General features: G+C 46.9%; 11 protein-coding genes across 26 annotated transcripts; 5 read left to right on the forward strand and 6 right to left on the reverse strand.

Moving 5' to 3' along the window:
- Positions 1-8,572: 8,572 nt before the first annotated feature.
- CRX (cone-rod homeobox) lies at positions 8,573-12,025 on the forward strand. Its single transcript, XM_012190585.5, has 3 exons — positions 8,573-8,711; positions 9,442-9,593; positions 11,378-12,025. Exons 1-3 carry the CDS (start codon positions 8,612-8,614, stop codon positions 12,023-12,025), a joined length of 900 nt encoding a protein of 299 aa, XP_012045975.3. The 5' UTR covers positions 8,573-8,611.
- Positions 12,026-32,001: 19,976 nt separating this feature from the next.
- LOC101119842 (sulfotransferase 2A1-like) lies at positions 32,002-45,866 on the reverse strand. Its single transcript, XM_004015341.6, has 6 exons — positions 45,686-45,866; positions 41,605-41,813; positions 40,351-40,477; positions 36,273-36,367; positions 33,965-34,142; positions 32,002-32,435 (listed from the first exon to the last, which is right to left on the reverse strand). The coding sequence occupies exons 1-6, from the start codon at positions 45,819-45,821 to the stop codon at positions 32,323-32,325; spliced, it is 858 nt and encodes a 285-aa protein (XP_004015390.1). The 5' UTR covers positions 45,822-45,866; the 3' UTR covers positions 32,002-32,322.
- A 566-nt stretch (positions 45,867-46,432) lies between these two features.
- LOC101120103 (sulfotransferase 2A1-like) lies at positions 46,433-68,309 on the reverse strand. 3 transcript variants are annotated; one of them, XM_004015342.6, is made up of 6 exons: positions 68,130-68,309; positions 64,912-65,120; positions 63,624-63,750; positions 60,671-60,765; positions 50,766-50,943; positions 46,433-49,558 (listed from the first exon to the last, which is right to left on the reverse strand). In XM_004015342.6, exons 1-6 carry the CDS (start codon positions 68,263-68,265, stop codon positions 49,446-49,448), a joined length of 858 nt encoding a protein of 285 aa, XP_004015391.2. In that variant the 5' UTR covers positions 68,266-68,309; the 3' UTR covers positions 46,433-49,445. The 3 variants fall into 3 exon arrangements, with proteins under 3 accessions (XP_004015391.2, XP_060254699.1, XP_042088178.1); XM_060398716.1 differs by lacking the exon at positions 68,130-68,309 and adding an exon at positions 65,959-66,506; XM_042232244.2 differs by lacking the exon at positions 68,130-68,309 and adding an exon at positions 65,630-66,506.
- A 9,361-nt stretch (positions 68,310-77,670) lies between these two features.
- ELSPBP1 (epididymal sperm binding protein 1) lies at positions 77,671-150,757 on the forward strand. Of its 4 annotated transcripts, XM_060398724.1 has the most exons (8): positions 77,671-77,763; positions 82,450-82,499; positions 137,994-138,082; positions 143,954-144,091; positions 145,981-146,127; positions 147,171-147,329; positions 148,428-148,592; positions 150,323-150,757. In XM_060398724.1, exons 3-7 carry the CDS (start codon positions 138,013-138,015, stop codon positions 148,583-148,585), a joined length of 672 nt encoding a protein of 223 aa, XP_060254707.1. In that variant the 5' UTR covers positions 77,671-77,763; positions 82,450-82,499; positions 137,994-138,012; the 3' UTR covers positions 148,586-148,592; positions 150,323-150,757. The 4 variants fall into 4 exon arrangements, with proteins under 4 accessions (XP_060254707.1, XP_027834349.1, XP_060254706.1 ...); XM_027978548.3 differs by lacking the exons at positions 77,671-77,763; positions 82,450-82,499 and adding an exon at positions 126,298-126,538; XM_060398723.1 differs by lacking the exons at positions 77,671-77,763; positions 82,450-82,499 and adding an exon at positions 126,995-127,156.
- On the reverse strand, positions 90,947-101,866 carry LOC121816539 (binder of sperm protein homolog 2-like). 2 transcript variants are annotated; one of them, XM_042232245.2, is made up of 5 exons: positions 101,737-101,864; positions 95,513-95,545; positions 93,775-93,915; positions 93,165-93,312; positions 90,947-91,055 (listed from the first exon to the last, which is right to left on the reverse strand). In XM_042232245.2, exons 1-5 carry the CDS (start codon positions 101,792-101,794, stop codon positions 91,049-91,051), a joined length of 387 nt encoding a protein of 128 aa, XP_042088179.1. In that variant the 5' UTR covers positions 101,795-101,864; the 3' UTR covers positions 90,947-91,048. The 2 variants fall into 2 exon arrangements, with proteins under 2 accessions (XP_042088179.1, XP_060254136.1); XM_060398153.1 differs by lacking the exon at positions 90,947-91,055 and having other exon boundaries at positions 93,256-93,572; positions 101,737-101,866.
- Positions 117,192-125,668, reverse strand: BSPH1 (binder of sperm protein homolog 1). 3 transcript variants are annotated; one of them, XM_060398726.1, is made up of 5 exons: positions 125,340-125,668; positions 120,225-120,245; positions 119,191-119,220; positions 118,156-118,287; positions 117,192-117,773 (listed from the first exon to the last, which is right to left on the reverse strand). In XM_060398726.1, the coding sequence occupies exons 1-5, from the start codon at positions 125,425-125,427 to the stop codon at positions 117,631-117,633; spliced, it is 414 nt and encodes a 137-aa protein (XP_060254709.1). In that variant the 5' UTR covers positions 125,428-125,668; the 3' UTR covers positions 117,192-117,630. The 3 variants fall into 3 exon arrangements, with proteins under 3 accessions (XP_060254709.1, XP_042088182.1, XP_042088181.2); XM_042232248.2 differs by lacking the exon at positions 125,340-125,668 and adding an exon at positions 125,105-125,199; XM_042232247.2 differs by lacking the exon at positions 125,340-125,668 and adding an exon at positions 125,020-125,199.
- Positions 150,758-154,185: 3,428 nt separating the features above from the next.
- CABP5 (calcium binding protein 5) lies at positions 154,186-163,536 on the reverse strand. Its single transcript, XM_027978549.3, has 6 exons — positions 163,346-163,536; positions 161,630-161,660; positions 160,983-161,126; positions 159,960-160,069; positions 157,341-157,488; positions 154,186-155,193 (listed from the first exon to the last, which is right to left on the reverse strand). The coding sequence occupies exons 1-6, from the start codon at positions 163,430-163,432 to the stop codon at positions 155,168-155,170; spliced, it is 546 nt and encodes a 181-aa protein (XP_027834350.2). The 5' UTR covers positions 163,433-163,536; the 3' UTR covers positions 154,186-155,167.
- Positions 163,537-167,296: 3,760 nt separating this feature from the next.
- Positions 167,297-195,344, reverse strand: LIG1 (DNA ligase 1). Of its 6 annotated transcripts, XM_060398720.1 has the most exons (30): positions 195,154-195,344; positions 195,022-195,077; positions 193,566-193,763; positions 190,655-190,722; positions 189,283-189,372; positions 187,933-188,071; positions 186,720-186,846; positions 185,642-185,737; positions 184,094-184,198; positions 183,565-183,681; positions 183,272-183,347; positions 180,590-180,670; positions 180,234-180,290; positions 179,284-179,456; positions 178,492-178,658; positions 178,030-178,106; positions 177,262-177,353; positions 176,963-177,062; positions 176,356-176,441; positions 175,676-175,791; positions 174,675-174,770; positions 172,411-172,521; positions 171,757-171,828; positions 171,231-171,375; positions 170,988-171,070; positions 170,135-170,287; positions 169,973-170,026; positions 169,259-169,402; positions 167,714-167,806; positions 167,297-167,553 (listed from the first exon to the last, which is right to left on the reverse strand). In XM_060398720.1, exons 1-30 carry the CDS (start codon positions 195,281-195,283, stop codon positions 167,470-167,472), a joined length of 3,186 nt encoding a protein of 1,061 aa, XP_060254703.1. In that variant the 5' UTR covers positions 195,284-195,344; the 3' UTR covers positions 167,297-167,469. The 6 variants fall into 6 exon arrangements, with proteins under 6 accessions (XP_060254703.1, XP_060254701.1, XP_060254700.1 ...); XM_060398718.1 differs by having other exon boundaries at positions 193,566-194,503; positions 195,022-195,344; XM_060398717.1 differs by having other exon boundaries at positions 193,566-194,769; positions 195,022-195,344.
- A 29-nt stretch (positions 195,345-195,373) lies between these two features.
- ZSWIM9 (zinc finger SWIM-type containing 9) lies at positions 195,374-216,407 on the forward strand. The gene is made up of 2 exons (XM_060398721.1): positions 195,374-202,445; positions 213,426-216,407. Exons 1-2 carry the CDS (start codon positions 202,005-202,007, stop codon positions 215,637-215,639), a joined length of 2,655 nt encoding a protein of 884 aa, XP_060254704.1. The 5' UTR covers positions 195,374-202,004; the 3' UTR covers positions 215,640-216,407.
- Positions 216,408-219,649: 3,242 nt separating this feature from the next.
- Positions 219,650-221,905, forward strand: LOC114117829 (uncharacterized protein C9orf85 homolog). The gene has a single exon (XM_042231394.2). The coding sequence runs from the start codon at positions 219,740-219,742 to the stop codon at positions 220,202-220,204; it is 465 nt and encodes a 154-aa protein (XP_042087328.1). The 5' UTR covers positions 219,650-219,739; the 3' UTR covers positions 220,205-221,905.
- Positions 221,906-226,831: 4,926 nt separating this feature from the next.
- On the forward strand, positions 226,832-232,798 carry LOC101104423 (zinc finger protein 501-like). Of its 3 annotated transcripts, none has more exons than XM_042232255.2 (4): positions 226,832-226,899; positions 228,053-228,267; positions 229,372-229,770; positions 230,745-232,798. In XM_042232255.2, exons 2-4 carry the CDS (start codon positions 228,157-228,159, stop codon positions 231,444-231,446), a joined length of 1,212 nt encoding a protein of 403 aa, XP_042088189.1. In that variant the 5' UTR covers positions 226,832-226,899; positions 228,053-228,156; the 3' UTR covers positions 231,447-232,798. The 3 variants fall into 3 exon arrangements, with proteins under 3 accessions (XP_042088189.1, XP_042088190.1, XP_042088191.1); XM_042232256.2 differs by having other exon boundaries at positions 228,077-228,267; XM_042232257.2 differs by lacking the exon at positions 226,832-226,899 and adding an exon at positions 227,317-227,440 and having other exon boundaries at positions 228,077-228,267.
- The last annotated feature ends 20,954 nt before the right edge of the window (positions 232,799-253,752 follow it).

Below are 253,752 nucleotides of genomic sequence, written 5' to 3' on the forward strand. Positions count from 1 at the left end.
AGAAAAAGGGAAATTGAGGCAGAGCAGGAAACAATGGGGCCATGCAGAGATGACTTAGTGGACGGATAGACTGCTGGGGAGAGAAAGGACGACCCAGGAGAGGAAGCTGGAAAGCCCCGTGCCCCTTGTTTCTCAAATGATCTCTCAGAACACCCCACCTTGCTCTCCTTCCTCTTTGATGGAACAACAGCCAAAGCTCGAGGGACTCCAGTTAGACCTAAGGAAGGACTTCCCTGAGGAGTACCGGCTCCTGGTCCCAGAGTGCTGGGGCCTCCCATCCGCATCAGCCCTAATTGCCAAGATGTCATGGTTGAGGGGGGCGGGGAGGGGGAGGAGAGGAGGGGATTAGGCAGACGGGCGCCCCTCCCCCTCCCCGCCAATGTCACCTCCTGGCGCCCAGTCGGGTCCCCCCCACCGGGGGCCAGGATTACCCTCCGAGATCCAGGCCACGGCAGATGACATCACTCCCAGCCAGGGCTTAAAATCTCCCCATGTGAGGGGACCCGTTTCCTTCAGCCCCTGCTGTCTGATGACTCTATCCCCGGGCCCCCCAGGAGAGCCCCGTCCCCACTCTCTGAAGGTGAGTGTCCGCAGGAGCAGCTGAGGAAAGGGGATGGAGGAATTGGGGGCGAGAGAGGGGAGAGGAGGGCTCAGGGCATGGGTTCATTGTATTCATGGCTGTGTTTTCTGGGTCTGGCACGGGGTTGAGGAGCTGGGGTGTATGATGTTGGCTGGATGATCATACAGGGATCAGAGTGTCTGTCCTGACATTTGGGGAAATATGGCAGCCGGGGGCAGCAAGGATGGCCAGGAGAAGCTGGCCCACGGCACACAGGCTCCTTCAGGGGCGGCTTGTTGGGGAGGTGACATGACCAAGCCCGCCAGCTCCCAGGGTTGGGTGCTTTTCACAGCCTGAAGGCAACTCCTTGGCACATCCCCTTGTACTTTACAACTTAGCACAGCCTGAAACTCCCTCTTCATGTGTGCGTTCATCTACTCATTGCCCGTCTCCCCCAGTGAACCCTGATTTCCTCCCAGTGCCTGCCGTGTGGTTGGGATGCCTAAGAATTTGTTGAATAGATGGATGGATGGATGAGTGAAACAGAATCGGAGAGACACGTACACTGAGCGGCGAGGTTTTGTGGCTGCAGCAGGAAGGAGGAAGGGGAGTCTAGGAGACTACCCCAGGGGGCTGGGGATGCGATAGTTTGGGGATGAAATGGGGGCGAATTGATTATTTGGGGACCTCGCTGTCCCCTGAGGCTCTGGCTTTCCCCACGTCCAATCCTGGGTGGTGAGCACAACCCCCCAGATTCTCCTCTCTTTTTTAATGTTTAAACTTTTAATTTTGTATTGGAGTATAGCTGATCAACAATGTTGTGATAGTTTCAGGCGGACAGCAAAGGGACTCAGCCCTGCACACACATGTATCCGTCCTCCGACAAACTCCCCTCCCATCCAGGCTGCCACAAAACAAGGTCAGCTCCTTGTCTCTTGGGTGACCGAGCCAGTGCGGGCTGCAGAGGTCCAACAAAGCTGGGGGGTAGGTCTTGCTCAGACTGCGGTGGAGCCATGTGGGTCTGTGGTGAGGTCACTCGGAGCCTCAGTTTCCTCATCTGCAAAGTGGGGACAATGACAAGTTATTGTCATGATCCAGTCAGATGAGCCATGGGAAGCTCATGTCTCAGACCTGGGCTTGTTGTGAGTGAAGGGGAGAGGGCTGGCCTCATCCCACTTTGGGGGGTCCTGAGCATTTTTGGGGGGACAAGGCAATGCTCTGAGATCAAAGATACCTGGGTTTTATTCCTGACTGTTCCACTCACCCCTGTGTGTCCTCAGAAATGGACAGAACCCCCTTCAGCCTCAGTTTCCTCATCTGAGAAACGGGCATGTGAGCTGTGGGGAGCATCCTGAGGTCGTGTAGCTTGGTGGTCGGGAGGGCGCAGGCTAGGGGGGAGGGTGCTGGCTCTACTGCTGGCGTGTGTGATAGGACCCGGGACTCTGCTTCTCGGAGCCTCGGTGTCCTCCTCTGTGGAATGGAGGTGACAATAAGACCTACCCCTTGGGACAATTTCACTGGGTTATTGTTCCTGGAGATCTTGTTCCAGAGCAGCTGGGGATTCTAACTGGAGGTCCTAATGGATGGAGGACTTTCTGCCTGTCCAGGGGCAGGCACATTCCTTCCCCAAGGCTTGGTTGGTTTCTCCACCCATAGATTATCTTCAGGACAACCCACAAAGTGGGTGTGAGCCTTCAGACCTCACCTGTCCGAGCACCTGCTCAGGTGGGAGTCTGGGCTCAGAGCTGCTGAACCCCAGGAGCCCTGAGCAACAGTCTCAGGCCCCACTGGTTGGTCCCCAGGGCAAGGACAGTGATCTTCCCAGCTCTACCGTTTGGGACTATGAAACATCACTGCCTTGAAATTCGCCTGGCAGGATGATAAAGGGTCACTATCAGGCTCACTGCAAATTCTCAGTGAAAGATGGACACTGTGGTTGTTGTCTGTGCTCTTGGAGGTTCGACACACAAAGCCTGTTTGGAGGAGAGAAGTCCCGGAAGGTCTGATATCATCGACCACCTCATCTAGCTGCCAAACGCAGAGAAGGGCTTCAGTGGGTGTCTGATGTCACTTATGTTCTTACCGTTCTTTGCTGCCGTCTTGTCCACCACACGCTTGCTTATGGGATGATCTGTGGAGTGGGCAAACCCTTGACCTTGGAGGTCATTATCATTATCAGCTGCTTGACTCAGGTTTCCTGCCTGTAGAATGGGATCCTCCCAGGGAGAGAGATCTAGGCTTTCCTGGAAGACCAACCGCTCACCCGGGCAACTCAATGCAGATTCCCCGGTGAAGACAGTAGAAATGGATTTTTTTAAAAAAATTACTGATTTCTTTTTGGTTGCTCTTGGTCTTCTTTGCTGCGCAGGCTCTCTTTAGCTTCGGTGAGCAGGGGCTACTCTTTGTTGAGATGCATGAGCTTCTCACTGCAGTGATTTCTCTTGATTTGAAGCACAAACTCTGGGGCAGGCAGTCTCAGTAGCTGTGACTCACGGGCTTGATTGCTCCAAGGCATGTAGAATCTTCCCAGATCAGGGATCGAACCTGTGTCTCTTGCACTGGCAGGCAGATTGCTATCCAACTGTGCTGCCAGGGAAGCCCTAGAAATGGATGCTTTTGTTCCAAGCTCTGCAAATTGTCCCTACAGGGCGAGTTCAGCAGGCTCCCTGTTTCCCTTTTCTCATGAGGGTCTGATGAAATATCATCAGTCCTTGGAGGAAAGGAAGGTGACCGAGGGGACCCAGGCTGGGAACTGGGAGAACAGGGCCTCCAGGAGGGTGGTCCCCACTCACAGCCTGAGCGAACCAGGCAAGTCCCAGCACCTGAGTCTGCAAATGTTCTCAGTGACAAAATATGAACGTAATAGTAATACTGTCTCTACGACCCAGGCTTGGGCTGAGGACTCTGCCATGTTGCATTGGGAAGTCTTGTGTATTAGTTATCTGTGGCTGTGTAATGAGTTAATACATATTTATGATGTTGTGTAGTTTCCTAAAGGAAATAAACCTTGATTATTCATTGGAAGGACTGATGTTGAAGCTGAAGCTCCAGTCCTTTGGCCACCTGATGTGAAGAGCCGACTCATTGGAAAAGACCCTGATGCTGGGAAAGATTGAAGGGAGGCGGAAAAAGGGGGCGACAGAGGACGAGATGGTTGGATGGTGTCACCGACTCAATGGACATGAGTTTGAGCAAGCTTTGGGAGATGGTGAAGGACAGGGAAGCCTGGTGTGCTACAGTCCATGGGGCCACAAAGAGTCAAACACGACTGAGTGACTGAACAACAGACAAAAGTTTCTGAGGTCACAGGAATCCAGGGACAGCATCGCTGGATGATTCCGGCTCAGGGTCTCTCGTTCTGTTGTAGTCGGATGTCAATCAGGGCTGCCGTCACTTGAAGGCTTGACTGAGGCTGGACAGTCAGATTCCTGGGGGTTCATTCCCATGGCCGTCGGCAGGAGGCCTCAGTTCTTGCCGTACAGACCTCGCCACAGGACTGTGCAAGCATGTTCGGCACAACAGCTGCTTTGCTAGAGAGAGAGAGGGCCGGCCTCAGAGGTCACACTGTCATCTCCACAATATCTCATTGGTTGCACACGCAGCCCTGCTCCATGGGAGGGACACCTCTAGGGTGTAAATACCAGTCATTACCTAGGACTCTTCTTGATTCTTAGGATTTATGTGTTACTTCTACTTTTATGATTAGTATCAACACCGAGCATCCCCGAGACCTTTCTATCAGGTCCCACCCGCTCTTAGTCCACTTTCCATCCCGATCACTCTGCCCCAGTAGCGCTGGACACCTTGGTTCTCCTCCCACGAGATGAAACGATTCCAGCCTCCAGCCCTTTGCACCTGCTGCTCCCTCCGCCTAGAGACCTCTGGCCCAAGATCCTCTCACAGCGGGTGCAGAGTCCTTCATTTTGCAGCCCCAAAGTCGCCTCCTTAGAGAGAGGTCTTCCCTGATCATGCTTCCCCAGAGCATGCTTGAGCAGTCCTGTGGTGAGGTCTGTGTGGCAAGAACTGAAGCCTCCTGCTAACACCCATAGGAATGAACCTCAAGGAATCTGACTGAGCAGCCTCAGTCAAGCCTTCAAGTGACGGCAGCCTTGATTGACATCTGACTTCCCTGATCATTCTCCTAAATCAGGAGATCTCCTAAATCAGGAGATCTCCTAAATCTCACCCTCGCCTCAAACCCCATCACTCTCTTATTTTGTTGTTCGTTGTTCAATCACTAAGTCGTGTCTGATTCTTTGTGGCCCCATGGACTGCAGCACGCCAGGCTTCCCTGTCCTTCACCATCTCACGGAGCTTGCTCAAACTCATGACGGTTGGTGATGCCATCCAACCATCTCATCCTCTGTCTTCCCTTTCTCCTCCTGCCTTCAATCTTTCCCAGCATTGGGGTTTTTTCCAATGAGTTGATTCTTCTCACCAGGTGGCCAAAGTATGGGAGCTTCAGCTTCAGCATTAGCTCTTTCAATGAATATTCAGGGTTGATTCCCTTTAGAACTGACTCATTTGATCTCCTTGCTGTCCAAGGGACTCTCAAGAATCTTCTCTAGCAACACAGTTTGAAAGCAAATCAGCCTTCTTTATGGCCCAAACTCTCACATCTGTACATGACTGCCAGAAAAACCATAGCTTTGACTACGTGGACCTTTGTTGGCAAAGTGATGTCTCTGCTTTTGAATACGCCATCTGGATTTGTCATAGCTTTCCTTCCAAGGAGCAAGCATCTTTTAATTTCTTACTACCCCATTTAATTTTCCTTGGAGTTCTTGAAACTCTCTGGAAGCATTTTGAGTTTCTTAAGAAAAGCCTATTTCCTTGTTCAATGTTTGTTTCCCTGATCAGAACCTCAAATTTCAATTCCGTGAGAGCAGAGATGCTGTGTGTCTTATTTCTTATTGTCTCCCTAGACCTTACAGCATGATTTATTTTCAGAAAATATTTGCTGAGTGGATAGCAGAGCTTCAATTTATGATAAATGAAACTCTCGCAAATGAGGGTTGAGAAGGACAGGGCAGTGAGAGAAGGATGAGGTGGGCGCTCACATAAACACTATCCAACTGTAAGCGTTTATTTATTTTGCAAATATTTATTGGGGATGCTGGGGACACCCCAGGGACTAAAATGTTCCTAGTCTCCATCCTCAGGTAGCTGGATCAGGGGAGACAGACAGGCAAACATATTTATAAATATGTCGTATTTAGTACGTGTGATTCCTGAAGATCAGGAGAAAGCGTGTGTGTGTGTGTGTGTGTGTGTGTGACATCCTGTTTAGGGTGTGGGCTGGCTCTCCTGGGAAATTATGTTTGAGCTGTGTCCTGGAGGAGGAGAAGGGGTTAGTTCGCTGGTGAGAGGGGGTTTGGGGCTGAGAGAGAGGCATTCCTAGCCCAGAACAGTTATTGGAAGTTTCTGGAGAGGCTGAGAGGTCTCCTGAGGTCATCTTAACTAGGGCGATAGGGAGCCCTGGAGAATGTCTCTCTCTGTTTTAAATAGCTGGTATTGTTGGTTTTGTTGTTGAAAGGGCAATTTACACACACGTGGTTAAAAAGTAACCCAAGCTGTGAAACAAGATATGGATACAACACAGCTCCTCGGAGGCAGCCACTGTTTCCGTATATTGTGTCCTTGGGAATGTTCTATGCAACAGGAATGCGTAAATGTATGTACATATGCTGCGCTCAGTTGCTTCAGTCGTGTCCTACTCTCTGCAACCCCATGGACCGTAGCCCGCCAGGCTCCTCTGTCCATGGGATTCTCTAGGCAAGATTACTGGAGTGGGCTGCCATTTCCTCCTCCAGGGGATCTTCCCCACCCAGGGGTTGAACCTGTGTCTCCTGCATTAGCCGGCTGATTCTTTCACCGCTGAGTCACCAGGGAAGCCCATAACTTGGTAAAATATGATATCTAACACACAGACAACCCCCCCCCCCCCCCCCGTATTTCCAAAATGTAATAAAAAAATTAAAAACCTGACTCTTAGGCACATGTAATAAGCCAAAAACAAAGATTTAAGTCTTGAACTGGCTGTTTCCAAGGAGAATTCAAGGAAGAGAGGTTAATACTGTTACTCAGAAAAGGTGTGCTGAAAAGAGCTGGTTAGGTTAGGTACAAAACCAGTCCAAGTTCTACAGGCAGCAAAACTGTAACCCTGCGGTTATCTTTTCTAACCAGAGACAAATCATGGCCAACCAAACATCTGAAAGTTGCCATTGAACTTGTCAGTGTCCGGATCCTAGTCAATAGTGAAGAATCAGTTGAACAAGGGTCCAGTCCCCTAGAAAAGGAACTAATGCTTGGCTTGGTTGTCTAGATAACCAGGAAGTGACTTGCTGTCGACCATTTGTCTCATTGCTAAGTTTAGGGTAATCTTTTTTAAAAATTTATTTATTCGGCTGTGCTGGGTTTTAGTTGCAGCCCACTGGCTCCAGAGCACGTGGGCTCAGTAGCTGACGGGCTCAGGCTGCCTTGCCCCACAGCATGTGGGATCTTAGTTCCCCGACCAGGGATCGAACCCACATCCCCTGCATCGGAAGGTGGATTCTTAACCACTGGACCACCAGGGAAGTCCCAGGATAAGCTTTCCTTAACTATATGCTAGAGGTCGCTTCAAGTCCATTCACAGAGAATTATAGTTTTTAATGACTTTATAGTACTCTCTTGCCCGGATGTGCCATAATCGTAACATAACTTACTTAAATTCCATAACTTACTTACTATGTCTCCTTTGGTGGATGTATAGGGTGCTTCCACATTGCGGCAATTATAAATATGCTGCATTAAAAATCCTAGCTTGGGTGGGGAGGGGTAAATTAGGAGTTTGGGATTGACAGAAACGCACTATGATATATAAAGGAGAGAAACAGCAAAGACCTACTGTATGGCGCAGGGAACTCTATTCACGCTCTGGTAATAACCTGTAGTGAAAACTAACGTTAAAGAAATACAGAACTGAATCACTTTGCTGCGTACCAGAAACTAACACGACATTGTAAGTGAACTATACTCCAATAAGAAGTATCCGAGCATAAAGTCTGTGCAAACGTCTGCTTGCAGATAATAATAACCACCACAGGTTTGTAGCATTTGCTGCGAGTCAGGTGCTATTTTAAGTATCAGATGCACAATAATTCATTTGACCCTCACATCGACCTAAAGATGTAAGCTGTATTGTTGGTTCCCATCTTCTGATGAGGTGGCTGAGGCACCTTGAAGGTGAATTGCTGGGACCAAGGAAAGACGGCATTTTTCTTTGATAAATGTTTGCAGTTTGTTCCATCCACACTGTCGCCCGTCTGACACAAGTAGCCTGTTCTGAGGCCATCCCTGGAGTTACCAAGCCTCTTTGATCTTTGCCAACTTGATGGGGTCAAAAATAGTCATGGGAGATCATTACTTGCTGTCATTTGACTGTGACTCCCTTGGGGTCACTAACCATCCTGATTTGTCTGGGAGTTTTCAGATTTGTCACTGAAATCCCATACCCCTAGAAAGCTCTCTATCCCCGGCAGACTGAGACAACCAGTTTCCCTACTTTGCCATGATTCTGTGTGAGGCTGAACATCTTTTTTGAGGTCCTAGGGGTTGGGAAGATCTCCTGGAGAAGGCCACGGCAACCCGCTCTAGTGTTCTTGCCTGGACAATCCCATGGACAGAGGAGCCTGGAGGGCTACAGTCCACGTGTTGCAAAGAGCCGGACACGACTGAGTGACTGACGCTAACACACGGGGTGGGGGAAAGGTCTTGGACAAGGGAGTTGGTCAGAAGATCTTTTAAAGGATAGAGTAGGAATAGGAGCTTACATTTAGAATGCTCCTTACAGCTTTTGATCTTGGCTTTATAGAGTCCCAGTGATGCTTTGACGACCTTAAGCAGAGGGCTGTTTTATAGGTGAGGAAACCCAGGCACAGACTGGGGGGATAAGTTGCCCAAGGTCACATATCTAGGAAGAGACTGAGGCGGTGATGAACTGGGGAGTTTGTGAGCACCCATCCTTTTCTCGCAGGCCCCCTGACCTGGGCCCCAGCATCCCCGAAGATCATGATGGCGTATATGAACCCGGGGCCCCACTATTCCGTCAACGCCTTGGCCCTGAGTGGCCCCAGTGTGGATCTGATGCACCCAGCTGTGTCCTACCCAAGTGAGTACAGTCATCCTCCCTGCCCCCCCACCCCCTGCTGGCCCCCACCTTCTGGAGTCCCTTGCCCTCAGGAAGCGGATGGGTACTTACAAGGATGACATCAGGGCCATACACCAGCCAAACGGGCTCATCTGTAAATGCAAAGCACACCCCACATCTCTTAGGGATGCAGGAGAGCGTGTGGATCTTCATAGAAATTTAGGACAGTGGTTCCCTTTCGGGTGAGGGAGGGAAACCATCTGGAAGGGGGACCCAGAGGAATTCCCATCTGTCAGCGATGCTTTATTTCTTAGCGAAGGAAGCGTTCTATTTTTGATGGTATTATCCTTTTGTTAAGTTGACCATTACGGTCCTGCCTCTTTTATAGGCTGGATATCCCCAAACGGCTGGATATCCCAAATGTCATGTTTCAAGTGAATGTCTTAGTGCAGAAGGAATTTTAGAAAGGGGATGAAAACCAAACTCAGATACCTCCTTACACAGGTAAAGCCAGTTCTCCTCGGGGCGAGGCAAGAGTCCCCCCTAAGGATACGCAAAGGGAGAACCCGTTTCCCAGGGGGACAGAGTGAGGTCTAGAAGTTGAGGGAATCAGCACCCCCTTAGTTTGGGCAGATGAACGCCCAGAAGAGGCTTGTTAGCATCCCATGCCTTCTCAGGACCTTGCGTCAGCAGATGCAGAGAATGGGGTCTCAGGTCACCCAGCAGTCCTGTTTTTCTGTCCTCACCCCAGGCGCCCCGAGAAAGCAACGGCGGGAACGGACCACCTTCACGCGAAGCCAGCTGGAAGAGCTGGAAGCCCTGTTTGCCAAGACTCAGTACCCGGATGTGTATGCCCGTGAGGAGGTGGCTCTGAAGATCAACCTGCCTGAGTCCAGGGTTCAGGTGGGGTGTTCTGGTCCCTGGGATCCAGAGCGGAGGAAAGAGGGAGAGGTCACAGAGGAAGGGCTGAAGTGTCCTGTTAATCTCTCATCCCCGTAATTTCGCTGGCTTCCTATCTGGCATGCCTATCCCCTCTCATTCTACTCCATGAGCACTGCCCCAGTCCTTCCTTCAGCATTCCCACCAAGAACACTCTTTGTTCCCTCTACCCGGAAGATATATTCCCTACACCCTGTTCAAGTCTTTGTTTATCAACCAATCTAGTCACCTTGCCAGTCAATGAGACCTCCACCGCCCTTGGCATTAGAAGCTGCAGCTTTTTCCCGCCATCCCAACTCTGCTACTCCCCCTCACTCTGCTCAATTGGTCCTCCCATAGCATTTATCACTTTCTAAAATTCTATGTGATTTCCTTCCTTACTATTTATTTATATGCTGTCTCTCTCAAGACTTCCCTGGTGGCTCAGATAGTAAAGCGTCTGCCTACAATGCGGGAGACCCAGGTTCAATCCCTGGGTCGGGAAGATCCCTTGGAGAAGGAAATGACCACCCACTCCAGTATTCTTGCCTGGAAAATCCCATGGACGAAAGAGCCTGGTAGGCTACAGTCCATGGGGTTGCAAAGAGTCAGACACGACTGAGCAACTTTCTTTCTTTCATTCTCTCAAGTAGAATGTCAGCTTCATTGGTGTGTCCCCAAAGGAGTAGAAGAATACATGTTTATTAAATAACTGAACGGATGGATGGATGGATGGATGCATGGATGGGTAAATGTATATGTGTGTTTGATTGTATATATGTATGATGCATATATGATTGTATATATGGATGTGTATGTGTTTGTATGATAATGTGTGTACATATGTACATAAGATCGGAAAGATGAAAGTATGTATCATTGTATGTGAGGTGAAAGTGTCAGCCTCTCAATCATGTCGGACTCTGCGATCCCACTGACTGTAGCCCACCAGGCTCCTCTGTCCATGGAATTCTCCAGGCAAGAACACTGGAGTGGGTAGCCATTCCCTTGACCAAAGCCGGGTCTTCTGCATTGCGGGCAGATTCCTTATCATCCGAGCCCCCAGGGAAGCCCATTATTGTGTGTATATACTTACAACTGTGCTTAGGCATGACTGTTATGTGTGTGCTTATGATTGGCTGGTGAATGTGCGTAGGTATGACTGTATGTCTGCATGCATATATGAATGATTCGGTGGACAGATGAATGTATAGGAGTATATTTGTATGTTACATGATAGTAGGTATGTACATATGATTGGCTGGAAGAATGTGGATATATGTGTGTGACCATGTGTGTGCCCGCAAATGTATGCATGTACAATCGTGTGCATTGTATATGATGGTGTATGTGTGGCTGTACAATCGTGTAGATAAATAGTTGGGTGGGTGGTGGATGAATAGAGTGCCCCATGTTGCTGTGTAGCTGCTCAGTCGTGTCTGACTCTCTGTGACCCCATGGACTGTAGCCCACCAGGCTCCTCTGTCCAAGGGATTTCCCAGGCAAGAATGCTGGAGTGGGTTGCCATTTCCTTCTCTAGGGAATCTTCCCGACCCAGGAATTAAACTCACGTTTCCTGCCTTGGCAGGCGGATTCTTCACCCCTGAGCCCCCTGGGAAGCCCCCTGAGTGCCCCACAGCCGATTGCAAAGTAGAGAGTTATGACTCTGGCATGCTTCACCGATAGGCATCACCACTCCTGGGCATCACGAAGGCTCCCCTGGGCCTCCTGCCCACTCTCCCTCCCTCATCTCCCCTCTCGCCCCCCAGGTTTGGTTCAAGAACCGCCGGGCTAAATGTCGGCAGCAGCGGCAGCAGCAGAAACAGCAGCAGCAGCCCCCAGGGGCACAAGCCAAGGCTCGTCCTGCCAAGAGGAAGGCAGGCACATCTCCAAGGTCCTCCACGGATGTCTGTCCAGACCCCCTGGGCATCTCAGATTCCTACAGCCCCCCTCTGCCTGGGCCCTCGAGCTCCCCCACCACGGCAGTGGCCACGGTGTCCATTTGGAGTCCGGCCTCCGAGTCCCCTTTGCCCGAGGCGCAGCGGGCAGGGCTAGTGGCCTCGGGCCCCTCTCTGACCTCAGCGCCCTACGCCATGACCTACGCCCCCGCCTCTGCTTTCTGCTCTTCTCCCTCAGCCTATGGGTCGCCGAGCTCCTATTTCAGTGGCCTGGACCCCTACCTGTCTCCCATGGTGCCCCCATTGGGGGGCCCGGCCCTCAGCCCCCTTTCAGGCCCCTCCGTGGGGCCCTCCCTGACCCAGTCCCCCACCTCCCTGTCAGGCCAGAGCTATGGCACCTACAGCCCTGTGGACAGCTTAGAATTCAAGGACCCCACAGGCACCTGGAAATTCACCTACAACCCCATGGACCCCCTGGACTACAAGGATCAGAGTGCCTGGAAGTTTCAGATCTTGTAGAAGACCCTCCTCTCTCCATCTCTTGTCCCTTCTGCACATTGTCCCGACCTGCCCTGGGACAGCATCCCGGGGGAGGTGGCAGGAGTCCCTCCGAAGGTCGTGGCCTCTTTGGCTCCCGTGACCAACACAGTCCACCCCTTTCCTCCTGGGGAGCTCGATAGGTGTTAGTCATCCTCTCAACCCCAAGGTGGTCTCATACGGAGTCCAACCGGCATTTCAAACCATGAGCCCCAGACTCCAGAAACTGGTGCTGAGAATCCGCCCTGAGATGAAATTAAACCAACCTTGCAGTTGACCTGGGGTCGTGTTTAGGTCAGAAAATCACAGTGCTGTTGAACAAACAGGTCGGGAGGCTTGATTCCTTAACTTTCCATTTGGGGACACTTCTTTAGCTCATGGGTAGAGATCCTTCTAGAAATCCCAAAGACAGACTTTACGGAGCCCCAGGATGGAACCTTTAGGCCAGCTATACTGTTAAGTTCAGAAATTCATTTGGCAGTTTTCCAGATTTCGCAGATGTCAGGTCTGCATGATAGGTTTAGGGGGCTACACACACACACACACACACACACACACACACACACACACACACACACACACTTTCTACTTGTTGTTAGTTTCTTCTTAAAGCCACTTCATCGTTCGCTTATTCATGACACTGGAAATGGGCATATCTGGTGGGAGAATGGAAGGCAAGTTGCCTGTTTCACGTCTCCTTCGTTTTCTTTCGTTTTAGCGTTTTTTAAAAGGTGAACTTCACCCAAACACTGGAAGAATCTCGGTTGCTGCTTGGGGTACACCAGCTATGATTGTGGCTATTTCCAAGAGAAGAAGAGGTTGGACAGGCTTCCCACCTGTAAATATATAAGAGGCAGGGGTGGGGCAAAAGAAATAGATTTGGGGGCAGCCCCACATCCCACACTCACACTCCCGCTTTTAGAGGTTTTGTTTTCAGTTTCGATTGTGGGGTTGGACTGTACATAGAGACTGGCCTGGGAAATTTTCCGGGGGCAACGCTGTATTTCTTTGAATACAGTCTGACCCATGGCCGCAGAGACAAGCAGTGTAAGAATCTGAAGAAGGATGCAGGCATTCCAACACTCTTGGAAGTTTGGTACTTTGACACCTACTTTCTCAATCTGAGTTCTTTTATTTTGGGGTGGGGGAGGCAGGAGCCACGAGCCACTCACTGGTGGGTTTCACAAGGCCAGGGGTGAAAGAAAGTAGTGTGGGAGAGAAGTGGTATGCTGGGAGGTGTTTAACAACAGGCTCTGGAAGGAAGAGGAAATCCTGGTTTGTCATTGTTACCCATTTCTGTGGTGTAAATACTCCCACTGTGGCTGATGTCAAGGCATCAGGCTGAGGTCCCTGAACTTAGGAAGAGACACTCACAGTCTGTGCTCACTAGCCAGGACAAGCTGGCTCCAGGCCCCCAGGGCGGAAAGCAAGGTCAGGAGGAGGGGCATGATGCAAAGTGAGACTGGGTGGCATCAGATGATGCCAGGTCAGGAGGAACCATGAGCGGCACCCTGAGATCACTAGAGCCCCCAAAGGTGTCTCTCCTGGGTCTGAGTCATGCTGGGACATTAGACCCAGCATCCACGGTGGGAAGCAATATCTAAACAGAGAAAGACAACATATATTGACATACGGGATGGATGTCAATCCACCGATCCAGGCAAAAATTTGCCAGGGAGGGGCAGGTAGGAGATGGCATTGTGCTCTGGATCTGTGTAAACGCTGGGACCAGGATGCAAGTGCCCATTAGGCATTTTGCAGAGGCTCCCACACTCTTTGCTGGAGGCTGGGGTCTCAGGTGTGAGTAGAGTCTCTCACTGAACTGAACTGAACTGAACTGCCTCACCAAGTTTTCCATTCACAGAGGACGGAGTGTCTTATGCAAATGATTCAGAGGCAGTAATAGACTCTGGGAGGGGGGCCAGAGACACAGGCCAAGTAAGACTTTAAGAGTAAGACTTTAAGAGTGTCCCCCCGCCCCGCAACTTCCTGGGGTCTTCTGAGAGTTCTCTAGGAGTTGGACAGAGGAAGGAGTCAGATCTTTCAGGAGATTCCAGGTTCCTTCTCCTGGGTCAGTCTCCTGAAGCCTGGTTCTTCAGCTGTCCCTTAGGGATTCCTAAAGCCAGGAAGAGTGTCAGAGGAAGTGGGGACAGAACAAGAGGTCCCCCTCCTTCTATGTCAAGTCCCCTGTCCTCCCCTTGCCCACTCACTGGAGCTCCAGGTCTCCCTTCGCTGGCCATCTGTGGAGTGAAAATGATTAAAACGTTGGATCCTGCTTAAAGTCTGGGTGATTGTTTGTTTCCGTGGAGGGGCCTGGAGGTAAAAACGTCTGTCTCTGGGGGCATGGGTGTGTCCATGTGGTTTCTCTGCTCACTGTCTTTTCTGTGACATCTCTGTAAAGCCAATTAGGCAGGAATATGGGCTTCATTCGGCCAGCTTCCACCTGCTATGACCCCTCGCTGCAAGGGGCTGGTGACCTTGCTTCCTGCCTCAGTGGTCCACATGAGGATTAAAGTAGCTTGGGAAGGGAGTGGTGTGCTGGGAGGTGCTTAGCAGTTGGCTCTCGAAGGAAGAAGGATTCTTGGAGCCCTCCCCATCAGGCTCCAGCCTCTGCAGCTTCATCTCACGCCTCCCCTTCCGCCTTCCATCCTCGCCACCTTCCCTTCCATCCCTTCTCCGGTTCTGGTCACTTTCACTTTCCCACCATATCTCTTCTGTCTCTTGTCTTTTCTCCCTCTTTTTTCCGCACCCCCCTTTTCCTTCTTGACTGTCAAATCTCAGACTCCAAGGTCCGCATTTCTTTCTGCTGGCTTTTATCTTGTTCTTTCTTTCCTCTTCTTCTCTTATCCTTAGCCTTTGCCTTTGTGTTGCTCCAACTCCAGGTCATCAATCTCTCTAATGCCCCTCTCGTTCGCTGGATCCTGGGTTAAAATGTGTCTGTGTATTTAACACAGAACTAATGAGGTCAGACAGACTTGCTGTTTGAGCCTGGCTCAGCCAAGTCTGGTCCTATCACCTTGGGCAATCCGTTCCTCCCAACTTCAGTTTCTGCCCCCAGTAATGTGAGACGTTGAGAAGACCCACCTCGAGAGAATTAAATGATGTCATTTTGTTATGTATTTGGCCCTGAAGTCTGGTCCATGGTAAGAGCCCAATAAGTGTTTATTTGTATAGTAAAATGCACGTCACGTAAGAGTGACCATTATTATTTTATAGTGTGCAACTCAACGGTATTAAATACATTCACAGAGGAAACAAGACACAAAAGGCTCCATATCGAAGGAATCCCTTTATGTGAAATGTCCAGAAGAGGTAAATCCATGGAGATGGAAAACAGATTCGTGTTTGCTGGGGGGAAGGGACATTGGGAAGGAACTGCTTAATGGATAAGAGAGTTTCTCTTTGGGTTGATGGAAAAAGTTCTGGAATTGGATAGGATCCAGCAACTCCACTCCTTAGTCTATTGTGAAAGTCGCTCAGTCGTGTCCGACTTTTTGTGACCCCATGGACTGTAGCCCGCCAGGCTCCTCTGTCCATGGGATTCTCCAGGCCAGAATCCTGGAGTGGGTAGCAGTTCCCTTCTCCAGGGCATATTCCCAACCCAGGAATCGAACCGGGGTCTCCTGCATGGCAGGTGGATTCTTTATGAGCTGAGCCAAGAATTGAAAACAGGTGTTTAAAAACGTGTGCTCTTGTGTTCACAGCAGCGCTATTCACAATAACAAAACAGGTGGGAACAGTCTGGATGTCTGCCTTGAAGACATTACAGTAAATGTTATCTTAACCTAGCATTTCCCCTGAAGTTGTACTTGTGCCCTTCATAGCAGCTTTATTTGTAATGGCCTCCACCTGGAAACGGTCCAAATGTCCGTCAATAGGTGAAAGGCTAAAAAAAGCTGGTGAATCTAGAGAATGTCTTTAGCAGTGGAAGGCCATGAACTCCTGGTGTACAGATCAAACTGGATGAATAACTCAATAATGAGTGGAAGAAACCAAGTTCTGAGCAGTGTATATAGTAGGATTCCACTTTCATGAAATTCTAGAAAAGATAAAACCAGTGGCAGAGGGTGATTAGTGATTAGCAGGAGCTGGGGAATCAATAGATCAGATTCACCACAAAGGGCCAGAAGGGCTTCCCCTTTACAAAAATTAAAAAAATCTTTGGCCACACCACTCAGCATGTGGGATCTTAGTTCCCCGACCAGGGATTGAACTGGTATCACCTGCCCCGGAAGCATGGAGTCTTAACCACTGGATCACCAGGGAAGTCCCCCAAAGGGGCTCTTTTTTGAGATGCTGGAAATATCCTCTATCTTGACCACAGGGGTATTTCCATGACTGTATATGATTGCCCGAACTCATCAAACTGCATGGTTAAAATGGGTGGCATTTATAATATATGAATTATACCTCAATAAATTGGAAGGGAAAGAAAAGAAAAACATACCCAGCAGGTACTATTTGCCAGTACTGGAGAAAGTTAATTCTAACTCTTCACATTCTCAAAGCAATCTACCAGAGAGATGCTATTATTATCAGATAGATGCTATGATCATCTTCACAAAGAGCAAACCGAGGCGGAGGCAGGTCAGGTGACCTGCCCACGGTCCCACAGCCAGGAAGAGATAAGAACTGAGATGTACAGGGCTCGTGCTGGAAGGCAGACCCTCCGGGCCCTCCTGGCATTTGCCCCTCCTCCCCAGTTTTGACCCTGCCTCTCCTCACTTCTCTCCTGCCTGTCTCTCTCATCTTTGGTCTCAAGCTCAAGTGCTATTCCTCTCTTCGTCTCTCTCCTCACCCCCATATGTCTCCGACCGACCTCCTGCTTCTCCTGATCTCTGAGCCCCTCCCTGGCTGTTTCCTCTGTCCCTGAACAGGACTAATTTAGCAAATGCTCCAATCCTCTTATGAAGGCCCAGCCTCAGCAGAATGGCAGGGGAATTAGCGGGGATTAGGTTCAGACCCATGACCCATTGGGGGAAGGGGACTTCGTGGAGACGAGTGAGTTTTAACTAAGGCATGGCATCATCCACCCTTGTGCCTTCCATGTGAAACCATGCCTGGGACACACAGTAGTAATAAAATCACAGCTGAATTCTTTTTCGGTTATGCCAGGTGTTCATTGCCGCCAGAGGGGGCTACCCTCTCTTTGCGGTGCCCAGGCTTCTCATTGCAGTGACTTTTGTTGCAGAGCATGGGCTGTAGGTGTGCCATCTCAGTAGCTGTGGCCCACGGGCTTAGGTGCCCCACGGCACGTGGAATCTTCCTGGACCAGGGATGGAAGCCGTGTCCCCTGCACTGGCAGGAGGATTCTTATCCACTGTACCACCAAGACAGTCCACAGCTAAATTCATTACGAAGGGCTTACAGTGTGGCAGGCACTCCTGTATTTCTCACTTATTAAATCTTCATTACAACCTCATGAGGTAGGGGCCACCCGCATCTCCCCTATTTGATGGATCAGGAGGGGTTAAGTAACTTTCCCAAAGTGATCGGGGTCCTGTCCCAGCCATTCTGGTGGTTTCAAGCGATAGGTGAAAAAACAGAGTCTGGGAGATAACGGAACGGCCCTGGGGTTGCAGAGTGTGCAAATGCATTCTCTGTTTGGTGACTTCAAAGGTGACCCTTTCAGCCCCCCCCACACTTTGGAGGAGGTGAAGGAGAGGGAAACAGGTCAAGAGAGGGTGGAAATGGAGTAGAAAACGCAGAACAGAAAGCAGAGCGGAGGAGGAGATTAGGCAGGGAAAGAAAAGACAGATGTCAGGAGGGGAGTTCATGCAAGGTCTTATTTCTTCTTCAAGTATGTGATCAAGTTCAACAGTGACGCATATGGGCCTGGAGGGGGCTTTTTTTTTTTTTTTTTCATTTTAAGGAAGGTTAATTTTGTATTGAACATGGAGTAGCTCCTCTCGGCCCTCCTTGCCCACACAGCCACCACTCCTTATTGCCAAATTCAGACTTAAATTGAAGAAAGTAGGGAAAACCACTAGACCATTCAGGTATGACCTAAATCAAATCCCTTATGATTATACAGTGGAAGTGAGAAATAGATTTAAGGGACTAGATCTGATAGAGTGCCTGATGAACTATGGACTAAGGTTTGTGACATTGTACAGGAGACAGGGATCAAGACCATCCCCATGGAAAAGAAATGCAAAACAGCAAAATGGCTGTCTGGGGAGGCCTTACAAATAGCTGTGAAAAGAAGAGAAGTGAAACGCAAAGGAGAAAAGGAAAGATATAAGCATCTGAATGCAGAGTTCCAAAGAATAGCAAGGAGAGATAAGAAAGCCTTTTTCAGCGATCAGTGCAAAGAAATAGAGGCAAACAACAGAATGGGAAAGACTAGAGATCTCTTCAAGAAAATTAGAGATACCAAGGGAATATTTCACGCTCAATAAAGGACAGAAATGGTCTGGACCTAATAGAAGCAGAAGATATTAAGAAGAGGTGGCAAGAATACACAGAAGAACTGTACAAAAAAATCTTCAGGACCCAGATAATCACGATGGTGTGATCACTCACCTAGAGCCAGACATCCTGGAATGTGAAGTCAAGTGGGCCTTAGAAAGCATCACTATGAACAAAGCTAGTGGAGGTGATGGCATTCCAGTTGAGCTATTTCAAATCCTGAAAGATGATGCCGTGAAAGTGCTTCACTCAATATGCCAGCCAATTTGGAAAACTCAGCAGTGGCCACAGGACTGGACAAGGTCAGTTTTCATTCCAATCCCAAAGAAAGGCAATGCCAAAGAATGCTCAAACTACCACACAATTGCACTCATCTCACACGCTAGTAAAGTAATGCTCAAAATTCTCCAAGCCAGGCCTCAGCAATACATGAACTGTGAACTCCCTGATGTTCAAGCTGGTTTTAGAAAAGGCAGAGGAACCAGAGATCAAAGGCCAACATCCTCTGGATCATGGAAAAAGCAAGAGAGTTCCAGAAAAACATCTATTTCTACTTTATTGACTATGCCAAAGCTTTTGACTGGGTGGATTACAATAAACTGTGGGAAATTCTGAAAGAGATGGGAATACCAGACCACCTGACCTGCCTCTTAAGAAACCTATAGAAACTGTTGCCTCTTGAGCAACAGTTAGAACTGGACATGGAACAACAGAATGGTTCCAAATAGGAAAAGGAGTACGTCAAGGCTGTGTATTGTCACCCTGCTTATTTAACTTATATGCAGAGCATATCATGAGGAACGCTGGGCTGGAAGAAGCACAAGCTGGAATCAAGATTGCTGGGAGAAATATCAATAACTTCAGATATGCAGATGACACCACCCTTATGGCAGAAAGTAAAGAGGAACTAAAAAGCCTCTTGATGAAAATGAAAATGGAGAGTGAAAAAGTTGGCTTAAAGCTCAACTTTCAGAAAACTAAGATCATGGCATGTGGTCCCATCACTTCATGGGAAATAGATGGGGAAACAGTGTAAACAGTGTCAGACTTTATTTTTGGGGGGCTCCAAAATCACTGCAGATGGTGATTGCAGCTATGAAATTAAAAGACGCTTACTCCTTGGAAGGAAAGTTATTACCAACCTAGATAGCATGTTGAAAAGCAGAGACATTACTTTGCCGACTAAGTTCTGTCTAGTCAAGACTATAGCTTTTCTAGTAGTCATGTATGGATGTGAGAGTTGAACTGTGAAGAAAGCTGAGCGCCGAAGAATTGCTGCTTTTGAACTGTGGTGTTGCAGAAGGCTCTTGAGAGTCCCTTGGACTGCAAGAAGATCCACCCAGTCCATTCTGAAGGAGATCAGCTCTGGGATTTCTTTGGAAGGAATGATGCTAAAGCTGAAACTCCAGTACTTTGGCCACCTCATGCGAAGAGTTGACTCATTGGAAAAGACTCTGATGCTGGGAGGGATTGGGGACAGGAGGAAAAGGGGACAACAGAGGATGAGTTGGCTGGATGGCATCACCGACTCAATGGACGTGAGTCTGAGTGAACTCTGGGAGCTGGTGATGGACAGGGAGGCCTGGCGTGCTACAATTCATGGGGTTGCAAAGAGTTGGACACGACTGAGTGCCTGAATTGAACTGGACTGAATTTTGTATTTCATTTAGTCAACATATATGTAATTGTATCCTGTGGACCCAACTGGGAGGAGAGAAGGTACAAGATAGAGTTTGTCATGGCAAAGGAAGGGATAAGGAGAGCTGAGACCCCGGTTAATAATTACAAGCCATTGAGACTTCCCCAGCAGTCTAGCGGTCATGACTCTTCTCTCCCAATGCAGATCCCTCATGCCACACAGCGCAGCCAAATATAAAACATTTAGAATAGTGCGTAAGTGCCACAAATAAGGAAAATGTGATTGGATTTCTCTGTTTCTCTCTTTTCCTTTCACTCTTTTTTTAAAAGCAAAATTATTTATATTATTTTTTGGCTGGGCTGGATCTTCATTGCTGCAAGCAGGCTTTCTCTACTTGGGGTGGGCGAGCGGCAGCTGCTCTCTAATTACGGTGTGCTGGCCTCTCATCGCGGGGGCTTCTCTTGTTGCAGGGCCCGGGCCATAGGGCGTGCAGGCTCAGTAGTTGTGACGCACAGGCTTTAGCTGCATGTGGAATCTTCCCAGACCAGGGATCAAACCCGTGTCCCTTGCAGGTGGATTCTTAACCATCAGAGAAGTCCCTCCCTCTCTCTTATAGATATTAATATTTTTGTGTTTGTCTCTGCTTCTCATATCAGTTTGTCTTTCTATCTCTATAACTCTCACTTTCCCTTTCTCTGTTTTCTGGGAACAATTTTAGGGCTTCTCCAAGGCTGGCACAATCTGGTGCTGGCTTACCCCTCCACTCTCCTCTTTCTGCCTTGCTGGCCCCTTCTAGCCACTAAAACAAACCAAGCTCTGGGACTGAGGCCAGGGGTAGGGGCCAGGGTGGGCTGTCTCTTACAGTGTGTGTGTGCTAAGCGGCTTCAGTTGTGTCCGACTCTGTGGGACACTATGGACCGTAGCCCGCCAGGTTCCTCTGTCTGTGGGATTCTCCAGGCAAGAATACAGGAGTGGGCTGCCATTCCCTTCTCCAGGGGATCTTTCGGACCCAGGGATTGAACCTGGGCTTCCCTGATGGCTCAGAAGTTAGAGCGTCTGCCTCCAATGCAGGAGACCTAGGTTCGATCCCTGGGTCAGAAAGATCCTCTGGAGAAGGAAATGGTAACCTACTCCAATACTCTTGCCTGGAGAATCCTATGGCTGGAGAAGCCTGGTAGGCTACAGTCCACGGGGTTGCAAAGAGTTGGACACGACTGAGCAACTTTAACTTCACCTCCCACATGCAGGCAGATTCTTTACCATCTGCACCACCAGGGACGTCCCTGCTAGGTCCTTTCAAACAGCCTCTTACTGAGATGCCCCTAAGGTTCCCATGATGTGTTCTCCCTCGTTGCAATGAGACAACTGTTTGGTTGTTGGTTGGTAGTCACTAAGTCCTGCCTGACTTTTTTATGACCCTGCGGACTGTATCCACCAGGCTCCTCTGTCCGTGGGATTCTCCAGGCAGGAATACTGGAGTGGGTTTCCACGCCCTCCTCCAGGGAATCTTCCCGACTCAGGGATTGAATCTGCATCTCCTGCTTGGCAGGCAGATTCTTTACCACTGAGCCACCCGAGCAGCCCAATGAGACAATCAATTTGCACAAACAGTGGGGCTTTCTGACGGTCTTTGGCTGAGGGTATTGACAGCAATCATCAAGTCTGTCTCAATAATCAACCTACTCTCCCCAAACATGGGAAAGCCAGATTCCCCATCCCCTCAGCTACCTGTCCCCGGCATGAAGCTTCTTCTCAGTCTTTGCTCATTTAAACCTCACAATGTTCCATTTAATTTCCTTTCACAGGGAGGGAGCCCATGATGGGGGGAGGGTGAGTGAGGGAAGGATTGGGAGTTTGAGATTAGGGAATGCAAACTATTATAGATAGAACGCAAAAACAGCAAAGTCTTACTGTATAGCACAGGGAACTATATTCAGAATCCTGTGATAAGCCAGGATGGAAAATGATATGAAAAATAATGTCTATATGTGTATAACTGTTTTGAGTAAACTCCGGAATTTGGTGACGGACAGGGAGGCCTGGCGTGCTGCAGTCCATGGGGTCGCAAAGAGTCGGACATGACTAAGCAACTGAACTGAACTGCGCTGATGTATAACAATCACTGTGCTGTATAGCAGAAATTAACATGGCATTTTGAATCAACTACACTTCAGTAAAATTTTTTTAAAAACTAGGGAGAAGGCAGCGTAGAGTCACATAGACCAAGGATGTTACTAGTTTCTCTCTTGTCGACAGCAGTGCCGTCAACTGTCTTGGTGACCAAGGGTTCCCAGCTGCTCCAGAAGCAGAAAAGATGTCCGGTTATGGCAGAAGACTGCCAAACAGGGAGCATAGTACATGTCCACTATGGCAGGTTGCCCCATGAGCATCAGAGAGTGATGGAAACCGAATAACAAGATCTCTTTGTTTCATGTCGTACTCGATCACTTAATTAGTTGTCATCTTGCACTGTGATGATAATAAAAGTCCCAAGGGATGAGCACTGCGAGCTGTATTCTCCTCTGCCCCCAGTCCCAGGAGACCCCTGCCCCAAGTTCAGTGTGACGCTTAGACCCCAGGTCTATGCAGCCTAGAGAAACACAAAGCTAGGCTCCTAAGACCCAAGCTCCAACAGACAAACCAGATCCAGTTCATTCATCCACAGAGGGCAGGAGCCAAGCTGTATTTTTAAAATATATTTATTTATTTATTTGGCTTCCCTGGTCTTAGTTGTAGCATAGGGGATCATCTATCTTCGTTGTGGCATGTGGGACTAGTTCCCTGACCAGGGATTGAACCCGGGCCCCCTGCACTGGAAGCACAGAGTCTTAGCAACAGACCACCGGGGAAGCTCCCCCAAGGTGTCTTAATACGGAGGGTTCTTGGCGGCTTCCAGGACAGGACCCACTAATTGTTTGGTCCCTAAGCCATGTCTGACTCTTTGTGACTCCATCGGCTGCAGCACACCTGACTTCCCTGTCCTTCACCATCTCCTGGAGTTTAGTCAAACTCATCTCCATTGATTCAATGATGCCACCTAACCATCTCATCCTCTGTTGCCCTCTTTTCTTCCTGTCTTCAATCTTTCCTAGCATCAGGGTCTTTTCCAACGAGTCAGCTCTTTGCATCCACCAAAGTAGTGGAGCTTCAGCTTCAGCATCAGTCCTTTCAATGAACATTCAAGGCTGATTTCCTTTACGATTGACTGGTTTGATCTCTTTGCCGTTCCAAGGGACTCTCAAGAGTCTTCTCCAGAACAATCTGAAAGCATCAGTTCTTCGTGCTCAGCCTTCTTTATGGTCCAACTCTCACATCCGTACATGACCACTGGAAAAACCATAGCTTTGACTAGATAGACCTTTGTTGGCAAAGTGATGTCTCTGCTTTTTAATATGCTATCTAGGTTTGTCATAGCTTTCTTTCCAAGGAGCAAGGGTCCTTTAATTTCGTGGCTGCAGTTACCGACCACAGTGATTTTGAAGCCCAAGAAGAGAAAGTCTGTCACTGTTTCCACTTTTTCCCCATCTGTTTGCCAAGAAGTGATGAGACTCGATGCCATGATCCTAGTTTTTTGAATGTTGAGTTTTAAGCTGACTTTCCTTGTTGCCAAATTCAGACTTAAATTGAAGAAAGGGAAAACCGCTAGACCATTCAGGTATGACCTAAATCAAATCCCTTATGATTATACCCTGGAAGTGAGAAATAGATTTAAGGGACTAGATCTGATGGATAGAGTGCCTGATAAATTATGGACGGAGGTTTGTGACATTGTAGATGAGACAGGGATCAAGACTGTCCCCATGGAAAAGAAATGCAAAACAGCAAAATGGCTGTCTGGGGAGGCCTTACAAATAGCTGCGAAAAGAAGAGAAGCGAAAAGCAAAGGAGAAAAGGAAAGATATAAGCATCTGAATGCAGAATTCCAAAGAATAGCAAGAATAGATAAGAAAGCCTTCCTCAGCAATCAATGCAAGAAATAGAGGAAAACAACAGAATGGGAAAGACTAGAGATCTCTTCAAGAAAATTAGAGATACCAAGGGAATATTTCATGCAAAGATGGGCTCGATAAAGGACAGAAATGGTATGGACCTAACAGAAGCAGAAGATATTAAGAAGAGGTGGCAAGAATACACAGAAGAACTGTACAAAAAAGATCTTCAGGACCAAGATAATCACGATGATATGATCACTCACCTAGAGCTAGACATCCTGGAATGTGAAGTCAAGTGGGCCTTAGAAAGCATCACTATGAACAAAGCTAGTGGAGGTGATGGCATTCCAGTTGAGCTATTTCAAATCCTGAAAGATGATGCTGTGAAAGTGCTGCACTCAATATGCCAGCAAATTTGGAAAACTCAGCAGTGGCCACAGGACTGGACAAGGTCAGTTTTCATTCCAATCCCAAAGAAAGGCAATGCCAAAGAATGCTCAAACTACCGCACAATTGACTCATCTCACACGCTAGTAAAGTAATGCTCAAAATTCTCCAAGCCAGACTTCAGCAATATATGAACCTAGAACTTCCAGATGTTCAAGCTGGTTTTAGAAAAGGCAGAGGAACCAGATATCAAATTGCCAACATCCGCTGGATCATCGAAAAAGCAAGAGAGTTCCGGAAAAACATCTATTTCTGCTTTATTGACTATGCCAAAGCCTTTGACTATGTGGATCACCATAAACTGTGGGAAATTCTTCAAGAGATGGGAATAACAGACCACCTGACTTGCGTCTTGAGAAATCTGTATGCAGGTCAGGAGGCAACAGTTAGAACCAGACATGGAACAACAGACTGGTTCCAAATAGGAAAAGGAGTGTGTCAAGACTGTCACCCTGCTTATTTAACTTATATGCAGAGTACATCATGAGAAACGCTGGGCTGGAAGAAACACAAGCTGGAATCAAGATTGCCGGGAGAAATATCAATAACCTCAGATGTGCAGATGACACCACCCTTATGGCAGAAAGTGAAGAGGAACTCAAAAGCCTCTTGATGAAAGTGAAAGAGGAGAGTGAAAAAGTTGGCTTAAAGCTCAACATTCAGAAAACTAAGATCTTGGCATCTGGTCCCATCATTTCATGGGAAATAGATGGGGAAACAGTGGAAACAGTGTCAGAGTTTATTTTTTCTGGGCTCCAAAATCACTGCAGATGGTGATTGCAGCCATGAAATTAAAAGACACTTACTCCTTGGAAGGAAAGTTATGAGCAACCTAGACAGCATGTTGAAAAGCAGGGACATTACTTTGCCAGCAAAGGTCCATTTAGTCAAGGCTATGGTTTTTCCTGTGGTCATGAATGGATGTGAGAGTTGGACTGTGAAGAAAGCTGAGCGCCGAAGGATTGATGCTTTTGAACTGTGGTGTTGGAGAAGACTCTTGAGAGTCCCTTGGACTGCAAGGAGATCCAACCAGTCCATTCTGAAGGATCCATCAGCCCTGGGATTTCTTTGGAGGGAATGATGCTACAGCTGAAACTCCAGTACTTTGGGCACATCATGTGAAGAGTTGACTCATTGGAAAAGACTCTGATGCTGGGATGGACTGGGGGCAGGAGGAGAAGGGGATGACAGAGGATGAGATGGCTGGATGGCATCACTGACTCGATGGACACGAGTCTGAGTGAACTCCGGGAGCTGGTGACGGACAGGGAGGCCTGGTGTGCTGCGACTCATGGGGTCGCAAAGAGTCAGACACGACTGAGCGACTGAACTGAACTGAACTGAGTAGTTGCTCAACAATAAAAGGATTAACCAATTCTTAATTGCAAGGCAGGGAGGCTGAGGGTGGGGCAAGAGAGGGTGGGTTTCAGGACCCTTAGGGTGTGCCTAAGGTGGGCACGGCATAAAACCGGGATGTCTGTCCCAGGCCTGTGAGCAGAGCCTCAGACTCCAACCGCAGAACAGCAGGAGGATGCAAGCACCCAAGTCCGTCATGAGTGAATCTGGCCTCCTGGGACTTAGTGGAGTTTGGGGGTGGAACCACATCACTGGGGGAGAGGAGCAGGGAGCCTTGTCCTCGGGGGTCCCCTGTCAGGGTGGCTCCCCCTTGGTTGGGAGTCGGTAGGGGGTTGGGGAGAGCACCAAGGGTCGCCAAGGAGCCTGTCCTGCCTGCCTTCCCAGGGCAGGGCCCTGGAATAAATACTCCATGGGCTGAGATCAAGCCCATTTCCAAGCTGTGCTCACTGAGCCCCAGAGAGGTGCAGGGGTTAGGGCTGGAGGGCAGACAGCCAGGGTCTGACCAACAACCTCACTCCGGATGCCCCAGGCTTCTCCTCCCGCCCTCGGGCCTGAGTCCCACCCGCTCACCTGGGTCTGGTCCAGGGAGGCGGAGGGCACCAGGCAGGCTGGGGGCTGTTCCTGGGCTGATGGGACCCTGTTTCCCCTTGGTCAGGCCCCCCGCGGAGGTCCGCGCCCCCAAACAGGCAGCGGCAGGAGCGCACGGTGTACAGCAAAGAGCAGTTGGAGGAGCTCAAAGAAGCCTTCCTGAAGAACCAGTACCCCAGCTACCAGGACCGCCTGCGCCTGGCGGCCAGGCTCCACCTGGACGAGCACAGAGTGCAGGTCTGAGCCCGCCCGCCCCGGGGCCACCCCTCCGCCCTCCCGGAGCCACCGCTGGGGACCGCGAGGCCAGAGGGGCCCGGGCTGCCCCGGGTCCCGCAGCAAGCAAGGGGTCTCCCCGCTGCGGACCCAGGGCTGCACCCCGCGTCAACCGTGTGCTGCATCACCGCGCCAGCCGCATCCGGCCTGCCTGACGCCCCCCACCGCCCCAGGTGTCCCGGTGCCCAGCCCTCAGGGCCTCTGAGCCCGCGGAGCCTCCCGGGCAGACCCCTTCCTGCCCCGTGGGTGCCCAAGCCCTGGCCCTGCCCTCTGCGCCCCTTCCCGCTGCCTCCTGAACCCCAGGAGCCTCTAATTGGGTCTGGGGGGCGGAGGGAGAGGGGAGGCAGGATTCTCAGCTGGACAGCCTCACCCCTCCACCTCCCGAGCAGAGGCGATACCGGGGGTCCCTCGCCTCTCACACCCCCTCCTCCTGGTCCCGTCTGCCCCTCCAGGTGTGGTTCAAGAACCGCCGGGCCCAGCGCTCCCGTCTGGAAGGACAACAGGCCCAGGGCGGATTCCAGAGGGCGGGCCATGCGCCCACGGACCCTGGAGCCCCCCGGACCCCCGCCCCCGCCCCGGAATCTGCTGCCGCAGCTGCGAGCCCCAGTTTCCCAGACAGCCCGGGACTCTACAGCTGCCTTGCTCCCCCCAGCCCCGCGGGGGTGCTCCCAGCGCCTGAGCCCCGCGTCTCCAGCCACCAGCCGGCCATGTGGGTCCCGGCACAGGGCGTCCACGTGTACGGCCCGGCTGCTCCAAGCCCGGCCCCGGGCTGGCCTCAGGACCCCTACGTCCCGAACTACCGCCCAGATCCTCTTCTGGTTCCTGACTGTGCCCTGATGTTCTCATCCCAGGAGCTCTCGTCCCCGACGTCTGGGCACCAAACGGGAAATAGCTTTGCGGATGAGAATGACACAGGCCCCCGGCAGTTCACGAATTTATAGGGTCGTGGTCATCTGTCCCCACACAGTCCTGCAGACTCCGAGGGGCCAGAGGGGCTGAGGGCCTTGCGAGTCTGCTCGTGGTGAGCGTGGGGACGCGGGAAGGTGTGCTGGGTTGGTCCTCGCAGCTGGTTTACTGTCCGCAAGGGGACCGCACCTCCCTTGGTCCAGCCTGGGGAGGGGGCGTCTTTTTGTGTGTCATTATGAGGCCATCTCAGGTCTCAAAGCTCTGAATGTCCCCGCCCTCGTTAGTATTTGAGGTGCACGTGGGTATTTCTGTGAATTTCCAAGTCAGAGGTGGAATTATTGTTCACAGCGTCTGTTTCACTGTTGTGGGAACTTGCTATAGGACTTTCATCAGCCTCATAAGGAATTTAATTAAAATTGCCTTAAATCTTTACCTTCCCTTGATGTCTAGAGATTTCTGTTTTTGCTTGTCTCTATCCTTACCTGTAGTTTCAAATGGTTGCAAATAAAAAAAGGGGGCATTAAATCCATAAGTAGTTTTGCAGCTAATTGATATCTTTACAATACTGAGCCTTCCAATCTAGGTATATTACTTATTAATCATTCATTTGGTAGTTTACAAAAAGCCTCCGCTAAGTGTTATTATTTCTGTAGGTTTATTTCTAGTGCTTTGTCTTGTGATTACCTGATATTTTAGATTAATTTAAAATTTTATTTCAAAATCTGTGTTCTGCCTAGATGTCCATTGGCTGACAAATGGATAAGAAAGCTGTGGTACATATACACAATGGAATATTACTCAGCTATTAAAAAGAATGCATTTCAATCGGTTCTAATGAGGTGGGATGAAACTGGAGTCTATTATACAGAGCAAAGTAAGTCAGAAAGAAAAACACCAATAGAGCACATTAATGCATATATATGGAATTTAGAAAGGTGGTAATGATGACCCTCTATGCGAGACAGCAAAAAAGACACAGATGTAAAGAACAGACGGTTGGACTCTGTGGGAGAAGGTGAGGGTGGGATGATTTAAGAGAATAGCATTGAAACATGTATATTATCATATGTGAAATAGATTGCCAGTCCAGGTTTGATGCATGAGGCAGGGCGCTCAGGGCTGGTGCACTGGGATGACCCTGAAGGATGGGATGGGGAGGGAGGCGGGAGGGAGGGTCAGGATGGGGAACACATGTACAACCATGGCTGGTTCATGTGAATGTACGGCAAAACCACCACAATATTGTAAAGTAATTAGCCTCCAATTAAAATTGAAAAAATTAAAAATTAAAAAAATCTTTGTTCTGTATATAGGATTCTGTGGATAGATTTATTTTGTATTTAGGGACCTGGCTCAATTTAAAAAAAATTCCTAACAACTTATCTGGATGTTGTTTGGGGCTTGATAATTTGAAAATTCATAAAGTTCAAGGTCATCTTGTAAGCACTGTTTCCTACAGAGCTAAGGAGTGTTTGTTAGCCCCTTCTTTGATTTTACCAAATGCTGTAGGAATATCTCATCTCCTCTCTAGTCGTCTTGTCTCTCCATCAACCTCTTCCTTTATCGCCTCCCTGTGGCAGCCCTGCCTCCTGAGTTGCCCCCACAGTCAGTTCTCTGACCCTGGCCTGGTCCCATTTAGCAAATGTTCCAATCCTCTTAAGGCCAGGCCGGCCTCAGCAGAGCAGAGAGAGAATTAGATCAGATTTGGGAGGGGAACGCTCATGTGACAGGCTCTGGGGGGAAGTGCTGGGGGACCGGGGAGGGGGAGAGAGAATGCCAGGGTGTAATGAGAACCCTCTTGATTATCCAACAGACCCTGGTGGGGATGTACACTCTCCACTCCCTGGAACCCCACCCCACTCAAACCCTGACATTGTAGGGGAGGGCAGGGAGGAGTCTAATCTACTCTTTATTCCAGGAGAAGGAGCCCAGGTGGGGGAAGTCTCTGTGAGCATTCGGGGACAGAAGAGGGGGTAGATAAGATTCACTCACTCTGGGCATGAGGGAGGGAGGGTGGTTCTCCTAGGGATTCCCCCCACCCCCTTCTGAATTCAGGAATCTTTGCCACCCCCTAGCAAGTGCTCCCGGGCTCTATTCCACCTCCCTCCACAATCTCAGGCTGTGTCCTCAGCATCCACGACGATGGAAGCATCTGGAATTCCCATTCAGCTCAGGAAGAAGGGAGGTGGTAACTTCCGGTTGGCAGGTCTTGAAAATTTCCCACACGACTGAGCAACTGAACAACAAGAGCCTCTAGCACAGCTCCACCCACCAGGAGGCCAGACAGGAGCAAGGAGATGTCAGGCCCGAAGTCTGCAGACCAGGCCCACCCACTAGCAGGCCACATCTTTCCCCAGGGACTGGTTGGGCCCAGGTCCTATCTGCTAGCAGGTCAACGGAACATCGGACACCCCAGGCCCTGCAGCTAACTATGACAGAACTGACCCCACCCGCCAGTGGCCCTGCACCTGCTCTGCAACCCCTGGGCCCTGCCACCAGACCCCAGGACACAGCGCTGCCTGCCAGTAGGCTAACCCAAGTCCCAGGACCTGGCTTCACCCACAGTGACATAGTGGAAGTGCCAGTCAGTCAATCGTGTCCGACTCTTTCCCACTCCATGGACTGTAGCCCACCAGGCTCCTCTGTCTATGGAATTCTCTAGGCAAGCATACTGAAGTGGGTTGCCATTTCCTTCTACAGGGGATCCCCCCTACCCAGGGACTGAACTCAGGTCTCCTACATTGCAGGCAGACTCTTTAGCATCTGAGCCACTTGGGAAGTGAAATGAAAGAAATCTAAATGGGAAGGAAGAAGTAAAACTGTCAGTGTTTGCAGAGGACATGATTCTGTACAAAGAAAACCTTAAAGGTGCCAACAAACACCTACTAGAACTCATGAATGTATCTGGTGAAGGTGAAGGATACAAAATTAATATACAGAAATCTGTTGTGTTTTTATACACTAACAACAAACTATCAGAAAGAGAAATTAAGCCATCAATTCCATTTACAATTGTAGCAAAAGAATAAAATACTTGGGAATACACCTACTCAAGGAGGTAAAAAGATCTGTACTGGAGGACTTCCCTGGCCGTCTAGTGGTTGGGACTTGGTTTTCTCACTGCAGGTTTGATCCCAGTGGGGGGATATAAGATCCTGCATGCTGCACAGTAAGGCCAAAAATTTAATAAAATAAAGTAAAAAACTGCTGGTTCTCAAACATTAGAAGAAAAGGATATATATTGAATTTTATTAAATGATTTTTCTGCATCAGTTGATACACTTATGTGATTTTCTTACTTGAGTCTGTGGGTATGGTGAAGTATACTGATTGTTTAAAACAATTTTTTTTTAACGAATTTTATCTATTTTTATCTTTTTTTTTTTTTTGGCCGTGCGGGGTCTTCGCTGCTGCGTGGGCTCTTCTCTAGCTGCCGTGTGCGGGCTTCTCATTGTGGTGGCTTCTCTTGCTGTGGAGCATGGCCTCTAGGGCCTGAGGGCTTTAGTAGTTGTGGCTTCCGGGCTCTGGAGCACAGGCTCAGTAGTTGTGGAGCACAGGCTCAGTTGCCCTGCGGCATGTGGGATCTTAGTTCCCAGACCAGGAATTGAACCTGTGTCCCGTGTGTGGGCAGGCGGATTTTTAACCACTGGACCACCAGGGAAGTCCTCTAACAAAGTGTTAAGTGCACAACCCAGTATTGTTAACTGTAGGCACAACATTGTAGAGTAAGTCCCTAGAACCTAGTCTTGTATCTTGTATGACTGAGACAGTACCTGATGAGTGACACTCCCCTGTCCCCTTTCCCCAGCCCCTGGCAACCACCATCCTGCCTTCTTTTTCTATGAGTCTGACTCTTTTGTGTTCCTTCTGTAAGTGGACTCACGCCCCATTTGTTCTTCTGCCTGACTTGTTTCACTAATACGAGTGCCCTTCGAGCTCATCCGTATTTCACAGAACGTCTTTCTTCTTTAAGACTCAGTAGTAATATCCCATTGTTTGTATATATCACATTTAAAAAATCCATTTATTTAACATTCTCCAAGGTTAGGCCATATGTGAGGCTAAAGCCGTGTTTTAAATCAGGAGAAATTGGCAGGGAAGATATCCTAATTAATCCGAGGGAAGATAGGTGACTAAATTATAAATCTCAATACCTAATACTGAAGAAGGTTTACGATCAACAAGCAGTGACGCCCAAACAGGAAATACTGAGTTGAAAGGCAAGTTGATGACTGCATTATGCATGACACCATTTTTCTAGGTTTAAAAAGCCTCCATAAATTCAATATATTGTTTATGGTCAAACACCACCTACTAAGATAATAATGCCTGGTTGGAAATGATATGATGACTTTAAGGTCATCATAATAGTAAATTGTAGAGTTACAGGCAATGGAAACAGAAGGTGCCTCATCTGCTTTGTAATTTTATTTCTCAGTTTTATTTAAAAATGGACATAATTGGGGGGTAATAGTTATATTATTTCTTTACCACTCTATAGGAATGAAATGAAATATGATCAACATTTTTAAAAAGTCAGATGCCACAAAGTGAATTAGGGGTACCCTGATAAATTTTAACAGTCAAGTTGTCAAATGCGGAGATTTGATCATTCAAAACACCACGATGAAATAACAGGTTTTATGCAGTTACCGCCAGTCACTCACATGTATAAGGACGGAAGAACAAATATCAATATCCGTATACAATCCGGAAGATTTAGAGCATTATTCCCACGGGAACAGCTCTTGCGGAAGGTCTGCCATCTTCTCCCGGAATAGTTTATCAAAGGTTTCAGCTTGGGCCACCGTGAAGTAATTTTTCCAGTCCCCAGTCATCCCTGATAAACATAAAATAGAGACTCTGATCAGATCTAGGGTCCGGTCTCAAGACTCCACTACATGTCTTCCCGGATCTATTGCTTTTCTTTTTAAAAGTGTGTTGCTATTAAGTAGTACATGATACATTCTTACACCTTTTATTTTATTTATTTAAAAAAAATATTCATCTGTTTATTTATGGCTGTACTGGGTCACAGTTGCTGTTACTGGCTTTCTCTAGCTGCAGCAGCTGGGGGCTCCTCTCCAGCTGTGCTAGGACTTCTCATTGCCGTGGCTTCTCTTGTGGGTCAGGAGCTCAGTAGTTACAGTGTCCCAAGGCATGTGGGACTGTACCCACGTCCCCTGCGCTAGAGGCTGATTCTTAATGCCTGGACCACCAATGAAGCCCTGATCTATTTCTTGTCTGCTTGACATGGAAATTATAGCTAATAAAGCAGAATGACCAATGGTTTGTTGCTTTTTACTGCCTGGCAGCCATACCCATTTAGTCGTCTGCCTGCCTGAAACAATTTCCCTTGTTCTCTTCTCTCCCAGTATATAATTTGTCGGCAATAATGTAAATCTATTTTCTGATATAACCAATATTTAGCCACTTTTTGCAACCTCTATTTCTACCGCCTACATCCAAGTTAACATCATTTCTCACCTGGATTATTGTATTAGAAATCTAACTGGTCTTTCTGGTTTTTTAAAAATTGTTTATTTGTATTTATTTATTTGGCTGTGCCGTGTCTTAGTTGTGGCACTGGAGATCTTTGATTTTTGTTGTCGCGTGCGGGGTCTTTAGCTGTGGCGTTTGAAGCCTTGGTTGCAGCATGTGGGATCTAGTTGCCTGACCAGGGAAGGAACCCCATACTCTGTATTGGGAGATGGAGTATGAGTCGCTGGACCACCAGGAAGTCCATTTTATTTCTTCCTTGCATGAGTCACATCCACGATCTATTTGAACTCTAGGATTCTGGGAAAACAGGCTCCTCCCTCTCTATGCTGTATATTCTGTTCATTCATCTTGAGTTCAAGGATATGGACATGATTAATTTCTCATCATAGGGGGGCTTTATAATGTCTGATAACAAGACAGGCTCTCAGCTAAGTGAAAAGTCTTTCCTCTTTCCTTTTTCCAATTGAGCTGTTCTTCAGACATTTGTGTTGTTGTTGAGGATATTTCTCTATGTTCAATCACCAGGAGTAACACAAACATGAACTTTCCCAATCCTGTCCTTATTTCCTGGGTCAGTCACAGCTAGCGAGTTAGCAAGAACAGTGGAGTAACCTGGTTACTGTTTGCAGAAGAGATATCTTCCATGTTAAATTCTGAGAGAGAGAGAGTTTGAACCATGCAGCCCACCTTAGTACTATAAAAAGAGATGCCCTCATAAGGGCTCACAAGAGACGTTTTCAAGTGATGAACAATATAAGTTGATAAATTCAAACAGTCCCTACTCCCAACAGTTAGTGCCCTGTTGTAAGCATAAGAATAACTTGTACATTTTCTGATCCATTTTGAAGAAAGAACATTTTCTTTTACCTTTCCTCAAAAGATGTCCATTCTCCTCTAAATACTGACCCTTCAGGAGGGAAAAATTGGACATATTGTTTTCTTTCATGACTTGGAAAGAACTGTTTTTGAGGACTGAGTTCAGTTCTTCTGGTTCTAGTTTCTTGCCCAGGAATTGGCAGATCTTCTCCACAGTGCTCCTCGTGTCCTAGAAGAAGAGAAAATCTGAGAGATTATGTGAAAGAGCAAGGACATAGGAAAGGAGATGAGGGGGAGGAGACAGCAGAAAGAGGAGGGAGAGAGAGGAGAGGGAAAAAGGAAAGAAGTGTAAAGATGTGAGTAGGGCTAGAGTTGGGGGAGTCCAGAGTGGGTGACCTGGGAGACTGACATTGACACATAGACACTGTCGCTACTAAGTAAAGAATAGGTGACCTATGAGGACCTGCTGTATGCACAGAGACTCTAGCCAATGCTCTGCGGTGACCTACATGGGAAGGAAGTCCAAAAAAGGGGATATGTGTAAACGCTTAGCTGATTCACTTTGCTGTGCAGCAAACGCTGCAAAGCAAGTATGCCTGTGTGTGCTCAGCTGTGTCCGACTCTCTGTGACCCCATGGACTGTAGCCCGCCAGACTCTTCTGTCCACGGGGTTTTCCAGGCAAGAGCCTTGGAGTGAGTTACCATTTCCTCCTCCAGGGCATCTTCCCAACTCAGGGATGGAACCCGTGTCTCCTGGGGCTTCTGCATTGGCAGGCAAATTCTTTACCACTGAGCTAAAAGTTTTAAGAAATAAAGTAAACAAACAAACAAACAAAAAATGACTGGGAGAACAGTTGGGGAGAAAATGATGGAAGGACCATGATGGATTTCTCAGTATAGTTGAATTCAGGACACCTTAACCCTAACATACTGAGTTTTCCAAAGAGACTTTAGAAGGGCTTCTAGACAATTCTGAGCAGGATTAGACAGGAGAGTTTCAGGGAGAATTTGACAAAAATTTAAGGAATTGATTTCAAGCCTTTGCTATGTGCCCAAATAATGCTGTTTTTCACAACTAACATTTGAATAACACAAGAGAGCTTTACGATGTCTTCTTATTTATTATCTCAATAATTAGTTCTCGGCCCATGATGCTGGGAGATTAAAAGAAAATAGGTTTCATAACCAGAAAGGCCTTGCTTTGAATCAGAGACTTTCCTCTTAGAGCTAAAATGCTTTAATTTTCTCTCTTTATTCCATGAGCCTTCACTATGATCTAACAAGAAAACACACAGCAGTAAAACATAAAAGAACAAAAAACATCGAAAAAAGAAAAAAGAAGGAAAAAGGAAGAAAGCAATACCAAACAAGCAAACAAAAATCACCCCCTCCCTCAGAAAAAAAAAAAAAGAGAGAGAGAGAGAGAGAGAAAAGAAAACAATTTATTGGAGTAAATTGTTATTTAGTAAATTGTTATTTACAAAAGACTCCTTGGTAAAAAGGAAATTCATGTGGACGCCATAGAGGATTAAATAGAAGTAGCTGGAAGAAGATGATGGAAAGTAATGTTTCTCAGATAGAAGCAAAAGCCAGTGTTTGTGTTATTTTTCTTTTCTCCAAGATAGCACTAAAGGTTAAAGTTCTTCTCTCTGTGGTTTCATCACCTTTATTGGTTTTGAGTTTCATATGTCAACTTTTCCTGCCTATCACTGCTCAGTTCAGTACTTGGCCTCAGAGTAATCATACTGATTGATTTTATGACTTAATTTTTCTCCTACCATCTCTGGAACCCAGCTTGCTTCTACGCATTCCCATCTTCTTTCTCAGACCCCTCTCACTACTAGGTTATCAGCAGCACCAAGGGATATACCTCTAGAAATGATAGAACCAGTGATCAGTGTGAGCACAATCCACTGTACTCTGCCTCAGTATATGGAAAAAGCCCTTTGGATATTGTTCAGTTCAGTTCAGTCACTCAGTCGTGTCCAACTCTTTGCAACCCCATGGACAGCAGCATGCCAGGCTTCCCTGTCCATCACCAACTCCCGGAGCTTGCTCAAACTCACGTCCATCGAGTCGGTGATGCCATCCAACCATCTCCATCCTCTGTCATCCCCTTCTCCTCCTGCCTCTAATCTTTCCCAGCATCAGGGTCTTTTCCAGTGAGTCAGCTCTTGGATGTTGTAAGGTGAGATGAAGACATGACGAAGGAGAGCATGGCGTTTGACCGTAAGCGGGGCAATGAGGACTAGGTGGCTAAGTTCTCACTTCTAATGACCATGCACAGGCTAAAGAAGGGAGGGAAGTTAGATCGAGTGAAGATGAGAAAGGGTGTGCTGATTATAAGAGCAATCGTTACCCATTTCATCTCTTCATAGCTCAGTACCAGGAAGTTCTCCTTGTCTCTCATGGACATCCAGCCCCGAGTGTGGTCGAACCATGATCCAAATGGCACTGCGTACAGGGGAGGTAGGAAGAGTGAGCAGATGACACATGGAATGAAAGCAGGGACTCATATATACATTCACTCTGTGGACATAAATGCTAGCACAGCGCAGGGCACCTTTATGCTTGTTGTAACTAGTATCCAGCATCAGGCATTAGCCCTTTAAATAGCCTAGGACTTCCTTGGTGGCGCAGTGGATAAGAATCGGCCTGCCAGTGCAGGGGACGAGGGTTCGATCCCTGGACCAGGAAGATTCCCCGTGACTCGGAGCAACTGAAGCCGTGGGCCACAACTCCCAAAGCCCACACGCCTAGAGCCCATGCTCCACAACAAAGACAAGGCACCGCGATGAGGGGCTCTCACACTGCAGCTAGAGAGCAGCCCCTCTCGCCACAACCAAAGCCCGAGCAAAGCAATGAAGACCCAGCGTAGTCAAAAATAAACAAACAAAAAATCTAGAAACCCGGTAAAATACGACAAGGCTAGTTCACTTGGAGCAGGTTTTGTATACAGCTTTATATGCTGTAAGGGGATCTTGTCCAGAGAGCCACGTGACCTGAGAAGCAGCGTTCTGGTTGCCCCTAATATGTTCTGCCTTTCGAATGTTTAGTAGTTAGGTGTTCCACCCTCACCATCATCTCGCTTCAATGTTGCTTTTGGAATCATTATTCTTTGAGAAAGTGTCTTTCCTCTGGTTTAAGGTTTTCTTTCCTTTTTTCTACTATAGCTTTCTTAGAGGCTAGGTGATTTATTTGTAATAATTCTTTGCAAGGCTTTGTGGTTCTTCAAACAGATTTCATCAATGAGGAAATTCTCAGGCATGTCTTCTTGAAGATTTCCTTTCCCTGTATTTTTTTCTTTCTTAGTATATATATATAGAACTACAGTTGACTTACAATGTTTCGGGTGCATAGCAAGATGATTCAGTTATACATATTGGACAGCAAGGAGATCAAACCAGTCAATCCTAAGGAAATTAACCCTGAATATTCTCTGGAAGGACTGATGCTGAAGCTGAAGCTACAATCCTTTGGCCGCTTGAGGCAAAGAGCCGACTCACTGGAAAAGACCTTGATGCTGGGAAAGATTGAAGGCAAAAGGAGAAGGGGGCGGCAGAGGATGAGATGGTCAGATAGCATTACCGACTCAATGGACACGAATCTGAGCAAACTCTGTGAGATAGTGGAGGACAGAAGATCCTGGCATGCTGCAGTCCATGGGATCGAAAAGAGTCAGAGACGACTTAGTGACTGAACAACAGCAAAATGCACATATTATTTTCCATTATAGGTTATTACAAGATATTGACTACAGTTCCCTGTGCTCTACGGTCAACCTTTGTTGCTTTTTGCATTCGGAGAAGGCGATGGCACCCCGCTCCAGTACTCTTGCCTGGAGAATCCCATGGGCGGAGGAGCCTGGTGGGCTGCAGTCCATGGGGTCACTAAGAGTCGGACGCGACTGAGCGGCTTCACTTTGACTTTTCACTTTCACCCATTGGGGAAGGAAATGGCAACCCACTCCAGTGTTCTTGCCTGGAGAATCCCAGGGACGGGGGAGCCTGGTGGGCTGCCGTCTATGGGGTTGCACAGAGTCGGACACGACTGAAGCAACTTAGCAGCAGTCTTTTTTTTTTAATTAGAAATTGAGCATTCTATTCATACTAGTGGGATCAAAATGTTATAAGATTTATAGGTAGGCAAAAATTCATAAGTTTCTAAAATATACATTATACATATTTCATATACACACATATATGTATATGAAAGCTTTTCTACTATACTTGATAAAGGCTTGAGAAAGAACATCGAAAAAAAGGAAGAGATGGAGAAATTGGAAAACATAAACTAAACGAAATGGGATCACCAAGTATGAAATAGCAAAAGTGAAACAAGTTAGATAAAAGATCAGCATAAAATCCAGTTGTTTTTAAAGATGGTTGCTTATTAGAAACATATCTGGAGCTTTGGAGAAAAAAGGCAAAACTTGGGCATTTGTATTTTTCAAAAAATTTCAAGATGATTCTAATATGTATCTTTCTTTTAAAAAGTGATGACAGGTTTTTCTATTAAATGGTAGTTTTGGAGATATAGAATTCTATTGTTTTCTGTTAATCAGTCATGATGCAATGGTCTTAAGTGAGTAATAGCTACATAATCACAATAATAAAAGATAGGTATTAGTTTTTCACAATCAATAGCCAGACAAAAATTAAAAGATAATTAAAATCACAATCCGTAATGGAAATGTGATTAACTCAATCATATAAAAAATAATCATGTACAATTTGGGTGGTTAAGTAGAGCGATGTGGTAAGTGGAAGTGCATATATACACGTTTTCCTCCGATCACTCAGTCTGTATCTTTTGGTTGGTGCATTTAATCCATTTACATGTAAGTTAATTATTGATATGTATGATCCTATTACCATTTTCTTAATTGTTTCGGGTGTGTTTTATTTAGGTCTTTCCCTTCTCTTGTGTTTCCTGCCTAGAAAAGTTCCTTTAGCATTTGTTGTAAAGTTGGTTTGGTGGCGCTGAATTCTCTTAACTTCTGCTTGTCTGGAAAGCTTTTGATTTCTCCATCAAGTCTGAATGAGAGTCTTGTTGGGTAGAGTGTTCTCGGTGGTCAGTTCTTCCCTTTCGTCACTTTAAATATATTGCGCCATTCCCTTCTGGCTTGTAGAGTTTCTGTTGAGAGATCAGCTGATAAACCTGGTGGGATCTCCCTTATATGTCATTTGTCATTTTCCCTTGTTGCTTTTAATATTTGATCTTTGTCCTTAATTTTCGTCAGTTTGATGACTATGTGTCTCGGTGGGTTCCTCTTTGGGTGTATCCTGCTAGAACTCTCTGAGCTTCCTGCACTTGGTTGACTATTTACGAAGTTTTCAGCTATTATCTCTAAATATTTTCTTGGGTCCTTTCTCTCTTTTTCTTCTGAGACTCCTATAATGCAAATGTTGGTGCCTTTAATGTTGTCCCAGAGGCTTCTTGGGCTGTCTTCATTTTCTATTTTTTCATTCTTTTTTCTATATTCTGTTCTGTGGCAGTGATTTCCACCATTCTGTCCTCCAGGTCACTTATTCATTCATTCTGCCTCAGTTATTCTGCTACTGATTCCTTCCAGTGTATCATTCATTCATCTCTGTGTCTTGCTCTGGTGGACAGAGCCTCTCTCAGTAAAGCTTTAATCCAATCATCAGCTAACGGGTGGAGTCTCGCTCCTGTTAGTTGTTTGGGAACCCACTCCAGTTTTCTCGCTGGGAGAATTCTATGGCCAGAGGAGCCTGGCAGGCCACAGTCCGTGGGGTCGCAAAGAGTTGGACACAGCTGAGCGACTAACACTACTGTGTCTGAGCTTTTCTTTTTTTTTAAAAAAAAAAAATTTGTTTGTCTGGGCTAGGTCTGGGATCTTTGATCTTCATCTCGGGAGTTGCAATTACTCAGCCCACGTGCCACACCTACTGAGGTTGGAGCACCCTAGAGCCCCAGCTCCACACCAGGAGAAGCCGCTGCAACGAGAAGCCCGTGCATGCAGTGAAGAGTTGCCCTTACTCTCAGCAACTGGAGAAAAACCCGCCCAGCAGTGAAGACCCAGTGTGGCCAAAAACAAACAAATAAAGGAATAAAGAAGATGAATCTGAAAAATGGTGAAAAGTCAGGATGGTCTTGTCCAGAAAGCCAATGAAAGCTGAGTTTCAGAAAGTCATAGATTAGGAGAGTAGAGGAAAGAATATGAGTGCTCGGTGCTAATATTAGACAGATCCTGAGACTCAGAAAATAGCGAGGATAGTTGGGGCAAAAAGGCTGGTTGCGGTTCTGCTGCTCTACAAGACAGTATGTGGATTTAGAAAATCTGGCTTCCGGTGGTGATGGAGATACTCATGGCTTGGGAAGATGTAGAGACATCAGGTTGCCTTTAAAAGAAAAAAAGAGGTCTGATGAAGGACTCTGGCAACCCCTCGCTTTCATACTTCACATTCACTCACTGTTTCCTTGGATGAACCATTCAAAGTATTGTTCCAGTGACTGTGGTCTCTTAACAAATTTTGCACTCCTCCAGAAAAAATAACCAGACACAAAAACATCTCTGGGATTTCGGACAAGGTAGACCATCTGAAAGAGAAAGATAGGATAAGGAAAAATCAAGTCACTTTCTAACCTTTTTTTCCCCAACCTTCTTGATTTTCATAAAAATGGAGAAAAAGCCAAAGAATTCCCTGGGGGTGTCGAGTGGTTAAGGTTCTGTGCTTCCACAGCAGGGGATGTGGGTTTGATCCCGAGTCAGTGAAATAGGATCCCACCTGCTGTGTGGTACAGCCAAACAAGCCAACCAACCAAAGTATCAGCCGGATACAGGAACACAGAGTGGTTAGAAAAACCAGTCATGAAGTAATCACCCTGAATTTAGGCGTTGATGTAAGTATGCTGCTTCTCATATGAGCGACTCTCTGGTGCTTCTACATAAATGGCAGGAGGTATTTATTTAATTAAGACTGGCTAATTATTATCACTATTATTTAGAGCAACAAAGGAGGATTATACAGTTAAAAATTCTAGTTCGACTTTAAACGTGGTTTTCTAAGATTTTGGCATTATCGTTTCCCTTGGTCTCTGGCTTACACCTGGCTAGCATAACCTACAGAATGATCTACACATTTGTATTTCAGTACAGGGACGGGGGAGCCTGGCAGGCTGCTGTCTCTGGGGTCGCACAGAGTCGGACACGACTGAAGCGACTTAGCAGCAGCAGCAGCGTGGTTGTGTCACCATCAAACACAGACTCCCAGGTCCTACCCCATACCACCTGAATACAATTGCATTTCAATCAGATCTCCAAGAGATTCCTAGGCAAATTAAAGTTTAACAAGCATTGCTCAAGCCTATCTTTATTTTATATTTTTGTTTTTTGGCTGCACCCCACGGCATGCAGAGCTTCCCTGACCAGGGACTGAACTTGTGTCCCCGCATTGGGGCTTCCCTGCTGGCTCAACAGTAAATAATCCATTTGCAATGCAGGAGACACAGGAGCTGCAGCTTCGATCCCTGGCTTGGGAAGATCCCCTGGAGGAGGGCATGGCAACCCACTCCAGTATTCTTGCCTGGAGAATCCCAGGGACAGAGTAGCCTGGTGGCTTACCGTCCATGGCGCTGCAAAGAGTTGGACATAGCTTAAACAACAGAGCACCACTGGCCCACCAGGGAAGCCCTGATGAAGACTGTCTTGACTGCTGTACACTGACCTTGGCCTTGGATTTGAAGAAAGACTTGGGGAAGAGTTGGATGGGCAGGTGAGAACTGATGAGACGTGGGCCTTCCTTCTCCTTTAGTAATTCATACCCTGTCTTAGTCTCTACCCAGGGGGAGCGGTCCCAAATGGGCTCAGATTGGACCCACTTGGGATCCCCCTTGGAGTAAATCAAGCAGACAGTTTCAATCAACCAGTTTGTTCCTAGACAAAGAAAGGAAAAATATGATCAATCATTTTAATCTGACTTAAAAAAATTCTTATAATGTATACAGATCATAAAAGGTACCAACTTAACCATCTTTAAATTATAGTTCAGTTGTTGTTTAGCCTGTCAGTTATATCCAATTCTTTTTGCAACCCCATGGACTATAGCCCACCAGGCTCCTCTGTCCTTGGGATTTCCCAGGCAAGAATACCGGCGTGGCAGCTATTAAAAAGAATGCATTTGAATCAGTTCTTATGAGGTGGATGAAACTGGAGTCTATTATACAGAGTGAAGTAAGTTAGAAAGAAAAACACCAATACAATATATTAATGCATATATATGGAATTTAGAAAGATGGTAACAATGACCCTATATACCAGAGAGCAAAAGAGACACAGATGTAAAGAACAGACTTTTGGACTCTGTGGGAGAAGGCGAGGATGGGATGATTTGAGAGAATAGCATTGAAACATGTATGTTAACATATATGAAATAGATCGCCAGTCCAGGTTCGCTGCATAAGACAGGGTGCTCAGGGCTGGTGCACTGGGATGACCCAGAGGAAAGGAATGGGGAGGGAGGTGGAAAGGGGGTTCAGGATGGGGAACACATGTACACCTGTGGCAGATTCATGTCAATGTATGGCAAAACCACTACAATATTATAAAGTAATCAGCCTCCAATTAAACTAAATAAATTAATTTAAAAAATAAAGAAAAACAGAATACTGGAGTGGGTTGCCATTTCCTTCTCCAGAGGATCTTCCCGACCCAGGGATTGTACCCACATCTCCTGCATAGGCAGGAGGACTCTTTACCATTGAGCCACCAGGCAGTCCTGTATAGCTCTCTAGGGTGAAGTATATTTACATGGTTGTGCAAAGGATCTCCAGAATTTTTCCATCTTGCATAGCTGAACCTCTGTGCCTATTAAGTAACAACTTCCCATTTTCTTCTCCTTCCAGTCCCTGGTAACCATGTTACTTTCTGTTTCTGATACCTCATTTAAGTGGAGTCATACAAACCAGGCAGAGCTTGGTGGCTCAGATGATAAAAAATCTGCCTGCAATGCAGGAGACCCAGGTTCAATCCCTGGGTTGGGAAGATCTGCTGGAGAAGGGAATGGCTACAACTACAGCGTTCTTGCCTGGAGAATCCTATGGACAGAGGAGCCTGAAGGGATAGAATCTATGGGATCACGAAGACTCAGACACAACTGGGTGACTAAGGCTTTCACTTCAGTCCATACATACTATGTCTTCATAGTTTATCCGTGTTGTAGCAAGTCACAGAACTCCATTCCTTTCTAAGGCTGAATAATATTCTCAATATGTGGATAATAAATTTTCTTTACCCATTCATCTGTTAATGGACCTTTGGGTTGCTTCTATGCATCGGCTATTGCTTAAAACCTTTGAACCTGTTCCCATTGCTCTTGGACTTTGAACAGATTCCCACTGCCCTTGGTTTATCATTACCACAGCACTTCCAATGACTTCAGCCTTGCTTCTTGCCCAATCACAGTCCCTCTATGACCCCACCCCTCGTAGATATATGATCCACATCCTTTCAGTTCAGTAAATTTATCAAGTTCTTTTTCCAGTTCCTGATCACTATCCATGCTGATACCTTTCCTGGAAAGTCTCTCCTTTTTGAAAAGTTATGTTTATTTATGCAGTTATTTTTGGCTGGGTCTTGCTGCACTTGGGCTTTCTCCAGTTGGGGTGAGCAGGGGGCTACTCTCTAGCTGTGATGCTCGGGCTTCTCACTGCAGTGACTTCTCTTGTTGCAGAGCATGGGCTCGAGAGCCTGCAGGCTATGGTAGTTGTGGCACACGGGCATAATTGCTCCACAGCGTGGAGGATCTTCCTGGACCAGGGACTGAACCCATGTGCCCTGCATCGGCAGGCAGATTGTTAACCGTTGGACCATCAGGGAAGTCCTGGAAAATATCTCTTTTCCTGAAATAATTTCACATTCACTATGTCTTGAAAAAAGAAAAACATTCTATTTTCCTGCTGCTAATTCTTTCTTTTTTTTAAAAAAAAAGTTATTTATTTATTGTATTATTTAGGGCTGTGCTGAGTCTTCATTGCTGCACGTGGGCCCTCTAGTTGCAGTGAGCAGGGGCTACCGAGAAGCCTTCTCATCGTGGTGGCTTCATTTGTTGCGGAGCACAGGCTCCAGGCACATGGGCCTCAGCAGCTGTGGCCTGTGTGCCCTGGAGCACTGGCTCAGTGGTTGCGGCGTACAGGCTTAGTTGCGCCACAGGATGTGGAATCTTCCCTGACCAGGGATCGAACCTTTCCTCCTTCCATTGGCGGGCGGATTCATAACATTTAGACACCCAGGGAAGTCCCACGTTCACTCTTTTTGATCTCAGTTTAGTGCCATTTCTTCTATTTTGCTTTTTGGCTGTGGTAGTTATGTTTTATTCCCCCACCCCAGCCCTCCACCTTGTTTTATTGACTTAATGCTAACAAATTAAGGACGTATATATTTAACACCCTCAGTTCAAAAACAGTAGGGGCAACTTGGCAAGACTAAACTCTCCATTGCTCCATTATATTATACAAATAACAGGATAATGCTTGTTTCTGCTAGCAGGGAGCTTATTGTCTCTTTCATACAAAGCAGAAATAGGGCATCCCCGGGGTCTCAGTGGTAAAGAATCTGTCTGCTAATGAAGGTGAAATGGGTTCGATCCCTGACCCGGGAAGATCCCACAGGCAGTGGGGCAACTAAGCCCATGTGCTGTAACTACTAAGCCATAAGTCACAACTACTGAAACCCTGGAACCCAGCTCCACAACAAGAGAAGTTACCTCTAGAGAAGCCCTCACACTGCAACTAGAGAAGGCCCACGGAACAGCGAAGACCTAACACAGTCTGAAATGAATCAATAGCAATAATAAAAGCAAGAAGCTACATTCTATTTAAAAAGGAATGTGAATATCTAAGGTGTTCGTGTTTGTTTGTTACATGTCACATTGTGAAAAGACTATCACTATCAAGCTAACTAACTATTACATCATCTCACAGAATTACCTCCCTCCCCTACTTCTGGAGAAGGCAATGGCAACCCACTCCAGTACTCTTGCCTGGAAAATACCATGGACAGAGGAGCCTGGTGGGCTGCAGTCCATGGGGTTGTGAAGAGCCGGTTGGACACGACTGAGCGACTTTACTTTCGCTTTTTACTTTCATGCACTGGAGAAGGAAATGGCAAGCCACTCCAGTGTTCTTGCCTGGAGAATCCCAGGGACGGTGGAGCCTGGTGGGCTGCCATCTATGGGGTCGTACAGAGTCGGACACGACTGAAGCGACTTAGCAGCAACAGCAGCCTACTTCTTCTAGGACTTCTCTGGGGGCTCAGTGGTAAAGAATCCGCATGCCAGTGCAGGAGACAGAGAGATTAGGACTCAAGCCCTGGGTCAGGAGGATCCCCTGGAGAAGGAGATGGCAGCCCTCTCCAGTATTCTCACCTGGAGAATCCCATGGACAGAGGAGCCTGGTGGGCTATAGTTTATGGGGTTTCACAATGAGGCAGACAGGACCGAGCAACTAAACAACAGCACCCATTTCCTCTACAGACTTCACTCTCCGTCTTCCTCCACTCCTCTCTACAAACAGCCAAATCTGCCTTAGGCTTCATTCCCATGGTTTCCTCCGATGCCTTTGACTACATCCTCTGAGCACTCAGCTGACTGTGTAACTGCCTGGCTCGACCCTTTTCTCTGGATACCAGTGGTATCAGTGCACGTTTCTATCCCCCTAATGCATTTCCAGCATACAGAAAGCCTTCCATCTGTCTGCTGAAGGATGAGGGCCACAGCCACAGCCTGTCAGTACCTGATCCTGCTTCCTTACCTGATTTGGGGAAAGTCAGCAGTAAGACATCTTCATCTTTAACAAGGAAACTCTCCTGCACCTCTCTCAGGAGTTCAGGTGAGTAATCCGCACTTGGGAAGGGTATCCCTTCAAACCACACAAACTTTCCCGTCATGATGATGAGCTCTGTCTACCTCTCGTGAGCCTTTTAGCCGTAGTCACTACCGGACTGGGAGATCTGTTTTATAGTCAACATGGAACAATCATTAATCTCTCCCAGGTTGTTAATGAGTGTGCCTGCCCATAAAAAGATAGGGTCACAAGATTGATAATATTGGGCAACCGTGAAGTCATTCGGAGAACATTCTGGGGTGACCTGAGTTTGACTTCATGGGAGGGAACCAGGAGTTTAGTAACAAGATGGAGGGTGTAGACATGTGGTGGATTAAAGATGTATATCTTTAAGAATTATTTATATATTGGCTGGGTTAGGTCTTCATTGCTGTGTGTGAGCTTTTTCTAGCTGCAGCAAGCAGGGGTTACTCTCTTTTTGCCAAGCAGGGGTTCTAGGCAGCTGGGCTGAGTATGTGGCACAGGGGCTAAGTTCTGCCATGGCATGTAAAAACTTCCCAGACCAGGTATTGAACCTGTGTCCCTTGTACTGGCAGGCAGAATCCTAACCGCTGGACCACCAGGGAAGCCTTAAAAATATATATATATTAAATAAGCTTTGTTATTTTTTCAACACTTTTAAATATATAGGAAAATTGTAAAGAATTCTCATAGTCTCATAGTCCGTACTTTATTCAGACTTCCTTAGTTTTTACCTAATATCCTTTCTTTGGCCCAAGGTCCCATCTCAGACATGATGTTACATTGGGTCTTCATGTCTCCTTAGGTCTCGGCTATGACAGTTTCTCAGACTTTCCTTGTCTTTGATGACTTTGACAGTTTTGAGGATTGGTTACTGGTCAGGTATTTTGGAAAAGCTCCCTCTCTTGGGGTGTGCCCAATGTTTTTCTCATAATTAGACTGGGTTTCTGGGTTTTGGAGAGGAAGATCACAGAGGAAAAATACTAGCACAGTCACAACACTCAGAGGGTATTTACTATCAACCTGACATCTCATTGTTGATGTTGACTTTGATCACCTGGCAGAAGTAATGTTTGTTGGATTTTCCCATGGTAAATTTACTCTCCCCGTCTTTTTTTTTTCTAAATGTTTTGGCCATGCCTCATGTCATGTGGGATCTTAGTTCTCTGATCAGAGATTGAACCCATACCCCTTGCTTTGGAAGCTCAGAGTCTTAACCACTGGAGTGCCAGGGAACTCCTTACCTTCCCTCCTTTTTATATGGATATATTTAAAACATGAAGTCTAGATGTGAAGGTATTCATGAGAACACATTGTGTAAACTCTTATTGAGGATCTTCTCTGAAACTATTGTCTGGCACCATTTAAATGATCAAATGTTATTTAAAAAAGAAAAGAAAAGCTGAGGATATGTTCCAGATAGAGGAGAATGTAAACTAAACCCTGGATTGACTTCTAGACCACAGAAAAGGCTATTATTTCATTATTGGGAGAGTTGACCACATTTGAATGCACGCTGTGGATTAGATAATAACATTGCATCAATACAAACTTCCCTGATTTCTGTCATTTTTGTGGATTATAAGTGAAATATTTTTGATCTTAGAAAATATAAAGCTTTTTAAAAGTAATTGTATTTATTTATTTTTAACTCTGCTGGGTCTTAGTTGCTGCCCAGGCTTTTTCTCTAGTTGTGGCGAGCAGGGCTACTCTCTAATTGAGGTGAGCAGGCATCTCATTGCTGCGGTTTCTCCTGTGGAGCAGGGCTCTCGGGCCCGAGGGCTTCAGAGTTGTGGCTCCCGAGCTCTGGAGCACAGGCTCAATAGTTGTGACACACGGGCTAAGTTGCTCTGTGACATGTGGGATTTCACAGACCAGGGAGGAACCCGTGTCTCCTGCATTGACAAGTGGATTCTTAACTACTGAGCCACCAGAGAAGCCCCGTACGCTGAAGTTTTGAAGGATGAAAGGAAAGGATTTCTGTAACTTACTCTCAAATGGCTGAAAACGTTTATATTGTATATTAGAGTGAAAGAAATGAGAGCGTAATCTAGTAAATGTTAACAACAGGTTAGTGTTGGTAAATCTGTGTGAATTATACACAAGAATTTTGTGTGTATTGCTTGCAAGATTCCCCTAAGTTTGAAGATAATTAAAAATAAAAAAAGTTGCTCAGTCATGTCCAACTCTTTGCAACCCCATGGGCTATAAAGTCCTTGGAATTCTCTAGGCCAGAATAGGAATGGGTGGCCTATTCCTTTTCCAGGGGATCTTCCTGACCCAGGAATTGAACAGGGTTCTCCTGCATTGCAGGGTGGTTCTTTACCAACTGAGATTTCAGGGAAGCCCTTAAAACATCAAAATTAAAACTAAATAAATAGATGTAGTGACAATGAGCTACAGTGAAATTGGGATACCATGGATTTAAATCTTTCACACTTTTTTTTTATAGCAACCTATTTTTTTAAGAAATCTATTTGTTCTTTTTTTTTTTTTGGCCACTCTGTGTAGCCTGTGGGATCTTAGTTCCCAATGCAGGGATCTCTGCATTGGAAGCACAGAGTTTTAACCACTGGACCACTAGGGAAGTCCCTGAAATCTCTCTTTTTAAGCATAAGAGACAAGAACTTGCTTTAGACTCACAGGTATGAGGGTGAAATTACATGGCAGGATCCAGTTCTTATTTGCCATTTCATCATTAACATACTTAGAATTAATGAAACGCTTCCAGGTTTTAGTGGTTGGGCTGCGAGAATTCTCTTTTTGGCCACATTGAAAATCTATAATAGCAATTGTTATTTCACGGGTCCCAACTTCTGTTACCCAGTGGAGGACTCTAGGATTCAAGGCTTCCCACATTCACATAACAAGCAAAAAGAAGAATGCCTGCTTCTGAAATATTGACTCCAGAAGTAATTAAAGAACATTTAGGTTGATATCATTTCCTGGTGGGCTTCATTCAGCTAAAATTAGGACCATCCAGGGCTTCTCTTCCATATCCATATAGGACTACTAGAAACACCATAGTTTTGATTCTACGGATGTGAGAGTTGGACCATAAAGAAGGCTGAGCCCCAAAGAATTGATGTTTTCAAATTGTGGTGCTTCTGCGCTGCAGAAGACTCTTGAGAGTCCCTTGGACAGAAGGAGATCAATCCAGTCAATCCTAAGGAAATCAACCCTGAATACTCATTGGAAGGACTGATGCTGAAGTTGAAGCTCCAATACTTTGATCACCTGATGTGAAGAGCCGATCATTGGAAAAGACTCTGCTGCTGAGAAAGATTAGGGCAAAAGGAGGAAGGGGCATCAGAGGATGAGATGGTTAGATTGCATCACAGACTCAATGGACATGCATTTGAGCCAACTTGCAGATAGTTGGTGACAGAGGACCCTGGCGTGCTGCAGTTCATGGGGTCACAAAGTGTCGGACACAGCTTAGTGACTGAACAACAACAACGCTTCTTGCGTTATTTCTTGACCTCTCTGTATGAATGAAATGAAACACTATAAACAATTTTTGAAAGCTGGGATACCAAGAAGCAAAATAGGGGTACTCTGATAATCCTCAAAGATGCAGACATTGGATCAATTGAAGCACCAGGATGAAATAACAGGTTTCATGCAATTCCTCCCAGTCCTTCACATATACGAGGACAGGAGAGCAATTATCATTGTCCATATAAGATCCAGAAGTTTTTGATCATTATTTCCACAGGAACAGATCTTGAGGAAGGTCTGCCATCTTCTCCTGGAATAGTTGATCAAAGGTTTCAGCTTGGGCCACCGTGAAGTAATTTTTCCAGTCCCCAGCCACGCCTGACAAACACAAAATAGAGACTCACGTCAGATCTAGGGGTAGGTCTCAAGACTCCAATACATATCTTCTAGATCTATTTATTTTAATGCATTGCTATTAAGTAGTACACAACACATTCTTACATGGTTTATTTTATATATGTTTTAAAATTTATTTATTTGTGGCTGTGCTGAGTCTTTGTGGCTGTGCATCAGCTTTCCCCAGTTGCAGCGAGCACAGGCCACTCTCTAGTTTGAGTGCACAGGCTTCTCTTGTTGCCAAGCATGTGCTCTAGAGCTCAGCCTCAGCAGGTGTGGTGCATGGGCTTAGTAGCCCACAGCCAATGGGCAACTAATCGAACCTGTGTCCCCTGCGTTGTCAGGCAGATTCTTAACCACTAAACCATCAGGGAAGCCCTCGATCTATTTCCTTCTGTCTGTTTGACATGGAAGTTCCAGTTAATACAGCAGAATGACTCATGGTTTGTTGTTTTCATATGCCTAATGGTCATACTCATTTACACATTGGCCTGCTTGGAACAATTTCCTGCCTTCTCTTCTCTCATCTTGAATGAAATTCATCATCAATAACACTGCTTTATTTTCTATAACAGATCTTCCCTGGTGGCTCAAATGGTAAAGAATCTGCCAGCAATGCAGGAAACCCAGGTTCAGTCCCTGGGTTGGGAAGATCCCCTGGAGGAGGGCATGGCAACCCACTTGATTATTCTTGCCTGGAGAATCTCATGGACAGATGTCCATGGGGTCTGTAATAAGCAGTGTCTAGTCACTTTTCACAACTTCTATTTCTACCACCTCCATCCAAGCCAACATCATTTCTCACCTGCATTATTGTATTAGATATCTAACTACTCTTCTCTTTTTTTAAATTGTTTATTATTTATTTGGTCATGCCATTATTTATTTTGCAGCCAAATAACCAAGACATAAAACAGAAACAATATTGCAACAAGTTCAATAAACACTTCAAAATGGTCCACACCAAAACAAATTAATCTTAAATAACTTTCTCAAGCACCTGCAGCCCACATCAGTACTCTAAAAAGAGATGCCCTAATAAGGGCTCACAAGAGATAATCTCAACTGATGAGCAATTTAAATTGATAAATTCAAACATTCCCTACTCCCAGTGGTTAGTGCCCTATTATAAGCCAAGAATAATCTCTACATATTCTGATCCATTTTGAAGGCAGAATGTTTTCTTTACCTTTTCTCAAAAGTTGTCCATTCTCCTCAAAATACTGACCCTTCAGGAGGGAATAATTGGACATATTGTTTTCTTTCATGGCCTGGAAAGAACTGTTTTTGAGGACTGAGTTCAGTTCTTCTGGTTCTAGTTTCTTGCCCAGGAATCGGCAGATCTTCTCCACAGTGCTCCTTGTGTCCTAGAAGAAGAGAAAATCTGAGAGATTATGTGAAAGAGCAAGGACATAGAAAAGGAGATGAGGGGGAGGAGACAGCAGAAAGAGGAGGGGGAGAGAGGAGAGGAAAAGAGGAAAGAAATGCAGAGACATGAGTAGGGCTAGAGTTGGAGGAGTCCAGAGTGGGTGAACGGGGTGACTGACATTGACACATAGACACTATCAACACTAAGAAAAGAATAGGTAACCTATGAGAACCTACTGTATACACAGAGAACTCTAGTCAAGCTCTGTGGTGACTTAAATGGGAAGGAAATAATAATAATAATAAAGAGGGGATATATGCATAGGTATAGCTGATTCACTTTACACCAGAAGCTATATACACTGTAAAGCAACTATATGTCAATAAAACTTTTGAAAAATTTAAAAATGACTTAGAGAGAGGTTGAAAAAAGTAGATCGAAAGACCATGATGGATTTCCCAGTATAGTTGAATTCAGGACACATTGAAACACTAAAGTGCTGGGTTTGTTAAGGAGACTTAAGAAGGGCTTCTGGAGTTATAATCAGGGTTAGGGAAGAGAGCTTCAGGGAGAAATTGACAAAAATTTAAGGAGTTGATTTCAAGCCTTGGTTATGCGCCCAAATAATGCTGTTTTTCACAACTAACATTTGAACAAAACAAGAGAGCTTTACCATATCTTCTTATTTATTATCTCAATACTTCACATATGATCTTGGGAGATTATGATAAGAAAAAGGATTTTATAACCAGAATGGCTTTGCTTTAAATCAGACTTTCCTCTTAGAGGTATAATGCTTTAAAGGTTTTCTTTATTCCATGAGCCTTCAGTATGGTCTAACAAGTAATCACACACTTGGGGTAGTCCTAAGATGGTGGAGGAATAGGACGAGGAGACCACTTTCTCCCCCACAAATCCATCAAAAAATCATTTGAATGCTGAGCAGCTTCTACAAAACAACTTCTGAGCTCTGGCAGAATACTCCAGTCACCCAGAAAGGCAGCCCATTCTCTTCAAAAGGAGGTAGGACAAAATATAAAAGACAAAAAGAAAGACAAAATTGTTAGGGACAGAGATCTGTCCCAGGGAGGGAATCGTGAAGGAGAAGCTTCCAAACACCAGGAAACCCTCTCACCAGCGGGTCTGTGGGGAGTTTTGGAATTTCAGAGGGCAACATAACTGGGAGGGGGGAAAAAAAAAAGCCCGCAGAATATGTGCCTTAAGCACAACTCCCAGCAGAGAAATAGCCTAGATGCTCGCGTCTGGCACCAGCAAGTGGGGGAGGTGCAGGATGCATGCTTAGGGTAAGGACCGGGCCTGAATGCTCAGAGGATAATCTGAAGGAGCTAACATGAGATAGCAACCCAAACTGTGGGATAGCCAGAGAGAGAGGAAAAAAAGAGAGAGAGAGAACTTTCCCTCAAAAAGCTCTAACCTAAGTCACAGCCTGGTCTGCTCCCAGAACAAAGGATTGAGTGAATACAATAGGAGAGCTAGCTGGCTGCAGACTGGCCCATCTCCATGCCAGAGGCAGAGACAGGTGGGCGACAGCCAGAGCTGGAAGGCAGGGGGCAATCTTGGCCCCAGAGACAGCATCCTATACCAAAGTGTGAGCAGGCTCCCAGTTGCTAACTAAGTCTTCCTGGGATCTTGGATGGTTGACATCTGCCAGGAGGGTCGCAGCCTGAGATCAGCCCCCCAGAGGAGACACAGGGCACACCTGAGATGGCTCTTTTGCGACACACCCAGGAAACTGAGCGGCTGGGACCGGGGAGGTGATAAAATGTGCTGCACACCTGGGAGAGTGCGCTCAAAAAGCACCTGGTCATCTGAGCTCCTCGGACCTGGGAAGGTCACAAAATGCAGGCCCAACCAAGTCTCTGCCTTTGTGGAGTACTCAAGAACCTGAACCTGAGCAGTTTAGACTTGGGAAGTGCACGCAACCCAGGGCCTGCTTTGGACAGTTCCCCTTCAGAGCAGCCTGGAGCCTGAGCAGTGTAGAGTGGGAAAGCATAGGGGCCATGAAAGTGAAAGTGAAAGTAGCTCAGTTGTGTCTAACTCCTTGTGACCCGATGGATTATGCAGTCCATGGAATTCTCCAGGCCAGAATACTGGAGTGGGTAGCCTTTCCCTTTTCCAGGGGATCTTCCCAAACCACGGATTGAACCCACGTCTCCCACGTTGCAGGCAGATTCTTTACCAGCTGAGCCACAAGGGACACAAGAGCCACAGGGGGCTGAGCTGAGGCAAACCCAGTGTGGTCCATACACTGCGAGCACTCCCCACACATGCCAGTGAAAATTGTTTGCAGTATTCCTTCCACCCTACAGCACAACTGAGCAAGTGAGCCTAAATAAGTGACCATCTTCGCCTCCTTGTGTCAGGGTGGAAATTAGACAGTGAAGAAACTTGCAAGCAGAGGCAGCAAAAATAAGCAAAGAGGGAGCGGCTCTGGAAGTGACAGGTGCAACAAATTAAAACTCTGTAGTTTGCATTGACTAAGCATTGGAATGGAGAAGGCAATGGCACCCCACTCCAGTACTCTTGCCTGGAAAATCCCATGGACTGAGGAGCCTGGTAGGCTGCAGTCCATGGGGTCGCTAAGAGTCGGACACGACTGAGCGACTTCACTTTGACTTTTCACTTTCATGCATTGGAGAAGGAAATGGCAACCCACTCCAGTATTCTTGCCTGGAGAATCCCAGGGATGGGGGAGCCTTGTGGGCTGCTGTCTATGGGGTCGCACAGAGTCAGACACAACTGAAGCGACTTAGCACCAGCAGCAGCAGCAGCAAGCATTGGAAGAGGCCTATAGACCTTGAGAGGAGAAGGCAATGGCATCCCACTCCAGTACTCCTGCCTGGAAAATCCCATGGGTGGAGGAGCCTGGTAAGCTGTAGTCCATGTGGTTGCTGGGGGTCGGACACGACTGAGCAACTTCACTTTTGACTTTTCACTTTCATGCATTGGAGAAGGAAATGGCAACCCACTCCAGTGTTCTTGCCTGGAGAATCCCAGGGATGGTGGAGCCTGGTGGGCTGCCGTCTATGGGGTCACACAGAGTCGGACACTACTGAAGTGACTCAACAGCAGCATAGACCTTGAGAAGAAGTATAAGATGGAACAAGGAACTATCTGCAACTGAACTGACCCCACGCTGTCCTCAACAGCTCCAGAGAAATTCCTAGATATATTTTTACTATTATCATTATTTAGTTTTTAAAAAATTTTTAATTTCTTTATTACTCCTTTAATTTTCATTTTTATAACCTACTATTACCTTGCAAAAAAGACCCTATTTTTAAAGCAAATTTCACATATATATTTTTTATAATTTTTGTGATTGATATTATTTTGTATTTTGAGAGTTTAACCTTTACTCGAGATTTTTTTCATCTTTGCTTATTGGTATTTGTTATCAATTTTGTACCATTAAGAATCTAATCTTCAGTACTTATTTTTACTTAGGGATGTGATTACTGGCTTGATTGCTCTCTCCCCTTTAGACTCTCCCTTTTCTCCCCCAGGTCACCTATATCTCCTCCCTCCCCCTTCTCTTCTCTACTTAACTCTGTGAATCTCTCTGGGTGTTTCAGGCTGTAGAGAACACTTAGGGAACTGATTACTGGCTAGATTGGTCTCCCCCTTTTTGACTGTCCCTCTTCTCCTCTTGGTTACCTCTATCTCCCTCCTCCCTCTTCTCTTCTTTATGTAACTCTGACTTTCTCTGGCTGTCCCTCACTGTAGAGAATCTTTTCACCATTAACCTACATGTTTTATCACCAGTGCTGTATGGATGGAGAAATCTTGAGGCTACTCAAAGAATGAGACTGAAAGCCAGAGTCAGGAGGCTGAAATCCAAAACTTGAGAACAGCAGAGAACTCCTAACTCCAGGGAATATTAATTGACAACAGCTCATCCAAAACCCTCCATACTTACACTGAAACCAAGTTCCACCCAACAGCCAACAAGTTCCAGAGCGAGACATACCATGCTAATTCTCCAGCAATGCAGGAACATAGCCCTGAGCATTAAAGTAGAGACTGCCCAAAGTCACATCAAACCTATCATGCTGCTGCTGCTAAGTCACTTCAGGTGTGTCCGACTCTGTGCGACCCCATAGACGGCCGCCCACCAGGCTCCCCTGTCCCTGGGATTCTCCAGGCAAGAACACTGGAGTGGGTTGCCATTTCCTTCTCCAATGCGTGAAAGTGAAAAGTGAAAGTGAAGTTACTCAGTTGTGTCCGACTCTTAGCGACCCCATGGACTGCAGCCTACCAGGCTCCTCCATCCATGGGATTTTCCAGGCAAGAGTACTGGAGTGGGGTGCCATTGCCTTCTCCAAAACCTATCATAGACACCTCCAAACTCGCTACTGGATGCTTCATTGCACTCCAGAGAGAAGAGATCCAGCTCTACCCACCAGAACACTGATGCAAGCTTCCCTAACCAGGAAACCTTGACAAGCCACTAGTCTAACCCCACCCACAGGGAGAAACCTCCACAAGAAAGAGGAACCACAAACTTCCAGAATAGAGAAAGTCCATCCCAAACAAAGCAATCTAAACAAAATGAAAAGGCAGAGCAATATTCAGCAGGTAAACAACATGATAAATGCCCACTAAACCAAACAAGAGGAGGAGATAGGGAGTCTACCTGAAAAAGAACTCAGAATAATGATAGTAAAGATGATCCAAAATCTTGAAAACAAAATGCAGTTACAGATAAATAGAATAGAGACAAGGATTGAGAAGATGCAAGAAATGTTTAACAAGGACCCAGAAGAAATAAAACAGTCAGTCAATAATGAATAACGCAATAACTGAGATCAAAAGCACTCTGGAGGGAGCCAACAGTAGAGTAACTAAGACAGAAGATAGGATAAGTGAAATGGAAGATGGCATGGTGGAAATAAATGAAGCAGAGAGGAAAAAAGAACAAAGAATTAAAGGAAATGAGGACAACCTCAGAGACCTCTGGGACAATGTTAAACACCCCAACATTTAAATCATAGGAGTCCCAGAAGAAGAAGACCAAAAGAAAGGCCATGAGAAAATACTTAAGGAGAAAATAGTTGAAAACTTCCCTAAAATGGGGAAGGAAATAGCCACCCAAGTCCAAGAAACCCAGAGGGTCCCAAACAGGATAAAATCAAGGTGAAACACCCCAAGACACATATTAATCAAGTTAACAAAGATCAAACACAAAGAGCAAATATTAAAAGCAGCAAGGGTAAAACAACAAATAACACACAAGGGGATTCCCATAAGGATAACAGCTGATCTTTCAATAGAAACTCTTCAGGCCAGGAGGGACTGGCAGGACATGCTTAAAGGGATGAAAGAGAAAAACCTACAACCCAGATTACTATACCCAGCAAGGATCTCATTCAAATATGAAGGAGAAATCAAAAGCTTTACAGATAAGCAAAGCTGAGAGAATTCAGCACCACCAAACCAGCTCTTCAATAAATGTTAAAGGATCTTCTCTAGACAGAAAACACAGAAAAGGTTTATAAACACAAACTTTACATGATACAATAGACCAGTTAGACCTAACTGAAATCTGGGACATTTCACCCCAAAATAATGAATTTCACCTTTACCTCAAGTGCACATGGAACATTCTCGAGGATAGATCACATCCTGGCCATAAATCTAGCCTTGGTAAAGTCGAAAACATTGAAATCATTTCAAGCATATTTTCTGTTCACGATGCAGTAAGATTAGACATCAACTACAGGAAAAGAAACTACTAAAAATACACACATATGGAGGCTAAACAACACACTTCTGAATAACCAACAAAACACAGAAGAAAGCAAACAAGAAATCAAAATATGCATAGAAACGAATGAAAATGAAAACACAACAACCCAAAACCTATGGGATTCAGTAAAAGCAGTGCTAAGGGGACAGTTCATAGCAATACAAGCTTACTGCAAGAAACAAGAGAAAAATCAAATAAATAACCTAACTTTACACCTAAAGCAACTAGAAAAAGAAGAAATGAAGAACCCCAGGGTTAGTAGAAGGAAAGAAATCATAAAAATTAGAGCGGAAATAAATGAAAAAGAAACCTAGGAGACTACAGCAAAAATCAACAAAACTAAAAGCTGATTCTTTGAGAAGATAAATATAATAGACAAACCATTAGCCAGACTCATCAAGAAAAAAAGGGAGAAGAATCAAATCAACAAAATTAGAAATGAAAATGGAGAAATCACAACAGATAACACAGAAATACAAAGGATCATAAGAGAGTATTATCAGCAACTAAATGCCAAAAAAATGGACAATTTGGAAGAAATGGATGAATTCTTAGAAAAATATAACCTTCTGAAACTGAACCAGGAAGAAGTAGAAAATCTTAACAGACCCAACACAAGCACAGAAATCAAAACTGTAATAAAAAATCTTCCAACAAACAAAGCCCAGGACCAGATGGCTTCACAGGTGAATTCTACCGAAGATTTAGAGAAGAGCTAACACCTATCGTACTCAATTTCTTCCAGAAAATTGCAGAGGAAGGTAAACTGCCAATCTCATTCTATGAGGGGACCATCACCTTAATACCAAAACCAGACAAAGCTGCCACGAAAAAAGAACTACAGGCCAATATCACTGATGAACATAGATGAAAAAATCCTTAACAAAATTCTAGCAAACAGAATCCAACAATATATTAAAAAGATCATATATCATGACCAAGTGGGCTTTATCCCAGGGATGCAAGGATTCCTCAATATTGGCAAATCAATGTGATACATGACATTAACAAATTGAAAGATAAAAGCCATATGATTATCTCAATAGATGAAGAGAAAACCTTTGACAAAATTCAACATCCATTTATGATAAAACCCTCCAGGAAGCAGGCATAGAAGGAACATACCTCAACATAATAAAAGTCATATATGGTAAACCCACAGCAAACATTATCCTCAGTGGTGAAAAATTGAAAGCATTTCCCATAAGGCAGGAATAAGACAAGGATGCCCACTCTCACCACTACTATTCAACATAGTTTTGGAAGTTTTAGCCACAGCAATCAGAAAAGAAAGAGAAATAAAAGGACTCCAGATTGGAAAAGAAAAAGTAAAACTCTCACTGTTTGCAGATGACATGATCCTCTACATAAAAAACCCTAAAGACTCCACCAGAAAATTACTAGAGCTAATCAATGAATACAGTAAAGTTGCAGGATAAAAAATTCACACACAGAAATCCCTTGCATTCCTATACACTAACAATGAGAATAAAGAAAGAGAAATTAAGGAAATAATTCCATTCACCATTGTGATGAAAAGGATAAAATACTTAGAAATAAAGCTACCTAAAGAAACAAAAGACCTATATATAGAAAACTAGAAGACACTGATGAAAGAAATCCGAGATGACACAAATAGATGGAGAAATATACCATGTTCATGGATCGGAAGAATCAATACAGTGAAAATGAGTAAACTACCCAAAGCAATCTATAGATTCAATGCAATCCCTATGAAGCTACCAATGGTATGTTTCAGAGAACTAGAACAAATAATTTCACAAATTGTATGGAAATACAAAAAACCTTGAATAGCCAAAGCAATCTTGAGAAAGAAGAATGGAACTGGAGGAATCAACCTGCCTGACTTCAGACTATACTTAAAAAGCTACCATCATCAAGACAGTATGGTACTGGCACAAAGACAGAAATATAGATCAATGGAACAAAATAGAAAGCCCAAAGATAAATCCACATACCTATGGACACCTTATCTTTGACAAAGGAAGCAAGAATATACAATGGAGAAAAGATAATCTCTTTAACAACTGATGCTGGGATAACTGGTCAACCACTTGTAAAAGAATGAAACTAGAACTCTTTCTAACACCATACACAAAAATAAACTAAAAATGGATCAAAGATTTAAATGGAAGACCAGAAACTATAAAACTGCTAGAGGAAAACATAGGCAAAGCACTTTCTGATATAAATCACAGCAGGATCCTCTATGACCCACTGCCCAGAGTAATGGAAATAAAAGCAAAAATAAACAAATGGGACCTAATTAAACTTAAAAGCTTTTGCACAACAAAGAAAACTATAAGCAAGGTGAAAAGACAGCCTTCAGAATGAGAGAAAATGATACCAAATGAAGCAACTGCCAAAGAATTAATCTCAAAAATAGACAAGCAGCTCATGCAGCTCAATTCCAGAAAAATAAATGACCCAATCAAAAAATGGGCTAAAGAACTAAACAGACATTTTTCCAAAGACATACAGATGGCTAACAAACACCTAAAAAGATGCTCAATATCACTCATTATCAGAGAAATGCAAATTAAAACTACATTGAGGTACCATCTCACGCTGGTCAGAAGGCTGGTATCAAAAAGCCTACAAACAATAAATGCTGGAGAGGGTGTGGAGAAAAGGGAACACTCTTACACTGTTGGTGGGAATGCAAACTAGTACAGCCACTATGGAGACTCCTTAAAACACTGGAAACAGAACTTGCATATGACCCAGCAATCCCACTGCTGGGCATACACACCAAGGAAACCAGAACTGAAAGAGACACATGTACCCTAATGTTCATCGCAGCACTGTTTACAATAGCTAGGACATGGAAGCAACCTAGACGTTGACTGGCAGGTGAATGGATATGAAAGCTGTGGTACATATACACAATGGAATATTACTCAGCTATTAAAAAGAATGCATTTGAATCAGTTCTAATGAGGTGGATGAAACTGCAGCCTATTATACAGAGTGAAATAAGTCAGAAAGGAAAACACCAATACAGTATATTCATGCATATATATGGAATTTAGAAAGATGGTATATGTGAGAGAGCAAAAGAGACACAGATGTAAAGAACAGACTTTTGGACTCTGTGGGAGAAGACCAGGGTGGGATGATTTGAGAGAATAGCATTGAAACATATATATTACCATTTGTGAAATAGGTCACCAGTCCAGGTTCAATGCTTGAAACAGGGTGCTCAGGGCTGGTGCACTGGGATGACTCTGAGGGATGGGATGGGGAAGGAGGTGGGAGGGGGGTTCAGGATGGGGAACACGTGTACACCCATGGCTGATTCATGTGAATGTATGGCAAAAACCACTACAATATTATAAGATAATTAGCTTCCAATTAAAATAAATAAATTAAATAAAATAAATCACACACCTATAAAAATAACAAGAACAATATGGACAGAACAGAACAAAAATCCTAACAAAAAGAAAACAAAGGAGCTCCCCTGGGCTCAGTGTTAAAGATTCTGCCTGTCAGTTCAGGAAACCTGGGTTTGATCCCTGGTCTGGGAAGATCCCACCTGCCTCGGAGCAGCTCAGCTCATGCGGCATAACTTTTAAGCCTGTGCTCTAGAATCCGGGCACTGCAACAAGAGTACTCCTGTCTCATCAGACCTAGAGAAAGCCTGAGGACAGCCAAGAAGACCCAGCACAGCCAATACATAAATAAAATTCTTTTGTAAAAAAGCCCTTCACCTTATGGTGAAACAAAGAAAAACATGTGAAGAAAGAGAGCATGGAGCTTTGAAGTGTCAACCAGAAATGAGGCAATGAAGACCAGGTTGCTATTCTCACTCCTATTGACTATAGGCCAAACTTTGAGAAAGTGAAAGGGAGACCCAGGGGAATGGAGGGAAGGTGGGGGGAGTGCAGATGGTGGTGAGAGAGAGGGTGCTGACTGTAAGAGCAATAGTTACCCATTTCATCTCTTCATAACTCAGTATCAGGAAGTTCTCCTTGTCTCTCATGGACATCCAGCCCCGAATGTGGTCAAACCACGATCCAAATAGCACTGCATGGAGGGGAGGCAGAAAGAGTGAGTAGATAACACATGGAATGAAAGCAGGGATTCATACACTAGGTTCACTCTGTGGGCACAATTGCTAGCACAATGCCGGGCACATTTACGCTTGTTATAACCGGTATCCAACACCATGCATCTGCCCTTTAACAAGCCTAATGCCTTTGCAGCAGGGTCTTTTTTTTTTTTAACTTTATTTTGCTTTACAATACTGTATTTGGTTTTGCCATACATTGACATGAATCAGCCATGGGTGTACATGAGTTCCCAATCCTGAACCCCCCCCCCCACCTCCCACCCCATATCATCTCTCTGGATCATCCCCATGCACCAGCCCCAAGCATCCTGTATCCTGTATCGAACATAGACTGGCGATTCGTTTCTTACCTGATAGTATACATGTTTCAATGCCATTCTCCCAAATCATCCCACCCTCTCCCTCTCCCACAGAGTCTAAAAGTCCGTTCTATACATCTGTGTCTCTTTTGCAGCAGGTTTTGTATACAGTTTTCAAGGGTCTGTGAGGAGATTGTGTCCAGTGAACCATGTGGTCTGAGAAGTGGCTCTTTTTTGGCCTCTTATCTGTTCAGCATTTAGATATTTTTGCTTGGTAGGTACATTCTCACAACACTTGTGTTTTCCCCCCCTCCCTGTCATCTTCCCTTCATTGTTGCTGTTGGAATTATGATTCCTCAAGAGACCAAATCAGGAAGGGAATACTAGCTTCAGTAGTTGCAGTGCACCCACCTAGTTGCCCCATGGCTTGTGGGATTTTCCGAGACCAGGGATTGAACCCATGTCACCCGCTTTGGCAGGCAGATTCTGAACCACTGGACCACCGGGGAAGTCTTATTGCTCTTTTCCTGAAAGAGTAGCCTGAAGCAAATCAGGAGATACGGCTGAAGAATTCACTCAGGATCAGCTCAACAAAAACTATGACTTCCAGTGTTTGAAGATTGGACTTTAGTGTTGAGGGCGAAAAAAAAAAAGGGAGGGAACCTGAACTGTTCAATATAGAAGTGATGATCGCGTCATAGCCTGGAAGGGCTGCCGAGCATGCAGATGAGGACAATAGAGAGTCTGTAGCGTGACTCCCATAGACCAAGGACATCACTAGATTCTCCCGTGTTGACAGCAGCACCATTAACTGTCTTGGTGACCAGTGTGTCCCTAGCTGCCCAAGAAGCAGAAAAGATGTCGACTTCCGGCAGAATGTTGGCAGACAGGGGGCAGAGTGAATGTCCACTGATGGCAGGATGCCCTCTGTGAGCATCAAAGAGCGACATTAATAGATCTCTTAATGACATTACTAAGGTCTCTTTGCTTTATTTCATGTTGCATTTGATTATTTATTTGTCCTCTCACACTGATGATAATGGGGCTTCCCAGGGGGCAGCAGTGGTAAAGAATCTGCCTGCCAATGCAAGAGGGCTAGAGATGTGGGTTCGATCCCTGGGTCAGGAAAATCCCCTGGAGGAGGGAACAGTAACCCACTCCGATATTCTTGGACAATTCCATGGACAGAGGAGCCTGGCGGGCTACAGTCCAGGGAGTTGCAACGAGTCAGAGACAACTGATGGACTGAGCACGCACACACAAGTGGCAAGCCCCGCTCTAGGGCCTGGAGTCAACAATGAAAAACTCAAAGACGTTGCATCTTGGTGGAGAGACATGTGGCAGAAACAAATAAATAGAATACATACTCACTGGTGATGAGTACTAAGGGGGGGGAAAGATGAAACTATAGAGATGGGAGAGATGCTGTTTTGTATAGTTTATGAAAAGGATCAGACATGACTGAACGACTAAACAATGGCCCTCTCCAGTGAAGATGTCCATGAGCTGTTAAAGAAACAGTTCTGAAACCAGGAGATGTATCACAGGTGAGGTACTAGACTCATCACATAGTTTTGGGAAAAACTGCAACATTTCAAGTATCTGAGAATGCCTAGAAGCTCTGCATAATTAAAAGTACAGAGAGGTTTCCCTGGTGGTACAGTGGCTAAGACTGTGCTCCAATGCAGGGGGTCAGGGTTCTACCCCTGGTCAGGGAACTAGATCCCCCATGCTGCAATGAAAGAACCCCCAAGCCACAACTAAGATAGAAGAATTCACCTTCCACATCTAAGACCTGATGCAGCCAGATAAATGAATAATTAATTCAAAAAAATAGAGGTCCTGAGTGAATGCGTGCCAAGTCACTACAGTTGTGCCTGACTCTCTGCAATCCCAGTGACTGGAGCGTTCCAGGCTCCTCTCTATGGGATTTTCCTGGCAAGAATACTGGAGTGGGTTGTCACGCCCTCCTCCAGGAGATCTTCCCGACCCAGGGACAGAACCTGTATCTCCTGCATCTCCTGTATTACAGCCAGATTCTTTACCCACTGAGCAAGCTGGGAAGCCCATAAAGGTCCTGGGGTAATGCATACAGTTTTTAGACACAGAGGACAAGAGAATTAAGGGAGTTTTTGAAAGATGCACCCATAAATGGTGGAAAGTCAGGATTGTATTGTCCAGGAAGCCAATGAAAGTTGACTTTCAGAAAGTCTCCTGACTTTCACAAATTCAGGAGGGTACAGGAGAAGAATGTGAATGCTTTGTGTTAGTATTAGGTCATGCAGATTCAGAAGACAGCTAGGATAGTTTCTGATGGGGCAAACAAAGGGCTGGTTGAAATCCTGCTTTACAAGATAATATGTGGATTTAGAAAATTTCGGTTCCAGTGGTGATGGAACCCTATACCCATGCATTGGTAAGATGTAGAGACATCAAGTTGGGTAAAAAAAATAAAAAGAGGTCTGATGAAGGACTCTGACAACTCCGAGCTTTCACATTTTATATTCACTCACCATTTCCTTCGACAAACCAGTCAAAGTATTGTTCCAGTGACTGTGGTCTCTTAACAAATTTTGCACTCCTCCAGAAAAAATAACCAGACACAAACACATCTCTGGGATTTCTGATGAGGTAGATCATCTTAAAGAGAAAAATTGGATCATGAAAAATCAATAGTCATTTTCTAACCTTCTTAATCATCATAAAAATGGAAAAAAAAAAACCCAGTTCTTAGAAAGTGCCCTTTAAATATCATGGATTATTTTAATAAACTAGTTATTATATTCATTAATCAAATGTGTATTTTAAAATTCCAGTGAACTAGTCACTGGACCAATTCAGTCCAGTTCAGTTCAGTCGCTCAGTCCTGTCTGACTCTTTGCGACCCCATGAATCGCAGCACGCCAGGCCTCCCTGTTCATCACCATCTCCCGGAGTTCACTCAGACTCACACCCATTGAGTCCGTGATGCCATCCAGCCATCTCATCCTCGGTCGTCCCCTTCTGCTCCTGCCCCCAATCCCTCCCAGCATCAGAGTCTTCTCCAGTGAGTCAACCCTTCTCATGAGGTGGCCAAAGTACTAGAGTTTCAGCTTTAGCATCATTCCTTCCAAAGAAATCCCAGGGTTGATCTCCTTCAGAATGGACTGGTTGGATCTCCTTGCAGTCCAAGGGACTCTCAAGAGTCTTCTCCAAAACCACAGTTCAAAAGCATCAATACTTCGGCGCTCAGCCTTCTTCACAGTCCAACTCTCACATCCATACATGACCACAGGAAAAACCATAGCCTTGACTAGCCAGACCTTAGTCAGCAAAGTAATGTCTCTGCTTTTGAATATGCTATCTAGGTTGGTCATAACTTTTCTTCCAAGGAGTAAGTGTCTTTTAATTTCATGGCTGCAATCACCATCTGCAGTGATTTTGGAGCCCAGAAAAATAAAGTCTGACACTGTTTCCACTGTTTCCCCATCTATTTCCCATGAAGTGATGGGACAGGATGCCATGATCTTCGTAAGACGAAAGCATTGTTCTTTCCCTCTGGGATACTATAGACTAAAGAATCTTCTTGTCAGTGCAAGAGATGCCAGGGATGTGGGTTTAATCCCTGGCTTGGGAAGATACCCTGGAGGAGGGCATGGCAACCCACTCCAGTATTCTTGCCTAGAGAATCTCATGGACAGCAGAGCCTGGTGGGTTACGGTCCATGGGGTTACAAAGAGTCGGACATGACTTAAGCAACAGAGCACCACTGGCCCACCAGGGAAGCCCTGATGAAGACTGTCTTGACTGCTGTACACTGACCTTGGCCTTGGATTTGAAGAAAGACTTGGGGAAGAGTTGGATGGGCAGGTGAGAACTGATGAGACGTGGGCCTTCCTTCTCCTTTAGTAATTCATACCCAACCTTAGTCTCTACCCAGGGGGAGCGGTCCCAAATGGGCTCAGATTGGACCCACTTGGGATCCCCCTTGGAGTAAATCAAGCAGACAGTTTCAATCAACCAGTTTGTTCCTAGATAAAGAAAGGAAAAATATGATCAATCATTGTAATCTGACTTAAAAAAATTCTTATAATGTATACAGATCATAAAAGGTACCAACTTAACCATCTTTAAATGTACAGTTGAATTGTTTAGTCATTCAGTCATGTCCAGCTCTTTTTGCAACCCCATGGACTATAGCCCTCCAGGCTCCTCTGTCCTTGGGATTTCCCAGGCAAGAATACCGGAGTGGGTTGCCATTTCCTTCTCCAGGGGATCTTTCCAACCCAGGGATTGTACCCACTTCTCCTGCCTAGGCAGGCGGACTCTTTACTGCTGAGCCACCAGGCAGCCCTGTACAGCTCTTTAGGGTTAAGTATATGTACATGGTTGTGCAAACAGTCTGCAGAACTTTTCCATCTTGCACAGCTCAACCTCTGTGCCCATTAAGTAACAAGTTCCCATTTTCTTCTCCTTCCAGTCCCTGGCAACCATTCTATTTTCTGTTTCTGATACCTCATTTGAGTGGAGTCATACATACCATGCAGAGCTTGGTGGCTCAGATGATAAAACATCTGCCTGCAATGCAGAAGACCCAGGTTCGATCCCTGGGTCAGAAGATCCCCTGGAGAAGGAAATGGCTACAGAGTCCAGTGTTCGTGCTTGAAGAAACCCATGGACAGGGAAGCCTGGAGGGCTACAGTCTCTGGGATCATGAACAGTCAGACACAACTGAACAACTAACACTTTCACTTCACTCCATACATACTGTGTCTTCATAGTTTATCCGTGTTGCAGCAAGTGTCAGAACTCCATTCCTTTCTAAGGCTGAATAATATTCTCAATATGTGGATAATAAATTTTCTTTACCCATTCATCTGTCAGTGGACCTTTGGGTTGCTTCTATGCTTCGGCTATTTGCTTAAATCCCTTGAACATGTTCCCGTTGCTCTTGGCCTTTTAACAGATTCCCATTGCCCTTGGCTCATCATTACCACTGCACTTCCGATGACTTCAGCCTTGCTTCTTGCCCAGTCACAGTCCCTCTATGACCTTGCCACTCTTAGATGTATGATCCACATCCTTTCAGTCCAGTGGATTTGCCAAGTTCTTTTCCAATTCCTGATCACTATCCATGCTGATATGCTGATACCTTTCCTGGAAAATCTCTCCTTTTTGAAAAGTTATATTTATTTATGCATTTATTTTTGGCTGGGTCTTGCTGCACTTGGGCTTTCTCCAGTTGGGGTGAGCAGGGGGCTACTCTCTAGCTGTGATGCACAGGCTTCTCATTGCAGTGACTTCTCTTGTTGCAGAGCATGGGCTCTAGAGCCTGCAGGCTGCGGTAGTTGTGGCACACGGGCATAATTGCTCCACAGCATGGAGGATCTTCCTGGACCAGGGATTGAACCCATGTCCCCTGCAAGGCAGGCAGATTGTTAACCGCTGGACCATCAGGGAAGTCCTGGAAAATATCTCTTTCCACAAAATAATTTCACATTCACTCTTTAAAAAAATTTTTATTTTCCTGCTGCTAATTCTTTCCTTTATCTAAAAAAATATTTATTTATTTTATCATTAATACCTGTGCTATGTTTTCATTGTTGCACTCAGACTTTCTCTGGTTGCAGTGAGCAGGGGCTACTGAGAAGCCTTCTCATTGCAGTGGCTTCTTTTCTTGTGAAGCACAGGCTCTAGGCACATGGGCCTCAGCAGCTGTGGCCTGTGTGCCCTGGAGCACTGGCTCCGTGGTTGCGGTGTACAGGCTTAGTTGCTCCACAGGATGTGGAATCTTCCCTGACCAGGGATCAAACAGGGACGCCCCACGTTCACTCTTTTTGATCTCAGTTAGTGCCATTTCTTCTATCTTGCTTCTTGGCTGCGGTAGTTATGTTTTATTCCTCACCCCAGCCCTCCCACCTTGTTTTATTGACTTATTACTAACAAGTTAAGGATGTGTATGTTTACACCCTCAGTTCAAAAACAGTGGGGGCAACATGGCAAGACTAAACTCTCCATTGCTCCATTATATTATACAAGTAACTGGATAAGACTTGTTTCTGCTAGCAGGGAGTTTATCATCTCTTTCATATAAAGCAGAAATAGGGCATCCCTAGGGGCTCAGTGGTAAATAATCCACCTGCCAGTGCAGGAAACATGGGTTCAATCTCTGACCCGGGAAGATCCCACAGGCAGTGGGGCAACTAAGCCCATGCGCTGTAACTACTGAGCCGTGAGTCACTGAACTAATGAAGCCCTAGAACCCGGGCTCCACAAGAGAAGTTGCCTCTAGAGAAGCCCTCACACTGCAGCTAGAGAAGGCCCACGCAGCAGAGAAGACCTGACACAGTCCGAAATAAATCAATAGTAATTATAAAAGCAGGAAGCAAAATTCTATTTAAAAAAGAATGTGTATTTTTAAGGTGTACATGGTCATTTGTCACGTGTCGCATTGTGAAAAGACTACCACTGTCAAGCTAATTAACATAGACATCTCACAGAGTTACCTCCCTCCCCTACTTCTTCTAGGGCTTCTCTGGGGGCTCAGTGGTAAGAATCCGCATGCCAGTGCAGGAGACAGAGAGATTAGGACTCAAGCCCTGGGTCAGGAGGATCCCCTGGAGAAGGAGATGGCAGCCCTCTCCAGTATTCTCACCTGGAGAATCCCATGGACAGAGGAGCCTGGCGGGCTATAGTTTATGGGGTTTCACAAAGAGTCGGACGGTACTGAGTGACCAAACAACAGCACCCATTTCCTCTACAGACTTCACTCTCCGTCTTCCTCCACTCCTCTCTACAAACAGCCGAATCTGCCTTAGGCTTCATTCCCATGGTTTCCTCTGATGCCTTTGATTACCCACTCTGAGCACTCAGCTGACTGTGTAACTGCCTGGCTCGACCCTTTTCTCTGGACACCAGTGGTATCAGTGCACGTTTCTATCCCCCTAATGCATTTCCAGCATACAGAAAGCCTTCCATCTCTCTACTGAAGAATGAGGGCCACAGCCACAGCCTGTCAGTACCTGATCCTGCTTCCTTACCTGATTTGGGGAAAGTCAGCAGTAAGACATCCTCATCTTTAACAAGGAAACTCTCCTGCACCTCTCTCAGGAGTTCAGGTGAGTAATCCAGGCTTGGGAAGGGTATCCCTTCAAACCACAAAGACTTTCCTGTCATGATGATGGGCTCTTTCTACCTCTTGTGAGCCTTTTAGCCATAGTCACTACTGGACTGGGAGATCCGTTTTATAGTCAACATCGAACAATCATTAATCTCTCCCAGGTTATTGATGAGTGTGCCTGCCCATAAAAAGAGAGGGTTGCAAGATAGATAATATTAGGCAACCGTGAAGTCATTCAGAGAACATTCTGGTGTGACCTGAGTTTGACCCCACGGGAGGGAACCAGAAGTTTAGTAACAAGATGAAGGGTGTAGACATGTCGTAGATTAAAAATGTATATCTTTAAGTTTATTATTTATTGGCTGTGCCAGGGCTTCATTGCTGTATGTGGGCTTTTTCTAGCTGCAGCAAGCAGGGGTTACTCTCTTGTTGCCAAGCGGGGGGGGGGGGGCGTCTAGGCAGCTGGGCTGAGTATGTGGCACAGGGGCTAAGTTGTGCATTGGCACGTGGAAACTTTCCGGACCAGGTATCGAACCCGAGTCCCTTGCATTGGCAGGCAGAATCCTAACCAGTGGACCACCAGGGAAATCCTAAAAAAATATTTTAAATTAGCTTTGTTAATTTTTCCAACACTTTTAGATGTATAGGAAAATTGTAAAGATAGTGTAAAGACTTCTCATAGTCCATATATTATTCAGACTTCCTTAGTTTTTACCCAGTATCCTTTCTCTGGTCCAAGATCCCATCCCAGACATGACATTACATTGGGTCTTCATGTCTCCGTAGGTCTCTCTTGGCTGTGACAGTTTCTCAGACTTTCCTTATCTTTGATGACTTTGACAGTTTTGAGGATTGATTACTGGTCAGGTATTTGGGGGAAGGTCCCTCTCTTGGGGTGTGCCCGATGTTTTTCTCATAATTAGACTGGGTTTCTGGGTTTCGGAGAGAAGATCACGGAGGTAAAATACTAGTACAGTCACAACATTTGAAGGGTATTTACTATCAACCTGACATCTCAGTCGTATTGGACTATTTGTGACCCCATGGAATTCTCTAGACCAGAATACTAGAGTGGGTAGCTTTCCCCTTCTCCAGGGGATCTTCCCAACCCAGGGACCAAACCCAGGTCTCCTGCATTGCAGGTGGATTCTTTACCAGCTGAGCCACATAGGGCTTTCCCTCATAGCTCAGTTGGTAAAGAATCCACCTGCAATGCAGGAGACCCTGGTTCGATCCCTGGGTCGGGAAGATCCGCTGAAGAAGTGAATGGCTACCCACTCCAATATTCTGGCCTGGACAATTCCTAGTCCATGGGGTCGAAAGAGTCAGCCAGGACTGAGTGACTTTCACTTTCACTGACATCTCATTTTTGATGTTGATTCTGATCACCTGGCAGAAGTAATGTTTGTTAACTTTATGATTATACAGTGGAAGTGAGAAATAGATTTAAGGGACTAGATCTGATAGATAGAGTGCCTGATGAACTTTGGACAGAGGTTCATGACATTGTACAGGAGACAGGGATCAAGACCATCCCCATGGAAAAGAAATGCAAAAAAGCAAAATGGCTGTCTGGGGAGGCCTTACAGATAGCTATTTGTCAGTATCTGATTCTGTTTCCTTGAAAAGAAGAGAAAGGAAAAAGCAAAGGAGAAAAGGAAAGATATAAGCATCTGAATGCAGAGTTCCAAAGAATAGCAAGGAGAGATAAGAAAGCCTACCTCAGCGATCAATGCAAAGAAATAGAGGAAAACAATAAAATGGGAAAGACTAGAGATCTCTTCAAGAAAATCAGAGATACCAAGGGAACATTTCATGCAAAGATGGGCTCGATAAAGGACAGAAATGGTATGGACCTAACAGAAGCAGAAAATATTAAGCAGAGGTGGCAAGAATACACAGGAGAACTGTACAAAAAAGATCTTCAGGACCAAGATAATCATGATGGTGTGATCACTCACCTAGAGCCAGACATCCTGGAATATGAAGTCAAGTGGGCCTTAGAAAGCATCACTACGAACAAAGCTAGTGGAGGTGATGGCATTCCAGTTGAGCTATTTCAAATCGTGAAAGATGATGCTGTGAAAGTGCTGCACTCAATATGCCAGCAAATTTGGAAAACTCAGCAGTGGCCACAGGACTGGAAAAGGTCAGTTTTCATTCCAATCCCAAAGAAAGGCAATGCCAAAGAATGCTCAAACTACCGCACAATTGCACTCATCTCACATACTAGTAAAGTAATGCTCAAAATTCTCCAAGCCAGACTTCAGCAGTATGTGAACCGTGAACTTCCAGATGTTCAGGCTGGTTTTAGAAAAGGCAGAGGGGCCAGAGATCAAATTACCAACATCCACTGGATCATGGAAAAAGCAAGAGAGTTCCAGAAAAACATGTATTTCTGCTTTATTGACCCTGCCAAATCCTTTGACTGTGTGGATCACAATAAACTGGAGAATTCTGAAAGAGATGGAAATATCTGACCTGCCTCTTGAGAAACCTATATGCAGGTCAGGAAGCAACAGTTAGAACTGGACATAGAACAACAGACTGGTTCCAAATAGGAAAAGGAGGACGTCAAGGCTGTATATTGTCACCCTGCTTATTTAACTTATATGCAGAGTACATCATGAGAAACGCTGGGCTGGAAGAAGCAGAAGCTGGAATCAAGATTGCCAGGAGAAATATCAATAACCTCAGATATGCAGATGACACCACCCTTATCGCAGAAAATGAAGAGAACTCAAAAGCTTCTTGATGAAAGTGAAAGAGGAGAGTGAAAAAAGTTGGCTTAAAGCTCAACATTCAGAAAACTAAGATCATGGCATGTGGTCCCATCACTTCATGGGAAATAGATGGGGAAACAGTGGAAACAGTGTCAGGCTTTGTTTTTTTGGGCTCCAAAATCACTGCAGATGGTAATTGAAGCCATGAAATTAAAAGACGCTTTCTCCTTGGAAGAAAGTTATGACCAACCCAGATAGCATATTCAAAAGCAGAGACATTACTTTGCCAACAAAGGTCCGTCTAGTCAAGGCTATGGTTTTTCCAGTAGTCATGTATGGATGTGAGAGTTGGACTGTGAAGAAAGCTGAGTGCCAAAGAACTGATGCTTTTGAACTGTGGTGTTGGGGAAGACTCTTGAGAGTCCTTTGGACTTCAAGGAGATCCAACCAGTTCATTCTAAAGGAGATCAGTCCTGGCTATTCTTTGGAAGGAATGATGCTGAAACTCCAGTACTTTGGCCACCTCATGTGAAGAGTTGACTCATTGGAAAAGACTCTGATGCTAGGAGGGATTGAGGGCAGGAGGAAAAGGGGATGACAGAGGATGAGATGGCTGGATGGCATCACCGACTCGATGGACGTGAGTTTGAGTTAACTCTGGGAGTTGGTGATGGACAGGGAGGCCTGGCATGCTGCAATTCACAGGGTCACAAAGAGTCAGACATGACTGAGTGACTGAACTGAACTGAGATTTCCCCATGGTAAATTTACTCTCACCTTCTTCCTTTTTTTTTTTCCAATTTTTTTTTGACCAGGCCTAATGGTATGTGGGAGCTTAGTTCTCTGATCAGAGATTGAACCCCTTTCTTTGGAAGCTCGGAGTCTTAACCACTGGACTGCCAGGGAAGTCCTTACCTTCCTTCCTTTTATGTGGGCATATTTAAAAGATGAAGTCTAGACCTGAAGGTATTAATGAGAACATCTCCTGTGAACTCTAATTGAGGAATCTTTAAAAAATAATTGTCTGCTGCTGCTGCTGAGTAGTTGCTTCAGTCGTGTCCGCCTCTGTGCGACCCCATAGACGGCAGCCCACCAGGCTCCCCCGTCCCTGGGATTCTCCAGGCAAGAATACTGGAGTGGGTTGCCATTTCCTTCTCTAATGCGTGAAAGTGAAAAATGAAAGTGAAGTCGCTCAGTCGTTTCTGACTCTTAGCGACCTCATGGACTGCAGCCTACCAGGCTCCTCCATCCATGGGATTTTCCAGGCAAGAGTACTGGAGTGGGGTGCCATTGCCTTCTCCGAATAATTGTCTGGTACCATTCAAATTATCAAATTGTTATTTTAAAACAAGATAAGAAAAGAAAAACTACAATATGGTCCAGAGAAATTAGAAGGGAGAATGTAAACTAAATCCTGGATTGACTCCTAAACCACAGAAAATGCTATTATTTTATTACTGGGACAGTTGACCACATTTGAATGCACACTGTGGATTAGATAATAACTGCATCAATACTAACTTCCCTGATTTCTGTCATTTTTGTGTTTATAAAGGAAATATTCTTGATCTTAGAAAATATAAAGTTTTTTTAAAAATAATTGTATTTGTTTGTTTTGAACTCTGCTGGGTCTTAGTCGCTGCCCAGGCTTTTTCTCTAGTTGTGGTGAGCAGGGCTACTGTCTGACTGGGGTGAGCAGGTTTCTCATTGCTGTGGTTTCTCCTGTGGAGCAGGGCTCTTGGGCAAATGGGCTTCAGTAGTTGTGGCTCCTGGGCTCTGGAGCACAGGCTCAATAGTTGTGGCGCACGGGCTTAGTTGCTCTGGGACATGTGGGATCTTCCCAGACCAGGGAGGAACCCCTGTCTCCTGCATTGACAGGTGGACTCAACCACTGAACCACCAGAGATGCCTCATACACTGAAGTTTTGAGGGATAAAAGCAAAGGATTTCTGTAACTTACTTTCAAATGGCTGAAAAAGTTTATATTGTATATGAGAGTGAAAGAAATGAGAGCGTAATCCAGCAAATGTTGTAAAAGCTTCAGTTCAGTTCAGTTGCTCAGTTGTGTCCGACTCTTTGTGACCCCATGAATCACAGCATGCCAGGCCTCCCTGTCCATCACCAACTCCTGGAGTTTACCAAAACTCATGTCCATCGAGTTGGTGATACCATCCAGCATCTCATCCTCCCCTGACCTCCCCAGACCACCTGACCTGCCTCCTGAGAAATCTGTATGCAGGTCAAGAAGCAACAGTTAGAACTGGACATGGAACAACAGACTGGTTCCAAATTGGGAAAGGAGTATGTCAAGGCTGTATATTGTCACCTGGCTTACTTAACTTCTATGCAGAGTGCATGATGAGAAACGCTGGACTGGAAGAAACACAAGCTGGAATCAAGATTGCCGGGAGAAAGATCAACAACCTCAGATATGCAGATGACACCACCCTTATGGCAGAAAGTGAAGAAGAACTAAGAGCCTCTTGATGAAAGTGAAAGAGGAGAGTGAAAAGTTGGCTTAAAGCTCAACATTCAGAAAACAGAGATCATGGCATCACTTAATGGGAAATAGATGGGGAAACAGTGGAAACAGTGGCTGACTTTATTTTGGGGGCCTCCAAAATCACTGCAGATGGTGACTGCAGCCATGAAGTTAAAAAATACTTACTCTTTGGATGAAAAGTTATGACCAACCTAGACAGCATATTAAAACCCAGAGACATTACTTAGCCAACAAAGTCCTGCCTAGTCAAGGCTATTATTTTTCCAGTAGTCATGTATGGATGTGAGAGTTGGACTCTAAACAAAGCTGAGTGCCAAAGAATTGATGCTTTTGACTGTGGTGTTGGGGAAGACACTTGAGAGTCCCTTGGGCAACAAGGAGATTCAACCAATCCATCCTAAAGGAAATCAGTCTTGAATATTCATTGGAAGGGACTGATGCTGAAGCTGAACTCCAATACTTTGGCCACCTGATGTGAAGAACTGACTCATTGGAAAAGACCCTGATGCTGGGAAAGATTGAGGGCAGGAGGAGAAGGGGATGACAGAGGATGAGATAGTTGGATGGCATCACCAACTCAATGGACATGAATTTGAGTAAACTCTGGGAGTTGGTGATGGACAGGGAGGCTTGGCACGCTGCAGTCCATGGGGTCAAAAACAGTCAGACACGACTGAGCGACTGAGCCAAACTGAACTGACGGGACCGGATGCCATGATCTTACTTTTTTGAACATTGAGTTTTAAGCCAGCATTTTCATTCTCCTCTTTCACTTTCAGCAAGAGGCTCTTTGAGTCCTCTTTGATTTCTGCCGTAAGAATGCTGTCATGTGCATATCTGAGTTTATTATTATTTCTCCTGGCAATCTTGATTCCAGCTGTTCTTCATCCAGCCTGGCACTTCCCATGATGTACTCTGCATATAAGTTAAATAAGCCGGGTGACAATATTCAGCCTTGACATACTCCTTTCCCGATCTGGAACCAGTCTGTGGCTCCATGTCCAGTTCTAACTGTTGCTTCTTGACCTGCATACAGATTTCTCAGGAGGCAGGTCAGGTGGTCTGGTATTCCCATCTCTTGAAGAATTTTTCACAGTTTGTTGCAATCCACACAATCAAAGGCTTTAGTGTAGTCCATGAAGCAGAAGTAGATGTGTTCCTGGAATTCTCTTGCTTTTTCTATGATCCAACAGATGTTGGTACTTTGATCTCTGGTTTCTCTGCCTTTTCTAAATCCAGCTTGAACATTGGGAAGTTCTTGGTTCACGTACTATTGACCCCTGCCTTGGAGAACTTTGAGCATTACTTTACTATCATGTGAAATGAGGGCAATTGTGCGGTCGGTTGAACATTCTTTCTCAAAGGAGTGTTATGTAGGGTATAATGCAGTTATGAATTCTTGTTAGGCTTTAACATGGGTTTCTAAGGTTTGGACATTATGGTTTCTCTTTGTCTCTGGTTTACATTTGGCTTATAGAACCTCTGGAATGATCTATACCTTTGTACTTAGCATGGCTGTGCTGTGTACAAGCAGAATCTCAGGACCAGCACATACCTACTGAATACAATTGCATTTCAATCAGATCTTCAACTGGTTGCTAGGGAAGTTAAAGTTTAACGAGTATTGATCAAGCCTATCTTGACTACGTGCACTGACCTTGGCCTTGGACTTGAAGAAAGACCTGGGGAAGAGTTGGACGGGGAGGTGAGAAGTGGTGAAACGTGGGCCTTCCTTATCTTTCAGTAGATTATACCCTCTGAAAGCCTCTACCCAAGGGGAGCGCTCCCCAGTGGACACAGATTGGATCCACGTGGGATCCCCCTTAGAATGAATCAGGCGGACAGTTTCCATCAACCAGTTTGTTCCGAGATAAAGAAAGGAGAATCATGGTCAGTCATTCTGTGCTTGGTCGCTCAATCATGTCCAGCTCTTTGCGACCCCATGGACTCTACCCCCCAGACACCTCTGTCCATGAGATTCTCCAGGCAAGAATACGGGAGGGGGTCACCATTTCCTTCTCTGGCCAGCCATTCCAATCTGACTTAAAAAAATCCTCATAAAGCGTACAGATCATCCAAGGCACCATCTTAACCATTTTCAGGAGTCCATTTCAGCTGGGCTAAGTATATTTACACTGTTGTGCAACCAACCTCCAGAACTTTCTCATCCTGCAAAACTGAAGCTTTGGACCCATTATGTAACACCTTCCCATTTCCCCCTCTTTCCAGTGCCTGCCAGTCTCCAGCAACCATTCTACTTTTGGATTCTGATGACCTCACTTATGTGAATCATACACTGTCTCACTTATTTCGCCTAGGGTAATGTCTTCATCGTTTATCCATGCTGTCGCGTGAGTCAGAACCTCATTCCTTTTTAAGGTTGAATAGTGTTCTAGTCTATGTAGCTACCACATTTTGTTTCTTCTGTCAGTGGGCATTTGGGTTGCTTCCACCGTTTGGTTATTTATTAAATCCTGTGATACGTCATGTTCCCATTGCCCTTGACTTTTCACTACCACACCACGTCTAAGGTCATCAGCCTTCCTTCTTGCCTAATCACAGTCCCTCAACGACCCCACCCCTCACGGATATATGATTCACATCCTTGTTGTCCTTGGATTTGTCAGGCTTTTTTTCCAATTCCTGACCACAATCCACACTGATACCTTTATCAGAAACTATCCCTTTTCACAAAACAGTTTCACATTCATTCCTCTTAATCTCAATATAGATGTCAGTTCTTCCACTTTTTTGTTTTTCGCTGAGATAATTATGTTTACCCCCCCCTGCCCTCCTCCCTCGATTATAACTAACAAATGAAAATGTATGTATTTAACATTGTCAGTTCAAAAGCAGTAGGGTCAACCTGGCAATACTAAACCCTCCATTGCCCTATTATATTATACAAGTAACTCGCTAAGCCTTGTTCTTGCTAGCAGGGAGCTTATGGTCTCTTTAATACAAAGCAGAAATGTTAAGAGAAACTGAATGAAGATATACTTTACATAGAAACGTGTACACCTGTGGCAGATTCATGTTGATGTATGGCAAAACCGATACAATATTGTAAAGTAATTAGCCTCCAATTAAAATAAATTTATTTATACTAAAAAAAGAAATGCATATGATATATTTAAATATATATATATATATATATACACATATCAAGGAAAATAAATATAGTTTAAAGTTAATTTAAAAAACAATGTAGGCCTCCCCTGGTGGTTAAGAATCTGCCTGCCAGTGCAGGGGACACCGGTTCCATCCTTGGCCCAGGAAGGTTCCACCTGCTAAGGGCAGCTAAGCACGTTACCACAGTGACTGAACCCCACGCTACACCTGCTGTGCTCCACCACAGGAGAAGCTGCCCACCGCGGCTAGAGAGTAGCCCGCCCAGCCGTGAAGATCCAGCGCAGCCAAAAATGAGTAATAGTAATAATCAAAAGGTAAAAATCAAAATTCTTGAAAAAAAAAAGGATGTATATCTTTAAGGTATACATGTTCATTTGATATATGTACACATTGTGAGGGATTCTCGGTGGCTCAGTGGTAAAGAATCCACCTGCCAATGTAGGAGGTTCGATCCCTGGGTGGGGAAGATCCTCTGGAGAAGGAAATGACAACCCATTCCAGTATTTTTGTCTGGAGAATCCCAAAGACAGAGGAGCCTGGCGGGCTGCAGTCCATGGGGTCCCAAAAGAATTGGATATGACTTATCGACAAAACAACAGTAACACCAGATTGTGAAATGACCACCACAATCACACTAATTAACATATACATCATCTCGCATAATTACCTCCCTCCCCCATTTCTTCTATAGACTTCCCTGGCCAGACTCCTTTCACTCCTCTCTGCAAACACCTGAATCTGCCTTGTGGTTCACTCTGGTGGGTTCCCCTGATGCCTTAGATTATCCCTCTGGGCACTCAGCTTATTGTGTAACTGCCTGTCTAGATCCTTTTCTCTGAAAGCCAGTGGCTGTTGCTGTTGTTAGGTCGTTCCATCATGTCCGACTCTTTGTGACCCCGTGTACTGCAGCACGCCAGGCTTCCCTGTCCTCAGCTATGCCCCAGAGTTTGCTCAAACTCATGTCCATTGAGTCAGTGATGCCATCCAGCCATCTCATCCTCTGTTGCCCCCTTCTCCTCCTGCCCTCAATCTTTCCCAGCGTCAGGGTCATTTCCAATGAGTCAGCTCTTCAGCGATATCAGTGCACATTCCTATTCCCCCAATGTATTGTCGCATACAGGAAAAGTTCCACCTGTCTGCTGAATGAATGAGGAAGTCTTTCTCAGCCTCTGGTCCTGCTTCCTTACCTGATTGGGGTAAGTCAGCAGTAAGACATCCTTATCTTTAATAATACAATTCTCCTGCACCTGTCTCAGGTGTTCAGATGGGAATTCCATGCTCGGGAAGGGTATCCTGTCAAACCACACACACTCTCCTGTCACGACAATGAGATCTTTCTACTTCTCGTGGGTGTTTCAGCCTTAGTACAGTCACTGTTGAACTGGGAGATCCGTTTTATAGTCAACATCAAACAATCATTAATCTTTCCCAGTTCACTGAGGACTGTGCCTACAGGTGAAAAGAGAGGGTCACAAGACTGACAATATTGGGCAATCGTGAAGTCATTCAGGGAACATTCTAGATTAACCTGAATTTGATGTCATGAGAGGAAACCAGGAGTTTAATAATAAGATGGAGGGTGCAGACATGTGGTGAATTAAGAACATATATTTTATTTTATTACTTTTTTAATGAATCACTTTGATAAGTGTTGTTTTTTAAAATAGATGTATTTATTTTTTTGGCTGCTCTGAGTCTTCATTGCCGTGTGTAGGCTTTCTCTCATTGCGGCCAGCAGGGGTTACTCTCTAGTTGCAGCACCGGCTCTGGGCAGCTGGGCTGAATATGCGGCCAAGGGGCTCAGCTGCCCCATGGCACGTGGAAACTTCCTGTGTCCCTGCATTGGCAGGCAGAATCCTAACCACTGGACCACAAGCATAGCCTGAAAAAATATTTCAAATAAGCCTTATTATTATTTTATACAACATTTTTAGATGGAAGGAAAATGATAAAGCTAGTATAAAGAATTCTGATAGTCCATATTTTATTCAGACTCCCTTAGTTTTTACCCAGTATCCTTTCTCTGGCCCAAGGTCCCACCCCAGACACGACATCACATTGGGTCCTCGTGTCTCCTTAGGTTTCTCTCGGCTGTAACAGTTTCTCAGACTTCCCTTGTCTTTGATGACCTTGACAGTTCTGAGGATGACTGCTCAGATATTTTGGAGGAGGTCCCTCTCTTGGGGTGTGCTCCGTGTTTTTCTGATAATTAGACTGGGTTTCTGGGTTTTGGAGACGATGATCATGGAGGTGAAATACTATTATAGGGCCAGCATTTCAAGGGCTTTCACTATCAACCTGACAACTCACCATTGACCTTGATCACTTGGCTGAGCTAATATTTGTTAGATTTCCCCACAGTAAATTTACTCTCTCCCCTTCTTCCTTTTTTGTTTGTTTTTGGCCATGCCAGGAGGTATGTGGCATCCTAGTTCCCTGATTAGGGATTGGATTCCGTGCTCCTTGATTTGGACGCTTGGCGTCTCACCCACTGGGCTGCCAGAGACGTCTCTTGCTTGCTCCTTCCTTTGCTGGGGGCATTATTTACAGCGTGAAGACTAGCCCTGAAGGCATTAGTGAGAACATACTATGTAAACTCTAATTGAGGAAGCTGTACAAAATAATTGTCTGGTACCATTCAAATTATCAAATTGTTATTTAGAAAATAAAACCCTAAGAAAAGAAAAGCTGAGGATATGGTCCAGAGAAAGGAGAAGGGAGAATGTAAACTAAATCCTAGACTGAGTCCTGGGCCACATTTTATTATTGAGATAGCTGGCCACATTTGAACGCACAATGTCTATTAGATAGTAACATTGCATCAGTACGAAATTCCTTGATTTCTATCATTTTTCTGAGATTATAAAGGAAATATCTGTGGTCTTAGAAAATATTCTCTGAAGTGCGGAGGGATAAAAGGAAATGGTATCGGTACCTTTTTCTCAAGCTGTTAAAAATGTTAATATTATCCATGAGAGTGAAAGAAATGAGAATATAATCTATCAAATGTTGGAAAACGTTACCCCTGGTGAATCTGTGTGAATTATATACAAGAATTTTTTGTGTATTTCTGGTAAGATTTCTCTTTTTTTTTCCCCTAAATTTTTAATTTTGTACTGGGGTAGGGCACCCCCTGGAGAAGGGAATGGCAACCCACTCCGGTATTCTTGCCTGGAGACATGGACAGAGGCGCCTGGGGGGTTACAGCCCATGGGGTTGCAAAGAGTCAGACAGACTCAACTGAGCGACTAACACCGCACTATAGCTGCCTAAGAAGCTATGTTGTGCTAGCTTCAGATGGACAACGATCTCTCTCTCTTTTTTATAGCAATCTGATTAAAAATTTTTGGAAAATCTCTGGCTGTGCTGCGTAGCCCATGGGATATTAATTCCCTGAGCAGGGATCGAATCTATATCTTCTGCTTCAGAAGCTCAGAGTTTTAACCGCTGGACCACCAGGGCAGTCCCTGAAATCTCTCTCTTTGAACATAGGAGTCAAGAACTTGCTTTAGACTCACAGGCTGTGGGGCTGAATTTATATTATACCTACGTGGACTACAGGAGGCAGTTCTTGTTTGCCATTTAACCATAAACATTTTCTGTTGTTGCTTAGTCAGTAAGTCGTGTCTGGCTCTTTCTGTGACCCCGTGGACTGTAGCCTGCCAGGCTCCTCTGTCTGTGGGGTTCTCCAGGCAAGAATACTGGAGCGGGTTGCCATTTCCTTCTCTAGGACATCTTCCCGACACAGGTATAGAACCTGTCTCCTGCTTTGGAAAGGGGGGATTCTCTACCACTGAGCCCCCAGGAGGTCCAATCATTAACATAATGAGCATGTATTAAGTGATTTCACATTTCAGGGACTGGGCTAAGAGAATTTTCATGTCTGCCACATTGAAAATTCATAATAGCAATTGTTACCTCATTGTACCTGCCTTCTATCTCTCTGAGGACCAAAGCCTTCACATGTTCACACAATCAACAATAGGGAGAGTGAAAGTTATATTTTCATTCCTTGTAGTTGCTAAATAATTGTTAAAGAATTCTAGTTAGTGACAAGAAACATAATGATACTGTGAGCGACCAATAATTATTGACAGTGAACATGAGTCAGCAATACTCAGATCATTTCACACGCTACTCCCCTTTGGTTTTAACACTGAATATACAGATTATATGAAGAAATTGTGTTCTTCTCCCACTTCATAGGTCATGGAACACTAATAAAACTGTTAATCTTATTGGAATGTTTAATCTTATTGGAATGATAATAGCTAATTCATGATTGGGGACTTCCCTGATAGCTCAGTTGGTAAAGAATCTGCCTGCAATGCAGGAGACCCTGGTTCAATTCCTGGGTCAGGAAGATAGGCTGGAGAAGGGATAGACTACCCACTCCAGTATTCTTGGGCTTCCCTGTGGCTCAGCTGGTAAAGAATCCGCCTGCAGTGTGGGAGACCTAGATTTGATCCCTGGGTTGGGAAGATTCCCCTGGAAAAGGGAACGGCTACCCTCTCCAGTATTCTGGCCTGGAGAATTCCGTGGACTGTATAGTCCATGGGGCCACAAAGAGTGGCCGACTTTCACTTTCAATCAATTATTGGGTGAGACATATGCAGCCGCTTAGTCTCCAGACTCTATGATCTGTACTGGGTTACAGTCATTCCTAGGTGACACTTGAGTCCACACACTGCACCGATAGTTGTCACTGAAGGACGCCCAAAGATACAGAGAGCCGGAATTTACTTATAAAAAATTCAATCAAAAAGATACATGCATCCAAATGTTCGTTGCAGCACTATTCATAATAGTCAGGACACAGAAGCAACATGATGTTCGTCAACAGAGGAATGGGTAAAGATTGGTGTGCGTATGCATACTGGAGTATTACTGAGCCATAAAAAGAAATGAAACGGCTGAACTATTTGCTTTTCCTCTGTTTCTGCATTCCCTTACTTCCCTAACTGGTAGCTCTTTCAATCAACTCTTTGGAATTTGGGAAGAGCTAGGAGACTTAAAGTCCTTTCTACAAACTAGAAACTGTGATCAAGGAGAGGTATTGTACTCAGGAGGGTCCCACAGGGAGCAGTGTTAATAGCCCCCTTTTCTGGATACTTCAGTCCTGAGGAGGACAGGGGTGGGATAAGAAAGGGAATACAATTTTGGATAGAGAGATTAATCATAAACTCAATAGGGGGACTTGGTTTCAAAAAGGACCCTCTATTGGTACCCCAACATTGAAGTGAAGTGAAGTGAAGTTGCTCAGGCGTGTCCGACTCTTTGTGACCCCATGGAGTGTAGCCTACCAGGCTCTTCTGTTCATTGGATTTTCCAGGCAATAGTCCTGGAGTGAATTGCCATTTCCTTCTCCAGGGGATCTTCCCAACCCAGGGATCAAACCCGGGTCTCCCGCATTGTAGACAGATGCTTTACCATCTGAGCCACCAGGCCCCAAACAAGTCTGTTCTATTTATAACCAGTTAAAAAAAATTTTTTTTTAAGCTGAAAGAAAATTACACTGGGATACCAGCCCAGCAATTGTTTTGGGGCAATTGTTCAATCAGTTAATCAAGTTCAAGATTGACAAAAGGTTCTGATTCCGTTTGCTTGACTCCCTCACCGGGGACCTCAAAGCCTTACACCCCAAAATGAATAAAATGGCTGAGGGACTAAAAACGAAAGTTTCTTGGGACTTCCGTGGTGATCCAGTGGTTAAAACTTCACCTTCCAATGCTGGGGGTGCAGGTTCAAGTCCTGGTTCGGGTGCTGAGACCCCACATGCCTCGAGGCCAAAAAAATAAAACAGAAACAGTATTGTAACAAATTCAATAAAGACTTTTAAAATGGTCCACATTAAAAAAAAAAAATCTTTTTTCTTTTTAAAGGAAGCTTTCTGGGACTCCTTGTAAGACCAAGACTTGTTGATCGGCTAAAGGTAAGGGTATAAGTGTTAATAGGACTGAGAAAAATATTTATAACGATTGGTGTATTTGAAAGAGCATTATGTGAGATTGTTACATTGCTAATGTAAAATGGATACTTTTTACCTGGATCTCTAATTATATTGTGGGATAGACATTATGTGGGGGAATGCTCCCCTGCCTGATGTTATAAAACAGGGCTTATAAGTCTGCCCCTCAGGCAATATTAACTAAAAATACTAAAGGGATGTTCAGTGCGGGCTTCCAAGGTGGCTCAGTGGTAAAGAATTTGCCTGCCAATGCAGGAGATGCAAGAGACACTGGTTCGATCTCTGGGTCTAGAAGATCCCCTGGAGGAGGAAATGGCAACCCACTCCAGTATTCTTGCCCGGGAAATCCCATGGAGAGAGAAGCCTGGTTGGCTACAGTCCATGGGGTCGCAAAGAGTCGGACAGAACTGAGCACGTATAAAGAAACCAACAGGGTTAGCTGAGCCTACACAATAAAAAGTTAAAACTGGAGACTATATTCAGGTACTAATAACAGCAAATTGAAGAAAATATGGTTGGGTAATTCCATTTTTTAGTATCGTTTAGGCAGCGGATCAATGTTTTCAGTCATTTATAGTTATTGTTTTACTCTGAGGTTTTTACCAAATGAAGATCTTCAAGGAGATTCATAAAAAGACTTTCGGACACACGTTTCTGATGACTTTCAGATCATACTGTTGAATGAGATAAACAGTTATGAAACTCTAATGGAAAACTTGCTGGCTTCATCTAAATCAACAGGAATTAATTATATGCATGGGACTGAATGGGCCTCCCTGGTGGCTCAGACAGGAAAGAATCTGTTTGCAATGTGGGAGACCTGGGTTCGATCCCTAGGTTGGGAAGATCCCTGGAGGTGCACATTGCAACCCACTCCAGTATTCTTGTCTGGAGAATCCTCATGGGCAGAGGAGCCTGGTGGTCTGCAGCCCATGGGGTCGCAAACAGTCGGACACGACTGAGTGACTAAGCACATGGGACTGAATGAAATGGGAAATATGTCTCATAACTGTATCCCTGATTGTCTGAAATATTGCTGGCTTTTCATCTTTGTTTTCCAGAAAGCCTTTCCTTTTATGCTAATTACATACTACAGAAAGATGGCAAACTATACCTTTGCAAACAAAGATGAAATATTTATCTTTTTCTCTCTACCTGATCCCTTTAGATTTTGGCTTCTCCAGCTGAGTCTTCTCTGGACTTGATGGCTTACTGCAATTCAGATTTGTGCTCAGTTTTGTCCAACTCTTTGTGACCCCATGGAGTGTAGCCTCCCAAACTCTTCTGTCAATGGGATTCTCGAGACAAGAATAGTGGAGTGGGTTGCCATTTCCGTCTCCAGGGGATCTTCCCGACCCAGGGTTGAACCTGTGTCTCTTGTATCTCCTGCATTGGCAGGCGGATTCTTTACCGCTGCACCACCCAGAACTGGTTATAACAATCAGTGTTTTAATTTTTTCTCTTTGTGGTTTTCAAATTATTTATGCTTGGTGCCTTTCTCTAGTATGCTGCTGCTACTGCTGCTAAGTCGCTTCAGTCGTGTCCGACTCTGTGCGACCCCATAGACGGCAGCCCACCAGGCTCCCCCGTCCCTGGGATTCTCCAGGCAAGAACACTGGAGTGGGTTGCCATTTCCTTCTCCAATGCATGAAAGTGAAAAGTGAAAGTGAAGTTTCCCAGTCGTGTCCAACTCTTAGCGACCCCATGCACTGCAGCCCACCAGGCTCCTCCATCCATGGGATTTTCCAGGCAAGAGTACTGGAGTGGGATGCTATTGCCTTCTCCATTTCTCTAGTATCCTGTGACCTTATTAACATCTCTAACTTTATGACTTATATCCTGTCTACTTTATAAGATTGTTGTCTCTTGTAGGCCTCCGACAAAATGAATGATGGCTAAATGCCTTAAGGCAATTAATCACATATATAATTACATAGAATAATTGTAATGGTGCAACTCCAGTATGGGTAGAAACAAGGGCAAACATTACTGGACTCATAACAGACTATTAAGACAGACAATCCAGAGAACTTTAGGTTATCAACAGGGCTTAATTCAAAAATAGCATATAGAGTGTCCTATGACCAAAATCTCGTCTGACCTAAGAAAGATATTTCTTAGAGTTGTAGGACTAACTGGTCACTAGATTGAAGTCCAAAAGTGAAGTCACTCAATCGTGTCTGACTCTTTCGACCCCATGGACTGTAGCCTACCAGGCTCCTCCGTCCATGGGATTTTCCAGGCAAGAATACTGGAGTGGGTTGCCATTTCCTTCTTCAGGGGAACTTCCCAACCCAGGGATCAAAGCCGGGTCTCCCACATGGTAGGCAGACGCTTTACCGTCTGAGCCACGAGGGCAGCCCCATCCCAAACGTTAGTCCATTTACGACGAACAGGGGGCGCTGTAAACAAAGAATGCTGCCCACCATCCCAGTTCTACAAGGATCAAGTCTTCAGCCATGAGGACTGTGCACCGACAGGGCACCTCCAGGGGAATTCAGGGTGGAGAAAAGCAGGAAGAATTCTCTGCTTTGGACACTGACCCTCAGTAGTTAAGACTGCACATCTGAGGAATAATTTCAATGAATCCAGATTCTTGCATCTTCTCATACATGAAAAAGCCCTAAACTTAATGACTTGTGAAATCTGCTCTTTGTAATTCACAGCACTCTCTTGATGTTCAACTACATTTTTTTCCCTTCCAACAAAAACAAGGAAACAAACAAAATAAAAACACCCTGCTGTATATCCTGGTTCCTCCCTTACCTCTTTAGAGCAGTTCCTCAAAGCTATCTGAAATGCTGTCTCCCAGGCTGTAGTCCTCAGTAAGCTCCCCAAACAAAACAACACACAACCTTGCAGGCATTTTTCTTTGGTTGAGAGTTTCCGTGGATAGTGCCGAGAGTATGTGATATGCAAGCAAAAGCCAATTTTTTCTTTTATTCTATAAAGGAAATGGGGCAAGTCAATGTCACTCATGTGCTTCAGGGATATGAAATCGATATGAAATATGTTCCTGTTCTCCCTCAACTTCTAGGGGCGAAAGTGAGGATGTAGGCAGTTTCAAAGTAGCAGATCAGAACATCGAAGGGCCTGAGGAAGTCCCCAGGGGGCTCCGTTACCCAAGCCTGGTGAGAGAGATGCTAGAGCTAGACTGTCTTAGACCTCAGTCTGGGCATGGTGGACATCCCCTTGGACTGCAAGGAGATCAAACCAGTCCATCCTAAAGGAAATCAGCCCTGAACATTCATTGGAAGGACTGAAGCTGAAGCTGAAGCTCCAATACTTTGGCCACCTGATGCGAAGAACTGACTCATTGGGAAAGACCCTGATGCTGGGAAAGATTGAGGGCAGGAGGAGAAGGGGACGACAGAGGATGAGATGGTTGGATGGCATCACCGACTCAATGGACGTGAGTTTGAGCAAGCTCTGGGAGCTGGTGACGGACAGGGAAGCCTGATGTGCTGTGGTCCATGGGGGTCCTAAAGAGTCGGACACGACTGAGCGACTGAGCTGAACTGGGCCCGGATCATTGTGTGCTGTCCCGTGGCAGCATCCCTGGCCTCTACCCACTAGATGGCGGTAGCGCCCCTTGCTTCAGTTGTGACAACCAAAATGTTCCTGGTTGAAAATCAAGTTTCTTTGCTGTTCACTAAGTCGTGACTCTTTTACCACCCCATGGACTACAGCCTGCCAGGGTCCTCTGTTCACGGGATTTCCCAAGAAAGAATACTGGAGCAGGTTGCCATTTCCTTCTCCGGAGGAATATTCCAGACCCAGGGATCGAACCCGCATCTCCTGCATTGGCAGGGCATTCTTTACCGGTGAGCCACCAAGGAAGCCTTCAGTTTCTTAGAGGAAAGGGTGTGACAGCTGATATTCTCAAGAAAGAGGACAAGTTATGCAGGCTAAGAGGGTAAGCGCCAGTGTGCTGGAGGCAGAAAGGACTAGACTATCATTTGGAAGTATATTTATAATAGATGCCACCTTCCAAAAGGACACTATTTCCACCTTTCACATTCATTCTAGTGTGAAAGGTGCTGGGGGCTGCCTATGTCTTGAATTATGATTTTGTCCAGATCTAAGCCAAGGAGTGGAATTGCTGGATCATAACTGAGCAACTTCACTTTCACTTTTCACTTTCATGCATTGGAGAAAGAAATGGCAACCCACTCTAGTGTTCTCGCCTGGAGAATCCCGGGGACGGGGGAGCCTGGTGGGCTGCCGTCTCTGGGGTCGCACAGAGTCGCACACGACTGAAGCGACTTAGCAGCAGCAGCATGGTAGCTCCATTCTCATTTTTTGAAGCAACTTAGAGAGTTCCAGAAAAATATCTATTTCTGTTTTATTGACTATGCCAAAGCCTTTGACTGGGTGGATCACAATAAACTGTGGGAAATTCTGAAAGAGATGGGAATACCAGACCACATGACCTGCCTCTTGAGAAACCTGTATGCAGGTCAGGAAGCAACAGTTAGAACCAGACATGGAACAACAGACTGGTTCCAAATAGAAAATGGAGTACATCAAGGCTGTATATTGTCACCCTGCTTATTTAACTTACATGCAGAGTACATCATGAGAAACGCTGGGCTGGAAGAAGCACAAGCTGGAATCAAGGTTGCTGGGAGAAATCTCAATCACCTCAGATGTGCAAATGACACCACCCTTATGGCAGAAAGTGAAGAGGAACTAAAAAGCCTCTTGATGAAAGTGAAAGAGCAGAGTGAAAAAGTTGGCTTAAAGTTCAACATTCAGAAAATGATCATGGCATCTGGTCCCATCTCTTCATGGGAAATAGATGGGGAAACAGTGGAAACAGTGTCAGACTATTTTTCTGGGCTCCAAAATCACTGCAGATGGTGATTGCAGCCATGAAATTAAAAGACGCTTTCTCCTTGGGAGGAAAGTTATGATCAACCTAGGGAGCATATTGAAAAGCAGAGACATTACTTTGCCAACAAAGGTCCGTCTAGTCAAGGCTCTGGTTTTTCCAGTGGTCATGTATGGATGTGAGAGTTGGACTGTGAAGAAGGCTGAGCGCCAAAGAATTGATGCTTTTGAACTGTGGTGTTGGAGAAGACTCTTGAGAGTCACTTGGACTGCAAGGAGATCCAACCAGTCCATCCTAAAGGAGATCAGTCCTGGGTGTTCTTTGGAAGGAATGATTCTAAAGCTGAAGCTCCAGTACTTTGGTCACCTCATGAGAAGAGCTGACTCATTGGAAAAGACTCTGATGCTGGGATGGATTGGGGGCAGGAGGAGAAGGGGACGACAGAGGATGAGATGTCTGGATGGCATCACGGACTCGATGGACATGAGTTTGAGTGAACTCTGGGAGTTGGTGATGGACAGGGAAGCCTGGCATGCTGCAATTCATGGGGTCGCAAAGAGTCGGACACGACTGAGCGACTGAACTGAACTGAACTGATACTCTTCACCATAGTGGCAGTACCAGTTTGCATTCCCACCAACAGTGTAGGAGGATTCCCTTTTCTCCACACCCTCTCCAGCATTTGGAAATGGCAACCCACTCCAGTATTCTTGCACGGAGAATCCCATGGAGAGAGGAGCTTGGTGGGCTGCAATCCGCAGAGAGTTGGATATGACTGAAGTGCTTAGCATGCATTCCAGCATTTATTGTTTGTAGATTTTTTTGATAATGGGCATTCTGACCAGTGTGAGATGATACCTCATTGTAGTTTTGGTTTGCGTTTCTGTAATAGTGATATTGAGCATCTTTTCACGTGGCTTTTCACCATCTGTGTGTCTTCTTTGGAGAAACATTTAGATCTTTCACCCAGTTTTTTGATTGGGTTTTTTGATATTGAGCTGTTTGTATATTTTTGAGATTAATCCCTTGATGGTTGCTTCCTTTGAAAATATCATCTCCCATTCTGAAGGCTGTCTTTTCGTTTTGTTTATGGTTCCCTTTGCTGTGCAGAAGATTTAAGTTTTATTAGGTTCCATTTGTTTATTTGTGTTTTTATTTTCATTACTTGAGGATGTGGATCAGAAAAGGTCTTGCTGCAATTTATGCCAGAGAGTGTTCTGCCTGTTTTTCTAAGTTTTATAGTATCTGGCCTTATGTTTAGATCTAATACAGAGCTCTTTGATTCCATGCTACACCGCTCTTCCAGGGCTACGTGACTCTTCCCTATAAGGTGGTGCCCATCAGTTTCATTGTGCAAAGCTGAGACTGTCTCAGAATCTTACCCATCTCGGATGTTCTCAAAACAGGATTTAGAACTTCTCTCCTGTACAGGCTTCTCAGGTGAATCAGCAATAACAAAGCCACTTGCAATGCAGAAAATGCAGGAGCTATGGGTTCAATCCCTGGGTCTGGAAGATCCCCTGGAGGAGGAAATGGCAACCCACTCCCGTATTCATGCCTGGGAAATTCCACGGACAGAGGAGCCTGGCGGGCTACAGTCAGTGGGGTCGCAAAAGAGCCATACATGACTGAGCAACTGAACACTGCCTATTTTATTCTGTACAATCATTTAGCCACACAAAAGGGGACACACGATACACTGCATGTGAAAGAAATCCGGAGATTTTGGTATAGCTTTGTGCGGCAGTCGCTTTGCCTGGAAGTTTGCAGAATATGCAGCTAGCCCTACCAGAGAATTCTAGGCGAGAGCAAACTTTTGAGCAGAAAGTGGGTGGAATGGAGAGATGGCCCTAGGCCATCCTTTGCCCCCAGAGCACCTGTGATGGCCATGTAATGGTACTTTCAGAAGGAGTCCCATCTCTGCTTTGAACAGAATGTTCTAGGGGGCATCTGAGAGAACAAAGTATTAAGCTCCCCTCCTCTCCACTTCATTAACCTTAACGACATTCATACAGCCCTCATCAGACACAGAGTGGTATTGATTTCTGAGAACCAAAAGGCCATCGTGTTACTATTTTACTAGGTTTGCAGAGATGGTCAGCAGCGCTGGGCAACAGCCACGTGGTGAATCGTCTAGTGATCAGGGACACCTGCTTTCTCACAAGGCTTTCCCGCAGTCCTCTCTGCTGCCTGCACAGCCATATCCTGTGTCCCCATCCCATCCCTGCCCCTTTGCGAAGTGCTTCCTGGAAGCACCATATAATGCTTTGTTCTTTTCAAATAATTCTCTTTTTTAAAAAAAATTTGGGGTATGTAACTTATTTTCCTGGACTGTTATCACTAATACATTTGATCTTGCAGCCTTTCAACAGTTTTTTGTTCCTTAGTCCTGTTTTGTTTCTTTGCGTCTTTGTTTATTGAGGTTATTTTCCATTGTTTCTTCCCCATTTAAAAAATTTTTATTTGGTTGTGCTGGGTCTTAGCTGCCACATGTGGGATCTAGTTCCTTGACCAGGGATGGAAACCTGGTCCCCAGCAGTGGAAGTGCAGAGTCTTCACCACTGAATCAAGAGGGAAGTCCCCTCTTTTTTTTTTTTTAACAAATTGAAGATTTATGGCAACCCTGCTTCAACTGGCAAGTCTGTTGGTGCCATTTGGGTGGGTAGTGCCTGGAAAAGGGAATGAAGCAGGGCTAGAAATTATGTTTTTTTTTTTTTTTAAATACAGTTGTCAGTTACATGGAGTGTTTAGTGGAAATTCACCTAGCTCTATACGTATGACGCATGTGCTTTATAAAATCTACATGAGATGGTTAGAAGCATCACCGACTCAATGGACATGAGTTTGGGCAAACTCTGGGACAGTGAAGGACAGGGAAGCCCAGTGTGCTGCAGTCCGTGGGGGTCACAGAGAGTCAGACACGACTTGATGGATGGAACAACAGCAACCATGGATAAATAAAACACGGTATATCCAGACAGTGGAATAGTTCTCAACCATGGAAAGAAGTGAAATATATTGACACACGTGACAATGTGGGGTGAGCCTCAACAACATCATGCTAAGTGAAAGAAGCCGCTGATAGTCGCATCACACTGATGGTCGCATGTTACCTGAAATATCCAGGAGAGGGTTAGGGGTAATGGTTCCCAGGGGCTGGAGGGATGAGAGATTGGAGAATGACTGCTCGTGGGTACACGGTTTCCTCTCGGGATAGTGAAAGCGTTTTGGAACTAGACAGAGATGATGATTGCACAGCGCTGTCACTGTACGAAATGCCGCCGAATTGTTCACTTTAACATGGTTAATTGTATATCATAAATTTTATCTCAAAAAGCTAAAAGTGTGTACCATACTTTTCAAATTGTGTTAAGGGAAAGTGGGTTTCTCTAAGAATTTAGTTAACTTGCCAAAGATTATGCTGGGAGAAATTCATCAGGATTTTTATTGGAACGCAAGTTCTCCATAAATACACCGCTGGTCTCCCACCCCAGCCCCAGCCCCAGCCAGCAGTGCACAGACCACCACTGAGCTTTGGTTGTATCTTTTTTGGAGAAAAAGAGCCATTCACACGGAAGACAGAGGAAATCTTTATTGGTTAGAATGACCAGAGAAAGGATGCATTTTGAGAGGCAGCTGAAGAATCCTGTAACTTCTGCCTCTTTGAGAACACCAAGACTTATTGACTGTGGGTGAAAAGAGAGATTACCATCAGTATCTCAGCCTGTCACCTTCAAGATAGGATAATCCTTGCTTCTCCCTGATGGGAGGTCTGGTCTATCTCTAAGCTCTACGGAGCATGAATAAGTAGAACAGCATGGCTCAGGGGTAAGGAATCCGCCTAGCAATACAGGCGATGTGGGTTCAATCCCTGGGTCAGGAAGGTCCCCTGTCTGGAAAATCCCATGACAGAGGAGCCTGGTGGGCTACAGTCCTCAGGGTCGAAAAAGAGGACCGACTTAGCAACTAAACAACAGCAAAGGGAAGGTGTATTTCTCTCTCACTCTCAAATCCAATATGCCACTATTGATCATTCTAAGTTGCTGACTTGCATAGATTGTGTTTACTGGTGGTTTAGCAGTAAAGAATCCGCCTGCAATGCAGGAGACCCAGGTTCAATCTCTAGGTCAGGAAGATCCCCTAGAGAAGGGAATGACTACCCACTCCAGTGTTCTTGCCTTGGAAATCCCATGGACAGAGAAGCCTGGCGGGTTACGGTCCATAGGGTGGCGAAGCGTTGGCCACAACAGAAGTGACTGAGCATATATACATGTAATCCATTATCTGAACACATTTCCTAAATTGATCATTTTCAATGTTAAGGAAGTTGTTGAAATGATGAAATTGGAGAGCTATAGCCAAGCACCACTGATACCCTTTTATAAGGTAATGAAGAGCTCTCAGATGAGGTAACATCCAATTGAAGGCCAAGTTTAGAAACCACGGAAGCTTCCTGGCATCTGACCAAGCAGCAAGTCTGCAGATCAACCCAGGAATTAACGACTATTGACTGAGCTCCAGGGAAGGTTCAAGGATCAATCCAAATCAGCTGGGGGAGGAAGTGGAGCCCCCTTGCACATGCAAAACAGTATCGTTTCTATGCCTGGGTGCCAGCGGGGCTTCGCCTTTTCCGGAAGCCCGACAAGAAAGTTCAGCCCCATCCTTTACTAGAATTTCAATGTGGATAGGGAATGCCCGGGCTCTTTGTCTTCCTGTTACTGGTATTGTTGACAATGACCCCAAAGGCATTTCCAAATCAGTGGCTCTTTGGTGTGGTATGTGTGTGCTCAGTCGTGTCCGACTCTTTGTGACCCCATGGATTGTAGCCCACCAGGCTCCTCTGTCCATGAGGTTGTCCAGGCAAGAATACTGGAGTGTGTTGACATTCCTCCTTCCAGTGGATCTTCCCGACCTAGGGATCAAACCCGTGTCTCCTGCGTCTCCAGCACTGCAAGCAGATTCTTTACCGTGGAGCCACCTGGAAAGCCCAGGAATGGGTAAGCTCTCCTGTCTGTTGACCACACTTCTTCTCCTTTGAATCTTCTTTTCAACGGAAACTTGAAAAGTTTCAGTTCTTCGTTTGAATGAGATCACAGACAAATCATCCAAGCCAGGGGCAGCAAACTAGAGCCAGCAGGCCAAATCCAACCCACCATCTGTTTCTGGATGGCTTGTGAACTAGCAGTTTTCTCATTTTTGAATGGTTGACAACAATGGTTGTACTTCCAATGAAGGAAAAGGCAATATAATAGAGAACCAGAAATAATATATATATTTTTTAAAGGTTGAAAGAAAAACAAAAATCACAAGGTAACTCCTATTTTGTGACTCCTGAAAATTATATGAGATTCATTTATGTATTTATTTTTTGGCCATGCCTTGGGGCATGTGGGATCTTATTTCCCTGACCAGGGATCGAACCCACACATCCTGGAGTGGAATCTCAGAGTCTTAACCGCTGGACTGTCAGCAAAGTCCCTTCTTGTTTATAGTTTATTTTTAATTTTGTTGAGACTCAAATTTAAAGCCTATAAATAAAGTCTTATGGAAACACACCCATATTTGTTGTTATTTTTATTACCTGTGGCTGTTTTTGTGCTCCATGGCAGAACTGAGTATGGCTTGTACAGCCTAAATTACTGACTAGTAGGTTCTTGACAGGGAATGTTTGCTGACCCCTGATCTAAGCCATCACAAGAAAATCTCGACCTCAAGCTTCCCTTTCCATTAACCCAGAGGATCTCCTTTAAGATATCTATAAGACCCCCCACTGCATCCTTCCGCAACCAACTTACTGGTGAGGGGAGCACTGTTTCCATTTTCCGTCTTTGTTATAATCTCTTGTCAGTGAACACCAACTCCGACTCAAAACATAGCCTTCCTTGGTGCACTTATAAAAATATTTATTTCTGAACAAGAAAGGGAAGGTACAGCTTGGGGGATCTGCAAAGAAAGAGTGGAGCAGAAGGAGAAATATGAGCATAAAAAGTCTTAGCCTTAACCCTCGCTGCGCTCACAACACACTCTTTCTCTACCACACAGAACTGTTTTCAAGGCGGTTAAACCTCATCAAGGGCTTCTGGGCTGGCTCAGTGATAAAGAGCCCGCCTGTCGATGCGGAGGATACAGGAGACACAGGTTCAATCCCTAGGCTGGGAAGATCCCCTGGAGACAGAAGCGGCAACCCACTCTAGTCTTCTTGCCTGGGGAAATCCCACGGACAGAGGAACCTGGTGGGCTACAGTCCACGGGGTCACAAAGAATCAGATACGACTTAGCAACTAAACAACAACCACCACCCTATAAAGAGTCAGGATTTGGACGCAGGTTTATCTGACAGCAAAAAGCATGTAGCCAGCTGCTTCCTGGATCCTAGTCATCTAAACGCACCCTAGGGATGCTCACCTTCCGCGGTGCAGTACCGCCATCTACCTTGGAATATCTTGTCGATGGAGCACCAGGCATAGTCACTGCGGACAGAGATGCAGTTGTAGTAGATGATGTCATCGTACATGAATGGAAAGATACAGGAATAGTTATGAAACACTGGGAAAGAGAAAACAAACACGCTGACAAAAGGGAACTGACTTTCTGACTCAGTCTGTCACACTTGATGGCACCCACCTCCCTCACATTCACACGTGGCTCGTCTCTCTCCCTGCCTCCTCGGCGTCTGGCACAAAAATAGCCAAGTGAGTATCAGAGCAAGCCTGTTTCATCCCGGACCTGGAAGCAGACTGGAGTCCCTGGCTTCCTTTTCATGGAAGTCCTCTACCCACCGTGCACCAGACCCAAGACGCAATTCTAGAGTCTTTCTTAGCATCGTTTTTTTTTTTTTTTTCTCTCTCTCTCGTAGGAAAAGAAACCTCTTAGCCTGTCACAGTTTGTCCCTAGATATCTCTCAAAGCTGACCACTTGTCTTGACTACTCAGTGACTTATTTCTGGATGCTTCTAACTGATTTGACCCAGCTCTTCTTCACACTGCAGCAAATATCTTCATTCTTGAATACCAACCTGACTCTGCCACAGCTCTGTTCATATGCCATTACTCTTTTTTTTTTTTTTAATTATTTATTTATTTGGCTGCACTGGGTCTCCATTGCAGCATGTGAGCTCTTAGGCACAGTATGTGGGATGTAGTTCCCCGACTAGGGATCGAACCTGGGCCCCCTGCATTGGGAGCATGGAGTCTTAGCCGTGAAGTTGCTCCATTACTCTTAGGATAAGAAACAGCATTGAAGTGGCTTATGACATCCTACTTGACCTGGTTCCCAACTGCACCTCCAGCCTCACCTTGGACCACCCTTCCTTGGGCTCTCTCTGCTCAAGCTTTGTAAGGTCTCCCAAGTGTACCGCCGTCTTTCTTGTCTTGGGGATTTATAGATGTGATCTCTGATTGGCAAGAACATCACACACCCTCTGCCTGTTTACCCTCCCTTGACGTTCATCCTAAATGTAAATCTCCAAGGAACTCCCTTGAACATCCAGTCTGTGCCGGATCCACTTGCACAGAACTTCCTTACAAGCTCCCTTATACTTCTTATAAGGTCTTGTATTTATTTAACATGGAGTGACTCGTTCAGTGTCTCTCTCATTTGTCAGATGTGACCACATATATATTGTTCAACGATAGACCCATGGTATCAACTGACAGGTCAGGACTGGTCCAGAGAAGAAACTTAACCTACAAATGATAAAATCCACAAATGCTGATGTTAATTTCAGTGGAGAAGAGAGTACTTTTCCAGAGGAGCATGGGAGAGGATCTTGGAGGGCTGACTTAACTAGGTCTTGAAATATATGCTTTGGCTACCATGATCAGGGAGGGCCTTTTATGCCAGAAAAACAGTGAATGAGGAATTTCCCTTGGTTTCCAGTGGTTAAGACTCAGTGTTTCCACGGCAGGGGGCATGGGTTCAATCCCCCTACGGGGAACTAAGGTCCTTCTGCGGTGGGCAGTGTAGCCCAAAATAATTAACTAAAGAAAGAAAGAATGAAAAAAAGAATAGTGAATGAGAGTACAACAGCAGGGAAGTAAGGGCCAGGAACTTTCGAAAGGTAACATTGTTTCATGGGTGGGGTGAGATGGGGCCTCGCATTTGAGATGCTAACAGAAAAAAAAAAAAAAAGATGTCTCCTTACCTGGGAATGGAGGAGAGATACGGACAATCAAGTCTGAAAGAGGAAAAAAAAAAAAAGGCAAAATTTAGACCACCTCCTAAAATACTCTATTCGCAGACAAATGGCAATTACAGGTACCTTGAAGTTGATGGAGCCAACTGCTCTCCTGTTACAGAAAATCTGTCACATTTTGGATGACTTATGGTTACTTCTAATTTGGACGAGGGGTTTATGTTCACCCAAGTTCAGTTCAGTTCAGTTCAGTCGCTCAGTTGTGTCCGACTCTTTGCAACCCCATGAATCGCAGCACGCCAGGCCTCCCTGTCCATCACCAACTCCCGGAGTTCACTCAGACTCATGTCCATTGAGTTAGTGATGCCATCCAGCCATCTCATCCTCGGTCGTCCCCTTCTCCTCCTGCCCCCAATCCCTCCCAGCATCAGAGTCTTTTCCAATGAGTCAACTCTTCGCATGAGGTGGCCAAAGTACTGGAGTTTCAGCTTTAGCATCATTTCCTCCAAAGAAATCCCAGGGCTGATCTCCTTCAGAATGGACTGGTTGGATCTCCTTGCAGTCCAAGGGACTCTCAAGAGTCTTCTCCAGCACCACAGTTCAAAAGCATCAATTCTTTGGCGCTCAGCTTTCTTCACAGTCCAACTCTGACATCCATACGTGACCACTGGAAAAACCATAACCTTGACTAGATGGACCTTTGTTGACAAAGTAATGTCTCTGCTTTTGAATATACTATCTAGGTTGGTCATAACTTTTCTTCCAAGGAGTAAGTGCCTTTTAATTTCATGGCTGCAATCACCATCTGCAGTGATTTTGGAGCCCAGAAAAATAAAGTCTGACACTGTTTCCACTGTTTCCCCATCTATTTCCCATGAAGTGATGGGACCGGATGCCATGATCTTCGTTTTCTGAATGTTGAACTTTAAGCCAACTTTTTCACTCTCCTCTTTCACTTTCATCAAGAGGCTTTTTAGTTCCTCTTCACTTTCTGCCATAAGGGTGGTGTCATCTGCATATCTGAGGTTATTGATATTTTTCCTGGCAATCTTGATTCCAGCTTGTGCTTCTTCCAGCCCAGCATTCTCATGATGTACTCTGCATATAAGTTAAATAAGCAGGGTGACAATATACAGCCTTGACATACTCCTTTTCCTATTTGGAATCAGTCTGTTGTTCCATGTCTGGCTCTAACTGTTGCTTCCTGACCCGCATACAGTTTTCTCAAGAGGCAGGTCAGGTGGTCTGGTATTCCCATCTCTTTCAGCATTTTCCACAGTTTATTGTGATCCTCACAGTCAAAGGCTTTGGCATAGTCAATAAAGCAGAAATAGATGTTTTTCCGGAACTCTCTTGCTTTTTGGATGATCCAGCGGATGTTGGCAATTTGATCTGTGGTTCCTCTGCCTTTTCTAAAACCAGCTTGAACATCAGGGAGTTCACGGTTCACGTGTTGCTGAAGCCTGGCTTGGAGAATTTTGAGCATTACTTTACTAGCGTGTGAGATGAGTGCAATTGTGCGGTAGTTTGAGCATTCTTTGGCATTGCCTTTCTTTGGGATTGGAATGAAAACTGACCTTTTCCAGTCCTGTGGCCACTGCTGAGTTTTCCAAATTTGCATAGTGAGTGCAGCACTTTCACAGCATCATCTTTCAGGATTTGAAATAGCTCAACTGGAATTCCATCACCTCCACTAGCTTTGTTCATAGTGATGCTTTCTAAGGCCCACTTGACTTCACATTCCAGGATGGACAGTCCATTAATTCAGGGATGAGCACTCACTGTTCATCAGGTCTTTCTTTGTGTAAGTCAGGATAAATCCACCCCATCCAAGGTCACTCAACTTTGACCCATTGGTTGAAATTCCACAGGTCTGAAAGCTGGATGGAACATCTAGCTTTTGCCCACATGCCAACATTGCAGGAAAACAACCTGTTTGTCTGTTCAGTGCTAGAGGCTGAATATTTATAGCAGCCTTGGTGATTTTGTTTGATTTCATTTTTCACGTCATTTTGCTCTTTTATCATCCCTGAGCCTGTTTCAGGAAGTGTCTCAGCGGCATTTCCACTGTCATAAAAGTCAGGTTGAAAGTGAAAGTCACTCAGTCATGCTCGACTCTTTGCAACCCCATGGACTATACAGTCCATGGAATTCTCCAGGCCAGAATACTGGAGTGGGTAGCTGTTCCCTTCTCCAGGGGATCTTCCCAACCCAGGGATTGAACCCAGGCCTCCTGCATTGCAGGCGGATTCTTTACCAGCTGAGCCACCAGGGAAGCCCAAGAATACTGGAGTGGGTAGCCTATCCCTTCTCCAGGGGATCTTCCCAACCCAGGAGTCGGACCAGGGTCTCCCACATTGCAGATGGATTCTTTACCAGCTGAGCTAGCAGGGAAGCCCTAAAGTCAGATTGGACCCAATTAAAGACTAGAAAGGAGATACACAGACCTGTTAACCAACAACATTAGCTTATATTTGATTGGCCGTTCCTATGTTCCAGCCATTGTCCTCAGTTGCTCTTCACAACAACTCTATGAAGGAGAGATTATAATTGAGAACACTCTTCTCCTCCCTGCCTCACCAAAGTTTTATGGAGGCGAAAACATAGGCAACGGGAAACTACTGGAAGTTATATGACCACTGACTGGTGGGAACAAGGTTCCAACCCAGGAAGTCCTGCTATGGAGACTGCGTTCTGGACACAATATTGATATTATCTTGGAATTGTCACCTACCTGTGCAAGTGACTTAACTAATATACTTCACTCTCCTGATCTTTGATATGGTGATGCTAACTCATAAGTCTGTGCAAGACTCTATACCTCAGGAGCTATGGCATGGTAATACGTCATCTGTGTTAGCCAGTAGCAGCCCTGCTTTTCAGAAAGTAGCTGAGAAGTTGTCTACGTTTTCAAAGTCGTGATTAGATAAATGATTGTTCTGGGTGGTTTCCTGTGCTTAATGCCTTCTGCTAATTATCTCACCGACATCATGCTTACAACACTACTGTAAGATTGGTATTATTATGTGTTATTGTGGAGCCCTGTACTAGGGTCACAGGTGTGGAGCCTTACACCAAGGTCACAGGACAAAACTTTCCAGAATTAACCAAGCCCCCTAGCAACTGTTGCCATGAGCCTACTCACCTAAACTGACCAGCTCCTTGACCCCATATTAGGTAAAGTACCTACCTTATAGCATCCTAACCACTCACTCAATGCCACACCCCTCCTGTTGGAATTTTCTGTCTTGGGGCTATAAACATTGGCCACTAGCCCACCAGCATCTCCCACTATAATAAGCTCTATTCTCCTCTCATTGTGGCTCGGGTCTAGAAATTCTTTTCCAACCCTCGCACATGCCAGGACAATAATATTTATAGATTGCAGAGTATTAATGATGATCTCTGCAGTGGAGGCTTAGAGAGGGGGGGGGGAATCACTGTTCAAAAGCCAGAGAGCTTGTGAGATAGATCGCTAGTCCAGGTTCGATGCATGAGGCAGGGCGCTCAGGGCTGGTGCCCTGGGACGACCCTGAGGGATGGGATGGGGAGGGAGGTGGAGGAAGGGTCAGGATGGGGAACACATGTACACCCATGGCTGACTCATGTGAATGTATGGCAAAAACCACCACAATATTGTAATGCAATTAGCCTCCAATTAAAAAAAAAAAAAAGCCAGAGAAAAGAAGCAGTTCAGGTACTCTGGCTGCAGAAAATGAGCCTCTGAAATAGTCCTGCCTCTAGGGGGTTGCTGTTTCCAATTCTGAACCTTTTCCAGGTGGTGCCACCCCAAAGCTGAAACTCCACTCTGGGCAGATAAGGGTCATTTTAGGATAAAACCATGGGTACTTAGCAGCTTTCCTTGTGGCTCAGATGGTAAAGAATTTGCCTGCAATGTGGGAGACCGAGTTTCCATCCCTGGGTTCCCCGGAGGAGGGCAGGGCAACCCACTCCAGTGTTCTTGCCTGGAGAATTCCATGGACAGAGGAGCCTGGCTACAGTCCATGGGGTTGCAAATAGTCGGACATGGCTGAGTGACTACATTTTCTTTTCTTTCTATGGGTACTTAAATTTCGTTATAAATGCTAACGGTAGCTGGGTGAGTTTTCTGCTTTGTTCAGCCACGGCAGTTAACCTTTACACCCTCTTATCTCTACAGTTTTTAATCTTCATGGCCTTCTCCTCATTTTACAGATGAAAGAGCAGAAAGAGACTTTCACTGAAACCTTTCCCACACAGTCAAAAAAAAAAAAAAAGCAATGCAGCCTGAACTCTTGCCCAGCTCTGTCTGATTTCAGGAAATAAGTTATTTGTTTTACAAACCTGGAAACGATCCTTTGACGTTTCATCTGCTAATACTGATGAACAAAACTAAATCTTTACGGATCTTCTGTGGTTGTGCTTTATGCCCTCACCACATTGTATGCCTGGGCAGATATTACCATCTTTATCATCAGATCCCCTTCTCCTCCCCTTCCCTTCCTCTCTCCCCTTCCCTCCCCACTCTTCCTCCTTCTCTTGCTCCAGCTGATGATGAGAATAAATGCCACCACCAATCGACTGAGGAATTCCAGTATGCCCAGTGTGTTCTGAGAAAGAGGAAGCTAAAGGCAGCCCTCTCCCCTCGACTCCAGCCCCCTGACATCTGAAGGCTGACTGAGCACTCGGGGCTTGCTAGCCCTGTCCTTCTCCAACCAGGCATCAATCACTCAGGTGTACTCTGAGATCATGAGAAACTGAGATAAGGCAAGAGCTCTTGGGCACTGTGTGGAAGTACAGACTAACGCGTGCTCACCAGGTCGCAGACTACCAGACCCTTCCTCCCTTTGTCCAAAAACAGTGACCGCTGCCTCTTTGTCAATTACACCTTTCCCATGCGGTTCTGTCTTCACTCCAGAGAAGATTAACCGAGATACCCAAGCATAACATTGCCTCCAATTTCTGATCACATCCGATCTTGGGTGAGATCCGGCTTCCTTAACCTAAGACTCTCCCGCTACAGTTTCCCACCAGGAGCCCAAACCCTAGAATAGATCCTAACACCCTCTTCCTGAGACACCCCATGGTATATCCTAGGCCGTGCGGTCTTCCTGGTTCCAATGAGTGAGAAACCAGTTTGTTCAGCACCCTTGTGTTCCCGGTGGGCTTGGGTTCGATGCAGGTCATTGACAGTTCCAACGATTTTACCTACCTTTTCTATGTAATCCTTACAACAATGATAAGAGATAAAGATCATTTGCCCTCTAATGAATTTGTGTTCTGGAGAGGGAATACACTGAGTTCAAACTTCCAATGGATTATGAAAAGGAAATCATGTCAGTCTTTTCAGCCACCTCCATCTCTAGCCTCCCCACAGATAACCATGTTGTAATTCCTGTGAAACCTACAGAGATAGGTCATGAATATTCAATGTATGTATCAATAACATTTTACTCCCTTTTTAGACAAAGGAGAACTTGGCTTACATCCTGTTTATTTGAAGCTTACTCTCTTAACAAAAGATCTTGGTAAACTTTCTAAAGCAATACATAATAAGCTTCATTCTTTCTTTCCTCCTTCCCTCCTCTTTCTCTCCCCTTTCTTCCTTCTTTCTCTCCTTCCTTCTCTCCCTTTCATGGTAGTAAGAACCCTTCACATGAGATCTACCTTCTTTACAAACTTTTGAGGGCACACACCAATAACTGCTAGCTATAGACATCATGTTTTCCAGCAGACCTCTGGAACTTATTCATCTTGCGTTATGGAAATCTTTCACCCATTAAGCAAACTCCCCATTGCCCCTTCTCCCCAGCCCTTGGCTCTCACCAATTCTATTAGTGTGACTATTTTAGCTACTTCATCTAAGTAGAAACACGCTGTATTTGTCCTTTTGTGACTAGCTTATTCCACTTGGCATTACGTCCCCCGGGTTCATCTGTGCCGTTCCATTCGACAGGACGTCCAGGCTTCCTCCTTCCTGAAGTATGATAACCATTATACAGATGAGAAGCTTGAGGCTTAAAGAGAAGCAAAGTGATCTACTGATGATCACGCAGCCAGCAAGAGGAAGAGCCAGGATTTGAACCCAGGATACTTGAAATCTTCGATTTGGCACTAACCATTAGGCTCTATTTAAAAGATACCATGAACATTGGCTAGAATCTGTTTCCTGCCCATCTCACTCCAGACCCCCACCTCCTAGGTCTCACCTTCCTCATCTATCCTCCCCTCCCTGATGCCTCTGGTGCCCTCACCTGATTTCAGCCCATGCAGGCAGAGGGCCAGGGACAGCCACCTCACCGGGTTTCCCATCACTCCCAGTGAACCGCAGGTGGCCTGCCCAGTAGCGCGCGTCGCTTCTGGCTTTATGCCCTCCAGTTTCTGCTCCTCCTACCCCTGCTCTTCCGACTATTCACAGACTCACTCCCCAGCCTTTTCTCCCATGCCCCGAATCCCAGGCTGCCTACAAAAACCAGGAACAACCATCTCAGAAAGCTCTCTAGCAGCAGTCTGGAAGTGTGGTCCCTGGACCAGCTCCACCATCTTCACCTGCAAACTTGTTAGAAATGCAGGTCCTTTGGCCCCCGCAGCAGACCTGCCAAAACACCGAGGCTGAGACCAGTTGCCTGTGTTGCAACAACTCACCTCCTGATGAGTCCAGTGTTCGAAAAGGTTTGAGAACCACTGCTTTAAAGCTTGCTTCACACTTCCTTACCCATTTCATATCATCTACTCCCTTGATTATAAAAAACAAAAAAGTCTAATACAACAGTGTCAAGCAACGATACCCCAATAAGAAATATCATTAAGAATTTCCAAAAGAAAAATGTATTTGTTTTCTATCCCTGATTTAATAGAAAATCTTGCAATAATTTAACCAAAGTTTATCAGCCTGGACTTTGGGGAAAAATAGAGACACAGAGAGAGAAAGTCCAGTAAGAAAGGGAAAGTCATCTTCAGCTTCCTGAATGAGTAAGGCTCAGAAAGGCTAGGCATCGTGCCTTGTGCTCAGCCAGTATGTGGAAAGGATGGATCTTGGTCCACTTTAGAATTCCTCTCCCACCTGCCATGTCTGGAGGGATCTGGGAAGAGTGCTTTATAAGAGAGAAGAGACTAGAAGAGTGACTTCCCCGAAGGAGGCGGGTGTCTTGCTGGACTCCCTGAGGCAATCCAAGATGAGGAAGAAACTGTCCTGGAGGCCGAGTATCATGACAGCGTCAGGAAGGGAGGCACTTAATGCTCATCCTGCAGGTCTTGTCTGTGCCGAGACCTTTTCAGACATTATTTCCCTTCTGCCCCATTTGCAAAACATACGGAGATGGGGGACTGCTTAGACATAGGTGTGCCCTTTCCAAAAAGAGATGAGAAAACAGAATACAAGAGAATACAACTGATAAAGGCATGGAGAAGCCTGAGTCTCTCTTGTCTGATGCATTGATGCTGTTGTGTAAGTTGGGTCCGACTCTTTTGCAGCCCCATGGACTATAGCCTGCCAGGCTCCTCTGTCCATGGGATTTCCCAGGCAAGAATACTGGAGTGGGTTGCCATTTCCTTCTCCAGGGGATCTTCCCTACTAGGGATCAAAACCGAGTCTCCTGCATTGGCAGGCAGATTATTTATCACTGAGCCACCAGGGAACTCCTGTTTGATGCATAGGTTTTTCCTTTTTCTATTTCTCTGTTTTGCTGAACTGACAGATGCCTGGCCTCTCTGCAGTTAATGAGGTCACCTGTCAATCAAGAGTAAGCAAGATGGCTGGTACCAGCGCTTCACCCGAACGAGCTGAGAGAAGTCTCATGCAACTGTGTGGCAAGGGAATTGGATCCGTGGTTTGACATCTAGGGAAATGGAGGCCCCAAGAGGCAACATCATTTGTCAGAGTTACATGGCTGGTGCAGGTGTGGAAGGGCACAGATTCAACTCAGGCTCCTGGAGGAGGGCATGGCAACCCACTCCAGTATTCTTGCTTGGAGAATCCCAAGGACAGAGGAGCCTGGCAGACTACAGTCCATGGGGTTGTGAAGGGTCGACTGTGACCGGACCGACTGAGCACACACGCACTCACCTTGATGTCAAGCCATCTTGCTCTTTCACACCCCATTGTTCACACTGACCTTTCAGGTCCCTTCATAGGAAGCCTGGTCTCTCCAGAGTCACAGGTTCAACTCTTACTCTCTACCCATGAACTTACTTCATCTCAGACGCTTGCTAGTTGAGAGACTCTGCAAAATTCCTTTTGCTTTCTGAGCTTGCACACCAGATCTCTAAAACATCTGGGGTACCTGCATCTGATTTGAGAGCCCAGTGAATGCTTTTTCTTCCTTTGAGTAATTCCATCACACTATATAGTCTATTACCCTTACTGTTCGGATACCTACCAAGAAAATCAGTGGAATGTGAGGTCAGTTTTCTATATCGATTATAATTATTATTTTCGATTGTTATTGTTTATCAGTCACTAAGTTGAATCCAACTTTTTGCCTCCCCATGGACTGCAGCACGCCAGGCCTTGCTGTCCATCACCAACTCCCAGAGTTTACTCAAACTCAAGGCCATCGAGACAGTGATGCCATCCAATCATCTCATCCTCTGTCATCCCCTTCTCCTCCTGCCCCTAATCCCTCCCAGCATCAGAGTCTTTTCAAATGAGCCAGCTCTTCGCATCAGGTGGCCAAAGTATTGGAGCTTCAACTTCAGCATCAGTTCTTCCAATGAATATTCAGGACTGATTTCCTTTAGGATAGACTGATTTGATCTCCTTGGTGTCCAGGGGACTCTCAAGAGTCTTCTCCAACACCACAGTTTGCAAGCATCAGTTCTTCAGCAATTATTTTCTATACCTATTATAATTGTTATTTTCTCTGGAAAATCCCATGGATGGAGGAGCCTGGTAGGCTGCAGTCCATGGGGTCGCTAAGAGTTGGACATGACTGAGCGACTTCACTTTCCCTTTTCACTTGCATGCATTGGAGAAGGAAATGGCAACCCACTCCAGTGTTCTTGCCTGGAGAGTCCCAGGGACAGGGGAGCCTGGTGGGCTGCCATCTCTGGGGTCGCACAAAGTCGGACACAACTGAAGCGACTCAGCAGCATACCTATTATTTAATAGGTTCATATTTCTGGCAGATAATATCTGTCATTGACTGGGGAAGATAGCTTGTGGATCTTTGACACTGTCTCTCTCTTTTCTGGGTGAATTTTTAAAAACACTCTTAATTCTAACTTCTCCCCAAGATAATGGGAGGTTATACTCCTGAATATTTATGAGGCTTCGGAGGCAGCAATGAAGGTGTGCTCAGTTGGTGAGGCACGTTCTAGGGATCCATCCCACCCCACACCCTAAAGTCATGGACGGGACGCTATGAGCAGGGCCGAGAACATCCTACGCTCTGGACGGGCCCAAGTGGACATTAAAGAGAACCCATTATTCCTCTCCTGCTCAACCGAAGAGTCATTATGCCCCGAGGCACTCAACCAACTGTGATAAACTATTTTTCAAAACCAAAGTGGGTGTCGAGCCAGCAGTACTGGGAGGGATGGGGTGAGGATGGAAGGCAAACTTGACCAAAGTCATGAGCGTACCGAGAGGCCGCACGGGTGGAGCTTCCCTGGTGGGCCAGTGGTTGAGGATCCGCCTGCCAGTTCTGGGGGGACAGGTTTGATCCCCGGCCTGGGAAGATTCCGCATGCCGCAGAGCAACTAGGCCCGTGAGCCACAGCTACTGAAGCCCTTATGCCTAAACCCGTGCTCTGCAACAAGTGAAGCCGCCCCAGTGAGAAGCCCGCCCACTGCAACTCGAGAGAAGTGGGGCCAGCAGCGAAGACTCAGCACCGCCAGAAAGAAACAAATAACTCTAAAAAAATAAAGGAGGCCGCGCTGGACTTGAAATCCTAGAGATTCTGCATGGATACCTCTAACCACAGGGAAACAGAGAGAAATTGCCGATGATTCTAGCAGCAAGGCGGTGATGTGAGGCTCAGCTTTATCTTCTGCCAAAATGGAAAGATACGTGGCACTGGATTTAGATTCTTGCAATACCAACTCTAGAATTAGCAGAAAATATATGAGCACTCATGTCAGAGGGACACTAACTTTTGAATCCTGAATTTCCCACTGACTTGTTGGGGACGCTGATTTGTTAGCTAGGTAACGACTATCTTTTATAAGGGTTGTTTAAGATCTGTATTTCATAGAAGCACAGCACACGAGGAAGAACAGGTGTTCAGCCTTCACTGGTGTCTGTTGTTTTTTAAGAGTTGAGTCATTGTAAATAAGATATGTGAATCCTGAAACCTGGTGTATACTTCTGCTGGGGCAGCCATAACAAAACACCATGGACAGGGTGGCTTAAACATCATGCCTTTATTTGCTCGTGGTTCTGAGGACTAGAAGTCCATGACCAAGGTGCTGGTGAATTATAGTTCTGGAGAAGGCAGTTTTCCTGGCTTGTGGAGGCTACCTTCTTGCTGAATTTAAGGTCTTTGCCCTGTGCTCATATGACGGGGCAGGGTGGGCAGGTAGAGAGAGAGAAGGCAAAGAAGAGAGATCTCTGGTGTCTCTTTGGGGACACATGTGCATTTAGGGGGAGACACCATCCAGTCCTTAATACCCTGATTTATCTCTGCAAAGTGAGATTGTTGGTCTCAGCCTCACTTATACCGTGGGAGAATCTGAGGTTATGGGCATGAATTGTCAGTCAACGTAAGAGAGCAAAGATGTCTTGATTCTTGGAAAAGTTGACCCATACCCTCATGCAGACAACTGGAACGTAATGTTAACCTGCAGCTCTCATGCAGTTGATAATTTTAAGAGAGAACTAGGGGAAATTCCCTGGTGGTCCAATGGTTCAGTCCCTGGCCAGGGAACTGAGATCCCATGAGCCATGAGCTCAGAACCAGGCAAAACAAAAAGAGAGAGAGAACTAGAGATGCGAGAATTCACTGACTGAAGAGATACTGGGTGAGCATTTGGTTCAGGGCCAGAAATGTCTGGACTTGAAGGTAATATCTACCTCTTTCTCACAGGGACACTCTGAGCAAATTGGATTCACCTGTTCTAATCTGGTTTTTCTCATCTATAAAATTGGGGTTATCAGGGGCTTCCCTAGTGGTGCAGTGGTGAAGACTCTGGGCTTCCAATGCAGGGGAGGGGGGCGGCCCGGAGTTCTATCCCTGGTCAGGGAACTAGATCCCACATGCCTCAAATTAAAGATCTCACATAGCCAAACAAATAAATAAATCCTTTTTAAAAATTGGGGTCATGAAAGTATTTTTCATTTTTCCCACCAAATATCTCTGTACATTATACAACCGTTCCCCGGGACGCATGGGTCCCACTGGAGTCACCCTAGCGTCCTCTCTTCCACTCTCTATAGCCAATCTTCCAGCCAGTCCTGCAGATGCTACCCCTGGAATCTATCCCAAGTCCAGCCACCTCCCACTTCTGCCAATGCTGTGTCTCTAATCCAGCCACAATCGTTATCCCTCTGAATCACGACAGCCACCTAACCAGTTTCCCTGATTTTTACCTCTGTCTCCTGTAATTTTTTTTTAGTATTTATTTCACTGTGCCAGCTCTTAGTTACTGCATTCAAACTCTTAGTTGTAGCATTTGGGATCTAGTTCCCCACCCAAGGATCGAACCCTGGCCCCTGCATTGGGAATGTGGCATCTTACCCACTGGATCACCAGGGAAGTCCTGAGAACCTGTTCCTTCTAGGATGATTACCTTCCACGACTTCAGAAAGAACACCAAAGCCCCTGCTTGATCTGACCTCCCAAGCCCTCTCTCAAAGCAAGCTCCCCTCTGCTACTCCTCAAATGTCCTAAACACACCATCTTTTATATCTGCCGGTCGGTCTTCCAGAGACTCTGTTTCTCCAATGCTTCGGGCAAGACTTCAGTCCCTTTCTTCAGATCTCCACGATTTAAGGCCAGCTGCTCAGAAAAGCCTTCTTATTTCTGAAACAGAAATAGACCCACAGACCCAGAAAACAAACTTATGGTTACCAAACAGGAAAGGGGAGGGAGAGATATGTTCAGAGTTTGGGCCTAGCAGAAACACACTGCTATATATAATATATAAGTTCATAAACAACATGGTCCGACTGTATAGCACAGGGAATTATACTCAGTGTCTTGTAATAACCTGTGATGGAAAAGAATCTGAAGAAAAAATATCTTATATATTACATGTATATAAAAGAATACATATACACGGATATATAAAGTCGTATCACTATGCTTTACACCTGAAATGACCACAACAGGGTAAATCAACTATACTCCAATTAAAAAAAATTTTTTAAACAAAGGAAAGAAATGGATAAACAAGATCCCTACTGTAGAGCACAGGGAACTATATCCAACCTCTTGGGATAAACCATAATGGAAAAAAATGTTTTGCAAAATAATGTAAAGAAAAAAGAAAAATAATGTATATCTGTGTCAAACTGAGTCACTTTGCGGCACAGCTGAGACAGGTTGCTGCTACTGCTGCTGCTAAGTCGCTTCAGTCATGTCCGACTCTGTGCGACCCCATAGACGGCAGCCCACCAGGCTCCCCTGTCCCTGGGATTCTCCAGGCAAGAACACTGGAGTGGGTTGCCATTTCCTTCTCCAATGCATGAAAGTGAAAAGTGAAAGGAAGTCGTTCAGTCGTGTCCAACTTTTCGAGACCCCATGGACTGCAGCCTACCAGGCTCCTCCGTCCATGGGATTTTCCAGGCAAGAGTACAGGAGTGGGGTGCCGTTGCCTTCTCCGGCAGAGACTGGTACAACACTGTAAATCAACTGTACTTCCTTATTTTTTTTTTTTTTTTAAGCCTCCTTAGTCTTTCTGTCTAAAGTTCTGGATCCCAGAGCTCGATCTCTCCTTCTCTCTTAGCCTGAGTTAGTGATTTACACAGGGCTTATCTCCACCTGGCCTGATTCTCTACATTCATGCCCAGATATCCTTATACAGGACCCCGTGTTCTTGATGCTTGCTATCTCTCTCCTCCATCAGAGTGTGGACTCAGGAGACAGTCTTTCTCCTGATCAATACTTTATCTCCAGTAGAATGAAACAGCCTGAGATAAATAATAATACGTGCTCAGCAGCCATTGTTTCAGACTTTGGGTTTTTCTGCTTGTCTGTTTTTTGGCTTGTGGGATCTTAATTCCCTGATCAGGAATCAAACCTGTCCCCCTGTGCAGTGGCCGTACAATGTCCTAACCACTGGATCATCAGGGGATTCGCCAAATGAATGGGTGGGCCCCCCTCAAAGGCTTGGTGGGAGGGATTTATAAGCTAACATGCAACAAGCAGACCAACGCGCGCCCCTGAGCAAAATCGTCATTGTTAAGTCCTCAATGTTCATTAAAAGGACTGATGCTGATGCTGAAGCTCTGATACTTTGGCGCCCTGATGCGAAGAACTGACTCTTTGGAAAAGACCCTGATGCTGGGAAAGATTGAAGGCAGCAGGAAAAGGAGACGACAGAGGAGGAGATGGTTGGATGGAATCACTGACTCGATGGACATGAGTCTGAGTAAACTCCGGGAGTTGGTGATGGACGGGAGTCCTGGCGTGCTGCAGTCCATGGGGTCGCAAAGAGTGAAACACGACCGAGCAACTGAACTGAAGCAATGATTGAGATTGAGAACTCTGTTCTGTTGTTAGACTGCCTGGATTCAGCTCCTGGCTCCTCCGTTTGAACCTAGACTGCTTCATGCCTCCCTTTGCTGACATATACGATGGAATAACAACAGCACCTAAGGACTTCCCTAGGGGCCCCGTGGCTAAGACTCTGCGCTCTCAGTGCAGCGGCCTGGGTGCAGCCCCTGGTCAGGGAGTTACACCCACATGCTGCATCGAAGGTTCTATGTTCTGCAACTAAGACCAGGCACAGCCGAAAAAATAAATGAAATAAAATAAATATTAAAAAAACAATATAGCACATAATTTATAAGATTGCTGTAGTATAAGGGTTCTTCTGTGTAATGCAATTAAAACAATTCCCTGGTACAGAGTAAGTGCTGAATAATTGTTTTCTTTAATCTTTGCTACTGCTAGGAAAATCTACAGGAGATGCGGGTTCGATCCCTGGGCCAGGAAGATCCTCTGGAGAAGGGAATGGCAACCCACTCCAGTATTCTTGCCTGGAGAATCCCATGGAAAGAGGAGCCTGATGGGTTACAGTCCATGGGGTTGCAAAGAGTTGGACACGACTTAGTAACTAACACATGTACACTATTAGAAAAACCGTTATGACAGCTAATAATAAAATCAGTATGTAAAAATCATCACCATATCATATAATCCAATCAAAGTCTCTGTAAGGTAAGCAACAGTATGAACCCAATTTGTGGATGGAGAAATCAAGGCTGAAAACACACAATTTGTCTGAAGCGTAACCACTGGGAAAATGTGGGTTGGGAATTCCAGTCTGATTCCATACTACATGACCTTCTTGGAAAGGGCCTCCCAAGTTCACAAAATCACGCTTTACTCCAACAGTGAAGTAGAATTTTTCTCTTTTACATGGAGCTGGAACGGTGATGGGCTCAAGCCTGACCCCTAGTGGATTTCTTGAGGAGAACATGGGAGGGTTCCCTTTCCTCCCCACTCTGGCCAATACTTAACCTTTGACATTGTGATGATAACCTTCCCACCCGTGAGAGATGATACCTAACTGTGGTATTGATTTGAATTTCCCTGATGATGAGTGATGTTGAATACCTTCTCACATATTTGTTGGCCATTTGTAAGTCTTTGAAAAAATGTCTAGTTCAGACATTGTGGAGAAGAGTTTGGAGGTTTCTTTAAAAACTAAAAATAGAACTTCTGTATGCTCCACCAATCTTACTTCTGGGTATATCAGTTCAGTTCAGTTCAATTCAGTTCAGTCGCTCAGTTGTGTCCGACTCTTTGTGGCCCCATGAATCGCAGCACGCCAGGCCTCCCTGTCCGTCACCAACTCCCGGAGTTCTATATAGCCAAAGGTAATAAAGTCACTACCCTGGAGAGATGTCTGTGCCTCACCCCAAGTTCATTGCAGCACTATTCACAACAGCCAAGACTCAGAAACAATGTCTCCAATGATGAATCAATGGATAAAGAAAATGGTAAATATCATTATATGCGTATAACTGTACCTGTGTGCTGTGCTCAGCTGTATATAATGCAGTAATATTCAGCCTTAAAAAAGAAGGAACTCATGCCATTTGTGACAACATGGATGAACCCAGAGGCTTCATGCTGAGTGAAGTAAGTCACATGACACCAGTGTGTTAGTGGCTCGGTCAAGTTCAGCTGTTTGCGGTTCCATGAGCTGCAGCCCTCCAGGCTCCTCTGGCCATGGAACTCTGCAGGCAAGTATGCCACTCCCTTCTGCAGGGGATCTTCCCAACTCAGGGACTGAACCTGGGTCTCCTGTATTGCAGGCGACTCTTTACCAGCTGAGCCACCAGGAAAGTCCTTATTACTCCCGGTACCTGGAAAAATCATTACAGGGGATACTTGGCATCACACTGAGCCAAGAGCATGGGGAACTTGGGTCAGGATTCAATCTCGTGTTCCTAGAATCATCCATTCTAATTACTGGATCTTCCATTTTTAATGGAAGATTCTTTTTAGAGGATCGCCTGTTCCTCATGAAAAACTACAACGAGCCATCTGGGTCCACAAAGATGCTGTTTCCAGACTTTTTTTTTTTAAAAAAAAACCATGATCTACAGTATTTAATTAACTAGTTTGTTGTTTTTAATTGAAAATGAACCCTCGCTCAAAGCCAATATTCAGTAGCTCCTGAAAAGCTTAGGTATTTCCCATTATCTAACACTTTGGCCACCTGATGGCGAAGAGCCGACTCACTGGAAAAGACCCTGATGCTGGGAAAGACTGAGGGCAAAAGAAGGGGGTGGCAGAGGATATGATGGCTGGATGGCATCACCCCGACTCAGTGGACGTGAGTTTGAGCCAACTTCGGGAGATAATGAATTAGGACAGAGGAGCCTGGCATGCTGTAGTCCATGGGGTCACAAAGAGTCAGACGCAACTTAGTGGCTGAACAACAGCAACTTTCTCCTGCGCACCAAACACTGTTGCCCCTCTGGGGAAGTCTTCCAAGGAGGATTACAGTGTACGCCTAAGGAGTTGCATCAGTGTGTGTCTTCATGGAGATCGAGCCTCCCCTTCATTCAAGAGGCTTTGAGTCTATGAACTGACTCATGCTGAGAAATTAGGTAAAAGGCTTTGATCCTAGCATGGGGGCTCAAGTTTGGCCCTTTGGATCTTCCATGTCATAGGTCTTTTAGCGAGCTGTTGTTTTTATTTCTGAAAAACCTTTGTTTAGATTATCACCACCAGAGGTCTCTAAGGGTCCGCCATTCCCTAAGCTCTAGTTAGTTAAGTGATCCCCGTTGCCTGGCGTAATCACCGCGTTCTCTTTGCACCTTAAGAAAAATTGCTAGCACCTGGGTTGACTCACTGCAGGTTCTGCCCATCTCCATTGAGAGTGTTAAACCCATTTCGAAGACTATTCTTTCTACCAACGATTCCACACTAGAAAGACAAATCAGAAGAATTCTTTTTAGAGGATCACCTATCCCTCATGAAAAACTACGAGCCTTCTGGGTCCACAAAGAAGAAAGTCTGTTTCCAGACTTTCTTTTTTAAAAAACCATGCTCCACAGTATTTAATTAATTAACTAGTTTGTTGTTTTTGTATTTAATTAAAGTATAGTTGATTTACAACGTCGGGTCAGTTTCAGGTGAGTAGCACAGTGGTTCATATAAATACATATATATTCCATTTCAGATATATATATATCTGGACTGGATTCTTATTCCTTATAGGTTGTAACAGAATATTGAGCATAGTTCCCTGTGTTATACAGTAGGTCCTTGCTTTGTCTATTTTGTATGGATTACTATGTTTCTGTTAATCCCAACCTCTATGTCTGTGGGTCTATTTCTGTTCTGTAAATAAGCTCGTTTTTTATATATGTATATATTCCACCTGTAAGTGACATCATATGATATTTGTCAGTAAGAATACATTTTAAAATATGATTTGGTACATATGGTGATTGTAGCCATGAAATTAAAAGATGCTTGCTTCTTGGAAGAAAAGCTATGACCAACCTAGACAGCATATTGAAAAGCAGAGACATTACTTTCCCAACAAAGGTCCATCTAGTCAAGACTATGGTTTTTCCAGTAGTCATGTATGGATGTGAGAGTTGGACTATAAAGAAAGCTGAGCACTGAAGAATTGATGCTTTTGAACTGTGGTGTTGGAGAAGACTCTTGAGAGTCCCTTGACCTGCGAGGAGATCCAACAAGTCCATCATAAAGGAGATCAGTCCTGAATATTCAGTGGAAGGACTGATGCTGAAGCTGAAACTCCAATACTTTGGCCACCTGATGTGAAGAACTGACTCTTTGGAAAAGACCCTGATGCTGGGAAAGATTGAAGGCAGGAGGAGAAGGGGAAGACAGAGGATGAGATGGCTGGATGGCATCAACAACTCGATGGACATGAGTTTAAGTAAGCTCTGGGATTAGGTGATGGACAGGGAAGCCTGGCATCCTGCGGTCCATGGCGTCACAAAGAGTCGGACACGACTGAGCGACTGAACTGACTGGCTGACATATATGTGTATATGTGGAAGGCTGCAGGCATCAATACTATGAGGAGGGAAGTGCCTATCTATCTAGGTCCTAATTCTTTCAATAGTAACAAAAATAGCTAATATTTATTGATTACTTTCTAGTGGTAGGAAGCATGCGTGATACAGTTGCATCCTCTGTGGGTCTCATTATTCATGGATCCCACATTTGTAGATGTACTTGCTTGCTGGAATGTATTAAGAACTACCAAGTCAACAGGCACGCATTGCCTTTTCAGAGTCCTTCACAGAAAGGCAGAGCAATGATACCTTTGGGGATTTCAGTGTTGAGAGAGAAGACAACCGAACTCCGCCTTCCTGCTTCAGCCTTCCTACTATAAATGGTTCCTTTCACAGTGTGTATGTTGTGTTTTCTCCTTGGTGTTTTTTTGTTTAAAACGCTTCTGAGTACAGCGCTGACACACTCTGGTGTCTTAAGCTCACGAAGGCTGTGATGCATTACCTGGAGAAAATACATGTGTGAGATGAGATTCCTTCGGGCTTCAGTTACGCTGCTGTTGGCTGTGAGTGCAGCGTGAGTGAACCAACAATATTCATGGAATAAGCTGTCTTTAAACTGAAACACATAAATCCAAGCTGTGTACTGATCAGTTGGTGCCCATGTTGTGAACGTGTCGCCCCGTATTTCGCTCTGGGGCCATGAGTCAGGAGTCACTAACTCAGCATTCCTGGCAACTTTTTTGAGCATAACTATGGCAAATAATGGGAACGGAGTATATCGTTTCACATGCCATGAGACGTGAGACGTGAGCCATGAGATGTCTACCGTGCTTATTTTATTTTTAGCAATATTCTCATTTTATTTGATTAAATATTGATTTATCTGGCTTTGCCAGGGCTTAGTTGTGGCATGTGAACTCTTAGTTGCGATGTGTGGGAATTAGTTCCCAGACCAGGGATTGAACCTGGGCCCCCTGCGTTTGGGAGGGCAGAATCTGAGCCACGGAACCACCAGGGAAGTCCTTGTCCTTATAGATGAGGAAACCGAGGCTTAGAGAGATCAAGGAAATTGCCTGTCATAAGTGGCACAGTCTGGATTAGTAAATATATCCCTTTGATGACATGCTTGCTGCAAATATATTCTTTGACCATCAATGAATTCTTAAGGAAGATCACAGGTGTTTAGGAAATAGATGTCCTCTGCCAACGGGGTTTTTTTTTTTTTTTCCCATTGCGTGAACTGGGCTGCAAAAGATTGAGGGCAGGAGGAGAAGGGGGTGACCAAGGATGAGAGGTTGAATGACATCACCAACTCAATGGACATGAGTTTCAGCAAACTCTGGGAGGTAGTGCAGGACAGGGAAGCCTGGTGTGCTGCAGCCCATGGGGTCGCAAAGAGTTGGACATGACTGAGCAACTGAGCTGAACTGAAAGAGAAAAAAAAAGAAAATGTGAACAGGGCGGGAAGACTCAGTGCAGGGAAATCACACGAATGTACCTTTGTGATGACATATGAACAGGGTGGGTCAGAGAGGCTCAAAGCTGAATATACAGAGATTACCCGATGTAAGTCAATTGGCACTGGATACTGTTCCTTACAACCTTTCAACAAATGATTGTTTATGTTGCTGTTCTTGTAAATAGAATCTTGAACGTCTGCAAAACCACAGGGGACGATATTCTCCCTTCCTCCAGAAACTCTACCTCCTAGTCAGTATCTAAAAAACTTTTCTTGGTCCCGAGGCATAGGGGATCTTAGCTCCTCACCCAGGATTTGAACTCACACCCTCTGTTTTGTAAGGTGAAGTCTTAACCACTGGACCGCAGGGAAGTCCCTGCGGTCTGAATTTTGATTACCTTATTTGTTGGTTAATTTTATGGGTCAACTTGGCTGGGCCATGGTGCTCAGATACTTGGTCAAACCTTATCTTGGAAGTTAAAGGGAATTTTTTTTTTTTGAGGGGATGAGATTTATTTTATGTATGTGATTAATCTATTTGCTGTTTTTACATATGTTTCATTTTTTTCCAGCTTTCCTGAGATATAAATGATCTGTAACTATGTAAGATTAGGTATATAATGTGATGATTCAATACATACATATATTATGTGAAATGATTACCGTAATAAGGTTACATAACACCTTGATCACCTTGCAAAGTTACCGTTTGTGTCTGTGTGTGTTGAGAGCATTTAAGACTGACTTTCTTATCAATTTTTAACTACACAATATTAGATCTCCAGAATTTGTTTATCCAGAACTGAAAATGTGTACCCTTTGATCAACACTGCTCATTTCCCCCACTCTCTCAGCCCCTGGTAACCACCAATCTACTCTCTGTTTCTAAGAGTTTAGCTTTTTTAGATTCCACATATAAATGAAGTAATATGGTGCTTGTCTCTCTCTGGCTTCAAAGAAGAAAAAAAATGTTCTCTCATGCATCTTTGTTCATCTCTTTCTCTATAATATTGCTCATGGCAATGCTATAGGGTAAAACTCTAACCCAGAGAGTTAGAGACAGTCAGTAAAGAGCGAGTTTTCCATACTAATCGGTGGACACTGGATTTTAGCAATCCAGTTTTAGCTCTCTGCAGGGTAAGTGCCGTCAACCCCTTCCTATGCTTTACTGCATCTCTAAATGATTCAGCCTGAATATAGAATTAAAACTCAACCCGATGGCAGCTCTATTAGTCAGGGATCATGTGTGCAAACCACAAAAGTTGGCGTTGGTTAATTTAGACAGTGCTATGCTTAGTCGCTCAGTCGTGTCTGACTCATCACAACCCCCATGGACTGCAACCTGCCAGGCTCCTCTGTCCATGGGGATTCTCCAGGCAAGAATACTGGAGTGGGTTTCCATGCCCTCCTCCAGGGGGATCTTCCCAACCCAGGGATCGAACCCAGGTCTCTCGAATTGCAGGAGGATTCTTTACCATCTGAGCCACCAGGGATGCAATTTAGACAGAGAAGCAACTTCTTGCAAATTATATTAGGAGAGGCTCATGAGCACTGCAAAGCAGGTGAAAACTTCAGAGCTGAAAGAAAAGAAAGTTTGGTTCTTGACAAGTGCAGGTGAAGGTGACGTGAAGGAAACCCACCAGGCCCTTCTATGTGGTGCGCTTTCTCTCTCTCAACTTTAGGGTCCTCTATTCTTTCTTCTCAGAGAAGGCAATGGCACCCCCACTCCAGTACTCTTGCCTGGAAAATCCCATGGATGGAGGAGCCTGGTAGACTGCAGTCCATGGGGTCACTAGGAGTCGGACACGACGGAGCGACTTCACTTTCAATTTTCACTTTCCACTTTCATGCATTGGAGAAGGAAATGGCAACCCACTCCAGTGTTCTTGCCTGGAGAATCCCAGGGACGGGAGAGCCTGGTGGGCTGCCGTCTACGGTGTCACACAGAGTCGGACACGACTGACATGACTTGGTGGCAGCAGCATTCTTTCCTCCACATCCGGTTTCTCCTGAGTTTGAAAATTCAAGTTCTCTGTGATGGAGGAACGTATCTGAAACGACATCCATCCACAGTGGCCACCTGGCTCTATTTGAATGCTTGAGCCACAGTCACTCCATTTTTATTTTTTTAAATAATTTTATTTATTTATTTTTGGATGTGCTGGGTCTTTGTTGCTGCACGCAGGCTTTCTCTGGTTGTGGCTCCACAGGTTCCGGAGCACAGGCTCAGTAGTTGGGGCGCAGGGGCTTAGCTGCTCTGCGGCATGCGGAATCCTCCAAGACCAGGGGTCGAACCAGTGTCCCCTGCATTGGCAGGCAGATTCTTACCCACTGCTCCACCAGGGAAGTCCAAGCCTCATTCTTTTTTTTTTAATTTTAATATTTATTTATTTGGTCATGTTGGGTCTTAGTTGCAGCGTGCAGAATCTTTAGTTGCAACGTGTGGGACCTAGTTCTCTGACCAGGGATGGAACCCAGGCCCCCTGCCACTGGGAGTGTGGAGTGTTAGCCACTGGACTGCCAGGGAAGTCTGAGCCTCATTCCTACACTTCATCTAATCAGCACCCATGTTTCTACCTTTGGTCTTGTCTCAATTATCACTTATTTTTTCTGTTTTAAAAAAATTATTAAAGCAATGAATTTTAATACATTTTATTTTTTAGAGAAGTTTTAGGTGCACAGAAAAATTGAGCAGAAGATACAGAGATTTCTCATATAACCCACACCCCCTTACATGAACAGCCTCCCCATAATCAAAATTCCCCACCATTGGTTCTGATCTATGGACCCACATTGACACATCATTACCACCCAGAGTCCATACACTTTTTTAAAAGGACCCAATTTTACACAATCAGCAAGTTAAAGTGCTGAGGCTAGAATACATGTACCGAAACCTTATGGTCCATAATCAAAATCCCAAATTTATTTACAGCCAATCACCTTCCATTCGTATCTCAGAATAAAATTCTTTTAATGAGAGTTTTACATGCTCCTTTCCCAATCAAAATTGTAACGTCTTTCCCATGAGAACTATTAAACGTCTTCATGCCCTCCCCTAAATAAATCTCACTATCAGTCACAGTATTTCCAAATCCTGTCCTTGTTATAATTCCGGGTCAGTGAACACCATGCTTTCCCAAACGAATCCCCGTCCTCGGTACATTCCCAGTAAATGAGGCGTCTGTACCAGAAGGGAAACACACATTTTGCAAAGTCTACAGAGAAGAGAGAAGCAATCAAAATAAGAACTCTTTTTATTTTGTACCTTGTCTCTGCCATCACACACACACACACACACACACACACGTTCCCACTCTCATCTGCTCTGCTCTGTTCCACCATAAGCATATGCAAAACAGTATTGGTGAGGGATTGAGGTTCTGCTGAAAGGTTTCTTTCCAAGGTAACATGGTTGAAGCACTCAGATGCTTGGTGCAATGTGATTTTTCTGACCATCAGAGAACAATGCATCCCTTATTTCACAATTTAATTGACTGTGAATTCCCTTTGCAGAACCCTCTTGTGATCTCACCCACCCCCAGACCACTCCCCCAAGACCAATTATCACCACCTTGAATTCCAAGTCAAGACTCTCACCTTCTTCAGAACAGTACTTCCAATATCCTTCATAAGTTTCATTCAAGGAACACCACTTGTGTTTTACCTTGAACTGGACACAGTCATAGAAGATTCCATCTCTATAGCGGAATGGAAAGAAACACTTGCCCTCTAGAGAAAACAAAGATTCAGGTCATCCCTTTCTGGGACTGTTCATTGAGAGGTTACATTACTTTCCTGCTGGGGGCTGGAAGGGGGTTTGTACTCAGAATTCAGAATCAGGACCCAATTTTATTGAACATTTATTGAGTCACACAATATAGCAGAGCTGTGGGAACTCTACTAATAAAGGTTTTTTGTTTGCTTGTTTGTTTTATACTCCTACATCTGTCCCACTATTTTCTATGGCATCAACAGTCTTGAAATTTTGCTAAGCATTTAACCCTAGTTCCAGAAATATACCTTAAGCTTAGAAACATAACTGTGGGCATCTATCTATTAAATGATTACCACCACCTCCTGCCATATCTCTTTTCTTCATCCTCTTTCACCATCATACACCCTCATCCTCACACGCACACACAGGCACAAACACACACAGCTATTTATACTATTATATTTGTGGTTTATTTCCATACTTGATCATGTTAATACGAGGTATTTCTCACCCCCAGCACTATTTTTGCTTATAATATTCCTAATTACTATTGGACTTTTTTTTTCTATATGAACTTTAAAATCAGGTATTTTTGTATTAGACTGGAAGAAATTAAAGAGTAGAAACAGGTAGTGCCAGTGAAATTTCAGAGTGCTTTCTCCATCTTGTTTTTGTTTTGTTTCTTGGCTGCACCATGTGGGATCTAAGCTCCCCGACCAGGGATCGAACCCCAGTCACCTGCACTGCAAGGCAGATTCTTAATCAATGGACCACCAGGGAAGTCCCTATATTACACTTTAAGAAAGGAGGAAAAAGATTATTTTTTTAACCAGGAAAATATCCCACTGATTTCCCCATTTTTACAATTTTTTTTTTTTAAAACATGCTTTTTAGCAGAAGTTTTCTGATCAACTTACCTTTGACTTCTGGGAGATGAGTTACAGTTTCTGCAAAATAAATTTGAAGTCGACATTTATTTCATTATTCTCACATCTTCCATCCAAGAACACGGCATGATCGTCTACTTTTTCAGGAATGTGATTTCTGTTCTTCAATATGATTATATAATTTGCTTTATATAAGTCCTACATATTTCTTGCTGATGTAACCCCAAAACATTTTGTGACATTGATATAAAATAGAATGACTTCATTTTCTATCAGTGTCTAGTTGGTTCTTACCAGTATAGAGAAAAACTACTGATTAATGGGTTAATATGTCTATCTGCAATTCAGTCATATAGCCTGATTCTTTTTCTAAAGCTAGTCATCTACTAGTCTTCCTAAGGACTTTAAGTATACAAGCATGAACTAATTTTGCCTGTTATGTTCTGTAGGCTTACAGATAAGTTCCTTTTGAAAATCGCACATATATGAGAACCACCTCCTTCCAGTGATTTTCATCGGTTCTATTTACAATAGACCCCTCAGTGGTTTCCTGGTTTTAGCTGGAATGACATTAGGATTAAGGATGTCCATTTCAGCATGGCTCATAACAGTAAAAGAAAAGAGAAAAGAATCCAAAAATATCAATCACTAAGGGAATTTTAAAACAAAATACAGCTTTATAATATCATACAGGCATCAGAAAAGATGAGCATATACATAGATATGGAAACATGTATACTTTGTTTTCAGATGACAAAAGGCATTTTCTGTTTAATTTCATTCTGTAAGATGCTATTTTTGCAAAAATGAAATCATGTTATAAAATTATATGTAATGAAGATACTTGATGATCTAAAAATATTATCAGCAAAGCATCCAGTAAAATTATGATTTCTCTCTTCTTTTTTTTCTTAGCTATTTTTAACATGGAATGTCCTTTATCTTATACACAAGCACATAATAAAGCAATTTCACGAAAAATATGATTTCTTACCAGGAAAAGAAGTACAGTATTCAATTGCTTCACATTTTATTGCAAAATTTTAAAAGACTTTTCAACTCACCCATGGTTGGTAAATATGTATCTGAAAGACACAATTTTAAACAAATTTTCATTTCACTAGATTTAGCCTTTAAAATAACATAAAATAAATACTTTACCAAATTATTCTAGTAAAAATAATATTTTAAAGGTAAAAATTCAATGTTTATTTCCAGTGGTGTTATTGTGGGTGACTTCTAATTTTTCCTTTTGCTTTAACTGTACTTTCCAAATTTTGTGAGTGAATAAGGCACAAATTAAAGTTATTTTTGAAACAAAGACATTCAGCAGGCAAAAGTAAAGGATTTCCTTTTTCCACCTTCCCTACAAAATAAATCACACAATAATAGGAAAATATTTTATCATTTCACCATTATTTCTTGTTTTATTCTATTTCTTTTCAGCACTGTCAGCAAAGTACAATTTGAAGCAACCATTTACTTAACCGTCTTAAAATGAGGTCCAATTAGTTTTAGCGTCTATTAAAAAAGGATCTTTTCAACAATTTCTCGGGTTTGTTGTGAGGATTAAATCAAAAACATGTGTTTTGGGCTCTGCCCAGTAGAGAGCAGTTAGCAAGCACTTCGAATATGATAGCAATTGTACTGCAATGATAAGGCTTTCTCTTATTACAACAATCCTGATTATTATCTACCATCAAGTGGAAACTTATTCAAGCTTGTGATGGGATGTGCTTAGTCACTTCATTCGTGTCTAACTCTTTGCAACCCCATGGACTGCAGCAGGCCAGGCTTTCATGTCCATACATTCAGTATGCCACCCAACCATCTCATCCTCTGTCGTCCCCTTCTCCTCCTGCCTTCAGTCTTTCCCAGCATCAGGGTCTTTTCCAAAGAGTCAGTTCTTCGCATCAGGTGGCCAAAGTATTGGAGCTTCAGCCTCAGCATCAGTCCTTCCAATGAGTATTTGGGGTTGATTTCCTTTAGGACTGACTGGTTGGATCTCCTTGCAGTCCAAGCGACTCTCAAGAGTCTTCTCCAACACCACAGTTCAAAAGCATCAATTCTTTGGCACTCAGCTTTCTTTATAGTCCAACTCTCACATCCATACATGACTACTGGAAAAACCATAGTTTGACTAGACAGACTTTGTCGGCAAAGTGATGTCTCTGCTTTTTCATACGCTGTCTAGGTTGGTCATAGCTTTTCTTCCAAAGAGCAAGTGTCTTTTAATTTCACGGCTGCAGTCACCATCTGCAATGATTTTGGAGCCCAAGAAAATAAAGTCAGTCACTGTTTCCAACCACAGTGCCTCAGATTTTCTTCTATAAAATGAAGACCAAAACTTTACCTCCCCCAGGGGACTGTTAAGAGGGTGGCAGAGGGTGAGATGGTTGGATGGCATCGTTGACTCCCTGGACATGAGTCTGAGGAAACTCCCGGAGATAGTGAAGGACAGGGGCGCCTGGTGGGCTTCAGTCCATGGGGTTGCAAAGAATGGGACATGACTGAGCCATTGAACAACAAGGAACTGTTAGGAGGAACAGATTATTACGCATATAAAGTACTTAGAATAGTGCCTGAAACAAAGAACTTAATAGCTTGTAACTGCTATTGTTACCCAGAATGTTATAACTACTGAAATATTATCACCATCATCATCATCACCATCATTTCATCACAACTGTCATCATTAATAAGATTCAAGCCAGTATACAAGACATTGGGTTGGCCAAAAGATTTCATGTCAGGTTTTTGCATAATATCTTACGGGAAAACCCGAGCAGACTTTTGTGGCCAACCCAATACTGGTTTCACAGTATCACCTGTGCTATATAAAAGTATAATGTGAGCCTCACTGCTTAGCGCTAGAAATGTTTTCTTCCACTCACGCAGAAGGGAGAGCACTAGACAATTCAGAAATGCTTGCACGATACAAAGATTTTAAATATTTTTAAAAGGAAACCTGACCTAATCACAACAGCAAAGAATTACGCAGCATTCGTGGTAGGAATGTAAAATAGTACAGCCCCTAAGAAGTTTCTCGAAAGATTCAAAATAGAATTGCCATAGGATCCAGTAACCCCACATCTGGGTTTTTATCTGAGAGAACCGAAGCCAGGATCTTGAAGAGATCTTCACTAGCATATCATATCATTGCAGCACTATTTACAGTAGTCAAGAAGGCAATGGCACCCCACTCCAGTACTCTTGCCTGGAAAATTCCATGGACAAAGGAAGGCTGCAGTCCATGGGGTCGCTGAGGTCGGACACGACTGAGCGACTTCACTTTCACTTTTCACTTTCCTGTGTTGGAGAAGGAAATGGCAACCCACTCCGGAGTTCTTGCCTGGAGCATCCCAGGGATGGGGGAGCCTGGTGGGCTTCCATCTATGGGGTCGCACAGAGTCGGACACGACTGAAGTGACTTAGTAGCAGCAGCAAGACGCAAAAGCAACCTAAATGTCCATCGATGATGAATGGGTAAAGACATGGTTTATATACACAACAGAATATTTTTCAGCCTTAATAGGAAGGAAATCCGGCCATGGGCAAAGATGTGGATGAACCTGGAGGGCATATTATGCCAAAAGAAATAAACTAGACCTAGGAGGAAAAACACTGCCTGATTCTACTTTATATGAAGCATCTAAACCAGTCAAACTCATTCCGTGAATGTTGTCACTAACGTTTACTTGCTAAGTTATGTTCGACCCTTTTGCGACCCCGACGACTGTAGCCACCCACCCTGGAGAAGGAAATGGCACCCCACTCCAGTATTCTTGCCTGGAAAATTCCATGGACAGAGGAGCTTTGTGGGCTACTGTCCGTGGGATTGCAAAGAGTCAGACACGACTGAGCGACTAACGCTTTGCTGAAGTTTAACTATTAGTGTTAGCCCGTGGGCGGTCCAACCCCACAGGAGACAGAAATGGTAACAGGCAACAGACGACAATCCCAGAACCCTGTGTTCACACTGCATGTCAGGGTCTGGCCACCTAGACTGTCCTTCCTGCAAGTGACCCCACTGTCATGGGATCCCTGAGTACTCCTCAAAGCTTGTTCTAGCGGAGAAATTATGCTTTGTACATGGCAAATTTCTCCCCCTGGAACAAGATCAATCGGATGAGCCTTCTGTGAAGTCTGGCCAGGTCAGTCACATGTCCAACTTCAGGACAGACAGACAGGGGATTTAGGTTGTTGTTGGTGGTCAGTTCATGTCCAACTCTTTGCGACCCCAGGGACTGTAGCCTGCCAGGCTCCTCTGTCTATGGGGTCCTTCAGGCAAGAATACTGGAGTGGGCAGCCATTGTCTTCTCCAGGGGATCTTCCCAACCCAGGGATTGAACCTGGGTCTCCTGCTTTACAGGCAGATTCTTTACCACAGGATCGAAAACCTACTATCTCATCGCTCGGAAGATGCTAAAATACTTGGCTTTTCATGTTCGAACATTTCCAATAGCAGAATGCCCCCTTACACCTGCTGGCATCTTATTATCTGCAGATCAGGTTGCTATGGAGATGTGGTTATGCCTGCACTAAAGATGACGGTCTTCAAGAAGTCAGCGTCAAAACGAGTAGTACGGATGTCTGTGGCTCAAAAGAGAAATCCTCGGAGGCAAGAATAGGCTTTCTTAACTTCTGGGTTACAAGAGGAGAGAGAGGCAGTGAATAAGCAACAGTTTCAAAGATTCAAAGCAGATCACCACTACCTACTTGTTGAGACCGGCTCACTGCCCAGGACCAATGAGTTTTAATTGTTTTATGCATTGTTTCAAGAAATGCTGCCATCACTGAGATTCTGCGCAGCCAAAAGATAATGTTATATGGAAAAATATGACTTTAATAATTCAGAAGGCCAGTCACAACAAGTAGAGAAATTTTAGGAACAGCTTAACTAGCTTCTCTCGTGTATAATTTCCTTCTTATGAACGTACAAAAGTGACATCTTGTAAAAAACCTATGTACAAGCAAAGGTGTTGTTTTTCTACAAGTGTGAAAAATCTAACTGAGAAGGCAGTAGTAGTCATGGTTATACCAAGAGCATCTTTTCCTTTTTTAAAAAACTTTTAATCAATCCTATGTTTGACTTGTCTTTCCATGCAAAGATGACCTGAAGAATACTTGAAAATAGTTTGTGCAAGATCATAGTTTTTTTGCCACTCCATAAAAAAGTTATTTTGACAACTCTATGTACGTCTCTTCAGACATGTAAGAAATGCACCCATAATGAAATCCCTTCTTTTATTGTCACTTTATAACAGTTGAAAGCAACATGATTTTGGTAAAAAGAATTAAATAGTCTTTCCAAAAATTAGTTCCATTTTCGAAAACCTCTCCATAAGGCATTTAAAATATATTAGCATGGGAATTCCCTGGTGGACCAGTAATTAGAACTCCATGTTTTCACTGCCAAGGGCCCAGGGAACTAAGATTTCACAAGCCTCACTGTGTAGCCAAACCCCTCAACCACCCCCCCTCCAAAAAAAAAAAAAAAGACAAAAGTACACAAACAAAATATATTAGCATGAAAGAAGACACATGGTCATCAAGGAACATGACTTCTGTCAACAAAATTTTCTAATTCACGTTCCGGCTCTTTGTCGAATCATCTTATTAGAAAAAAAAACAACAACACCCTAGGGCTTCCCTGGTGGTCCAGTGGTTAAGACTGCATGCTGCTAATGCAGAGGTCATGGGTTCAATCCCTGGTCAGGAAGCTAAGATTCCACATGCCAAAAGGATTTTTTTTAACATTAAAAAAAAATACGTTCATCAGTGGATTTTATTTTCAAAAAAAAAAATACAGAGTATCTTTTTCTTTCTGAGGGAACATGAGATAAAGATGGCCCTTACCCTTCCTGGTGCCTCTGATTTGATTACACATGGCAGGAGAGGTTTTCAAACATCCGACCCCAGGCACTGTCACATCGCTGCTCACCTCCATGTTGGAGACCGGCCGCACTGTGGAACCAGTAGATTGAAACCGACAGAAGCCCCACGGGCAGCGCCATGCCCCTCCTCCAAGGAGCAGCCGGCCAGGAGCGGACCCTCGAGAGTTTATAGCCACACCGCCGGTCTCCTTCCTGTCCCCTCCCCTTCGTCCCGCCTCCTCTTTCTCCTTCTTCTGTTTTCCCATCAACCCCAGTCCCCTCCTTCCCCCTTCCTCTTCTCACCTGCCTTCTCTGCCTTCACCTCCTCCTCTTTCTTCACCTTCCTCTTCTCTCTCTCTTGGCCCCAAAGCCAGACCCCCTCCTTTTTCATAGGAAGATACACACACAGACACACAAATAATAATAAGCTGGCACTCAATAAGACAAGGATTAGAAGTCATCACAAGGAATTTCCAGTTGTTTCCATGACAACAAGGATCACGGGAGCAGTCAGAGATTCATCCGAGTCTTGGACCTTACCAGTCTTTGCAAGCCAGGGCTGAAGAATCCCCTGCAGGACGCCAGAGAGGCTGCCTGGGGAAGCAGATTTGCTTCAGGAATACAAACATCTCAGTGTACGCTCCGTGAACCTTCGGTGTGAACCACCGTTCTCTCGTGGCCCTTGATAATCTAGCTAATGAGTCACAGGTGACCTTGCAGTTCTGGGAACGAGCAATACACCGTTTATGGTCACTTACATCCCACAACTCTGAGAAGTACGGTTAATGGTCAGGTATGCAGCGAGTAGTACAAACTTGGACTCGGTTATAGTAATTGTTGCTTTCTCTTCTTGTTCTTTAAAAAAACCAAACTACCGGCAGCGCTAGTGGTAAAGAATCTGCCTGCCGGCGCAGGAGATGCAAACCACTCGGGTTTGATCTCTAGGTCGGAAAGATCCCCGTGACTAGGAAGTGGCAACCCACTCCAGCATTCTTGCCTGGAAAATTCCATGGAGAGACGAGCCTGGCGGCTACAGTCCATGGGGTTGCAAAGCGTCGGACACAACTGAATGTGTGTGTGTGTGTGCACACTTCCCTTCATTCTAGAAAATTCTCAGGCTCTAGGAGCTTCATTGTCCAGCTGAAACCTGTCCACTTCCTTGTAGCTCCAGCAACTCTTTCTCCTCTGTTCATTAATATTCTTGTCTATGATCCCAGCCCCCGCAAGACCCCATTAATATATCCATGATTGAATTTTATGAGCCTCATAGATATGCATGAGATCCCCTTGGGACATCATTAACCATGGGGTTATCCCACCCAAACTGCCCCTGATTGTAACCACTTACAGAGAACCCTCCTTGGGGGAACTGCAGTCTCATCCTACAGACGGGTTGGAGCCAAAACAATCGGGCCAGTGCCCAGATAATCCAGTGATTTTGGAAGCAAAACCTTAAAGAAGGCTCGTGAAGACAGCTAGGGCGGAAAACGACTCTCTTAAAGGTACACTTCAACCTAGAAACCCAGGAGGGTGTGAGAATCAGGACCTGGGGGCCCCCACAGCAAGGAAGGGAGGGGTCTAGAGCCACGCTGTCCACTGCGAGAAATATGATGTGAGCTATTTGTATCATGGCGGTCACACTGATAATAAGCAAAAGAAGAAACAGCGCCATTTAAAAAATAATATATTTTGTTGAACCATGATATCTAAAATACCACCTTAACATGTCTTCAACATAATATTGATGGGATACTTCACATTTTTTTTCACCCTGCATCTTCAGAGTCCAGTATTTTATGCTCACAACCTGTGATGATTTGAACTAGCTGCGTTCCAAATGCTAACGGGCCACAAGTGGCCACCATATTGGACAACGCGGCTCTAGAGCTCTGGAAATGAAAAGCCTGAGAAAGTGGGGGCGGGAGCCTTGAGGGCGGGTCGGGAGTGGGTGAAATCCCAGTGTGTGAACAATGTCGGGCTAAGGAAGGCTGCCTTCCTCCTGACTTTGGGGGAAAGAGACGGAAGAAAAGGAAACTAGCCTGGACAGATTGCCTGCTGAGTTCCTGCTAGTGATCGAATAGCTTCACGGTTCTGTGAAGCTTGGCATTCACGCCTCTAAGGTAAGGTTCACTCTTTCTGTTTGATGAGGGAGGAAGCTGAGATTCAGAGAGGTCTTCCTGAGGTCCTGTTCCCCTCTCTCCAAAGGCAGCCTGGATCCGTAATAGAAGAGGGGGGTGTGTGTCTGGGAGGGAGTCTTAAGTGGAGGTTTTATTTGCTGCTGAGGAGCGGAAGGACTCGGCATTTTGAAGGTAGTCCGTACTCCAGTGGCTTTATGCCCATGAGCTCCCTTAATCCTCACAATAGCTGTCTTAGTTGGGTTATTATCTCCACTTGACGGACAGGAACATTGAAAACTGGAAGTCAGAGAGGTGAAATGACCTTTCCAAGGCTACCCAGCAGACAAATGGAAGAGGTGGGCTCTGAGCCCTGATTGGTTGGGTGCCATTCTTTTCTCATTGCTCCACTGTGATATTTTTGGCTTAAGAAAACCAGAGAGTGGAGGCTATAGGCTAGACTGTTCCCTGGCCTCCCACTCAGCTCCTTAATACTACCTGGTGTGACTATTCTTGTTTTCTACCTTGGGTGATAGATACAGATGTCTCAGATCTGACTGTTGAAGTCAAAAATTGTGTACAGTTCCTTTTGGTAGTTGCCAAATAAACAATATAAATAGTAGGGTTGTGGAATACTTATTAAATGAATAGATAAAAGGATGGATGAAGAAAAGATGGGGAGATGGAAGGATGGATAGATGGACAGAAGGGCTGAAGGACAGATGTATGGATGGATGGGAGGAAGGATGGGGAGATGGGTGGAAGGATGGATGATGGATAGATGGACAGAAGGGCTGAAGGACAGACGTATGGATGAATAGATGAATGGAAATAGCTGAACAGAGATTAAGAACACAGACTATCATTAAGTAGGGGAAGCATTTGCTAGACAGTAACATTCTCTGATGGTGACTGCAGCCATGAAATTAAAAGACTCTTACTCCTTGGAAGGACAGTTATGACCAACCTAGACAGCATATTAAAAAGCAGGGATATTACTTTGCCAACAAAGGTCCATCTAGTCAAGGCTATGGTTTTTCCAGTGGTCATGTATGGATGTGAGAGTTGGACTGTGAAGAAAGCTGAGCACCAAAGAATTGATGCTTTTGGACTGTGATGTTGGAGAAGACTCTTGAGAGTCCCTTGGACTGCAAGGAGATCCAACCAGTCCATTCCTAAAGGAGGTCAGTCCTGGGTGTTCATTGGAAGGACTGATGTTGAAACTGAACTCCAATACTTTGGCCACCTCATGTGAAGAGTTGACTCATTGGAAAAGACCCTGATGCTGGGAAAGATTGAGGGCAGGAGGAGAAGGGGATGACAGAGGATGAGGTGGCTGGATGGCATCACCGACTCAATGCACATGAGTTTGGGTGAACTCCGGGAGTTGATGATGGACAGGGAGGCCTGGCGTGCTGCAATTCATGGGGTCGCAAAGAGTCGGACACGAGTGAGCGACTGAACTGAACTGAACATTCTCTGAAAACTTTGACAGACAATAACAAAAAGGAAAAGAGAGAGGAAAATCATAAAATATTCCCAAAGTAAGTTTGCTTATTAACTAATTGTAGGAGGTCTTGCTTGGAGTCACTCTGCCAGAGGTCAGTGAAGCGTCCACACGGTCTCGTAATCGCTATGAAATGCTGGCTCTGAGGAAGGCGCAGGCGTTGTGCTTTGCCCTATAGATGTTCCGTAAATTTGGTCCCTAGAGCTACTTTATAAAGCTAATCCACCCTTAAGCCAGCTATCCATGCAGATTTGAAATTTTGCCATTTTAAATTTGTAATTTTGTAGTTTTGCTTTTCTGCAAAGGCTCTTCTATGTTTTATCTCCCAGTCTTAATTATTTGTGTGTCTGTGTATATATGCACATCCAACATGTATGCATTTGTGTAAATGCATTTAAATATCTATCATGTGTCTGCCTGCAATGCAGGAGACACAGGAGATGCGAGTTTGATCCCTGGGTCAGGAAGGTCCCCTGGAGGAGGGCACAGCAACCGACTCCAGTATTCTTGCCTGGGAAGTCCTATGGACACAGGAGCCTGGTGGGCTGCAGCTCATGGGGCCGCAGAGTCAGACATGACTGAGCGCACGCAGTGAATGACACGGACTGTGCGTGCAAGCACGCATACAACTATATTGTCTGTGCATACAGATACAACATGCACAATTCTCGTTTTTAATTAAGAAAACCATGTACGTGGTAGATGTACCATACACATCTAAGGTAACAATGTATGTGGGAAAAGTCTCATGTGTCCCCTGGGTTGTTCATTTCCACTTCTCAGAGGTGACCAGTATTAACTGCTTTCTCACGTGTCCACTCAGGAGAATTTTCTGTGCGAGCCCGTGCAAAACACTATTGCAGTGTCTCGTGGAGAACCACAAGGCCCTCCGTGGCCAATGCGCTTTCCCTCCCTCGGCACTCAGCGTGGCCTGGCCGCGTGGACCTCCTTCTGTGCCCTAGGAGGGCCCTCTCTGCTGTCTTTGCTCGTACTGTCTTCTCGCCTGGAATGCTCGTCCCCACGACTGTGTAGCTGACTCCAACCTCACCTTGGCTGTGCTCCGAGGGGACCTCCCTGATCACCTAAAGCAGACACCTGTCAGGCACCATCTACCACAGCTCCCTGTTTATTGTCTCCATTGCACTTATTCTGAAATGATTTTGATGATTTTTGTTAATTGTGGTAAACTGCGGAGAAGGCAATGGCACCCCACTCCAGTACTTTTGCCTGGAAAATCCCATGGACGGAGGAGCCTGGAAGGCTGCAGTCCATGAGGTCGCTAAGAGTCGGAAATGACTGAGCGACTTCACTTTGACTTTTCACTTTCATGCATTGGAGAAGGAAATGGCAACCCACTCCAGTGTTCTTGCCTGGAGAATCTCAGGGACGGGGGAGCCTGGTGGGCTACTGTCTATGGGGTCACACAGAGTCGGACACAACTGAAGCAACTTAGCAGCAGCAGCAGCAGCACATAACCTATAACGAACCTTTTTTTTGGATGCACCATATGGCTTGAGAGAATCTCAGTTCCCCTACCAGGGATCAAACCTAGCCCTGTGAGTAAAAGGGTGGAGTCCTAACCACTCCGTGTGGACATCCAGAGAACTCCCTACAATGGACCATTTTAAAATGGACCAGTCAGTGACATTAAGTACATTCCCAATAATGTGCAACCATGACTCCCATCTTGTTCTAGGACTGGTTTATCATCCCAGATGGAACCTCTATTCCTTTTTCCTCTCTCCCCATCCCAGTAAAATACTGCTGCTGCTGGTGCTAAGTTGCTTCAGTCGTGTCTGACTCTGTGCCACCCCATAGACGGCAGCCCACCAGGCTCTGCCGCCTCTGGGATTCTCCAGGCAAGAACACTGGAGTGGGTTGCCATCTCCTTCTCCAATGCATCGAAGTGAAAAGTGAAAGTGAAGTCGCTCAGTCTTCTCCGACCCTCAGCGACCCCATGGACTGCAGCCTTCCAGGCTCCTCCGCCCATGGGATTTTCCAGGCAAGAGTATTGGAGTGGGGTGCCATTGCCTTCTCCGAGTAAAATACTAGCCTTAAGAAAAAAAAGAATCTATGTATTTACAGTATGGGCTTTGCTGGGTCTGTACTGCTTTGCATGGACTTTCTCTAGTCCCAGTGAGAGGGGACTACTCTTTTGAGTGGTTCCTCTTGTTGTGGAGCACAGGCTCTAGGGCACATGGTCTTCAGAACCCGCACTTCGAGAGCACAGGCTCAGTAGTAGCTGCACTTGGGCTTAGTTGCTCTGCAGTGTGTGGGATCTTCCTGGACCAGGGATCGAACCCGCGTCCCCTGCATTGGCAGGTGGATTCTCATCCACTGTGCCACCAGGGAAGTCTAAAATATCAGCCTTATATGAGCCAGAACTTCACTTGTCCACGTCACTGACAACCCCGTATAGAGGATGCACAGCAAATGTGTAACAAATGAGTAAATGAACATCTGAATGGATCAAAAAGTGGATACAGAAGTTTTTACATACACTTAGAATCACACTGTCCATTCTTGTCTAGAACTTGTGCTTTTCACTTAAGTGTTCTCATAGCAGAACATACATATCCAACTCATTCTATTGAAAAGTATCACGGGGTTAGTCCATGTGGGCAAATCAGAATCCACTGTACCAGTTCTCCCGCGTTCACTATTCACCTTGTTTCCAGTCGTTGCTATTAGACAAAGTCCAGACGGTTTTGACCATTATGGTCTCCTGTAATTGACGCTTCTCCAGCAAGCTTAGTGAAATGTGACCCTTATTTGAGGAACGAGAGCCAGATTCACAAGAGAATTTGGAGGGATGGTAGGGCTGGGGAAGCTGACAATATTTGAAAGGTCTGAGGTGTGTTGGTTTGGAAGCTGATTAGGTCAAAAATAAGAGGGTGTTAGAGGAAGCAAGGTGTAGATTAAGAACAAACAGTTCAATGTGTGATTGAAATAGTAGCTTTGAAGTCAGACTTTGAGCTGCACAGAGAGAGTCATGATGGTTAGGGCGAGCACCTCTTTGCATCCTCATTTCTTACCCAACCTAAGGTGGTACTCCATTCTCAGACTTGTTTCCCTTCTGCTCAAAGCTGGGCAGTCAGTCTTTCCGGGCTCCAGGCAGAGTGGTTAGTAACAGTCACAAGTATGGTACCTTAAAGTTAAGAGAGTCTTAAAGTCTGAAGTTGCATTGAATCCTCTCAAGAAACTTGGCTCTGAGATAAGTAATAAAACTGGTAATAAGCTTATCTCACAGTTGATAAGAAAGTTATCACTCACTGGCATTATATATGATTTGAGCTCTGGGCAATTTGGAAGAGTTAGGTTTGTGTCTTTGTGGCAGTACTTTTATTAGAAAAGAGTCCATTGGCCTTTTACAGGGTATTAATCCCTTTGTCATCTGCCATCGATGCCTTATGGGTTTTGGGAAAAACCTTTTCCTGATGCATGACAAGTGTCATTGGTACCCACTCATTTTTTTGTTTGTATTTAGTTTTGCTGCACTATTTAATTATTTTCCCAGCATTTTTTCCCTCCTTACGATTATAATATTCTTTAGTATTAAGCCAAGGCATTGATCATGTATCTGTCTCTATAATGAATTAATAAACTATTTTCCAAAGAGGAAAAAAAAAAAAAAAAAGGAGAAACTTGCTTCTGTAGAAATTCATCCCGTTTGGTTTAACAATGAAGAGCATAGCCTCTTTGCATTGCCTGGTTTGAGTTTTGTGTCTACCGTTATAGGCCGTCACCGTATATTTCCATGTCTATTTTTCTATCACACAAACTAATAATAGTTCCGGCCTCCTGGGGTTTTTAATCGAGTTTTTTACAATTAATTTTTTATTTATTTTTGGCTGCACTGGGTCTTTGCTGCTGCGCTCGGGCTTTCTCTAGTTGCATCGAGCTGGGGGCTATTCTTCGTTGTGGTTCATGGGCTTCTCATTGCAGTGGCTTCTCTTGCTGTGGAGCACGGGCCCTAGAGCTCGGGGCTCAGTAGCTGTGGTGCACCAGCTTACCCAAGGGGTATGGAATCTTCCTGGCCCAGGGATCGAACCCGTATCCCCTACATTGGCAGGCAGATTCTTAACCACTGGACCACCAGGGAAGTCCCACCTCATAGAGTTTTGTAATAATTAAATGCTAATTAAACAAAGCACCCAAAGTTACGCTTTGCACACAAGTGCCCAGCACATGTTGACGTCTGTTATTTATTGAGCTCCCATCATGTAACAAGAATTCTGCTTAGGTGGTTTCATCTCATTCTGAAAACAATCCAGTGGGGTAGATTTCAGTAGTCCCATATATAGACCAAGACCCTGAATGTCAGTCACTACCCATATCACGCCCAAGATCCCCTGGATAAGCTGGAATTCACGTCTGGACCATCCTTTGTCAAAGCCACAATGATAAATAAATTTAGCGGTTGTTAAAACAGATATTATGAGAGGTGAAATGCTCAGAGTCACAAAGCCAGCTTACGAGAAGGACTAGGGTTGGGAATGATCTTTCCTGGACATCTTCCAGTATGACTGACTCAGATGGGAACACTGATGATGAAAATGATAACGACTCATATTTACTAAGCACATTTTATGGGCCAGGTGGTGTTCAAAGCCTTTTGGGTCTGCATTAGTCCCCTGGGGCTGCTGCAAAAAAAAATTTATCCGGCTGAAAACCACGCAGATCTAGTCTCTTACGCTCTGTAGGTCAGAAGACTTGCTGGGCTGTAATCAGGGTGTTGGCAGGGCTGTGTGCCTTCTGGAAGTTCTAGGGGAGAAGCCATTTCCCAGCTTTTCCAGCTTCTAAAGACTTGCCCCTCTGTGGGACTTCCCTGGCGGTCTAGTGGTTAAGATCTTGCCTTCCAATGCAGGGGGTGCAGGTTTGATCTCTGCCTGGGAAAACAAGATTGCACATGCCTGGGGGCCAAAAACCCAAGACCCAAAACAGAATCAATGTTGTAGCAAACTCCATAAAGACGATCTGCTCTCCTTGGTTCATGGCCCCTTCCTGATGTCACTCGAACCTCTGCCTCCACTGTTCCATCTGATTTCCTGCCTCTCCTACCTCCCTTAGAAAAACCTCCTTTATTTATTTTTGGCTGCACCGGGTCTTCATTGCTCTACGAGGGCTTTCTCTGGCTGCAGTGAGCAGGGGCTACTCTCTAGCTGCAGTACGCCGGCTTCTCACTGCAGTGGCTTCTCTGGTTCCGGAGGGCGGGGTCTAGACACGTGGGCTTCAGCAGTTGCAGCTCTCCATGCCAGGACCCTTGACTCTAGTGGCTGGGCTCAGCAGTGCAGTGCACAGCCTTAGTTGCTCCATGTGCCGCGGAATCTTCCCGGACCAGGGACCGAGCCCATGTCGCCTGCCTTGACAGGCAGATTCTTACCTCCTTGCGCCACCAGAGAGGTCCCTGCTTGTCTCTTATAAGGACTCTTACACTTACTCTGAGCCCACCCAGATCATCCAGGGTCATCTCCCCATCTGATGATCCTTAACATAATCAAAATCCCCACTGCAACATATTCACGGGTTCCAGGGATTAGGGTGTGGACATCTCTGGCGATGATGAGTACCTGGGTATTAGCATCTACTAACTACCTCACGCTGACTTTCGGAGGCAGCAGCAATTACCGTCATTGTCTGCATTTTACAGATGAAGAACTGAGACCCAGGGCCCTGCACAGCTTCCTTTTTTAATTGATTGGGGTTTAGTTGCTTCACAGTGCTGTGTTAGCTCTGCTGCACAGTGAAATGAACCAGCCATGTGTATTTACAATAACCAGGAAATAGAAGCAACCTAAATGTCCACTGAAATGGCAACCCACTCCAGTATTCTTGCCTGGAGAATCCCATGGACGGAAAAGCCTGGGAGGCTACAGTCCGCGGGGTCGCAAAGAGTCGGACACGACTGAGTGACTTCACTTCACTTCAAATGTCCACTGACAGATGAATGGATGAAGAAGATCTGATGTGTAAACGCAATGAATAACTTTCTTAACATCGTAAAGGTTCTGAGAGGCAAAGCTTTCAAACCAAGTTCAGGCCTTTCACAGCATTCTACATTCTGCCTTTAGGGATATCTCAGTGTATAGGCCAAAAAATGATTAATTAAATTTGAATATTGGGAAGGGGGTTTGAAAGGAAAACCTGAGGGGAATGAATTAATGAAGGTATAGATATCGGAGGGTATGGTGAAGCAGAGCTATAAGCATGAAATTGTAGGCGGTAAAGAGTTTAGAAGAAGTGGTTCAATCTGTCTCTCCCCCATATTCACAAAGGGGATTATCTAGTTATCATCTAGCTTGTACACCCTCCATCATTTGCAAAGTACTTTCCAACATCTATGGCTCTTATCATAAGGTCCTGTGGTGGCTTTTATTCTCCCTCACTTGATGACTGGGAAAACTGCACCCAAGCCAGACTGTGGGTTGACTCCAAGACGCCAGCAGCTCGCGTCCCTACCAGCCAACAGTGTGCTGACAGCGGCAGGATGCCAGCCCCAACCACCCCACGGCCCGGGACAAAGTGACCTCCAACGTGTTTGAACGTGCGGGTGCTTGAGGAATCATTTGGTCCTAACCTGAATGTTCCAGACGTTCAGCTATTAAGACTCACTTTATAGCCCATTCCTTGCCTTGAACCACCCCCAACCTATTTCCTATTAATATCCACGACTTGATCCAAGTAGACTCGTTAACCTTCCAGAATGGCAGTCCATATCAACTCCTCGAGTCCACACAAAAATCCTTTATGACACACATATCTGGTGTCCCATGCAAATGTCTGGTCTGAGTGGGGGCTGGGGGCGGAGCACCCAGGGGAAGAGAAGAGCAAGACCCTGAAGCATGAGCAAGCTCAGCTAGTTTATGCAAGAAACAGCAAAAAGACTAGTGTAGTCTGAAAAGATCAAAGGAGGGGAGGCGAGATAAGGAATGAGCTTTGAGGGGAGGGCTTGGACTCTGAATGTTATGATAAAAGTGGTGAAGAATTCTGAATTAATGAATGCTGCTTCTCCCCATTTTAATCCCTCCAGTGGCTTTCAGTTGCATTTTTAAGATAATTTATTTTATTTTGGCTGGGTCTTTGTTGCTGTGTGGGCTTTCTCTGGTTGCAGCGAGCAGGGTCTACTCTAGTTGCGGTGAGCAGGCTTCTCGTTGCAGTGGCTTCTCTTCTTGCGAAGCACGAGCTCCAGGGCACGTGGCCGCAGCAGCTGCAGCTCTCGAGCACAGGCTCAATAGTTGTGGGGCAGGAGCTTAGTGGCTCCGAGGCCTGTGAGATCTTCCCGGACCAGGAATCGAACTCGTTTCTCTTTCGTCGGCCGGCAGATTCTTTGTACCACTGAGTCAACAGGGAAGCCCTCCAGTTGCATTTTTTAAAAAATATGTATTTATTTGTTTACTTGGCTGTATTAGGTCTTAGTTGCTCCACGGCATCTTTAGTTGCTGCAAGCGAACACTTAATTGAGGCATATGGGATCTACTTCCCTGACCAGGGATCAAACCTGGATCCTCCTCCGCATTGGGAGCTTAGGTCTTAGCCACTGCACCACCAGAGAAGTCCCAAACTTGCATTTAGAAAACAAGGAAGGCTTTGCAGGGTCCTCTCTATTCACCTCACCAAGCATTCATGGCCAAAGATATGAGTAGTATCTAGTGACACCACTGTATCCCGCTGGCATGATACAGTTCCAGCTCGTCTTGTTCCTTGAACGCATCTAGCTAGCTCTTTTCCACCTTATGCCTTTTGTCACGTCCTGCTGTCTCTGCCTAGACGAGCCGCAGACACGCAGCCCGGCTCCGCTCATGTCTATTCATTGTTCCCTTCCTCCGGGTCTCAGTTTTCATGTCATTTTATCTGAAGAGACTTCCCGACCTCACAGTCAAAACAAACCTTGCCCTGGTTAGTCTTTATCACAGCCTCTGTTCTCCCACTCGACTGCTGCTCTCTGTCACTGCGTGTTCTCATTCCTCTGATCCTGAACCATCAAGCCAGACTTTCTGAAACTCAAGAGATGCTCAGGAGACTGAGAAGTTCTTCGGGAATGTGAAGGGGGTCTGCTACAGAGAAGAGCCTGTCTGGGGATTGCTCGCTTTCAGCAATCCTTTTTCTTTGTCACTCCTCAAATCTGAGGGGGGTACAGAGGTGGAAATGGGGTGGGGGGTGGGGAATGGAATAAAGTTTGAATAGAGGAGTTAATGTTAAAGTCAGCAGGGGAATTCGATTCACCAGCCTTGAATACCAGACCGGGAGAGACTGGAGGCCAGTGTATCATCAAGGGGAACACAAGAAGTGTTTTGGGGAGAGGAGGTAAAACCCGGGCTGTGATCAGTAATGGTAGGGACAGAGAGAGAGGGGTGGACACAGGAGCTATTCAAAAAAGTAGAATCACCTGGGTTTGATGACTGATAGGATGTAGGGAGGAGATGGGAAGAGCAAAACTTTACTCTTGGGGGAATAACTCAAGAGACTGGGAAGAATACTGACAGCTGTTGAACCTGCTCTCTGTCACTTACCATCTGTAGTCTTTGGATAAGTTATGCAACCTCCCAAATTCCAGTTTCCTTCTGCAAAATGGAGATGATTACCATGCTGGCTCCTCCGCTTGCTAGAAGGAGTAAAGTGGGTACAAAGCCTAGAACACCTAGCATACGAGAGGCACCCAGTAACTGGGAGCCAGTAGCAGACAAGGCAATAGTAGCCTCAAAGGAAACCCAGCCTGCCAAGGCTAAGACCGGCAGTGTCGTTTCTGCTGAGAATGGCATATTTATATGTCATTGAGGAAATGGCATAGAGGCAACCAGAGCCAGTAGAAATTACGATTGACGAGGATAGAAACGCTTGCTTATTGTTAAGGAACTTTTAATAGCCAGCCGAGGAGATGGGTGTGGGGCATGAGAACCTCTGGCAGCGAGAATGTTGGGCATCTAGCCTGGAATACAGTAAGCACTCAACAAATGCTTCCTCTTTCCTTTCCATCACACGCTCCCCTCTATAACGACAGAATCTGTATATGTATATATCTGTCTGCAATGCGGGAGACCTGGGTTCGATCCCTGGGTCGGGAAGATCCCCTGGAGAAGGGAATGGCTACCCACTCCAGTATTCTTGCCTGAAGAATCCCATGGACGGAGGAGCCTGGTGGGCTACAGTTTATGGGATCACAAAGAGTTGGACACGACTGAATGACTAACACTTTCACTTTTCACTTTGTAAGAGTAAGCCATTTTTTATTACCCCCTGGGGATAGAGAGAAAATAGCCTGAGTGCCATCAAACCTGGGAGTTAGTGGAAGAGGAAGGAAACCCGTGGGAGCCAAATTTTTGTCTTCCTTCAATCCAGAAAGAAGAAGCCAGCCGAGATGAATGGATGGCCCAGTTACCTGCTGGGGTGGATGGTCTTCCTCCTCTACTCCCATGAAACAACCGGAAGTGAGTATACTGGGAGGCAGTGGGGAGGGTTTGGGACCTGGGAAGGATGAATGAAGTAAAGAGGACTGGATCCACGCAGGGAGAAGATAGCCTAGTAGAAATCTCAGATCGACAGGGGGTGTGGCCCCTGGCTCTGCCGCTTTCTCTCTGCGTGACCTTGGTCATGCCCTGCAACCTCTCTGAAGTCAGTCCTCAGCCTTGAAAGGGGAATAATGGCATTTACGTCATGGGACGATGTTGAAGCATAAAGAAAATAACAGACACAAGCATCTTTCACAGATTTAGCACAGGGTAGTGAGGTCGCTCAGTCGTGTCCGACTCTCTGTGACCCCATGGACTGTAGCCCACCAGGCTCCTCCATCCATGGGATTTCCCAGGCAAGAATGCTGGAGTGGGTTGCCATTTCCTTCCTCAGGGGATCTTCCCGATCCAGGGATCAAACCGGGGCCTCCCGCATTGCAGGCAGACTCTTTACCATCTGAGCCACCAGGGGAATCAGCGCATGGTAAGGGGGATATAAATATTTTAATATAAAGGGGGGGGGCTCTATGATTCCAGTACACTGAAAGCTCAGAATCCCTTACTTGAACATTCCCTTTATACTCATTAAAAAAAAAAAATTGTAGGGCTTCCTTTTTGGCTCAGTGGTAAAGAATCTGCCTGCCAATGCAGGAGACACAGGTTCAACTCCTGGTCCAGGAAGACCCCACATGCACATGTCTATAGATTAATTTATTCAATACACATTTTGATATTTATTTGGCTGTGACAGATCTTAGTCACAGCACTCGGGACCTTTCAGTTATAGCGAGTGAACACTTAATTGCAGCCTGTGGGCTCTAGTTTCCCAGCAGGGATCGAACCCTGGATCCCTTGCACTGGGAGCGTGGAATCTTAGCCACTGGACCACGAGGGAAGTCCTTTCATTACATATATGTTGAGTGACTCCAAAGTGCCTGGATTTGTGCTTTGGTCCGGAAACATAACAGTAAACAAAACTCACACCCTACACTCAGAGTGTTTACGATGGATGGAAGTGAGAGAGACATGAACTGATAATAGTATCTTAACTGGTGAGTATGGCACTGCTCTATTTAAGATGCTTCACCCACAGGGACCTACTGCAAAGCACAGGGAACTCGGCCCAATGTCATGTGGGTGGCCTGGAGGGGAGGGGAGTTTGGGGGAGAATGGATACATGTATACGTATGTCTGAGTTCCTTTGCTGTCCACCTGAATCTCCCACAACATTGTTAGTTGGATATAACAATATAAAATGAAAAGTTTTTTAAAAATGGTAAGTACACTTACAAAGATTGGCCCAGAGTATTATAAGAGCAAGCAAGTGTATTAATCCAGGCTGAACCAGGTCTTGATGAATGAGTAGCAGAGAGCAAAGTCGTTCTGGGCAGGATGAAGGACATGAGCAAAACTCCAAAGACAAAGAACATGGAGGAAGGTCAAGGGAATGTTAATCACAGAGTGAGAACAGAGAGGTCAGCAAGTCTCGAATTATGGAGGGTTTTAACCCAGCTAAGAAGATTAGACCATCTGCTGGACTACTTTACAGATGGCTAATAGTATCTATCAGTGTTGATTTTTGCTAACAGCTCCCAAGGATAAACTTAATTCTATGTACACGGGGTACCAGCCTGCCCTCCCCACCACCACCAGCATCCTGTATACTCAGGGGTGTTCCTGGGTGAGGACAATCATTGAAGATGATGACAATTAACTTTTGTTGAGTAGTTTCTGCCTGCCATGCAGGAGATGCGGGTTCAATCCCTGGGTGGGGAATATCCCCTGGAGAAGGGAATGACAACCCACTCCAGTATTCTTGCCTGGAGAATCCCATGGACAGAGGAGCCTGCCGGGCTTCAGTGCATGGGGTCGCAAAGAGTCGGACAAGACTTAGCAACTAAACAACAATATCCTTACTGTGGTCCGGTGGTTAAGAATCAGCCTACCGGTGCAGGGGACACCGGTTCGATTCCTAGTCCGGGAAGATTCCACATGCCAGGGAACAACTAAGCCCGTTTACACCACAACAATTGAAGCCCTCTCACCCTAGAGCCCCTGCTCTGCAACAAGAGGAGCCACCATGATGAGAAGCCCGTCACCACAACTAGAGAGTGGCCCCCACTCGCCACAGCTAGAGAAAGTCCACGCATAGCAATATACACACAGCATAGACAATGATGCATTTTAAGAAGATGTTTAGCAGTATCCTGGGCTTCTACCCAGTAGATACCAGTAGCACAGCTACCAGTTCCTCCCTCTCCCTCTTGTAACAACCAGAAACATCTCCAAACATTGTTTGATGTCCCCTGGAGTGGGGGAGGTCATAATTGCCCCTTCTCCATTGAGATCCACCATTCTATGCCCAGCTGGCAGACAGAGAAACAAAGAAGTGTGGAGGGTTGATTGGAAATTTTTTTTTGTTGAGCCAGGAAATGATAACATCACTTGAATCCACATGTTATGAGTCATAACTTAGTCCATGGCCCCAGCTAACTGTAAGAGAAGCTGCAGACCCTTCTCCAGCAGTTCGGTGGTTAAGACTTCGCCTTCCAGTGCCGGGGGTATGCATTTGATCCCTGATCGGGGTGCTAAGATCCCACATGCTTTTCAGCCACAAAACCAAAACATGAAACAGAAGCAATACAATAACAAATTCAATAAAGACTTTAAACGACATGGGCCACATCAAAAAATCTTTAAAGAGAGAGAGACAGCAAAATGGATTCCAGCTATGCGCTCAGAAAGAGAAGGAAGCTGGGTTTGGTGAATATATGGGAGCTTTGCCTCACCATCTTTGTAACATGAGCTAACACACAAGCACACACATGCAGGAAAACAGGCATGTACATACATGCACACACGTGCATGTACATGTGTGTGTGCACACACATAACCCATCAGAGCATCCCACTCATAGTGACCCATCAGAGCATCTCACTCACAGTAACCTATCAGAGCATCTCACTCACAGTGACCCATCAGAGCATCTCACTCATAGTGACCTATCAGAATATCCCACTCATAGTGACCCATCAGAGCATCTCACTCACAGTGACCCATCAGAGCATCTCACTCACAGTGACCCATCAGAGCATCTCACTCATAGTAACCCATCAGAATATCCCACTCATAGTGACCCATCAGAGCATCCCACTCACAGTAACCCATCAGAATATCCCACTCATAGTGACCCATCAGAGCATCCCACTCACAGTAACCTATCAGAGCATCTCACTCACAGTGACCCATCAGAGCATCTCACTCATAGTAACCTATCAGAATATCCCACTCATAGTGACCCATCAGAATATCCCACTCATAGTGACCCATCAGAGCATCCCACTCACAGTGACCCATCAGAGCATCCCACTCACAGTGACCCATCAGAGCATCTCACTCATAGTGACCCATCAGAGCATCCCACTCACAGTGACCCATCAGAGCATCCCACTCACAGTGACCCATCAGAGCATCCCACTCACAGTGACCCATCAGAGCATCTCACTCATAGTAACCTATCAGAATATCCCACTCATAGTGACCCATCAGAGCATCTCACTCACAGTGACCCATCAGAGCATCCCACTCATAGTAACCCATCAGAGCATCTCACTCATAGTAACCCATCATTATATCTTTGAGGAAGGGAAAGAGGAATGTGGAGGAGACAGCATAATGAGAGCAAGGGCCGTTCTGATCCTGCTGAAAAAAATCCAAGTTCTCATTTTAATCATTGTTGTTCAGTCGCTAAGTTGTGTCTGACTCCTTGTGACCTCATGGACTGTAGCCTGCCAGGGTCCTCTGTCCATGGTATTTCCCAAACAAGAATACTAGAGTGGGTTGCCATTTCCTTCTCTAGGGAATCTTACCAGAGCAGGGATTGAACCCACGTCCCCTGCATTAGCAGGTGGATTCCTTACCACTGGGCCACCAGGGAAGCCCACTGTCACTCTACTGCTACTAAGTCGCTTCAGTCGTGTCTGACTCTGTGTGACCCCATAGACGGCAGCCCACCAGGCTCCCCCGTCCCGGGGATTCTCCAGGCAAGAACACTGGAGTGGGTTGCCATTTCCTTCTCCAATGCATGAGAGTGAAAAGTGAAAGTGAAGTCACTCAGTCGTATCCAACTGTTCGCGACCCCATGGACTGCAGCCTACCAGGCTCCCCTGTCCATGGGATTTTCCAGGCAAGAGTACTGGAGTGGGGTGCCACTGCCTTCTCCAGTCACTCTACTAGTCCTGCTCAAAAAAAAAAAAAAAGGTATTAACTTTAAATCACCCCTTGTATGGGTCCTCATTTCCTTCTCTATGAAACAAAGAATTGGGTTAGCCTAGCATTTCATTTTTCTAAGGTTTTTTTTTTTGGTGGGGGGGATGTGGATCATTTTAAAGTCTTTATTGAGTTTGTTACAATATTATTTCTGCTTCATGTTTCTTTTTTCTTTTTTTTTGGCCTCGAGGCATGTGGGCTCTTAACTTCCCGACCAGGGATCGAACCTGCACCCCCCATGTTAGAAGGCAAAGTCTTAACCATTGGCCCACCAGGGAAGTCCCAGAACAGCATTTCTTAAAATGTGTTTCAGGGACTACTCATCGCTAGCACTATTGAGTAATGGGGAAAAAAATTAAAAGGACAACTCGATATACTCTGTTTCACTCTTGTTAATTCAATCCTTATTTGCATATGGACTTTTGTGATGAACCCCATCACTGAAGAAACCTGTTTAACACTATTTCACGTGGTGTTTCCCAAATTTATTTTATTCTGTCAGTTATTTTTTGAGCATCTGCTATGATCAAGTCCCTCGTCTAGGTTCTGAGGATACCTGGTGTAAAGGATAAAGTCCCCGTCTTGGTACCGAAGGATAGAAAGGTCAAGAGTTGTGCTTCCTAAACTATACTCATTCAAGTTCACCCCCTCCATACCCGCCACCACCTGCATGCCTCATGCCTGCATGAGTATTCTGTACTCAACATTTTTCTTTCAACGTGCTTACTCTTCCTGAATACATTTATTTTAAACGAATTGTTAGCATCAGCCCTGTAATCTATAAAAGCACTGCTACTTGACATAAATAGGAAGTACCAATAAAAATAAATACTATGAGAGCAAAAGCCTATTATTAAATTCTACCAGATACTATTGTCCTAATAGGGTTTTGAGCCCGAGTCCCGCTCTCTCTCTTTTTTTTTTTTTTTGTTAAAAAGGGAGATTATTAAGTATTAGAGATATGGTAGCGAAATACTAGCATTAAATTGAAGCTTTTTCTTTTATGTCATCAGGATGGAAAAAGCATTGGAAAACAAAATGGTTTTTTAGTCTGAGATTCAAAATTATTTCATGTGTGTCTTTTCATGACCTGATGGAATCTTGTAATTTACCAAATTGTTTTTCAAAGATTTTTTGACTCGGACCATTTTTTTAAAAGTCTTTATTAAATATGTTACAATATTGACTCAGCCTATATATATATAGGCTGCCAGGCATGTGAGATCTTAGCTCCTCAACCAAGGATCGAACCCCCACGCCAGTGAACCCACATCCCCTGCACTGGAACATGAAGTCTTACCTACAGGACCCCCAGGGAACCCCCTCACCAAAAGTGTCTTGTGTGACATGTGTGGTAGCCATGCTGGTTTGGAGACATATCTTGGTTGCCTTCATTGTTGGTGAAACTCATCCCTACTACTCTGGGTCCAAACATAAGCTGGAAATGTTCTTGTATGTCATTAGGAAATTAGATGCAAAGGCTGTACCTGCAGACTTCAGGCCATCATATGAAGCAGAGAGAGTATCATCCTTGGCTCCTTCTTTGGGACTAATCCCCTACTTTGTCCATCTGTCCTTCAGATAAGAAAGATTCATGCATCTTTCCCTTCACCTACAAGGGTTCTACTTATTTCTCCTGCACCAGAGCCAACAGCTTATCCCCTTGGTGTGCGACCAGAGCCGTTTACGACGGACGGTGGAAACACTGCGTGACGGAAGGTGAGTGGCGCCATGCCGTCCTGTCGGCAGGTGCCTTCAGCAGATGGACTACAAAAGAGCATGCGCGGGCGTGGACCATGTGATCCTGTTTCTGGCAGACCAAACACCGAGTGTTAATAATGGGTAATAATGCTAAGGATCATAGAGTGAGGAGCTTCCCGGCGGTCTAGTGGTTAGGACTCGGCACTTTCACTGCCGAGGGCCCAGGTTCAATCCTTGGTCAGGAAACTAAGATTCCACAAGCCACATGACATGGCCAAAAAAAAAAAAAAAGAAAAGATAATGGTGTTAAAAATAGTGCTTTCCAAGACATGGAAGCAAACTAAATGTCCACCGAGCGATGAATCGATAAAGATGATGTGAGATATACACACGCGTGCATGCACACACACACACACACACACGCCCATGCACACACAATGGAATATTACTCCATCATTAAAAGGAATGAATAATGCCATTTGCAGCAATGTGGATGGACCTAGAGATTATCACACTAAGTAAATCAGAGAAAGACAAGTATCTCATGGTGTCATTTATAAGTGGCATCTAGAAAATGATACAAGTGGACTTATTTATAAAATAGAAAGGACCCACAGACACAGAAAACAAACATACAGTTAACAGCAGGGAAACACTGCAAATATTGCAATAACGTGAGTCATATGAATTTTTTTTTGCTTTCCCAGGACATTTAAATGATATGTCACACCGTACTGCAGTCTAAATGTGCAATGGCATTATATGTCTTTAAAAAAATTACATACCCTTAATTTAAAAAACTATCTCATCGCTCAAAAATGCTAACCATCCTCTGAATCTTCAGTGAGTTGCAATCTTTTTGCTGGTGGAGCAAAAGATGTTACCTTGATGTTGATGGTTGCTGGCTGATCAGGGTAGTGGGTGCTGAAGGTTGGAGTGGCTGGCAATTTCTTAAGACAACAAAGAGGTTTGCGGTATCTATGAATGCATCCTTTCATGAACAATTTCTCTGTAGCCTGCAGTGCTGTTTGATAGCATTTTACCTACAGTAGAACGTCTTTCAAAAGTGGAGTCAGTCCTCTCAAACCCTGCTGATGCTTTATCAACTAACTTCATATAGTATTCTGTATCTTTTGTTGTGTCAACACTCTTCACAGCATCTTCACCAGGAGTAGTTTTCATCTCAGGAAAACACTTTCTTTTCTTGTCCGTTAGAAGCAACTTCTTATCCATAGGTTATGTGTTTCATGGTGCCTCAAAATAATTACATTCACCACATCAAAGATCATTAATTGGGTTTCCCTGGTGGCTCAGTGGTAAAGAATCTGCCTGCTAATGCAGGAGACATGGGTTTGATCCCTGGTCCTGGAAGATCCCACATGCCTCAGAGCAACTAAGCCTATGTAATAAAAAGAAAAAAAAGAAATCACTGATCCACCGTAACAAATACAATAATAATTTCAAAGTGTGGCATATTGGGAGAATTACCAAAAAGTAACACAGAGACACACAGTGAGCCAACGCTATTGGGAAAATGGCACCGACAGACTTGTTCAAGGCAGGGTTGCCACACACCTTCAACCTGTGAAAAATGCAATCTCTGCGGAGCACAATAAAGCAAAGTGACTAAAAACAAGCTGAGCCTGCACTGCCTCTGGTGCAAAGTCCTCTGCAGTGCAAACAAATCAGGATCAACCGGCTGAAACTGAATTAGAAATTTACAAGTTAATTCTGGAAAAGAGGTCCCCAGGGTCTTCCCTGGTGGTCCAACGATTAGGACTCCGCTCTTCCAATGCAGGGGGCACAGGTTCGATCCCTGGTTGGGGAACTAAGATCTTGTGAGTCTCGCAGCCAAAAGTGAATGGCCAGCGCCAGGTCGCAGCACTCATGGACTTCCTTCTGCGCAGATTACCCACGCTGTGTCTTTCCCTTCATCTACCGGGGAAAGCCCCATAATGGGTGCATCACGGATGGCAGTTTATTCGGAAGGCAGTGGTGCTCAGTGACTTCCAGCTTTGATGAGAAGCAGCAGTGGAAATACTGCGAAACCAACGGTGAGGCGCTGCCGCAAGGAGGGTGCGTTTGGTGGGGGAGGGGACGGCGGCCAGCAATGATTCTGGCGAGGCCATGGGCACCGGGCAGTGGGCACGCGCGCTCCGTCGCTCAGGCGTGTCCGACTCCTTGTCACCTCGTGAGCTATGACCCGCCTGGCTCCTCTGTCCATGGGATCCTCCAGGCAAGAATACTGGAGCGGGTTGCCATTTCCTCCTCCAGGGGATCTTCCCGACCCAGGGATCCTTGCAGGGTCTCCTGCCTTACAAGTCCCCAAGGCCAGCGTGAAAAACCACTTGTGCTGAGGACCAAGTCCTTGGGCTGTAGTTCTGACACTGGTTTTCAAGGAGTTCTATTTCTAGAATCGACAATGATGAGATTCACCCAATGCCACACCCAAACTGCATTTCAAAGTGCCTTAACATTTACTCTTACTTCTAGGCCTACTCTTAACTGAATAACAACCTCCATTCATTCTAGTGCCTTCTCTGTGTTAGACCCTGATCCAGAAGCTCTCGATATAATAACCCACTGAATCTTCCCATGGAAGCTGTACCAGATGCTACTTTTTCCCACTATTCAGTAAATGGTCCCAATAAAACGATGGCCCAAGGTGATGTCAGAGTTAAAATTTGAATTCCAGTCCCTTTGACTCCAAAGCCTGTGCCTTATTACCTTCTCACGAAGCACTGTTGCCTCTAGAGATGAAAATGCATACAAGGAAGGTACCTATCTACGAGTACACTTATTCCTACATAAGATTCTGGATGTGTGTGCTAAGTCGCTTCAGTCCTGTCTGACTCTTTGCAACCCTATGGACTGTGGCCCTCCAGGCTCCTCTGCCCATGGGATTCTCCAGGCAAGAACACTGGAGTGGGTTGCCATGCCCTCCTCCAAGGGATCTTCCCGACCCAGGGATTGAATTCGAATCCCTTATGTCTCCTGCATTGGGAGGCGGGTTTTTTTTCTTCTTCTTTTTTTTCAACCACTAGCACCACCTGGGAACATAGGTTCTAATTATGTTCATTTCCATCATTATTTTCAGAGTACGGGGGAAACTCTTTCAGCAAGCCCTGCATCTTCCCTGCCACCTACAGAAATAATGTGATCTCTGAATGCCTTGAGGATGAAAACAACAAGCTCTGGTGTCCAACCACGGAGAACATGGATAAGGACGGGAAGTGGAGTCTTTGCGCAGACACCAGTACTATGGGGAAGGGGGCTGGGCGGGCACGGCGGGGGGGGGGTGAGGCCTTCATTCATTCACTCACCAAACACCTATCCCAGCCCTACTGTGTGCCGGACCCTCAGAGATCTGATGAACAAATGGCATAAAGAATGCCATAATGTGACAGGCAAAAATGTGGTCTCCTTAAGATCCAAGTGAAAGGGGCCAGTATAAAATTTGGGAAATATTAAATACCCAACACTCAAATGACGAGTATGCTATATGATAAGGTTTTGAAAAATCTGTTACTAATGGAGCTGGAAAGATGGTGAAGCCAATTCAAAGGACTTACAAGAAGCATCCATGGATGCTCAAGTCCTTTATATCAAATGGTGTAGAAGAGTTGAAAGTGAAAGCCGCTCAGTCGTGTCCGACTCTTTGCGACCCCATGGACTGTAGCCTGCCAGGCTCCTCTGTCCGTAGAATTCTCCAGGCAAGATACTGGAGTGGGCAGCTTATCCTTTCTCCAGGTCATCTTCCCAACCTCAGTATTTGTGGGTTCTGGAGCCACAGATTCACCAACTAGATATTGCATTCCTCAAGTGGAATATTTGAATCCTCAGAGAACCTGTGACTACTGAGGGTTGACTGTACATAGTCAGTGAAGAAAAGAATGCCAAGCTGAAGCGAGATTGCTAAATTAGATACAAAATCCATTAACATCTAAAAACAATCAAACCTTTGGGTTTATCTTGTCTACCAGGTAGAGATGACTGGGCTCTCTCTTGAACAAGTTGGGCTTCCCAGGTGGTACAGTGGTAAAAAAAAATCTGCAGGGGCCCAGGAGACTCAGATTCCATCCCTGGGACAGGAAGGTCCCCTGGAAGAGGAAATGGCAACCCACTCCAGTATTCTTGCCTGGAGAATCCCATGGACAGAAGAGCCTGGCGGGCTACAGTCCACGGGGTTACAAAAGAGTCCGACATGGCTTAGCAACTGAACAACAACACATCACCCCTTCGGCAGGAGCCTCTGAGCAGAGCTCAAACAACGCAAGCTTAAGTAAGGATGAAGCCTTCACTGTAGCGTAAAGACACAGGAGTAATCACCGTCTTATCTCCATTTCCTCCCTAGGAATTTCCTCATTGGTTCCTGGCTTCCCTTGCCACTTCCCGTTCAACTACAAAAACAAGAATTATTTTAACTGCACCAATAAAGGATCAAAGGAGAACCTTTTATGGTGTGCAACCTCTTACAATTATGACCGGGACCATACTTGGGTGTACTGCTGATGCAAAGGTGAGCTCTTTTCCTTCCAGCGTGATTTGCTGAGTTTTCCAGCAAGACGAGTTCTATTTCTCAGAGAAAAGGTGAACTTAGCGGGGGTGGGGGAGGCTGGGACAACTTCCCAAAGTAGAAGACAAGAAGAAATCGGGATGTCTCTGAAAAGCAGAGGAGCAGGGTGAGGAGGCGAGCGAATGATTTCAGAACCGGAAAGGTGTCATTCCAAATTTTAGGTCTGGGAGGATTTGGGTGTGAAAAATTCAGAAAGTGGAATTTCGTGAGTTGAGACTTTAAATGAAAGGACAAACTTGAAAGGAGATAACCAAGACCTCTCTGGTCCCCCTGATGACTCAGCAGTAAAGAATCCCCCAGCCAATGCAGGAGACACAGGTTCAATCCCTGGGTTGGGAAGATCCTGTGGAGAAGGAAATGGCAACCCACTCCAGTATGCTTGCCTGGGAAATCTCAGGGACAGAGGAGCCTGGTGGACTATGCTCCATGGGGTTGCAAAGAGTCAGCTATGACTTTGTGACTGAGTACACACACACACACACACACGTCCCCAGAAACCTTGTGGTTGGTCCCTTACCTGCTTCACTGAGTAGCTAACCAAGGAAAAGTTTGGGCTCACCTCTCACCCTCTCCCCAACCTCAGCACATACATCATCAACTGTCTCCACAGGACCAACCTCATCCTTCCTTTTTCCTATTCTTTTCCTTCCAGCTTCCATATTCTAAAGCCTATAACAATTCTCTCTGGACCTCCTGCACTGACCTTGTCACACTGTAATTCTGGAATTTGAAAGTAAACAGAAGCCGTCTCATCAGATCTGTGACCATCCTGGTGATTCCAGCAGTATTTATCCTTGTGATTGCATGTAGGTTATAGAATCGAAATCAGTGACTCTTCCTGAAATTTAGTTTGAGGGTGCAAATTATCTTCCATGTTCAGAGGAAAGGCGAAGGAGCCGGTTTGGGCCTCTACCATCTTAACAGTTGTTGATATTGTTGTTTAGTCGCTAAGTCGTGTCTGACTCTTTGCGACCCCATGAACTGTAGCCCGCCAGGTTCCTCTGTCCATGGGATTTCCCAGCAAGAATACTGAAGTGGGTTGCCATTTCCTTCTCCAGGGGATCTTCCCAACCCAGGGATGGAACCTATGTCTCCTGCACTGGCAGGTGGGTTCTTTGCCACTACACCACCTGAGAAGTCCCCATCTTAACAGGGTGAATACTAAAAAAGAAAAAAAAAAACACCCACAGTGGTCCCAAATCTGTGGCTAAGTCTAAGAACATCTTTAGTCTCCAGCCTCAAATTTGTAACCATCAGAGAAAAACTATCCTGGGACTCCCCTGGCAGTCCACTGGTTAGAACTCAATGCTTCCACTATAGGGGCACAAGTTAGATCCCTGCTCGGGGAACTAAGATTCCCACATGCCATGCCACAACCAACCAAAAACAAGCAAACAAATAAACAAACAAAAAGAGCAGAACCATCTTCTTGCAAGTCCTGCTCCTACCAAACGTATTACAGCATAGGTGAGGTTGAGGTGCTTATTATTCACTGACTTGATCCCGTGAGCCAGGTGAGGGGCAGGGGGTATCTAACTGCTCTTGGCTCAGCTGCGTCACCTTATTCCCAACTGAGCCTTAAAAATCAACATGAAGTCACTTTTTAATTCACGTTACATTTGAGTCAGTGTGTACCTGTTACCTGAACACTGGCTTTTGATTTTATTTTCAAGGGAAGGAGACACGTCTCCAGTGGAAGGCTGACATATTAAGTCTGGAACCTGCTTCACCTTTTTCGTCGAATCTTTCAAGCTTAGGTAATCGCCTTTAGAAAGAACCTCTTCACTGTCTTGCTTCATCACTTGGTCCTTTGTGAAGAACAGAGGGAAAATGTGGTCTAACCACCAAAAGGGAGCCCCACATTAACTCTGGGGCTGCCTTTTCCACTTCCTAGAATGACAGATACAGTGAGGGATCCAAAAGGGTGGGGAAGGAAACGCTGGTGAGTCATATGGTGCAAAGATCAGATTCTCAGCCCAGGGACTCTAGGAAATGATTGCAGCCTGCTGTCTCTTTCTGGGAAGTTACAGACTTGGGTGGAGCATTTGTAGGTACTTATTAAATCATTAATAAATAAATTAGTACATCAATGGAGGGTAGAAAATTCATTGCAAGATGGCCTCGACTCTTCTTCCCTTATGGTGCCCGTGACAGACATCAACAATCGATTGCAGAATCTGTTTCCTGCGAGCCCAGATGCAACGTCATGTTGTTGGTGTTCTTCTCTTCCTCTCCATCCTCTCCTTCCTTCTCCTCTTCCCTCTCCTCCTCCTCTTCTCCCTCCCTGTCCTCCTCCTCCTCCTTCATAAAATCCCTGTCAGTGGACTTCCCCGGTGGTGCAGTGGATAGGTAGCCACTTGCCCATGCAGGGGACATGGGTTGGATCCCTGGTCCAGGAAGGCCCCAGATGCCGCAGAGCAACTACACCCCTTTGCCATAACTACTGAAGCCCGAGCTCCAGAGCCCGTGCTCTGCAACAAGAGAAGCCCCCGCAGTGAGAAGCCTGTGCACTGCGATGAAGAGTAGCCCCGGCTTGCCACAACTGGAGAAAGGCCACACACAGCAACGAAGACCTGTCGCTGTCAAAAATAAATATTCAAAAACAAAACAGAAAAACCCTCTGAGCAACTATGACCATTGTCCCTCACCATAGCCAGACATTAGCAGTAGATTTCAGCCGTTCAGCCTCATTCACTGCCAGTCTGATCGTTAACATTCACATGATGTCGCATTGATGTGAGAGACGCCTGAAAACTGAATGGTCGGTCTTTTTCACTTTAGTTTAACAGCCAGAGCCCAGATCCTCACTCAATCGTGTAAAAACACTCTAGTAAGCGTAATCGCCCTGTTCCCAGATCCCACATCTCTGTCCCTTGTTTAGCACTTTCCCACATCTCATTTTCTACCTCTGCCCCCCCACCTCCTCACTCACTACACTCAAACTGCTACTCTGTTCCTTGAACTCAGCAAGCTCACTCCAGCCTCTGTCTTGCTGGTGCTGGAGTTCTCTTCCCCTCTTGAGCTTCTGTCGCTCTCCTCCTCACCTTGTTCAGTCTCTGCTAAAATGTCCCGTGATGGAGAGGGACACGTGTCACCAGACCTACAGAAGACTTGGCGCCCACCTCTGGGGAGTGCTGTCTGCAGGCAGCCTTCAGCGGTCAAACCAGAATCAGGGATGTCCTCAGCTTCAGAGAGACCTCCCTTGCCCGAGCTCACGCCCTCCCCAGGACAGTCCATATCCAAGAATTGACCATGGGCAGATTTAAAGACCCAGCTGTTTCAACCCAAATGAGACAACTTGGAAGAGCTGGGTCAAGAGCGCCTGTGGACTCCGCTGAGATTGTTGACCTTGCACCATTGTTCAGCGTCTCCCTCTGCTCAATCCTAGTTCCTTCCCAAGTACCGATCCCAAGGATACAGCTTGATAAACCTCCTTCGTGCTCTCTCCACTCTCAGACAAGGGAGAAACCCTGGGAACCCAATGGAGACAGCTCGTCTCTAAGTGCCCTTTCTGACCTTTTCAGTAAATTAAGCCACCCTTGTGCCTTCCCTCCAATTCTCTTGGTATAACCACGCCACTTCCTCAAAGTATTCATCCCAGTCTGAACTTCTCTTAAATGATCATTTTTGTCTTTTCCCTCACATCAGGCCATAAGCTCCAAGAAAGTAAAGACTTTAAACTATCCCCAGGACCTAGAATAATCCCAGGCTCATAGTGCAGACATGCACTGTCCACTGGGGCTTCCCTGGAAGCTCAGCTGGTGAAGAATCCACCTTCCATGCAGCAGACCCTGGTTCGACTCCTGGGTCGGCAAGATCCCCTGGAGAAGGGATAGGCTACCCACTCCAACATTCTTGCCTGGAGAATCCCATGGGCGGAGGAGCCTGGCGGGCTACCATCCATAGGGTTGTGAAGAGTCAGACTTGACTGAAGTGACTTAGCACAGCCACATGGAGCTATTTAAATTTAACAAGTAACTCATAAAACCAATAATGTGTTAAGAAAATGTTATTAACTTACTGAAATTAAAATGACGCCCAGATTCTCACCTCACCACATCTAATACTCAGGAGTGACACATAGCTGGTAGCTACCGTATTGGATGGTGCAGCAACTCAAGAGTATTTCCATTATCACCAGGAGATCCCATTGGCTTGTGGGGCTCTAGACTACAAGCTTCTTGAGGTCAAGTAACTTATCCTTGCTCTATTTCTATCACTTGGAACAGTGCCAAGTGATATCAGGGACTCAGCAAGTAGTATGTTTGAGCAGGTGCAGGAATGATTGGATGGGTGAGTTGATGAGTATAGAGATGGGCTGTGATGGGTAAGACAGGAGGTTGAAGTCATCTGTTAAATGGGTTATGGACTATGTCACTTCTCTGCTCCGAACCCTCCAAGGTCCTCAAAATAGCCTCTGAAAATGCATACTTGCATGAGTTGACTCCTGATCCACTCAGACCCCAAACCATCTACCCCTCTGCAGCCACCCTGGTCTCCTTGCAATTCCTCCAGAACTCCAGGTGCAATTCCTGCCTCAGGGCCTTTGTATTTGCACTCTGTCAAGTCTGAATTGCCCTTTCCCAGACATGCCCCCAGGGCTCCATAAACTCCCAGCTGTGCCTACACGGAATGCAACCCCTCCCCACCTCCAGAACCTTCTCATCCTTCAACCCTTTTCTGCTCCTTTTGCTCCACATCTCATCACCTTCTAACATTCGAGATATGATTATATTTACTCATTAACTTTGTTCTGTGTCTATCTCCTCACATTATAATGGAAGCTTCTTGAGTCTAGAGTTTGGGGCTATTTTATTCACTGCTATAGCCTCATTTTTCCTCATGCTTGGAAAAATGTCTGGCACATAGCAGGCACTTCAGACGCTGCTGCTGAATAAATTAAAGGTGGAAGGGGGACAGAAGAAAAGAAAGTAAAGGAAAGGAAGGAATGAAGAAAATTAAAGAGAAAAACATGAAATAGTCGGGATAGTGAAGAATGGCAAAGCAGCATGGCTGCAGAGAAGTTAGGGAACATTTTTTGATTCCATTTTTTTAAATTTAAATTAAAATTTTCTAAAAGGAGGCTATTGAACTAGGTGAACCATTCTCCAGGTCTATACTTAGGACTTTAAAGGTGAAAAAGAGGGACTTCCCAGGGGGATAAGGGGGCGTCCCAGGTGGCTCAGTGGTAAAAAGAAATCTGTCTCCCAATGCAGGAGACTCAGGAGACTCCTGTTCAAACCCTCAGTTGGGAAGATCCCCTGGAGAAGGAAATGGCAACCCACTCCAGTATTCTTACCTGTAAAATCCCATGGACAGAGAAGCCTGGCGGGCTACAGTCCATTGGGTCGCAAAGAACTGGACACGACTGAAGCGACTGAACACACACACAGAGGATAGGACTCCATGCTCCCAGTGCGGGGGACCCAGGTCCAATCCCCAGTCAGGAAACCTGATCCCACAAGCTGCAACTAAAGATCTTTCGTGCCTCAACTAAGACCTGGCTCAGCCAATTAACTAAGAACAAATAATTGAAGAAGGTTTCAAATGAACTCTTTATTTGAAGGACCTTGGGGTTACTGAAGGCAGAGGTGAGGAGGAATATATCTTTCCAATTTCTAACACAGATCAGGGTCAGGGTATGAGGGAGAGAACTGAATTCCAGTCTAACAGAGGGACTGTCTCCGTATAGCCCAGGGCAGACGGATGCGGAGGCAGGGCGCTTCTAGGAATGGCTTCCTGGCGATCCGGCTGAGCCAAGGATTTGGAGGTGTCCATCCTCTCTCTCTTTGCATGATGTCGTTTCGAGGGGAGCTAATCCCCTGGGGGATCAGCTTGCTCTAAACCTTGATAATCCAGATTTGTGATTTAATTCGGTGACTGGAGTATCTGACACAAGGGGAAGGAAGTCGGGGGCTAGAGAGATGAAAAGATACTGTGCTTCCAAGAAATCAAGTTGGGGGGCAGGTAGGTTCACGTGGACGCCTCTTTAGTTAACCCTTTCCAAACCCAGTCTCATCAAGAACCCTATTTCTAGCCTCATGATAGACAAGCCTTCTTCAACTGAGAGGAAGAAACTGAGGGGATTCAAGGCAGCTGAAGCAAGGAGGGGGAAAGGTAAACGCTGTGTTGAACTTTCTGAATCAAACAGGAGAAAAGACTATTTTCACCCAGAGGAAGTTGGGGAAGAGACCCTGCCAGGTTGGAAGGATTTAGGATTACGAGTTGAGAGATGTCATTAGTCTTTCTTTGGGATTTGGGGGAGTGGCAAGGAGACCCCAGTACTGTTCACACAGGCCTCTTCCTCCTCAATCTAGTTCCAGGGATGTAACACCACCCCATCTGGCCACAGCTATCGTTTCTAGGCTACCCTCAATCCATAGGGCTGCAATACCAGTCTCCACCCACCCGCCCACCCTCTCTCTCTGGAGGGCCCATGGGGCACGTGGTCCTCTCCTCCACCACAACTTGATCCACGGTGAGCAGGTGGAGAGAGGCTGGGAAATCCCAGGACCTCCTCAACGAGACATCATCTTCACAAACTCTGCAGAAACACAATTTATGGTGAGGCAGAATAGGTATTTGTGTGGGTTGTTTTTTTTTTAATAGTCGAAGTATAGTTGATTTATGGAGAAGGTCGTGGCAACCCTCTCCAGTATTCGTGCCTGGAGAATTCCCATGGGCAGAGGAGCCTGGTGGGCTCCAGCCCATGGGGTCACAAAGGGTCAGACACGAGTGAAGCGAGTGAGCCCGCACACACGCAGGTGATTGACAAGGTTGTTAGTTTCGGGTGTACAGCAAGGTGATTCAACTATACACACAAATATATTCATTCCTTTTCAGATTCTTTACCCACACAGGTTATTACAGAATACTGAGTAGAGTTCCCTGTGCTCAACAGTAGGCCCTTATTGTTGATCTCTTTCATATAGATTATATATATTAGTGTGTATGTTAATCCCAAGCTCCTAATTTATCCCTCCCTCACTAACTGAGGCACCTGTTTGTAAGAGCAGCTGTCATTAGTTTTTTCAGCCCTTACTACATGTCAGAAACCACAAGATCTTTGGGAAATTAACGACTTGATCCCTCTACACCTCGATTTCTGCTCTTTACCTTATAAGATCTTTCAGATGGTTTAACAATATAATGCTTAGAAGACACAGTCAGAGTTCCATAATTAGTCATTGTGAGTCTCTGATTTCATCTTTTCAGCCAATCCGGGGGAGTTAAATACCATTTTACAGATAAGCAAGCTGAGGCTGGTGAGGTTGGCCAGTGTGCCTGAGATCGTGTAGGTGGTGAATGGAGAACCCTGGAAGGGACCCAGGTTGTACCTGACTTTGCTGTGACTCAATGTCAGGTGAACTTATTGCTCCCACCCAGGTCTCAAGGCACATCTGTCCTTCTCTTGCCTGTAGTTGACCCGAGGGTCAGGTTCCTCAAGAATTCTACCTCTTCCAGATTTTTCATTGATGTCTACTATGGGGCATCATGGATGCATTTGAATATCAAACTAAGAATTTTAGACTTTTGCCTTATAGACAGCAGTCAGATGCTGAAATTTTTGCACCAGAGAATGTCACAGTGAGACCCTGGCATGCCCTATTTGCATCTCCCACAGAAATGGCCCCCATCCCTTCCTCTCAAGACGCCAATCTTTCTCATTTATTCAATCACTCAACGTGTGTATGTCCTCAGTCACTCAGTTGTGCCTGGCTCTTTCACAACCCCATGGACTGTAGCCCAGCAGGCTCCTCGGGCAAGAATTTTCCAGGCAAGTATACTGGAGCGGCGTGCCATCTCCTCCTTCAGGAGTCTTCCTGACCCAGGGATAAAACCTGCATCTGCTGCGTTGGCAGGCGGGTTCTTTACCACTAGGGCCACCTGAAAAGCCCAATCACTCAATACACATGTTGAACTCTGTGCCAGGAACTGGGGGTATAATGATGAACCATTTCGTCTGTGGCCTCAGAAGGAAACAGGTAATCAACGATTGGAAGCTATCATGATGTCATGTGTCAGCATCACCGCAGAGGCGACTGTGGGTGTTATGGGAGCTCAGGGATGCTGAGCCTGGCAAGAAAGATGGGGAGGGGGGCACCATCCAGGGGCATAACTGAGGTTTAACCAGTGAAAAGATGAAGGCTGCTCCAGACAGCACACAAGCAGAGGAGTCTGTAGTGCACAATTTCTTTTAGCTTTTTGCTAAAACTTTGGGCGAAAAGTGCCATCCTTACCCCCATTTTGCAGATGTGAAATCTGACACTGAAAGAGAGAAAGTGACTGGGATAAGACCACATCATTAGTAAAAGATGATCCTGAGCTTGAACCCCATGAATCTGACCCCAGCGTCCCAGCAACTAACTAGCCCACTCTCCTTTGGATGGGAGTTTCTGTTCCTAGGACAAAGGTGCCCAGGGAACAAGGAAGGGATGGGAAAGGTGGAGTCAGAATCAGCTTCTGGACAGGGTGTTCCAAGGAGTGGCCAAGTGCAGATATTAAAACAAGGAGAGGTGACAGGCATAAGCTTTTGGAAATGACATGGGCAGAAAGTGAGACAACAAACAGTTCCAAAATCTAACCCTGCCTCCTCCAACTTCAAACTGAGGGAGAATGAGAAGGAATGGCCAACTTGGAAAAAAAAATCACCCTGGGGAGATGGGGGTGTCTGTCCCTACACAGCATCACCTTCAAAGTCGACGGTGCCGTCTCCATTAATGTCAGCTTCCTGGACCACCTCGGAGATCTCCTGGGACGTGAGCTTGTCTCCCAGGAGCCTCTGCATGGCCTGCTGCAGCTCCACCAGTGTGATCTCCCCGTCCCCGTTGGCATCAAACTGAAGCGGAGCACAGGGAACAATATTAACCACAACAACCACAATAATAAGACAGTGTTTATTCATCACTTCCTGTGAGTCAAGAACTCAGCTGAAGATAAACAGCAAGGATCTACTGTACAGCACAAGGAACTATACTCAATATCTTGTAATAACCTATAATGGAAGAGAATGTTTTTAAAAAGAATATATATATATATATATATATATATATTTGTATAAGGTGGCTCAGATGGTAAAGAATCCACCTGAGGTTCAGGAGACCCGGGTTCGATCCCTGGGGCGGGAAGATCCCCTGGAGAAGGGCATGGCTACCCACTCCAGTATTCTTGTCTGGGAAATCCCATGGACAGAGGAGCCTGGCAGGCTACAGTCCCTGGGGTCGCAAAGAGTCAGACCTCACTGAGCAACAAACGCACTCTAACTGAATGACTTGACTGTTCACAGAAACTAACACGACATTGTAAATTAATGATACTGCAATAAAAGTTTTTTAAAAGAGAGAGAGAGAGGCGTTTCCTGGTGGTTCCAGGGGTTAGGACTTGGTGCTTGGGGCTCAATCCCTGCTGGAGGAACTAAGATCCCTCAACTTGTGGCCAAAAAAAAAATACTCAGTTAAGAGGTTTGGTATCTGCTAAATGCCAGCTCCTTAAAGGCAGGTTCAAGGACTCCTGTTCCCTGTTCCATGCTTACCCCTTGGGATGCTGCACATCTTTAAAAAAAATAAATTTGGCTACACCGCACGGCCTGCAGGACTTCGGTTCCCCGACCGGAGATCGAACCTGCGCTGCCGGCAGTGGAAGCGCAGAGTAATAACCACCGGACCACCAGCGAAGTCCCTGCACACCTTTAACCCACTAGAAAGCCTTAGCATGTCAGCTCTATGTCCAAACATGTCTGGGAGCCACCTGTCCTCCGGCTACACCGATGCTAATGGGGTTCAAACCACAACGCTCCCCTGCCTGGATCATGGCCAACAGCGTCCTGGCTGGTTCCAGCTGCCGCTGTGGTCCTACATAATCTGTTCTCTACCACTCAGAATTTGACATTCGAGTTCATTTAAAACACCAGTCAGGGACTTCCTTGGTGATCCCGTGGTTAGGATGCCACTCTTCCACTGCAGGGGGGGCGTGGGTTTGATCCCCAGTCAGGCACCAAGAGCCCAGGTGCCACGTGGTGTGGCCAAAAAAATAATAAAAATTATTAAAAACAAGAAACACCAACTGGTCTAGTCCCTCCCTAGCTTAAAGTCCTCCAGTGGCTTCCTATCCCACTCAGAAGAAAATCCTGCCACCGCTCCACAACAGGCACGCCCCTGTGGGGTGGGGACCTGCCTTCAGCACCTCTGAAACTTTATCTCAGCCTCCTCTCTCTCCGGCTCATGCCTCTCCAAATAGGACAGGCTTCTTGCTCGTCCTCAAACACGCCCTCCTGCCTTCCAGCGCCCCTACCTGCTGCTTCCTAATCCTGAGATCCGATTTCCCCTAGAGTAGTGCACTGTCCGGACGAAATATGGGAACCTTGCCGGTAATTTCAAATTCTTCTGAGCAGCCATTCCCTCACCACACACATTTTAAGGGAACAAGTGGAATTAATTTTTTATAATTGATTTTACTTTAAAATAACATTTCAGCATGTAATCAACTTTAAAAGTATTAACAGGGCCTTCTGGGTGGTCCAGTGGTTAAGACACTGAGCTCCTACTGCAGGGGGCCTGGGTTTGAGCCCTGGCTGGAAACTTAAGATCCCACTTGCCCCATAGAATGGCCAAATAAATAAATAAAACATCTTTTAAAATTTATTAATGAGCTATTTTACATTCTGGTTTTTTTTTTCTGGGATTAAACCATTTTATTGATGGGCTTCAGAGGAGGATCGAAGGGCTGGGAGGACAATGAAATCAGACGTTTTTCTCCCATTTGGAATCTCCCCAGCTTCATAGTTGCTGAAAAGCTGTTATATTCTTTCAGTGTTATATTTCATAAGACTTAGTATAATACCATACTGAATACTATGTCCTTAGCATGGCTAGTTAACACACCAGCCCCCAAGGACACTTAAGCTAAAACACTAAACCTTAATCCAGCATGTATCTTACATTCAGAGCACACCTCAATTCAGACACTAAATGTTGCAAGAAATACCTGATTTGTGTTTAAGTTTGGTAAAATTAATAGTTGAGAAGGTAGACTGGCATACCCAGTTGTTCCAAATTGAAGTTTTCCAATAATTGCTATGAGTATTCATTTTCAGATTTAAATGAACTGAAATTATATTCCATTGAATAAAAATAGAAATGAAATTAACCAAAAGTAAAGACAATTATATATATGTATATGGACATATTGCAAGTCTCATTCATTGACAGGGGGGCTCTTTACCACTGAGCCACTAGGGTTTTGTCCCCCATTAATGATTAATCATAGATCCCTGGGGTCTCCTCCCACTACCTCCAACATTAGGAAACTCACTTCCTTGAAGGCATCTCGCATCTCCTGGACACCAATCATCCCAGCCGTTTCTGCAAGCAATTTGGGGGTCATCAGCTCCACAAAGTCGTCAAAATCTACACGGCCACCCACTGGGGACAGAAGAGGCAGGTCTGGTGAGACTTCATACGCCCCTAACCTTCCATTCCCTCACTTTGCCGTTCGACTCTGTTCAATAGATCTGCTCCAATCTCTCTGCCTTCTAAGAGCTCCCTCTTTCAGCCAGCTCAAGCCCTCTTGTTCTTCTCATCTGAACAGGAGCGGGACGTACAGTGGAAGGAACTAACTGTTGATGTGACCTTAGGAAAAATCTCTTAATCGGTTCAGATCTACGCTCCCTCATCTGCAGATCTGGAGAAGAGACAGTATGAATTAAATGAGCACCAAATCCCTTCCAGAGGTGAATCTCCTTGAATTCAGTGTTGTTTACTCAGGAACATGCTCAGATGCAAACCTAGGAGCAATCTTATCAGTCACAAAATCAACTCTGGTCTCCATCTAAACACCCATCTTTTTTGTTACATTATTCAGCAACATTAGGCTCCAACTCCGAGCGTGTTTTCAGCATCAAATACAGGTCCAATCCTGCACTCCACTGATGAACCTTAGTGGAGACAGCAAAGACCTATATTTAATAAGCATTTACCTGTTTTAACATCTTTATCCCTTCCTTTCTACAGTCTCACTAGGTAAGGAATGATAACATCTTCACTGCATGGATGGGGAAACTGAGATTCAAGAGTGGGGGCTAACTCTGCTTCTCATAATGACTACAACTAGTAAACAACAGAATGGAACTTGAACCCAAATCTATCTTTAAAATCACCCTTTTAACCACTTCAAATGCTGCCTCCCTAAGTACAGTCTGAGCAGTTTTCTTCCAGACGTCTAGCCCTGCTTTCCTCCTCCCCATCTCCAGCTCTACTCTCAACCTCCATATGCTTCCTGACTTCACTCTTAACCCTCCCCTAAGGCCGGGTCATTCCTCCCACCCCCAAGCCTCACAGTTCATCCGGATCTGCTGGCCCAGTTCAATCAGTTCCATCTCCGTGGGCATGTAACCCATTGTCCTCATGAGATTCCCCAAATCCTTACAAGAGATGAACCCATCTCGGTCCTTGTCAAACTCAAGAAATGCTTCCCGGAGCTCTGAAAGTTAAGAGACAAGAACTTTGGGGCAACTTGAAACAGTCACTGGGGGAAAGGAGCATCCCTTGAAACTGTCAATGAGGCACCAACTCAAGACTCCTCAAAAAAAAAAAATATTATAAAAATGTCCAAAAGGAGAGATATATGAAGTGTGTTAGCAAGAGGCATAATTCTCGAGACCACCAAATGATAGCACTGAAGTCCTTCACATTGTTGGGTGAAGTAATGAGAAACTTCAAAACCACCAAGAAAAAAAAAAGAATAATTTTGGACTTATCCTTAAAACTCAGGCATCATTCATGGGTCTCTGAGACACTTGGGGGTCAGGATGGCTTCTGAACACTTTGGGAAGTACTTAAACTGCCACGAAATCACAGTTGAGTGGGAAGAGAGAGTGATGTAAAATTTTTGTGTCGAGGGATTTATGCTGAAATGTACAAAGGAACAGAGGGCAGGTGAATGGGTGGATGGTGATACGGGGATGTCTGGGGGAGAAGTGTTACCTTCAATCTCATCTGGTCCCAGTGGTCTTTCCTAGAAAGGAATGCGGGGGGTGGGGGCAGGATTTGGAAAGAGAATCAAGAGACCCACATTCACTTCTCCAAACACGTCTCATCCTCATCCTTTCCTGGTCCTTTCCCCTTCTCCCTCCCCTCCACCCTTCTCACCTTCCTTCTCCCACCTCCTGACTCCCCGTCCCTGGCTATTTGCTCCTCCCACTCCTCCTCACCCCCTTCTCATTTCCTCTCTCCCTTGGTCTCTCTTCTCCTGCCTTTCCCCAGTGGACATCCATCCCATTGTGCCAAAACAGATCCTGGGGGCCATGAAATCCAGTCTCCTCCAGATGAGGAAGAGTCAGACTTAGAATCAGTTAACATACTCAGAGTGCTAACTGTGCCGGGCTTCCACAATCATTTCATTTCAACTTCAGAACCACCCTGGAGGTCGAGCCAAATACCATTCCCATCTTACTTAAGAGAAAGCTGAGGAACAGAGAGGTTAAGGAACCTGTCTGAGGTCACACAGCTCATAAGTGGCTGGGTGAGAATCCCTTGGTGTAAGAGCTGTGTTCAGTGGCTCCCAGGCAGGATGAACACAGCCAGCATAACCAATTTCTGAAACCCTTTCATATTGCCACTAGCCACGCCAGGACATACCTGAAGGGTCAGGCTTGAGCACGTAGCACCTCCCCAGGAAAATTCCATCAACCCCTGGCCTCTTTCAGCCCCCATACCTCCCTTTACCCTTGGAGACTTTTTCCCACCTTCTCTTTTTTAGTATCCCCTTCCCCGCTCCAGCTGGGGCTTCCCTGGCAGCTCAGAAGGTAATCTGCCCACAATGCAGGAGACCCAGGTTCAATCCCTGGGTCAGGAAGATCCCCTGGAGAAGAGAATGGCAACCCACTCCAGTATTCCTGTCTGGAGAATTCCATGGACAGAGGAGCCTGGTGGGCTACAGTTCATGGGTCACAAAGAGTCAGACATGACGAAGCGACTAATACTTTCACTTTCCCCCCAGTTAGTTAGGCTTAAAGACTAACAGTGAAAAGCATGCCCATTGGAATCAAACGGTTCTGGCCCTGCCATTTACTAATTGTCAAAGCTTAAAGCAATGGACTTCATGACTCACAGCCTTACCTTCCACATCTATAAAATGGGAATGAAGGCATTACGGACCTCATGAGTCATTGATTGTGAGGATTAAATAATATCAAGAATGAAAAACCCTTTGCACAAGTCTGGGCACACAGCAATGACTTAAGTGGCAACTACAGACTTCCCTGGTGATCCAGCGGCCAAGACTCCGTGCTACGGTGCATGGGGGCCAGATTCAATTCCTGGTCAGGGAACTAGATCCCACATGCTACAACTAAGACCCAGCACCAATTAAAAAATAATAATCGACAGCTACTGTTATCCCCACCACCACCACCGTCGCTGGCATCACTATGGGTGTCTGTAGAAAACAATGATGTTGGTCAACAGTGACGTCACCCCAGTTCCCCTTTGTCTCCTCTTTCATCTTCTGCCTTCCGGTCCTGACTTCTGAGTTCACCCTCCCCTCCCTGACCCACGTGTCCCCACCGTGCTCCCTGGGATTCTTTAACCTTCTCAGGTCATGCTCTACCCCCTGCTCCCCTCTTCCACCTGCCGGTCACAGCCCTTCTCTTCCCCGCATCCCAGCTTCCCACCGTCCTTCCCCATCGCCCCCAGCCTCACCCGCTGTTTCTCCGCGATGCCTTTTCTTAGGAAGATGCAGGCAGGACCCATGGGAAACTGCATGGAGGGTGTCATGGTGGAGCTCATCAGGCTCCGATCTCAAGAGGCCGCACCCCTCCTCGACTTCAGGTCCTCCTTTGGTGGCTCAGCCTCCTTTGCTTCTCCGCCAGTCCTTGGCCAACTCTGCCTGCCTCTCCCCCGGTCGCCCTGGCTCCCTTGGGGCTGTGACAGCTGGGTGGGAAATCTCTTCTCAAGTTGGGGAGGGATCACAGCTGTTCCTGCCTCCCCATCTGGCTTGAGGGAGACTGGAGGGTGGAGGGGGGGAGCCAGTGTCAGGCTCTGACCTTTTATCCCCAGAATAGAATTGGAAGGATAGTTGCAAAAACGAGGATTAGAGCGGAGGGCATCCATTCATACAACGTTCCAACAGGCACGTGGCGTGATCGGCCTAAGCCTGGCCTCTGCTGGCCTTTGTGCAAGTGAAGACGGAGAGCACACGGCCCCTGGCTTCCAGGAGCTCTGGAGTAAGCCAGGAACGTGAGTACACGAGCAGAATGCGAACATCACGTGAGAACCTGACTTTGGGAATAGGCAAGTATAGTGGCTGGTTCAGCCGCCAAGTCATGTCCGACTCTTCGAGACCCCCATGGGCTGCAGCACACCAGGCTTCCCTGTCCCTCACCATCTCCCAGAGTTTGCCCAAGTTCACGTCTGTTGAATCGGTGATGCCATCCAATCATCTCATCCTCTGTTGCCCTCTTCACCTTCTGCCCTCAACCTTTCCCAGCACCAGGGTCTTTTCCAGTGAGCCAGGAGGGTGGTGTTTGCCCTTCCTCTGCTCATTTCTTCCCTTCCCTTCTTTTTTTCCTGAACATTTCAGGGCAGGAGGGGCAAGGTAGGCATCCACACTGATGTGGGTAGTCAGAGGCCACAGTGAAGCGATAGAGAGACTTCCCTGGTGGGGGAATTTAAGACTCTGTGCTTCCACTGCGGGGGGCGCAGGTTCAATCCTTGGTTGGGGAACTAAGATCCCAAGTGCCACGTGGTGTAGTAAAAAAAAAAAAAAAAAAAAAGTGGGTGGGTTTGGAGGCAATAAGGGTTGCGTGGCCCAGAGTGTTGGCGCCTGGGAAGTTGAGGATGAACCCACAGAAGAGCAGCCTGGTACAGGATACTGGAGCATGAACTGGGTGACGAGGTTTATCTACACGCGGGTATCACCTCATCTAGGGTAAGGGTTTGCACTGTGAGCAGAGTGACGATATCCACTCATGGAGGTGGCGTGGTGCAGGGTGTTGAAGCCAGATCATGGAGAGAAAGGCGTCCCCACAGGAGCAGACAGCAAAGGAGAAGGGAGATTGGTTACACATGGGATTATACTAGGGATAAAGGGAATCGGGGTTCTCGCTGCTGGAAAAGGGAGTTTTTAATACAGAAAGGGGAAAAGTTAGAACAAGCTCTGTGGTGTTGGACTGGAACTGGAGGCACTGTTATGCACTCATGGACTTCAATATATAGGGAGGGATACACAAATAAACGGGCTTCCCAGGTGGCACGCTAGTGGTAAAAAGTGCCTGCGTTCCAAAGCAGATGTAAGAGACTCCGTTACAATCCCTGGGTTGGGAAGATCCCCCTGGAGGAGGGCACCGCAACTCACTCCAGTAATCTTGCCTGGAGAATCCCCACAGACAGGGGAGCCTGGTGGGCTACAGTCTATGGGGTCGCAGAGAGTCGCATACAACTGAAGCAACTCAGCACGCACGCACGCTTACAAATAAACAGAGACGTCACTGTGTGTGTAGGGACTCGGGAACATAGATTCTCTAGCTAAGAGGACGCACCCTAGTATTAACGAACACCTCTAGCTTCCAGATTCTGACCAATCTTCACCAAATAGCAACCAAGACTCCTGGAAGCAATGGCTGATTTCAGGTCTGGAGCAAGACAAGTAGTATAAGATGAGCCCAAAATGTATGTCTTCTCGTGCCGTAAAGCAGGAATGTGCTCAGAGAGTTATGGGTCATGCCAAAAGAACACAAGAGCTTCCCTGGTGGCTCACTGGTAAAGAAACTGCCTGCCAACGCAGGAGACCCAGGTTCCATCCCGACTGGAGAAGGAAACGGTAGTCTACTCCAGTATCCTTGCCTGGAGAATCCCATGAACAGACAAGCTTGGTGGACTACAGTCCATGGGGTCTCAAAAGAGCTGGACACGACTTGGCAACTAAACAACAACAAAAGCTTGAAGAAGCTCCACTGGCCATTTGATGGGCAATTTGAAAATCAAAATAATAACAAACAATGTCAGATAAATAGGGAACCGGGAGTCGGTACAAATATCAAAAGTTTGATAATACATAGATAGCTTAAAGCACCTCCACTCAAAATACTGGGCTTCCCAGGTGGCACTAGGGGTAAAGAACCCTCCTGCCGATGCAGGAGACAGAGACACGGGTTTGATCCCTGGGTTGGGAAGATCCCCTGGAGGAGGGCATGGCAACCCACTCCAGTATTCTTGCCTGGAGAATCCCCATGGACAGAGGAGCCTGGCGGGCTACAGTCCATTAGGGTAGCAGAGAGTCAGATGTGACTGAAGCGACTTACCACACATACACGTACAAAATACTAATTTCAAAAGGGTCACTTTATAATGGAGAAACCCCGTAGATACCTTCTTAAATAAGATGAAGGTTATCAGTAATGTAGCAAGTCAAAATGATGCATTCCAACTTATATGCGATGATGATGAGCTTTTGTTCCTTCAAACCTCCCTGACTGCCCTCCCGCCAACTCTTCCCAGAGCCCAGCACTAAGCATCTTCTCCTGATGGGTTCCAGCGATTTTTAGGAGGAATTGGATGTCACCAGAACATGGTCTCCACCACTCCCCTCAGCTCCGGGGTCATCTCTTCAGGGTCCGTGTACTCCAACGTGATCCTTTCACCCCTAGACCTTACCAGGTCCCTTCTCTGCCTGTGAGATAAGGTTCCTCATCAGGCGCTACAGTTGGGGGCTGAGTGCAGACTGCCCAGGCCAAACCCTGGCCCTCCATTCCCTCAGTGGTAGACCTGGGGAAATAACTCATCCTGTGCCTCAGTGTTCTCATCTGCTTAATGGGGATAATGAAAGCATCTCCCTAGCAGGGGTGTCATGAGGGTCACTAGTGAGTGAGAAGATCCCTGCCCAGACCTGGCAGAGGGACACGGACAGTCATGGGTGCCTGAGGAGTGTGTTCACGGGGGCCCCGCAGGGGTGTGTGGGGGGAGTGTCCTTGGTCCCAGCTTCCTCAGGAAGACCTGGTTCCATGCCTAAGGGAACCTCAGGACTCCACGCAGAGATGGCCACTGGGATCCCCAGACATACAATATTTAACACTTGGGATTTTACTTGAACATGATAAATATAGAGGCACATTAATTTGCCAGTGCTTTAAGGTGGAACTCTCAACGATGAGAAACAAACCCCATTTGTACAATGGTGTGATCACATGGAATTTAGTTATTTTTTTCTTCCACCCCCACCCCACCCCCATAACAAGAAGTCCAGTCAGGCAGCTGCCGCCCTTGGTTCATTGGTTAAGGGTTGTCAGGGAGACTCTGTGACTCTCCTGGCTTGTTCCTCATGGTCACAAGGTGGCAGCCCCAGCTCCAGCCATCACACCCACAGTTGCACGTGCATGTGGGTTCAGTTGCTGAGTCGTGTCCGACACTTTGCAACCCTATGGACTGTAGCCTGCCAGGCTCCTCTGTCCATGGGACTCTCCAGGCAAGACTATTGGAGTGGGTTGCCATTTTCTTCTCCAGGTGACCTTCCTGATTCAGGGATCAAGCCCAAGTTCTCCTGCACTGGCAGGTGGACTCTCTACTGTTAAGCCGCCAGGGGAGCCACACTGTTACACACTACCAGAATGTGACCTGTGAAGGCCACACCCCCAGGGCCCAGCAAGGACACAGAGCAGGTGTTCAATAATTATTTATTGAAAAAATGACCGAACCCCAGACCCCACTGAAACCATCCCCTCACACACACCTGACTTTCAAAGCCCACGTGCACAAGGCAACACCAGCCGTGCTGAGCACTGGCAGCCACACCCCCGACCCCGGTGCCCCCAGCCTCCGGGGCGAGCACGCTAATAGAACTCTTCCTGCTCGGAGTCCGGCTCAGCACCCTGCTGGTTCTGAATCTGACTCTGCTTCTTGTACAGACCGGCCACCTGAGGTGAGAGGGTGGGTGGTAGGCGAGTCAGAAGCCCCAGGGCAGCCTCATTTTCTTCCCAGCCAAATCGGGCCAGAGCCCATGTTCTCTGAGAGGCTGGCCTGGTGAGGTGAGCCCACCCCTGGGCCAACCACCCATCCCTCCACCACAGGCCTTACCTGGGCACTAGTAGTGGCCTGCTCCGGCTTCTTGTCCTCACGGACACGAATAAACCGGGGGAAGCGGAGGGAGATCCCCTTCTCACTGTCCACCTGGGGAAGGTGCGGGGGAAGCGGTAAGAACAGGCAGCATTCCCCACCCAAGGTCTCCTCCCTGCTCCTGTGCCTCTGGCCTCAGTCTCCTGATCCATACAATGGGACTAAGAGCTGGGTTAGTGTGAAAATCACATCAGGTAAATCGGCTGTACCGAGTGTTGTAAGAACAGGGGGCTGCTGGGGCTTCTGTTGCCACTGTTAAGAGGGCTGAAAGGCAGAGGGCACAGAGCCAGAGGTGGACTCTAAAACCAGACTCCGGGGTTCAAAGCCCAGCTCCCGACTCAGAAGCCAAGTGAACGTGGGCCCATTATGTGCCCTGGGCCTCTATTTTCCCATCTGTGAAATGGGAAGGTCAGTGTTTTTGAGGATGAGTGCGAACAAGTGCCGTGCCTGCTTCACCTAAGTATGTGATAAATACTGCTCCCATTGCTTGTTACCAGGGAACCCTGACTGCCCCAGGGGGAGCAGGAGTGAGAAATTTCACGAAGGAAACAAGATAACAAGTATGAGCTTTGCCTTTTCATAGAAGTCTGCTGCTAAGCAGAAATGCGCATGCCAGATTTTGAGGGATCAGAAGAAATCCCAAAGGGAGTATATTTTTAAGGTTTCCTGTTCTTCAGTTAACTAGACTTCAATTTTAAAAAATTATATTTCCTGTTCTTTGGAAGGAGGATGCTAAGAGCTGCCCTAGTGCCGGTCGGTGGCAGGGGGTGAGGGTCCCCCGGGACAGGGACCCTTTGGCAGGTGTGGAGAATGGAACCACTAGTGAGAGAAATTAGGCAAGGAGCCTTAAAACTTGGAACGCGAAAATGAACTACAGTTGATAAAGAAACGCAGGAGTTTCTTTTTCTCGTAAATGGTCAGCATGAAGTATCCTAAGTTTTTACTGAAAGGAACTGCCTTCAAAAATTACTGAAGAGCTGACTGTGAGACTGTAAGAAAGTGATTTTCATTTAAGAAAGTGATTTTCAAAAAAAAAAAAAAAAGGATACAAATGTGGGGTTCCCTGACGGCTCAGCAGGTAAAGAATCCACCTGCAGTGCAGGAGACACAGGTCCCATCCCATGGACAGGAGCCTGGCACACCGCAGAGTCGGCTATGATTAGTGACTAAACACAATTAACCGAATCGCGTTGCTGCACGTCTGAAACTAACTTTGTAAACCAACTATACTTCAGTAAGAACATACCATTAAAGACAGAAAATTTAAAAATTTGACAGTCAAAGAAATCAATTTCATTGTTTTCTACTCCTGGGGAATTTTTCCTTTTTTTTTAAAAGGAGACTTTGATCTCATTGTCTGAAACCCAAATAAAACGCCAGCTCCGGTCTTCCGAAGCATCGCCCCGGAAGCACAGACATGGGCCCCAGAATCCCCTCCCTGCTGCTCTCCAGCCACTCAGCTAGGATTCTTTCGGAAGGTCTCCTCGGGGTCCCCCAGTTACTCACCAGGCCCCGGGCCGCAGGGTAGATGGGGGACAGGGAGAGGTCCGCGCACTTCACCTCCCACACGTCGCTGGGGTCCAGCCAGTGGTCGGGGGCCACCGCGCCGTCAGCCCGGACATAGGAGCGCGGGGTGGGCAGCACTAAGGCCTGCAGCCGTGCGAGAAGGGGGAGAGGGTCTTGGATCTAAGTCAAGGCCGAGGGCTGGGGGAGGGAGGGCAGCGAGGAAAGAGGGAGGAAGGGGGGGAAGGGGAGACACAGACACCCCTCAAAGTAAAATGCTGGCAGGGGCGAGGGGTGATGAAAGAAACAGGAGAAGGAAGAAATGGAGACCCTGGGAACCAAGACAAGAAATTAAAGGCAGAGACAGAGAGGAGCAGAAACCCAGAGACGGGAGTCGAGACCAAGAGAGACAGAACCCAGACGGGGACACACAGACCAGAGACACAAACACGCAGGAAACCGGAGCGCACCCCAGACACCCAGCGCCGGGCCAGCAGCCACCCCAGCGACCAGAGGCTCCGCTGGCATCCTGAGGGTGAACTTGGGGAGCCAGCAACACGCCCTGCCCTGAGCCTGGCCCCGAGCGCAGCAGACAGGGCTCCCTGAGGCGTCTCTGGCCCAGAGCTGGCGGGGCTGGGACTTGAACTTGGACGTGCTGGGCTCCCCTGGCCAAGCCTCCCGCACGGCGAGAGCCCCGAGTGGGTGGGGAGGGCTCACCTGGAGCCTCTGGTGATGCTCTTCCAGCTCCTCGTCACTGAAGCCAGTTCCGAGCTGCGAGGAGGACAGGAGTCAGTAGCTCTGCTCCCCCCAGCTCCCGTGGGCCCAGGATGAGCCAGGTCTGCCCCTCCCCGGCCCCCGCCTCCGGGGTCCACCCGGTACCTTGCAGATGGCCTGGAACTCCTCGCTCTCCTCATCGTACGAGGCCAGCAGGAAGCCTCCGTACCGGCCGGCCCGTTTCCCCTTGCCCAGGTAGGCACCAATCACTACGAGGTCCAGGGTGTCGCCCACACCCTCGAGGTAGTCCTTCTTCAGCTGGGGGGAGGGAAGGCCGGAGATAAGGGTGAGGAGCTCAGGTGTGAACCCCCCTGCTGGTATGCGGGGGCTGGGTGAGAAGACCCAGGACAGACGCTGAGAGGAGAGCGGACAACGGACAGGTTTCTCAGCTGAAAGGGCTGATGAGAAAGGGGCCACTCTGATGGGAGGAGAAGGTGGGAAGGAGGGGACGGGTCAGGTGGGGAGACTTTGGGGGTCACCCCAGATCCCCCTTCCTTTAGTACGGAGGGACATTCCACTCCTTCACAGGGAGAACATCTATCCACTCATTCCAGAAACTAAATTAAGTGCCAACTGTGTGCCAGGCAGGAGCCTGTTCCTACCCCAGGGCCTCTGCACTTGCTGTGGCCCTGCCCCTGGCTTTACCCTGCTCGTTACTCCCCATCTGCGTCCTGGCTGACCTCCTGGTGGAGGGCAACAGAGAGCTCCCCAGGCTCCCTCATCTTGCCACCTGGGGCGCCCAGACAGGCGTTTCTCCACCAGTCCTCGGTGAATTTGTTCACGGGGAGCAGTGCAGGCAGCAAGGCCGAGGCGGCTGCTGTGGGAGGCGGGAGGGAAGGAGCAAAGGGCCCCAGAGCTCAAATGGGGTGAGCTGGGGATGGGGAGTGGACCACCCAGCAGGGACAGACTTCTGGTCCCTGAGCCCAGAGAGCAGGCGGGGTGAGAGGGTGGGCGGCACCTTGAGCCAGTTGTGTGACCTCTTGGCGATCTCGTAGGTGGCGTCCACGTCCAGGGTCTTCACCATCAGCCCCTCGCAGGAGTCTAGGGAACACAGGAGAGGCACGTGAAGCCCCGGCTCACAGCCTCGCAACAGTTGTGGGCGGGACTGGTCCCATCGTCTAGGGTGGGGCCGGGGTGGGTGCAGATCACGGAGCGGGGAGGGACAGTGCGGGGGGGCACAGACCTTGTGGGACGCCCTCACCTTTCACCGACTGCTCCAGGAACTCGGCGATCTGCTCCGTGTCCTTGGTGTCCAGGGAGGTGGCAAAGACGAACTCGCCCTCCGTCTCCACGAAGTTCTCCCGGAGCAGCTGCCGGCGTCGGGAGAGGGGCTCACGTACCAGGGACTGCGGGGCGGGATGAGAGACAGACGTCACCGTGGAAATAAAGAGGAAAAGCCCGACGTCGGGGGAAGCGGGCGGGTCACAGGTCACCCTGTGGCTGATGGAGAGGAGTGTGAAGAGGGGCATCAGTTTTCACTTTAAGCAATTCTCTAGTGTCTGGCTTCATAGAGGCTGGATTCTCACGTCTGCTCCCGCCCTCAGGCCGCAGTAGGTTGTTCTCATTGCAGGACAGGCATACAGATGGGGAGTTGGAAAGGGGACGCCTCAGGGGCCATACTTTGAGAGCCGCTGCCCGAGCGTGGCCTCCCAGCTCAGCCCACTGGTTCCCAAGTTTACACACCCACTTCATCCCCCGACCACCCAAGACACAATGCTGGAACTCACCTCTCCGTTGAGGTAGATGAGATCGAAGGCATACAGACACACCTGCACCTGGATCTCTGCCGCGTCCACCTCCTGGGTCAGGAGGGATGGAGACCCGGAGTGGGGGTGGGAAAAGGTGAGATGGGGGTGGGAAAAGGTGAGATGGGGGTGGGAAAAGGTGAGATGGGGGTGAGATGGGGGTGAGATGGGGCTGGGTGGGGCCCCTCCCATCACGCCCAAGGCAGATACCCAAGTCACCTGCCACTCTCCCCTCTCCCCAGCCAAAAGGCTGCACGCCTATAAGCACAGCAGTGATGCCGGCCGCTGGCACTGAATTACGGCAGCAACCATCTCATTCCCCTCTGCTACTTATTCGCTTGCCTGGCCTCCCTCGCAACTCGTGAGGGTGACATGACAATTCTGGCCAATGAGAGCAAAGAAGTTTTCTGGGGTGCAGAATGAGGGGGCTCCTGGAACAGATCTTTCATAATAGGAAAAGACCCCTTCCCTCCTTCCTATTTGGCATGCTGGGATGAGAACGTGATGGCCAGGGCTGTGGCAGCCATGTTGTAAAAGGCTGAGAGAACTACATTCCAACTGACAACTCTGTCTCTCTGGGACAGGGCAGGATTGGGTGGAAGACGATGGCTGGTGCTGGAGTGGGGCAGAGGCTACCTTGCGTTTGCGGGTGGTGAGCACTTGGAATGGCTGGATCTGCTTCTTTTCCCGGTCCCAAGCTACAGCTTCTGTGTCTAGGATGAAGGATGTGACTGATGGGAGTTTAATCTGAAAGGGGAAAACCCAGAGCATCATGAGAGGTGGTAGATGAGGCCAAAAGACAGATGGAGAGAAACCAGTTTATTTCCCGTCTACATGGAGAAGACCCAGTGACAAACGGATGCCAGCCTTAGAGACACGCGTGAACACAGACGCCTTCTGGTCCCCACTGAGAGGCGAAAAACTAAGTTTTCTGAGGACTTACTATGTGGTCCCACAAGCTGGAAACCCAGGAGCCTTTGTCATCTTCCTTTTCTGCTCATTTTACATTCAATTCAGCCGTGAACTTGTCTGTTCTCTCTCGGAAGTCTCTAAGCCTTCCACTTGCCACCACCTCGCAGAGCCCAGTCCAGCCTAAGCCACAGCATCCCACCAGTCTCCCTGCTCCTGCACTGACTCTGCCCAATACACTCTCCTCACCGCAGCCAGGCTGCTCTCAGCAAACCCCACATCTGCTCAGTGCTCATCCCTGCTGAAAACACACGGCTCCCCAAACCCTTGGAACCTCTCCTTGGCCAGCCCCCGCACCCCTTCACCTCACCTAGCCCCTCAGACTCACTCTCTGCACCCCTCCACACAAGCCTTTCTGGTTCTTGAACGGACTGTGCCCCTCCGACCACAGGGCCTTTGCACACGCTCTGGACTTGAGAATCTGTATGGCTCCCGGGGCCATCCACACTGTATCCTGGGCTGTGCTTGGTGATGGCCCTGTCTTCCTGACACCAAGGCTAGGTCTTACTCTGCTTAAGGCTCACAGGATGCTGGACCTTTTCTTCAGAGCCCAATCTCTGAGTACACTCAGAGGTAACAGCAGGGCTCTGACGAAGCCCTGCCTGCTCTGCCGTCTGGGTTAAAGTCGCAGCCTTCAGCACAGGGCTCAGCACAGAGCAGACGCCCAGTAAATACTTGAATGAACGGGTGAAATAAGCCAGATCCCACCGACCCTGTACTGTGACTGCCTACATGAAGCTCTAGCACAGGCAAGATGAACTTACATCAGTGATTGTTGCCGAAGGAGGTGGACGGTGGGGGTGGGGAGAGGGGCCTGCCTGGCACGGGGCATGAGCAAACACTCTGGAGTGATAAACACACAAATGTTTTATATGTTGATTACGTGGCTGGGTGACCTTGTCAAAAATCTTCAAACTCTAAGGTCAGAACCTTTTATGGAAACTACGCCTTAAGTTGGTTTTAAAAACAAACAGCACTTGGCACATCACAGGAGCTCAATGAATGCCTGCGTCACACTGTTCCTCTGTCCTCGCTGCTCTAGGAAAGAGCAAACGCCCCCATTAATTACAGAAGACTAGTCCTCTCTGTGGGCTTCCCTGGTGGCTCAGTGGTAAAGGATCTGCCTGGACTTGGGTTTGAGCCCCGACTCAGAAGATCTCCTGGAGAAGGAAATGCCAACCCACTCCAGTCTTTTTGTCTGGGAAATCCCACGGACGGAAGGGCCTGGCAGGCTACAGTCTAAGGGGTCACAAAGAGTCAGACATGACTTAGCAACCGAACAACAACAAAGTCCTCTTGGACTGAGAGCTCCTAAAGTAGGTCCACGTGGCCCTTGGGAGCAGAGACAGCCTGGCTCCAGGGCCCTAGAGATCCAGCCCTATTTACAGACTGTGGGCCAGCGTGCAGGCTTCTTTCCCCTCCCACCTTCATTCCAAACCCTCTCCCCGACAGAGTGTGATTCTGCCTTTCCCGGCCTCCGCTGCACCAGAGAGCCTGTGACCCGGTGCTGCACAGGGGACCCCCAAGCTGGAGTCAGCCGGGGGTGATGGGAAGTGCCTGGAAAAGAGCTAACTTTCCTCATGGGTGCAGACAGCAGCTGGAATCCCTTTCCCACCCGTCTTCTGTCTGGAAGTGTGGCAGCTACCTGGAGACCAAGGGGCCAGGCACTGGGATGAAAGGCAACGAGCCAAGGACAGCAGACCCAGCTGAGTTTGGAGAGACCTCAGCTGAGCCAGGCCACGGCCACCCGCCTTCAGATTTAAAGGGGAAAAAAAAATCTGCAGGCGTTCTATTATCTATAACCCAACACACTCCAATCTCCTTGCACTCACTCCCGCTACACCCCGCCGGCCTGGCTGGCCCTCCGTTCCCCGCTCCCCTACCAGCACCCCTCCCCGACCCCCCAGGTGGAGCCGGCGGCAGGCGCTCACCTTGGGGATGCGGCTGATGATGTCAGGGTACCTTCCAGTATTGTCCTCCTGATTCCTGCTGAAGATCTTCACCTCCCCACCTTCCAGAACGTGAATCTGCCGTGGGGGAGGGGAGAGGGACTCAGAGCCGGGCCCACCCCCGGGAGCCCCGACTTTCTCTTCTTGACCCCACTTCCATGGGCAGGAGGTTCCAGAAGCTCTGCAGGAGGAACTGGTGCAGAGACCTGAGCGAATCCTCTCCTGGGTTCAGAGGGCGTGTCCCAGGCCTGTCCGTGTGTGCGCGCGCCGATTTGTCTGGATGTTGTGATGCTATAAATAACACTCTGGTTTTTACAATTTAAACGTATTCATTTTAATATGTCTGGGTCACAGTCTTTGAGCAGAGCCACATATATGCCACCTAACATGCACATTACCCCAAGAAACAGCAGTGTATGTGCGTATAACATACGACTTTAAATATATACGTTTTTAAGTCACTGTCACTACCTTAAGTCGTAGTGATTTCTGCTCAGCACTGTATTTCGAAGGTCCATCTATGCTGAGTCTATCCAATCTACTGTGTGTAGCTGCCTCAAGGCACCACAGGGAGGCGCCCACCGAGCTCGCTTACCTGTCCCCAGGGCGTGGCCCCACTCCCCCCAGGACAGAAGAGCCACAAGTATCCTCACAGCCCAGACCAAGGCCGTTTCCAGCCCTGGGAGCCGGGACACACGTCCAGGTAACCCCCCGGCTACATCAACACGCCCACCAGCAGGGCACGCGTGCAGCCCACGCTTTCTGAGCTCCCACTGCCCTGGGTCAGGGCTTGACGATGTTACCCAGTAAGATCTGTCTTCAGAGGAGCCAGTCAGGTGGCTGTGACCGCACCACTGGAGGTGGGAACTAAAGCCCCCAGGGCCGTGCGAGACCAGATGAGCAGTCATGGCGAGGCCGGCCGGTTCCACGCTCGGGTCTGGGGGACCCCACGCCCCCGCTCGACGGTGCGTCCACCCCCTTACCTGTGCCCTCTGCCCGTCATATTTGTATTCGCAGGTGAAAGCTGCCTCCTCAAAGCGCTTCAGGACCTCGCTGACACCCCGGGTGGGGTGGGCCAACATTGGTTTCAGGGGAACCCCTGGGAGGGGAGGACAGAGTGAATTCAGATAGAATTTCCTAGGGGTGGGCGGGGAATTCACGGAGGCAGGGTGGAGACTGCTAATCGCCCTCAGAAGCGATGCGTGCAACACCTGGGTCTGTCATCGCAAAGCCTGGCCGCCCCCTTCTCGAAAACTTAAACAGAAGTGTGAGCGGTCTAGAAACTAGAGCGACAGCCTTGGAATGACAAGGTGACGAGAGAAGGAACTCGGGGTGAGCCCCGGGGCGCAGCGCGGGCCCTCCCCTGCCGCCCGCCTCCCTCTAGGCCCTTCCACGGACAGAGCCACGAGATGCCGTCTGCCTGCTGCACTGCCTCTGGGGTTTCTCGGGGACAGCAGCTCTAACACGGAAGCAGAAACTCCACGGAGAGGAGGCACGGCTCAGGGGAAGGGTTGGCTCAGGGGAGAGGGGGGTGCTCTCTGAGCAGGGGGCCCTGTGCTGGTCATCCCGGGGATGGAGGGAGGGGAGCCTGGTGGCAGCCAGCCTGGGGCGAGGCTGTGGATGGGTGGCGGCGGGCGGGGGCGGATCTCACGGAGGCGAGTACCTGGGCTCAGCCTGCAGTGCTCCGGGAGCCGCTCGAGGCCGTGTTCCAGCAGCACGGGGACGATCCGGTCCAGGTCAGGTACCTCACTGGGGCAGGGAGCAAGAACAAGGCGGGTGGGGGTGTCCTTCTAGAACCCTGCTCGCTGGCTGTGAGATCCGCCACTGCCTGCCTGTCACCCCTTCCCAGAGTCGGCTCCTGCCTCCCTCGACTCCCCTCGTCGCCCCGACTGTTGTGGTCCTTCATGTTTCTTCCAGGCTGGCCTCCCCCTCCCAATATTCCTGTTTAACAATGGTCTGGGGCCGGCCCGAGAGCGACAGTCTGCAGGTCTCCAGGCAGGGGCAGAGTCCTCTCCATGACCGTACGACCCTCATGGTGTGCCCGTCACCAGGCCCCATCTGGGTTTCTCATGGCCTTTCCACATGCAGTCCTGCCTGGAACTCAGAAGCCTCTGCCTGCCTCTCCCCTTGGCTGTCAGGGTCTCCGCCTCTCCCCATCCCTGTGTCCCTGACCCCTCACTGTCAGCCGCCTCCCTGATCTTTGTCACCTCCCGGTGCCCAGCGCCCGTCTCATCTGATCCCCACCCAGGGCCCTGTCCCCCAGGTCTCACCAGAAGGTCTGCTTCAGGATCATGCCTTGCTCCTCCAGCCACGTCTTTCTGGCTTCTGCCGTCTTGCCCTTCCCGGCGTCCACCACGACGGGGGGGCATTCTAGGATGAACCCAAGAGGAAGGGGATTTGGGAAGGGCTGGACCCCCCTCAGCCAGCCCCGGGTTCACACAGTGCTGGTGAGACGTTCCTCAGGGAGAGGGGCCTGGACGGGCAGAGGGAACCAGGTAGGGGTGGGGGTCACGGGAAGGGTGGCCGGGTTAACTCGAGTGGCAGCGTGGGGCCGGTCACTGGGGCTCACCTTGGCCGGGGGGCGTGAGGCTCACGGCCTGGGCAAGGGCCGCCAGCACCGACTGCTCAGCCAGCCCGAGGCGCAGCCGTCCACTCAGGGCTCTGGGAAGACAGTGGGGAACGGGGACGGGTGCGCCTCGTCAGCCCCTTGCTCCTCCCTCCTCCAGTCTCCCCACCGCGACCCTCTCCTCTAAACCAGAGCAGCCTCCAGAGCTGAAAGGGACCTGCGATCACACAGCCCCACTTGACAGAGGCCAGCCACAAACCATCACGACCGCAGGCAGTGCCTACGGGCAGAACTTGGGGTCTGGCAAGGCCTCCGTCTCTCCTCAGCTGCCCTCTGACGAAGCAGTGATGGCAGGGGTGGGGGTAGGGGTGGGGGTGGGGCCGGGGCACGGCCGGGCCTGGAACAACCTGCCCAAGGGTGCCAGGGTGTGATGGCCAAGAACCTGTGCCCGCACGGGCCCTGCTTGAGACAGCGACCTCGGGCAGGAGGCTGCACCTCCCTGTGTCTCCATCTCCCCTTCTCTAAATGGGGGTGAGGCTCACAGCCTCCCAGGGCTGCAGGGAGGAGCTCATGGGAGAAAGCGCGAGACACAGGCCAGGGCAGACATCACTAATCCACCGCGGCACACTTCACCCACGAGCCCAGGCTTCTCCAGGCAGCACTGCTGACAAGAGGAGCTCCAGTTCAGTGCTCCCATCCGAGGACGGTCAGGGCACCAGCAGTGATGCGCCTGCCCGGCCCCCTCCCCACCTCACAGGCCCACACCCTCACCTGGCAATGAAACGCGCCTCTGAGTGACGGCAGGCCACAAAGAGGCCTTTGATGACATCCATCTTCTTGGTGGTGGACTGGAGAGAAGGGGGCAGGGCAGTCGGTGCCGGGGGTGAAGGGAGGGGGGCCATCCTCGCTGCCTGGGGAGCTGCCGCCCTTGGAGACCCGCCCGCCTCCCAGCCCTGCTCCCCCGTCCCACGGCCCAGAGAACAGTGAGACGCTCGTCCTCCTTCTGGCCTCCCACCCCGGCTCTGCTCAGCAGGTGTGCACGGAGCCCCACGGCCCGCACTACACTGGGGCTAGGGTCTCAGGAGGAGAGTCCCGCAGTCCTGAGAGCAGCAGGAGAGAAGCTCTGATCCCAAAAGCAGGACCGAGGTGACCCCGCCCTGAGCAGTGGAACCAGAGCCTTCCAGGTCCCCAGGAGGAGAGGGTCTGGAGAGGGCCAGCCGCCCACCCACTCACAGCGCTGCCCGCCAGCTGCGCGATGTCCCGGAACTTGGCGAAGACGCCGCCGGCGGTGAGCGCGGGTGGGGGCAGCACGAGCCTCTGGGTGCTGCGGCTGCTCTCGGCCACCAGCCCCACATCACCCTTCTCGGCCACCTCGGCCCGGACGGACTCCAGCTGCCGACCTTGTGGGGTAGAGAGGGCAGCGGCTGAGCACCAGGAGGGGTGTGGCCGCCGGGCTCCCCTCTCCAGAAGCCGGGAGGATGAGCCCGTCTACACCAGAGGGGCTGTCTGGGGCGGCATCATCAGTATGGAGGTGGGATTTAAAGCCCTGGATCTCGGCCGACTTCCTCCCTGGCTTCCTGGTTTTCTGTCCGTCCTCCACGAGGGTCCAGGACTGACCCTGTCCCTTGCCTGCCTGGGACCTTTCCACGGCTCCCCAACGCCCCCACGGAGCACCCCAGGCCCTGGGCAAGTGGGCAGGTCCCACCCACTCAGCCAGCCCCTCCCGGGCACAACCCCACTCTGTCCCCAGCTCCCCTCGTGGCTGTTGGCCAAAGCCCTTAAGGGCCTCTGCGACCTCCACGAGCCCCGACCCTCAGCCTTGCTCTGCACCTGCGGCATCCCTCTCTCCCACCTGGTCTGGGTGCAGACCTGGTCCTGACTCCCCCCACTCTCAGCCCATCAGTGGCCCCCCTCTCCACCCTCCACCTTCCCAGTCCCTCCCTATCGTCTCCTGGCCTCCCCACGTGCTCCCTGGAAGACCCCCAACCAACCGGCCAGGGGCATCCACCACCACCCCCACCTCACCCGTGGCCTGGGCCACTGCCTTGAGGAGGATGCCCTCTCCGATGCCGAGCTCCAGGCCCTGCTGGGGCGGCCCCAGGCGGTTGAGGCTGAGGTAGAGGACGGGTAGGAGGTCAGCAGGTGACAGGGCCACCACGGAGCGCAGCAGGTTGCTCAGCGTCTCCACCATCCGGAGCCTGGAGAAGGGGACATGGGTGAGACCACCTGACATTTCAGTCAAGATGAGGTAGGGGAGTGTGGTGATAAAAAAAACGCAGGAAAAGAGACGAGGAGGGGGCTCACGACCAGCACCCGGTGTGTGACCTGAGCCACAGGCACCGCCACAGGCTGCCGGTGGGACAGGAACTCCACCTGATGAAGAAGGGGACGATCATCTACAGGGAACCAGCTGATGCGTATGGACTGCTTTCCAGGTGCCAGGCGTTGGTATTAAGCCTTCAAAACATTCTGACTCCCTGAATTTTCACAGCTGCCCTGAGCTAGATGTTATTTCATTTTACAGGTGAAGAAACTGAGGCACGAAAGACTGTAACTTGCCGAGGTCACAGAGCTAGTGAGTACTGGGCCGAGACAGGGCTCTAGCCACAAGACATGGGCTTTCTCTAACACTGAGGATCGGGAGTATCAGCCAGGCGGCAGGTACTCTTGGTTACTTGAGCTTAGTACCCAGTTCCTGCCGCCAGGCGGTGGAGCCTCTCTCCCCACGCCAGGGATCACGGGGTCACCCTCCTGTCTTGCTCTGACCAACAAACCAGGCAGAAACGATGGCGTGGGCCTTCAGAGGCCTGTGGCCGCTCCTGTGGCCAGGCCTGTGGTCTGTGATCTCATGCGTGAGGGTGCAGCTGAGCCAGGAGGGGGTTAAGAGGATTAAACAGCTGGAGGCACAGCCAGGGCCAGTGGGACAGAACTGTGAGAGCCCCCGCTGGCCCCGGCCAGGCGGCCTGGTTAATTACCGAGCAGAGACCTCCTCGATCTTCTCGAACGCCCGGGCCACAGCCAGATAAGGAACCCTGGGGGAGAAGGAAAAACAGGAGCTGTGCGTACACCCACGCTGCCTCCGCCCCAGCTCCCTGCCCCCACACGCCTCCCAGTCAAAGACCTGCTGATCCCCAGGTGCTCGCAGGCAATCCTGACCCCTGCCTGGGGTTCTCTCTCCATCCCCTTCAGAGAGCCCAATGGTCTCCCCTAAACACTGAGGGTTGTGGGGGGGTGGGGAGGACTGGCAAATCTCTCACTGAAGCCTCCGGAGACAGGGCCTCCCACAGTGCCAAGGACCAGAGGAGGGGTTCCGGGGAGGGCCACACCTCACCTCTGGCCTGCCTTCCAGCAGGCATCCTCGATGGGGTGGTAGTTGTTCTTGGCAGGATTGTAGCTCGGTGGGTCCAGGTGTCTGTGGAGGGAAAGGGGAGGCTGCAGGGTAGATGCCTGGGTCGAGGAGAAGCCATTCCGCTGACTGGCATTTACTGAGCATGTCCTAAGTGCCAGGTACTGTGCCAGGCACAAGGGCATGGAAATGAATGAAAGCAAGTTTGCTAACCTGGAACTCATGTTCCAGTGTGAAAGTCAGCGGAGGAGCGGGGGACAAACAAGACCAAAAAGCAGAAGAGAATAAATCATTTTTCAGTATTAAAACATTTTTAAGACAAAAACCAGGTAGAGGGAGAAATCAGAAAGGCAGATGCTGCTTCAGAGGACAGTTGGGGAAGGCCAGAGGAGACATCCGGGCAGAATGATGCAAGGGGTTAACAGAGTGGGGAGCAGGGAGAAGAGCGTTCCAGAGGGGAGCTGCCAGTGCAAAGGCCCTGAGGTAGGGACACGCCTGGCATGCTGGAGGAACAGAAAAGGGGTCAGTGTGGCTGAAGTGGAGCCATGTGATCCGAATATTGTTCAGTTCAGCCGCCCAGTTGTGTCTGACTCTTTGCGATCTCATGGACTACATCTAGCCCGCCAGGCTCCTCTGTCCATGGGGTTTCCCAGGCATGAATACTGGAGTGGGTTGCCGTTTCCTCCTCCAGGGGACCTTCCCAACCCAGGGATTGAACCCACGTCTCCTGTACTGGCAGACGAATTCTCTACCACTGAGCCACCTGGGACTCATGTTGATCAGAGTCCACTCCGAGAGGCAAGGACCCCTCTGGGTCAGACCGGCCCTCACTCTGGCTGGAACAGCAGGAGGAAGCTGCAGTCCCTGGGTGCCCCAAAGAGCCAGGCACCGTGCGAAGGGCACTCCATCTGCTAGCAAATCAGCCCTGCAGGCACGGACTCACCTGCCCCCCGAGTCACGTAAGGAAACTGGGCAGAGTGCTTAATAGCTCACCTGAGGCCACACAGCTAGTAAGCGGTACAGTTCTCAGACTACGTTCTAGGCCTCTACATCATCGTGCCTCGGGAAATGCCTCACACCCACCCTGTTAGAGCCTCGGCAGCCCAGACTCTGCAGTCACACTCCTTTGGGTTAAAATCGCTGCTCCATCAGTGACCAGCTGTGTCCTGGTGAGGAAGCAATTTCCCTCTGAACCAACCGTATGATGGAGCTACCCAGAGTCCCTGCCCTGACACGCCCTGAGGTTAAAGAAGAAATTAGGGGGAGAGTTCCCACTCCTTGGCGTGCTTTGCGGGGAGCATTTTTACAACACTGACTCCCCAGCCTCAGACCTATGTCTCTGCCAAATTTGGGGTGAGGGAGAAGACTGCCGACTGTTTACAGCTCTTCAGCTGATCCTGTGCAGACAGGGCTGAGGATGGCTGAGCCGGATGGAGCACGCGCAGTGAGTTGTATGAGCTCAGTATTTGATAAGTGGTCGCCACCTGGTTCTTCCTATTAAAAGGAGAAACGGCAGAGCTGAGGGGTAAGAAATTCTGCAGCCACACTGCCTGGCTCAAATCCCAACTCTGCCACACTCCTCATCTGTGTTCTAATCAAGGCAATCAAAATTTATAATAATAATAGCAGCTACTACTTGCCGAGTGTGGGCATGGCCAGACGCCAGTCTGCAACCCTCAGGGGGAAACTGGCCCAGAAAGGCTAAGAAGCTTGGCCAAGATCATCCAGCTGACAAAGGCGGAGCTGGGACTTCCAAGCACTCCAGAGCACTGTCCTGCCTCCATGCCTCACTTTTCCCACCTGTGAAACGGGAGTCCCAACAGAGTCGACGCACAGGGTTGCTGTGAGGCTTCAATGCATCAGGATATGGAGGGCACAGTGTCTGGTGCGGGCACATGGTTTACAGTGGATAAAAGGGTGTGCTTTCTACCATTAACAAGTCCTCATATTGAAGGTGAGGAAGTTGGAGGTCCTAACAGTTTGTCTGTCTCCTGGAGGCGGCTATCAGTGATCAGGTTGAGAAGAGTCTAAGAAAAACGATCGCAGTATCCCAAGAAGTAAAAATCAGGACACAGAACTTCATGTCAGACACCAAGATGGTGAGAGAGACTTACAAGTAATATAAGTATGGGCGTGTGCCCAGGGGGCAAGGCAGGGATGCAGAGAAGAGGCCCGGCATAGGAGCTAGGGCAACTCGGCTTCCGGGCCTGGCCTTACCCCTACCCTCCCTGTGTGTCCCAGGGAAGATGGCCTAGCTGCTCTGGGCTACTGGTTTCAATGCCTGGGAAATGGCTAAAACACCAGCTTCCTGCACAGGCCTACTGCAGAGATGAAGTAAAAAGGCATAAAAGAAACCTTTAGGACGTGACTTGACACAAAGGAGGCTCAAGAAAAGGAGCTGACCTTTCCTACATTGCAGTCATGTGCTGAAATGGGGCCATTTAATCTCACTAATAAGGTTGCGACTGGGGTACAAACTTGTCATTAAGAATCCCAAATTTTGTATTAGACTAATTAAACCTGAATCACAAAATTCTAATGCTGACAGGCTATTTGGTGATTACCGGTCTCCGTTTTAGAGGCCCACCTACAATCAGATCAGTGAAACCTGGGACTCACTGGCTTACTTTGTTTCATCTGCTGTTCTCTTAATGGATCCTGACTCACCCCTTGGTCTCGTCCTTTCTTAGAGCACCAGGTCCTCCTTCTTTCGCTTCTTTTTTGACAGCTGGCTTCCGGGGGGCTGGGGAATGAAGCAGGGAAACAGTGGACCCTTTCTCCTTCCCACAGCCCCCACCTCCCAAGTTCTCTCCAGGTAGCACTGCCCCATGCTTGGGGGCGGGAACACAGCAGGAGGGGTGAGTTAGGCCTTCTCACCCACGGGAAGGCCGAGCTCCTTGGAGAAAGACCCACCTGCCTCTTCCCTGCGCAGCCCTGAGAGGTGAAGGGGAGACACTCACAGAAGAAACTGCTGAGGGTCTTTGGAGCTTTGGGGGGCGGTTGAGCCTGGCCATCCTCCTGTGGTTCCTGCTTCACTGTCACCCCGGGCTCTGAAACGCTTTCTGTCGGGGACTCTGCTGAAAGTGAGAGAGGTCAGATGGTGATGCAAACTTTAAACGAATGTATTTCTTGGCCACGAGGCACGTGGGACCTAGTTCCCTGACCAAGGATGGAACCTGGGCCCCCTGCATTGGGAGCACAGAGTCCCAGCCACTGGACCCCCAGGGAAGTCCCCGGTGCCTATGATTTCTGAAAGATAACTTGTTGGAGGATGACTGGCTCTTTTTTCCCTCACATGTGTGGAGGAAAAACAACAAGAAAAATAACAATAGTAACAAAACCTAAAGTTTCCCCTAGAATTTGCTTTTAGACAAGACGTTGGAGAATCTTATCTAAGTCTTATTTACATTAACTGTCCTCTAAAGACGTGGGACCACCCCCCCAAAACCAGAGAGAGGGCCCCAGGGAGAAAGAGGGTCAGACACTCACTGGAGGTCTGGGGCTCAGGGGGCGTCGTGGGCTGGTCCCCGCCTTCCACTTCCTCCTTGTCGCCCCCTTCAGGCTCTGGGAGGCTTTCTGTTGGTGTCTCTGCTTCTGCAGACAGACAAGGCAGATGGGAAGAAGCGTCACTGGGGACCCCTCCCCAAGGGCTTTTGCATACCCAAGACACTCTGCCCGTTTTATCTTTGCTGCGCTGACCACAGAAGTGAAGTGACGGCAGGGGTGAGGGTGGGTCAGCCCTGGGCCACGCAGGGACCTTGACGGAAGCCGACCCCAACGCTTGCTTGTGTAGCTTGAGAAATGGAGAGGGCCAGACTTTTCTTATAAACCATTATTTTTGAATTATTCAAGGTGAAATAGAACTGGAAAGGTTTCAAAATGCCAACGATAACTTGTTAGAGATACAAATAAAGTTTTTTTAAGCTGATTGAAAAATTAAAAAAAAAAAACAAACCCACCTCCAGGGTAATAATAACTGCATCAACTGACTTAGGAATAATCTGCCTTAGTAGAGAGAAGTCATCCCCTGCCCTGACCCCCCAAAACCCCTGGACACAGATAAGGGCTAAAACTTCATGATTTACAGTAAAATTTGTTACTGACTAAAAATTGCCAACCAGAAATCAGACCTCCACCAAATTCAGACCTTCCCTGGAAAGGACAAACCCAATTAAACACCCTTATTAAAACAAATGACGGTGACAAAGCCTGATTATCATAATCGTGTAAAGGCCCCAACTGATCTGTGGATCAGATGTTTATGGCTCCATTTCCCAGGTAAGATATTTTACATTTTCAAGGGAAACGGGCTGGAGGCTGTGTGACCTACTAGCTTGCAGCATTTCACTTGTCATTATTAGATCACATTCTTGGTAATTCATGACGTCAGCTTTCTGCAAAGCTGGGTACTCATGGGTGGTGTGATGAAAACCAAGTATTAAATGAAAATCAACAAGAACAGGAAACAAGGGCAGCAGTTGTCAACTGGACTCCAACGTCTGAGCGATTGCGCAGTGCCCAGGAGACTAACTGAACATTTAAGAATTAATTTTTTTCTCCTTTCAATCCTATGTATATTACTTTCTCAAATGCCCAAGCTGCTAGAACATAAATAGTTGTTTGGACATAACTCAACAAACTGAACAGTAAAGGCCTTGGGGCAATGAGGCAGTTACTAAGATACTACGGGTCCTGGAAGTTTGTACACTTCTTTGCTTTTTGGCAAAACTTACGATAAAAGCAAATCATTTAGAGGAAAATATTTTCCATACGAGAAATAAAAAGAGAAAAATGGGAAACTATATATGAATTAAGATGGCCAAACTAACATATTCCAGAACGCGTTCATGACAAAATTCCCTGGGCAGCGGTGTGGGATTCTGATGGAAACACGTGGATTCCTGATCGAAGTGTCAAATCAAGTGGGGTCCCCACACCCTGTCCTCCCAGATAGGCCCCCACCTTTCCAGACCCCCACCACCACAGACACACAGAATGAGCCTCTCCCCGCTTCCTCCCTCCCGACCAGGGTCTCACCTCCTTCCTCCTTCTTCTTCTTAGTCTCCGGGTCCTCGTCCTCGCCCTGCTCTTTCAGGACATCTTGAAATGTCCGTTTGGGAAGCTGCTTCCGGGCTGGAAAGACAAAGGGCTCTGGGTGGCCTCCTTGCTGGCTCACTGGACCCGCCACAGTGGGCTCAGACCCCCGTGGTGATGGCCACCAAGACGGCTCTGGGGCCCTGCCCTTCTCCGCCTGCCCCCCAGCCACCACCCGGGTGCGGGCCCCATCCTTCAGGCTTCTGCTTCCTGGCTGTGTGGCTGCGGCAGGCAGGTCCCTTCATCTTGGGAGCCAGCAGCCACCCCCTCTCTGCCTCACCTCTCACCACACACTATCCTCAAGCCCTCGCTGCCCCCACATCACACCTTATCCTCAGAGACGCTGAGGCGTGTGGGGCTCCCCCACCTGCTGTGCTGTTCCCACCCCGAGGCCTTCACACACGCTCTGCTTGGCGGCAACTCTTCCCTGTCACCCTTTCTCAACAGAGCCGACCCCGACCAAGACCCTGATCCAAGACTCAGCCCAGACTGCCGCTCCTCTGGGCCCTGCCTCAATCCGCGCCACCCCCGTGCCTGCATGTCATTCCCTACAGCAGCACCGTCAGTGGAAACATACAGCGAGCCACGTGTGTCATCTGAAGCTTTCTAGTGGCTATACCGAGGAAAGGAAAAAGAACCAGGTGCATTTACGTTTGGATAATCTTGTTTACTTGACCCAACATAACCAAAATATGATTCCATGTTTTGAATATTTAAAGTCAGTATCATTCTTTTTCCTATGCTAGGTCTTCAAAATCTGATGCACTTACAAACACATCTCAACTGCACACTGAATTTTCATCAGAAATACTTGATGTGTTTAGATTTCAAACAATCTACCGGTGAGAAAGCCCAGAGAAGGGAAGTCATTTGCCCAAGGTCACACAGCCAGGGGCTGGTGGAGCCATGCTCTTAACCACAATGCTAAGAGCACAGCTGGCAGGGGGGTGGCTCAGTGGTGGAGAGATCCACATGTGGACAAAGACAGGCGGCTGAAACAGCGTGGCCCGGGGGTCCTTACCCGTGCGACGCTTCGGGATCCATGATGGGGACGCAACCGCTGGGGAGGGCTTGGAGCGGGAAGGGCTGCTCTCAGGCAGTGTGACAAGACTGGGAGGTGAGGGCTGTGGAGAGTCTGAAGCAGGCTCCTGGAAAGGAAGAGAAAGAGCAACTCCTGAGTTGGGGGAGACGGAGGGAGCACCCAGCTATATCAGCTTCCAAACACTCGGAAGAACAGAGTGACTCAGCCCCAGCTCTGGCCTCTTACCTGGGCCGTCACTCCACTCCCCTGTGTCATTTCACGGTCCCAGACTGTCCCTATTATGGACCACAGTAACAATTCTTTTTTTTCCCTTAAGTGACAAGATCTTTGATTTTTAGCTAAGCATAATATGGCCCAACCAGTGGTGGCTCAGATGGTTAAGAATTTGCCTGCGATACAGGAGACCTTGCAGGTCCCTGGGTTGGGAAGATCCCCTGGAGGAGGGCATGGCAACCCACTCCAGTATTCTTGCCTGGAGAATCCCCACAGACAGAGGAGCCTGGTGGGCTACCGTCCACAAGGTCACAAAGAGCCAGACACGACTGAGCGACTAAGCAAAGCACAGCACAGCACGTAACATGGCCCAACCAAACACTTCCCAGACTTCCTTGCAGCCAGGTGTGGTCAGGAGCCTAAGGACTACCCTTCCCAGACTCCCTTGCAGCTAGGTCAGAAGCCCCAGGTCTACACGATGCAGTGTAAGGGCAATTGGAGATGGAAGGGAGTGAGCAGCGGGGGAGACAGGAGGTCGCTTCACCATCGGCAGACTGAGAAGTGCTGCACTCCGGATGTTACCTTCAGAGCAGCCAACAGGCAAGAAATGACTTAAATGAGGGGAGCAAGTGAGCTGATGACTTGGGGAAGACAGAAAGCCTTCGGTTCCATGGGTTCTGAGCCCTTCCTCCACAGCAGGCATTCTCTCCCATCACTGTGTAAATCAACTCACAGCACCTTCACGGCCACCCATGATGAGGGAGACTACCCGAAGCTGCCCGAGCCACCTGAGGCTGCCTGCCAAGACATCCCCAGAGCAGAGGCAGGGTTAGGCGCACAGAAACCAGGCCCAACCGCTGAACTCCTCTGCCCCCTGGGGCATCAGCTCCAGAATTCTCCTGAGCAGCTGCTGCACTCAGCTCCAAGGCCAATGGGAATGACGCTTCTGGTAAACGAGGGCAGGCTGCTGGGGCCCCACCTGGCTTCTGGGGGTGGTGGGGGCTTCTTCTTCCTCCTCCTCGCCCTCACTGCCCAGGACCCTGGTTGCCTTCCTCCCCGGCCTCTTCACTGGAGAGTCACCGTCAGACACCACTCGATTCCGCTCCTTCAGTGCCACCCTGGAAGGTGAAAAAATGGAGGTTTTTCCAGCAGGCAGAGTGCAGATGCTGCCCCCAGACTCTCCAGCAATTTCATTATGTTTCATTCCCTTCCTTGACTTTCAAGCATGCAACAATTCCCAGAAGCCTCCCTGGCATATATTTTTTAGGCTATGTTGGGTCTTTGTTACTTTTCTCTGCTCGTGGTGCATGGGCTTCTCGCTGTAGTGGCTTCTCTTGTTGCAGAGCATGGGACCTAGGGTACTCAAACTCAGTAGTTATGGCTTCCAGCCTTTACAGTGCTCAGGCTCCGTGATTATGGCACATGGGCTCAGCTGCTCTGCAGCCTGTGGGATCTCTCTGAACCAGGGATAGAGCCCATCGCCTCCTGCATTGGCAGGCAGATTCTTTACCACTGAGCCGCCAGGGAAGCCTTCAGCATATACTCTGAAACATCCATCCTCCCCGTCCCACTTCTCTGGGGGCTCCTGTGTGCCTACCCTGTGCTGGGCGATGCTGGAGGAACACACAAAGTCCCTACCGAGGGCAGACAATGGCCTCCAACATTCCTTTGGAGACTTTCTTTCAGTCAGTCATGTTAAGACCCTGATCCCCTAGGGAGGGACTACACTTCCCAGCAACATAAAACAAAAGGGGTGGATCTCAAAGTCAGAAGTGTTGATAAATCATGGCCTGGTCTTTATCACTGACTGAGCATCTTTTATGAAGCAGGCCCTGTTCTGTAAGTTGTTAGGGTGTTGACGCACCAAGTCCACACTGAAAGCCTGAGGCAGACCATGATACCCTGTTACCCACGAGGAAACTGGGCACTGGAAGTAACGTTACTCTCCCCAGGCCCCAAACTGGGAAGGTGAGCTGAGTCTACCTTGAACAGTCCGGGGACAAGGTCTTCCCAAGAACTTAAGACAAGGATGGTGGTGGAGAGAACACTGTTCTCTTCAGATGCAGCCAGTGGCAGGGTCCCTGCCTTGTGGAGGAAGTCTGCTCCAGAATGAAGCCAGGACACTGGGCCAGAGTCCTGAAGACCACTCCGAGGTTCTGGATCCAGCAATACCTGAAGCTGACACTACCTTTTAGCCTTTCAGGTTACAAGAATCAAAAATTTCCCCATGGAGGCCTGAGACATCCTGAGCCGAGTCTGTGAACACCTACAGCCAAGAATCCTGACTGATGAAGGAACAGATTCACCACCTCCCAGCCCCAGGACGTACTTCGGAGGGGACTCCGTTTCTCTGATGCTGTTGGAGGTCTCCTTCTCTGGCTTCTTCACTTTGCCCTCTTTCTTGGGCTGGAAAAATGACCTGGAGGAGCAGAAGAGGGGGAAAAGAAGTGAATGATAACAGTAGCAATAACCCCTCTAACACATGCCACATCCCTCAGCTTCCGATGCCCGTCCCCATTTCTAGCACACCACAGGAGACTTTGAATAATCCCCTTAGATGGATGAGGAAACTGAGGCTCGGACAGAGGAGGCAGCACTATGTGCTTTTCTGCCTCAGCTCTCCTCTCACGTGAGAGCCAGGACACATCCCAGTTTCCCTCCTACAAGTATTAACTGTGCACTTACTATGTGGCAGGGCCTGTCCTGGGAACCCAGGGGCACAGGAGCGGCCCAGACACAAAGTCCGTGCCCTCAAGGGGCTGACGCTCCAAGAGTAGGCAGACATTAAGTGAAAGTGAAATCGCTCAGTCGTGTCCGACTCTTTGCGACCCCATGGACTGTAGCCCACCAGGCTCCTCCGCCCATAGAGTTTTCCAGGCAAGAGTACTGAAGTGGATTGCCATTTCTTTCTCCAGGGGGATCTTCCTGACCCAGGGATGGAACCTGGGTCTCCTGCATTGCAGGCAGACGCTTTACCGTCTGAGCCACCGGGGAAGCATAAGCAATGTGTTCATTGCTTAGTTGTGTCTGGCTCTTTGCAACCCCATGGACTGCAGCCCACCAGGCTCCTTTGTCCATGGGGATGCTCCAGGCAAGAATACTGGAGTGGGTTGCCCTGCTCTCCTCCAGGGGATCTTCCCAACCCAGGGTCTCGGTCTCCTGCATTGCAGGCAGATTCTTTACTGTTTGAGCCACCAGGGAAGCCAATAGCTAATATGAAATGTTCGGAAGCATTATCTGCTCTGGAAAAGGTAAAGTAATAGGCCCTCCCTTCTACCCAGGCATTACTGGCCCTTTAGGCTGGATCATACCTTGTTGTGGGGGGCTATCTGGGGCACTGTAGGATGTTAACAGCCTGCCCCACCTTTACCCACCAGATGCTAAGGGAAGCCGCCTCTCCCTCCAAGTGGTGACAACCAAGAATGTCTGACATTCCCTGCTGGAGGGGGTTGGGGGGAGCTGGAAACTGCCCCAGACTGGGAACCACGGGGCTAGGGTCTCTGAACCTTGCAGCCACTAACATTCTCAGTTACTACACCACCTGGTTTTCCAGTGCCCCTCCCCACTCTCCATACTGCTCAATTCCTGGAGATTCTACGTAAAGACTAACCTGAGTTCTTCTAAGATAAGGGCAGAGGTATCGAGAGGAGCAGAGAATTGGGAGAGCGCGAGCTGCTGGTGGGTGGGGCGGGGGCCCTTACCTGATGCTTCGCTGCATGATGGTATCAGAATTCTCTCCCCCCTCCTCCTCCTCTCTGGCCACCAGTTTCTGAAAAGAACATCCAAAAATACTTGATTAGGATGCTCATTTTTGTGCAGAGATCAACACACAAAACACACTGATTGTGTGGAGATCGGAACACATACACCTCTGATAGGAGAGGAGAAACTTTCATGAATTGAGGTTTGGGGAAATCACCCTGAAATCTACATCACTGGGCCTGAACTTCACGCTGACAGGCCTGACATATGGGCTGTCAAACATAATAGGCAGCTGCTTTAACCAACGAAAGAAGAGAATGCCTTTACCAGAAATGAAAAAGTCTACTCTGAAGACAGGGTTAAAAGCCTTCCTTCCTATGAGCCCAGACCAGCAGCTCTTCAAAGACAAGTTTCCTTTCCCAGGTGCCCAGGCCATAATGACTCTGTGTGTACATGCTAATCTTTTTCTTCTTTTGGAAACCTTGAAAGAATGTGTCCCTGGTAGCATCTGATATAAGTTCTTCGCTCTGTTGTTTAGTCACTAAGATGCGTCTGACTCTTTTGCAACCCCATGGACTGCAGCCCGCCAGGCTCCTCTGTCCATGGGTTTCCCAGGCAAGAATACTGGAGTGGGTTGCCATTTCCTTCCCCAGGGGATCTTCCTAGCTCAGGGATCAACCAGCGCCTCCTGCACTGCGGGCAGATTCTTTAACACGGAGCCACCAGGGAGGCCCACTCTTTGTTCTAACAAGATATAAATCTGCTGAAAACCAGGCTTCACTGGGGCAGTTCCTCAGAACTGAAAGGCTTTCTCCTGGCCTAGAATCCTCCATTTGGCTCAAATAAAACTTTTTCCATTCCTATATTATTTCTATTCCAGCTTCAAATATTCCCCAGTCCTTCCCTAAGTCTCCAAACCAGTCAATGCTCCCTCTTTTCACTGTCCTTCCCCATCACGTCCTCCCTTCCTTCCTTAACTCTGGCAGACTCCAGTACACCTTTCACCGCTCTCTGGGCCCTGCCTCCTGTCCTCTGTCTCACTGGGCAAAACCCCAAAGCTGTTGATTGAAGCCAACTTTCCACCCACCCTGTTCCTGCAACCGCAGAGTAGAGCGGGACTGGCCGCCAGGAGTCCTTCGGGTTGCGGTCCAAGCCTCTCCATTTCCCCAGAGCGTTCAATTCTCCAGCTCTCTCAGGCTGTACTTCAAAGCGGCTTTTTTAGTCGCCAACACCGACTCCACCCGCCGCCGCCGAGAAAACGCAAGCAAATGCGAGAAAGGCAATTTCCCACCGCCTTATCTACCTCTTGCTGCACCTGCGCACCGCTCCGAATCCCAGCTGTAGGCACTTCGACCACCCAGCTGTACTCTCATCTGAGATCAGACCCTTGACCTGCGCACCAGATCTCATGCCCTCTGACCTCCTCAAACCCCGTGCTCCAGTAAGCCCCTCCTTTCTCTCCTCTAGATCAGCTTTTCTCTCTCTACTAGACCAGGCCTATTGATCTACAAATCGGCTGTGATTTGTCCCATCTTAAAAATCAAACAAAATCCCTTCTCTTGAGCCTACAGGTTCCAGCAGCTATCATTCAATCTCTCCTCCCCTTTTCAGAGACATAGAAAGTCATAGTTCAGTCATAGAAAGAACTGTCCCAAGGCATCATCTCCAGTCTCTCTCCTCCCATCCCTGCTTGAACCTTCAAGTTTCTCCACATCCCTCAGCTGGCCCTTCTCATCAAGGTGACAGAGGAACTCTGGGTTGCTAATTTCAGAAGTCACTTCCTGTTCCTCATCTTGGCCCATCAGCAGGATTAGAAACATCTGACTCCTTGCTCCATTGAAATTCCTTCTTCACACCACACCCTCATCTTGGTGTCCGTAAATAAATATTTAAAAAAAAATTCAAGGACTCATATAGCTAGTTTTCTATGCTGATATCTCTACCTGGATATCTAACCAACATCTCAGACCAGCTCAAGATCCTTCTCTCTTCCCTCCCCAAGCTCTTCTAGCCCTCCCTCCACCATCTTGGGCAATAAGCGCAGTGCTGTGTGTGCTAAGTCGTTTCAGAGTTTTTGCGACCCTATGGACTGTAGGGATTTTCCTGGCAAGAATACTGGAGTGGGTTGCTATGCCCTCCAACAGAGGATCGATCTTCCAGACCCATGGATCGAAGCTGTGTCTTTCAAGTCCCTTCATTGGCAGGCAGGTTCTTTACCACTAGCGCCACCTGAGGAGCCCACAATAAGCTCAGACCTTTCAGCTCCCCTCCCCTGGACCCGACACCTTCACGTCTCTTCCCTTGACTCCGCCCCCTCATCAGGCATACACAAGGCCAGACCTCTCTCCATTCAGAAGGTTCTCGACCTTTCAAAAAGCCTTTGCTTTAGGCCTAGATCTTACCACTGACTTGCCCCGCCCCCCGCCCCACCTCCATCTCCCTGGGCTCTCCCTTTAAAGCTGACCCTTCTCCTTCAACCTTTCCCCGGCCCCGCCCACTATTAAACTTTCCCCTAGACCACCCCCTTCCAGGTGGGCCTGCCTCCCCAGCCCTTCCAACTTCCGGGTGACCCCGCCCACCTAGAGCCTTTCCCCGCCCCCTCATCCCTATATAACCACGCCCCTTTCAGGTAGTCCCGTCTCTCCAGGCCTCTCGTCAGATCCTGTCCTGTGCAGTCTTCGGTCTTCGTCTACCTTCTACCTAATCCTGAACCTCTGACGGACGCCGTTCCGCCCCCTCCGGCGGCCCGCAGCCCGTGCGCTCCCCTCCGCAGCGCGCTCCCGGCCACACCAGCCTGCCCCCGTGTCCTCTCTTTTGCAGCCGACCTACTCGGCGAAAGCTGGAGCCCCGAGTTGCCGACACGCGCGCCGTTCAACAGCCCTGAAGCCCCGCAAGACGGGTGCCACTTGCCTCGCGCCAGGCCCGCGCGCCGTTGTGCTGAGCGTCTCGCCCGGAGCAACCCCGCAGTCCCAAATTCGCGCCACCGACTTCGCGCGCAGACTTCGGCGGGCGGGGGCGGGGCCGAGTCGAGGGGCGGGGTCGGGCGACGTCCGAGCCGCCGTCGCGAGGAGGACGCTGGGAGTTGTAGTCTCCCGGTCGTGAGAATCCCTGGAAAGGGGATGAAGTGGGGCGAGCCCTCCCGCAGAGCACGCTGGGAAACAGCCCCGAGCCACTGTTGCTCTGGATTGAGGAGTGACCAGCGGGAAAACGGAGATTCGGTGGGAGTCGCCGCGCGAGGCACCGCGGGAAGAGAGGCGGGAGGCCGCGCGGGGCATCCCGGGAGCAAGGGCCGGGCCGGGCCGGGCCACGGCGCGGGGCATTGTGGGAGGTGGACGCCGCTCCGGGGCGGGTAGGTGAGTGGGGAGGGGCGGAAAGGGTGCACATCTGGGGGAGGGGAGAGGCACAGCTGGGTGGGACAGCCGGGATGGGAGGTGCCGCGGCTGGCAGGGCTGGGAGGGGTTGTGGAGCCTGGAGCCGGCTGGGAGTGGCTCCAAGAGTGGGGGAGGCGCAGCTGGACGTGGGGGAGCATCTGGGGCGATGCAGCCCGTCTAACGACGACGGGCCACGTCTAGGGCGAGGACGCGAATCTGGGGGAGGATAATAGCTGGACGTGGGAGGAGGGGGCCACAGCTGGGCCGCGCGCTGCATCTGGCGACCGCAGATGAATATTGGTGACACTTTAGAGAATTGGCCATAAGTGAATGGGGCACACACCTGTACGTGAAGGGGCCATACTCGATGTGGGGAGGACGTCTGGATACGAGAGCATCTCTTGGAAGTAGGGGCACAGCTGCATGTGGCAACCCCTGGGGGCCCCATCTGGGAGAGGGGCAACAGTCGCCTAGTATCTGAGACATGTGGGGAGGAGAAAGCCACAGGTGCATGAAGAATAAGACTGGGGATGAGTGATCCATGCCTGGAGGTGCGGAGCACATCCGGAGATCGAGCATCTTTAGATGGGCCGCGGGGTCGGGGTCGGGGGCGGGTCGCAGCTGGATGTGCGTTACAGCCCGCTTACGGGCACATGAAAGAGGGCGTTCTAGATGACCGGAGGGAGGCTCTAGAGGTTACCGCCAAGTGCAGAAGGTACATCCGGAAAGGGAGGAAATCCTACCTGGAAGTTGGGAACACATTCGGGAAGGGGTCCACGACTGAGTTTTAAGAGTCATATTTTAAGAGAGGGACTGCAACTGTACTAGGGATCACGTATGTCTATGGAGGAGGAGACCAGACTGGAGTTAAAAGATCAGCCTGGCAGGTTCCAACTGTCCCAGGAATATAGCTGGGCGTAGGAGGAGGCCAAAGATGAGCTGGAGATTAACGGGTACACCCCGCTTCCCGCCCCCGCCCCCGCCCCCGGCCCCACCTGGAGAGAGGCGTCAGCTCTGAGGAGGCAGGCGGAGACTGGAGCAAGCGGGAGACCTCGGAGAGGATGGATCTGATATCCAGGTGTCCTCCCCACCCCTCCCACCCAGGCGCCCCAGGATGGAGCCTCCACCTGGCACAGCGGCGGGGCAGGAGGAGCAGGAGCTGCGGGAGAGGGCCTTCTTCTCGTGGGCCGAGTTCAGTCGCTTCTTCGACGCGTGGTGCCAGCAGCGGCTGGCACTCTTCTTCGTCAAGAGCTCCATGCACCTGGCGCGCTGCCGCTGGGCCAGCGCGCCCCCGCTCTACACGCTCATCGACGTACTCAAGTACAGCTACGTGCGGCTGGTGTGCAAGGACGTGCGCGCGCCCAGCCGGCCCGCCGTGGGGTGCGTGAGCCGGGCTGGGGCTGACGGGGGGAGGGGGGATGTGCGTCCCGGGGGAGGGGGAAGCAGCGAGACCGGGAGGGGAGAGATGGCAACTGAAACCGCTAAACCTTGAAGAGAGACTAAAAGGGTCAAGGAGGGAAGTTTCCTGAGACAGAGGCAGTTTGCTGGAGGGATGGAAAGCCACTTGCAAAGTATGGCCTCCACTTAGAGATTTTATAAGAGACCCGTGGAGATGCACAGAGCGAGACAGACACACACCCAAGAGACATTAAAAAAGAAAATTCCAAAAACATAGAGACATGGCACCAAAAACACCAGCCAGCCAGAAAAACAGGTGAGAGCCCAGATTTAGGACACCTACGAAGAGGCTAGCTGCAGAGAAAGCCACAGGACAAAAACAGCAACAGCAATAACAAAAAAATCCATGCATTCAGAAAATACAGGGCCAGGTCCCCTGCCAGGAGCTAGGGATATTTCACTTGGGGGGAGGTGAGGGGAGGGGGGTCAGCAAGACAGACAAATTCCCAGCCCTTCTGCTTTCAAAAGGGACAGAAGAGTGACATGATATGAACAAGCTCACAGACAATAGTTCCCTCTAACTGTAGTGCTTCAGAGGGCTTGAGGAATCCAAGAGGGCTAGGAGACACAACCAAGGGGCCAGGGGTATTTTAACTTACCCTAATTTTAAACCCTGCACATTCCCCATACAATGTTGGGCTTCCAGCTTCCCTTGCAACTCAGGAGGAGGCTGAGACCCTGTTCCTGTGTGGCAGGCAGCCACCCCAATCAGATGGGGCTTTAGCACTCAGGCTTGCCCCAGACCCCACCACTCTCTGCCACCTCCTCCTTTGCCACTTCCTTTGTCTGTCTGGCCCCTGTCCGTGTATGAGTTGGGGACCCTTGGGTGGGGAGCCAGGGACAGAGGGGTTCGCTTAAGAACACAGGCTCTGCCTGTAGGCTGCTTGAGACCGGCTCCACCGCTTCCTGGGTGGGTCTCTTTGGGCGATGAACTTCACATCTCCAAGCCTCAGTTTTCTCATCTATGGAAAGGGCTGTTGTGAGCAGGAAGGCGGCTTTCCAGTGCCTGGAACACTGGGCAGCTCAATACATAAAAACTGTTACAGGAGTCACGTGCATAGAGCAGGAAGCTGGCAGCCTGGGGCCCACCATGGCTCCACTGCTCATCAGCCCATGACGCTGAGCTCGTGACATCCCCTTTCTGGGCCTCAGTTACCTCCCTGGGAAAATGGGAGAAGTAATATATTAATGGGCTTCCCAGCTGGCTCAGTGGTAAAGAATCCACCTGCAGTGCAAGAGATACAGGAGACGCTGGTTCAATCCCTGGGTCAGGAAGATCCCCTGGAGGAGAGCAGGGCAACCCACTCCAATATTCTTGCCTGGAGAATCCCATGGACAGAGGAGGAAGACAGAGGCTTCCTGGAAGAGGTGACCAGTAGGTGGTATTTTCTCTGTATGTTTGTGTTATGTGTGTATGTGACTTAAACACACGGCACATACTACATGCAGGCACTGTCCCTCTACACATTTCGGAGGGACCCAGGGGGCAGGAGGGATGGGAGGGAGTAACAGGCCAGCAAGGGGCCGAGGACCGTGCCTTGGGCTGGGCCTGATGACTGGGTGGACAGTGGGATGGTCCAGGATGCGGAGCCTGGGACTGGAGGTGGTTGATGAACTGGTGGCTGAGGACGTGGGGGCCCATCACTTCTGAGCCCCTGTATTCCCTCCAGCTGCTCAGGCAGGGCCTCTCCAGTGTCACAGTCCAGGGAACAAGGACAGAGTCTGGGGAATGAGTTCATGAGAAAGGCCAGGAGACATGGCTGGAATGGTGTCAGGCCTAGACCTGCAGGGCTGAGTCCAAGAGCTGGGACTTCATTCATCCTGGTGCTCCCCAGGGCTGTGAGTAGGGTCAGCTCTGCGGTAGGAAGACCCTCTGGGGCCTGACAGGGGATGGACTAGAAGTGGGAAACCAGAGGCCAGAAAGGCGGCTGGGGCTGAGGGTCCAGGGAACATACAGAAGGGCCATCTCTCTAGCCCATCCTTTCCTGGAGGTTGCACAGTGACCCCCAAATCGCCATTGGTGTGTCTCCCCCACTTTTCCCAGCTCTCACAGCACTCCCCTCTTTAGAACAGAACTCCCAACCTTTCCCAACACACACCAGCCTTTGAAAACACAAAGATCTTGAGAACCTGAAAGATCCAGAAGAATCGTGTGAGTGGAGTGAAGAACACAGCAGCAGTAGTTTTTTTGACGGCAAGACTTGCAGGATCTTAGTTCCCCAACCAGGGGTGGAACCTGCACCCTGGACAGCAAAAGTGCAAAGTTCCAATCACTGGACCACCAGGAAGTCCTAGGAAGGGTACTTTTAGAAGAAAAACAGATGTTTGAAAACAGCAGCTACTTTCTAATTAACTATTTATTCGATGTCAGCCCCCTTTCTCACCATATATTTTAATCATCTCACTGAATCCTCTCAACGACCCTGCAAGATTAGTTCCTATTTCCAGATGAGAACTGAGGCACAGAGAGGTTAAAAGACTTTCCCAAAATAACACAGCCGCTAAGAGGGAAAACCAGAATTTAGACCCACACAATTTGACCACAAAACCCAGGCTTTTAATTACCATCCTATCTCCCTCTTTTTCCTCTCATCTTTATTTCAATCATGGATCATTAATGTGAGAGTTCAGTGTGCTAACACCCTAAGGATATTTTGGTCCTAGGTACCATGCATTTGTTCATTTCATCAAGAGGGTTGTATTGAGCATCTAGTATATGCAGGGTGTGTGTGTTTTAGGTGCTGTGATTTCAGTGGGGAGCATTCATTGCAGATGTGCATCAATCAAATCATCACACCAATATTGTGATGGAATCTGCCCAGGAATGGTCAGAGAGGGCTTCCTGGAGGAGGTGGTGCTGGCTCTGCCTTGTGAAGGACGAGTAGGAGTTATCTAGATGAAAAGAAGGGAGAAGGATGTTACATGAAGAGGGAAAGAACTTATGGTAGGTTGGTTGCAATGGAAATGGGGGTGGGGGTGGGGAATGAATGGTTTGGAGAGTTTAGAAGGCATGATAGGCAGGACTTGGCGGTGGGCGATTTTGGTGGGATGAGTAATAAGTGGTGTACCTGGGGTTCAGACAGTGGCGTATAGTCATTCACTCCTGTATTTACTGAGCACCTCCCAGGGGCTGGAGCTGTTCTAGGTGTTGAGGATCCAGCAGTAGACAAAACAGACTAAAATTCCTGCCCATGTGGAGTCGACAGTGAGAGGGGCTCGTGGTAATATTCCCCCAGTTAGATGGGGAGAAGGGGCATTGAGGCTGCCATGGACCATTGTGTGACATACTGGGACCCCATAGAGGGCACATGCCATTCTCTGGTACGTCCATTATTCTGGACGCATGGCTTCCCCTGGAGTTGGGGCTTGTTCTAGGGGCTGAAACACCCAGGCCCAAAGAGGTCAGACCAGAGAGAAAGCCCACGAATTTTTCTAGACAAATGTACTGGGTAGAACCCCATGAACTTGTCATTTGGTTAGATCAGAAATGGCTGCATGTTGGAAATTCTTTTGAGCTTTATCTGATACCATCCTGGCGGCTCCACTGTGCTATGCTTAGTCACTCAGTCCTGTCTGACTCTTTGCCACCCCATGGACTGTAGCCCACTAGACTCCTCTGTCCATGGGGATTCTCCAGGCAAGAATACTGGAATGGGTTGCCATGCCCTCCTCCAGAGGATTTTCGCAATCCAGGGATCAAACTCAGGTCTCCCACATTGCAAGCAGATTCTTCACCATCTGACCCACCAGGGAAGCCCCTCAGAGCGGCTTCACATTTTTTTTTTTTTAATTTAGAATAATCTGTACACTGAAGATTTTTCTAAATTTGCATTCTTTCTGTTACTTTAAGCAAAAAGTCTCAAATGCTTTTTGTGGATTGTTAAAATCTGTTAAACTCTTGGGTTTTACTTTGTGCATAGAGGGAAAAAAAGAATTGTCTTTGATTTAACAGAGACAATTCCAAGTATTTAGACTGGAGGTTTCTCGGTTGGATCCTGAGAAGGATCACCCTCCTCAAGGACTGTTTAGAAAAAATGTGGGAACCTTTAGGGGCCAGGGTGTGCTACTGGCATTTACCACCCGGGAGCCTTCTTAACTCTACCAGACCCCAGATGGTCTATGTTAGAAGGGTTGGCAGACTAGGAGCCCTGGGGCCAAATGCAACCTGCAGCTCATCCTTGTAAATAAAGTTTTATTGACACACAGACACACCCATTCAGTTACATATCATCCATGGCTGTGTCTATGGTATAGCAACAGGACCTGTAAGTTTGCTGACCCCTGCTCTATAAACGTGAAATCTACCAAAAATGCCAATCTCACCTCCCCATGGAGAAACATGGTCCCCCTTTCGGACAACAGATGTCCATTTAAACATTATCAGAGAAATATATACTCTGATTTTTTCTCTTTTTTGTACTCTGATTTTCTTTTCCCTTATTCTCTTTTTCACCGTGCTGGATGTCATTCCCTAAGTTGATGCCAGGTGATGGGCCATGCCCTGGAGTTTGAAAACTACTGTCTGAGACAGGCTTTTGCTCACGCACATAGAGATGTATAAGGGAGTGTTAGCTCATGTGTTGTCTGTAAGAAGGGAGAACTGGAGACAACAGCTGGCACAGTTGTGGAGTGGAATATTAGGCAGCAAACAATGAAACAAAGTCTTGGAGAGCTAAGGAGTGAAAAAGCAAGCTACAAAAGGTTATACAGAGTGTGATGCTTGTATTAGTTTCTAGTTGCTGCTGTAACAAATCACCACAAACATCATGACTTACCACACACATCATACAGATGTGTGATCTTACACTGCTGAAGGTCAGAAGTCCAACACGGGTCTCAGTGGGCTAAAGCAAGTTGTCAGCAGGGTTGTGCTTCTTCGGGAAGCTGCAGGGGAGAATCCGTTTCGTTGCCTTTTCCAGCTTCTAGAGCCCACCCCCATTCCTTGGTTTGCAGCCTCTTCCTCCATTTTCAAAGCCAACAGCATAGCATCTTTCAGTCTTTCTCTGACTTTGATGCTCCTCTTTCCTTTTTCCCCTTATTTAAGGACCCTTGTGATTCCACTGGGCCCATCTGGATAACCTAGTATCATCTCCTCACCTCAAATCCGAATTTAATCATATTTGCAAAGTCTGTTTGCCCTGTACAATAACATCTGCACAGCTCCTTCAACTAAGATGTGATATCCTTGTGTGCATGTGTACGTGCAAAGTTGCTTCAGTCGTGTCTGACTCTCTGCGACCCTATGGACCATAGCCCACCAGGCTCCTTTGTCCATGGGATTTCCCAGGCAAGAATATTGGAATGGGTTGCCATTTCCTTCTCCAGGGGATCTTCCCGAGCCAGGGATCAAACCCATGTGTCCTGCATTGCAGGCAGATTCTTTACCACTGAGCAACAGGGAAGACCATTTTATATATAGAAGTGTGTATATTTTAATCCCAAACTTCTAATTTATCCCACCCCCTTCCCCCTTTGGTAACCATAAGTTTGTTTTATATGTCTTTGAGTCTGTTTTGTGAGTAAGTTTATTTATGTCATTTTTTTTCCATTCCATGTATAAGCAGTGTCGTATATTTGTCTTTGACTTAACGTCACTTAGTATGGTAGTCTCTAAGTACACTCATATGGCTGCAAATGGCATTATTCTATTTTTATGGCTGAGTAATATTCTACCGTATCTGTGTCTACATCTGTATATAATACAGATATCTCACGGTAAGGTTTTGTGTTCCTTGGATACCTAATCAGTTTGAGCACCTTTTCATGTATACAAAGTTTTGAGACCTTGTAACATCATTTCCATTGCTTATGAATACATAAAAACACATGTGGGAATGCTCAGTACCCCCTTTGGGGAGTGGCTACCTCTGGGGACAGAATGAGGGAGGGGATTTAGTTGGGACAGAGTTCACAGAAGGCCTCAGCTTGCAATGTTGTTATTGCTAAGTCAGAAGCGGATACAGGGGTATATGTTACAGGGTTTATTTCTTCAGATTGATTAAGGTAAGTGTGATAAACCATGCCTTCACTTTTAGTAGAGCTGGGGGTGGTGGATATATAATTCTAGCAAACATACAGCCCTCCCCCATGTTCCAGACACTATTTTCCAGTACTTTCCAGGTAGCAACTCTTTTAATCCTAACAACCCTATGAGAAATGTATGATTGTTACCTCCCTCTTAAGAGGAAACTGAGGCCCAAAGACCTGAAGCAACCTGCCCAAGGTCACACAGCCAGCATATTCTTAAGGCCCTCTACTCTTCTCTATGCCCCAAACAATTCTTTTTAACACAATTTTATTGAAAGAGAGTTGATACAATGTTGCGTCAGTTCCAGGTGTGCAGCAAAGCAATGCAGTTAAGACACATGTTCTTTAGATTCTTTTCCATTGTGGGTTATGACAGGGTATTGAGTATAGGTCCCTGCACTATACAGTAGGGCCTTGTTGGTTCTCTAGTTTATATATAGTGTGTTTATTTTATGTTAGTAGTGTGTATGTTTTAATCCGGAACTCATAATGAATGGATCCCTCCCCCACCTTGCAACAATTCTTAATGTTAAAACCTAAGGATAAAGGAGAGAGAGGGAAGGCAGAAGAGGGCGGGCAGTGGGGTGATGTGACTGGCGGCCGTGATCCTTCCTTCCGCAGGCCCCCCCAGCCTGGCTGCCCGGCTTTCATCATTGTCAAGCTGAGTCCGCTGCGGGACCGCCTCGTGGTGACGGAGTGCCAGCTGACCCACTCGCACCCGGCCTGCCCGCTCGAGTTCGCCTACTACTTCCGCCCGGGCCACCTGCTGGCCAACGCCTGCCTACCTGTGCGCACCACCAACAAGATCTCCAAGCAGTTCGTGGCCCCAGCCGACGTGCGCCGCCTGCTCTCCTACTGCAAGGGCCGAGACCACGGCGTCCTGGACGCCCTGCACGTGCTCGAAGGGCTCTTCCGCACCGACCCCGAGGCCAAGGTAGCGTCTCGCGAGAGGCAGGCGGGGGGGACGCGGGAGAGCCGTGCGCAAGTCTCGCGGGTCTTTCATTCATTCGTCCATCCATCCTCCCATTCCTTCATTCTCGCCTTTCATTCATTCCTTTCCGCATTCATTCCGCACTTATGGAGGCATGCGATGGGGGTGAGAGGCAGCTGCCAGCAAGACGCACAGTCCCTCAGAGAACTCATCCTCTAGGACCACGCCCTGCAGTAGAACTTTCTGCCCGGATGGGAATGCCTTGTGATCCCACGCCGCCCACTATGGTAGCCCCACAGCCACATGTGGTTGCTGGGTGCTTGTCATGTAGCCAGTCGGACTGAGGAACCCAATTTTTAAATATTACTTCGTTTTCATGAATTGAAATTTAAATAGCCACGTGTGGCGACTGGCTACTACTACCGTGCAGTGGTTGCGGGAGAAACCACAGACAGGCGTGTCCAAATGTGATATCAGGTCAACAGAGTTGGGGCTAGATAGAAAAGTATCCAGAGTGATGGACGGTGCTATTTAAAAAAAGTTTTTTAACTGAACTACACAAATAGAAAATGTGCAAATGATAAGTATAGAATTTGATGCGTGTTCACAAAGTAAAAACACCCCGGTCAACCAGATCACATCTTAGTAGGGAGGGTACGCCATGACATAATGGGATGAATAGGGGTTGGAGGGGTAGGGAAAGAATCCTAAAGGAGGATAGGGCAAGAGTGTGGACAGGGACCATTGCGAGCGTGCTATTTTAATGTGAGTGGTTAGGGAAGGCCTTTATGAGGACATGATGGTGAAGCTGAGGAGACAGACTGAAGAGAGGGGATGCCCCCCCCCCAATCATTTTGTCTTTGAAAGGAAGTGATTCCAGGCAGAGGGAACAGTCATTGCAGAGGCTCTGAGGCTAGGGGGAGACCCAGGTGCTGGGAGAACGGTGAGAATACTGCTCCCCTGTGAGGAATCTGTCTGCTGGTTTGACCTGACTTCCGAGCCAGGGAGGGCTTGAAGGGAAAGAAGGAAGGAAGGGAGGGAGGAAGAGAAGGAAGGAGGAGAAAAAATTGGTTTCTCCTTTCTCCTGGCTGTGGTTTCATGCATGGAAGAGGTCCCAACTCAGGATAAAAACGAGGTGTGAACCTGTTACCAACTCCACGCTCACTCTGCTCGCTGCACAAGAGGCCAATAAACCCAAGGGCCGAGCTGTTGAAGGAAGGAATATGACTTCATGCAGAAAGCCAGCTGACCCAGAAGATGGCTGACTAATGTCTCAAAATAACCTCCTTGTTGCTGGGAGGAAGCCAATTCTGACTCCATGTTGGAAACTGTTTCTTTGACTTGATTTATTACTATAATCATACTCAGTGGCTTACCTGGAGGACCCTGCCCCTCTGCTTGACTGTAAACTAAAGTGCCTTTGTTCAACTCCTGGAGAGATAGTTTGTCCTTGCCCACCTGTGAATAGAAGAGAGTAACACACCCCTTCTGAAGGCTGGACATTCCCTTGGAGATGTTTTGCAAGACTGAAGACCCTTTCACTTTACTTCCCCATTGCATCTCCCTCTCTGTTCTGCCTTTTGGCTTGAGTTCCTCATTGCCTCTTTGTATCTGATCTATAAAACAGCCTGGCGTCCAGATCCCAATAAGATGCTTATTTTGAGGTGCTAGCCTGCCATCTTCTTGGTCTGCCGGCTCTCCGATTGAAGTCTCTTCCTTGCCTCAACACCTCACCTCGTCTCTCGGATTCATTGGCCTATTGTGCAGCGAGCAGAGTGAGCTTGGACTCAGTAACATTCTCAGGGCCTGGATGCCAGGTTCTTTTATGGATAGGAGATGGAGGGAGATAAGAAAACAAGTTAAAAAGACCATTTAATTCTTGAAAATACCTCCTAGAATAGCAAGTCTCAGGCAGGGGAATGTGTTAGTTTTTCTTTACAATCATTCATAGCTGGGTTGGGTCAGATTATCTCCCTGTGAGCTAAACAAAGGCACTTTAGCTTAAGGGTCAGACAGAGGGGGCAGGGTTCTCTGAGGCAGGCCATCATGTATGATTATAACAACAAAAACAGCAAAAAAAAAAAAAAAACAAAAAACGAGGGTTAAAGCCACAGAAACAGCAAGGAGTCAAAATTAACCCTTCCCAATAACAAACCCACTCTAGAATCAAGTCCAAGCATTCTTCCCATCTCCACCTCGTGCCCAGTAACAAGCCCTTTTTCACACCCAGCCCTCTATCCACACATAATATTGAAAAATTCACTAACGTTTATCAGGCACTTACTATGTTCCAGGCACTACCCTAAGTGCTTTATAAATTGTAATTTGTTTAAAATCTCACCAGCACACTACAAGGAAGGAGTCCACCATTCTCATTTTCATTTTGCAAATAAGGAAACTGAAGCACAGAGAGGGCAAGAAACTGGCTGGAAGTCACACAGCTACTTAGCAACAGAGCTGGACTTCAGACCCACACAGTCTGGATCCAAGGACATGCTCTTTACCACTCTGTATATTCCTCAGTTTGAAAATGAGGTTCCTGCCCCTCCTTGTCAGTTCCAGCTCTTCCCTGGAAACACTCTGTGTAGGGTCACCCCTGCAAGAAGCAGCATGTTCATATTGGAAAGACTCCAAAGTCAGTGGATCATCCTTCTAGCTCCCAGTTTGGAGGCTGTCATGAAATCCAGCCTAAACTGAGGTTGGTCCTGGGTCTGTGACTTGCCCTACCTTAATTTTTTCGATGGAAGTATAGTTGATTTACAGTGTTGTGTTTCAAGTATACAGCAAAGTGATTCTGTTATGCATATATATACATTTGTTCCTTTTCCTTATAGGTTATTACAAAATGTAGAGTTTAGTTCCCTGTGCTATACTCAACTTTGGTGCTTGTCTGTTATATATAGTAATGTGCATATGTTCCTGGAGGACAGCATGGCAGCCCACTCCAGTATTCTCACCTGGAGAGTCCCCATGGACAGAGTCGCAGAGTCAGACACGACTGAGCTACTACGCACAGCCCAGCACAGTGTGCATATGTTCATCCCAAACTCTTAGTTTATCCCTCCCCCTGCCTTTGCCCTTTGGTAACCATAAATCTTCTTGTTTCTAAGTCTTTGAGTTTATGTCTGTTTTGTGAATAAGTTCGCTTGTATACTTTTTTCAGATTCCGCATATAAGCATTATCATATGATATTTGTCTTTCTCTGTCTGGCTTACTTCATTTAGGATGATAATCTCTAGGTCCATCTATGATGCCACAAATGGCGTTACTTCCTTCTTTTTCATGGCTGAGTAGTGTTCCTGTGTTGTGTGTGTGTGTGTGTGTATACGCCAAGTCACTTTGTCATGTCTGACTCTTTCCCACTCTATGGACTGTAGCCCATCAGGCTCCTCTGTCCATGGAATTCTCCAGGCAAGAACACTGGAGTGGGTTGCTGTGCTCTCCTCCAGGGGATCTTCCCAACCCAGGGATTGAACCTGGGTGTATTATGTCTCCTGCATTGGCAGGCAGGTTCTTTACCACTGGTGCCACCTGGGAAACCCATTACATACATACACACACACACACACACATACACACATCTTCTTTGCCAATTCATCTTCTGTCCATGGACATTTAGGTTGCTTCCATGTCTTGGCTCTTGTGAATAGTGCTGCTGTGAACTTAAGGGTGCATGTATCTCTTCAAATTAAGAGTTTTCTTTGGATGTATGCCCAGGAGTGGGATTGCAGGATTATATATCGACTTGCCTTAATACTTTTGAAAGAAATGAAGAAGTTCCAGAAAACCAAGACACAGACTAGTGAAAGGGCTCTTCCTTTTAAAAAATTTTTTTAAGTACTGGTGTTTTGAATATGTAAGATGGTCACGTGGTCCTAGATTCAAAAGGTACGAAGGGTATGTAGTGACAAGTCTGCTTGACGTATCCTGTCCCTCGGGGCTCCTCCTCAGAGGCTGCTAGAGTATTCAGTGGCTTATCCATCATTTGTATCTTTCTGTTTTATAGCCCAGCGCTGTCCAGCAGAACTTTCTGTGATGCTAGAAATGATTTGTGTCTTGCTGTTCAGTAGGCTAGCTCATGTGGTTATTGAGTGCTTGAAATATGGAAATATGGCCAGTCTGACTGAGGAACTGAATTATTTTATTTTATTTGGCTGTGCTGTGCCGGATTTTTAAGTTGTGACTTGCAGGACTTTCGTTCCCCCACCAAGGAATAAACCCATGCCCTGCTGGAGTGGAGGTGTGCAGTCTTAACCACTGGGCTGCCAGGGAAGTCCCTTGAATTCTTCACTGAATTACACGAACGGAAATTTCAGTAGCCCCATGTGGCTAGTGGCTTCTGTACAGAACGGCACAGCTCTCTGCACAGATAACATTTGCATGTGTTTATTTTTAATCTTCTTTCCCCTCACCCCTCCCCCAGCAAGGCAGCACATCACACCCACTCCTCTGCATCTTGCTTTGTATGCTGGGACCTGCCAGACGTTAGCATCTTTTGTTCTTCCTCTGGGGCCGCTCAAATCCCCCTGAGAAAACTCCAACCACTTGGCTGGCTGGCGGGTAAAAAAGACAAGCATGGGCTTATAGAGCCGTTTCACCGAGGGTATCCCAGAGCCCTGTCTGAATCTGGGGCTCATGCACCCCCTGGTCTGTGGTTACCCTGGTCTCTCACGGCTCAGTCTCAGCCTTCCTGCCTCCTGTTGGCTCCCAAAGTGAATCTTCTCTGTGTCCTGTGTTTTACATCAGGCTAGTCATTTCGGAGGTGATACAGTAACAGCTAGAAATTTGCTTTTACGTGGACGTACACTAAAAATGTGATATGCATTCTAGCGGTACCATTTTCTGGCTGGGGAACATCCCGTAAGTTGTGAACACGAGTTATACATCACCTCTTTGGACCTTGGTTTGTTCATCTGTAGAATGAAGATAATCAAAGATACTACTTCATAGGGTTTGGGGGCTTGGTTTAGGGTCTGGTGGCTCAGACCATAAAGAATTGCCTGCAATGTGGGAGACCTGGGTTTGATCCCTGGATCAGGAAGATTCCCCTGGAGAAGGGAATGGCTCCCCACTCCAGTATTCTTGCCTGGAGAATCCCATGGACCGAGGAGCCTGGCAGGCTACAGTCCATGGGGTTGGAAAGAGTCAAACGTGAGTGAGCGACTGACACTTTCATAGGGTTTAGGGTTGTTGTTTTTGTAGGGGTGTGTGTGTGTGTGTGTGTGTGTGTGTGTGTGTGTGTGTGTGTGTAAGGAACAGTGCCCAGAAAGTTGGAAGCTCTATATGATTTGGCTATTTAGCTATTATTTTTGTTCCTTCATTTTTTTGGGGGGTGGGGACAGTCTGGACACTGTCCGCATGTAATTCTGTTGTTCCGTACATGTGAAAAAGGAGGCTGTGTGCCTGAATATAGGAAGATGTGTGGGTGGGGGGTGTTAAGTGGTATGGTTTCCAATATTCACATCACATCCTGATGTGGAATCTGGTCTATGGATGGTGCATCCCAGGGCCGCCGATCTGTGGGTCTGAGATGGTACCCATGCTCATTCGCATCCTCCAAGCTGCTCCTCCCCCGGCTGCCTCATTCCTGCTTGTGCCCTACCATCCACTGTGCACCTCACTCTGGAAGCCTGGGAGGCAGGCCCGATCACTTTTGTGAAGGGTCTAGTGGTCAGAAGCATGGACCCTGGGCCCAGAGTGCCTGAGTTCAAATCCCAGCTCTGCTGCTTACTACCTGTGTGACCCCAGACAAGCAACTGAACCGCTCTGTGCCTCAGTTTCCCCATGTGAAAAATGGGATGGTAATAACAGGCCCTGTTGTTCAGGATTCTTGTGGGGGTTGAAAGAGTTAATGCCACAGAACCGTGGAGATAGTTCTTCCCAGCACTTTGCACGTGTGTGTTAAGTCGCTTCTCGTCAGTCATGTCCGGACTCTTTGCCACCCCGTGGACTGGTAGCCTGCCAGGCTTCCCTATCCATGGGATTCTCCAGGCAAGAATACTGGAGTGGGTTGCCGTACCCCCTCCAGAGGATCCTCTCAACCCAGGTATCGAGCCGACATCTCTCACATCTCCAGCATTGGCAAGAGGGTTCTTTACCTGTAGTACCACCTGGGAAGCCCTTTGCTGTATTTGTTTTTCTCTTATTCTTTTTACAAGGAGAAAAAGATAAGAACTTACTTAATACGATGGAAACATGCAAGGTTGTTCTGGGGTGTTTTAACCCATTGTATCTGTTAATATTTTCTTTTCGTTTCTATTTTGTAACAGGAGTATAGTTGATTTGCAGTGCTGTGTTACTTTCTGCTGTAGAGCAAAGTGATTCAGTTGTACCTGCATATCCGTTCTTTTTTCCATTATTTCCACTATGGTTAGTCACAGGATTTTGAATATAGTTTCCTGTGAGATACAGTGCTATGCTTAGTCACTCAGTCGTGTCTGACTCTTTGCGATCCCCTGGACTGTAGCCCACCAGGCTCCTCTGTCCATGGGGATTCTCCAGACAAGAATACTGGAGCAGGTTGCCATGCCCTCCTCCAGGGGATCTTCCCAACCCAGGGCTCTAACCCAGGTCTCCTGCATTGAAGAGGACTCTTTACCGTCCGAGCCACCCAGGAAGCCCGTGCTATACAGTAGAACCTTGTCATTTATCCTTCTTTTTTCTTTTTTTGAGATGTAGTTGACATATAACATTCTGTTAGTTTCAGGTATACAACGTAAGAGGTTTTTTTTTAAATATTTACTTATTTTTATTTATTTACTTGGCTGTGTCTGGTCTTAGCTGTGGCAAATGCAAGATCTTCCGTTGGGAACAATGACTCTCTAGTTGTGGTGCCCAGACTCCAGAGCGTGTCGGGCTCAGAAGTTGCAGCACTGGGCTTAGTTGCTCCACAACATGTGGAATCTTAGTTCCCCAATCAGGGATCGAACCCACATCCCCTGCATTGCAAGGTGGGTTCTTAACCCCTGGACCACCAGGGAAGTCCCCATAATGGTTTTGATACTTGTATATATAGTGAAATGATCACCTCAGTAAGTCTAGTTAGCATCCGACAACTTCTATCTTTACATTGGTTTCTTCACCAGCTCCATCGAATAAGACTTTCTGTGTTGATGGAAATGTCCCATCGGCCCCAACCCACAGAGTAGACATTAACCTTGCGCGGCTGTTGAGCAGTGAAATATGACCGGTGTGACTGAGCAAGTTAATTTTTACATCTTTTTAAGTCTTCATTTAAATGTAAATTGCTGCTGTATTGAACAGAGCTGTCCTAGATGGAAACATCTGCTGAGATAAATTAAATCATAAGGTAATCGTAGGTATAAAAATTAATGATGGTTGAAAAACGTGATTGCGGTGCTGTAACTGATTCAGTGGTAAGCCGACTAGGCTTTTCCATAAAATGTATCGAAGGCCTCTACTCCTTAAGATGCTGAATGTATAATTTTAGGGTGGGGAAGGCAATTTCTGTGTTCTTTTTGGACTCTGCTAGGACGGAGGAGCCTGGTGGCCTGTAGTCCATGGGGTCGCTGAGTCGGACACGGCTAAGCGACTTCCCTTTCACTTTTCACTTTCATGCATTGGAGAAGGAAATGGCAACCTACTCCAGTGTTCTTGCCTGGAGAATCCCAGGGATGGGGGAGCCTGGTGGACTGCCGTCTACGGGGTCGCACAGAGTCGGCCACGACTGAAGCAACTTGGACATAGCACAGTGTGTTTAGGCATTCTCTTGTTAGTGGATGTTTGAGTTGTTTTCAGTTTGAGGCTTTCAGTGGGCTGAACATCTGTGTCCTCCCAATATTCTTAAGGGCTTCCCAGGTGGTGCTAGTGGTAAAGGACCTGCCTGCCAATGTAGGAGAGATAAGAGATGTGGGTTGGATCCCTGGATTGGGAAGATCCCCTGGAGAAGGGCATGGCAGCCCACTTTAGTATCCTTGCCTGGAGAATCCCAGGGACCGGGGAGCCTGGTGGGCTGCCGTCTATGGGGTCACACAGGGTCGGACATGACTGAAGTGACTTAGCAGCAGCAGCAGCAGACTTTTTTTTTTTAATAGAATTTTTTGTTGTTATTATTTTGGTGTTTTTGTTTTTTTCTTTTACTTTGAAAATGGAGAACTTTACATTGCTTTTTAACCCATTTTGAGGGATGAGGTCAGATTATGGCAGAATAGTTTGTGGAGAGATCTATGCTTAGATTATATTCCAACCCTGATTCTTCGGCTATGGGTCAGCTCTGCAGGGCCTGGCTGAAACAGCCTAGCTGCCTGCCTGGTAGAAGGGACTTAAGCTCATTGCCACTAATCTCCCTACCCCATTAAGTGACTTTCATGCAAAAATAATGAGGCCAGAGTGGCTGAGGCCAAGGCAGACGAGAGGGACAGGAGATGAGGTCCAAGGGCCCGATCATCCAGCCAGATAGCTGTGGGGTGAACTCTGGATCTGACTTGAAGTGTGATCGGAATTTCTGGGAAAGGTTTGCAAGCAGAGGAGGGGGTGATCTGATCTTGAAAATGCCCCCTGGCAGCTCTGTGGGGGACTGGGAGAGGCAGGGAGCCCAGTGGAAGTGGCTACAATAATCCAGGTGGGAGATGGTGCTGGTTCTGACCAGTGGCCGTAGGTTGGGGAGATGGGGTCAGACCCTGGACTTATTTTGAAGGTTGCTGCTGGAATTTGGGGATGGGTCGAATTTTTAAAAATACGTTATTTGCTTGCACCAGGTCTTAGCTGCAGCACGTGGGGTCTAGCTCCCTGACCAGGGATCGAACCCGTGCCCCCTGCATCGACAGCGAGGAGTCTTAGCCACTGGGCGCTCAGGGAAGTCCCTAGGGGATGAATTGCATCTGGTGGGGTGAAGAAACAGAGGCGCTAAGAGTCAGTCTTGAGTGCTGGGGACTGAGCTATAAAGTGGATGATGGATTTGAAACTAGGATTCAAAACCAGCATTCTCTGAACTCCCACTCCAGACACTCATGCATTCATTCACTCACTCACTAGGGGTGTATTGAGCTGTGGCTCAAAGCACCAAGGGCTCCAAAAGTGAAATGAAACAGTATCCTTGTGATGCTGACATCCTAGGGAGGGCAAACAGGCAATAAGCGAAACAGCAAATAGAAATGTAACACGCTTCAGGGGGTAAGTGCCATGGCCAGAAGCGGCTGGAGAGAGGTGGGTGTTGGCTTAGATGGGGTGTTCAGAGAAGACCTTTGTGAGCACCTGGTCTTTAAGCATGGACGATAGTTATGATAATAAGAAACACTTCAAGAGCACTTACTGGTTATTGAGTGAGTATTGTTGAATAACAGTGATATTATTTGTCAGTGCTGCGTGCGTACATGGTCAGTCACTAAGTCATGTCCGAGTCTTTGCGACCCCATGGACTACTGGCCGGCCTCCTCTGTGCATGCGATTTCCCAGGAAAGAATACTGGAGTGAGTTGCCATTTCCTTCTCCAGTGGATCTTCCTGACTCAGAGACTGAACCTGGATCTTTGGCATGGGCAGGTGGATTCTTTACCACTGAGCCACCAGGGAAAGCCGTTTGTGCCCTGCGATGTTCTAAAGACTTCCATTCATTTCATCTGCCCAATCACACTCTCGCCATCATCATCATTTTGCAAATGATAGTGGTCAGGGAAGTGGCCAGAAGCTACACACAGCCAGGAAGTGGGGGCTCCAGGGTCTCAGCTCAGGCCGTCTGGCTCCAGACGCTATGCTAAACCTGACAATCCATGCATGAAGGAATGACTCATTTCCCAGAAGGGGGAATTGGGAAACTAGGAGGTTAAGGAAGAAGCTGAGGCACAGAGAGCCCAAGTCACAAGGTTAGAAAGTGGTGGTGTGGGGACTCAGAGCCAGGCAAATTGGCTCCATGGTTTATGCCCTTGAGTTCTAGACCAGTGGCTCGCAGACTTGAGCGTGCATGGGAACCCCAGATGCGTGCATGCCTGCTCAGTCGCTTCAGTCGTGTCCGACTCTTTGTGACCCCATGGACTATATAGCCCACCAGGCTCCTCTGTCCATGCGATTCTCCAGGCAAGAATACTGGAGTGGGTTGCCATGCCCTCCTCCAGGGGATCTTCCCAACCCAGGGATCAAACCCATGTGTCCTGCATTACAGGCAGATTCTTATACCACTGAGCCACCAGGGAAGCCTTGGAAACCCTGGGAGAGCTTGTCAAGACAGGTTGCTGGGCCCCTCCCCCTGAACTTCTGACTCAGCAGGGCTTCAGAGGGCCTGGGAATATGCATTTCTGTCAAGGAACCAATAGGTGATGCTGATGCTGCTGGTCCAAGACTTACACTTTGAGAACCACTACCCTAGACTGCCTTTGAGTGTAGGAAAGAATGAATACCCAGTTTCTAGTAGGGGGAACTGACATTCAGAGACGCTGTCTAGCAAAACCCACACAGCTCTTAGATGATAATGCCAGCATTGCAAATCCAGGCAATCTGGCCTGCGAGCCCAGTGTCTCAACCGTGTCCCGTTCTGTGTGACCCCATGGACTGTAGCCCGCCAGGCTCCTCTGACCATGGAATTTTCCAGGCAAGAATACTGGAGTGGTTTGCCATTTCCTACTCCAGGGGCTCTTCCCCATCCAGGGATCGAACCCCCATCTCTTGCATTTCCTGCACTGGCAGGCGGATTCTTTACCACGGCTCCACCTGGGAAGCCCCCAGACAATCTGAAGTTGGGTTTTAAACCATTCCCCTGCACTGCCTCCTGCTGGTCAAAGGGATAAACGCAGGCATTAATGAATGAATGGTTGGATAGCATCACAGACTCAATGAACATGAATTAGAGCAAATTCTGGGAAATAGTGAAGGACAGGGAAGCCTGGAGTGCTACAGTCCATGGGGTCGCAAAGAATGGGACACGACTTGGCCACTGAACAAAAACAGCAGCAATGAATGAATGAATGGAGTCCCAGTTCCCGCCGAGGAGGGAATCGTGGGCAGGGCGACGACCCCTGCCCCTCTTGACAGCTCTCCCTGCCTCTCCGCCCCCGCCCGCAGGTGAAGCTGGTGTTCGTGGAGGACCAGGCAGTGGTGGAGACCGTGTTCTTCCTGACGTCACGCACCCGGGCGCTGCTGCGGCGCTTTCCACGCATGCTTCTGGTGGACCGGCTGCCGGGCCTGCAGGGCGCTCTGGATCTGCTGGCGGTGCTGTGCGTGGACGGCGCGGGCCGCGCGCGTCAGGCCGCCTGCTGCGTGGCGCGCCCGGGCACGCCGAGCCTGCTGCGCTTTGCGCTGGCCTCGTTGCTGCAGAGCGCGCCCGATGTCAAGGGCCGCGTGCGCTGCCTGACTGCCGGGCCCGAGGTGGCGGCGCAGCTGCCCGCCGTGCGCCAGCTCCTGCCCGGCGCGCGCGTCCAGATCTGCAGGGCGCAGGGCCTGGAGACGCTCTTCAGCAAGGCGCAGGAGCTGGGCGGCGCTGGCCGCGAGGACCCGGGTCTGTGGCCCCGCCTGTGTCGCCTGGCGGGCGCGTCGTCCCCCGCCGCCTACGCCGAGGCCCTGGCCGAGCTGCGGGCCCACGGCCCAGCCGCCTTCGTCGATTACTTTGAGCGCAACTGGGCGCCGCGCCGGGACATGTGGGTGCGCTTCCGCGCCTTCGAAGCGGCCCGCGACCTGGACGCGTGCGCCTTGGTGCGCGGCCACCGCCGGCGTTTACTGCGCCGCCTGAGCCCCTCGCGCAGCGTAGCGCAGTGCCTGCGCGACCTGGTAGCCATGCAGTGGGCCGACGCTGCTGGGGAGGCGGCGCCCGACGTTTCCGACGACGCGGGCCCTTGGCTGGAGGGGGAGCCAGGGAGGGGAGCCCAGGTGGAGAACCAGAGGTTGAAGGGCCTAGAAACCGGAGACTGGGGAGGGGTGCGGAAGGAGGGGAGTTTTTGGAGAGAAGCCCAGGTGGAGAAGGAGTGGGCCCGAGGGCTGGAGACCAGAGACCGGGGAAGGGCTCAGGTGGAAAGTGAGAAGGGGAGAGGGTTGCAAATTCGAGACTGGAGAGGGGTCCAGTTGGAAAACCAGGTGAGAGGGCTAGAGGGGAGTGTCTGGAGAGGGTCCCAGTTGGAGAAGGAGCGCTTGAGAGCTCCCGAGATCCGAGACTGGAGGGGGGGCCCGTTGGAGGGTGAGAAAGATTGGGGGCTGGAAGGTTATATCTGGAGGGGGGCACAGGTGGAGGACCAGCGGTTGAGAGGACTGGAAGGGTATACCTGGAGGCTGGCGCAGCTGGAGGATCGAAGGGTTAGGGTACTGGAGACAGCAGACGGGAGGGGGACCCAGATTGACTGCGAGAGGGCCAGGAGTCATGATGGGAGCTCCTGGAGGGGGCCCAAGTTGCACGATGAGCAGGTAAGTGGCCTGAAAACCAGGGACTGGAAGGGGCTGCATTTGGAAGCCGAGAAGGAGACGGGGCTGGAGGTCAGAAACTGGAAGGGGGTCCCTGTGGAGAAGGCCCTGGAACTGGTCCCCGAGAATGGAGACTCCAGGGGGCCCCAGTGGGGAGATGGGAGGCAGAGGGGGCCAGAGACTAGAGAAGGAGGAGCGAGGTTGGGTGTCAAAAGAAGAAGGGGCCTGGAGGATGTAGTTCTGATCCAGCTGGGGGACCCAAGGGGGGCAGGCCTGGAGAATGGAGACGGAGGGGGTGCCCAGGCTGGCAGCCCCAAGAGCAGAGGTGGGCAGGGCAGGGAGTGTGGGGACCCAGGAGGGGGCTGTCTAGGGCTGGGGGATGGAGTCCGGTGCAGTGCCCCAGGAGGGACCGTGTCGGAGGGTGACCCAGAGAGGGCAGCGAGAAGGAGGAGGTACCCGGCCCCCGGGGGGAGCTCGCAGGAAGGAAGTGGAGGAGAAGGCCCAAGGGAACCAAAGAGGCCGTGCTGCCCCTCAGGGGACGAGGAGGTGGACTGGGAGCCGCTGGCCAAGTTCCGAGCAGCCTGCGGGCCAGAACTGGCGGAGCTGGTGGCCGAAGAGCTGGCCTTCGCCCGGCAGCACGGGACCCGCGGCTTCCACTGGACCGGGACTGGCTTCGCCCTGCAGGACGGCACCTCGGACTTCTTCCTGGACGGAGCGCTGACGCGCTGCTCCTGCTCCATCCACGCGGCGCGCCGCCTGCCCTGCCGCCACGTGTTCGCCGCGCGCCTCCTCACCGGGGCAGCCTTATTCCACATGGACCTGCTCAGGGATTGCTGGGGGAGGGCCCCCGAGCCCTGAGCCTGCCGGCCCCTGCCCGTGACCCTCCACGGTGGGGGCGAGAGGGCACGCTGCGATCCCAAAGATAACAGGGCTGAGGCCGAGAGGGCCACCCCATTCCGTCCCCGGCCACCTCCTAGGGTGCCCAGGGGTCCCATCTTGGCAGCTGGCCTCTCTGGATCCGAGGGGGAGCCGACAGTGTGATCTCTGAGGTCCCGTGGCGGATGGTGGTGGCCATGGGATTCTCCCTCGGAGAGGAAAGTTGGGGTGAGAGAGTGTAGACAGGGTCAGGACGAGACAGGAGAAGGAAGGGGATAGAGCTGGGGGAGGGGAGGACACCAGGATGTGGGGAGAGCCTGGCAGGAGGAGGGAGAAAAGCAAAGGGGGATGAAGGAGAGGGGAGGGAGGCAGGACAAAGGAGACATGGAGGAGAGAGGACAAGGGAAGAGGCAGAAACGACGAAGAAATGGAGACAAGCAGGAGGGTTGGAGAGGGAGAGGGTGGGGGAGGGGAGGAGGATGTGAGGATGAAGCAGAGGGAAGGGGGAAAGGAACCCGCAAAAGAAAGGAAGGGGAGAAAAGAAATGGGAGGGCGTTGATCTGGGAATTTCTCTGAGGCCAGGAGTCTTGGATCGCCTTCGCCTACTGGTTGGTCATTCCTGGAAGAGACAGAATAACAGGGGGGCCCTGGGGGTCTGATGGGATGGGCTGGGGGCTCTCCAGCGGGGGAGGGGAACCATCTGGACTCTGGCACTTCAAGATTGGAATAAAACAGTACTATTTTGGTTTTTGTGCTGAGTTCTTGGCTTGTTGGGGGTGGGTGGGAGGCCCAGACCCAGAGGACAGTGGAAAAGGTCCAGCGTTCCTCCATTTTTTTTTTCTACCAACAGGCCCTACAGGGGCTTGATGAAATGTGGGGGCCCAAAATGAATCCATCTCCATGGCAGCTCAGGCCCCATCCTCCCTTGCCTGGACAGCTTGCCAACATCTGTGGATGCTTTCGTCCAATGACTAGTCCTTGCCAATGATTGGTTTAAGATGGGGCGTGTGGCCTGATCCAGGCCAATGGGTCTGCTTAGGGCAGGAGACTTCTAAAAGTTCTCTCAGTCCTAAGGAGAAGCCCCAGAATGAGATAGTTAGGCCTAGAGCTGCTTACTGCTGCTGCTAAGTCGCTTCAGTTGTGTCCGACTCTGTGCGACACCCTAGACGGCAGCCCACCAGGCTCCGCCGACCCTGGGATTCTCCAGGCAAGAACACTGGAGTGGGTTGCCATTTCCTTCTCCAATGCATGAAAGTGAAAAGTGAAAGTGAAGTTGCTCAGTCACGTCCGACTCTTAGCAACCCCATGGACTGCAGCCTACCAGGCTCCTCTGTCCATGGGATTTTCCAGGCAAGAGTACTGGAGTGGCGTGCCATCGCCTTCTCCATAGATCTGCTTAATAATAAAGCCTCTTAATAAAATGTGAGAATGAAGGATATCATTGATGATGACAGAGCTAAGAGGGGAAGAAAATCTTGGGAATTCCCTGGTAGTCCAGTGTTTAGGACTCTGCACTCTCACTACCAAGGGCCCAGGTTCAATCCCTGGTCAGGGATCTAAAATCCCGTAAACTGTGTGACCAAAAGGAAAGAAAGAAAAAAAAAACAAACAAAACAAAACCTGTATCTGGAGTCTGCCTACTGGGGAGCTTCCTAAGTAGGATAAAGATAAGTTAATACTTAAGGGCAGTTGGAGTTGGTTTCTGTTATTGTAGGTGGTGTGGGGGATTCTCCTGCAGAATTATCCTGCAGGTGATAGAAATCTAGGCAGAAGTAGCACAGCACTTCTCAAGTTTTATGAATGGGTGAATCACCAGTCAGTCTCAAATGGGGCCCAATATTTTCTCATTGTTGTCGTTTAGTCGCTAAGTCGTGTCTGACCCTTTCAACACCCCATGGACTGTAGCTGGCCCGGCTCCTCCTCTGTCTGTTGGATTTCCCAGGCAAGAATACTGGAGTGGGTTGCCATTTCCTTCTCCAGGGGATCTTCCTGACTCAGGGAGGGAACTGGCATCTCCTGCACTGGCAGGCAGAATCTTTACCACTGAGCCACCAGGGAAGCCTCCAAGATTGCGTAAGGTTCTCCAGTGATGCGGTTGCTGCTGGACTGTGGAGCACACTTTGAGTATTAACAAAGGAGCCTGATATAAAAGTGGTCCAGCCATTCACATCACTGGGAAATCAGAGGCTTAAAGTGCAGCTGAATCCGGGAGCTCAAATAATGCCAGGTTTCTCCCCTGTGCTTCTGCCTTTTGTGTATGGGTTCTTTCGAAAGAAGGCTATCTCCTTTGGCTGAGAAAGATAGTGACTTGGAGCCCTAATCTCATATCCTCAGATTTTGATCCCCTTTCCGTCAGCATCCCTGTATCAGGTCTCAAAGAGGAAACTGATTGGATGTACCAAGTGTATCAGTATCAGTTACCTATGGTTACGTTAATGCTGTGTAACAACCATGACCATTCAGGTATGACCTAAATCAAATTCCTTATGATTATACAGTGAAAGTGAGAAATAGATTTAAGGGCCTAGATCTGATAGCTAGAGTGCCTGATGAACTATGGAATGAGGTTCGTGACATTGTACAGGTGACAAGGATCAAGACCATCCCCATGGAAAAGAAATGCAAAAAAGCAAAATGGCTGTCTGGGGAGGCCTTACAAATAGCTGTGAAAAGAAGAGAAGCGAAAAGCCAAGGAGAAAAGGAAAGATATAAGCATCTGAATGCAGAGTTCCCAAGAATAGCAAGAAGAGATAAGAAAGCCTTCTTCAGCAATCAGTGCAAAGAAATAGAGGAAAACAATAGAATGGGAAAGACTAGAGATCTCTTCAAGAAAATTAGAGATACCAAGGGAACATTTCATGCAAAGATGGGCTCGATAAAGGACAGAAATGGTATGGACCTAACAGAAGCAAAAGATATTAAGAAGAGGCGGCAAGAATACACAGAACTGTACAAAAATATCTTCATGACCCAGATAATCACGATGGTGTGATCACTCATCTAGAGCCAGACATCTTGGAATGTGAAGTCAAGTGGGCCTTAGAAAGCATCACTACGAACAAAGCTAGTGGGGGTGATGGAGTTCCAGTTGAGCTGTTTCAAATCCTGAAAGACGATGCTGTGAAAGTGTTTCACTCAATATGCCAGCAAATTTGGAAAACTCAGCAGTGGCCACAGGACTGGAAAAGGTCAGCTTTCATTCCAATCCCAAAGAAAGGCAATGCCAAACAATTGACCTCAAACGACCGCACAATTGCACTCATCTCACATGCTAGTAAAGTAATGCTCAAAATTCTCCAAGCCAGGCTTCAGCAATACATGAACCGTGAACTTCCTGATGTTCAAGCTGGTTTTAGAAAAGGCAGAGGAACCAGAGATCAAATTGTCAACATCCGCTGGATCACGGAAAAAGCAAGAGAGTTCCAGAAAAACATCTACCTCTGCTTTATTGACCATGCCAAAGCCTTTGTGTGGATCACAATAAACTGTGGAAAATTCTGAGAGAGATGCGAATACCAGACCACCTGACCTGTCTCTTGAGAAATCTGTATGCAGGTCAGGAAGCAACAGTTAGAACCAGACATGGAACAACAGACTGGTTCCATATAGGAAAAGGAGGACGTCAAGGCTATATATTGTCACCCTGCTTATTTAACTTATATGCAGAGTACATCATGAGAAACGCTGGGCTGGAAGAAACACAAGCTGGAATCAAGATTGCCGGGAGCAATATCAATAACCTCAGATATGCAGATGACACCACCCTTATGGCAGAAAGTGAAGAGGAACTCAAAAGCTTCTTGATGATAGTGAAAGAGGAGAGTGAAAAAGTTGGCTTAAAGCTCAACATTCAGAAAACGAAGATCATGGCATCCAGTCCCATCACTTCATGGGAAATAGATGGGAAACAGTGGAAACAGTGTCAGACTTTATTTTGGGGGGCTCCAAAATCACTGCAGATGGTGACTGCAGCCATGAAATTAAAAGATGCTGAGAAGCGTGAGCTCCGTGGGATAGTTCCTCGCAACTTACTCTTCCCTGCATCTTCCTTGTCCCAGAGCGAGACGATTGTCGTTTCCGCGATGAGCTCACAGAAAGGGAACGTGACTCGTTCCAGGCCTCAGAGGCACCAGAATACTTTTAGCTTCAAAAATGACAAGTTTGATAAGAGTGTTCAGACCAAGAAAATTAATGCAAAACTTCATGATGGAGTATGTCAGCGTTGTAAAGAAGTTCTTGAATGGCGTGTAAAATACAGCAAGTACAAACCATTATCAAAGCCCAAAAAATGTGTTAGATGTTTACAAAAGACAGTGAAGGATTCTTATCATATAATGTGCAGACCATGTGCCTGTGAACTTGAAGTCTGTGCCAAGTGTGGAAAGAGAGAAGACGTTGTTATTCCGTTTAATAAAGAACCAGAGAAGACAGAAAATGTTGAAAATAATTTATGTTCCAGCCATAGAAGCTGCAGAAGGAATGAAGAAAATGATGATGATTTAGATTTTGATATTGATTTAGATGACGCAGAAGAAGACGACAAATAGTACAACTATAGTAAAAGTCAGTTTTAAGACATGAAATTCTGACCATCCTTTAAAGAAATTTGTTTTCCCTCTTTATTTTCAGCTGTGCTGGGTCTTTGCTGTTGCTTGGACTTTTCTCTGGTTGCGACGAGTGGGGTCTTTTCCCTAGTGGCCGTGCTCAGGCTTCTCACTGCAGTAGCTTCTCTCTTGGAGCATGAGCTTCCGTAGTTGACGCATGTGGGCCCTAGAGCACAGGCTCAGTAGTTGTGGCTCATGGACTTAGTTGCTCCCCAGCATGTGGGATCTTCCCAGACCAGGGATCACACTCTTGTCTCCTTCACTGGAAAACAGATTCTTCACCACTGAGCCACTAGGGAAGCCCTCGGAACATCTTTGAGAGACATGGTAGTGCTTAGTCACTCAGTCACGTCCAGCTCTTCGCGACCCCAAAGGCCTGTAGCCCGCCAGGCTCCTCTGTCCTTTGATTCTCCAGGCGAGAATACTGGAGTGGATTGCCATTTCCTCCTCCACGGGAATCTTTCTGACCCAGGGAACAAAAATTGGTCTCCTGTATTGCAGGCATATTCTTTACCGTCTGAGACTTTGAGGGTTTAAAAAAATGTGGAATCCTAGTAAGAATATTGGAAAAACCTATAGAAAATACATGGACAGTATGAATTGTGTATGATATTTGAATAATGATAAAACTTTTATCCAGAGGTTTCTTGTAATATATTTTAAAGTAGCATATGCTAGTGTATCTGCCAAAATGAGTATTGGAGTATCATATTGCAGTTTATGAAAATTATTGAGAAGAATACACTATCCAGTATCTAACTAAACAAGATTCAGAATTGATGGCTGTATAAGAACTATCTCATGGAAAAATAAAATGACATTCTTATGTTGCTAGCCTCAAAAACTGGTCTTAAGGAGGTATCTTTTGATAGACTGATCTCAGGTAAATATCCCAAATTTTAAAAAGCCCTCTTGCTTATGCTTGGTTATTACAAAGCAAAAAGTTTATTATTTTTAATAGTAATATTTAACAAATCAATTCAGTCACTCAGTCATGTCCGACTCTTTGCAGCAAACTCTTTGCAGTCTTGTCCGACCCATGGACTGCAGCAAACCAGGCTTCCCTGTCCATCACCAACTGCCAGAGCTTGCTCAAACTCAGATCCATTGAGTCGTTGATGCCATCCAACCATCTCATCTTCAGTTGTCCCCTTCTCCTCCTGCCCTCAATCTTTCCCAGCATCAGGGTCTTTTCCAATAAGTCCATTTTTCGCATCAGGTGGCCAGAGTATTGGAGCTTCAACTTCAGCATCAGTCCTTCCAATAAACATTCAGGACTGATTTCCTTCAAGATGGACTGGTTTGATCTTGCAGTCCAAGGGACTCCCAAGAGTTCTCCAATACCACAGTTCAAAAGCATCAGTTCTTTGGCACTCAGCTTTCTTTATAGTTCAGCTCTCACATCCATACATGACTACTGGAAAAACCATAGCTTTGACTTGATGGACCTTTGTCAGCAAAGTAATGTCTCTGCTTTTTAATATACTGTCTAGGTTGGTCATAGCTTTTCTTCCAAGTAGCAAGCGTATTTTACTTTCATGGCTGCACTCACCATCTGCAGTGATTTTGGAGCCCAAGAAAATAAAGTCTGTCACTGTTTAACAAAGACATAGCAATTTTTCTTTGAAAGTGTTTTTATGTATTTTATTACATTATTTTTACATTTTTTCTCATGAAATTTACATACAGAAAAAATGTATAAAATATATACTTTAATAAATGATTAAAAAGAAAAATCATCCTTCTATTTTGAAAATGCCCAAACCTAAAGAGTAGCAATGTAGTACAATGAACCTTTATATACTTTTCACTTAGATTCACAGTTAACATTTTGCCACACTTTCTTTATATTTGTATAGATATATGTGGATATATTTTTTATTTGCTGACACAGTTGAAAATAAGCGTCAGGCACTGGTTTTGAAGTTTATGTGAACAGACTTATACTATGCCTGTTAGTTTATATCTATCTGTTATTATTATTACGTAGTTTGTGAGACTGATCCATGTTGTTGCGAGAGCTCTAATTTGTTAGTTTTACATTAGTGTTTTTTCTATTGTATTTACATACCACAATTTATCCCCTCTAATAATGAGGGGCATTTGAGTTATTTAAAAATTTTCCTATTAAAAACAATACTGAGTGTTTCGTGGTAAAAAAAAAAAAAAAAAAAGATGCTTACTCCTTGGAAGAAAAGTTATAACCAACCAACTAGAGAGTTGGTGCTCTGCAGTGAAAGATCCCACGTGACACAAGGAAGATCCCTTGTGCAGCAACTAAGACCTGATGCCGCAAAATAAATTAATTTTTTAAAAAGAGATGGGGTGAAATCTTACCAAAAAAATTTTTTTTTCACACAAGGGCATGGCTTGATGGGGCTCCCCTGGTGGTTCAGACAGTAAAGAATCTGCCTGCAATGCGGAAGATCAGGTTCGATCCCTGGGTTGGGAAGATCCCCTTGAAGAAGGGAATGGCAATCCACTCCAGTATTCTTGCCTGGAGAATTCCATGGACAGAGGAGCCTGGCGGGCTACAGTCCATGGGGTTGCAAAGAATCAGACACAACTGAATGAATGATACACATACCCATGGCTCGATTGGATGTCCAGAAATAAAATTACCCCTGGCAGCTTTCTTGTGACAAATGGATCGGATGTGAGTGCAGAGGAAGAAGAGGTTTATGGCCAGCAAAACGGGACAGAGCAGAAGTTTCTTCAGAGAACTGGATCTTGAAGGATGCATTTGACAGGGTAAGAATGGGGAAGTGCACTCTCTGCAGAGGGAACATCCTGTGTAGCAGTTTGTCCTAGGGGAAGGCAGGAGAAAACTCTAAAGTTCAGTGACCCTTGCACCTCTACATGCTCTACAGGCCCAGCACAATCCCTTCAGGCCTCTGCTCAAATGTCACCTTCTTCTAAAAGCCATCCCTAAACTGTCCATTTAAAGAGCCATCCCACCCCCTTTCTCTGCTCGATTTTTCACAAGCACTATCACCGCCTGAAATTGCGCCACACATCTCTACCAGGTCAGCACTGGTCTTGGTTCACATCCCAGCTCCACTCCTTGCCATGTGCCCTTCTTTTGCTTAATCTCTGTTTCTGTAGCTTAATCTCTGTTTGTTACTGATTGGGGACAACGGTACCTCTCTCACAGGGCTTTGTGAAATAGATGAATTAGGGTGTGTACGAATGTTCTCACATAATCTGCATTCCGCCTTCTCCCAAAGCCTCTCAATTACCTATTAACATACCGTTTGCTCTAGCGATTTGCTCTAACAATGTGTTCCTCCTTGTTATTAATAGTCCATCTTTCCCCGTCAAAGCAGAAGCTCCACTTTGTCTCCCACTGTATCGCCAGTGCTTAGAACAGTGTCCAGGGCAAAGTGAGCACCGAACAAGAAAGATGAAAGAATAAAAATGGCAGCCTGGCTTGCAGGGCTAGCGCTTCATCCTGCCTTCACTGTTGCTATGGTGACCTTGAGCCTGCCAGACGATTCGCAGCTTCAGTAACTGTTTTTATCCGGCTCACCCATTGGCCACCGGTGTCTCCGCTGTAACAGCCAGAAAACTACAACTCCCGGCAAGCTGAGCGCCTCCAGCCCCTACCGCTAAGCGTGAGCGCCCGCGCAGTAGAATCTGCAGCCCGGAGTTTTACTAGATCGGTGTCGGGGCCAGGGCGCTGGGTCGGACGCGAGCAGAAGAATGGGGAAGGGGGGGCAGGGGGACGCTTTGCTCGCTGAGCATTTTGGGGCCCCCTAGTTTCTTCTGGCTCTCTCGGGTCTAAAGGGTCTGGGTCTCAGAACATCTCACCATGAGGTGGGTGGAGAGACTGCTCCGGTTTCCATAGTGATGAGCCTGGCTAGGTGCGCGGAGGGTTGCTGCGGGGCACTGCGGATAGAGAGAGAGAGAGAGAGAGAGAGAGAGAGATCAGAGACCGGCGTTGCCATGGCAACCCTGGGGCAGACGAGGATCGGGGTGAGATGAAGGGATTTAAGGGTTGTCATGGGAAAAAATAAAATAACAGCCCGAGGAACTAACTGAGATGCTCGGAGGAACGGAGAGTGTGATGGGGAATCGGGTGTGAAATTGGGGGCGTTATGAGATGCTAAGGGGGGGAGGGTGGGAGTGTTTTAGCGAATTCATATGTAAAAAGAACAGGAACGAGAATAGGGTTGTTTGTGCGGTTGTTACAGGATTCTTATAGAGACGAGTGGAGGCTTGTAGGGAGCACTGGAATGTTTGGGGTTGGGGGGGGAGGTTACAGGAAGAGTTTGATGTTGAGATGTAATCAGAAGTTGTATGGGCTTCAACTGGTGGCTCAAACAATGAAGAATCTGCCTGCAGTGCAGGAGGCCCGGGTTGGATCCCCTTCCCGAGTCGGGAAGATCCCCTGGGGAAGAGAATGGCTACCCACCCCAGTATTCTTGCCTGGAGAATTCCATGGACAGAGGAGCCTGGCAGGCGACAGTCCATGGGATCACAAGAGTTCGACACGACTGAGCGGCTCCCACTGTACAGCTATGTTGTCCAGTATCCTAGCAGGTACCCGCCTGTGGCTAACTTACAGAGAAATATAATTAAAAATTCGGTTCTTCAGCCACACTCACTCCATTGCAAATACTGTTTTGGATACTGATGATGTAGAACATTTCCATTATCAAAGAAAGTTCTGTTGACTGGCGCTGATATACAGGGTGAATTGGGATGTTAAAGGCAACTGGAGTTTCCTGACTCCTAACTGTCCGGACATATCTCTTATCACTTGCCTCACCTACAGCTGGCTCCATCCCTTTGCAAAAACAGAACCAGCTTAATTCATTGTTTGCCCCTTCCAGTCCCTTTACCTGGATTGCTCATCCAACTCTTTGCCTTTCAGGCCTCCCAGGAGAGGATGCCCTGGACAGCCCTATTTAAAGTAGCCACCACCCTCTTCCCACTACCAGCAACTATCCCATCTCCCTGTATTATTTCTTGCAGAAACTTTATCAGAATCTTAAAAAAGTATATTGTTCATCTTTTATCTTTTAATTGCTCATCTTCCCCACTAGGGGGAGGTCTTGTGCTGTTTACCATGAAAAATTCCAGTGCCCAGAAGAGTGCCTGGCACAGAGGGGACACTCTATAAATTTTGTCGATTAAACGAATGGAGGCGATTCAGAATTTGAGAGCTGTGGTATTACAGGGGAGATTAGGAGTGTTAGAGTCATAGTAGAGTTGGGGGACACAGAAGAGGAACTGATACCAGGAATTCAAGTGATAGGGAATTGGGACATAAGTGTTACATTAGAAAACGAATGTGCTCCAATTAAAAAGTAAAAGTAAAAAACTTTTAAAAGAAAATGTACGAATAAAGCAAACAAACAAAAAGACACACAAATGTGGGGGTGGTAGAGGAGGACTTGGCGTGTTTCGTGGAACTCATTGCTATTTGCAGGATTATCAAATGCCCAGTGCCTCAGTCTCCTCATCTGTAAAATGGAAATAATAGTAGTATCCATCTGATAAGTTTGAAGAATAACTAAGGAATAATACATGCAATATGTTTGGAAGACTGCCTGTCATCATCAAAATTATTACTGAAGTTAAAGCAGGAGTTAGTATACACAGGGTCCTGCCCCCTTGCCCCACCCACAAGCTTGGTCTCATGAACCTGGGAAGAACCCTAGGGTTCCAAAAATATGGTTTGAAACCCAGTCTGCTGAAGAAAGCCATTTGAGACTGTGGGCCTGTGCTCTTTGTAGTAAAGGGTGGCAGTAACTCTTCTCTGTGTAGATAGTACAGAACTCTCTTCACAGTTGGCCTTCTTCCCTCATCAAAATCTTATGCCTGCCCCCATGCCAGTATTTAATTAGCCCTCTACTACATTGTGCCAAGTGGTTTACCTACAAGATCACCCCTAACACTAAAGGAGGTGGCTATTGTGACGGTTCTCCAGCTGGGAAAATTAAATCAGAGAGGTTCCGTGACTTTCCTAAGGACACACAGCAGAGAGGAGGGTAGTTCCCCGTTCAACTTCCGCCCCTGCACTTTCAGTGGCTCTCATTTTAGCAAAGAATGTCTGAATGGAGTCATACACAGCAGGCCACCAATACGGCTGTTACGCAGTTGTTGAGGCTCCTTCTATGTGAGCCTCAGTTTCTTCATGTGGAAAATGGGGCTAATAGTAACGCACCAAGGCTGTTTTGAAAAATGAGAATGCTGTGCTTATATTTAGCAGATGTTAAGCACATCAGAAGAAGAAGATTTGGAGAAGGAAATGACAACCCACTCCAGTGTTCTTGCCTGGAGAATCCCAGGGACGGGGGAGCCTGGTGAGCTGCCGTCTATGGGGTCGCACAGAGTCGGACACGACTGAAGCGACTTAGCAGCAGCAGCAAGCACATCAGTAATTGGTTATTACTATATATCTGCCCTCCCCGCTTCTTTTTGAGAGATTGAAGCAGTGGTTTGAAGTTAAGTGGAGATATAGTTAAGTTACAGAGGGAGAGAAAAACCCCTTGTCAACCTCCTGATAAAAACCAGCCACTGTCCCAGAAATGCACTACGCATGCGCATTCGGGGGGGGGGGATGGGCTGCTGCCTCCATTCCTATTGTGGATGCGGACTCCTGTGAATCCGCAATATACCTGAACCTAAAGGTGAGGCGACGAAATTTGGGAAGATACGGGTCGAATCTGAAAGGCACTGGGGGAGCCAGAGCTCCACTCAGTCCTAGTTGAAGGGACTCCCTTTATACTTCGCACCCCGCCCCGCTCGGGTAATGGTCTCGCCCGATTCCCGTTCTCTTCCACCACTCCAGGACATACCAAGTTTCCAGCAGAGGGGTGGGGTAGTAGACAGAGACCATTTAGCAGACGAGACCCTCGTCTCCGAGGTCAAGAAAAAATGGCGGGAGGGGGGAAAGAGGGTCCATACGGAGGAGGAGCGGGGGAGGCCTTCAGGAGAATGTGTCAAGGGGGCGGGGCCTGGAAGACCTTTGTCAAAAAAAAGCAGGCGGGGCCTCTGGATGGGCGAGTTTATTGGGTGCGAAGGTGGGAGTTGGAGTGGGCGAGTTCATTGTGTGTCCGAATGAGGGGGATGAATGGTTGGGAGAGACCATTGTTTGGAGAAATTTGGGCAATGTTTGGGAGTGACCTCTGCGTGTATGAATGGGGACGGTCAGGGTGAATGGATGCGCAGGTAACAGGTTTGAATTGTGCTTTGAGGGAGTTGAATTCTGACAGAGAACAGAGGCTCTGAGATGTAGGTGAACAACAGGTGCAAACGCCCCATTGACGGAAGAGTCAAGGACCTACTTGCAGAAGGAGGGTCTGCCTGTTGGAATGTAAGGTCCGCGGGCAAACATATCGAGAGTGATGCTGGAGAGGATGCAGGGGACGTATCAGAGGGGCCTGGACCGCCAGGCTGAGGGGCCTGACGCCATCCCGCGGTACTACGGAGCCATGGGCGGGTTGTGAGCCGGAGAGGGGCAACATCAGCTCTGGGTGTAGAAAGACCTGCCTGGGGCCGTGTGCGAGATGGACTGGAGAGGAGAGACTGGAGGCAGGGAGGCCCGGGAGGAGGCTGGCCGAGGACACCGGTTTCAGGGCTGTGGCGAGGGAGAGAGTACAGTGTGTAGTTGGTGGCAGAGGCCATGGGAATGTCTGCCATTGTTCCGAGGAGGGTCTTGGAGAGAGATGGCCTTCCTTGCCGCCCCCCCTCCCCAGGGTAGATGAGAACTCTGAGTTCTCCCTTTCAACACCAGCGGCCTGGAGAAAACCCTCCCTGTCACCTCCCTTCTTTCTTCCTCAGTCCCCTTTGCCTCCTCACCACTAGGAGTTGACCTGTAGCAGCCCTGCCTCACCCTCACTTCAGCATCCAGAGCCCAAGAGCTGATCAGGGACAGACTCCACCTCATGAAGCCGGGAGATGGAGAAGTGGATCCCGGAGAACCCCCGGACTGTCTGGGGTTCGATCCATCTCACCTGAGGACACACCCTGAGGATGCTGAGGACCCAGAAGAAGAGGTGAGACCCCACCCCCCCACCCCCCAGGGTCTCAGTCTGCATAGAGGTTCAAGCAGCTGTGAGTTTGATCCCCAGGTCTATCACCTCCTGGCTTGATGAGAAGGAAAGGTCTCCAGGAGAAGTGACATTTGACCAAAGACCCGATCAAGGTGAGGGAGGGGAAGAGGGTTCCAGGCACCAACTCCCTTGAGGAGGCTTTGGGTGTGGCCAGAGCCTAGTGAGCCTAGGGGAGACAGCGAGAGATGGGGTCAAAGGGGGAACGCAGGCGGGTCGTGCAGGGCCTCCTGGGTCTTGGTGAGGACTCGGGCTCTTTGAATTAGAGCGGAGCCAGGAGAGGGCACTGAGCGGAGAACCGACGTGAGCTCACGTAGGTGTTAACAGGCGCCCTCTGGCGGCCGCGTGGGGAACAGACCTGGGGATTGGGGTCTGAGGCAGGGAACCCAGAGAGCAAACAATTGCAGTAACCCGGGCAAGAGATGGGGCTTCCCTGGTGGCACCAGGTGGTAAAGAACCCGCCTGCGAGTGCAGAAGACAGAAGAGACGCGAGTTCGATCCCTGGGTAGGGAAGATCCCTTGGAGGAGGGCACGGCAACCCACTCCAGTATTCTTGCCAGGAGAATACCATGGACAGAGAAGCCTGGCGGGCTACGGTCCATAGCGTCACAAAGAGTCGGACACGACTGAGCACGCCGCACGGGCAAGAGATGATTGGGCTCATAAGAGGGTACTGTCTGTGGAGGTGGTGAGATGTGGTCCGATTCTGGATGTATTTTCAAGTTGGCGCCAACAGGCTTAATAAGGGATTAGATGAAGGTGTGTGAGAAAGAGGTGGCAGGTTTTTGCCCCGAGCACTTGGAAGGAAAGAAGCTGCCTTTTCCTCAGATGAAGGCATCAGAAGGGGCAGCAATGGAGTGACAGGATTTCAATCATAACCCATTCGATCCGCATCACCGCCGCTCCAGGAGGGAGGTCCCGTTATCTGCCCATTTTGCAGATGAGACAGCTGCAGTTTCAAGCCACGGTCATGCCTAGGCAGCGGTGGAATCGGGGGCGGGGTGGGCGGCGGATGACCCGAGGACTGTGCCCTCTCTCCACTTCTCCCAGGCGCCCGGAGGAGCCGAGGCGGAGGCGGGGACCCTGGTGCAGCTCATCGACGAGCACGGGGCGTACTCGACCGCGCGCCTGGTGCCCGACGGTTCCGCGGAGGAGCGCTCTGAGAAGAGGGGGCCAGGCTTGCTCCGCGCCGGCTCTGAGGGCTGGGAGGGGCTGGCGCGGCCCAGGCGATTCAGCTGCGCCGCCTGCGGGAAGGCCTTCAAGCGCGCGTGGGAGCTGCTGAGCCACGAGGTGGTGCACACGGCCGCCCGGCCCTTCCGCTGTGGCCTGTGCGCGGCCGCCTTCAAACGCCCCTCGGACTGCAAGAGTCACAGGCTGGTGCACAGCGACGAGCGGCCGCACGGCTGCGACGCCTGCGGCAAACGCTTCAAGCGAGCCAGCAACCTACAGGTACGGTCCGCGGGCCTGGGCCAAAAGAGGCGGGGCCTGAATAAACGGGGTAGGGCTGAACCGGGGGCGTGTCCAGGTGTGGGCGGGGCCTTGTGAAGGGGCGGGGTCTGCGGGAAAGGGGCGGGGCAGGGCGTTGAACCAGATGTTCAAACTTCAGCTGCTCAGTCGCGTCTGACTCTGCGACTCCATGGACTGCAGCACGCCAGGCTTCCCTGCCCTTCATTATCTTCCAGAGTTTGCTCAAACTTACGTCCATTGAGTCCAGGGACCCTGAAATTCTTTGCACAAGGAGCCCTAAGGCTGCTTCCAGGGCTCTCTCCAGATCCACCATCCCCAGGGTGCACTTTGCCCCCTCTAGCAGGCATAACCCTCTAGCCTGGAAGGGAGTCAGGGAGGCTTGGGCATCTGGGCAGGGCTGTCCATCTGTGGGTGCAATATCCCCTGAGGCCTGGGAATCTGACCAGCTGACCTGGGCCACCAAGTTCTAGTGTGCAATTCTGAGGATTCCAAAAATTGTGAATTCGAAGCTAGGCTTGTAGATCATGGTGAAGGTCTATTTGTTAAGGAGAAGGAAGAACTTATTTTATTTGATAGTTTGATTTGTAGTTTTAAAAAATGCCTAAACAATTGGTATGTGTACCTTCGTGGGCTTCCCTGATGGCTCAGTGGTAAAGAATTCACCTGCCAAACAGGAGGCACGAGTTCAATTGGGTTGGGAAGAGCCCCTGGAGAAGGGAATGGCAACCCACTCCAGTATGCTTGCCTGGGAAATCCCATGGATAGAGGAGCGTGCGGGCTACAGTCCATGGGGTCGCAAAAGAGTCGGGCATGACTCAGCGGCTAAACCACAACAAATATGTACTTTCACCTAGTCTGTTTCCCGGAGACCTACGAGGAGTAGGGGTGAATCTGTCTGGAGAGGAGTGTCGTGCAGAGATGCGTGCCCTCACTCCCTCTGCTGTCCCTGTCCCCAGGAGCATCGCCGCATCCACACGGGCGAGCGTCCCTTCCCCTGCCAGTCCTGCCCGAAGCGCTTCAAGACCCACTACGAGCTGCACCGCCACGAGCCACTGCACGCTCCCTCGCGGCCCTTCCCCTGCCCGGACTGCGGCAAGGCCTTCGCAGCAGGGCCGGCCCTGCTTCTCCACCGGCGGCAGCACTGCGTGGACAAGCCGCACGCGTGCGGGGTGTGCGGTAAGCGCTTCACCCACAGTCACAGCCTGCGGGTGCACGAGCGCGTGCACACGGGCGATCGGCCCTTTGTGTGCCCGCTGTGCGCCAAGGCCTTCAAGCAGTCCAACGCGCTGGCCTCTCACCACCGCGTGCATTCGGGGGAGCGGCCCTACAAGTGCACCACGTGCGGCAAGGCTTTCAAGCAATCGTCCTACCTGGCCATCCACCGGCGCACGCACACGGGCGAGCGGCCCTACCCCTGCGACGCCTGCGGCAAAGCCTTCTCCAGGCCCTCGCTGCTCCTACAGCATCGCCGGGTACACAGCCCCATGCGCCCCCACGCCTGTCGCTTCTGCCCCAAGCACTTCAAGGACCTGAACTACCGCGCAGTCCACGAGAGGCTGCACACGGGAGACACGCCCTACAAGGGTGGTCTCTGTGGCAACGGCTTCGCACATCCCAGCAACCTGCTGCAGCATCAGAGTGTGCATCCGGATGGATGAGGGTGGGGGCTGGGGCCGCGAGGAGGCCAACGAGGGCTCCGTGTCCCCAGAGCTGGAATGGGAGGGAACCCAGTCCAGTGGACGCCCAGTTTCAGACAGCGCCGTCCAATAGCATCTCTCCAGAAACACTCTGCATCTAGGCCGTCCAGTATCTTAGTGACCAGGCCCCTGTGATTCCTTGGAGCGTTTGAAACATGGTTAGTGCCCCTGTGGAAGTGATTTTTTTGGGAGGGGTGTAACTTTTTAGTTTGCAGTTCTTTAAGACTCACGAGAAGTTGCAAAAATTAGCACAGAGCTTTCCCATGTACCCTTCACCCAGCTCCCCGCCATGGATACCTCTTAGCCTTCCTGGCACCATGTGCCTGCATGCATGCTCAGTCCTGTCCGATTCTTTGCGACCTCCTGGACTGTAGCCCGCCAGGCTCCTTTGTCCATAGGGTGTCCCAGGCAAGAATACTGAGTGGGTTTCCATTTTCTTCCCCAGGGGATCTTCCTGACCCAGAGGTTGAACCTGCATCTCCTGCACTGGCAGACGGGGTTTTTGTTTTTACCACTGAGCCACCTGGGAAGCCCCAGCATACTGCCAATAACCAGGAAATTGACTCTGATAAGATTCTGTTAACTCAGGTACAGATCTTATTCAGAGTTCGCCAAAACATAAGTGACTATTTAAGCTCACTGAATTTAAATCAATTTCCATTTAAATAGCCACCGGTGTCTAGTTGCTGGCATCGTGGACAGTGCAAGTCTAAGGCCTGAAGGCATGAGGGATGCCGGGCAGTGGCTGTGGCATTTGAAGAATTGCTGTGCATGCCCATGTGAGCCACATAATATTCTTGAGAAGGACTTTGCAGAGGACCTTTAACAAAGCCTTTTTTTTTTTTTTTTCCCTTTCAAAGCCAAGAGGAAAGTTTGTAAATCTCATTCCAGGGCAGAAAGTACACACATTGAAACCCAACACACTGCTATTATGTGGTGTAAATGTACATGGTAATAAATTTGATCAAATCACAGCTGCTCCCAGGTGTAGCCTGTTAGGTGGCCCTTTGGCTGTTTCGGCTTTCCTTATAACTAAAACATCAGTGTGGTAATGAGGTTCTGTGGTCACCTTGTGTCTTCCCGTGCATAAAAAAGCGCTGAATTAATTCCTTCACTTGGAATATCTGGTTTTCCTTGATTAACAATAATCATTTGATGTTCTGACTACCTGCCCTTTGTTGCAAAACCTCTATATGACCTGTGTCGTCCCCTTGCCTCCTCAGAGCAGTTCTCTCAGGGTCATTTGAGATGCTGCCTCCCAGGCTTGACATCCTGAGAATTCCCACCAAATAAAACACAACTGTCAACTTTTAGGTGGTGACTATTTTTTTCTTAAGTCGACAATGCAATTGTCTATATACTACTGTGCCGTAAGAGATCTATAATACTCTTCACACAAATAATACATTAAAAACCAGACAGTAAAAATAAAGAAAACATTTTTAATCTTAGAGAACCTTGAAAAGTACAGTAGTGCAGTACAGCAGCTGGCATACAGGGGCTGGCACCGAGTGAACAGGAGAGAAGAATCACTAACCGGAGGAGAGAGACGTGGTGGGGGATGGCAGAGCTGAAGGGTCATCAGCAATAGGAGACAGAGGGCAAGCCACAAATTCACCCACTCCTGATGTTGATGGCACAGATTCTGGTTCCTTGCTGGATTCAGTTTTTATCTAGTCCCATGAAAAAACAATCCAGTGATGTCTGGTTCGTAGCTCTTTTTTTTTTTTTTCTCTCTCCTCATAGATAACACAGCAGTACTGGATTGCATTCTGAATGGCTGCTGCAACCTCCCTGTACCATTTTCCGTTCAGATCCTGTGCTTCAAAACACAAACAGTGCCTCCTGGAATGAAGAAAATCCCCTTGCCCTGTCCTGCATCGTGAATCTCTTCGGTTCTTCAGTGAGTTCTTCTTCCTCTTGTCTCTCGTGGTCCTTTCTCCGGGCTTTTGATTCCATCAGGTCTTCATCAGTTTCATTAGTAAGCTCCTCGTTGCACACCAGAGAGGTCAATGCAGTCATCCTCTTGTAGATCTGGCTTGAAATAAAGGTACGGTACCACAGAACTCTCCGTGGTACTGTCCAGTAAAGGATGCAGAACACAACCACTTATAGAGAATGCGTGGAGGGGACAACGTACTCCAGCTACGTTAACTAACTTATGTGGTTGGACATGATTGCAAACAACGTCCACATCTTTGAGCGTTCACAGCCTGCAGGCTTCATATGTAGGCGACTTACTGAATTCCCAGAGTTGAGTGATTTAGCAGCCACATTTTCAATAGAGCAAAACCAAGCAGATAAAGTTAGTTTTAATCACATTGTATAACGTATTTTAACTCAAAATATTGTAAACAAGTAGTCAGTATGGAAATTATTAATTTCATATTGATGTGCTCTTTTTCATTATAAGACTTCCAATCTGTATGTATTTTTTCACGGAGAACTTGTCTCAATTCATACTCAGGCCCATTTCAGAGTTCAAGAGCCACACAGCACTTTTTTTTCTTCCTTCTGTAAATTATAGAGACTCTTTGGTTGTCACGGGAAGTTGTGGATATGAGACCATCTATTGAATATCTTTCAGGAAAAGATGATTCTCAGCTTGGAGAGGGAAGAAGTCAGTCTGGAAGTAATCTTACTGTTTTTCAGCAGCACAAAAGGGCAGATGGTTGGATAGCAGGATGAAAATATCCCAGTAATTCTCTTCAGTCTTGAATTTTTCTCAGGTTTATGAAACAAATAGAAGACAATGAAGTTGTTTGAGCAATGGAAGAAAACAAAGCAACTTACCAGCAAAAGAATCGTGTGGGTGGCTTTGATTTCAGGAGATGACTGAGGAGAGAGGCTGGGGCTGTGAATGTGCTGGGCCCTTTGGTGGTGTTTGTAGAGGAGATTCACGGTGTAGAGACTGGACCACACCATGAGGATCACAAAGAGGAGATCTCGAATTATTACGACACTTCCAAATGCAACCCAATGATTCTGTCTCAAGTGATTCGTTTGGCAGTGTAGTGTCGAATACTCCAAACCAACAATCGTGACATTGTGATTGGCTTCTACAGTTTCAATGATGTAGCTATAGATGAGCATGTTGGTGATCCAGAAAAAAAGGAAAGAGGAGTAAATGCAGATAGAGAGTTTAGATCTAAGCCACGCCCACCTCGAATGAACAGGACTGATGGTGATGGCTTGGTACCCGCTCAGGAGAGCAGTGGTACAGATGGAAAGACCCCGGGTAACTCTATATATGTACAAAGTGGCCTTACAACCAACATCATCCAGAAAATGTTTTATTCCGAAGGATGACACAATGTCTGGTATCAACTTGAACAAGATGGTCAAAGCATTGACCGAGGTCAGATGTATACAGATCAAATCTATGGGTTTTTTCAGATGATTTTTATCTAAGAAGATATACACACAAAGCATGAAAAGCAGTGAGTTCCCCATGAACCCAATACTAATGTGAAATACGAAGAAAAGTCCCCAAATCACTTCACGTGGAAACATTATGAGACTGATGTTTTATACACTATAATGGGGTCAACCAGGTTTAAAATAAAATCAATTATATTGTGAAGTTATGCATAATGGAGGCTGTGAAAGGGTATATGGATTGACAGTTCAGCGTCAAGGTAAGGGGTAGGAATGTTTAACTCTTCTGTATTTCAGGCCAAGATGTGTCACTTCCAGACCCTCAATTCCAGGAATTCTTGAGAATCTCTGATATAGAATCAGGTTTCTAAAAAAGGGAGAATTCACAAATAATATTAGAATTTTAGAAGTTGACAAATATTGGAAAAATAACACGATACGACAGTTATCGAGCCAACTCACTGGAAAAGACCCTGACGCTGAGAAGGATTGAAAGCCAAAGGAGGAGAGGGTGACAGAGGAAGAGATGGTTGGATGGCATCACCGACTCGATGGACATGAGTGTGAGCAAGCTCTGGGAGGTGCTGAAGGACAGGAAAGCCTGACGTGCTGCAGTCCAGGAGGTCTCAAAAAGTCCAATGTGACTTAGCAACTGAACAACACCACCACCATTATCTATGCCAATAAATTTGGAAATTTAGGAGACTGGGGGACAAAGCTCCAGAAGACTTTAACTTACCCCCCCAAATATATTGACATAATAGAAAGACATAAGTATATAAAGTTCCTCATGATAACACTGATCAGTAGGAAAAATTCATCCAGAAGCTATATCAAAGAATGTTTCGATGTTGAAGTGTGCCAAACACAGCAGATATAAATAACATCTAGGAACCACTGCTAAGGAGAGAATAACAGAATATTCCATCAATCATATTATGGGCTTAACATAACTTTGGAAGCAAAAAAATGACAAAGTATGACAAAGACAATGCCAACTCTATTTCATAAGCAAAAACATTTTTAAAAATTTACAGAATAACTGTAACATTATGTTTACAGTGCATAAAAACATCAAGCACTTAACCAAAGGTTTATCTGAACATAAAAGATAAGCCGAACAGTTGAAACTTCATCTGCATGATTGCCCAGCTGCTAAGTCGCTTCAGTCTTGTCCAACCCCATAGATGGCAGCCCACTAGGCTCCCCCGTCCCTGGGATTCTCCAGGCAAGAACACTGGAGTGGGTTGCCATTTCCTTCTCCAATGATTACCCAAACTAGTAGGCTAAAAGAACAAAAGTAGATGATCGCTTTAATATATGCAGAAGACCATATGATAAAATTTAGGATATTCAACATATATTTATGATAGAAATATTTAGGTATCAACAATGGAAAGGAATACTCTTACCCTGGCGAAAGCATCAACAATGAGAAGACTCCTAATTCAGGTTACACATGAAAAGCTTTACATTTGAGATCGGCACTAAGTAAAAATATTTTCTCTCACTCCTTCTAGTCCTCATTTTTTCAGATTTCATGGCCTTTACTGTAAAGAAAGAAAGTGAAGAAGGAAGACTTTTTGTCATTGACAGTATATAAATTCAAAGAAGGAAACCAATAGAATCATTGGTTGAATTATTAGACTATTTAAGAAGGATTTTCAGGATTACTGAACGCAAGTCAGTAAAAAAATTTTTTTTTTGATTTCTATGTGCTAGCATAAAAATAGTTTTTAAGTGCAATTTAAAGTGCTATTAATATAGCATAAAATCTGTTAAATCTAGGAGTTGATGTATGATTAGAAATATGTAAAACCTCTAAGAGAAAACAATGGTATATATCTATGTGTGATTAAAGCATTTTAATTGAAAATGATGTAAAATAATTTGAGATAAATGGCATTATCCATAAAAATACAATAGCAAAAGGTATTATCTATTAAAAATAAAATCTTAACATAGAAAAACAAAAGTGAGACATACTGATGACTGGGAAAGGAATGAAGTGAAACTAAGAGGCCAATTTGATCACATGTGAATTTATAACAACTAAATATAGAGAAGAGGCTTCCCCCTTGGTTCAGTAAAGAACCTGTCTGCAAATGCAGGAGACATGGAAGATGTGGGTTCGATCCCTGGGTTTGGGAAGATCTCCTGGAGGAAGGAAACGGCAACCCACTCCAGTATTCTTGCCTGGAGAATTCCAGGGACGGAGGAGTCTGGCGGGCTCCAGTCCAAGTGGTCTCATAGAGTTGGACACAACTGAGTGACAAAGCACAACCCAATTGCAGAGAATAAAGAAGAGACAAAAGGAAACATAAATAAAGCGTGATATTAGCTGATACATGGACCATGTGGAATTTTCAAATAGTTGCTAATAATACACTGAAAGTCAAAATACAATAAAGAAAATGTGATACGGTTTTAAATGGAAATAAAAAGAGGGACAGTGAAACAGTATTGGAGAGCTATAAGTGATACTAATGAGTAAAAGAAACGAAAGAATGCAGGAAGCAAAGCAATAGAAAAGAGAACGGGGGCAATATTAGGAGAAAGAAGATAAAACACACTTCTATTGAACAGAAAATTAACTGAAGGTTTAGTCTGAAAAAAATGGCAGACTCCATAAGGAAGTTTTGGATGGGGAAAGGGAACACTGGAAAGGTCTCCATACCACTGTCCCTTTCTTGAGGCTGAGAGTCTCAGATCCTTAAGGAAAGCAGTCAGATTCCCCAAGAAGGCGGAAGCATCTTGGACAGGCTGGGTCTGACCCACAAAGAGTGTATATGGGAGACCAAGTAGCAGGGCTTCTCCTCCCAACGGATCCCCTTATCACCTGCCGTCTCCAGCACCGTGGTTGCTGGGGTCATCCTGACGCACCCAGAGGGGCAGCAAATTGCTCTCCCAGATGCAAAGTGATTCTCATCGTAAACTTATTAGGTTTATTGACGAGGAGGCAAAGGCACCATCTGGGATGTACATTTTCCCAGTAGATCTACCTGATGAACTTCAGAATCGAGAGACGTGATCAAAGCCAGTTTTCACTTCGCTGATGGAAATTCCCCCAGGACTTGTTAAACTCTAACCTCAGAGCAGCTCCTCGAAATCACAGTTCACTTTCCCTCTTTAGCCTTTTACACCTCTTGCTTTTTTAAAAAAAAATTAATTAATTGATTTTAACTGAAGTCTAATTAATTTACAATACTGTAGTGTTTTTTTGCCATACATTGACATAAATCAGCTATGGGTGTACGTGTGTTCCCCATCCTGAACCCCCCTCCCACCTCCCTCCCCATCCCATCCTTCTGGGTCATCCCACTGCACCAGCCCTGAGCACCCTGCCTCATACATCGAACCTGGACTGGCGATCTATTTCACATATGATAATATACATGTTTCAATGCTATTCTCTCAAATCATCCCATCCTCGCCTTCTCCCACAGAGTCCCAAAGTCTGTTCTTTACATCTGTGTCTCTTTTGCTGTCTCATATATAGGGTCATCGTTACCATCTTTCTAAAGTCCACATATATTATGCCTCCTGCTTTTATTGTTAACTTTCCCCGCAGCTTTGTTGAGATAGAGTTGACATGTAACACTGTGTAAGTTTAAGGAGTATAATGTGGTGATCTGATACGCTGAACTACATGGGTTTGCAAATGAGCAGGATCCACTTATACGTGGATCATTTTTTCCACTAAATATGTGCTGTAGTACTACACGATCCACGGTCGACTGACTTCACTGATCCAGGATCACAAATACAGAGGGCTCACTGGATTTTCAACTGTGCGGGCATCAGAGCCCCTAACCTTCGTGTTGTTGGTCAACTGATATTGCGAAATGGCTACCGTAATAAAGTCAATGTCTCAGTCATCTCACATAATTACCTGTGTGCCTGTGTCTCTCTGTGTGTGTAGAGCATTCAAGATCTACACTCCCGGTAACTCTCAAGTCTACAGTGCAGTATTGTCAATTTGTGTTAACTATAGTAACCAGGCTATTGACTAGAGTCCCAGACATTATTTGTTTTAGAAATGGCAGTTTGTGTCCTTTGACCAAGATCTCTCAATTTCCCCTGTTGTCCAGCCCTTGACAATCACATTCTGCTGTCTGTTTCTAGGAGTCAGGCTTTCTTAATTTTCATTTAAAATTTTTAAATTATGATATCTTTTATTATTTTTAAAATGTTTATTGAAATTATGTTGTGTTTATTTCAGGTGTACGGCAAGGTGATTCCGTTATACATATACATAAACACACTCTTTTTTAGATTCTTTTCCCATATAGGCCATTACAGAGTATTGAGTAGAGTTCCCTGTGCTATAAGTAGGTCCTCATCTCTTTTATATGCAGCATTGGGTATATGTCAATCCCAATCTCCCACATCGTGATTCTGTTTCTATTTTCTAAACAAGTTCATTTGTACCACTTTCTTTGACACCACATATAAGCAACACCATTGGATATTTATCCTGAATCAGGCTTTTTTAGATTCCATATATAAATGAGGTCATGTGGCTTGCCTTTCTCTGTCTGACTTATCTCGAAAAGCATAATAATCCTCAGTTTCCCAAATTGTTCCAAATGGCAGGTTTTCCTTTTAAAAAAAAATTATTTTTATTTATTTTGGTTACACTGGACCTCAGTTGTGGCTCTTGGGACCTTTAGTTGCTGCATGTGGGATGATGGTCCCTGACTAGGGATCAAACCCGGGCCCCTGGCATTGGGCGCACAGTCTTAGCCACTGGACTGCCAGGCAAGTCCCACCTGTTTGTTTGTTTTTTTAATTGCATCCTATTGATATTCACCAATCCAAAAACCCAGCCATTCGTAGTTGCCCTATTTTATCCAGGCTTTGCCTATTAAAAGTTTTCTTTTTTTTTAACTGAAATATTGTTGCCGGACATTATGCCTGTTAAGGTTTTAGCATGCTAGTGGCTAGGCAAAAAAAAAAAAAAAAATCTTTTTCAAATGAAAGATAATTACACAAGAGAAAATAGTTTGATCTTGAAGAGTAATGGAGAGCGTGGCAACATTCGTTTGTTTATCACAATATTCCTTGGGTGTCTATATGGGCTAGACATGAATCCAGCCATCTAGGATGCTGGCAATGACGAAGGAGACATATGCATTGCCCCTCCCCATACTGGACCAAAAAAATCACACCAAGAAACCCAAAGACTCTTATCATCTGAACGATCAGACATTTACCTGGAAGCAGGACCAGGTATGCCAAGACCTGGAGATGCAAGTGTCCAGCAGCCCTGGAATGTGACTGCAGGCTTGAACTCCCAACCATAGACAGGAGCTAAGCAAGATGGTAGCCTGCCTGGGCAAGAGGAGATTCATCATGCAGGTGACCCTGAATCTCTGGACAGTATCGTGGGGCAGGAGATGAGATGACTTTGTGAAGATTCAGCAGAAGAAGGATGACCAGGAGCTGAGGACCCTAAAATGACAGGGTCAGCTCCACCAACAGTGTGACAAAGTCACCCCATCCTATCGAAACACATCAGCACATACAGACAGAACTCAGTGAAAGAGTCAGAGATCGTTTCACGATGTGGATTCTCCCACGTTGCTTTCAACTACTCCACTCTTCCCAGGAGTTCAGTTGGTTTTATTTCTCCCCACTACATATAACAGCTCAGGGAATATCTTTCCATGTTCTTTCTCTGCGTTTAGGTGCTCTTATAGAATTGATTTCTACAGGTGGCTTTTGGGGTCAAGGGACAATTCAAAATTTTAACCTATGTTTCCACACTATTCAAAAAGCTTAAGGCAGTTCATAGCTCCTCCACTAATTTCATCTTATAAAGTCTTATATAAATGGTTCTTTGCCTAATATTGCCCGAGGTGATGAATTTCTTCTCCTGAAGACATTCCTTTCTGAGTTTTTATAAGTATCAAATAGAGAAAGTCCTTTACAAAAGATGTTGTATTACAGAATTTTTTTTTTATATCCAGCATCCAGGGATTTGATAACCTATAGATCTCTTGGCCTGTATCAGGGGGTATATCTCATTTTGATGAAATGATGTTTACGATGCTGAGTTTATGTAAATAGATAAAACATTTTATAAGAATAATCATCAGGTTATCTGAAGGATATGACACCCCGAACTAAGAAGGGTGACTGTGTATACATATTTTCATAAAAGTCATTTAGGATATTTTCTTTTTAAAACCTGTTTATTCATTTCCTTTTGACTGTGCTGAGTCTTCGTTGCTCCTAGGGCTTTTCTCTAGTTGTGGCAAACAGGGGCTCTTCTTTAATTGCAGTCCTTGGGCTTCTTATTGCAGAGACTTCTCCTGTTGCAGAGCATGGGTTTCTATGGCCCACAGGCTTCAGTACTTGTGACTCAAGGGCTTAGTTGCTCCATGGGATGTGGGATCTTCCCAGACCAGGGATTAAACCTGCGTCTCCTGAACTGGCAGGCAGATTTTTATCCACTGTGCCACCAGGGAAGCCCAGGGTATTTTCTTGATATTCTAATTTAGTCTTTTTGTATGAGCCTTAATTTTGATGACAGATAAAATTTCATGGCAGGACCTATATGACTTCTAGGAATTTCCTACAATTTCTGGGACACTTATAACATACCTCTACAGATACATTGTTAATAAACTGTTAACGTTACTTATTTGACAATTCTTCCCATGTAATTTAATATATCAAATATACCTAGTTAGTTTAATCTCTTTTTTCTCAATAAGGAGAGAAAACAAATCTTTGAGATATTTCAGGGGCCTCTGAATATCTTAAAGTTAGTCCAAAGTCAAAAAGACCTTGTTTAGAATTTAACTTAATGTTTTAAAAGTTTGTAAAAAATATTAAAGGGTTTTAAAACACTTAGTCAAATAGGTCAGTTGGAAACACTGCTTAGTTATCCATTCAACAAAAATTACAAAGATTTCATAGGCAAATACAGAAGCCAAGAAAACGTAGATCTTTTAATGCTATTAAGACCAGATCTACTTAAAAACCAAAGACATGATGAAGATAACGTAGAACATAACTAATTATTTGGACGTGGCACAAGATCTTTATTTATTTATTTAGGCAAATGACTTAAAGGTAAGGAAAAAGTTTTTTAGAAATCCTGGTGGCTCAAAATTCAGCTGCCAGTGCAGGAGACACAGGTTTGACCCCTGGGTCAGGGAAGATCCCCTGGAGAAGGAAACGGCAACCTACTCCAGTATTCTTGCCTGGGAAATCCCATGGACAGAGAAGCCTGGCAGGTGACAGTCCATGGAATCAAAAAAAGTCAGATGGGACTTAGGGACTGAACAACAATCAAGTGCAGATCAATTTTTTTTTTTTAATTGTCCTCTCAAAAGATAGAAAACCAAATTCCAGTTTTGCATCAGTTTACTTTAGATATTGGGGGCTTCCCTGGTGGCTCAGAAGGTAAAGAGTCTGCCTGCAGTGCAGGAGACTCGGGTTTGATCCCTGGGCCAGGAAGATTCCCTGGAGAAGGAAATGGTAACCCACTCCAGTATTCTTGCCTGAAGAATCTCATGGACAGAGGAGCCTGGCAGGCTGCAGTCCATGGGGTCAAAGAGAGTCAGACACGACTGAGTGACTGAACACCACCAGGGGTTAACACTCCGAGCTTCCACCGCAGGGGGCTCAGGCCCCATCCCTAACTGGGGAACTAAGATCCAACATGCAACATGGCCAAAAATAAATATTAAAATTTTAAAAAGAAACCTATAAGACCTTGGCTGGACCTTGAGAGCATTAAACGGTGTGAGTTAGACAGTGAAGGACAAATGTATGATCTCACTTACAAGCGATATCTAAAACATCCAAACTCATAGAAACAGCAGAAGGGCAGCCGTCAGGGTCTGCGGTGTGGGGGGAATGGAGAGATCTTAGTCAAAGGCCATGCACCTCCAGTTCTAAGATAAACAGTTTGGAGGAATCTAAGGGACAGCACAATAAAGTATACTTAACAATACTGTATTGTTCACTTGAAAGTTGCTAAGCAAGCTGATCTTAAATATATTCTTATCGCACAGAAAATGATGGTACTTATGTGAAGTATTGAGACGTTAACCAACTTTTATTGCGATAATCGCTTCACAATATATACCTGCTTCAAATCATCACACCTTAAATTGACTCAATGTTATATATTGTGCTGCTGTGCTAAGTCAGCTCAGTCATGTCTGACTCTTTGGGACCCCATGGACGGTTGCCTGCCAGGCTTCACTGTCCATGGGATTCTCCAGGCAAGAATCCTGGAGTGGGTTGCCATGCCCTCCTCCAGGGGCTCTTCCCGACCCAGGGATCGAACCCAGGTCTCTTATGTCTCCTGCATTGGCAGGCGGGTTCTTTACCACTGGGGAAAGCTTCCTGGGGAAGCCCATGTTCTATATTGCTTTGTGTCAGAAAAGATGTTTTAAAAAACAAGCTTCAGAAGAGAAGGCTGAGTTGGAAAAGTGAACATATCCTCTGAGATGCTGCTCTGAGGCAGGCTTTTATCAGGTGCTGGGGGAATTTCCATCAGGGAGTGGAGACTAACTTTGATCACTTGTCTAGATTCTGATGTTTACTTAATGATGTAGATCAACCTGGGAAAAGTACATCCCCAGATCATGCCTTTGCCGTGTTGTCAATAAACCTAATAAGTTTACCAGGAGAATCATTCTGCATCTGAGAGAGTAACTTGCTGCCCCTCTGGGTGCATCAAGATGACCTCAACAAACAGGTGCTGGAGACAGCAGGTGACAAGGGGACCCGCTGGGAGGAGACGCTCTGCCATCCCATCCCTCATATACAGTCTTTGCGGGTCAGACCCGGCCTTTCCAAGATGCCTCACATTCTTGGGGAAGCCAGTTGCTTTCAGTAAGGATCTGAGACACTCCGGTTTGAGAGCCGGAAAGAGGTATAAAATCCTTTTTTAATTTTCTTGAGGAGGAGGTGGAAGCCTAGTTCTACTGCCAGGAATCAAACCCATGCCCTTTGCAATGGGCAGCGCAGAGTCTTAACCACTGCACTACCAGGGAAGTCCCTAAAAATCTTTTCAATAGTTTCACTCCCAATCCCAAGCTTCCTTACAGATACTTCATTATTTGCTCAGATATAATCTGCCAATTTTTTGCTTAATATGAATATATTTATCTTCTTTCTCACAATATTGTCACGATTTCTTTCCCTTCAGGTATGTTGTTTTTTATACTTTCTTTTCCTTTTTCAGTATTTCTTCAATAATGTTTCTTAAATTTCTTAAATAATGAACAGCTGTTCATTACTCTTTCACTGTCTACAATTCATTTTCCTTTTAAAACTCTATATTTTCTACATTGTACTTTTGACTTGTTTGTTTCTTAAAAGCTATTTAAAATTCCAAACAATTTCACTTGACAAATACCTCCTCTTTCATAATGCTTTTTTGGGTCTCTTTATCGTCTACACCCTAACTGATATTTATTTACATTTGATATAATGCAATGCCTCTCAGTTTCATTTAATTACTATTTTGTAATCTTATCTTTACTTTTGTTTATCCCAGCATCTTTCTATTTTTATGTATATAAGTTTTTATCTCAAATTGAATTACAGTAGACTCATTTTCATTGAAAAATGCTCGATAACATCATTTATCTTAAAGGCTTTACATACTTTCTATTAAATATATATTTATTCCTGGGTTCAGGAAATTTTTATGCTGTTGAGATGTATCATTCCTTAAATTTCGTTTTAAAACAATTATCCTACTGGAATACAGAAATTCAGATGATTTTTGTACTGACTTTGCTTCCAGTAAACTTGTATGTCAGTTTTAAAAATTCTAAAAATGAAGCTGATGTTCCTATCAGTTTCCTTTTAAACATGTATAGATTCTGTTCATGATTAAAGATAGTGATAAAAAATTCTTTCTGATTTTTTTCTTACTTTATTACAAAGCCCGGGAAATCGGAAATCATGAAACTCCAAATTCCAAGAAACATGAATGAGGTAATAACCTTGTGAATTTGAACGTCAGCCTTAATGGAGGTCATACCATTCTTACACTCTATCTGTAAGCTGACTAATTCTGGTTTTGTAACAAGCACATAAAATTGTTTATAAGAAGATATGGATTGGAGATATTGTGCAGTCAGCAATACATATGGAATATTGATTAGTTTGGATTTTATCAGCCACAGTATGACTGCTATTTAAGGCTAAAAAAAAAGTCCGTATTGTGGGAAGAGAGCCTTACATTGTAAAATGTTTAGCAGCACCCATTAGATGCCAAAACTCTGTAGTGCTTACTATTAAGAACAGAAAATGTCACTGAGAAATGCAATTGGCCTATGGGACAAAGGCAGCATGAGGCAAATTGTCCACTTGGAAAATTCTATATGAGATGATTCGTGTTGGGAGTGGGAAGCCACTCCACGCTGCGTATAGGATCTTAGTTCCGGGACCAGGGATTGAACCTGCACCCCCTACATTGAAAGCACAGAGTGTTAACCACTGGAATGCCAGGGAAGACTCTTGAGTTGAATTTCTAAGTGGTAATTGTCTTAGAAGTATTATATAAGGTCGTTAAAATTCTAAACACGAACTTCAAATATATATGATTCTCTCCAGGTTTTAGGAGTGTAACATTCTCTAGAAATGTCAGACTATTGAAACGTATGGGTTCAGATACAAAATGCAATTCAATACTCTTAGGAAAAAGTGTTTTCTTTTTTCAAGAAATATTTTATATATTTGTGCATATGTTTTCTTTTTTTAGGATTTGTTTTTGTGTGTGGACCATTCTTAAAGTCTTCACTGAATTTGTTTGACAGTGCTTCTGTTTTATACTTTGGGTTTTTTTTTGGCCGTTAGGCATGTGGGCTTTTAGCTCCCTGATCAGGGATCAAACCCCCACCTCCTGCACTGGAAGGTGAAGTTGTTTAACCACTGGACCATCAGGTAAGTCCCTGTGGATAGCACATTCATTATATTTGGTCAATTAAAAACAGAAAAAACTTGGAGAGTTAAAAATAATTCTTGAATCCCACTTCCTGGAGGGAATCTTTTTTAGCAGAGAAACGCTCCCTATACCTCTGTTTTTTCTCTTTCTATGATCGATTTCTCCCAAATTGGAACCAGTCTGTATACAGCTTTTCTGTCTTACCATTGTCTCTCATTTGCATTCCCCATATCATCTTTCAAACATTCTTTTTTCTGTTCTTTTCCATTATGGTTTAGCCCGGAATATTGAATACAGTTTCCTGTGCTATCCAGTAGGACCTTGTTGTTTATCCATCCATATATAGCAGTTTCCATCTGTTAATCTCAAACCCCCAATCCATTCCTCTCCCCCAGCCCTTGGCAACTACAAGCTGTTCTCTATGTCTCTGAGTTGGTGTATGTTTCATAGATAGATTGGATTTTGCATGTTTTAGATTCCACAGGTAAGTGATGTCATGTGGGATTTGTCTTTCTCTTTCTCACTTATTTCTCTAGGTCCATCCAGGTTGCTGCAATTCTTTTTCATGACTGAGTAGTATTCTACTGGGGCTTCCCAGGTGGCTCCGGTGGTAAAGAACCCACCGGCAATGCAAAAGACAAAGAGACACTGGTTCGATCCCTGGGTAGGGAAGATCCCCTGGAGTAGGGCACGGGCAACCCATTCCAGTATTCTTGCCTGCAGAATCCCAAGGACAGAGAAACCTGGTGGGCTACAGTTCATGGGGTGGCAAAGAGTCGGACTCAACTGAAGCTACTTAGTATGCACACAAAAATAATTCTATTGAATATATGTATCAAAAATGCCTTCTAGAGACTTCCCCTAGTGGTCCAGTGGCTAAGACTCTGTGCTCCCAGTGCAGTGGGCCTGGGTTCAATCCCTGGTCAGGAAACTAGATCACACGTGCCACAATTAAGATCCAGTGCAGCCAAGTAAATCAATGTTCTTTAAAATGCGTTCAAAGATGCAAATTAAAATTTGTCTTTTTTTTTTAATTTGCCCAACACGCCATAGGTAATATACTAGAATTAATGTTAGTATTTGAATTACACCCTCTTCATAAAACTGAATTCTGTACTCAAAAAATTCTCAAGAATCCTTGTAATCCAGTTCGGAAAGAGCCATATGTGGGTCTGAAATACAGAAAAGTTGAACAGACCCTATAATTTATAATTTCAGGATATAATCTATTTTGCTTTGTTTGAAGTCTGGTTGACCTAATGAAAGCCGCAAAACAGGATTAAGATAATGCTTGCAAGTGATGCAATTTTGGAATTCTTCTTCCTGTCTCAGATCTGTATTGGGCTCATGGGGAACTCGGTCCTCTTCAAGTTAAAAATGTGCACTTACATAACTCAGCCTCACCTGAAAAAGCCCATTGATGTCATATTCATACACCTGACTTTGGTCAATGTCTTGACCATCATGTTCAAGTTGATACCAGATGTCATGTCATCCTTTGGAGTACGACATTTTCTGGACGATGTTGGTTGTAAAGCAACTTTGTTCACACACAGAGTTACCCGGGGTCTTTCCATCTGTACCACCGCTCTCCTGAGTGCCTATCAAGCCATCACCATCAGTCCTGTTCATTCTAAGTGGGCGTGGCTTAAATCGAAACTCTCTACGTGTATTTACCCCTCTTTCCTTTTCTTCTGGGTCATCAACATGCTCATCTATATCCACATCATCAAAATAGTAGTAGCCAATCTCAACTTCACAACTGTTGGTTCTGGGTATTCCACACTATATTGCCAAACTAACCAGTTGGAACACCACTACTATTCAATGGCATTTTTGAGTGTCATCTTGATTCGAGATCTCCTCTTTGTGAGCCTCATGGCATGTTCCAGTCTGTACATGGTGACCCTTCTCTACAAACACCGCCGGAGAGCCCTGCATATTCACAGCCTCACCCTCTCTCCCCGGCCGGCTCGTGAAATCCAAGCCACCCACATCATTCTTTGGCTAGTCAGTTGCTTTGTCTTCTTTTATTTCTCAGACAACTTCATTACCCTTTATCTGTTTTATAGACATGAGAAAAATTGGAGCCTGAAGAGAATGAACGGAATCATTTCTTCCTGCTATCCGATGATCTGCCCTTTTGTGCTGATGAAAAATAACAAAATTGTTTCCAAATGCATTTCTTCCATTTCAAAGATGAGAATGGCCTTTTCTCGAAGAACACTGAAGAGATGACCTGAAGCCCGCAGGCAATGTAGGGGTCTCTGGAATGACTTATATAAAGAAGAAAATGCCACGTGGCTCTTGAACCCTTAAAATGGGGCTAGTTGGCTAAAATGAGATGAAATGTAAATTAAAAATACACACAGATTTGAGTCTCAAAAGGAAGAAGAGTACATAAACATCCCATTAATAATTTTCCTAATTCATATTGATTACTTGTTTCTATTATAATAATTTGGATTAAGCGAAACGTAGTATAGTCATATCATTAAATAATCTGCTTTGTTTTACTCTTTTTTTTTTTTAACTGAGGCTACTAGAAGATTTAAAATTACATTTGGGAACCACCTTACATTTCTATTAATGTGCACTGCTCTAGGGAAAGTCATTTATCTATTTAACAAATAGATATAACATGTTTAGGCATTAGACATGTTCTAAGCTCTCAAAAGAGTGGGGCATGCATGGGTGATTAACACAGGCAAAATATAATTACCGGGGAGATCATATGCAATGTTCTCTTAAAAAATGTAAATGCACATGATAGGGCTATAAATTATCCAAGCAGCTAACACAACATTGTAAGTAAACAATATTTCACTAAAATAAATCTTTCTTAAAAGGAAAGCAATAATTTGAGCAGGATAAGTGAATCGGGAGTGCTGGGGCTGTCACCCTTGTACACAGCGAACTGCAGGAGGTATCCTTCAATGTCTGTGTGAATCTATCCATGATAATAATCCCACGAGTGCTGTGCTTATATATTTGCAATTTTCAATACGCTATGTGATGATAATGTCAATGAAATGTGTCCCTCCATTTTCAATAATTCTTTATTAAACACAGCCTGACACGTTCCTATCGACTCTGCTGCAACATTTGCTTGAAATAGATGGAATTTGCACATTTCTTTGTTCTGAACCATTTTTCTTCATCTTCAGCTTGTGTTGTTTTGAAGCCTTTGTTCGGTCAATTCATTGTTTGCTTAAGTCTTCAGGGTTATGATGAAAGTGACATAGAGCAATCTGAGCAATCTTTGCTCAGAATGTTTGATGTATTCCGCTTTGCCCAGGCATAGGATTATGGGCTTAACCCATAACAGTTCACTTTCCCCCTGACTTCCAATTTTCCCTGGTGCAAGTGAAATGAGTGATTCTTTTCCTTTGAAGAGATTTCATTTTCTCCATGAGCTTTTAAAATTGAACTTTAACATAGAAATAAAACTTATGATTACCAAAGGGGAGGGAGAGGGTGGATAAATTAGGAGAATGGGATTAACATATGCACACTACTATGTATTAGACAGAGGGCTTCCCAGGGTAGCGCTAGTAGTAAAGAATCCACCTGCCAACGCAGAAGACGCAAGAGATGTGGGCTCAATCCCTAGGTCAGAAAGATTCCCTGGAGTAGGAAATGGCAACCCACTCCAGTAATCTTGCCTGGGAAATTCCATGGGCAGAGGAGCCTGGAGGGCTACAGTCCATAGGGTCTCAAAGAGTCACATTGAGTAAACACAAACCACATAACACATTAACCCCACTTTGGGGTTTATTTTGAGGGAAATGAAATTACCATCTTTAAGAGATGTATGTACCCCATTTTTGTAGCACTATTCATATACCCAAGAGACTCTCAAAAAGCAAGAAGGGAAAAAAAAAAGAAAGAAAGAAAAGAAAAGCAAGGAGATCAAACCAGTCAATCCTAAAGGAAATCAGTCCTGAATATTCTTTGGAAGCACTGATACTGGAGCTGAAGCGCTGATATTTTGGCCACCTGTTGCAGAGTCAATTCACTGGAAAAAACCCTGATGCTGGAAAAGACTGAAGGCAGGAAGAGAAGGGAACAATAGAGGAGGAGATGATGGGATGGCACCCCTGACTTAATGGACGTGAGTTGGAGCAAACTCTGGGAGATAGTGAAGGACAGGGAAGCCTGGTGTGCTACAGTCCATTGGGTCGAAGAGTCAGACAAGACTTAGCAATTGAACAAGATACCAAAACCAGCTCTGTGTTAATCGGTGGATGAATGTGTAAATAAAATGTGGTATATATATATATTTTTCCTGTCTCTATGTTGAACTATTATCAGTTATTAAAAACTGAAGAAGGGGAGGGATGAACTGACAGTTGGGGTTAGTAGGTGCAAACTATTACATAGAGCATGGGTAAACAAGGTTCTATTGTAGAGCACAGGGAACTGGATTCAATATCCTGGGATAAACCGTAATGGAAAACAACATAAAAAAGAAAGTATGTATGTGTATAATGGAATCACTTTGCTATACACCAGAAATTAACGCAACATTGTAAATCAACTATACTTCAATAAAAAAAATAAATTTAAAAAAATGAGGAAAGTCTTGCCACAATGTGGATGGATCTTGAGGGCATTATACTATGTGAAACAAACTAGGCAGAGAAAAGCAAATACTGTATGATCTCACTTATATGTGGAATTTAAATATGCTGAACTCACAAAAGCAGAGATCAGATTGGTGGTTGTTTGGGGCTGGGGTGTGGGGGAAATGGGGATATCTGAGTTAAAGAGTATGAGCTTCCATTTCGTAAATGAATAGATTCTGGGGATCTTAAAGGGCAGCACGGTTACTACAGTAGGTGTTGTTCAGTTGCTAAGTCATGTCCCACTCTCCGCAACCTCAGGGGCTGTAGCACACCAGGCTTCCCTGTCCTCCACTATGTCCTGGAGTTTGCTCAGACTCATGTCCACTGAGTTGATGATGCCATCCAACCAGCTCATCTCTATCGCCCCCTTCTTCTGGACTCAGTCTTTCCCAGCATCAGGGTCTTTTCCAATGAGTCGGCTCTTTCCATCAAGTGGCCAAAGTATTGGAGCTTACTTTAGTTAACGGTACTGTATTGTGTATGTGAAAGTCGCTAAGAGAGTAGGTCTCCAATGTTCTCATTAGTAACAGTATGCTAATTCTGTGAGGTACTGAGATGTCAGCTAACTTTATCATGGTAATCATTTTGCAACGAACACCCGCATCAAAACAACACACTGTAGATCTTAAACTTTGGTTGCTGTGTCCCACTCTTCTCGACCCCGTGGACTGCAGACTTTACAGCCCTAAACTTACACAGTGTTGTATGTCAATTACGCTTCCCAGGCGCTAGCAGCTCTTGGCGGGCAGAAAGCCCTGAAAGAGGAAGCACAGCAGGGGAACCGGAAAAGTGAACTTCCGCTCTGAAGAGCTGCTCTGAGGCCAGGTTTTAGCACGTCCTGGGGGAGTGTCTATCAGCAGAGTGGCAGCTAACTTTGATTTCTAATTTTCTAAAGTTTACTTTTTAATGTAGTTCAACGGTGGGGGCGGGGGGGCAATTACATCCTCAGATGATGACTTTGTCTCCTCATCAATAATCCTAGTAAGTTTACCACGAGAATCATTTTGCATCTGGGGAGCACTTTGCTGCCCCTCTGGGCACATCAGGATGACCCCAACACAGTGCTGGAGACAGCAGGTGACAAGGAGCCCCCCTGGGAGGCTTTGTTGGTCAGATCCAGCCTTTCCAAAAATCCTCCTTTTTTTGGCAGAGGCCGGCTGCTTTTAATAAGGATCTGAGATACTCAGTTTTGAGAAGAGAGAGGTATGAAAATCTTTTCAAGATTCCCATTCCCCATCCTAAGCTTCCTTACAGAGACTTCCTTTCTTTTAAATTTCAAATTTAATCCTCCATCAATTTTCTGTTTGATATGATTGTATTTTATCTTCTTTCTCATGATATTGTCACTATTTCTCCTTTCCTCTATAGATATTTTTTGTTTCTTCATTATTTTTCTCTAGTATTTCCTATTCCTGCCCTGTATTATTTTATTATTCACAATATAGTTTACAAAACTATATCTGTCACACTTCCTACATTGTGTTTTGACATTTTTATTTTTAACAACTATTTGAAAATTCCAAACCATTCCATGTATTGGCTAATACTTCTCCTTATTTTATGCTTTACTTTCACTTTTCACCTTTATACTCTACACCTTAGTTGATATTTATTTACATTTGATATCATGTCAACCCACTCCAGTGTTCTTGCCTGGAGAATCCCAGGGACAGGGAAGCCTGGTGTGCTGCCATCTATGGGGTCACACAAAGTCGGACACGACTGAAGTGACTTAGCAACAGCAGCCTGCCTCTCAGGTTCATTTCATTTCTCATTTTTACAATCTTATACTGTTATACTTGCTTTTGTTTTTCCCCGCATCAGTCTATTTTTATAATATCCTTTGTTTCAAATTATAATATACAATATATTATTCATTATATTATTCACAATATATGATATTCTTGCCTGTGAATTCTCCAGGCAAGATCACTGGAGTGGGTTGACATGATATCAAATGTAAATAAATATCAACTAAGGTGTAGAGTATAAAGGTGAAAAGTGAAAGTAAAGCATAAAATAAGGAGAAGTATTAGCCAATACATGGAATGGTTTGGAATTTTCAAATAGTTGTTAAAAATAAAAATGTCAAAACACAGTGTAGGAAGTGTGACAGATATAGTTTTGTAAACGATATTGTGAATAATAAAATAATACAGGGCAGGAATAGGAAATAATATTATTTTTAGAGTACTTGAGTCACATTTACCTTAATTGATAACATCATTTCTTCTTAGAGGTTTTGTACATTTCTTGTTTAGTTGCTAAGTCATGTTGCTAACTCATGGGCAATAGCCTGCAGACTCCTCTGTCCATGGGATTTCCCAGGCAAGAATACTGAAGTGGGTTACCATTTCCTTCTCTAGTACATTTCTTATTATATACTAATTCCTAGGTTCAACAAATTTTCATGGTTTGTAAAAGATGCTATTTTTTAAATTGTATTTTAAATTTTTCATGCTGGCTTATAGAAATCCAAAAGATTTTTGTTCTGACTCTTCAGGACTCTTAAAAATTGTTCTTAAAAATTCTAATCATTTAACCAATGATTCCATCAGTTCCCTTCTTAAAATTTATGGAATCTTTTAATGATAAAAGATAGTGGTAAGTAATTCTTTCTAATTTTTTGCTTCTTTCTTTACTATAAAGCCCAGGGAGGGGCTTCCCTAGTGGTCCAGGGGTTAGGACTCTGCTTCCATTGCTGGGGCATGGGTTTGATCCTTGGTCAGAGAACTAAGATCTCAAAAGCCATGCTGCTGGGCAGAAAAAAAAAAGAGTTCAGGGAATCTGAAAACATGAAAAATAGAAGTGATGAAGCATATATTTTTACTCATATCTGATCTCAAAGGAAAAGCTTTCAGTATTCAGCCTTTAATATAATAACTACTGCCACTGTTAGATAGCATCACCAACTCAATGGACATGAATTTGAGCAAACTCCAGGAAATAGTGAAGGACAGAGGAGCCTGGTGTGCTGCAGTCCATGGGGTCACAAAGAGTGTGACATGACTTAGCAACTGAACAACTGCCGTAGTAAATATTTTTGTCTGGGTACAAGATCATTCCTTCCTAGTGCTACATAACTAAACATTTTTATCATAAGTACATAGTGAATTTTGTCACACGATTTTTTTGCATACACTGAAGTGACAATATATTTTTGTTCCTTGTGAGCAATCATACAGATGAAGTTTCAAATGTTAAAATTACCTTCCAGTTAAGGATAATTCTATGGCCAAATGCTTGATTCTTTTTGCATATTGTGGACTCAATTTTTACAATCATATTAATGGATTGCTTTTCATTTGGTTCCTAAAATAATCTCATATTATTGTCC

This window comes from Ovis aries, chromosome 14, assembly GCF_016772045.2.
Source record: "Ovis aries strain OAR_USU_Benz2616 breed Rambouillet chromosome 14, ARS-UI_Ramb_v3.0, whole genome shotgun sequence".
NCBI classification, from domain to species: domain Eukaryota; kingdom Metazoa; phylum Chordata; class Mammalia; order Artiodactyla; family Bovidae; genus Ovis; species Ovis aries.

Coding starts and splice junctions, on each gene's coding strand:
- CRX (XM_012190585.5), top strand. CDS start 8,612: ATGATGGCGTATATGAACCCGGGGCCCCACTATTCCGTCAACGCCTTG. Junction 8,712..9,441: donor CCCAGCTGTGTCCTACCCAA/GTGAGTACAGTC, acceptor TCCTCACCCCAG/GCGCCCCGAGAAAGCAACGG. Junction 9,594..11,377: donor TGCCTGAGTCCAGGGTTCAG/GTGGGGTGTTCT, acceptor CTCGCCCCCCAG/GTTTGGTTCAAGAACCGCCG.
- LOC101119842 (XM_004015341.6), bottom strand. CDS start 45,821: ATGACGGGAAAGTTTGTGTGGTTTGAAGGGATACCCTTCCCAAGTGCG. Junction 36,368..40,350: donor ATGGTTCATCCAAGGAAACA/GTGAGTGAATGT, acceptor CCCTGTACGCAG/TGCCATTTGGATCATGGTTC. Junction 34,143..36,272: donor GCTATGAAGAGATGAAATGG/GTAACGATTGCT, acceptor CTCTTCTTCTAG/GACACGAGGAGCACTGTGGA.
- LOC101120103 (XM_004015342.6), bottom strand. CDS start 68,265: ATGACAGGAAAGTCTTTGTGGTTTGAAGGGATACCCTTCCCAAGCCTG. Junction 65,121..68,129: donor GCTGACTTTCCCCAAATCAG/GTAAGGAAGCAG, acceptor TTCTTTATCTAG/GAACAAACTGGTTGATTGAA. Junction 50,944..60,670: donor GTTATGAAGAGATGAAATGG/GTAACTATTGCT, acceptor CTCTTCTTCTAG/GACACAAGGAGCACTGTGGA.
- LOC121816539 (XM_042232245.2), bottom strand. CDS start 101,794: ATGGGAAACCCGGTGAGGTGGCTGTCCCTGGCCCTCTGCCTGCATGGG. Junction 95,546..101,736: donor CCTGCATGGGCTGAAATCAG/GTGAGGGCACCA, acceptor TTCCTCTTTCAG/ACTTGATTGTCCGTATCTCT. Junction 93,916..95,512: donor TATCTCTCCTCCATTCCCAG/GTAAGGAGACAT, acceptor TCTCTTTCCCAG/TGTTTCATAACTATTCCTGT.
- BSPH1 (XM_042232247.2), bottom strand. CDS start 125,110: ATGGAGGTGAGCAGCGATGTGACAGTGCCTGGGGTCGGATGTTTGAAA. Junction 118,288..119,190: donor TCATCTCCCAGAAGTCAAAG/GTAAGTTGATCA, acceptor TGTTTTCTCTAG/AGGGCAAGTGTTTCTTTCCA. Junction 117,774..118,155: donor GAAGTACTGTTCTGAAGAAG/GTGAGAGTCTTG, acceptor TCTTCTCTGTAG/ACTTTGCAAAATGTGTGTTT.
- ELSPBP1 (XM_060398722.1), top strand. CDS start 138,446: ATGGGATTTCCCAGGCAAGAATGCTGGAGTGGGTTGCCATTTCCTTCC. Junction 138,588..143,953: donor ACCAGGGGAATCAGCGCATG/GTAAGGGGGATA, acceptor TCTGTCCTTCAG/ATAAGAAAGATTCATGCATC. Junction 144,092..145,980: donor GAAACACTGCGTGACGGAAG/GTGAGTGGCGCC, acceptor CCTTCTGCGCAG/ATTACCCACGCTGTGTCTTT.
- CABP5 (XM_027978549.3), bottom strand. CDS start 163,432: ATGAGCTCCACCATGACACCCTCCATGCAGTTTCCCATGGGTCCTGCC. Junction 161,127..161,629: donor GGGACCAGATGAGATTGAAG/GTAACACTTCTC, acceptor CTTAACTTTCAG/AGCTCCGGGAAGCATTTCTT. Junction 155,194..157,340: donor CGGCACCGTCGACTTTGAAG/GTGATGCTGTGT, acceptor GTGTTTCTGCAG/AGTTTGTGAAGATGATGTCT.
- LIG1 (XM_060398718.1), bottom strand. CDS start 194,474: ATGGGGCCCCCAGGGGTTGCCACATGCAGCTGTGCCCCTACTTCCAAG. Junction 185,738..186,719: donor GATCCCGAAGCGTCGCACGG/GTAAGGACCCCC, acceptor TTGTCTTTCCAG/CCCGGAAGCAGCTTCCCAAA. Junction 180,671..183,271: donor AGAAAGGACGAGACCAAGGG/GTGAGTCAGGAT, acceptor TTCCCTCCACAG/ACACCTGGACCCACCGAGCT.
- ZSWIM9 (XM_060398721.1), top strand. CDS start 202,005: ATGGATCCCTCCCCCACCTTGCAACAATTCTTAATGTTAAAACCTAAG. Junction 202,446..213,425: donor GCACCGACCCCGAGGCCAAG/GTAGCGTCTCGC, acceptor CCCTCTTGACAG/CTCTCCCTGCCTCTCCGCCC.
- LOC114117829 (XM_042231394.2), top strand. CDS start 219,740: ATGAGCTCACAGAAAGGGAACGTGACTCGTTCCAGGCCTCAGAGGCAC.
- LOC101104423 (XM_042232255.2), top strand. CDS start 228,157: ATGAAGCCGGGAGATGGAGAAGTGGATCCCGGAGAACCCCCGGACTGT. Junction 228,268..229,371: donor CTGAGGACCCAGAAGAAGAG/GTGAGACCCCAC, acceptor CACTTCTCCCAG/GCGCCCGGAGGAGCCGAGGC. Junction 229,771..230,744: donor AGCGAGCCAGCAACCTACAG/GTACGGTCCGCG, acceptor CCCTGTCCCCAG/GAGCATCGCCGCATCCACAC.